This window comes from Lynx rufus, unplaced genomic scaffold (genome assembly GCF_022079265.1).
Source record: "Lynx rufus isolate CCGP_SWC_20201006 ecotype Redwood Valley unplaced genomic scaffold, mLynRuf1.p SCAF_11, whole genome shotgun sequence".
Classification (NCBI taxonomy): Eukaryota; Metazoa; Chordata; class Mammalia; order Carnivora; family Felidae; genus Lynx; species Lynx rufus.
In genome coordinates this window covers 5534072-5822429 of record NW_025814825.1, presented here as the reverse complement: position 1 = coordinate 5822429, position 288358 = coordinate 5534072, and the positions used below count along the sequence as shown (strand labels likewise).

General features: G+C 41.8%; 2 protein-coding genes and 2 long non-coding RNA genes across 6 annotated transcripts; 3 read left to right on the top strand and 1 right to left on the bottom strand.

Annotated features, from left to right (window-relative positions):
• The first annotated feature begins 29114 nt into the window (after positions 1-29114).
• On the top strand, positions 29115-35808 carry EGR2 (early growth response 2). Of its 2 annotated transcripts, none has more exons than XM_047072828.1 (3): positions 29115-29364; positions 31919-32027; positions 33349-35808. In XM_047072828.1, the coding sequence occupies exons 1-3, from the start codon at positions 29266-29268 to the stop codon at positions 34599-34601; spliced, it is 1461 nt and encodes a 486-aa protein (XP_046928784.1). In that variant the 5' UTR covers positions 29115-29265; the 3' UTR covers positions 34602-35808. The 2 variants fall into 2 exon arrangements, with proteins under 2 accessions (XP_046928784.1, XP_046928785.1); XM_047072829.1 differs by lacking the exon at positions 29115-29364 and adding an exon at positions 31471-31818.
• A 1620-nt stretch (positions 35809-37428) lies between these two features.
• On the top strand, positions 37429-37640 carry LOC124506840 (uncharacterized). The gene is made up of 2 exons (XR_006960888.1): positions 37429-37495; positions 37536-37640. It is a non-coding gene; the product is annotated as an uncharacterized LOC124506840 (long non-coding RNA).
• A 2311-nt stretch (positions 37641-39951) lies between these two features.
• ADO (2-aminoethanethiol dioxygenase) lies at positions 39952-42656 on the bottom strand. Its single transcript, XM_047072827.1, has one exon. It carries the CDS (start codon positions 42302-42304, stop codon positions 41492-41494), a length of 813 nt encoding a protein of 270 aa, XP_046928783.1. The 5' UTR covers positions 42305-42656; the 3' UTR covers positions 39952-41491.
• A 32970-nt stretch (positions 42657-75626) lies between these two features.
• On the top strand, positions 75627-201595 carry LOC124506838 (uncharacterized). 2 transcript variants are annotated; one of them, XR_006960886.1, is made up of 11 exons: positions 75627-75740; positions 76343-76423; positions 103528-103719; positions 117633-117770; positions 137689-137909; positions 142071-142244; positions 155542-155635; positions 157275-157451; positions 167353-167488; positions 197046-197144; positions 201232-201595. It is a non-coding gene; the product is annotated as an uncharacterized LOC124506838 (long non-coding RNA). The 2 variants fall into 2 exon arrangements; XR_006960887.1 differs by lacking the exons at positions 75627-75740; positions 76343-76423; positions 103528-103719; positions 117633-117770 and adding an exon at positions 137137-137177.
• The last annotated feature ends 86763 nt before the right edge of the window (positions 201596-288358 follow it).

The following is a 288358-nucleotide window of genomic DNA, read 5'->3' as shown; positions in this document are numbered from 1 at the left end:
TGTTATCTAAGCAAAGATTTTTTTAAGAAGTTCATTTATTTATTTTGAGAAAGAGAGCAAGAGAGTGAGAGAGTGGGAGAGGGGTAGAGAGAGAGAAGGAGAGAATCCCAAGCAGGCTCTACACTGTCAGCAGAGCTTGACGAGGGGCTCGAACCCACAAGCCATGAGATCATGACCTGAGGTGAAATCAAAAGTCGGTAACCATCAGAGCCACCCAGGCATCCCTAAACTAAGATCTGAAAGAGGTTAGAGAGTTAGACAAGCAGATACTTGGGATAAGAGCATTCCTGGAAGAGGGAACAGTGAGTACAAAGGTCTGTGGAAATGGGCCAGTCTTGTTTGAGAAGTAGCAAGGATACCTGGGTGGCTGGAGTGGAGTTAGTGGTGAGGGAGCAGGAAGAAAGGAGGTGGGAAAAAGAAGGTCATAGGGGGTTGGGCAGGCTTTACTCTGAGTAATAGGGAGAGCCATGGCAGGGTTTTGCACAAAGAAGTGACACAATTTGGCATATATTTAAAAAGGATTACTTTGATCTTGGTGTTGTGAATAGACAATGTTCCAGACAAACCTAGGCTGCCTGGTAAATTCGATCAGGTGAAACCTGATAACAAGACACTTCCCTGAGAAGATTCACAAGATACCACATTCAAAAAAAGCATTTGGATTCTACTTCCAAAATGTCACTGTGGATGTGCTGTTATGAGCTTAATTGAAATAGCCATTGTATCCACATTTGTATTAGACAAGACCGTTCCTCCAGGCTTTCTTAGAGCCCTTGTTCTTTTTCAACCACTCCATTAAAATTTTAAAAGTTACCATCTTATGCAAAATCCGATGCTAATCACAGAGTATGACAGTCAAGGATACAAAGGTAGACAAGATGTGGTTTCTGTCCTCTCCTATAGTGCCCAAAGAGAAAATTCAGATCCTTGATCTCAAGGTGATATATCTCTCTAAAATATGTCAGATGCTTATTTCTTCTCTTGAAATAATCAATGTTTTTTTTTGTTGTTGTTGAGAATCCTTGACTGGAATAATGTTCCATTTTGATGGTCATGTGTGATGAGCAGATGAATTCTAATTCTAAATTGTGCTGGATTTCTAGAAAGTGCTGGATTCCCAACACATTGTTCTCCAAGAAGGCTGTGTAGCTATAGGGGAGAGGGTAGAAAGTGGTGGTATCTAAATAGAAAATTTAAGTTTCTTAATCCATTATCTCTAGACCTAAAGAGTAAAGTAAAATCTGAGAGTGATATATAGTGCTCTGGGTGTTCAATAGACGTAGCTGAGGGCTTGGAAAGCTAACAGTTTTTATATGGGTTGGTATAACTCACCTTAACAAGAAAGAGGAACAGATGGTGTATTAGTTTGCTAGGGCTGCCATAACATAATACCAGAGACTGAGTGGTTAAAACAACAGAAATTTATTTTCTCACAGTTCTAGAAGCTATAAGTCCAAGATCAAGGTCGACAGGCTTCATATATATGATTATCTTCTCCCCCTGTCCTCACCTGCCCTTTTTTCTAGGCATCCTGATGTCTCTCTGTATCCAAATGTCCTCTTTTTAAAAGGACAGCAGTCAGATTGGATGGTGGCCCACCCTAATGGCTTCTTTTTAACTTAATCACACCTATCTCCAAACACAGTCATGTTCTGAGGGACTAAAAGTGAGGACTTCAACATACGAATTTCGAAGGTGCGGGTAGAGACAATATTCAGTTCATGACAGGTGGGATGGTCTCATTGCTCAAGTCAAAGACTGATATCTTAGAACATTTAGGTAATTCTGCAAGGGAAGCTTATATGCTTTGGAGTTGACTTTCTGTGCAAATTTATGAAACCCACTATAGGCAGGACCTAGGTCTGAGTTGGGTGCAGAATGTGCCTATAGCACTCACTTACATGGGAGACAAAGCCAACTGGGGCCTTAGTGGGTTCTCTAATTAACAGACTAACAAAGGCAAGTAGGAAAGCTGATTGAAGGACAGATGGTTCTCTGGCCAGTGTATGGTACATTCTGAAAGGGTCTCACTTGGTAAGCATTCAGTTCTTATTTTCTCATGATGACTCTGAGATGATCTCAGAAACCAGGCAAGAAAAGAAGACATTCCTGGTTAGATGCCCTGTGGCTAGCTGTGTGTAGGAATTCTGACTGAGAATTTGAGTGTGGTCTGACAGACAAGGGCTACGGGAGGGGTATAGGTTTGTGTTGAGACTTCCACATCCTCACTTTTTCATTAAGCTGGCTGGACATATTCTCGTGAATCCTAGGTAAACACTCTTGTTCTTTGACCTTAACTCCATCCGCAAGTGCAAATATCTCTTAGGTCATAGAATCCTCAGTTTGGAGTTATTTTAGGAGTCATTACAGTAATTTGAAAGGAACTAAGGTTATTATATTAAACAGAGATGGTGAATAAGTTATCTGGAGAAGGCTGGTGGTCCAAATAGGCCTCCACTGAGGGACATTATCTTTGTGCATCTGCCAGGGTCCAGGATTTCGTCTCCAGACCTTAAGGTATCAAGATACCTAACTCGTCATTATATTGAAAGAAAGAGGATTTGTTTTAGAGGAAAAATTGTCTATAACTGAATTAATGCATCTTGTGTATAGATCTAGTGAAAAATATAACTATTAAGAGGACTAGACACTCCTGTCTTCTGAAAAGTCCATTTGGTTTCTGTAACCTCCATGGGAAACTATGTTATAATTGGAAGGTTGCTTGGTGAGTCAGAGATCTAAACAAAAGGACTTACTTATATGATTCAAATGTTTAAATGAGAGGATGAAAGATAGATTTCGTTTCATGAGCAATTCTTATTGATTGTTAAGGGCTGAGTGTTGAGAAGTATGAGGCCACATTTAGACTTGGTGGGAAAGCGACAGTTGATTAGCAATGTCTGCCATGGACACAAGATCAAGAGTAAGTGACATGTGTGCTCTATTGAGTCATCCCTAGTGTAAAACCATCACAGATAGCCTTATGAATTCATAGACACACAGACACATGCACACACACACACACACACACGTACAATACCATTAGGACTGGGGGCTCAGGTACCCTGGGCAGTGCTTGGCTGGCAACCGCCAACATCCATTTTCAGTGCTTCCTTGTGTCATGGATCTTTCTTCTGACTAGCCCATCCTTTCTGTGGATATGTTTAGTCAGGTCACAGTTAGGTGCTGCAGGTCTGAGAGCGAGCCAGTGTCTTTGAGATGGCTGTCTGATCATTTTGAGCTGACTTATCCTTTCTCTCCCAGAGGATTATTTTATTGACCAGACTTGGACACCTCTCTATAGCCCCTGTATAAGGAAAAGAATAAACTATGCTAGCAATTTTCATACTTTAGGGGAACTCTTTTTATTTTTTCCAAACTAAGTCTTACTTATAACTTCAATATATTGAACAAATAAAAGTAACAGGCAGGTCTCTGGAAGTCTCAGTCTTCACTGTTTTCAAGACACCATTTATTTGTGCATAGAAACCTGGAAACATTTGTAGTGAGCTCTGGGGATGCAAGGAATTTTATTAGAAAACCACTGATCTTCGATTTCTTCAGTCCAGATATGAGAGAATGCAGGCATTGGAAAGTAAAATGGTTTACTCAGGATTATACGGAATAGATAAGGTTGTGCTGGTGCAAGGAACTCCCATCTCCTGACCCCTGATCTAGAGTTCTTTCCACGAGTCCAACACTTGTGGGTTTGGGGAATATTCTGTCAACCTCCCAGTGGCCCAGCCAACTCTAAATCATAAGTCTTCAAGGGAAGGAGGAGCCACAGGCCCATCTTGAGGGGACTCCATAGAGAAATATGTCTGCTTTGTCTCTCTTCCATTTCACAAGTGAAACCTGACAGCATAGATTAGAAAAACAATAAAAGGCCATCTCATCTGTGTTCCTTATTTATTACACATTATCCAGGTATCTGGTTGCAAAACCTGCACTCCTACTCCTCTCTCATTGTTAACAACGTTTGAAGCAGAACACACTGACCTGCTTCATCAGATAACATCGGCATTTCAGCGAGTGCTCCCTTTCCAGGTGACTTCCACCCTCTCTCTTGGTTGTCCCTCTCCCCACTCCCCCCAAAAATTCAATAAGGGGAACACTTCGATTAACAGCAAAGCATGCCTCCTTTACTTGGCATGACTGCTTCTATATGTAGTCAAGGAAGAAATAAAAGAAAAATCACATCCCTTTAAAAAAAAGTAGACAGACTGAGCAGATTGTAGGGTCAGACAATGGAGCCTGGAGGAATGTGACCCAGTTAATCGAAGGGGGTGGATACCTCAGTGCTTGTCCCCTTCCCAGCCTGTGGAAGACACTAAACTTGAGTGGGAAAGCAGCTCTTCTTTAGTCTTTGTCAGAGAGAGAGAGAGAGAGAGAGAAAGAGAGAGAGAGAGAGAGAAGGAATTTAAGTAGGAAAGGGGTAAGGAGAAGAGTAGAGAAGGAAAAGAAGGGAAGATAAGCTGAGGTAGAGAGAACAGAAGATGAGTGACAATGAAAGGAGGGGAAGAGAAGAGCCAGAAAGTGGAACAAGAAGGAGAGAAGGAGAAAAAGATGTGGGGCGGGGGGGGCGGGGGGATGGAGAAGGAGGGCAAGGGAGGAGGGGGAGGGGGAGGATGGGGAGCTTTGTTTTTATAGTATATAAAGTAAAAATCAAATCAAGCAGTGTCAGCCTTCTAGAGGCTCGTGGGGTGGAAAGACTGAACACCATAGGGAGTAATCTGGGTTCCAGTCCCACCTCCACCACCTACTCTGTATTACCCTGAGCAAGTTTCTTCTCCTCTCTGAGCCTGAGTTTCCTTACCATGCAGTGAAAGGGGTATGTGTGAGGCCCTGAGTGTCTCCCCACTCATCCCCACCAACCCCAACCATTGCCCTGGGGCAGTCTTGAGTCTGTGCTGAGGAGACACCAGGAGGAGAACAGAGTCCTTTGTGGCCAGACCAGGGACCGACAACTTGAAAGGCAATGGGGGCAGAAGAATTGAAGCATTTTTTGTTGTGGAGGAAAGCGTGGGCTGCAGGCAGGGAGCCAGAAACCACTGACATCACCATAATACTTGGAACGGACCTCTGAGAGGTGGGTGGGAGCCTCAGGGAGTGGGCAGAGTTACCTGGTGAAGGGATGGAGGGCCTAGGTCTGGCCCAGGAGCAGCAGGGATGCTAGAGAGAGGCTCATGGGCTCTCACACTTTCAGGAGACAGACAGCCATGAATCCAAAGACAGGAGGAAGGTGTGTAGAATTTGGTAAATCATTTATCCTCTTCAGTCCCTTGGTTTGGGTCTTGGAATAGAAGGTGGAAGGGGAAGATGGGCATGATCTCTCTAGGCAAAAATCCATTCACCTTTATTTCTGGGCCTTACGTTAGAAACACTTGATACAGAAAATGTTGATGTTCACTTTCTCCCTTTGGCCCCCAGAGCCTGCCCAACAGGAAATGGAATTGGCGGCCACCTCTATGATAGGGTTATAGGGGTGCCAGGAGTTACTTCTTCCCCCTCAGATGTGGCCTCCACTAAAATGCCACAGTGCTTATAGTCTCCACTATTATTAAGCCCCCTTTTGGATTAAACATTGCTCTCTTCCCATAGACTGCTAGTAAAAATATTTCATTCCTCCTCAGGGATTTGCAAGGGCTCACATCCTAGTACCAGGTTATCAAGTCTATGTCATGTGCTCCTCCCTATCAGGGTTAGAATGTTAACAGAGAACTGTTCAGGGTACTGCTGATGGAGCTGCTGGAATAAATGGAAAGCAGACCAGGAGCTCATTCCTTTGTCCTGAGGAAGCTGCTTATGGGACACCAGGAGATGCCATACTCCTCAGGATAGCCTTTGCAAAGTCCTTAAAAGTCCACACTCCTCCTGCAACCTCCTTAGTGATGGGAACCTCATTACCTCATGAGACAGCTCATTTCATTGTTGAATGACCTAAGTGGTTAGAAAGTGGTCAGCACACACTAGGTTGAAATCTCTCTGCTTGACAAGTCCACCCATTAGTGCTGGTTCATAGAGCATGTCTGCTTCCTCTTCCCCCGTGTCAGCCTTTCAAGTTGTTTAAGATGGCTATCATGTGCTCCTAGTTTTTCTCTTCTCCAAGCTAAATATATCAGTTTTTTGACTCTGCCTCATGTGACATGGCATTAGACCTTTCATCATCTTGAGTAACCCCCAGGTTGTCAGCGACTGTTTTATGACTAGTGCTCCAAAGTGAGAAATATGTAGTCTGACTTGTACACGTCTATGGGATAGATGCTGGTTGAATTGAGTTCATTATTTGATCGTGTGATCTTGAAATTGTCCTTCTATTTATGTAACCAAAGAATTGGTTTTTTAAACATTGTGCTTCACCTTGCCTTGTGTTAAGCTCGTAGTCAGTTAAGACCCTTAGATTACTTTTACATAAATTACTACCCATCCTGTATTCAACTGATAGGAATTTGTAAAACTGGTTACCACTGTTGCTAAGCAGAATGTGCATTGACTACCGGTGTGTGTGTGGTCCTGTGCTGGGCACAGAACCAGAGAGATAAGGCCTTTAGAGAATTTTAATTTGAAATGTATTTATTCAACACTTACTTATTGTTAGTACTGGATTTTTAGTGGACAATTTGTCAGCATTAAAATTTTATATGTTCCTAGTATTTGTCCAACATTATACCCTTATTTTACAGACCAGATCGCTCATGTAATGAACATAAAGCTATTTATTTTTTTTTAATTTTAATGTTTATTTATTTTTGAAAGAGAGAGACAAAGACAGACTGTGAGCAGGGGAGGGGCAGAGAGAGGGGGAGACACAGAATCCGAAGCAGGTTCCAGGCTCTGAGCTGTCAGCACAGAGCCCAACATGGGGCTCGAACCCACGAACTGTGAGATCATGACCTCAGCCAAAGTCGGACACTTAACCGACTGAGCCACCTAGACGCCCCTGAACATAAAGGTATTTAAACAAGGATGTTAACTGCAGCATTAATTTAATTATGAAAAAATAAGCAAACTCAATTTCCAAGAGGAATGGTTAAATATAGAACAGTGCCTGCATAAGTGGAGTATCATGAAGCTATTAAAACCATACGTTAGATCTATATGCAACAACACAGGAAGACCTTAAAGATGTATTGTAAAGTAAAAAATGCAAGTCATAGCACTGTAGGTATACTGTAATATCATTTATATGTTAACAACCTAAAGTATATTTAAAAAGTATGTATATATATATATATATATGTATGTGTGTGTATATATATATATATGTGTATATATATATATATATATATATATATGAGTTTGAAATATATATAGTCAACTATTCATGAAAGTTTCCTATTAGAAGAAATTAGAAAGAGGAAGGTAGGGGGGCCTGGGTGGCTCAGTCAGTTAAGCAGCCAACTTTTGATTTCTGCTCAGGTCATGACTCATGATTTGTGAGTTTAAGCCCTGCATTGGGCTCTGTGCTGTCAGTGCAAAGCCTGTTTGGGATTCTGTTTATCCTTTTCTCTGTCCCTCCTCAGATCTCTTTCTATAAACAAACAAACATTAGAACACACACACACACACTTAAAAAAAAGAAAGAGGGGCGCCTGGGTGGCGCAGTCGGTTAAGCGTCCGACTTCAGCCAGGTCACGATCTCGCGGTCCGGAAGTTCGAGCCCCGCGTCGGGCTCTGGGCTGATGGCTCAGAGCCTGGAGCCTGTTTCCGATTCTGTGTCTCCCTCTCTCTCTGCCCCTCCCCCGTTCATGCTCTGTCTCTCTCTGTCCCAAAAATAAATAAACGTTGAAAAAAAAAATTAAAAAAAAAAAAAGAAAGATAAGGGTAGGTGGTATTTGGATTTTTACAAGCATGTATTCATTTATTACTTGTATGATTTTTAAAAATTTTCTAAAAGACAGAGGAAATATATCCCAAGCAAATATTGGGAAAGACAAAGAATTCAAACATGGATAAGGTGCTATCTCCTTCCCTCAAAACAAAATAAAATTAAATAGAAGGGATAAGACAATACATAGGTAACGATGGTATGATGCCATGGAAAATGTTAGGGAATCCAGATTAAAGAGAGATTCCCTGTGCCTGTAGAGAGGAGAAAAGGACAATAGGTAGAGTCCAGTGGATGGCAGGATTTTGACAGGGGCTAGCATTGAGGGGGTTTTGTAGGAAGGTGAGAAAGTTTGCACCATCTCTTGGTACGATGTTCAGTCTAGTGTGTTGGAAGTGTAGGATTTGTTTGAGGCACAGGCAGCAAAAAGTCTAGAAGGGTAAGCCGGGTTAGAACTCAAGTAGCCTTTGATGTGTTTCCTTTGGTAGCTTATGGGAAATATCCCCGGGCAGCATCTTAGGTAGATTAATGCAACTATGGTAATATCAGAACTTTGAGGAAAAATGAGACTGGAGGCCAAGAGACCATTTAGGAAGCTATTGCTGTATATATATCAGCATTTTTCCATGTTCTATTCAAAGTTAGTAGTGCTTCCCCCATCTGCCTTCCTAAATAAGTTCAGCAGCTAAGTGCTCTTGGAAAACTTGCCCATTAAATCTCTTCTTGAAGATCTGCAATACCCTTAGCATAATATAAGCCCTGAGAAGTCCTGCAATCAAAATGTATTTAATTTTTATTAACCTAATATTTCTCAAATTTATTTGAACACAGAACATTTCGCTTGTAGCCTGTATTTTTTGCAATGGCAGTCTGAACAGCAGCAAGCTCTTTGGAAATATTAAAAAAATTTTGTTAATGTTTATTTATTTTTGGGAAAGAGAGAGAGAGAGTAGGAGAGGGACACAGAGAGGGGGGAACAGAGGATCCAAATCAGGCTTCACATTGACAGCAGAGAGCCTGATGCAGAGCATGAACTCATGAACCATGAGATCATGACCTGAGCCAAAGTTGGATGCTTAACTGACTGAGCCACCCAGGTGCCCCTCTTTGGAAATCTTCTTACAGCAGAATCATAAAAGTCTGAATGGGGGTGGCAGCAGAACAATGGGGAAAAAAGGAAGGCTGCAACCATATTGGAGAAGGAAGTATTGAGAGGGCTTGCCATGTTGTTTGGGTGTGGAGTCAAGAGACAGAGATGTGTCAAAGACTGTCTGAGACTTCCTTACTTCTGCTATGTTTCTTCATACCAAAAATTGTAAGCATCAAATCCTGACCTCTGAATAGCTGGTCACACACACTGAGACCATTCCTATTTAGTGGCTCAGCATATGTTGCTGGCCTGAGGAAAAAAAAATCAGTTCATTCCATGCCCCCCACTCCTCACGAAAATATCCAATTTAAAATGGGATGTAATACAATCAACAGAGTAAAAAGACAACCCATGAAGTGAGAGAACGTAATTGCAGATAATATATCTGATAAGGGATAATATCCAGAATATACAAAGAACACCTACAATTCAATACACACGCAAAAACAAACAAATGGATAAAGGACTTGAATAGATATTTTTCTGAAAAAGTGTGACCAGCGACCAATAAGCACATGAAAAGATGCTCAACATCACTAATCATCAGGGTAATGTAAATCAAAGCCACAAGGAGATACCTCATCACACTCATCATCATGGCTTTTATCAAGGAACCAAAGGGGCACCTGGGTGGCTCAGTTGGTTAAGCATCTGACTTTGGCTCAGGTCATGATCTCATGGTTTGTGAGGTTAAGCCCCACATTAGGCTCTCTGCTGTCAGCTCAGGGCCTGCTCCAGATCCTCTGTCCCCCTCTCTTTCTGCCCCTTCCCCCCTTGTTCTCTCTCTCAAAAATAATAAATAAGCATTAAAAAAAAGAAATAAAAAATAAAAAGTGTTGGAGAGTATGTGAAGAATTTGGAACCCTTGTGCACTGTCGATGGGAATGTAAAATGATGCAGCCACTATGGGAAATTATATGGAAGTTCCTAAAAAAATTAAACATAGAATTACCATATGATCCAGCAATTCTACTTTTGGATACATACCCAAAAGGATTGAAAGCAGGGACTCAAACAGATATTTGTACATCAGTGCTCATAACAATATTCTTCACAATTCCAAGAGGTGGAAACAAACACTTGGATTATAAATGGGTAAACAAAATGTGGTTCATACATACAGTGGAATACTATTCAGTCTTAAAAAGGAAGGAAATTCTGACCCATGCTACAACATGGATAAAAACAGAAGACATTGGGCTGAGTGAAATAAGCCAGTTACAAAAAGACAAATCCTGTATGAGGTACCACTTACATGAAGTTCCTACAATACTCAAATTCATAGAAACAGAAGGTAGAATGGTGGTTTCCAGGGTTATGGGGAGGGCAACAGGGAGTTATCATTTAATGGCTTCAGAGTTTCAAGAAGTTGCAAGAAGGAAAGAGTCTGGAGTTGGCTCCTGGTGATGGTTGCACAACAATGTGAATGTACTTGATGCCACTAAACTGTACACTTAAAAATGGTTTTGATGGTAAATTTATATTATGTATTTATTTTGCCACAATTTAAAAGAACCCAGCAGGATATAGAATTTTGGTTCCTGTAGTCAGAAAGATGCTAAATCTCTTTAACTGGTTATTCTATCTTTTCTACAAGTGACTGTCATTGCACAAGTGGTCTGGAGTTTTAAAACCTACAGAAACAAAACATTATCACCTGTAGAAAATTTATAAAATACAAACGCAATGCATTATTCACTGTAGAAAATATGGAAAATACAAAAGTACAAAAAGAAAATAGTATCACCCAACTCCTATCTGGAGATAACTAACTAATCAGGTTATCTGGGGGTAGAATTTTGATGGATTTCCTTTAAGTCTTTTCTGGAGTATCTCTGTGAATTCTCAGCTCTCTCTGTCTCTCTCTCACCATGTGCCAGGGACATGACAACCATTGCATAAGATAGCTACTTTGGGCAGGTCCTGGTGCAATCTGTGGCCAAGGTGGCTGGTTATGTCAGCCATCGAATAAGTAGCAACCAGAGATTGCTTCTTTCATGAGGTGGATGTGTGGAGCTCTCATTGATCATCTGAACTGTGCTCTGACCAGTCTAACATATAAACATAATGGGCTTAAGAAGAGGTTTGTCACACCAGGAATTAATTAAACTATTGGTTCCCAAGGTACTCTAGAACTTCCCTTGTCTTAGTTCTCATTGAACTCTATTGTAATGAGTGGTTTGATGTCTATTTCCCACTAGAATATAATGTAGGATCTTTGCCTGTTCACTGTTGTAGCCCATTGCTAAGAAGTATCTGGATCATAGAAGTGCTTAATAAATATTGGTTGAAGGAATGAATTAATGGTTGCTCATAATGATATTCGATTTTGTAAGGGAGTAAAGGGGAAGCTGCATAGAATATTATTTAAGATCACTTGCTTCTGGACTCAGACTACTCACCTTTGAATCCAACATTGTGTAGTGGTGCACAGATTTTTTAACTTCTTTTTTTTAAGTTTATTTATTTATTTTGAGAGAGAAAGAGAGCACAAACAGGGTAGGGGCAGAGAGAGAGGGAGAGAGAGAAAATCCCAAGGAGGCCCAACACTGTCAGTGCAGATGCAGGGCTTGAACTCATGAACTGCAAGATGATGACCTGAGCTGAAACCAAGAGTCAGATACTTAACCAACTGAGCCACCCAGGCACCCCCAGATTATTTAACTTCTGGAAGCTTTTTCTCATCTGTAAAATGGGGATAAAAATAATGTCTATTTCACAAAGTTAGTGTGAGAATTAATTGAGATAACCCATTATAAATCATTTAGAATGAACCTGGAACATAGTAATCACTGAATAGATGTCACTTATCATGTTTATCTTTTAGTTTGATAGTTGCATGAGCATTTCCTATGTCATTAAATATTTCTGAAACAACATGTTTTTAGTGCATATATACTCTTCCATATTGGAAATTTACCATAATTTATGGATATTTATATTTAGATTCTATTTTAAATAATTCTTGGGTGAGTATTCTTGTAATAGAGTAGTTAGGAGCACAGGCCATGGTACCAGAGTGCCTGGGCTCATGTACTGGCTCCCTATGTGACCTTGGATACTTGGGGCTGAGGTGGGGACAATAATAATTCATAGGATGGCCAGGAGGATTAAGCGAGCTAATGTATGTAGGCTGCTTATAATAATGTCTGGCAAAATTAAATGCTTAATAAATGTTTGCTATTACATTTTATTGCTCATCTTTAACTTTGTTAACTCTTCAGGCAACTGAAAACTTTGTTGAATTTGTGAGGGAAAACAGTGTCTTTTAATTTTTGTCCAACAGGATGAACACTTATTATAGTCTAGATAGGAACCCCTAGCCTGAATATATGGTTTTGTGTTGAAAAAATGGGGCATCATTAACTATTAGAACTTGTGTTGACTTGTGACCCTTCAGTAGTTTATTAATTGCATTCAATTTAATAGCTTAAAAATGCCTTTAGATGCTTGATTGCTTATGATTTGAAAAGAGTAGCTAAATATGCTCTTATATTACTACTTATAATCTTATATCTTATACAACAATTACCGGCCAGATTGCTAAACAGACTATTTGATATATAAATTTACATATTATTTAATAAGAATGCTGTCTTAAAGCTATATTTGTGCCTTGGATATTAGTAATGACATTTATATTTATTTATCATATATTTACATGATTTATAAATAGATAACATTTATTTATTAGTATGGACTTACAAATGTTTAAATAATGGGAGTGCTTAATTAAAAAAAAGGTTGGAGAGTACTGACTGGCTTCTAGGTTAAAGCTTAGGTCCTTTAGGATGAAGTGAAAGACCTGGCCAGTCTTGCTTCAACTTTCCTTTTACTTCATCTTCAAGCCTCTCACCTTCACTCACAGTTCGCCACACACCTCCGCCAACACACCAAACCACATGCAACTTGTCAGCTGGTGGCTTGGTTAAAGTCCTAGTCTTAAGACTGGTCTATCTTCACACATTTCTTTAAGCCATAACCTCAGACAGTGAGTCAACAATTTTTTTTAATGCATCATTTTATATAAAACGGTAGTGAAGAGCTTGCCTCAGCCCTTGGTCTTAAAAAAAATTTTTTTTTTAACGTTTATTTATTTTTGAGACAGAGAGAGACAGAGCATGAACGGGGGAGGGTCAGAGAGAGGGAGACACAGAATCTGAAACAGGCTCCAGGCTCTAAGCTGTCAGCACAGAGCCGGACGCGGGGCTCGAACTCACAGACGGTGAGATCATGACCTGAGCCGAAGCTGGCCGCTCAACTGACTGAGCCACCCAGGCGCCCCGGTCTTAAAAAATTTTTTAAGAGAGAGAGAGAGAGCAAGCTAGCAGGGGAGGTGCAGAGAGACAGGGAGACAAAGAATCAGAAGCAGGCTCCTCACTATCAGTGCAAAGCCTGACTTGGGGCTCGAACTCATGAATCTTGAGATCGTGACCTGAGCTGAAGTTGGATGCTCAACCTCGGACACTCAACTGACGGAGCAACCCAGGCACCCCGGCCTTAGCCCTTGGTCTTAAGCACTGAGACTGTTCCTGTTCCCCATATTTAATCTTTTTTATTCCCAGAAGCTGAACTTCATCAGCCGCTTCACCATGTTAGTTAGCAAGCCCAATATATTTAGCCTTATGATTTTGCAGTTTTATAAAAAGTTTTCTCTATTAAAATATATTTATATATATTTTATATATAAAATATATTTATGTCTGAAAATAAATCACTTAAATAAAAGTAAAGTTAGGGATGTCTGGGTGGGTCAGTTGGTTAAGTGTCCAACTCTTGATTTCAGTTCAGGTCATGATCTCACAGTCATGAGATTGAGTCCCACATAGCGCTCTGTGCTAGGCATGGAGCCTGCTTAAGAGTCTCTCTCTCTCTCTCTCTCTCTCTCTCTTTCTCTCCCTCTGTCCCTCCTCCTCAAAAATATAAAATTAATAACAGAGCAGAATGCAATAAAAATGACTGAAGTTTGAGAGAGCCAGCACTGCATGACATTGAGGTTCCATAATTCAAATGTTACTGGTGGAACAGGGACTAGAAGCTGGATCTTCTAATGGTCCGGGTCCTTATACGGGGCTTTGTTTTGTTTTGGTTTGGTTTATTTTTTTTTTCAGAGTAACATGTGTAGATTTTTCTGTGAAGCTAATGGTTGTCACTGTTTGGCAGCAGGACACAGGTTTGGGGTGTCATGTGTCCAGTGATGTTGAGGTAGACAGCATGAAAGCAATGAGTTTGAGAGACACAGAAGTTAGAGACCTTCTCTGAGGACTGCTCGCATAAATTCACTAGGTGAGGACAGCCATCCCACGTGGTGAAGGGGTCATGTACTGATGTTCAGTGTTAAGGATGGGGAATCCTGGATCCCCTTCCTGGCACAACGTCTGAGTCTGAGGTTTGGGGATAAATGACTTGACGACTCCAGAGGTGACTCACTGCAATTTGGAAATTCTCAGCTGCAGCCCTCCCTTTAAGAAAAATTATTATTACCATCTCTGACTAATAACTAGCAAAGTCAAAGTGAAAAATAACTCAGTGGAGATGCAGAGAAAGTTTTTTGTTTTTTTTTTAATCTTTGTATGGAGCTGCAATGTACAGGGAGGTAAATGCGGGGAAATGTAGATAACAAATCTTACAATATTAACTGGGTAATTATGCCAATTAGCATTTAATTTTATCTATCCCATCACATTTTATCTGTAACAGCATCATAGGTAACAGTTATTGCTGCAGACTTTTGAAAGTTAATTAAAACCACTGAGACAGAACCAACAAAAGTCCATTCTTTTTTTTTTAATTCACTGAAGTTTAAACAATCAATTTTCCATTATGAAAATTTACTCCAAATGGAAACTTTGAGAACCAGGGCCAGAGACAGGTGTCTTTCTTTCCTGTCAACTGCCTTAGGATGAGACTCTCATTGCCAAACTCCCCCTGGCTCTCACTAAGGCAGAGTCTACATAAAAAACAGTGACAGGGGCGCCTGGGTGGCGCAGTCGGTTAAGCGTCCGACTTCAGCCAGGTCACGATCTTGCGGTCCGTGAGTTCGAGCCCCGCGTCGGGCTCTGGGCTGATGGCTCAGAGCCTGGAGCCTGTTTCCCATTCTGTGTCTCCCTCTCTCTCTGCCCCTCCCCCGTTCATGCTCTGTCTCTCTCTGTCCCAAAAATAAATAAAAAACTTTGAAAAAAAAATTAAAAAAAAAAAAAAAACAGTGACAGAGTAGGGATTTTGTCCTGTGTCCCCCAAGTTCCTGACTTCTGGACCCTTTACCCCTGGAAGGAATGGGCTTTCCCCCAGCTCTGCAAACTCTGCAGCTATAGATCAAGTGAGTTCTCAGTTCCTATTCTGTCCAGGAGCCCTGCTAAAGACCAAATAGAGGCCACACACTAAAATGTGCAATCGTGTTCCTCATGGTTCATTTCTAGCAGGGGCTGTGGATTCCAGGGGAGCTGTTGGCACAGTGCATGGGGACCCAAGCTGATCAGGTGATGGGGGTTGCAGGTGGGAGAGTTCAGGGACCAGGGCCTGGGAGAGAATGGGGAAACTCTGTCTTTCGTGGCCTGCCAGGTCCTGAGGGGAGGGGGAGGGGTGTCCTCTAGACTGCCAGTCCCATGCACAGGCCAAAGTTTATCTTTTTTTTCCTCTATTATTCTATTTTAAACCAAGCCTGCATATTCAGGGCCCAGCTTCTCCCCTCACAGAGCCTCATAACCACCCTTTGGTGAGGTGTCTGTGAAGTAATTCTCAGAGCATTCTGATGGGGAAAGAATGTGTACCTGCTGCTAAATGCAGCCTTGTTCATTTTTTAAGTAGGCTGCACAAAAGCATATTTCTCCTTTTTTGACTGGGTTCAATAATCTTCACCCAAAAAACTGATAAACACTGATAAACACATATCTAACTTATGTTTATGGGTCTGCAAATACAGTAGCCAAACTTTTTATCAATCTTCAGGTTAAGTCCCCAGGGTCCATTAATTCTATCAATTGGTATATGGTATATGTTTGGAATATGTTTCCTTTGTTTTTGACTATTTATTTATTAATATTTCAAGTTTTGATTTAAATTCTAGTTAGTTAACATACAGTGTAATATTAGTTTCAGGAGTAGGATTTAGTGATTCATCATTTACACATAACACCTGGTGCTCTTCACAATAGGTTTCCTCTTTAATACCCATCACCGTTTTAGCCCCTCCCCCGGCCCATTTCCCCTCCAACAAATGGTTGTTGTCTATAGTTGTTGTCTATAGTTAAGAGTCTCTCTTATGGTTTGCAAATGACATATCTGAGAGAGGGTTAGTATCCAAATCTATAAAGAACTTACAAAATTCAATGCCCCAAAAAACAAATAATCCAGTTAGGAAATGGGCAGAAGACGTGAATAAATATTTTTCCAAAGAAGGCATCCAGATGGCTAACAGACACATGAAAAGATGCTCAACATCACTCATCATCAGGGAAATACAAATCAAAACTGCAATGAGACACCAACTCACACCTCTCAGAATGGCTAAAATTAACAACACAGGAAAGGACAGATGTTGGTGAAGATGTGGAAAAAAGGGAACCTTCTTACACTGTCGGTGGGAATGCAAACTGGTGCAGCCATTGTAGAAAACAGTATGGAGGTTCCTCAAAGTTAAAAAGTTAAAAATAATTAAAAATCAGAACTCCCTTATGACCCAGCAACCCAGTATTTGTACTACTACGTATTTACCCAAAGGATACAAAATACTGATTTGAAGGGGTACATGCACCCCAATGTTTATAGCAGCACTATCAACAATAGTCGATACATCAAATAATAGTCGAATAATATCAAATAATAGTCAAATTATGGAAAGAGACCCAACGTCCATTGACAGATGAATGAATAAAGAATGGGGCGCCTGGGTGGCGCAGTCGGTTAAGCGTCCGACTTCAGCCAGGTCACGATCTCGCGGTCCGTGAGTTCGAGCCCCGCGTCAGGCTCCGGGCTGATGGCTCGGAGCCTGGAGCCTGTTTCCGATTCTGTGTCTCCCTCTCTCTCTGCCCCTCCCCCGTTCATGCTCTGTCTCTCTCTGTCCCAAAAATAAATAAACATTGAAAAAAAATTAAAAAAAAAAAAGAAGATGTGAGATGTGTGTGTGTGTGTGTGTGTGTGTGTGTGTATGTGTGTGTATGTGTGTGTATAACTCAGCCATCAAAAAGAATGAAATCTTGCCATTTACAATGGCATGGTTGGAGCTAGAGTTTATTATACTGAGTGAAGTCAGTCAAAGAGAGACAAATACCATATGATTTCACTCATATGTGGAATTTAAGAAACAAAACAGATGAACATAATAGAAAGGAAAAACAGAAGAGAGGGAGGCAGACCATAAGAGAGACTCCTTTATCTTTTATTAAGAATCAACCAATTGATTGATCTATCGGTATTTATTGGTCATCTCTCAGAGCCATGCCACTGTCTTAGATGTAGGATAAAGAGATGTACTAAGCTATGAAGGACACGGTTCCACCTAAATCTGAAGAAATGAGTGGCTTTCCTGTGCTTTGTTTTATCCAGTCACCACTCCCACACTTGTGATTGTCCTTCACTTCTTGGGACCCTGACATTTTTGAACATGTCTGGCAGTACGTACCCTGTCTTTCATGCATTCTATTTGTGTGTGCATTAGCTTTATTTCTTTCCTGGACTACTGGCTCTAGGAGGCAGAGACTCTGTCTAATTCATCTTCCATTCTCTGTAACCTCTGGCACAGGCCTAACACTCACTAGGTCTCAAAATACTTAGCAGATTATTTCATCAGCACCCCCTCCCCCCAATTCTAACAGATGACATTTGTTTCACCGTCAGGTGTAATTTACACCTGACATTTCTGAGTCTTTTGGAACATGACAATAAAAAAATTGACTTCTTTCTCTGCACATCTGTTTTCTCTTTATATCATTCATTGATTTGTGTGTATTTTTAAATAACCAGGCCCCAATGAAGCCAACCTATTCTTGATTTTTTAAAAATTATATAAACTGTAGTTTCATTTCAATAGCCCAAAGTAAAATACATCACTGAAATTAAAGTAAGCCCACGGGGGTGTCTTTAGTGTATTCAAAACAAAATGTTGATAATAATGGTATTTACTAACTGTAATCTAACTGTATTCATTAAAAAAAAATAGCATGCAGCCCTAACTGCCCAGACCAAAGAATACAAATTACTTTAAATTTCTGTATTCTAATTAGATAGAAAAATCATTTGATTTCTTCTTACTGTCTCCTTTCCATTATATCTATATCATTTTAAGCAGAACATCCATTTGAAAGAATTAATGAAATCCTGGGATCTTACCTGAAGTTTGAGAAAGAATAAATCACCTTTATTTATAAAAGTAAAAAGGGATCTCGTAGTTACAGACTCAGTCTACCTTCTAAGCATGACTCACATGTATAACTGAAAATTGGTTTGCTCCATCCACTTACAAATGCCTTGGCACAAGCAAGGGAACAGGATTCAATCAAAAAGATTTCATACAGAACAATTTCTGTGAGAATTATCTGATCTCTTCCTAGGAAAAAGTAGAGCCTAATTTTTTTCTTTGTAGAAGAGAGAAGGCCTCTTCTACAGACCTAATCTGTTTTGCTTTATCATGACTTGAGATGCCACCTTACATAGAAAAGCACAGTCCTGGGGCGCCTGGGTGGCTCAGTTGGTTAAGCAGCTGACTTCGGCTCAGGTCATGATCTCGCGGTCCGTGAGTTCAAGCCCCGCGTTGGGCTCTGTGCTGACAGCTCAGAGCCTGGAGCCTGTTTCGGATTCTGTGTCTCCCCCTCTCTCTGACCCTCCCCCATTCATGCTCTGTCTCTCTCTGTCTCCAAAATAAATAAACGTTAAAAAAAAATTTAAAGAAAAGCACAGTCCAGTTTTGGGGGATGTTAAGGATGCAGCCCTTGGGCACCCTCCAGGTCTTCAGGGCCAGTTAGTACAATGGTGAAGCTGCAAAGGGCCTTGGATGCTGCATAGGTTAATACTTCTGCTTGCAAACAGAGCACCTGGACCCAGGGAGGGAAAGGGACCATACTATGGCAGGGGATCCCAAACCTGGCTGATCACTGCTCTTTCATTTCATTCATTCAGCGAGTGCTGGCTGCACACTTTATGCTAATACTACTCTTGGTGTTGGACACACAGTGGTGTTGTGACAGCGATGGTCCTTACTGTCGTATATGCCCAACACCAAGAACATTTCACAGTGATGGATAAGAGAACTAACCGGGGAAGAGTGGGGAAGTCTGGGAAAGAAAGGCTTTCACTGAGATCTGAAGGAGATGTCCATTTGGGCCGCTGGAACAGAGTACCATAAACTGGGGAGTTGATAAACAGCAGTAATTTATATCTCACTGTCCTGGAGGCTGGGGAGTCCATGATCAAGGCACTAGCAGATTTTGTATATGGTAAGATCCCACTTTCTGGTTCACAGGTGGCTATCTTTTCACTGTGTCCTCACATGGCAGAAGGGACCCAGGATCTCTCTGGGGCCCATTTAAAAGGGCACTAGTCTCATTCATGAAGTCCCCACCCTTGTGACCTAATCGTCCAAAGGCCCCACCTCCAAATGCTATCACACTGGGGAATAGATTTCAACATACACATTGTAGGGGCATATAACATTTGGTCTATAGGACTAGATGTGGGATGATCAAAGGGTGGGGGCAGGAACCATTCCAGACAAAGGGAGCAGCGAGATCAGTCTCTAAGATTGAAAGGAGCTTGGGATGTTTAAGAGGTGGCCCAGCACAGTGAGCTTGGGGAGACAGCAGAACTATGGTTGAAAGGGTAGGACAAGGCCAGGACATGTAAAGACTTACAGGTCATGAATAGGAGTATGGACTTTTATTTTTTTATTATATTTTTAAATTAAATTTTTTTCAATGTTTATTTATTTTTGAGAGAGACAAAGAGAGAGACAAAGAGAAAGAACACAGGCAAGGGAGGGGCAGAAAGCAGGGGACAGAGGATCCTAAGCAGGCTCTGCACTGACAACAGACAGCCTGATGTGGGACTCCAACTCATGGACCATGATGAGATCATGACCTGAGCCGAAGTCTGACACTCAACCGACTAAAGCACCTAGGCACCCCAGGAATATGGATTTTTTAAAAATTGTATCAGGATGTCAGCTCATCATCAAATTTAACTTTGTCATTTTCTTTGTTGTTTTTATTGTTTTAGTATAGATTATTGGGACTAGGCTTCTCAGATCTGAAGATGGACCACCGTAGTTACTGGCCAGTTCCCTGGTCTGCAAGTCAGCTCCTTCCACTGTATTTAACGACCCTCTCGCAACCCTCTGGGCAAACATGGAAGTGGGGGGAAGTGTTACCCACTAGACAAACAAGTTAAAATTGACCACGTTTAGCCACAAACACACAAAAAAATGTCACCTAAAAACACTAAGCACTCATTGCCACAGTCTTGTGGCATAGGCTAGCTAAGTTTGGAAAAAATGAAACCATCAGGGCCTTCTGTCGATGAAGCTGATGAATCTGTCTCCTCCCCCTGGTCAGGCTGGTCACCCCAGTAGGGTAGACCCAACCACACTTAAGCCACCCCACACAGATGAGTATCTTTTCTGATTGCACCACAAGCTGATAACCCAGAGGGTGGCAAATAGTGAGTCAGTGCCAACCTCACAGAAATGGGACAAATGAGGACTACATGGGATGGACCTGGAGCTGGTGGCCCTAAGTTGCCTTCAGTGACCTAGAAGTCCAGGATCCACTGATTGTTGATAGTTGTTGTTTAGCCTTATGCTATCAGCCTTTCCCACTGGGGGTAAAATGACATGGGGGTACAGAACAAGGTCAGCACACACCTTGGGAAGAAAACACATGACCTAAATGTTAACTGGCCACCAGCCATCATAGTGTCGTAGAGATTACAAAAGCATTCACATGCCTGGGCCTTCGCAACCAGTAGTTGAGGGTCACATTAGACAGACAGAGCTCTCAACATCAGCACCACGAGACCTGAATGGGAATTCTGGCTCTACCCCCTTACTAGCTGTGTGAACTTACATAAGTACCTTGGCCTCTCTGGGTCTCACTTGGCTTCTCTGGGCAGTGTGAAAGATCAACTTGGCCTTGCCAACATCACAGGATTGTTATTTTGAGTCCTAAAGGCAGTCATGTGTGTGAAAAATATTTGGGAAGGATGGGGAGCCACATAAAATGTCTTCTGAGGCTTTACAAGCTCTGGGAAGTGTGGGGAATCAGGAAGTTCATGTAAGAGTTGATATAGATGGTGGAAGGATCAAAAGGCAAAAATTCTGAGGACAGGCTATAGGAACTGACATTTTACCATGTTAAGCAGGAAAGGTCGAGTGCTATATTCCAGCCTGTGACTGGTTCTTATTCAGAACATCATGACTAACTTCTTTCATGTCTCCTGAAGAGAAAACAAAATAAAATGCATAATAAAAAAGGGGTATTTTCTATCTCTGAAGGAAGTCTTGCAAGCATGGTAAATACCAGAATGTGTTACTAAAGCAAGTTTGGTTATTTTTTCTCTATTGGCCTTACAAGAGATTTGTACCTGAGTGTAGGTGGCTTACATGTGATTCTGGCTGTAGATAAGGGAAGATACTACACTACCAACAGAGATTTCCCATGTTTTTTGTTCTTGGAATTAAATTCACAAGAATTTCCAGGTGGTAAGCTACATGAAGACAGGGGATTTTGTTCACTGCTGCACCCCAAGCACCAAGCACAGTACCTGATGCAATGTAGGTACTTAATAAATATTCACTGAATGCATAAACAGAACATCATGAGCTTGTCCTGGCATTTGAAAGCCCATCCCTATGTATTCACTTGCTCCCTGATTCACCTGCCTAAGCAGCCCCAGCCTAAGCAACCCCAGTGTTGTGGGCCAGTTTCATAAGTCACAGCAGTGGCTTTCAGACCCTAGAGAATTTGCAGAGTGGGGGGAGTCAAGCCCACTCCAGTTCAAGTGGCACCACCACACTTTTACCTAATATATATATATGGCTTCCAGATATCATTTTCCATTGTTTTGGTAATGTTGTATTTGAGCTGCCATTATATGAGTGCTGTGATGAAAAGCCTGAAGCACAGGGAAAAGCAAAGAAATAAGCACAGGGAAAAGCAAGGAAATAAGGCACCTTCACCCTGAGGATTTCTGAGTCACAAATGAAGGGGCTAAAAAGGTCTTTGGTGTTTGTTTCATAAAATCTAAACAGAGAGAAGAAAGAATCTAAGTTGTTCTAATTTTCCTCTTTTTGAAGTTTCCATGGGCTGTTGCCTAAATAATCTTATTTTTAAAGAGCAAACTTTCGGGGCGCCTGGGTGGCTCAGTTGGTTAAGCGTCCGACTTCAGCTCAGGTCACGATCTATCTCACGGTCCGTGAGTTCGAGCCCGCGTCGGGCTCTGGGCTGATGGCTCAGAACCTGGAGGCTGCTTCGGATTCTGTGTCTCCCTCTCTCTCTGCCCCTCCCCCGTTCATGCTCTGTCTCTCTCTGTCTCAAAAATAAAATAAACGCTAAAAAAAAAATTTAAAGAGCAAACTTTCTAATTCTAGAAGGCTGGGAGTTGCCAGGTCTCTGGGGACGTTTTCTGATTGTGTGCTTACAAGGCCATTGACTGAAATTGTTCTGTTACCCTGTGGTGGTGATCACATTGGAACCACCATATTCTCTCAGGCACAGCAGCCCTTGAGAAGAAATGTACATTCTAGTAATTATTAGGATCCAAGCAGTCGTGTGCCCATGTGTCTAGGCCCGTTTTTTTTTAGCATCAGGAGAAGCAGATCTGCCAAACACTCATCTCAAAGGCCCTGAGCCCCTGGGAGACATATTCCCCAATCCCATCCTCCAGTGAAAAGGAGGACACAGATCTGGACACCTTGCAGTGTGAAGGAGTGGGAGAATAGACCACTTTGAAGAGTCACTATTGGTCAGCAAGTGAACAAGTAGTAGTTCAGTTCAATTGTTGATGCCTTGTACCTGACCTGGAATCATAAATGTCACCTCCTATCCTACCCCAATCTATATTCACCTCTATCACTCAAGGCCCAGCAACTTGCACAATTGCTCTGGAATACAGTGAATGGATTTGCAGTACGTGTCCTGCTTTTCAGAATGTGTTCTTAATCCTCTCCCTTTGACTCACCACAGTATTCCAGCCCAGGGCAGCCAAAGCAGGGATGCTCAGGCCCATTGTAAAGATGAGGAAACTGAGGCTCAGAAAGGTTGAGTAGCTTGTCTAGTTACACAGGCTAGGGTAGGAACTGAGAGCACCTGCTGACAAGGGATGGAGTCAGACTGCTTGGGTTTACATCTTGGTACTTCTGCTCAATTAACTGTGGCTTGGGTTTTGGTGACTCAGTTTCTTCATCTGTAAAGTGAAAAGAGTAATGATACCTGCTTCATGGTGTGGCTGCTAAGCTAAGAGACAATGCAACATAGTCAGCAGAGTGCTTGGTATCCTTGAATGTCCAGTAAATATTAGTCTTTTTTTTTTTTTTTAGTTTTTTTTTGGTCTATCTTCCATTTATTTAGGTTTTCTTTTTTTTTTTTTTGAATATAATTTATTGTCAAGTTAGCTAACATACAGTGTATATAGTATACTCTTGGCTTCGGGAGTATATTCCCGTGATTTATCACTTACATACAACACTCAGTGCTCATGCCAACAAGTGCCCTCCTCAATGCCCATCATCCATTTTCCCCATCCCTCCACCCCTATCAACCCTCAGTTTGTTCTCTGTATTTAAGAGTCTCTTATAGTCATCATTATTATTAAGAATATTATTATGATGAAGAGACACCATGGAGCCTGATTCCTAATCTAGTGCATTTCCATACAGTGATGCACTCAGCATCGGGGTCTGGCATTCTCCTTCCCTTGAATCCTTTCCCTTTGCCCTCACCACCCTCCTCACTCAAGACAGTGAAAACTCAAACTCTCTTTCCAAACACTGTGGCCTTTCTGGTTGCCATTTAAAATTCTGGGCAAGCATGAGGGGATGTGATGTCTCTACATCTTTGTGACATATGGATGAGAAGTATCATTAGATACAGGGAAAGAATAGCCTATCTCCCAGGGCTTGAGTGATGTCACTAGAGGAGGCACTGTTGCTTCCTCCTAGCATCAACCGCCAACCCAAGATAATGCCATCAGTCCGCCGCAATGGTGTTCCACCCTCCACGAGGAGGGTCTTGGGGCTCCTTGCCCTGAGTCCTCTCCATTCCCCAGCTTCATGTATTGTCCTCCATGGGAGGGCAGGGTCAGGAAGGAGGGAGGCTGGCCTGAAAAGGGCTTCTGGGTAGATGTCTCCACAGTGATCCTTGCTCCTGGCTGCCACCACATCAGCGGCACTCACTATGCTGAGGACAGATGGTGGCAGCTTGGAACTTCATGATTTAAACTTTCCCAAAAGGGCATAGCTGAAAAGAAGCCCTTCAGAGGATGTTTTCTGGGGTCCTTGCCCTTGCTCCGATGTCCAACATCTCCTGGAGAAATCATTAGACATACCACACCACGAGCTGGGTAGAATTAGTTAATTAGGAGCTCTCTGACAAGATCGCATATGAAAATCTCAGACGGGCCAGGTCTCATTCCTCTCACTGCTGGGAGGACTTATCAGGCAGGCTCATTTCCAGAAACTCTGCTTGCTGGAATACAGACAGGGAGCGCACTTGGGGGTCCCTGCCTTCAGGGAGTTTAGAGACTACATGAGACAAAGCACAAGGCAAGTCCCATACACAGGTTATACGAGGACTAGGACTATTTCTTATGGAGCACCGTCACCAGATTTTGCCAGTCACTCACTAACCCATTCTTCCTAAATTTTAAATATCTACCCTATACTTCCAAACCTCCTTGGAAAAACAACAGTGTTATCATTATGCATTTTGATCTTTCTGGGGGAAAAAAAGTGTTATCTCAATTAGGTTATCAATGTGGATCTTGGCTTTTAAAGTTTAGATGACATTCTCCACAAAGGCATAGCTTGTTATAAATTGCATGCCAATAGCCGCTGCTCTCTGGATTCCTTTTTCTCCTTACAACCTAACCTGAAACTCCTCAGTAATGCTGACATCATTATTCTCGGAAGCTGAAACTCTGGAATTTGGAAATAAATATAACAAATGCTTCATATATCAGTATTGAAAGTATAGCTACTCTTTTGCTTTTATCCGCTGCAAGATTCTCTGCATCACATGATGCATTTGAGGGATGTGGGCTTTGGCAATAGACAAAATAAAGTTTGTATTCTGGCTCGGTAACTTCCCAACTGTGTGAATTTGGGTAAGCTCTGTATCTTCCTGAGCCTTAGTTCCCTCATCTGTAAAATAGGAATAAACAGCCCTATTTTGCAAGGTGATTGTGGGGAATAAGGCAATGAAACTATAAGAACATGGTACATTGTTTATCTACACAGTAGATGTTCAGTAACAGTAGTAATTTAAAAGCTAACAATGAATACTTACTATGCACCAAACAGTATGCTATGTGCTTTACATATATCGCTACGTTTAATCCTCAATATACCCTATGAGATACATGTAATCATTCTGTCCACTTTATAGATGAGGAAACTGAGGCACAGAGAAGTTACATAAATTGCCTAAGAACACACATCCAGGTACTGTCAGAATTAGGATATAAATCTAGCACCTAGGGTTTGAATCCAGGCCATCTGGGCCTCCAGAGCTCTTAATCTTAACCACAAGAAATAGTGACCATTCTTGCCAAGATTATTCAGTTGAAATATGAAATGTTTGATATTTTTCTTTTTTTTTTTTTTGGTTTAAATGCTGCAAAACAAATGTTCTGACAACTGGATGCAATGACTTTTCCTCCTTTTTTTCAACATAAAAGCAAAGCTTCTATAGGAAGTCTGATGTTATTTGGAAAAAAGAAAATTGCTTTCCATAACCTGGTGATGTAAGCAGGCTAGAGAGATGTACAATAAAAAAATCCAGGAATTCTCAAATTATAGTGAACTTCATTTTTCATACATTTAAATGTGTAAGCTGAAAGAGGTAAAATTTAAAGGCATTCAAAAGGGTGATTTGGAGTGAAGATTTTGCTTCGAGCCTTTGTGACCAGACTGACGGACCATCACTTATTAACCTGGACCCTAGGTTGATATGTGCCTTGTTTTCAACAATTGTGATAAATGATGCATTCATTTACTTTTTATTTTTTGCCAGCAATGGTATCGTGATCAGTAGGTTTGACATGATGTGTTTCTACTAGAAGGGCTGCACTTCTCCAGTCTATTCATTTTAAGTGGAACAAAATTCACTTTGTCTGTCATTTCCTTATTGAGAAATAGACAACTAAGGAATGTTATTTCATTAAGACTGTCACTAAAACATAATACTGATGTCAATAAGCACTTCTGTATATGTTCTCTCTTCTTGCTGAAATCTTGTTGGCATGTTCTCATTCCTTTGCAGAAGTCGAGTGGTAAAAAAAATCTCAAATGTTAAAATTATAATGCCATTGTCATTAGTCAGAAAAGATAATGGCAGAGAAAAAGGAGAGACCCTGAGAGGTTCAAGAGAGGCTTCCAAGGAGTCTGCTTGTATTGGCTGCCCTCAGTTCCACTGCACTAGGTATAGAAGGCGGCCTGGAGGTTTCCACCCACGCTGGACTTTCTTTATTCCGGAAATATGCTTTGCTCCTCCCACCTTGGGGCCTTTCCACACCTGCTCTTTCTCCTGGGAATGCTCTATCCATTGACCTTTCCTCAGTCGTTGCTCATCCTTCAGACCTTGGTTCAGAGAAGCCTTCCTCAACCTTCCAGACTCGATTGGGTTCTTTGTCCTTTTCCTTCATTGGGGTCAAATATTGCCATTGTTTGCAATTGTATATTTGTGTGATTGACTGCAAGCAGGCCTGGTTTTAGGCACCACTGTATGCGCAAGATTTGGCATAGCACTTGATACATAGTAGATGTTCAAGAAGTTGACTCACCCTTTAGTATGAACTGAGCATCCCCTGCTTAAGCCAGTGCAGCCGCTGCTGGCCGCTGCTACAAAATAAAATCATAGGGGTCTTATTTCCTCCTCTCCAGGTTATTTGTGCCAACAGAACACAATTTCGGTTGCACACTGGACTGGTGTGAAGCAATGCTTCTGTCAGGCTTCACAACAGCTCTGATTGACATAATCTGGGCTTGGTTTATAAACTCTGAGATTACCAGATGCCCAGTGAGATGCTGAATGTAGAGAACCATTTATCAGTTTGCTCAGCACACAGGGGCACCTTTAAGAAAGGCGTGACTGGATGGCAGAGTTGCCATTAGCCTGATTTTCATTAAGATGTACATGCCCTATGCCATTCGAGTTCGGATCCATAATGTCCTGTGTGTCCACAGTTCCGGGCAATTCTGACACTCTGTTTCCCACTCCAGAGCAGTATCAGAATGGAAGTGAATTAAAACGACATCACAATAGGAATAACCTCTACTGATGTTACACATGTTTCTTAATAAACCAAAATTCAAATCTTAACACATTATTTGTGATATGCCTTATGGCTGATTTTGATTCTCAGTCCACATCATGGGGAAAAAGCTGGAAGCCACATACAGAAGAGTCTCAGGGCTGGCCAGAAGCCTCAAGCTGTCACCCTTGCTCCCATCTAATCCCCCCCTCGCAGGGGCAAGTCTACTAAATGTTCCTCTCTTTCCTTTCTCTTTTACTTTTTGGGTTTGGAATTCAGGACAAAGCAAATCAGAAACTGGTATTAATAACCCTGACTCATCTTGGAGTGCCCCGTTTACTTGGGCATTTTGACAACTCTGTTTTCAAGAAAGGCATTTGTTTGTTCAGGGTTTTTTGGTTTTGTTTGTGTTTGGAAACTTAAGGATCAGTGCATTTGCAAGGGTTGGCTCTTTCAGTTTTTTGATCAGAATAAGTTCAAGTGACTAAAAGTGGAGACCATGGTACATCTCTGTATTCAACTGCCACATTCCCCCTTCCTTCCTCACTCTCCTCCCCAGCACAGTACAGAACTCTGTAAACACCTTCGGAGTTTTTATTGTCTCTACCTCCTTGTTTTCTCACTGACTCCCTCCAGGAAGGATACTGTGGGGTTGACTTCTCCTATTACAGGGCCTATTAGTATGCTGGCTTTGTGCCAACCCAGTTACTCCATCCATAACACAGTCTGGAGAGCCCAAGAACTCAAATTCTGCCTTCACCCCGGGGAGGGGTGTGTGTCCCTGACAGTCGTGCAGCCCTTGCCCATTGAAAGCCCTGACCTCAGCTTTCCTCTCCTCAGAAATGCCAAAGAAAAGAGATGAAGTTGGCGAAGGTGACCTGTTTCTGCTCTAGTGGGCGGAACCAGGCTTTCAATCCTCAAAGAGTTGTTCCCCTTCCGGAACGGGCTTTTCCTGAGAGAATGATGTAGCGACCAAGAGCACTGTACTTGGAGTCAGAAGATCCGGTTTCAAGTTTGGATTCCACCACTCATCACTTTAGGCAAGTCACGTTAGCTTTCTTATTACCTACCGCAGAGTGGCTGGCTTGAAGTGAATGTACCTAGACTTCGTTCCCTTATTACTCTTTTAAAAAGAAGAAAAAGAAGAAGGTGGTTACAGGAAGTATCTACTGACCGGTTTCCAGCAGCGGTTCAGGGACGGCCTCCCAGGACTGGCCCCAGGCACCCTCCCGGGAGCCCGCCCAGCCTCGCTGCGATTATTGGTTGCCCTGCCCCAGTCAACCCCAGGCCCACCGCGGCCCTGACACCCAGCTCGGAAGTGGGGTGTGAGTTGTTAGAAAGCTCCGAATAATTCCAGAGGGTCAGTCACTCCCACTTACTGTAAAGTGCTTGCCAGACGGGCCAGGCAAGCCCACCTCTCCTCGGTGGGGCCCCCTTCCCCAAAGTCAGCCTCCTCCTTCGGGAACGTAGCAGCCGAGGACCGCAAAGCTCCCCTACGCGCGGGCCGTCCCCAGCCTGAGTCCTGCCCTCCGCGCACAGCTCTGCCTGCACTCGGGCGTCCAGGAGCTCCCCCTCCGGGCGGCGCGAGGTGACCGCCGGCAGGGTTGGCAGCAGCGCCCGCTGCGGGGCGGCCCCGAAGACTAGCCCGCCCGCCCGCCCGCCCGCCCATGTGCGTGGAGAGGAGCGAAGCTCTAGCAGTCGCCGCGCCCGCGCCTGCTGCGTGTGGGTGCCTCACCTCGGAGGCCGGCGGGGGCCGTAACCCGAGTCCCGCTGCCAGGAACTACATTTGCATAATTTGGCTCCCCCCCCCCTTTCGGATTCAAGGCTGGAGATGCGAGTCGGGCTCCCCTCCGAGGCGTCGTCTTGCCGGTGGTCAGCGCGGGGGCCGCGGGACCGGCCCGAGCGCAGGCGGAGCGGGCTGGCGCACGTGGTAAGAGCGCAGCTTTCTTTCTTTTTCTTTTTTACGAAATGGGACTTTGCACGTTTATGCCGAGGGTGGGGTATCTACAAGGGCGCCAACCTCGCCGCGATTTTCTTTCTTTTTCTTTTTCTTTTTATCTCCAATTGGAAAAGAGCGCACAGTGAGAGTGACAAACTTTCCCAAAATTTTACTGGGCGTTTGAAGTCCGGAAGGTGGCCGGCCGCCGGAGAAGATTTCACGGCGGGCAGGGGGAAACGTGACCCTTGGGTGGAGAAGCAGAGCCCGCTCCCAGTCGCCCCCGGACCCTGACGGCCGCGCGCGGGGCCGGGTGAGAGCGGGCCGGCTGCGGCGGCGGCCGCGGCAGGTGAGCGGCGGCGGGAGAGCCGCCTGCAGCGCCGCGCTTCCTCCACGGCGTGGCGTCGTGGCTCTCGCCCGCGCGGGCCCCCACGAGGCTGCGGCCGTCCCGGGCCGGGGGCGGGAAAGGGCCGGGCCGGGCCAGGCCCTAGAGGCTGCCCCCGCTCTCCATCCCAGGTCGTGGTGGCTTTGGGCGGTACAGAGAGCCAGGCAGGAGGCGGTGCGCCGGCTCGGGCACCTGGGACCAGCCTCCCGCGGAGCCCGGGCCAAGCCCGGAGCGCTCCGGCTATGGACCGGGAGGCAGGAGCGGTGCGTGCAGCGAGCCAGAACCCACCGCTGTCTGGACCTCTGAAAAGTTTTAAAAAATTGCTTTGAGAACTAACCAGAAAGGTTTCCATCGGGGTCAGTGTTTTTTTGTTTGTTTTTTTGTTTTTGTTTTTTTTTACTCGAAAAGGGAAACGCGTGTGGGGTCATGGCGGCCTGAAATTGGCATTAGCGACGCTGTTTGCTGTCCCTCAGGACCTCGCTGAGCTCACCGAGGTGGCTCTTGGCGAGGCAAAGCAAGAAGATTCTTCCAAATGTGCGTGTTGTGGAGTAGGGCGCGGGTGAGGGCAGGGCGCACTTCCCGAGAGTGTAGGCTTTCGGGGGTCGGGGGCCGCGGTGGCGGCCATACGGCCGGAGAAGGTGAGGTGGGGTGTCTTGGCAGAGCATCCTGTCCGGCAAAGCCCAGCGCCCGCTCGGCGGGGCGGGCGCCCCGGCGCGCTGTCAACAGGGAGGTGTGTAGCGTAAGGTGTGCGAGTGGGTGTGTGAAGAAGGCAGCGGGGGCGGGAGTGTGTGTAGCGGAAGTGGAGCGTGTGTGAGTGTAGCAGTGTGTGTGTGTGTGTGTGCGTGCGTGGCGGGGCAGGGTGAGTGTCCAAGCCTCCATCTGGACGCCCCCACACAGCCGACCGCCCAGACGCGCCGGGAAGGGCGCCCGCTCAGCGCAGCAGCTGAAGGGGGGTGGGGAGCGCGCGGGCAGAGGAAGGGGGGTGTCTCCGGCTGAGGATTTCTCTCGAAGCTCGCCGCAGTTATTCTGTTCTTCCTAGGGTCTACCCCCACCAGCCCCCAAGGTGCCCGAAATACTTAAACAAACAAACAACCCCAAACCTGTTCCGTTTTCGCTCCTGTATAAATAGAACAGACTTTCCAAAAAAGCAATACCGCATTCACTCTTATCACCAGCCACTTCTTTCCACCAAGTAATTCAGAAAAAAGCAGTCAGCTTCCGTGAATGCATGCAGCTTTTTTTTTTTTTTTTCTTCGCTGCCTCCTTTTGCTTGCGGTTTTGAGTTGCCAAGAAAGTGAGTAGGGGTTTGACTGTAGTGTCTCGGCTCCGCTCGGTTTCTTTCCGAAGTTTAATTTTCCGGAATGGCTCCCAAACAAGGGCTGGGGAGGCGGAGCCGCCGGCACCGGATCTTCGCCTTTTTTGGAAAGCCTCGGAGAACCGGAATTCCTCCCCGCTCCGGGAGGCAGCGCCGCAGCTAGGACCCGCACGCTCTTCCCCCGTGGCCTGAGCCGGACTCGCGGGGCGCCGGCTCCCCGCTAGGCTCGGCGCCCTGGACCGGACTGCGGCTCGGCCTGCGCGTCCTAGACCCCCGCGATTCCCCGCGGTCTGAGAGCCGGGAGTCGCGAGCCCGGCGGAGTCCGCGCTGCCGAGACCGTATGCAAATCGGCCATGTGACGGCAAGAAGCCGCCTGGCCCAGCCCTGTTCCTCAGTCCATATATGGGCAGCGACGTCACGGGCATTGAGAACCTGCCCATAAATACTTACAGCAACACTTTCCGTCTAACCGAGAGAGCAGCAATTGATTAATAGCTCGGCGAGGGGACACACTGACTGTTATAATAACACTACACCAGCAACTCCTGGCTTCCCAGCCGGAACACAGGAGAAGAGTCAGTGGCAAATAGTCATTTTTCTTCTTAGAAAAACAGCAACTTGTTTTGCTAGTTTTATTTCTGTTGGATTTTTTTTTGTGTGTGGTTGCTTTTAAGTGTGGAGGGCAAAAGGAGGTACCAACTTAGACTCAGTCCAATCCCTCTCCAAAACGGCTTCTCTGACACTCCAGGTAGAGAGGGAGTTGGGTCTCCAGGTTGTGCGAGGAGCAAATGATGACCGCCAAGGCCGTAGACAAAATCCCAGTAACTCTCAGTGGTTTTGTGCACCAGCTGTCTGACAACATCTACCCGGTGGAGGACCTCGCCGCCACGTCGGTGACCATCTTCCCCAATGCCGAACTGGGAGGCCCCTTTGATCAGATGAACGGAGTGGCCGGAGGTAAGCCCCATGTCCCCTTCGCGGGCTGGGACCCAAGTGGCTCGAAAGTGGTGGGTGGGGTACGGTGCGTGTGCAGGACTTGGAGGAGAGGGTTGGGTGCGAGGTGGATGGTGTTGACTGAACGCGATGCAGGAGGAGCCCGCGGGAGCAAGGACCAGATCGCTGGAGCTGGGCGCGCGGGCAGATGCACCAGGTCGTCAGCGGGCGGGCGGGCGTGCGCCGCGGTGCGCCCAGCCCCCTGCGGGCGCAGGGATAAGAGTAGAAGAGGTGCCCCGCCAGGCTTGTGCTGGCCCTTGGGCCGGCGGAACCTCGGCCTTTCCTCTCCCGGGGCAGGGACAAAGTGACGGGAAAGTTCGGGGCTCCGGAGGAGAGCTGGAGAGCCGAGCGGCGGCGAAGCGCCAGAGGAAAGCGTCCGCCGCTCCCTCCCGGGCAGAGCCGACCCGGGGAAAATCTCCGAGCGCGTTCCGGGTGCGGCCAGAAGGAGCGCCCCCACCTGCGCGCCGCCCGCCAAGTTGAGGGGGTTGGCGAGGCGGGAAGGAGGAGGAGGAGGTGGAGGGCGGGCAACGGCGGGAAGCAGCCCCCCGGTGGCGAAGGAGGCCCGCGGGGGCACCGGAGCCGCTGGTTTCCTTGGCGATGCAGTGGAAAGTGGTCTCCCGCGGCCCCCGCTCCTTCCTCGAAGCTCCGCCACCGGCCTCGGGCTAGGGCGTGCGGGTGTTGGGCATGGCCGGGAAGGTTGGAAGGGAAAGGAAACCTATAGATTCCTTCACTGCAGAGCCCCATACCCTCCAGCAGCCGTCAGCTGTAGCGCAGCGGGAGAGGGAGGGACGGAAGCGCCGGGGATGGGGAGCATCCAGGAAATCTCTGATCTCTTTCTCAGGCTCCCCTCTCGGGCGGCACTGGCTGGGATCAGTCTTCTGGTTAGGGTCTGCCCTGGAGCCCCAGCCGTGGGACCCCCAGGCAAAGGAGAGGCAGAGAAGTTCCAGGCAGATGGGGAATTTTTAATATTGTTGTTGCTATTATTGGGTGTTTTTATTGGGGAGGAGAGCCACAGATGGTTGTGTGTGGGGGTTGGGAGTAGTTCATCCTGCTTTTCTGGAGGTAGTTTGAGTCCCAGACTGTCATTGGCTGCCACAGTGGGATCCTGGGCTACCCTCTTCTTACTGTCCCCTAGGCTTCAATTTTTCCACCTGTTGGGCTCTGCCCCAGCTCTACTATGCTAGAATCCTGGGCTTTGGGAATGGACCTGTGTGAGAGTGGGTGAGAAGGGATTCTTGGCTGCATTCTCATTGCTCCACCTCCATTCTTTCTTTTCCCTCCCCAGATGGCATGATCAACATTGACATGACTGGAGAGAAGAGGTCCTTGGATCTCCCATATCCCAGCAGCTTTGCTCCTGTCTCTGCACCTAGAAACCAGACCTTCACGTACATGGGCAAGTTCTCCATTGACCCCCAGTACCCTGGTGCCAGCTGCTACCCAGAAGGCATCATCAATATTGTGAGTGCAGGCATCCTGCAAGGGGTTACCTCCCCAGCTTCGACCACAGCCTCGTCCAGCGCCACCTCTGCCTCCCCCAACCCACTGGCCACAGGACCCCTGGGTGTGTGCACCATGTCTCAGACCCAGCCTGACCTGGACCATCTCTACTCTCCACCGCCACCACCTCCTCCTTATTCTGGCTGCGCAGGAGACCTCTACCAGGACCCCTCGGCATTCCTGTCAGCAGCCACCACCTCCACATCCTCCTCCCTGGCCTACCCACCGCCTCCTTCCTACCCCTCCCCTAAGCCAGCCACGGACCCGGGTCTCTTTCCCATGATCCCGGACTATCCTGGATTCTTCCCATCACAGTGCCAGAGAGACCTACATGGTACAGCTGGCCCAGACCGCAAACCCTTTCCCTGCCCCCTGGACTCCTTGCGAGTCCCTCCTCCACTCACTCCGCTCTCCACCATTCGCAACTTTACCCTGGCGGGTCCCAGTGCTGGGGCCGCGGGGCCAGGGGCCAGTGGAGGCAGTGAGGGACCCCGGCTGCCTGGCAGCAGCTCGGCAGCAGCCGCTGCCGCCGCCTATAACCCGCACCACCTGCCGCTGCGGCCCATTCTGAGGCCTCGCAAGTACCCCAACAGGCCTAGCAAGACCCCAGTGCATGAGAGGCCCTACCCGTGCCCAGCAGAAGGCTGTGACCGGCGCTTCTCCCGCTCTGATGAGCTGACCAGACACATCCGCATCCACACGGGACACAAACCCTTCCAGTGTCGGATTTGCATGCGCAACTTCAGCCGCAGTGACCATCTCACTACCCACATCCGCACCCACACCGGCGAGAAGCCCTTTGCCTGTGACTACTGCGGCCGCAAGTTCGCCCGGAGTGACGAGAGGAAGCGCCACACCAAGATCCACCTGAGACAGAAGGAGCGCAAAAGCAGTGCGCCTTCCTCATCCGTGCCAGCTGCCTCCGCAGCCTCTTGCACTGGAGGCACGCAGGCTGGGGGGGCCCTGTGCAGCAGCAACAGTGGCACTATCGGCGGCGGGTCCCTCGCCCCTTGCTCCTCTCGGACCCGGACACCTTGAATGAGACTCAGGCTGACACACCAGCTCCTTGAGGCCCCGGAGGCCCTTTGTCCACTGGTCCACTTCAACTGCACAACAAACACTACCACCCTTTCCTGCCCCCCTCTCCCTTCCTGGGCGAAGGGCCTTGGTGGAGCCCAGCACTGCCCCCTTTTCACTTAGAAACAGGTCCTTCCTAAAACTTAGCCCACTTTAGTGTCTCTTAGGTGGGTTGACTATCACCCTAAGATAATGGGGAGGTGCAGAAGGGTGTTGGGTGGGGTCCCTGGCCTACAGGGCTGAGGCCTGACCCTGCTTTAAAGGGTTGTTTGACTAGGTTTTGCTTCCCTTCTCTCATATCTTGTCCCATTACAGGTTTTGACTCTGGATGTCAGAGTTGATTTGAGACTTTTTCTACAATAGTAGGTTGGGAGATGCTGATCCCTTCAGGTGGGGGCAGCAAAAAGAAGCAAAGCTGATGTGCACTTTATGGCTTGGGACTGATCTGGGGATGCTGTACAGTGAATGAAGCATGGCCTTTATGCTGCATTCTGTGGCCCTAGAACAGTGAATCAAAGCTTATCTAGTCGTTCCAACCCTTTAAGCAATATGTATTATAAACTCAGAGAACGGAAGTGCAATGTGATGGGAGGGACATAGCAATATCTGCTCCTTTTTGAGTTGTTTGAGAAGTGTAAAGACTATTTTTTCAGTGTATATCCACTCAGATTTTGTGTATTTTTGATGTGCACTGTTCTCCAAGTTCTGAACCTTCGGGAAAAAAAGCATTTATGATCTCCTGAAATGAGTCAGAGATTAACTTATTTAAAGGGGATGTACATATATTCTCTGAAACTAGGATGCATGCAGTTGTGTTGGAAGTGTCCTTGGTGCCTTGTGTGATGTAGACAATGTTAAAGGGTCTGCATGTAAATGGGTTGCCTTACTATGGAAAAAAAAATCACTCCCTGGGTTTAGTATGGCTGTATATTTCTGCCTATTAATATTTGGATTTTTTTTTTTAGAAAGTATATTTTTGTATGCTCTGTTTTGTGACTTAAAAGTGTTACCTTTGTAGTTGAATTGCAGATAAGAATGTAAATAATATTACTGGAGCTGACTTGTTTGGTTATTAGCTCTTAATAGTTGTGGAAATAGAAATGATTTATTCTAACGCAAAACCACTAACCGAAATTCAGATAATGGATGGTTTATGACTATAGTGTAAATAAATACTTTTCAACAATATTTTTGCTGCAGAAATCGTTGATGAAAGATTTACTTGGTGGGAGTTCAAAAGTTATCCAGTGCTTTGACCAAGCTAGGATCTCCCAGGTTTTCTTTGCTGGCCTTTCAACACCAGCCCTCTCACCCCCCAAGCAATCTCCATTCATAATCAAATGCTAGCGTTCCGGGGATTTCCCCCATGCATTAGTGTAAAAGTGGGGAGGCGTTGTTTTGACTCATTGTTCCGTCCTCTCTAACAGCCTATAGCTTCTCTCGACTCCTGAGTGGGCTCCGGAAAATAAATACTTACAAACAAGTGCCCACTCGGAGACTACACATTTGTGGCTGCTTTCAGAACTCTGACCAAGGCCAGGAACTCAGACGAGATGTGGCTTTGTGGAAAGTGTGGTGGCGTGGTCAAGCTGGAAATGACTTTTAGGTTCCAGGATTAGTCTCATGACCACAGAAAACTTTTTGAAAAATGCTATCGCCTCTTCAGATCAAAAATGCACTCAGACACTGCTGAAAACAGCATTCATGGTTTGCCAAAGGAATTACCCCAGGACTCATTTCTCTCTAGTCTTCTCTCCCTGGTTGCCCCTATTTGGAAGGATCACTAACCTGCCATATGTTTGGTGGGCCTAGAGACTATCAAAATACCCAGCTCATTAGATAAAATAGTTGCACACCAGCTTAATAAAATCTCAAAGAAAGACATTCTGAATCAAATAGGCAAATACGGTTCTCCATTTTACTTGATAATAGTTTGCAAAAGAATACTCTATAGGGTTCATTTTACTGTGAGCCTTTTGTAGCAATTTTAAAATATAAATTTCACGAAGAAAGAGTGATCTACCTGTCATACAAAGCAAATGGGTTGGGCCTCCGTGAAGAATTGGGCCTCAATATCATTGAAGTTCACCCATTGCTTCTGGATCCTCACATAAGTATAACATGTTGGAGCAGAAACTGTTCAGCTGTATCATCTGAAAACTGTCATCTGTCCTTTGCTACTGTCAGCCTCCTTCATATGTGGTCGGTAATTGGCCTGTATTTTAGAACAGCAGACAGCAAGTAACTACTCCTCAAAACTTTTTGCTCTTCAGAGGGCTGGAATTTTTAGATCTAACTTGTGGAGTTAATTAATCCTTTTATTTCCTCTCTTTCTGTATTTCAAAGATGCAGAATACCTCTTTCAGTAACTACTAAATAGAAATTTTCTAAACCCCAGTGCCAGATTGTTCTAGTGACTGATGTTATTCCATTAGATTCATATTTCGTAGTTTGTCAGCTTATTATCATCCTTGCTTGGCTAATTTTGTTAAAACATGTATACAACAATGCCACATTTTGGTAATTGTGTTTTAATGAATACTCTCCTCCTAGCAAAATTTCATAATATTAAAATACAGTAATTTGTCCTGCCAACTTAAATTTCAGAACACCTTCAATCAAGATAATATAAACAATTGTTCACAAAGCGGGACTAAAATAGCTTTTTAAGAAGTCCTTTTTAAAAGAATAAGTTAATGTTAATTAAATTTATTTTGATGATAGTCAAATTGGTTACATAATCACTTTCACCTTGAGGTGGGCTTGGTGAAGAGACAACATACCATGAGGAACATATCTTGGTGTTTTTTCAGAGACAGCTTGGTGGCTTTTACTTCTTGATTTTAACATGTTAGGTCAGTGCTCGCTTCGGCAGCACATATACTAACATGTTAGGTCAATCTTTCACCAGATTTCACCCTCAGCTTGCAACATTCAGGGTACTTTCATCCAGGTGTTTCATTTTTTACTTTGCTCAAGAAATAAAGTATATAAAGCTAAGTCTGATCCTTCTTATATTCAGTATGCCTTATTGAACAGTATTTCTGATAGTAAACCTGTTTAAAAGTAAACTTCTGGAGAATAAGTAGGTCTATTAAACTAAACAAGGTTTTCAGTTATTCATAAATTAGTGTATTTAAGTATCAATTGCTAATGAAATTAAGCCAAATTGTTTGGTATATATTGAAAATGGCTGTAGTGATATTTTAACTGTCCCTGATATATATATGTGTGTGTGTGTGTGTGTGTGTATAGAATGGTCAGCATCATCAAGTACCTAAAATGCTGCTAGTCCAAACTATAATTAAACAAACTTTACAGAAAAAGACAAATATTTAAGTCCAAACATTCTTTCCTTCATGGATAAAAGTATTTTTCTTTTCTTGCACTAGTTTATTTTCTTTAGGTTAAACATAAAGGGGAACTATTTTCTGTTGTAGCAAAATAACATGATTCCACATTAATTTCAGATGTGTTTTCAATCAGATTGTTTCAAAAAGCTCACAAAGAAATGGACTATGTAAGTTTCTACTACTTGGACTTTGGAATCTGCAGAAAGCCACCAGTTTTCAGTACAACATAATCTTATAGAATGAATGTTTAATAGTAATTGGACATCATAGTATTTTTCATTTTGCAATAATCAAATAAGATTTACCTCTTTAACAATTTCAAACATGCTTTTATTTTCCATAAGTACACTGATTTTAATTTCTGGATCTGAAGATTCAGTATGTAGGGGGCTTAACAAAGGATTGCCTTGACAGTAGATGCTTCATTACACTGAAATAATCAGTGGTTGGTTTCTGTTTGTAACCTGGCTCTCAGAATTCAGATGAAGAGGGTTACAGGAGTGGCACTACCCTCAGGTTAGAGTTGAATAGTAACGGGCTGAACCCTGAATTACAGACATATTGCTTCTACGTTGAGTAGAGCTAGCGCACAAGATACAAAGTCATTTGGAATCAGTAACAGTCTACCTGAGATGCCAAGGCAGAGGCATCTACAAGGGGACAATGAAAAAGGAGGAATAAAAGGTGTGGACTCTGGAAGAATTTAACAGCTATTAGCCTTGAAAGTTCAGAGAACCCACTCCTGTTGACAACTAGTACTTTAAAAATGGGCCCATGATTTTCATTAACAAACAGCAGTTAGTGTAACCTCAATCCACGTGAATCAGGCTTAGTAAAAAAAATCAATTCTCAGAGTAGTAGGTAGGTACACAATACACACCATTAATAAAACTGGCTTTTGATATATCAGGGAATTAAAACGCTTTGGAAGTATTGAGACAGACTTCTCACTCGGGAGAGGCAATTATTGCGTTTGTTATTCAACAGGAAAGTGATCAGTATCATTGTGCTCATCAGTCTGTGTAGGGGAAGACGACTTTTCTCCTCAGTCGTTACTAAAATAGTCTATATCGCAGTAATATACATACGGAAACGCAATAGCAGCACATGAAGTCAGTCATGACGAACAGTTTAAGCGCAGAGGTGCCAGGTTTTGCTGCACGACATTTTGTCTTTGTAGTAAGAATATTCTTCTTAGTGGCTAAAACAAGTTCTGTTTTCACCATTAATTTACTCAATATATTAGTGAACCACAAGTTTCACTGTCCTTACTGAACTAAATTAGAGAGATACCATATTGCTATTTTGGCCTGCAACAATTTCAGTTCTTTTGAAAAGCACCTTAGTTTTTTTTTCATTCAGCTTGTTTGCACTTGAGAACTTTAAAACTTTTCACAATAAAGTTTGGAAAAACAATTCCTTCTTGCTTACTGTTCTATTGCTAGAATGTTTTTGTAGTTTTAATGCATTCTAGGGTGTATTATAGCATATACATCACTGTCAATAATTTTATAAATTCATCAACTTTTTGCTGTAATTCAGAATGGGTAGGCATGTGATTGATAACCACATTCATTACTGTGCTATTAAAAAACCCATTTTGTGAACATTTTTCTAAGAAAATCATCATTTGCATATCTAGGATTTAGTTTTAAATTGAATGGCATTATGAACTGCTTCAAACTGCCCCAAGGCATATTAAACTACAGCATCATGTGAAGCCACCATAAAACTTTAGCAACCTTGGAGGAAAGGCTTGGCATTATGCTTGTTTCAGGTTTTACAAGGGTGGCATTTCACATGGAATAAGCATCTTTTTTGTTTAAAAAAAAAAAATCAAGAATTTGCTTTCTTAATCTATTTAAAAAATTGGGAACAAATATTCCTTCACTCTGGGCCACAGTAACCCAGTATGCATAAAGAGGCAAAGGCACATACTGTCTCTCCAGTGTCAACACTTTCCACCAATAGCAAGTCTCCCTTTATTACATACAGACCTTAGAACTCGAATGCCATTTGGGCAAGTCAATCAAGAGGGCTTAGACAACAGCTGGGCAGATTTTAATGTGTTTATTTCTACAGTTTGTTTTTATTAAAAGTGTTGTGAAAAAGGAATCCTATAAATAGTAAAAAGAGGGAAACAATAGTGCTCCATAGCCTGAAGCAAATGGTGTAAATACATTTGTAAACAAGGTAAAGTTGCTGAGCTTACCGAAAGGACAAAAATAAAACTAGTTACAGATAGCACAACTGTTTAAGAGGTTGGTTAGTGTTTTGTCCCTCGTTCTGGTGCCCTAAAATGGCCAGCAGTATAGGTAATTCTCTATTCTGTAGCCTTGATCATGTGTGCCTTCTCTCTTCCTATAGAAACCACACCAGATGAGGCAAGCTCTGGCTCACTACTGTTGGGAGAACACTGCCATCAAAACAACACAGCTGGAACCAGCAGCCTTCTGGAACATTAGAGCTCCTGAGAATTTGAAACAGTCATCAACATTTTTCTCTATTTTTGCAGGAAAATACTGGAAGTAAACAGGGGCATGGAATTCAACAACTGGCTAGAAGTGTTTTACATTCAGTTGTTTGGAAGCATGGCGATTCAGCTCCTTTGAATCTTCTGGTTAGAAAACCCAGAATTAACCTATCACCTCTTAAAGCTCACGAAGACCCTCCCCCCAAAATGAAAAAAGTCATTTGAAGGTAATATAGTTTTTGCATTAAAGGTGAATCTGCAACAAGAAATCTGCTTAACTCCCAGATCTGGAGACTCAAGGGGACAATAAGCTCTAAGTGATCATCTGTCACTGAGATATGCAGGCGCTGGATTTCTTGGTAGATGCTGCCAGAGTAAACCAGATGTGGCTACCGGGCAAGAGGAGGAAAGAAAACAAATCTTGTCCTCTACATGCATAGTTATGCTTTGGGGGTGATACTCCAACTCTGGAAAAATGATCTAATTTTCACTTTACATAGTAGCTCATCTTGTTAAACCTAGTTTTTACCAGTGACTTGAACTAAAAACAATTCAAACCACTGGGTCATGCAATCAATAAATTAGAATTATAACAGTAAGGAGTAAAAGGGACATAGGTGGAAAACAAATCCTATTTACCCGGGGTAGGGGGTGTGGGGGCTTTTAGTGTATTTTGTATAGTATAAAGAACAGAGAAAAGACTATTTTCATTATGGCTTTAGGATGGAAGCGCTTCAGATAGTCCCCTGCCCCCCTTTCCCCCAAATCAAAACCCCAATGGCAGTGACAGAGCCAGGAAACAACCTAGTCTACTAGCCTTCCCCGCCCCTTAACCCGACCCCGCGGCTGCACTCCAGTCGCCAGTGCTTCCCACGGCTCCGGAGAAAGCAGTTACAGCCCATTCCAGTAGATCCAAAGCCCAGGCCTGCGGGTAGGGAGAGAGCCCTTATGGTGGGTCGCGGGTAGCCAGGCCCAGATGTGAACAGGGCACGTCTTCGCCCCACGGCAACCGGGCGCTGGCGGCTTCAAGGGAAGACCTTGGGACCTGGATAGGGCTCCCCCTCGCACCAGAAGTCATCGGCTTGAGGGGTCTCCAGGAGCCACACCTCTCTGGGCAGGTCGCAGGCCGAGCCGGAGAGCTCCTTGTCCCTGACAGGCTCCAGCACCCGGTAATAGTGGCAGTCCCGGCCATCGTCCGGGTCATAGGGCGGGGCCAGAATGTCCAGGAAGGCGGCGGGCCCGTCCACAGCGTCGATCTGGTGCAGGTTGTCCTGGTGTGGGGTGAGGACGCAGGGGCCGCTGGCCTCGGTGTACTCGGCCCTCGAGCGCAGCACGCCCAGCCGCACGGCGTCCCGCTCCCGGGCTTTCAGCGGCGGCTCGAACTGCTGCTCTGGCGGCGGGGCCCGTGGCCGCTGCCCGCCGCCCGCCTCCAGCTTGTCCATGCAGCTGATGCGCACGGTGCCGTAGAGCACTTTGAGCATGCCGTGCATGCCCGGGTGGTCATGAAGCGGAATGGACGTGCCGCTCTTGAGCAGGAACACGCCGAGGCTGAAGCCGTCGGTTTCGTAAATGTGCATATAGGTGACCGGTGGTAGGTTGGGCGGCAACGGCTGCACCGTGGCCTTGCGCGGGGCGATGTTCAGGTCCTCCGCGCGGACTTGGGTCAGCAGGTTCTTCAGCTTGCTCAGGTTCTCCGGGAAGCCCTGAGGCATAGGGGCCTCGGAGCCCGGCGCCGCGCCGTGGTCGGAAGCGCTGCGGCAGCCCCCGCTGCCCCGGAAGGTGAGACACGCCTGGCGGGCGATCCGTTGGATCAGGGAGGCCATGTTGTCTCGGGGCATGCTCGGCTGATCCTCTGCGTGTCGAGGCTGGCCCCCGCCGCCCCCTGCTTTCCTCCGCCCCTTGCGGTCTCCGGTGGCCGCCACGGCTGCCAGCAGCCCGGGGCGAAGCGAGAGGCCCCGCAACTACCGGTCTTACGGGCGCGCGGCACCGCTGCCGCCAACCTCAGCAGCCTAGCGCCCGCAACGGCCCGGCGCACCCGCCCCGCGCCTCCGGCGAGCGCGCACGCGCACGACCCACGCGCCGCACTCACGCCAGAGGAGCAGGTACCGGCCGCGCGGACGGTGTAAGGCTTTGCGTTACGCCCGACGTTCCATTCAAGCAGCCCACACCTACGACGGTGGCCGGGCGCGCTGGCCGCCTTACAGAGCATGCTGGGACTTGTAGTCCGATATTACGGATGAGCTCTGACAGAGTTTCCTTTGCCAGCTGGAAAAGGAAGGATTGGATTTGTTTCTTATAAAGAGCCTTTCTTTAGCTGTTTCAAGGTATTTGCTTGTTTGAGAACGTGAATTGGGACGCAAGAGAAGTAGCCAGTTAACTACAACTCCCGGCATCCTCAGCAGGCCGGAGTGGCGCACTTCCGGCAGCTGGCCTGAGGCGTGGTGGAGGCTCTTGGCCATCGCTAGGAACGGGGCAAGAGGGTCGTTAACCTTTCTGGCGCCGGTCGGCCTGTTCAGCCAGCCAGGGTCGCTCTTCTCTGGCGCCTACCTTTGGGAAGGAGGCTGTTGAGTTAACTTCATGTCTTCCTGGCCACCTAGGCAGCACAGTCTACCCACGGGGATTACGGGACAGCACTTTCGTAATTTTCCAAGTTTCTTGGGAGATGAGAGGGTCGAGGCCGTCCCTAGCGATCAGGATTCCTCTGCACAGCCGTCCCCAGCTGTTGTTTGCATCAGGGTGTGATGACGCTGCTCTTCCGGTTAAGGAGCCGGATAGTTTTGCTGGGATTCGAGAGGCCATTTGCTGTGGCCAAGGATTGTGTATACTAAAGGTTATTAAACCATGGTTTGCCTGAGAAGCACCTTGGTTGTAAGGGGGAGGTAGGGAGGAGCTTAAAAAAAATACAAATTACTGGTTGTCGTGTAGAAACTGATTCACTATATGATTCTGGGGCATCTTATGAGAAACAATGATGTGCAAGAACGAGGCACGCTCTCGATCATCACCTTTACCCTGAGTTTAAAATCCTTTTGGGCTTCCAAAGCTAAACATGAGTTTTTTGCTCATTTTGTAATTATAGTGGTTCCATAAATCCTCTCCAGCTAAAAAAGACATGCTTTTTTAGTGGGCTGTGTAACCTATCTAATGAACACTTGATATATGCGAGGCAATATTATACTATTTAATCCTCATAGCAACTCTTAAAAGATGGGCTCTGTTATTAATCACAGTTTGCAGATGAGCGAATAAGTTGCTCAAGGATAGTAATCAGCAGGGCCTAATCAGTAGTGAAGAAAAAAGTACAGTTTTACAAAAAAAAAAAAACAAAAACAAAAAAAACCAAACGTTTGAGTTGGTATTAAAAGCACTAAATGTGGAGTTAGGAAATTGTTTTTTCCAACCTGTTGTGCTAATAACAAGTTGTATGTTTTAGGCGGATCGTACCCTTTCGGTCCTCAATTTATTTACTTGTAAAATGTTGGGGTTAGGAGAACAGTCCTTCTGAACACTAGTTACTCATCAGAAGCCCCTGGGAGCTTTATAAAAATAAAGATTTGGAGGTCATACCCCAGAGATTGTGATACAGAAGAACTCGTGTGAAGCCTAGATTTTTTTTTTTTTTAAAGATGCTATGCAAGTGATTCTTAATTTTCAGCCCAGTTTGAGAATCACTGCTAGATCTGTAAATTCTGAAGCAGTTCTTAATATTTGGTGATTTTGATTAAGACAGTGATTATTTGCTTTGGAAAGGACTCCTAATATTTGCTTTCAGATTGCCATGCCATTGTTAAGGTATTTAATTGTACTGTCAAAGTTCATCATGTAATGAAATCCCATGCAGTCTTTTTCTAAATTTTCTTTTAATATTTATTTTTGAGAGACAGACAGCGCGAGTGGGGGAGGGGCAGAGAGGGAGGGAGACACAGAATCAGAAGCAGGCTCCAGGCTCTGAGCTGTCAGCACAGAGCTCCACGCAGGACTCAAACCCACAGACTGTGAGATCATGACCTGAGCTGAAGTCGGATGCTTAACTGACTAAGCCACCCAGTCTTTTTCTAAAGTGAGGAATATTTAATTTAAGAGAAAGAATCCCTGTCTTTATTTACAAATCTGGATTTTTATTTACTGGTTTTGCTTTTATTAAGATATAATTAGTGGGAGATATAGATAGACTCGATAGAACTCAGACTTTAGTAACATATAGATGTATTTGATTTTCAAATCTATCACTTCTTGATAGTTACCTATACTTATTTAACTGAAACTCATCTATAAAATGGGATAATAAGAGACATGTGTAGAAATGTCATAATAGCATATGGAACATAGTAGCTATCCTATAATAGTAGCTATTATTATGGTTTTTAAATGGTTAAAAGCAATTTAAAAAGTAGTTAACACCAATGAATTTAAATAATACTCAGCAAATATTGAGCTGGAATTTGACTTGAGAATCAATTTCAAGGTAGAGATAAAAACTTTTTATTGGTTAAACCATTTACCTGGTGATGCCATCCTTCAGGTCCTTGCTATTATTGTTTGGCGAAAGAGTTGAAAATTTTCAAAGACTGGTTGTATCAGAATAACTTGGGGACATTTGTTGAAAGTGCAGATTCCTAGATCCTGTCTATACCTAGTGAATCTGAATCTTTTGCACATTAAAAGTTTTAATAACTACTGAGTGTCCACAGGGTATATAGTACTTTTTTTAGGCCACAGACAGGCTACCTCCATAATTCCTTTTGATGCTGTCCTTAAGAACTGCACTAATGGATGAGGTCAATCCTAAGAGCTTTTGCCTTTAAGAAGCACTTCACTTGACCTCCACCACTACCAGTAGCATTGGGTGAGTAGGTTTCTATTACCATTAATGTCCTTTTTTATGCTCCTTGTTCTGTTTTCCTTTGTGTTGGAGCAAGCAAAATGAAGATCAACAGGAAGTCAAAAAAGGGAACAAACGAGAAGTGACAGTGAACAAGTGATAGAAATACAAGACAGACACAAGATTTTGGAGAAGTTTGGGATGGATAGAATCTATCATTTGATAGATTCTGGATACCAGGCATTGTGCTAGGTTTTGGGGTTTCAGCAAGGAATATCTGCTTTCGCAAGGAATTTACCTGTGTGTGTGTGTGTGTGTGTGTGTGTGTGTGTGTGTGTGTGTGTATTTTGGGGTGGAGGTCGTTACCCAGTATAAATCAGTGAGCAGCATAATTTCAGACAGAGATAAAACTTATGAAGACAAAACAGGATGATAGGATGGTGTGATATTTGTGTGTGTGTATGATGTGTTACTTTAAACTGGGTTGTCAGGGGTGATCAGAAGGTAACACTTGAGCTGCTCCTGAATATTAAGGAGTCAGCTATGGAACAATGTGGGGTCAGAACATTCCAAGACCAGGAAACAGCCTTAAGGTTGTTAACCAGGGTATAGGATATTATGACTCTGACTCATTGGGAAGGAGCTTGGTATAACTGGGGACAAGAATGAAGGGCTATGAGATTCCTGCAGGGAGATGAAGTTGGGGAGGTAGGCAAGGGCCATATTTTATAGGCCTTCTAGGACATGGTTAGGGGGTTATGGGAATTGAGGCCCATGATGGGGAGGTGGATTTTGTCACAAGTAAGTACAGTGAGCTTTTGGAGAGCTTTGGTCAGGAGAATGACTTATCTGTTTTACATTTCTGAGAGACTGGTGGGGGAAGTGTGTAACAGCAAAGAAACCTTGATTGGAGGCCGTAATCCAGAGGAAAGACAAGAACTAGTGTAAAGATTGGGAATCTGTTGTGTAGGTGGATCTGACAGGGCTTGCTGATGAACTGTTGCTTTGATGACCTATTTCTTAAAGTGTATTCTCTCCACATTTTTTTTTCATGAGTTCACAGCGATGTAGTGATGAGTGAGACTGACAAAACTTAAATCTCACCTCTTGTCCACATTTAACTATTAAATTTAGGAATGGGCAAGGCACACAGAAGCATGAGTAAAGCTGAATTTCTTTTTAAATAGTCAATTAACCAGGAAGCAAGAAGAACTGGAAAAAAACCCCAAATACACCCCCCCCACACACACACACACCCCTCTTAACTCCATAGTTCTCTGATCTCTTCATTCTTTGGGAATAGGCTTGTATTTTATCTTTTCCCCTGGCCTTCCTCTTCATGAGGACTTATTTTCCTTAATTCATGAGATAGATTACATTCTGATTTTTTTTTTCCCTCAAATCCTTCCTCAGGATTCATTTTGTCCATCTATTTTGGTCATACTAGGGCCCAGTCCAAAGAATACCAAAGTGTTGACATTCTCAAATGCTCAGAGTTCCTAGCCTGCAGTTGTTTGTTTGTTTAAAGGCAGGCAGGAAGGTTTCTTTAGCTCTTGCCACCTTATTCCTAGATCTGTCTTCTATGTTAGTATAGAACATGGTAACTAAATTGGCAAAAAATTTTTCCTACTTTTAGACTAACTTACTCATGCTTAATTATATTTGAATATTTGGGGTTTATATTGTGGTTTTCCTTTCAGTTCTTAGAAAATGTTAGCACGTATCTCTCATCTATTATCATGAATGTCAGGTTATAAAAAAAAAAAGAATACTTCTGAAGGCAGAAGAGCTGATTCTAGGCAGGGCTTTCCTACTAACTAGCTGTGTTATTGAGCAAGTCACTTGTCCTCACTAGATCCTAGTTTTTTAGTGGTTCTGGGATATGATCTCTAAGATTCCTTCCAGCATCTCATTGGCTCATCATCGATGATGGAGACAATTATAAGGACAATTCAGACAAAACCATGTATTTTGTTTTACTTATCTAAAATTATTGCACCATAACTCTCTTGGCTCTTTCCATCTCCACTAACATCTTAAAAGTAACTGCTCCACTCTACTCTGATTTAACTTTGTGTGGTTATCTGAAATCAAATCATTTGTATGTATGGGCTGTTCAGTTAAATATGCTAAGCTCAGGAATTTTTAGTGTTCAGGTTAGACTTTTGGTGTGCACATGGCACCAAAAAATTGCAGGGGTTGTGTTGTGTGATATAAGGTATAGGACATTGTTTTCTAACTGTGTGATTTCTATAGACCACTGCATGTAGCACTGAGATGGAGAAGGACTTAAAACTGGTTCATCTTTTTTCTTCCTTGCCAATGTCTTATTTCAGGCAAGGGGAGGCAAGGGAGAAAGAAGTTAAAAATTAGGAGCATGCAGAGAGAAGGTAGAGGGGGGAAAAAGGTGTGGCTTTTGCAATAAAAGAGAATGAATGGGAAGCTTTTGCTGTGCTCAGTCTGCCAATACTGCCAAAGGCCAGGTATTACTATTTTTGGAGGTGATTTAAGAGAACACTCCCCTACCGATTTCATATTAGAGAGGTTTTCCTCTTCTTCTTGAAGGAGTGCAATTATGAGAACCAAAATAGTTCTGAACTGTAAATTAAATCCAAACACCTTTTACCTCTCTTAATTAACTTTTCCCCCCAATTTCATGCTTTTTGTTTTTCTTTCCCTTTTTCCCCCTCTAAGAAGACATCAGCTGTCTCCACCTCCTCCGCTTCCCCATCTGTCCTTTTCCTCTTGGCTGAAAGAAAGATTTTTACTTTATATTTATTTTAATTAATGGATTTGAATCACAAGTGGTGAAACAGTTGATGTTCATCTTCAAGAGGCAGTAAAAAGGAAAATCATCTTCTCTAACTTGGCAGAAAAGAACTGTATGTTCATTGCTGCTGCCTGCCTGAGAAGTGACTGCGGAAGGGGAAGGGGAAGAAGGTTCCAGAGTTCTGTGTTGGTGCAGGGAACAGATATCATGTCCCAGGATCAAGAGAAATGAAGATGGGAAAAACTCTTTAGAATGAAATGGTACTTTCTTGGGAAATGTCTTTCTCAAAGGATGCATAGTAAATATTGCTTGATGGTTTATGGTCCCACCAATTGGGGATCAAATTCCCTAGGAACAAAACACATCCTAGGGCATTTGACTGATTTGAAATAAATAGGTATAGTATTATACTTTTCCTTGGAGGAGTGAAATGCTATACAGCCTTCTTTTAAAAAGCCACTCAACAAATAAACAAACACCAAAAACCTTGTCCAACTAGATGCTCTATTACAGTATTTTAGAGAAAGCATGAAAAGTGACAGTATAATTTGAAAGTGGAACAGCGGAATCAAGGAAGAAAGCATACCTGAGAGGATACCAGTTCTTTTCCTGGTTATAGCAACCCATTGTGTGACTTTGGGTAAGTCATTTCACTTCTTGGCATCTCGTTTCTCTTATTTATAAAGCGAAGAATTTAGTTCCCATGGTTTACCGCTTTCCTTCTAGCTTAAAAAAAAACCTATGAATTTTAAAAATTATAATTATATGACAATAAGTAATATAATTTCATACTGTGAAATACTGCAGAGCACCACAAAAGACACTTTGAAAATGTATTTTTAAAAGCAACTTGTGAAAAGAACACTTAGTAACATGCATACAATGATATTTGACTTCTCCTTTGTACCTGTGTTTTCTCTACCTAAAGCAGATTATATAGACATTTCTTGAATATAAATCATTGAGTAAAATGAACAAGACTCTTGCTTAAATAATATTTACCATTGTTATTAAGTTTCCACAGTATTTTTTAAGGAAAAACTTAAAAAAAAATTCTAAACATAAATTATCATGCACCAAGAGTACCACGTATTGCTATTGGGAAAAGCAAAACACTCCTTGAGTTAACTGCACATTTCCACAGGACCTGCTGAGGTAATTGACAACCAACATCATAGCGGGCGAAATTCCTCTAAGGCAGCAGAACTTTAGTTTAATTAGATAATTAGCCCTGGTCAGCCTATAATGAATGCACAAGCAATTAGCAATGAATTTGAGCTGCTAAAACCTATTTTTCCTCTTTTGTGTTTCTTCCCTTTCATTAACAACTCTAACTACTGAACAATTTATATCTTCACACTAACAATCAACTTTATTATCATCAAACTCTTTGTAAGCGATAAAGCAATGAGACCTGACTGTTGGTTGCACAACATTAAGTGATTATGTTAAGTAATGCCGTTTATTTCCCTAGCCATCCCACTGCTATATTATGTCAAACAAATAGGGTTTTTGAAAGCAGTGCACACTTCTTGATTTTGATGATTGCTTTATTTGTCAAATCCAAGCAACTAGTAAGAGATGTACTGCAATTTGGAGTTCTTTCTTAGTGGCTTTGAGCAGACTTGAATGAAAGGAAACAGTTCCATAAATCTACCTAAAACAAGACCCTCAAAAAAGACCCACCTGCTTTTTTTTAGTAGCTTGGAGATTCTTCTGTTTGGAAGCCCTTGCAAGTGCTTGAGATGCATTTCAGTAAGTGAAAGTCCTTACTTGGCCATCTTTTCCTATTTGGGAACAGTTTTCAATCTCATGAATGACAGAAGGAACCATCATGGTTTTTCCTCACATGGGGGGAATGGCAGAAAAAGGAAGAAGTGAGGGGAGTGATAAGGTTAGGAGAGAGTGTTTTCCAACGTGGAAAAGCAGAAGTTACCAAAGTGCGCAGGTGCTAAGAATTAATAATACTAAAGCATAAATGTTAAGAAGACATTTGGGGTGCTCTGGTTTGGTGCATATGAACTGAAACATCCATTACATTTCAACCAGAAATGGGTTTTGAAAATTGGACATTAAACATTTCTATGGGCAGATTATACATTTACAAAGAGATATCCTTTGTCATATCAGAAACCATTTTGATTCTATTCGAGTTTATGGAATCCTTAATATACAGAATGTTCTTATAAACATTGCTGTTCTACTTATTAATAATTTAACAAGATTTAGGGGATTAAATTCAGTGTTAAAAAATTAGTGAGCTAACCATTTGAATAAATATATTGCTTACTTTTAAGCAGAACTAAAAATGTATAAACAGCAATTTTCTTGTGATTGGAATAGGAGCATTGGCTTATAATTTCTTATCTTGAGACTTCCCATCTGGTCGGTCTTGGAAATAATTTTTTTCTTTCTTTCCCCAGCAATAACTAGCAATTAGAGTTTCAGAAATGCCAATTTTAATCAAAACTCTTATTTCCAAAATAGAAAAACTTACATGAACTATATAAAGCCTCTTCATTTTATTCAATTGACTGTTTTGAAAAAGTAATTTAAATAATTCGGAGCCAGAATTAAGATGTTACAGAAATGTTAAGAAAATAGTCTTTCCAAATTATGGTCATTTTTACTCTTACCATGGTATAGTAATTTCACCGGCATTAATGTTTACACCCTCCAGATAGCAACTGTATAGCAGTTAGTTCATATGAAGCAGGTTTTCTCAACTTTAGCACTATTGACGTTTTGGATTGGCTAATTCATTGTTGTGGGGGTTGTCCTGTGCAACATCCTGGCCTCTACCCTCTAGATGACAGTAGCACCAACTGTCCCCCATTTCCCTCCACCCTGGGATAACAGTAAATATCTCCAGATGTTGACTAGTCCCCAGGCTAGGGAGCAAAGTCACTCCAGGTTGATAATCAATGATGTAGAATAAGACCGTGGCAATTTCTTGCTGTACAAGTATTAAAACATGAAAAAAAAAATAAAGTGTGTTGAATTTGAACATCTAGATAGTGTTTAGTAAGTGAAGTGTTAGTAGAGATAAAACAAATGAGCCTTGCTGATCTTCCAGTCTGGAGTGGTTTTGGGGGCACTGAAAGAATACTCTTGCTCCCAAATTCTACTTGAATTTTCCAAATGGCCTGCTATAATATTGGAAGTTGCTCCTTCTATTAAAATGTAAATATTCCTAAAAGGATCATTTTTTACATTAAAACTGAAACTTTAGTTTTCAGCTAAAAACTAGCATGTTTTAACGTATATCTACCTACCTTTTTCTTTATGAAAAGGTCCTTCGGGAAGAGAACCCCGAAGAAAATTTCCTCAGGAATTGAGAGCTGGTAGGTGTATGGGAAGCAAGCACCACGTCTGGGAAAAGGAAGGATGAAAGGGAGGTGGGAAGCACTAAAAAGATCCTTTAGACCACATTTTTAATGGGTCACCCTGAGTTGCTCTTGCCTTGTTTCAGTTTGTTTTTTCTACTACTCCCTGTATCTTTAAATCCCTGCCCCCCTGCTCTTTTTTACATTAATCTAAAAATTTTTTTAAGTTTGTTTGTTTTTGAGAGAGAGAAAGAGAGCATGGGTGAGTGCATGCCTGAGCATGAGGGGGCGGGGGAGAATCCCAAGCAGACCTCGAGCTGCCAGTGTAGAGCTCGACTTGCAGCTCAAACTCATGAACTGTGAGATCATGACCTGAGCCTAAATCCAGAGTGGATGCTTAACCTACTGAGCCACCCAGGTGTAGTACCGTCCCCCCACCCCAAACTTTTTATACTGTAGCAAAGTCTGTAGTAGATTGTATGGTAGTTGTTTTTTAATGTACTTTCTTTGCCACTTTGTGTTGGGTATCCCAAGTTAATTCTGAAAAGTTAGAAGTGAATGAAATCTAAAAGTCGACAGAAGGATTGACTACATTATCTAGCATCTAAACCTATCATCCATGCTGATAGAGGAGATCTGAGCCAGGTGAAGCCTGTTTTCTTCCATTGTTGTAGAACACATCAGTGACTGGTAGTTTCAGGCCTATAAGGTGGCTGCCTGGACCTTCTAGCACCACTCAGTGGAGACCATAATGGATGGCCCTGCTTGTACAGTTTCCAACCTCTCATAAGTAGGTGTTCAGGCTGATATTCAGCTAAAAAAAAACAAAAACAAAAACCAAAAAAACCCAAAAAACAAAACAAGCAAAACTCTCTAATGATTAAAATAACTCTCTATTTAAAGGAGCTTTCTAAAACATGGGAGACACATGGATACCTGAAGGCCAGCATGCTGAAACTGATCCCAGGGTATTTGCATAAAAGTCTTAGTATAGCTCCCCACACTGAGCTTCCATGTAGCTCTAGGCTTTCAGTTTTTCATGCTGGGTATTTGTCTGGTTGGCTTTTTTTTAGGGAATTACTGTATCATGGCACTTGGACCATGGCCAAACTTCTAAGTATAGGTTCTGTGTATTTTTGTTTTTCCCATCCAGTGTCACTTGCCTCTTCATTTCCTGATTTCTTCCTAAAGTGAGGAGGCCAGAATACATCAGAGATTACAGCTGGATTTAGACAACAGGCATCTGCTTTGCAGGAACTTGCACAGAGCCTGATTAATTTATGTAAACATTTTACTGCTCACTATGTAAGATTACAGATTCCTTGGGGCGCCTGGGTGGCTCAGTCGGTTAAGCGGTCGACTTCGGCTCAGGTCATGATCTCGCGGTTTGTGAGTTCGAGCCCCGCGTCGGGCTCTGTGCTGACAGCTCAGAGCCTGGAGCCTGCTTCAGATTCTGTGTCTCCCTCTCTCTGACCCTCCCCCGTTCATGCTCTGTCTCTCTCTGTCTCAAAAATAAATAAACGTTAAAAAAAAATTAAAAAAAAAAGATTATAGATCCCTTGACTAGTTACTGGTCTTATATCTTCTAGCGGTTAATCCAACATGCTTTCAAAACTGAACATTGAAGTAAAATATTCTCATTTGTTCACAAGTTTTTACTTCCAGGCTGTATAGTGTAACATTCTGCATTGACCTCACTGTTTTTTTTAGGTTCCTTGCCTCAAACTGGACTAAATGGTTCCTGTTTTTAGTTTTGACTTATACATACTATGTAAGCAGTTGTCTTAATATTATACCCCACTGGCAAGTTTCACATTATCCCTTTTGGCATAATTTTTCCAATCTAGCATTATGTTTTTACCTTTCGTCTCTCAGCTCAAGATTTTCCTACAAGGTTTCACATAGACATAGGGTTTTTATTATTGATAATAATAGCAATAGTACATTAACACTGATGGCCATATGAGTGTTCACCTTTGAGTAATTTGCTCTAGCCTTTTTTCTCCTTAAAATATAAGTGTCTCTGAAAATGATCCCAATCCTGCTTTCAAATGTTGTTGCATGTTTCCCTTAAGGTTTTGTTTGTTTTTGCAATACTAGACATTTTCTATAGCATTTCTAACTCTAACAGATATGCATGATTTCATAGAGTGAAAATTACAGACAAGGTGAAACACGGACTGAAAGTTTAAATTGTTCCAAAAGAATAAAATTCTTAAAGGATTTTAGGAACTCTAGGAAAAAAATCCTTAATGATTCTGAATTCATGTTATCCTTACTTAAATTACCATTTATTCTTTATTGTTAGCTATCCTGGCCCCCATTTATTCAGACAGACATTTGTAAACTACTACCAACAGACAAAGGTGAGTAGAAATCCAGGGACAGGATATGAAAACTAATGTCCACATCCAGGACAGTAAGAATCATGCCACCCAGCTCTCCTTAGATTATATTTCTCTGAACAAACACAGTTTAGAGAAACTTACTGCAGAAATTGTTTGGTGTTGTCAGCAAACAACCATGAGATACCGTAGACCAGAACAAGTGGTCTGTTACTGTCTTGAAACTCCATGGATTTTGCAGCAATTCCCTGAATTATATTACTGATAGAAAATACTTTAGTTAATAAGTTGTCAACCAAAGAACCATCCTATAAACATTTTATAAGGCAACATTAGATGGAAATATATTTGTTTTAAGATTTTGCACAAATCTGCGCAATTTAGTTCCTTTTGAGAAACTCCCACTTCAGGCTGTGTGTCTTACTGGAGTTGATGAATATAGTCACCAAAACCCTAAGAGGTAAAATGGCAGAAGCCCCAGAGTGCAGCCAGAGGATGGGAATCCAACATGGTGCCACCTGGGCCATCTCCTCACTGTTGGGGGCAGGGATGGCAGGGGGAATTCATGGGTTGGCTTGTACATTTCTTGAGGACAAAGACTACATACATCTAATTGACATATTTTTAGCAGAATTCAGAATGGTACCATGAATATCTTAGCACACGTTAATGACTGTGGGGCTTATTCCTTTTGCACTTTTTAAATCAAGGCATGTTCTGGAATACACTCCCAGAAGGAATAGTAATTGGGAATTTTCTGGGAAAGTGAGGACAGCACTGCAAAGGAAGAAAGAAAATCTGGTGCAGAGAGTTGCTTTAATGTGTAATTTGCCCAAGTGACAGAGGGTTAGATTCTGAATTACTTTCCTCTTTCTATTAAAAAAAAAGTTGGGAGGGGGGATAAACAGTCTGTTTTAGATTTTTGAGCATCAGGTATGAAGCATTAAAATGAATGGTCAAAGACATAATAAGTCAATCTAAGAATTTGTGATTAAAGGGGCACCTGGGTGACCCAGTTGGTTAAGCGTCTGACTCTTGGTTTCGGCTCAGGTCATGATCTTGTGGCTGTTGAGTTCGAGCCTTGTGTTGGGCTCTGTGCTAACATCTCGGAGCTTGCTTGGGATCCTCCCTCTCCTTCTCTCTCTGCCCCTTCCCTGCTCTCTCTTTTTCTGTCTCTCCTTCTGTCTCTCTCTCTTTCTCTCAAATAAATAAATAAACTTAAAAAAAAAAAGAATTTGTGATTAGTGATGGCACTGTCACTTTTCCTCCTCTCCTTTCCCTGGCATGGGGCGTAAGTTGGGCAGCATGTATGACTCTGGCTGCAGACTCTGGCCAAGACAAGAGCACTGTTGATCCATGTGTGTTACTGCTAGAGAAGAAGTTTTACCTGAGGCTGGAAAGGGTCCCATGAGGAAACTGCCTCTGCCTCTCATGTCTTCAGCTGGTCCTTTGAGTCCCACAGGGAAGCTGGTCCTCTCCTGGGCCCTTGTACTGAGTAGTCAGATGATCTGGGAAGGCTGCCCCGAATGGCCAGCAGTGGACACTCGGAGAACTGAGCCCCAGCCATGACAACTTTGATTTCCTGAGAGGCTTTATCTAATTATTTCTTATACTACCTTGAAAGAGAAATGAAGTGCCAGAAAGTATCAACATGGAAACGAACACCTTAATCAGGGGGGGAGACCTTGGAAACTCTCAGGTTTCAGTTATCACACATCATGAGAGCTGGGTGTGGCTTGGGAGATAATATCCTGGGAGCGCATCTGGCACTGGAAAGCAGCTTAGGGGAAACCTTCCCCTAACAATTCTTCTATATCTGGCAGATGAACTTGGTTGTACTGTAACTGTGGACTGTTCTCCCATTCACCTTTCTCCTACCTCAGTACCCCCCTCACCCACACACACCCAGAAATGTTCACTTTGTTTCACTCTTGGCTCAGCATTTGGCACATTTTTTCTGGAAACCGTCTTCTCATTTTGGTTTTAGTGCCACCATTCTCTCCTGACCTTGAGTCTTTGCTCCTTCTGGATCCCCTCAGTGCTTCCTGTCCTCTCCTTGGCCCTTAAATTGTACTGTTTGGTTCAGAGGTCTTTCCTTGCCCTCTCCTGGGTGAATGCCAGTCTTCTTTACCTCTTCCTCCTTAGCCTAATGTGTTTAATACTTTGTCTTCCTCCAATCATACTCCAGTGTTCCCCAAAGTCCAGTTCTTATGCAAGGGCCCCCTGGTCTTCAGGAATGAATCCTGTGAGAAAATAATTTGCTAAGTCATTCTGCCAGCTTTTATTAAATAACCGATTTGCGAGAATACTGTACCAAACTGTGGGGAGATAGGGGACGTATATCCCTCATGGTGGGGAGATTATAGTCTATCTCAGGACAGGACACAAAGTGGCTTGAATGAAAACAGCAGATTAGGGGGATTTGGATAGTGTCTATTACACATTAGTAAAGACAGGTAGGGGCTCACAAAATCCATCAAAGTCAACCCTAGGCAAGATGTGTTAGAAAAAGCTTTGCTGAAGATGTGCAACCTGACCCAGATTTCCACGAAAGAATTGGGAACAACTTGATGGAAAGGATAGAGCAGAGAACTCCAGGCAGACAAACTCAGAGGGAAGGCTCAGCCTGAATCTTCCCACTTGTCTGTATGTGCAAGAGTCCCACATTTTTTGTTTGGCTTTGTGTGCGTGGTGTATCCCATGGAGGCATGGAGTCTGGCTTGCTTAATGGAATTTTCTCCAACAATCTGGTAATCCTGCCCGAACTTTCCCATAAGAGCATCTCTTCTCTTCTAGCTTCTCCCCTGATACAGTCAGCAATGTGTGTTCTCTCCCACCTGGGCTTTTGTTCTCCTGTTTGGGGAAGCCCACAGCGATGCACCGTAGCTGAAAGCCAGACACAAGCAGCAGATCCCAGTTTGTCATGTTTTCTCTTTAAATGTACCAAATGTATGAAGTGGACTTTTGGTAGTAGTGCAGTTTTCTTGCTCTAAAACTAAAACAGAATTTTCTGCCTAAGTGAACAGGATTAGTGAAAATGAATTTTCCGTTTAGCCGTGGTCTCACTGTATGTTTTTAGTCCATCATAAAGAATGTAGGAAGCCTGGAGGATGCAGATATTTTTACCTTGGCCCTTTGGCATCCAGCTTCTAATTATTTAATTCGCAAAGTACGCTAAATACTGCAATGTTTGTTTTATCTGCAAAGACAAATCTTCTTGATATTTCTTACTGGTTGTGGAATTTTTAGCTTAGCAGGTGACTTTTTTAGCATGGTAGAATCACATTGGCATAGCCAGAAATACTGTTGGTGGGGATAATAGATTTATGTAGTATCTGACTTCTAGTGTTTCCAGATGTAGGATTTGGGGCTCTGCTTAGATTTCACAGAAGGAGTGGAGGTAAGGAGGATGCAGGGACGTGGATAAAACAGAAATCATTTTGTACAGCGTAGGTACTGAAAAAGATGCTCAGAGTGCAAAGTAAAGCTCTTGGTGGGCTTTTCAAAGTTAATGATTTTACTCATACCAAGTTGCTTTAAAATAAAGAGGTGGTCCTTGGGTGCAGCAGCTCCCTGGGAGTCAGAAGAAAGATGAAGTGATGGTATATATCAGTAAGAAAAAGTAAGGAATAATTCTGTTTTACAATTGTGATTCATAGTCTGGTAGTTCTTTTCTCTAATAATAGCATGGACTTAGAAATTTTATTCCTTAAATTGTTTAGATAGTCTCAGCGACAACAGTTTTTCCCATTTACATGCTTCATTTGCCAGGTACCACTGGGAAATGAAATTCTCCTCACAAGAACATTTATTAGAAAATCCATTAAAAACAAGAAAATCCACCATTGATTTGGTCATTCATTCATTCGTTCATTCATCCAACAAAGCTGTATGAACCCACCCATGTGTTAGGTACTCTTCTATGGGCAAGAGTCCTATTTGCGTAGAACTTACATTCTAGAAGAGAGAAATAGACAAAGAAAGAAAACAAAGGAACAAGATAATTTCAAAACACCCTGAGTACTGAGATAAAGATCACATAGTGACTATGACTGGACAACTGCCTTAGTCTGGAAACTGAGAGAAACTCTCTTGGTGAATGTAGCTTTTGAGAGGGACATGAAGGATAAGAAGGAGCCAGGCATCCTAAGATCTGGGTAAAACATTCCTGGCAGAGGTTCTAGGCTGGAATAAGCTTGGTAGTTTGTATAAACTAGTTTTGGAGTATACTTCTGTAGTGTACATTAAATATAGTTTTTTATTAACAATTCTTACCTCCTGTCCTTCAGACCCTCTGTCTTTTCCTGGTGGTGGTCTTATTCTGTTGACCATCTCAGTGGGTCATCCTCAGAGAAGCCCTCCATCCCTTCTTGGTATAGCCTAGGAAGAAACAAAGCAGTCCCAGATAGACAGGTTTATAAATTGACAGTTTATACACACATTACAAATAGAGCTGAGGAAGCAAAGAGGAAGCTATGGGTTCTTAGAGTGGTAACCTGTGTGGGTCCCATTCCTTTCTTCTTGCCTGGATTTTAAACTTCAACACTGAGGTATGGGTCTACATGTTTGGAGTCGACATTTCCTACCTCCTGTGTCCTCCATCTTCTCATGCCAATTTCTTTAGCCAGGCATTTTCCTTTGCTAGTTTTTAGACGAAATGACTTACTTCTGGTTCTTTATCCCAGCTGGTTAATAGTTAAGATGAGTAGAGCCATACAAGCTGCTTCTGTTTCATTACACCATGCACTTGGACTATAAGTAGACATAGTTTTGAGTACATGTAGATTCTGTCCCAGATTTTTCTTCTCTTCTGGTTTGTTAAGGGGCTGTTACCATGAAAGATATTTAAAAGGACCTGGTGACTTGATGAGTGTCATATTTTAATCCATAGAAAGTGAGAAAATTTATTCCAAAATTCACTGGCATTTTCTGGTGAAATGTTAGTGGATGAAAGCTATTCGGAAGTTTTTCCAAGACCTTTGATACGTGGTAAACATTTGGGCGTTGCCTGCAACTAAGGTTTCTTCAATATTTTAAAAAGCAATCAAAAGTTTTCTGCTCTGGGGCACCTGGGTGGCTCAGTCGGTTAAGCATCTGACTTCGGCTCAGGTCATGATCTCACAGTTTGTGAGTTTGGGCCCTGCATCGGGCTCTGTGCTGACAGCTCCGAGCCTGGAACCTGCTTCAGATTCTGTATCTCCCTCTCTCTCTCTGTCCCTCTCCCACTGGCACTCTGTGTGCATCTCTCTCGAAAATAAACATTAAAAAAAATTTAAAAAGAAAAGTTTCCTGCTTTGTTCAGATGCTAATGTATAATGTAGTTGTAATGCTAATACCCCTGGACCTGACTCCTCTTGATGGTGCTGCCAGAATATCTGACAGTTGCGATAAAAGAATGAATTGATCGAGGAGGTGTGTATATGTGAGTCAATGAAGATAAATGATCTTTTACTGTGAAAATAGTACCTAGTCACTATTTCACAACTGAAAATCCCCCTCTCTTTCACACTCACTAGTCAGGCTTCTCTTCTATTTAATATTTAAAATAAAATAGTTTAGCTCTCCAGGGGCCTTGGGACTTCCCCGGTGCTACAGGTTGTGATGTGCCTTCTCACACATTTGGGCTGGGGAAACCCCACACTGGGCAAAGGGCCAATTTTAGACCTAGCAGCTCATTAAGGGGATTCAGAATCTAAGGAGCTGCAGAGAGACAATTAGAGGAAGGAGACAAATACAGGGAAACAATACCTGAAGCTGGCACTCTGGCCAAGTTAACAGTTATTTTAATATCTTAGAGGCATGGGGATTGGTGAATGAGGCCATGTGCAGATTGGGAAAAGATACTAGTTTGCATATGTAAAGGGAATTTCATGGGTAACAATCTTTGGGAGAAGATAAGGCCATTTATTTTAAATGACTCAAAAAGATGGTATATGAGCTGTGAGAGAAAATCATTCTCAAAACCTCATGGTCACAGCACTTAGGAACAAAAACCATCTCTAACTATGGAAGGGGCTCTTGGAAAACATCTGGTTTATCCTCTGACTCCAGGTGCAGGAACATCTTTCAGGAGCTCCCTAACTGATGGTCACCTGACTTCCATCTGGCCCTTGTGGTTCTGAAAGTGCCTATTGCTGGACATACATGGGTGACACAGCCATTCCTTGGCTGGCTAATACAGTTGGCAAGAAAGTTCTCATGTCAAGATGAGATTACCTTCTTCTTATCTGCAGCCAGAGTTCTTCCTTTGACATACTACATGTCTTCTCCTTTTCTCATGACTTATTCCAAGAATTTGAGGTCAATTAACCATCTTAATAACTTCTAAGTTTTCTCTTCTGCATGCTAAGCATGTCAGATGCTTCAGCCGTTTTCATGTTTATAGCTCTCATTGTTCTAGTCATCCTTTTCTAGACTCATTTAGTTTGTGGAGGTCCTTCATGAAACCTGGGGCGGGGAGTAGAACATAATCCTCTGGATAGGGTCACTTCAGGTGAAGACTATTTGTCTTTTTATGGCACAGGATGTGGTTTATCTTGGTAAATGCGCCATGCCAGCTTGAGAAGAATGTGTATATTGCTGTTGTTGGATGAAGTAGTCTATAGGTGTCTGTTATATCCAGTTGATTGATGATGCTATTGAGTTCAACTATGTCCTTAACTGATTTTCTGTCTGCTGGACCTGTCCATTTCTGATAGAGGGGTGTTGAAATCTTTGAGAGTGGTTTCATCTGTTTCTCTGTGCAGTTATGTGTTTTTGCCTTATGTAGTTTGATGCTGTATTGTGAGGCACATACATGTTAAAGATTGTTATGTCTTCTTGGAGAATTGATCCTTTTGTTATATGTAATGCCCCTCTGTATCCCTGATTACTTTCCTTGCTTTGAAGTCTACTCTTTCTGAAATTAACATAGCTACTTCTGCTATCTTTTGATTAGTGACAGCATGTATATTTTTGTCTATCCATATACTTGGAATCTATATGTTTTTATATTTAAGGTGGGTTTCTTGTAGACAACATATAGTTGGGTTTTGTGTTTAAGCCATTCTGATAATCTCCTTTAATTGGTACATTTAGACCACTGATGTTTAAAGTGATTATTGATATATTTGGATTAATGTCTACCATAGTTGTTACTATTTTTTATTTCTTGCCCTATTCTTTGTTCCTATTTTTGTCTTCTACTCTTTTTCTGCTTTTTGTGGTTAAAATTGAGCATTTTATAGAATTTCATTTTATGTCCTTTATTAGCATTTCATTTATACTTCTTATTTTAGTAATTGCCTTACAGATTCCAGTATATATATACCGCCAACTGAAGTCCACTTTCAAATAATGCTATACCACTTCACAGGTAGTGTGACTACCTTACAATAGCAAAAGAATCCGAATTCCTCCCTCTCATTTCTTATACATTGGATACATAAGCATACATAATTGAATATATTGTTGCTAATAATAATTATTATAATTAATATATTATTATTTTGAATAAACTGTTATCTGTTAGATCAGTGAAGAATAAAAAAATAAAAGTTCTTATATTCACGTTTCTTTTTTGATGTTCTTCCTTTCTTTGTATAGATAGATCTGAGTGACCTATATATTTTCCTTCTCTCTAAAGAACTTCATTTAATATTTCCTGAAATGCAGCCATGACTTACTGGCAAAAAATTTCCTCAATTTTTGTTTTTCTGAGAAGGTCTTTTTCTCTCCTTCATTTCTCCCATCCAAGTACTAACCAGGCCCGACCCTGCTTAGCTTCTGAGATCAGACGAGATTGGGCGTGTTCAGGGTGGTATGGCCGTAGACAGTCTCCTTCATTTCTGAGAGATAATTTCACAGGGTACGAGATTCTAGGTTGGTTGTATTGTTCTCTCAATATTTTAAATATGTTACTCCACTCTCTTGTTGCTTGTGTGGTTTCTGAGGAGAAGTTGGGTGTAATTCTTACCTTTTTTCCTCTATAGGTAAGGTGCTTTTCCCCTCTAGCTTCTTTCAGAATTTTTCTTTATCTTTTATTTTCTATAGTTTTAAAATTATATGACTGTGTGTTGAGTTTGTTTTTTTTTTCTCAATTTTTTTTTCTGTTTGAAATTTATCCTGCTTAGGGCTCTTTGAGCTTTCGGGGTCTGTGGTTTCATGTCTGACATTAATTTGGGTAACGTTCTGTCATTATTGTTCCAAGTATTTCTTCTCTTTCTTTCTTTCATCTCCTTCTAGTATTCCCATCACAAATTTATTACACATTTTTAGTTGTCTCCCAGTCCTTGGAAATTCTGTCTCCCCTCCCCACCACCAGTTTTGGAGGTTTCTTTCTCTCTCTCTCTCTCTCTCTCTCTCTCTCTCTCTTTTTTTTTTTTTGAGAGAGCAAGAGAGAATCTTAAGCAGACTCCCTGCTTAGTGTGGATGCCCAACACGAGGCTCGATCCCATGACACCGGGATTATGACCTAAGCCAAAATCAAGAGTTGGATGTTTAACTGACAGAGCCACCCAAAGTGCCCCTGGAGGTTTCTATTAAGATATCCTCAAGCTTATGGGGCACCTGGGTGGCTCTGTCAGTTAAGCATCCAACTCTTGATTTTAAGTCAGTTAAGTGTCTGACTTCAGTTCAGGTCATGATCTCATAGTTTGTTGGTTCAAGGCCGCGTCAGAATCTGTGCTCACAGCTCAGAACATGGAGCCTGCTTCGGATTCTATGTCTCCCTCTCCCTCTGCTCCTTCCTCACATGTGCTGTGTCTCTCTGTGTCTCTCAAAAATAAACAAACGTTAAAAAAAATTTTTAAAAAGATATCCTCAAGCTTAGAGATTCTTTCCTCAGCCATGTCCCGTCTACTAATAAGCCCATTGAAGACATTCTTTGTTTGTTACAGTGTTTTTGCTCTGAAGCATTTCTTTTTGGCTTTTAGGATTTCCACCTCTCTTCTTAAACTGCCCATCTATTCTTACATGCAATCTACTTTATCTAGCATATCTCTTAGCATATTAATCATGGTTGTTTTAAATTCCTGGTCTGATAATTCCAACATCCCTGCATGTCTGGTTCTGATGCTTAACTTTATTTCTTCAAATTATTATTATTATTATTATTATTTTTGCCTTTTAGTATGCCTTGGAATTTTTTCTTGATAGCTGCACATGATATACAGGGTCAAAGAAACTGCTGTAAATAGGCCTTAGTAATGTGGTGAAGTGTAGGGAGAGGGGAAGTGATCTGTAGAGAGATTAGGTCTCAGTCTTCTAGTGAGCCCATGCTTCTAGGCAGTGAACGTCAGAAGTGTTTCTCAGTTTCTTCCTATCCCCTTAGGTGGGATAGGATGACTAGAGTAGGCTAGAATTGGGTATTTTCCCCCAGATCAGTGAAACTTGGATAATAATCCATAAGGTTAGGTTCTGGTTGACTAGTTTCTCCTGAGCGCTGGCCTTATTAAGAAGCACAGAGTGCTCTGGTGTATTTCTGAATGGTTCCTTTCCCCCTCTCTCTCTCTCCAGTCCTGGGACAGTGGTTTATCCTATGTCCTCCTACCTCTTAATGATCCAAGAAGAGTTGTTGATTTTTCAGTCTGTTCATCTTTTTCCTTATTGTTAGGATGGAGTGATGACTTCTAAGCTCCTTACATATGGAATCAGAAACTGGAAGTTTATTTGCCTTTTTAGATACCAATACTGCCCTAGTGGCTTATATTGAACTTGTCAAGTAAGACTTACTTTATATTGAACGTGTCAACTAAGACTTACTTGCTGTTGTTATTTATTTGTTAATTTGTTTTAATATAAACTATTATAAGCCAGCTTTTCATACTATATCTGCAATTAAAAACTATTGTGTTCATATTTTATTGTGTACATATATGTACATATATGTATTTATGTATTATGTACATATATGTATTGAATATATGTTAATATATACATATATTTAATATATATAACGTATGATGTTGAATTCTAGGTCAATTTTTAAGTTTCCCTTTTTAGCATTATGAAGTGCAGCTTTGATAAACATGTTTGCTATTTCTACCCCAAGTCATTAATATAGCTGTGTCGATGGGAGGCATGCAGCACACAACAGGTGATATTCAGTCCTTTATTTGCTATAGCTGTTAAACCACCCAACTCTTTTATATCCTCCGGGCTGTTACCAGCATGCTGCTATATTTTTCCAACTTGTCTACAAGGCTGTCACTAGTAGTGTTAAAATGCTTTTTGTGGAGTGAAGATACATGGTCTCTGTGGTGTTTCTCGGCCTAATTGTTTATTAAAGATGGAATTTGTTGTGACTTTGTGGATTCTATTGGTCCTTTTCTGAGCCAAATTCCTTTAGTGACCATAACTTGATTTTTTAAGTGTTCTAAGACAACATCAGGACATAACCCAAGTTATTATCTTGATTTCCCCATTATGCTTAGTTTTATGATGGTAGGCAAGTCAGTTTGTCTCCTTTACCCTCTGTTTTTTTTTTAAACCTGTAAAACTATAACCTTGATTATTTTTAGAATTTTATAATTTGGAGTCATCTGTTTAACACCCTGTTTTAGAATTTTTCTGGAAACAATGTAGTTTCTGGATTCCACATTTTCCTCTACTGTACCTTCCCTTTGAAATCAGATCTATTCCCAGTCTTTCTCCTTGATTTCTTTTTTTTTTTTTTTTAATTTTTTTTTTTCAACGTTTATTTATTTTTGGGACAGAGAGAGACAGAGCATGAACGGGGGAGGGGCAGAGAGAGAGGGAGACACAGAATCGGAAACAGGCTCCAGGCTCCGAGCCATCAGCCCAGAGCCCGACGCGGGGCTCGAACTCACGGACCGTGAGATCGTGACCTGGCTGAAGTCGGACGCTTAACCGACTGCGCCACCCAGGCGCCCCTCTCCTTGATTTCTTAAATGTCACTGACTATGGTTCTCTGATTACGTTTGGAATGCTTTTTACCTTTCTTTGTGTGTGTGTGGTGGGGGAGACACGTGGGAGATAATACTTCTCATTTAAGTTAGTAGTTATTTTCTAACATCTGTCTTAAACTTCAGTGCCCTCTTGTTGTTGTTGTTGTTGTTGTTGTTGTTGTTGTTGTTTTAAAAGTTTTTATTTAAATTCCAGTTAGTACAGTGTTATATTAGTTTCAGCTGTACAATATAGTGATTCAGCACTTCCATACATCACCCAGTGTTCCTCACAACAAATGCATTCTTTAATCCCCATCACTTGTTTAGCCCATCCCCCCATCCACCTCTGTAGTTAGAAGACTGTTTCCTGGTTTGCGTCTCTGTCTCCTTTCTCCCCCTTTGCTTATTTGTTTTGTTTCTTAAATTCCACACATGAGTGAAATTTGTGTATGGTATTTGTCTTTCTCCGACTGACTTATTTTCTTTAGCTTTATATTCTCTAGCTCCATCATGTCATTGCAAACGGCAAGATTCTGTTCTTTTTTATGGCTGAATAATACTCCATTATATATATTCACCACATCTTCTTTATCCATTCATCCATCAGTGGACATTTTGGCTATTTCCATAATTTGGCTATTACAGATTATGCTGCTATAAACATCAGGGTGCATGTGTCCTTTTGAATTAGTATTTTTGTATACTTTGGGCAAATACCTAGTAGTGCAATTGCTGGGTCGTAGGGTAGTTCTATTTTTAACTTTCTGAGGAAACTCCATACTGTTTTTCAGAGTGGCTGGACCGGTTTGCATTCCCATCAACAGTGTACGAGGGTTCCCTCTTTCTCCACATCCTCACCAACACCTGTGTTTCTTGTGTTGTTGATTTTAGCCATTCTGACAGGTGTGAGGTGATACCTCACTGTAGTTTCATTTTGCATTTCCCTGATGATGAGTGATATTGAGCATCTTTTCATGTGTCTGTTAGCCATCTGGATGCCTTCTTTTGAAAAGTGTCTGTCATGTCTTCTGCCATTTTCTAATTGGATTATTCTCTTTTGGGGTGTTGAGCTTTATATATTCTTTCTAGGTTTTGGATACTAACCCTTTATCAGATATGTCATTTGCAAATATCTTCTCCCATTCCATAGGTTGCCTCATAGTTTTGTTGACTGTTTTCTTTGTTGTGCAGAAGCTTTTTATTTTGATATAGTCCCAATGATTTATTTTTGCTTTTGTTTCCCTTGCCTCAGAAGGCATATCAAGTAAGAAGTTTTGATGGCCAATGTCAAAAAGGTTACCGTCTGTGTTCTTTTCTAGGATTTTTATGGTTTCAGGTCACTTAGTGCCCTCTTAATAGTAACTGCCTTATCTTTTCCCATTTGAAAATTGTTTTTTTTGGTGAATAGGTGAATGTAAAACAGCACTAACCTAAGTTGGTAAGTGACCTCATTCACTAGAGTATATTTCAAAAGATTGTTGGCTACTTCAGTCTCCTCACAATTTCTCTAAACTCTGCCCACCCACCACCGAACAGAAGAAACAGTTAAATGATAAAGGTTCACTACTATCGAGGATATTCTAAAGAACTTGCTGAAGGCTCTGAAGGAAATGACAAAAGAGTCCTTCATGTTTTAAACAATAGCAGCATCCTTAGGATAAATGTATACTTTCCAAACTGCCTACCTAGAACCCTTTCTAGGTTGAAAGGTTTTGTTATGTTTGTTTAAAAACCAGTGGTGTTGCTTTCCATTGATCTCCCAGAGCATCCTGAGCTACAGTCGCTGACTCTGCTCTTTTACTTGGTCTGGAAAACAGCACTTGACTGCTAGGAGCAGGTTTAGTTTCCACACTGCTTTTGACTGAATCAGTTCTGACCTCAGTCATTTGATCTGAAGGTGTCACTGAACAGATTGGGCCTTAATTGGCTTCTTTGGGAACCAGTCCCTTCCCAGACTGCATGATTCTAGGTATCTTTGACAATCTCATTTGGTTTCAGAAGATTTTGGTCTAAAAAACAGATTTGAAATGTAAATACGAAATCCTAAATTTTAGAAATGCATGGAAAACTATGTCATAAAGATATAAATAAAGTAGTTTGCCCCATCTAGTTGGGAGTCTTATCAGAATTCCTGATGCTAAGTCTTTCTAGGGCCCTGGAGGCATGATATACTTGGTTCAAAAATTTGCAGTGTACTTTTTCCCCTTGCCACAGTGGAAAGTATTTATTTAGAGTCCTTTTAGGATGTTGTCCTCATGCAAGAAAGAGTAAGTGAGGGGGCATTTTTATAGCAACCCTGAAATGGGGTTCAGAGAAGGCATGGTTGCGGATCATCAGAAGAAAGAGTGTAGCTCTGGGAGTCCTGGGTATTAAGAACGATACATGATTTTCTTTTGCAAGATTTTCTTATATAACAAGCAGGCAGCTGTGCACCACAACTTTGTTTCTGGAAAAGACAAAGTGTGTGTATCAGTTGATATTTTAGATACTTAACTACATTTTAAATCATTTCTATGAAAAGATAATTTATGATTAAACCATTTAATAGAACCAAATACTTTTTTTCCAATTTTTTTCATCTCTCTATAAAATTTGTGCACAAGACATATAATATCTTAGTTTATAGGAATAAAAGCCCCAAGTTATAGTCATTTTTTTCAGACAAATCACTTTTTTTTCAAACTATTTTATGGTTTTCATAATTATTCTTCTTTAAGTTTCTGATGCTCCTTTGCCTGTGACTTTAGGAGCAGTATTGTGTGCCCTCTTACAATTAATGAGGGACATCCTTATAGGCAGTTGTGGGTGACTGAGGGGAAATAGAGAATCTTTAAGTGGTGAACCTGCAGAGCCTCAAAACCTTCTTTCACCATGACTGAGGTTGGATTTTCTGACCACGTGGATTTCAGAATATCTGGTTCTGCTAAGGCTGATCTAGCAGTGTGGAGTACCATGATAAATCAGCTTGAGCTTATCAAAGAGCTGCATAGTGTCCTACAGATAACTGGGAATTGATAAGAGCTTGATGCTGCTGATGGCTAAATAAGCTTATTAATGTAAATTTAGAAACTGGGACACAATGCATATCAGTGACAATGCTTTGGGCTCACAAACTGTAAGTCTCTTAAATAAGGAGGGATTTATTATCTCACATAATAAAATTCTTAGAGGTAGGGCACTTTCAGGGTTGGTCAATTCAGTGTTTCAACAATGGTATCATGACACTAGTTCCTCTTTTGCTATTCTCAACATGTTGACCTTTTCCTAGATTTATTCCCTCACAGTAGCAAGATGGGTGCTAATGCTCCATGCATCCTGTCGTCATCTATTTTCTTTGAAATGAAGAAAAGGACAATTTGTGTCTTATGAAGGAAGAAAACTTTTCCTAGAGGGTCCTTAGCAGACTTCTCCTCATGAATCATTGGCCAGAATTATGTTGCATCCTCATTCTTAAACCAATTCCTGATTTAGGCAGTAGAATTATTATGATTGGAGTAGATTAAGACTCACCCCTAGATATTAAAAGGGGCATCTTCATTGAGTATATGGTCACACAGAGGGTGATCAATAACAGGGTTTAATTAACAAAGGAGAACTGGGGCAAATTGTTGTGGGGTGGGCAACCAATATTATCTGTTACAAGTGCTTTCTCTTTGAACAGTATACCTCCTATCTCACTTAATAAAATGATTCTAGGACACCAGAAGTGAAAGGGTAATGCATTTTCTGCCATGCCATCGTTGGAAATAATTTAGAAGAACTCTGCAAGGAAAATAGAAGTCATATTTTTTGCTTCTCTGTAGCAGCAAAAAGAAAACCTTAAGATTTTCATCAAGATGGAAAATAAAAATGAGGGAACACTTAAGACACTATTCTTTGACTACTCAGCTGCCGTTTTCACCTTCTTTGCTTTTTCCTCCTTGCTGATGAAACTTGACTTCTTCTGGAAGCATTGTACTGACTGACTGCTGGGGCTGAATCATGATTATCCAGGCTGATCACAGTACTCTCATAACCAAATGCACACATTTCCAGCTTGCCTCGGTGGCAGTAGTAGCCATATGATATAGTTCTGGTCAACAATTAGAAATCCAGTAGAGGTGAGGCTTCTAGGAAAGCTTTTGTGTCCTTGATAAGAAGGACAAGTGTTAGAAGAGGACTAACTGGGCCCTCCCCATCCCTCTTCTTCCTGCCATAAATGTAAATGGGATGTCAGGTGCTATAGCAACTCTCTTGACAAGATGGGATAGCAGTCATGGGGAAAAAACATCATGTTAGCAAACGGTAGAACACAAATATATATAAAAAAAGAAAAAATTCCGACTCACAAGACCAAACCTGGAACTACCTACTTTCAAATTTCTGGTTATGTGAGGTAACTTAACGGCCTTGTTGCTTAAATTACTAGAGTTGAGTATTCCGTTTCTTGCAACTTAATGCATACTAACTGGCACAAAAGAAGTGAAGAGTATCTTATGCCGTTTCTACAGCTATCCTCTCACCTCTCTGCCCCCAACTCCCTTCCATGTTAGTTTTACTTTGACTCTGGCTTCTGACAGCCTGAATAACTTGCCCACAGCTATATAGCCCTTCAACTCCCTCTCACTCAGGTCACTTCGTTCTCATATACCTTTAACACTTTAGGATCTACTCTATTCTCTACTTCCTTTCTATATCCCTTCATGTTTTCTTTCCCAGTAAGATTTGAAACTCCTTCAGAAGAGACTCTGGGCCTCTTACTCTTTTGGTGTTAATTCCTGTACTCAGTGTAGAGGAGGGGGTTCTCAGTGACAGGGAAATGAATGAATACTGTGACTTTGCTTCTTTATCTCAGCCAGTAGTGAGGGAAATAAGCAAACAACGTAAGAAGATACAAACTTACCACCTTTTTGGTCTCTAAATTGGAAAGCAGAAACCCTGGAATATCCTGTGGAGATTATTTCAGGTTACATCTCTAATCCTAGGAAGTGGATGCTATTTGAATTTTGGTTACATATCAATATTTCTATTCTTTATGAACAATGTAGGTGCAGGGTTCAGTCTGTAACCATCCTGTAATGGTTAGCTTGTAACAAAGCATTTTAGGGAAGAACCCGCAAGTATTTGAGTTCTAGTTGGCAAATGTGGAATAAGGGAACTTCTTAGCTTAAGGAAGATCTTCAATGGACATTGTTCCTTTGGGGGCGTTTGGATTGCTACAACGAAAAAATTCCCTTGCATGAGTTTGTCAGTTTCAGGGGATTTTGGTCATGATTCAGTGAAGTGGAACTTTTCAGTTCAAATGGGAATCTCATGGCCTTTGTGTATCCTTGCTTATAGCCAGGGTGGCACCTTGTGAGTATTGATGCCCCTCACCAGCTTTGCACATGTCCCTGCTTATGGCACATGGCTCTCACTGGGTCACCTTTTCGTCCAAAGCCTCCATTGCTATTTATTTCGCTACAAGCACAAGTGCTTTCTGTGGCCATGAGATGTAACTCCAATACAGTGCTTTATACTGACGACTGTGGGTTTTCCTTAAGGTAACTGTGGGTGGCCCTTCCATTTATTTTCTTGCTTCCTTTTTGTTTCTGTAAATTCTGCCCTCCGCTTTCCCCTGAAGCACATGCTGTTCATGTAATCTGAATGGCCATTTAGAGGAAAGATCAGAAGTTTGTTGTTTCATTACCAACATAAATCAAAACTTTGTGTTCGCACTGCAATCCGAGTGAGTCCAGGAATAGCTTTGGGATTGCTAAGTGTCTGGAGAGCACTGACTACACAGACATGTTTTGAAGCTGGCTATAATAGTTTCTACAGCTGTTAACAGTTCATAGAAGAATGGCAGCATTATATATCAGTGTTTAAAATGTGCATAACTTGCATTGCACAGAAGTCAGATTGGGATAGAATCAGATTTTTTTCTGAATCTTGGCCAGGAAAGTCTTTAATAACTAGAGAAATTCTTTTCACTGCTGAAATCAACATGAAGGACATTGTGTTATTATAATTGCTTATAGCTCCCCATGAAAGTTGTCTTTGTATGAGTGGATGTACGGGCTGTACTGTTTTGTTTTTATTTATTCTGCATTCTTTATTCTAATGTCCTTTCCTTTTTCCTGACCAGAAAGATTGTTATTGAGCCCTTCACAAAGCTGAAATAATGCAGTGTGTTAAAAAAAATGCTAACAATTCAAAGAAGTTATAAAAATTTATAAGTTGGCTAAATGCTTGAGAAATTTCTGCATATTTTAATATAAATAGGTAATGCAAATATTTGTTCTTTGCATTGAGAGGTGAGTCTCTGTTTTCTGAAAGGCCCTGCTATTTAAATTAGATTTACTTTATTGTATTGAAATAAGGATAGTTTCCATTTTGAATGATGGTAAAGATTAAATATCATGGTTGTTATCAAATGCAAAAAAAAAAATCCTTGATAAGCTAGATTTATTACTGCATCATGGGATTAAAAAATTTCCAGAAATTGGTAGGAATTGCTTTATGATTAGAATTCCCATGATGGAAACTTGCTCAAGAATTTTCTTGAGATTTCCAAGTTGAGTCTGAGGTTTTGCATATGACAAGAACTATTTGGACCACCTCTGTACCCTGTCAGTTTCACTATTTCTTTAAAGACTTAAGTGACAGACTTAATTCAAGGTAGGAGTGGGAGACATATCTTGGCAGAATAAGTATAAATAAAGGAAAAGAAATTGAGTAAAAATTAGAAATCAAATTGTGAGAGAGCTCCCTCTAGAATGTCAAGATACACACATTTGGAATGACTATGGGTCAGAGATCCTTGCAGAAGGATTTGGATCTAAGGTCTAAGGCCTTCGATATTTCTGAGGTAGTATGCCAAGGCTCATCCAGTGGGAAGCCAGAGCCACCCTGGTGGCACCACACAGGGGAAAACCCACCTGGCAGAGTCAGTTTCCAGAGGTAAAGTTGAGATGCCTCAGGGATCAGGTTCCAGGCCTTGGATACCCAGCATCCTGGACACTGTGGGCTGCTCCTTCACAAGCCATGCAGGCTGTTGTGTCAACTTGAAGATCTGGGAAAAGCTCAGCACAAACCTTGAGGTTCCCTTTGAGAGTGCTGATGAATTCTCATACCTCACCTTTGTCAGCTCCTCATTTACCACCGAATGCTTGGGCAGATATCCATTGCGATGAGAGAGGGAGACAAGAAAATATGAAGGAAGGCTTCCAGGGTGAAGGCAGTGTCTCCCACAAACTTTACACACCAACCTCAGTTTTACCTGGGATTTGGCCATCCCCTCACATCTTCACACTTGTGGCATGCCTCACCTGGGAAGCCAGCCTGCACCTTCCCTTTGGCCTCTTAGGCTTGTGGAAACTAAGGACACATCTGGAGGAGTTTACCTTTCCTTGGGAAAAGGAATTAAATTGATAATGTTTTCCAGGGAGAACTGCCATGAAATTTTATGAACTTCATGAAAATGCATGAAAACATTCCCAAACTAAGAGGCCCTGCGTGACTGAGAAATAAGATTAACGGCTAACATTTTGTGTTGGGTGTTTATGATGTGCCAGCACTGTATCGTCTTGTTTAAAAACAGAGATGCCAGTGGGTAGGAAAGATAAATGTAGTTTGATGGAAGGTGGAGCCATAGGCCAAAGGTGAACTAGAAAATAAATAGGAAAAGTAGACTTAAGTCTGGGTTTCTCCAGACACTGAGAATCCTTGGTAAATACTTCCTCCTTACTTAAGCCTGGTTTGGTTACAAAATAAGAATAAAAACAGTCTGGAATATACAATTCAGATTTCTCAGTTAGCAAATGGCTCTAGGGCAGTGATTTTGTTTTGTTTTGTTTTGTCTTTTTTTGTCTTTTCAGCATCAGTACTTACTGAGAAGTAAGTACTATGGGCTATCTCTCAAGGAAGATACACACACATATATGCATGCAAATGGTTACACACAACTTCTGGGGTTACCAGCTACTGGAGTCAGTGTTAGGTTGGTAGAATGTGGCATCTGAAAAGTCTGGGAATAGGCAACACTTCTAGGTCCAGGCAGAGAGGATGGCTGGCAGGAAGTTCAGAGATAACCTAGTGGATTTTCCCAACCGTAGGAAGGGAGCAAACAACCAATTATATTTCATTGAGGTTGGAGCTGGTGCTGGGTATGTCTACTTATAGGTGTCAAAGCCTAAGCATGGGGACTGAGATTTAAAGGTATAATGACGATATGGAGACTCTTGGACTACTGAGAAAGGAGCCAAGAGAAGGCATCTGGACTCATATAAGAAGAGAGTAACTAGGCCTGGGTTAGAAGGTGCAGGCCAGGTCACAAAGAAGCCCAATAACCAAAACTAGGGTTAGAGCTGATTTGAATGGGCTCAGGATTACTCAGCAAGATTTTCCCATCCATCAGGTAGGGCAGCGTGAATCTGTCTCTGGGAATCTGGTGGGAAAGAGAGAGCTAGGCAAAGACTGCCTAGTAGGTACAACTCTGGTTCAATCTCTCATCAACGCTTTAGTAACTTGGCTAAGGGTATGGTGAATTATCATTTTCAAATCCTCATAACTCATTAACTCTGAAACTAGAGAATGTTCTTTACTTTTGCACTTCTCTCATCTTGTGGCTTTTGTCCACTTATATACAGTTACCTTTAAACCTGCCACTCCTATACCATCAGTCAGTTCATTTCCAGTCTCACTGGGAGACCCCACTGATCTTCATCCTGTGGCCTTCCTCAGCAAAATAAAAAGTTGTCAGCATTTGTTAGTCCATCAAACATTTTTGGAATTTTACTGGTCTGTAAAATCTAAATATTGGGAAACTATTGTATTATAGTGTCCTAGATTGGGTAGAGTAGGTAGTCAAGAAATATTTATAGTTATATTGAATGAATGATTAAATGAAACATGAATTGTGTCACATAAAAGTAAGGGCTTAAATATTCACTGCTTGCTTACCTTTCTTTGATATCTCTTGAAAGCTTATTGCTGAGGCAGGCTGAGCTCCACATATGCATGGCAAATTGGGCCATCTTGACTATTCAACAGAGTAGACAGTCTGTCTACTTAAGTGCTGGCAGTTTCTTTTATGGCATTTAGTCTATAAAATAGTGCTGTTGTCTTTGGTAAAGTAGTGATTGTTTTCAGCTATTAGTTGCTGGAATTTTGAAGGAGAACATGCATAAAGAAAGAGACAATTTAGCTGATGGGGTAAAGAGGGACAGGAGAGACTCCCAGTTCTGACTCAATCTGGTGAGTGCTGTGTCATAGAGTGAATCTGTGGCCTAAATCATGGATATTTAGTAGCAGTTAATGACACCGCTGTAGGAGCTTAAGTAAATTCTAGCTGAAATTTAAGATGTGAAATTCGAAAAGTCCTAAGTACAATGAAGATTAGAGGGAACAAGTAATGACATATGAGAGTCATAATTCTGGCACAAAGGTCAGGCCAAGTAGTGCAAGAGAGCTTTTGTGCTTCAATTGATGAGAGTTGTCTTCTTCAAATTAGATTAAAATTATAAAGGGGAGGCTTTTCTTGCTTTTGATGGCTGTATTTAGCAAGAGATTAGTTGCTCAAATTTACCCTTTGGTCCAATAAAAAGAAACACAATGTAACTTGAAGTCTAAATCAATGTAATTTAAAATATAATTATGTGTGTATGGGAATGTCCATGGTAAATTAGATGAATGTGGTTTTGAAGAAGGAATAGGAATCTAAGGATTGAAGAGATTCTTGTCAAATAGAAATCAATAAGTAAACAAATTTTCTCATTAAAAAAATGGAGCTCCACATTTCTGAGATAAATGATAATGTAAAAGTGACTGAAAAGAATATAGCACGGCTTGTAGAGATTCATAATGCTTTTAAGTGGCTGGGTTTGTGTGTGTGTGTGTGTGTGTGTGTGTGTGTGTGTGTGTGTGTCACAAAGCACAGGGTAGTAAGAAAAGAAGAAACAATGAGAGACAGAGGAAGGAGATCCGTTGGCTAGGGGTGATCCTCCTAATTTTTCTCTGCTTCTTCATTAGCACTCTGACTTCTCACCGCCTTTCGATGCCAACACTTTCTGCCTAGGTGAGCACTCAGTTACTTCGAAAATGGACGAAACACTTTAATCTTGCTTTCTTCTTTACAATGGTTAAGGGTGTGGATCAGGACAGAGGGAAAGAATGAGATGGAATTTCAACGTGGGCCTTGGGAAATGGCAAAGTTTATGTGAGGTGGATGTGATACCAATAAAGGAAGGATAGAAATAAATATTTCTAGAAGCTCTGAAGGAGAGATTACCTTCATGGGCAGCCAGGCAAGTAAGTCTTAAGAGAGGAAGTGACATTGAAACTGGGTGTGGAAGGATGGGTAAGGTTTCGAAAGGCATGGCTGGAAGAACATTCCAGGAAGAGAAAAATGGCCCAAAGGTGTCATGGCAAAAAATACAAACCTGTTCCAGGAATGATATGTGATTCAGTGTAGCTGGAATGATAAAATGGGTGTAGAGGTAGAAGGCAGGTTATAAGAGGCCATGAATGCCAGGTTAAGATTTTAGTTGGTATGTAAGTAAACTCCTCACACAACTCACCAATATGAATGTCCATCTCCTAAAATTTCTGGTTGATAAGGATTGATTTTTTATCAACAAGTGTTTTCTTAAAGAAGAGGCACGATTGTACTTTGCTAAACCTTCTGAAAGAAGAGGCACAACTGTACTTTGCTAAACCATCTTTTAGTGTCTTAAAGGCAGGAGCTTGGCCAAGTTAACCAAAGCCTGGATTATATATGAGGTTCAGATTATCACAGAGCACTTTGGGATTCTAAGATGTTGTGTGGGGTGTTTTTTTTTTTCTTGTTTTTAAGATTTATTCATCTTTATCATGTGGTCACTTACAGGGTAGATGTGGCAGATTGCATTTTCCATAAATGACCAAATCAAGTTCTGTCATCCCACACAATCTTATTACATAGTTATCTTGACTTTCCTCTTGTCAAGTGGTGGGATCGTGTTCTCCTCCCTAGGCTGGGTCATAAAAGGCCAAGCAGCTTCCTCCTAGTTTTCTTTGGATGTTTGCCTTTGGAACTGTAAACCTCAGTGGAGGAAGTCAAGGGTCTCCATGCTGTGAGGAAGCCCAGGTCACTTCTGGTTGGCAGTCAACATCAGCGACCAGAAATGTGAGTGAACAATGTCTCCAGATGATTCTTGGTCCTGGAAGTTAAATCACTCCAAGCCTAGAAGTCCTTCTTGCTGAGGTCCCAGATGTCAAAGAGCAGAATAAATCACCCCCACTCTGCCCTTTCCAAATTCCTGGCACACAGAATCAGTAAGCATAATAAAATGGTTATTGTATGAAGCTAGGTTGGGGTAATTTGTTTGCTGTGGTAGTAACTAGAACATAAAGAAGAAAATAAACAGTAAACACTGATGACCTTTTGCAGTTATCTCTCTGCTCAGCACGATCATTGTTGTAAAGAAGGGAGGGAGGGAATTATCATTTTTTAGAGGGCCTTTTCAGGTGATTTACATATATTATCTCGTTTGATCTTCCTCATGACATTGTGAAATTAACATTATCAACTCTATTGTATAGAGAACCAAGGCTCAGAGAGGTTAAATGATTTCCCTAAGGTCACACAACTAGAAAGCAAACCTAATTTTTGTGGCTCTATAGTTCAAAGGATTTCCCCAACCACATGAGTCTTCCCTAGGCTGGGTGGGGGCCACTGCAGTATCATATGAACAGTGAATTCTTCTGCCTAACTTACCTCTCCATCAGATGGCACCCTTGATGAGCACCAGGGCCAGGAGCTGTGAGGGAGATGAAAAGAGAGACACGGCCCCTGCCTTTGTAGCAGTGGTAAGTATTTTGGTGGCTAGTCAGCTGTAAGTCCTATGGGAAGATACAAGCAACACAAGGCAGTGTCTGATCCAGTACTGTGAACCTTCACAGAGGGAAGGGGTCACTTTGGAGTCTTGGGCAAGTAAGTGGCCTCCTGGTGATCTTCTTTCTAACTGGCCAAAGTAGGAGGGACCATATCTCCCACTTCTCCCAGACAGTTTTGTTTTGTGCTTGTTGTCCCAGGGAAATTATTAATAGCACCTCTTTTTAGTGTCACAGATATCCTGTTTTGGACGATAAATTGCATGGTCACCTTCAAATTGAACTTTTTTAAGGTAATAGGGTGAAGCACTATTGAAGTGGCATGAAGGCAGTAACTAATGGCCCCAAACAAGTAGCAGAGTGTGTTATTTTAATGAAAAAACTTGTCCATTCACTGTAGAGCAAAAGAGTCAATTTGTGATTTTGTTCAACTAAGTGAATGTTTATTGGGCGTCAACTGTCTGTCACAATTAAAAATGAATTGACAAAAACAAACAATAAAATCTCACCAACCAACCAAACAAACAACCACAATTGAATTGGTCATCTAAATTGACCTAATTGGTTTGTGTCTGGCCAAAATGGCAAGGACAATCTATATCTCTTTTGAGGAAAATGAAGGTAAATAAATCTAGTATAAGGACCAGGCTATACATCTGAAAGTGTGGGCATTTGCTTAGAGTAGGAGATGAGGGTTGGGGCATAGAGCTTAAAATACAGATTCTGGGTCTCTATCCCAGACCCCAAAATCATTCTCAGAAAATGGACCCATATCTTGGCATATTTAGCAAGTTGCCCAGGAAATTCTGCTGTACCCTAAAGTTTGAAGATATCTGGGATTAGATACTTAGTATCAAGGAAACACTAAGGCCCTAGATAAAGTTCATTATTTGGAGAATGTTGTTAGTTTGATTTAAAGTCACACATACATTCAGAACTTGGACCAGTGGACTGATCCCAGGGGTAGAATTAATCTCAGTCAGCACTGTGAAAAGAATATGAAGCTAGTCTTAATTCCAAACCACGTCCCCATGTTCTAAACCCACCCATGAAGATGGGGAAAGGGTTGCATCATATTACAAGAAAAGGGGATATGTTTAAACATCAATATTTTTTTATTACCTCTGTCATTAGGATTAATCCCATAATAGATTTGCTAACTACTCTCTAAGTAGTTTAGGAGCTGCAGAAAATGAGTTGTGTTGATCTGAGTTTGGCCCATTTTGACCAATTCTAACAAAATGAACAAAGGGGAGAGAGGTACAAATGGTGCCCTGCAATTCAATGTGGTAAAGATTGCATAGGTCACTTTCTGAGGATATTTGTGCCTGTGTAAACAGAACTTCACAATGGAGTGGAAGAGCTGGGATGTTAGAGTTGAAATGGAGCTTTGACTTCATCAACCCAACCTTATATAGTTGGATAAACTGAGGCCCAGAGAAAGGAAGTGGCTGGATAGATCCCGGCTCTGCTGCTCCCTCTCTGTGTTCTTGGACATGTCACTTGCTTGTTATTTGTCATAATGATGCCGACTTTTTGTAGCTTTGGGGAGGAGTAAATGAAATGAGAGCATGCACAGGACATGCTGAGCACACCGCTTGACACTCCTCATTGACGGGCTGTTTACTGTTATTAGTAGCTACAGTCATAGAGCTCGTTAATGACAGAGCCAGGCCCAGGCCCCAACTTTCCGACTCCACATTTTCTGTGGCGTCCGTGGGGTTCCAGAGATCAAGCACATGAAATACCTGTGTGTTTCCACGTTGTCAAATGCTATTTTAAGACCTTTCAGAAGGGCCCCAGGACAATGAGCTCTGGCTGGATGCCTCCAGCCGGACAGTCTGTTCTCAGGGACGTGTGGCTTCTGTGCTCTGGCTGGCCATCTGTCTGTGCCCCGCAGGGCCCGGCACTACTGGCTCCTCACTGCTCCTAAACCACATGGTGGTGTGAAAGGGGGACTGAGGCCACAGTTGCCAGAGCCACTTTGTAGGGGAACACTCCTCAATTGTGAGAAAATCAGGAGGCCTGGGAAATGTGGGGGTAAAGTGTGAGTGTTATGAAGGCACACTGCCTCTTTCTACCACTTACTGGCAATGGGGCTTGAATTAGTTACTTGCCCTTGGAAAAAATCCTCAGTTTCCTCATCTGTAAAATCTACAACAAGCCTACTTCACAGGGTTGTTGTGAGGGTCAGTGAGGAGATTCACACACATCAAAAAACCTGGCCCACAGTCTACAAGTAATGGCTTTTGGTTAACTTTTAATGATGTTTCATGAATTTCGAGCATAATTAGGATATAGAGAACTTCTCAAGGGAGGGGACAAAAATCAGAACAGAGAATTTTCATTTGTAATGAGTAATGCAATAGGATTTTGAATATCATAGAAAGGTAAGGCTGAAATTGAGAATTGGTTGAAAATATTGTATAGCCATTGGTGGGCAAGTTAAAAAAAGTTGGCAGTAGCTTTGCAAAGGAAAAATTGGAAGTGCTTTCCATACTTCACTGCTTTGTGAGGTTCTCCCCATCCCCCCATATGCCTACTTCTCCTCAGGGATGGTTATGGGTATTTAAGAAATTGGTGTAAAAATAAATTTGCCGGAAGTTTCTATCCATGTTTATTAGCCTACAATGTACTTTGAAAGTACATTGTACTTTGCACAATGAACTTCGAAAGAACTTTTAATTAACATAAATTATATCAGTAGAATTTATTAGCATTTATACTATTTTATTTATTTATTTGTTTAATATGAAATTTATTGTCAAATTGGTTTCCATACAGCCCCAGTGCTCATCCCAACCGGTGCCCTCCTCAGTACCCATCACCCACCCACCCCTCCCTCCCACCCCCCATAAACCCTCAGTTTGTTCTCAGTTTTTAAGAGTCTCTTATGTTTTAGCTCCCTCCCTCTCTAACCATTTTTTTCCTTCCCCTCCCCCATGGTCTTCTGTTAAGTTTCTCAGGATCCACATAGGAGTGAAAACATATGGAATCTGTCCTTCTCTGTATGACTTATTTCACTTAGCATAACACTCTCCAGTTCCATCCATGTTGCTACAAAAGGCCATATTTCATTCTTTCTCATTGCCATGTAGTATTACATTGTGTATATAGACCACAATTTCTTTATCCATTCATCAGTTGATGGATATTTAGGCTCTTTCCATAATTTGGCTATTGTTGAGAGTGCTGCTATAAACATTGGGGTACAAGTGCCCCTATGCATCAGTACTCCTGTATCCCTTGGGTAAATTCCTAGCAGTGCTACTGCTGGGTCATAGGGTAGGTCTATTTTGAATTTTTTGAAGAACCTCCACACTGTTTTCCAGAGTGGCTGCACTAGTTTGCATTCCCACCAACAGTGCAAGAGGGTTAGCATTTATACTATTTAATTAAATAATTGAAGCCCACTGGCTACTATATAGTAGGCAAGTGAAATGTATTCTGCTAGGTTTCAAAGTGAAGGAAAAAAACTACTAACTGTCTTTAAAAGAATTGCTGCTTTAGGTTAACTAATTTGGGTGATGACCGATGTAAACCTCTGGCTGCATAATGCTTCTGCCATGGTGGATATTTACTAGTCAGGTTAGGTCAGGTAATGCTGAGGTAACAAATAACTCCAAAAACTCTGGGTGGCTTGAACAAGATTTATTTCTTCCTCGTGAGACATGCCCATATCAGTTTGTCTAGGGCTGTGCTCCAAGCTGCGGACCCAGGTTGATGGAGCAGCCACCATGGGGCATGTTGCCAGTTAGCATGGCCCAGAGAAACAGTAGTGGATTGAGCCCAGGGTCTTAAAGCTCCCACCTGGAAATGGTACACATCCATTTCTTTTTTTTTTTTTTTCTTTTTTTTTTTTCTTTTTTCTTTCTTTTTTTTTTTTTTTTAATTTTTTTTTTTCAACGTTTATTTATTTTTGGGACAGAGAGAGACAGAGCATGAACGGGGGAGGGGCAGAGAGAGAGGGAGACACAGAATCAGAAACAGGCTCCAGGCTCTGAGCCATCAGCCCAGAGCCCGACGCGGGGCTCGAACTCCCGGACCGCGAGATCGTGACCTGGCTGAAGTCAGACGCTTAACCGACTGCGCCACCCAGGCGCCCCGGTACACATCCATTTCGAGTGGACACACTCGATTATAAGGAAGCATAAAAGTACAGTTGTACCATGTGTTTGGCTAGAGAGCAGAGATGTTGGGTGACCAGCACGAATACTACCACATTTACATACATGTCTTGCCAACCATAAACTTCTTGAAGGTAAAGACACTGACTTGTTCCCCTGTCTGTCTTTCAGCACCAGCCGGCAGTAAGAAAGTGATACATGTTAGGCAGCTGGCTGCCTACAGAGCTTAGTATGTGGCTGGAAAAAAAAAATGGGAAAGAGAACCAATAAACTTGACTTTCTTTTCCCCTCCCATTTGGCACATTTGTCCTTCCCTTGTGCCAGGATTCTGACTGCAGCTGGAAAAGGGGGATATTATTACTTGCTTATAAAGATGGAGTAAGATGGCATATGTGAAAGGCACTGTCCAGTAAAGTCTTGTGGCTCTAGCTATTGCCAAATGCCCTCTCTGGGGCCCCATGGGTGTCCACTACCATCTGTTTTGCTGCCCCACTGAGGCTGCTGTCCCCAGGCAAAGCCTTACTGTGCACTCAGTCTCCTCTAATCTTTTCCCCAGTTTTCTCTTTAGATGTCTCTATCAAGACTTACCTGCCCTATATCCTGTTTCTTCAGAACTCAACTTTCTATCTACTAAGTAGGATAAAATAATCTCTATTAATTCATTAATAGATATTAATGGGTTAAAAAAAATCCCCCCAAACTTGGCAGTTGCTTGACTGAAGGGACAGTTGACACAAGGTAAACTGCTGGTAGTCACAGATTCTCAGTGTGTCCAGAATAAAAGGTGCCTTAGAGATCATCTAGTACGATGGTGTTGAACCTTTTTTTCTTTCAACTGAAAGATAATTCAGGACACTACCTATAACACAAAAGGGGCAATGCCCTGATTGAGAGGAGGTAGGCAGCACATCCCTGCTCAGCTTTCCCCAACCTCAAAGTGCTAGAGACATGCACAGAATTCCACTGATTCTACACTAAGACCCAGACAGAGGAAGGGAGCAAGGATCCCCCAGATAGGTAGGACCAGGGTTGAAGCACTCCTGTCATGTGAGTGCTGACAAACCTCATCTAATCTGACAAACTTACCTGGGAGAAGGCGGTAGCCAGAGAAGGCAGGGGTTATTTTTGATGAGTCATGGAATTTTTTCATCTATGGGCAAAGCGCCTGCGCGCGCGTGCGTGCGTGCGTGCGTGTGTGTGTGTGTGTGTGTTTCTTTCTTTCTTCTAAGGATCTAAACGACTCTAGCCAGAGATGATAAGATACAAAAACTTTACTTCTGAGCTACTCGTTTGTATGTAGTACAGACTGTTAGTTACTCAGGGTCATTATCATGTGATGGGTTATCAAAGGTCTGTGTGAAATGTGTGGGATTTTTATGAGCTTGTTTTTATTATAGTAGAATGTTTAAAGGCCCCTTATGTACAAAGGGCTTTGAAAACTCTAATGGGGCTTCATAATCACCCGCATGATTATGAAGGTCAAATTGTGCTGAACAAACTTGAGAGCTATTTTTGAACAAAGTAGTGGATGAACAGAACAATATTAAAAAAAAACCCTCCAACTCTTTTGGTCACCCCTCTTAGCTCTTCTGGGTACAACACAATCTCTCTCAGAGCTGGAGAAAATTGCTACTCTGATGCATGTTCCCACTTTGTTATAAACGCAAGGAGGTATTCTTTCCCTGGGTTTAAGATACAGAATGGACAGACTGTACACTAGGCTTCAGAGTAAAGAGTTGGTTGTCGTGAGTATTCAGACATATTTGCTAAGGAAACTTGCTCCAGTTTGTTTTTAGCCCTGTCCCCCATTGCCCCACAATCAACACGTGCCCCTCAGGAGCAGGTTGGGCCTCACCGGATGTCCTTCTATAGAGACGCCTGCTGCTTTCACTTGCCATCCGCAGTTTTCCATCTCACACTAGGAAACTACAAGGTTAGAAAAACAATGGACCATTTCCTTCCTCTTTCTTTAAACTAAGAGGCTGAGAGGAGGGCTTCGTATTCATTACTCACAAGCCAGACTTGAGGATAAAGGTCATTATAGTTCAAGTGTAACAAAAGTGAAAATCCACAGGTCTCAATGGATCCTCAGCCCAACTGGGGTCAAATAGTCCTCATCCTGTCCTTAGGGTGCTGTCTCAACCCGAGGTTCGCCTTAAGCTTTGCAAATATATTGGGCTGACATTTGGAATCTGAGCTTGCTAAAAAGAGCTCAAGATGATGGGCACAGGGAGAGGGGAAGAATGGCCACAAAACAGCCTCAAGTTGGGGAAAGTCTCCCCTTCTAGAGCCTTGGCTGCCAGGCGATCTAGAACTGTTATTATTATTGGTTGTGACAGGTATATTTCTTAGAACCCCAGATTTGAGTGCTCCCATTGAGCAGTTAAGATGGGTTTTCCTGACATTTTGTTTCCTCTCTGTAATATCCTTTTGCCGTAGACTGTTTTCTCGTGGCTAGACACTTTGTGGCCAGAAAACCCTCCTCCAATGGGTGATGCAGACACCCTGGTAGCAGTGTTTCCTCATCATGCTGAAAGGGAGAAGGAAACCACCTTCTAACAACTTGCACCAGTCTCCCAGGGTATGCTGTTTATGCTAAAGAGCTGCTGTCGTGCTTTTTACAAGCCAGACTCTGTCACACTTGACATCCACAGAGCCTGAAGTGACAAGCTGTGGTAGTGTGACCTTGGGGGCAATGGGAGAGACACATGAAAAATTGCATCAATAACACAGAGTGCCTGAAAATCCTGCAGAGACAACAGGCAGGGCCATAGTCAGACTTTCAGGGGGCCCTCAGTGTTTTTGCCATTGTGGCTGCTTCTTCCATGAAAATTAAATAAGTAAGTAAATCATTAAATTTCATGACTGCGTTGGTATAAGACAACATGTTAATGTTATCTATCACAACATTTCTTTCAGCCTAAAGGTTCATTTATTTCTTCTTACTTTAGAGGAAAGTAAAAGATTTTTGTGGTCCCCTGAAAGTTTTTTTGGGTGGAGGCACTGTGCCTGTTGTACCTAGTGGATAAATGAGCCCTACCAACAGGAAGCTTCCTTGGCACAAACTGGAGAAACTGACTATTTATGAATTAGGCCAGTTTCATTACTTTGAATGACAATGCTGGGGCGTCTGGGTGGCTCAGTAGGTTGAGCCTAGGACTCTTGATTTCGGCTCAGGTCATGATCCCAGGGTCAGGTGATCGAGCCCTGCATTGGGCTCTATGCTGAGCGTGGAGCCTGCTTGAGATTCTTTCTCTTCCTCTGCCCCTCTTTCCTTCTTGTGTGTCTGCTCTCTCTCTCTAAAATTAAAAAAAAAAATTTTTTTTAAATGATAGTGCAAATGATAAGTGGGTTTGGGTCATAAAAAGAGAGAGATTAATTAAATGTGTGTACAAATCCACAAACCAAGTTCTCACAATTAGCAATAGGCTTGTATACAGGCCTTTGACATTTTGAAGTAAATTTTGAAACCTTGGTTTAGAAGTAAAAACCAGAAGTGTTAGAAATATTAAGGTGGCATGGCCTTGGGTCAGAATCCTGGTTCCACTACCCACAAACTCAGGCAGCCTACTTTACTCCTGGAGTAAGTTATTTTATTCCTCATTCTTGGCTTCCATCTCTGTAAACGAGAGATGATGAAAGCTACCTCATCAGGTTACTGGGAGAACTAAGTGAAGTCCTATTTGTAAAGCACTTGGTAGAATGTCTCTGCTATGGTAAAATGTCCAATACATGTTGTTATAATTAGTATTATTATCATCATCATGAAGTATGGTTATCCCATTAATAAGATGAAGAAACTCAAGGTCCTCCGTTATTTTGCTGGACAGTCATTTTGCTAAACTCAGGTAATAAGTACTTAAAAAGAAGGATTTATCTGAGATTAGAATTAATCAACAGCGTGTAAAGAGAATATAGGAAATGATGGGAAGGTTCAAAGATAATCAAGATACAGATCCTGGCCTCAAGAAGAGTACTTCATAGTTAGGGAGACAGGACACATCTAGAAAGGATCAGAGACAGTCACAGTGGTGGTGGACAAGTTCTAAACCCTCAGTAGGTTGAGATTTCCAGGAGGAGACTTTTTCTCAAAAGCACCTGTCACATCCTATCTAGAATTGTCAAATCTCAGTTTGGAAAAATGTCCTATTTCAACTGGGTAGGGAGCAAAGGTGGTTTGGTGCTGCCACCACCACACTGGCAGAATCCAACCACGTGAGAACAGAACTCTTAGGCATCCAACGGACAACAGGACAGAGAAAGCAGCAACAGACACACGCACACACGCACAAGGTATTTGAATTACATGAGTTATATGAATAATACTTTATGTAGTGCTCTTAATTTTGTAAACATTTTTACATTTTTATTTTTCACCATTAAAATGATATACTCTACAAGGATTCCAACTGTTATTTTCATTTAAGGATGAGGAAATTGAACTTGACTGATTTACCTAGTATCAGACTGCTAAGTCTTGGGCCTTTTTGCTTAGGTCTTCTGATGCCCTGTCTTTGTTGAATTACTACAAAATCTTCATGTTGATCACAACAATAATGGAGTTTTTATTGATCCCCTACTATTTCTTTGGCATATGTACTGTTTCTCACAGCTACCTTATAAGGTGAGGCTTCCTAATTCCATTTATAGTTGAGGAAACCCAGTCTCTTCCAGGTCAAGTAACTTATTCCAGGTTCTATTTCTATCTAATAAGTTGAGATCTTACTCTAGCTTTGTCTGACTTTAAGGGTCAAGTTCTTTTCTGCATGCTTCTTTCTCATTAGTTATTGGGGCTTGAGGGGATATAATTTTACTTTAATTTTTATTGAATATTTACCCAAATGATAAACAAGTAAAGATTATTCTCAGATAATCAGCCAGTGACTTCAGAAAGATGTCTTTGAAAATAATACTTAGTGTTGTTTACACAAATGAGCTGGAGTATAGATTTTTCAAATATTAGGATGAGGCATAGGAAAAACAGTATTTATCCCACCCTTATATTTGATCACAGTAAGATTATTATGTGTGTGTCTGAAGGACTTGGTTCTGAATGTCTGGGCTAGACGGTGTCAAACTTTGTTTTCACCTTGCTGACAGAGGTAAGAGGAACCTTCCGTCTGAGCCTGAGTTGGGAAGCCCTCGCTGCTTCTATGTTGCCTGCCCAGAGTGTTTTCATGTTTCTCCATGGGGTCATCTGAAACACCAAGTTCTCGGTCACATGTCTTATGTAGATTTTAATGTAGACAGTGTTGAATATGATACTCCCCACCCATCAGAGTGAGAGCATATTGCAAATGGTGGGAGACCAGTTGTGAATTGGTCTTTTATGCCTGAACCTGAACCTTGTCCCCATTTAAAGGATTCATTATTCACAAAAGCTTGCCTATATACTAAAACAATACTCACTTTCCACCTCATTGATTTTTCATATTGCTTTTGTGAGCCTGAGTTTCTTTGAAGATTGTGGGTTTGATAATAATAATTTTGAAAAATAAAATTCTTCTTAAGCATCCCAAGCCAAGTTTGAAGTTTGAAAAGAACTCTACTCTCTTTAAGTATGTGGAAGCATCTGTTGAGAATGCAGCTGGCCATTTATTACTGTTTTGTATTAGCTAATTGGAAAACACCTAAATTATAACTAGTCACCCCCGCAGTTCAGGGTTGATTAAACAGCCCATGACACTTTTTCCCTTGTAGGCTGTCTTAGGAGTAATTATAATGACCTGCCCATTGGATTGAGTTAATTAGTCCTCATTCTTTCTAGTGTTCCTCCTGGCAAATGTCCTAAGAATATCATACCATCTTGCACCACTTTTCCCCTCATATTTCACAATGGGCATGTATAACCAGGAAAGTTTAAGCAATTGCTTGGTTTGGTTTGGTTCTTTCAAAGGAATAGATAAATCATCAAGCTACACTTGAGAGAGGAAATGACAGTTTTTATCTTTTATTCAGGTACCTTGTATTTACAGGAGACCACAAAAGTTACTGACAGGATGTTATTGATTGCATTTACCCAACTGAGGCTTGAGATGAGGCCCTGCCATAACACACCACACAGTCTTCTCATTCCTGCCTGAGAGCCTGATCCCAGATCTTCTGGACTCTGCCATGAAATCGAGAATTTTTATGATAGAGATTTCAGGCCTTCTGACCAATTTCCCATGGATTATTCTTCTAATTTAGCTCCCTTCTCTCTGTGCCAGTCAGTAACAATATCCCCTTTTGTTGGCTACCTTGGCTAATTACTTGAAGGAACTAATGAAGATCAAATATTCGTTGTAGTAACTAAGTACCAGTAACTGAGTATTAGGCCCTCTTATAAGTGATTTATGTGTATTAGCTCTTTTAATCCTCACAACAACTTTCAGAGGGAAGGGCTATGTTTTTTTTCCCCTCATTTTATAGGTGAGGAAACAGATACATACTGATTTGTGATTAACCTGAGGCATAGGCCTTCCTCCCCTTCCTTTTTTTACCTCCCCTGCTCTATTTTTTCCTTCCCCTTCCCACCACTTCCTTTCTCTTCTTTCCTTCCTCCTCTCCCTTTTCCCCTCTCTAGACCCCGCCCTTTTCCTCCCCTGTCCATCTCCTTCCTTCCTTCCTTCCTTCCTTCCTTCCTTCCTTCCTTCCTGCCATCCATCCATCCATCCATCCATCCATCCATCCATCCAAGTCTAGTTGAGCCCTTAAAGTGTGCTGAGTAGTAGTATAGGCACGTGGGGTGACAGTGAACACAGAAGACAAAGTCCATGCACTCATGCAGCTTCACCACTATCCTGTAATACCCCAAATGACACATCTCCCCCAGGATTTCCAGATTAATTCCACCCAACTTCTAACCCACCTTCCCTTTCAATCCATTTGAGTAATTACAAAATTCAAAGGGTCTTATTTTAGGTAATGTGACTGCTTCAAAACCTTTGTGTGCCAATAGACAGTCTATCTGAAGTACCTTGTTACATGGTCTTGCCTCCTGTGAGTGGTCACAAAATTCAGTGTAACTGTGAGACTGTGTTGCAATGAGAGAGAGCTCTCTGGGACATGACTGGACCCATTTCAGTAAAAGAAGCTGATTTAGGATTTCCTGAATGACATTTGCAATTTGGGAGTGGGGCATTTAATCCCAAAAGCCATGGATCATGCTAACTGTGGACATCAGCCTGAGTTAAAACATTCACCTCTAGGGAGAATTTCTAGATATTTTAATTATAGTCAGTTAAGATCACTCTTCCCTCTCCAGTTTTCTCACTTCTTTTCATGTGACATTTCTTCTCGTGTCAGCTTGTATAGGGGGAAGGTATACCTTTTATATATTTTCAAAATTGGAATACCTAGATTTGTATTTGTCCTAGCTCATCACTTGTTAGCTATGTGACCTTGCACAAGACATAATCTTCCAGAGCATCAGTTTCATTAACTTTAAAATAGGAATGATAATATTATCGGCCTCACCTACTGCATAGGTTGTTTTCAGGGTCAAACAAGATCAAAGGAAGAGTTTATTGTACCCTGTGAGCTACTTTACAAAAATAAGTACCCTTTGCTTTCCTCCTCCTTCTCCTCTTTGGAGATTCCACTTTTACTGCCAGGATGATATGTTGTATCTACCTGACTATAAGGAAGACCCATGCTAATGCCTGTGTTAAATAGGAAACTGAACATTGTTTTCAATTTTCCCTCAGGGACAGAATATTTATTACATATATATATATATATGTATATATATATATATACATATATATATATACACATATATGTATATATATATATACATATATATATATATATACATATATATATATATGGAGGGCTTTTAGAATATGATGATACATATGTGAGGAGTGTGGTCTCTTGAAATATTTTCTTTGGGGAAAGAAAGCAGAGGGACAAAAAGAGTACCATCTTGAATTTTTCTTGAGTTGAGGTTATTGAACACGTAGTGTATTAAATGGAGTAGAATTTCCATAATGAAGATGTTTTACATTTTAAATATCTTCATCACATCTTATTGAGTAACTATTGGTATGCACATCTTAATTACAACAAACTGTAAAGGATTGGTTGTTTTTTATCCACATAAATTATTTTATGGGCCTCCGGGTTTCTGTCTTGGATACCGAAAGAACCTCTCCCAAAATGTATGCAAAATATACAGTTTGGAGATAATGACAGGTGTGTGTATATGTTTTCTTTTTTTTCACAATTTCCTTACTTCTTTGCAGCCTTCCACCCATTGTTTCAGTGGAATTTATTACTTTAGGAGAAGGCTAAAATAGCTGATCCCAAAAAGTCAATTGAGTTTCTGAACTTATTTTTTAAAGTTCTCAAAGAGAGAATACTTTTTGAAAGCTGAGACTTTTAGTATAAAAGCCTGGCTGGAAAGTTTAAGATTTTGGAAGTTTCAATGCCCAGAGTTTATACCAAACCACATGAGTATTTTGCTGCCCAAAAGAGATCAGGTTTGAGCAGCAGGTACCCAGGGGGAAAAACAGAAGTTAGAGGCTAATGAGGAGCTGAAGCAAGTTTTTAGTGCTCTGCTTCCCTCCTACAGAGCCTTTGGGGAACCTGAGGATAGGATGGGATAGGATAGGATAGGGTAGGATAAGAGGATAGGATAGGATAGGATAGGATAGGATAGGATAGGATAGGATAGGATAGATTTGGGGCCCTGTACCTTGATTCTGATGAAGGTCAAGAGAAAGAAAGCAATTCTTGTAGGTAAGTCCATTCCAGCATGGTTTTGCAGTAGCAAAGTATAAAAGATGACAGGAAGGTCTAGGCAGAGAAAGTCTTAAGTAGCACCCCAAAAAGCCTGCAGCCCCTAGAGATGCCAGATTCAAAAATCCCCATTCCCCTGAGATGAGTGTGGCCATTTACATTTACCATTTTTTAACACACAAAATTCGTAATGGCTACAAGTGAGTCACTGCAGTCTGATTTTCCTTTCTCATGTCTAGATGTCAAATAACCCAAAGTCTCTGGAGTCATCTGTGTGACCTTCAAAGACCCATCAACCTGAGAACAGAGCAGTAGGATGCAGGTTTTTCAACCATGGATGCCATAGTGGTAGGTCACAAGGTCATAGAACAAGTTCCACTAGAAATCAGTGTTGGATGGATGCTGATGGACAGGGTTGACATCATCTGGTACTCACCAGCAAGGCCCTATCACTTGTGTCACTTGGTGCCTATTCTGGTGATTGGTTGGTGCCTGTACCCTATTGCTTGTTAAATATTTTGAATATCACACCTACTGATGACCTTGGCCTAATATCAGGAAGTTTCAAAAGCCCCTTCCCCTGACGTGGATCACCCCATAGGGATACAATAAAAGAAAGGGATGGAAACATCCTGAAATGATGATGATCCTGTCCTAAGGAGACCAGAACGAACCCATGACTAAGCTCACCTTGATTGTCAAACTTAAGTTTTCCACGATCAGTTTGTGAACAAATTTAAGTTCATTTACAGTGAATAAAAAGCTCCATTTTTAACATGTAAATTTCAATACTGCTACAAATGTGAATCACTGTATTCTAGCTTTTGCTTCTCATCTCTAGATGTCAAAGCCTCTAAAGCCATTGGGCATTAGGTTGGGGAGGTCGAAGGGGAAACATGTTCTTCTGCAGTTTTAAGGAGTGGGAAAGAGGGCTCAGTGGTAGTGTGTTACCACAGTGGAGTTGGACTTCCAAGCTGGCATAGTGGAACTTTATTTTTCTACCATGTAGGCATTGAGAAGAATTTGTCAAGCAAACCCCACAACAGATATGAGGTTAAAGGATATGTTTCTTTCACATGGGCTAAAACCAGGAGAGCTCGATATCAAATAGGAAAAAAAATCAACTAGAGGAAGAGTAAAAAACCAAACCAAAACAAAAATACCAGAAAGGAAATGGGCTGATGTTCATAGCTTACCACAGAGTTAATCAAAGGGGCTTAAATGTTCTTGGAGGGAAGAGATTTATCAGCATGTCTAAGAATGAAATTTTAAAAGAAATAAATGTTTTGAGTCTATGTTTGAAAGTAGCAGGTAAATTCAAAGGGATTTAAGGCATGGTATTTGTAGAAAAGTTACTTGCCCCTTAAAAAATGTTGTATTTGCCTGGGTAGACTAGGATGGGGCCATTGGATGTCTCTGGTTAGGACCCTGGTTGAGAGATATGTTCATCAGATCAAGGATGAGTTCCTCATGTGGGAGCAGTGTGGACATTGTTAGGTATTGGAATGGGTGACCAGACAGAGTGAGGGAGTCTTTTCTCAGAGGTTATGAAAATCAGGAAACATTTTTATTGGTCTGTTTAGGTTTTAAACTTCTTCAAAGTAAGAGGAAGAAAAGAAGATGAAGCAGCTGAGTCCAATGTAGTGAGCATCCTGAGCCAGTGCAATACTAGGTTGTCTTCAGATATTAATTATGTGTATTTGAAACTTAAAACCATCATAGAATTTTCACTTAAAATAGTGGAGAGCAAACATAGGTAAGACTGGTAAGAATGAAGAGCATGGGGGCATATTACTGACAAGGGTCAAGGGAAATGGTCTTATTGGTCTCAACATTTATTTTGATTTTGAGTCCATCTATTTTTCAGAATTCCATTAGAAGGCATTCCATTATTGCTACAAAGTGTCACCAAGTGACTCTCATACTGATACTGGTCACAATCTGGAAAGACTTCAGAGGATTTGCTATGCTAAAAAAAAAAAAAAGGCTTGAGAAAGGTATTGTTAATTCAGTATCTCTAGGTTTCAGGGTGATTTAAAAAAAAAACTCATAGGATCAGGGCCACCTCTATGTTGTACGGGGCTCTAGAAATATATTTTTTTTTGCAGGGCCCTGTTTATAGAAACACTTTGATTAAAAAACATAAAGTCAATGGACCCCTGTGAGGTATAATCATTTATCAGTGAAGATTTAGAATAATGGATGGACAAGTGTTACTTCTGTGTTTGTTATGTGTCCAGTCAGCACCTGTGAAGGTCCTCATGCTCTCTGGGCACTAGCTCTTCCTGTTTAGGTCCAGGGACCTTCTCTCTCTTCTCCTTTTTGTCAGATGCACCATTCCTGGCTAACTTCATATCTCCCACTGTGGGAAAAAGGTAAGAAATACATTATTAGTCCCCACACTCTTTGGAGCCTGTTGGTATTAAAGCAGTATGGACTGATTTTACCTCTTCAGCTGTCCCACAGTCCTCTGTTCAGTGCTGGTCAGGTCGGTACTCATGACACCTCATCCTCTTTGCGCTGCCCATGAATATGGGCCTCCAGTGACTCATAAGCATCATTAACCAAGCTTCTTTGCCGATGACCGCAAGGGTGAGTTTTACCCGGACAATGCAGAAAAGTGGGAACAGTCATTTATTTTTTTGGTCATGTTAAATTGACTGCTTGCAATTACATAGCGTAAATGTAGAATAACACATCGTCAAGTATGTCTTCTCTCAGGTGCTGCAGACTAGTGATCTCCTTCAGTGTTGACAGTGGGAGAGGGTCCTGCGGGCCCAGCAGAAGAGTGGTTCCATACCTACAAAAAAGCCAACATGAGAAAATGCAACGTTAGCACATTGATCAGAGACAAGGGGACATGTGTTACAAGGGTATGTGATACAGTTAACAGTCTCCAAAAACCTTGGAGGAGATGAGGGACTCAGGCATTCCTGTAGACTGACATGTGGTGAAGAGTGTGTCAGGAGACAGTGGCTACCCTTAGGCCAGCAATGAGGGTGGGGCGTCCTGATGTTGAAGGACCCCCGCTGCCACCCCGCTACCCTGGGGTTTTGTAGATTGGAGACAGCACTGCAGTGGGAACACTGACAAGCCCACAAATGCCAGGCTCAAGTCCAAAAGTGGTTACTTCACCCATTGCCCTGAATGATCCTATGTCCGATGTGAGTGAGTCACCCAAAGTCAATATGCCAGCACCCACGCTGGCAGCCCAGTCGTATGCAAGGAAACAGCATGCTGGCTATTGAGGGGGAGGGGACCTGTTTGCCAGGCTAACCTCCTGGAACACATCTGGACCACAGGCCCCAGAAAACCGAAAGGTGTGAGGTCAGGGGTTCCTTGGGGCATCTGATTGAAGCCACCCTGGGACAGAGGGTTGGAGAGTGCCCTGAAAAGAAGTGGAGGCTAGCACCCCTGCAGGCACTGGTCTGGGATGGGGCTGCCAGACCTGGATGGCACTGCTAGCCAGCCCTGGGAGATCCCAGGCATCTGAGGAAGACTTAGAAACATTTGCACAGGTGCTCTGATGGGATTGGGCCACTTGCCTGGACCTAAGGTTGGTGCCGTGTAGGGTGTTTTGTCGTAGATCTGGAAGCATGCAGGGATCGTATGTAGAGGGCCATACTGTTGACTCAGAGCTGGATACATGTTAACCCTTCAGTTTGCAATGGTCTGTCAGAGTGCAGGGGTAGTTTTCCAAAAAACAACACCTGTATAATAATTTGTTAGGGAAGCGTATATATGTGTGTGTATTCCCCTAACACATGCATGTGGTCACATATATACATTTGTATATACATTCATATAAAAATATATAAGCACATAATTTATACTTTTTTATAAACAGGTATAAACATAAACATGTATATGTCTTTCACACGTATATCTCCTTCATTTGATAGAAGAATTTGGCTCCATTAATTCATTTTAATTGATTTTTTCATTCATGTAACCTATTTATTGCAAAGCAACCATTTGCATGTTTTTGATCCAATAAAGTATTCCAATATGTGAAATCATGACACTAATATGACATTAATCTTCATTTCTTTTCTTTTTTTTTTTTTTAACGTTTATTTATTTTTGAGACAGAGAGAGACAGAGCATGAACGGGGGAGGGTCAGAGAGAGAGGGAGACACAGAATCAGAAGCAGGCTCCAGGCTCTGAGCCATCAGCCAAGAGCCCGACACGGGGCTCGAACTCACGGACCGTGAGATCGTGACCTGAGCTGAAGTCGGACGCTTAACCGACTGAGCCACCCAGGCGCCCCTTCATTTGTTTTTAAAATAATCTCTAGGCCCAACATGGGGCTCAGATTTACAACCCTGAGATCAAGAGTCGCACGCTCTTGGGCGCCTGGGTGGCCCAGTCGGTTAAGCGTCCGACTTCCTTTGGGTCATGGTCTTGCGGTTTGTGAGTTCAAGCCCCATGTCGGGCTCTGTGCTGACAGCTGGGAACCTGGAGCCTGCTTCAGATTCTGTGTCTCCAAGAGTCGCATGCTCTACCCACTGAACTAGCCAGGAGCCCATTTCTTCACTTCTTAAGGGAGCTGGACAGATACATTTATGGCAACTTGGTTTCTCTTTACAACCATATTTTCTTTATGGCTGATACTTTTGTGTAATTTTGTATAAGTTGGGAGATTTCTTACTAATTTGACCCTGCTTCTCTAGTCTTTTTCCTTTCAGTATATAGCACTTCTTGTTATATTTTCAAAAGAATACTTTATAAAGAAAAAATATTCAGCAAATAAAGGAAATGAAAACCCCAATGGATGTTGTGTAAGAATAGGATTGTATCATTACCAATGAAATTTTCTTTCCTATAAACAAAATGAGGAACAAGACTAAGAAGTATTAAGTATGCTTAAATATGCTGAGGTCTTGGAAATTGTAACTGTAAGAACGTGTATCACTGCACCGTGCTTAAGGGGTATAGCTTTCTCATTCTCTACATTCACTGGAATTTTGAGAAGTAGTGCCAAGTATATGTTGTGAGCTTTGTGCACTCTGAACTCAGTGGCAATGCAAGAGGCTCCTGGTTTGGTGGCCACATCTCAGGTTCGAAGAGGGAGGCAGTACAGGGGCAGAGTGGGCTGCATGGTGAGGCAGTGGTGCATATGGGCCTCAAGGGCTGGGCAGTGGTTTGGAAATTGCAGTAGTGGATGTGGTGAGGTGCTGCCCAGATGCCCCTTCAGGAGGAGACAGACACACATCGCCCAGCTGCAAGGAGAGCTGGCTGCTGATGGATCTCAGCTGAATCCCTCTCTGAGAACTGCCTTTTGCCAAAGGTTATACCTCCTTCCTGGGAGGAAGCCCACCTCTGGTGCCTGGTCAAAGGGGGGTGGAGGGCACAGCACCTTGACATAATTTCTGACATCCTGAAGGACCACCCCAGCTCCAGAGCTTCAGATGGGATCCACTGAGGCCTGAGTTGTGGACGCATCATGGTTCACCTTCCCCCTTTGCCCAGTCCCGCACCCCTTGCTCCCTCAAGGGGCTTCCTGAGAGCTCCCCAGTAAGCCCTGCATGCAGATCTCAGCATCTCACTGTCGGTTTCCAGGATGCCTGATGTAAGATAGTAACAGGCTTTCCAGGCAGAGGGTGGCTTTGGGAAACAGTCGAGATGTCCAGTTGGCTGGGGTGTTGTGTTGAATGTAGGGGCAAGTGAGATAGAAATGTGGCAAAGGGGCAGGTCTGGGGGGGTGGTGAGGATCTGCAGTTTTGAGCACAGGGCAACCTTATGGCCAATTTAGGTCAAATTACCAAAAAATTTTGTGGTATATCTCAGCGACCATATTATAATGAGAAAAGTAACTGAAAGAAGTCGGTTTATAATGTACTGTCATTTTGAGATGCAAATCCCATCATTAGTGAACCATAGTTTTTAAAAAAGTTTTTCAGGAAACAGGGATAGATCTGAGAGGATTGTCTACATAAGCAATCTCCACATGCATTTACAAAATAGCTGGTAAGGGTTAAAGAGATTGCCTCTTCACTTTCGAATACTTGTTCCTAGGTGAACAGAGAGTATGTCCTACTAGGTATTAGAGATTATGTATGTTCTCTCTGAACCTACAACAACCCTGCAAGGCAGTATTAATGTACCAGTTTTAGGGATAGGGAAACTGAGGCTTGGATGGAATAAGGGACTTGCCTGGTGAGTAAGGGGTAAAGATGGGATTCAATCCCAGATTTCTTTAACTTAGAAGCTTCTGCTGTCCAAATCAGATGAGCAGGTCTCATGGAGCCCATGACCTGGGCCTCGTGCTCCAGGGCTCTGACTCACCAGGCCTAAGTGGTGACCAAGACATGTGCTTATTAACCCTTGTAAGTCATCTGTTCAAGTAACCAAAGTGGCGCTTCAGTAACTTAGCCGTTGATTTCAACAACGGCTCCTTCTTCAGTCACAATAATAATCATAAATAGCACTTCTATTTTTATTATTTGCAGAGCCCTTTCTATGCATCGTGTTGTCCGAGCTTCACAACAGGGCTCTGTGGTAAGTAGAACAAAGCATTAGCCCCATTCTGTGGATGAAGGGACCGAGGCTCAAGGAAGTTTAGGTGCTCACTCACTTGGCTCAAAAGGGGCAAGACCAGACCCTGAATTCTCGTGTTCCCTTTTGTGTTCCAGGTGGCTTCTCTTAAGCCATTTACTTAAACATCTGAGAGGGAATGAGGCTCTAAGGAGAATGTATCTCTGTCTTTGACCTTGGTTGAACTTAATACTCTGTAAATACACCAAGATTGTCTGTGAACAATTCATCAGCCAAGAAATAAAAATGGCAAGTTCAAAGTGATTAAAAAGGAGGTTCGACCCTACTGTAACTTGCTGGGTAGACACCATATTCTGGCACCCTCGTACTTGACTATAATTATCTCTAATTATCATTCCATTCTGGTGGATGCTTTCTACTTTTATCAAAACCTGATCTTTTCCCCTCATGTCACCTGCAAGGCCCTTTTTTCTAAACTCCGTAGGATTTGTCATTTAAAGGTGATTGCCATGTCTCACTAGCAAAAAATTCCCAGGTTATTGAAACAAGCACCTTCTTCTCTATACTTGGGGTTTTATATCATTGTTTACCTGACCCTTTGTGCTCTTTAAGTTTTAAGGATTTTTGTTAATTTTTTTTACCTTTCTGATGCCTCTAAGCATGGTAGTTTTTTTGGGGGGGGGTTTCTGGCTTTGCAATATACCTGGTATTTGTTAGCACCACAGTCTTGCAGGAAAAAGGAATAGAGATGGGGATTCTCTGTAACTAGGAAAAATGGGATATACCAGATGTGGATGGGAAGAAGTATAGGAAGAAAGGGGGAGGGGAGGGACAGAAATGGCCTTCCTGAGAAAATACTTCCCTCTGGGCTCAGCCAGGCATTGGGACTTCTCTGTTTCTCAGAGAAATTCCCCCTCCCTTTTTTTTTTTTTTTAAATAAACTTCATGAAAGTGAATTGTGTGTGAAGGAAAAATGACCTCACAAATTACTCTGCTTTCCATGAAGTAAAAAAATCATCGTGGAAAATTTACAAGGAAAACAATTTAATTTCTCTATTTCTCTTGCCATATGATTTTCAATATTACTCAACACTTGGACCATCCCTGCTAAGTGTCTGTCCTTTTTGACCTCATTTGTATTTCCCAATCACTTTGTTTAGCAGCTTGGTAAATATAATGCCCCTTTACCCTAGGTCCTTTTTTCAACAGATGAAGGATGAGACAGGAAGTAGTGATATAATTTCCCTGGATTCACACTGCAAGTTAACGGCAGAGGCCAGGGCTGTGTAAGAACTTAGCACCAGCCCTTTTCCTAGCTCTGCTCTTGGGCACAAATAGTAGGAGACAGACCAGCCTTCCAGGGTGAAGACTTTATCAGAGATTAACAATTTGGTCTTATAGGACACGGGTGGGCAAACCATAGCCAAGGGCCAAATCTGGCCTGCTGTCGGTTTTTTTACGGTCCTCAAGGTAAGAATTTTATTAGAGTTTTAAAAATCAAAAGAAGAAGGATATTTCACAACACACAAAAATTATATGAAATCAGTTTCGTGTCCATAAATACAGTTGTACTGGAACACAGCCACACTTGTTTGTTTACATATTGTCTTTGGCTGCTTTCATGCTACAATGGAAGAGTTGAGTGGTTGCAACAGAAACTTGAAAAGCCTAAAATAGTTTATAATTTGTAAATTAGATGGCCTGCAAAGCCTAAAATATTCACCATAGTGCCTTTTATAGAAAAAGCTTACTGACCCCTGATATAGAAGATTCTGAGGGATGAGCCATGAAATAAGTATTAGTTTTTTGGCTCATGCCTGGGGCCCGCGTTTGTCAGCAATGGGAGGCAGAAAAGGGTGGGGCAGTGGAGAAGCTACAGGAAGATTCTAATTTTTCTCAGACTAGGGCCTGTATGAATCCCTAAGTATATCAAAGGACCCCACTCCCCTTTTAAAAATCAATTCTGAGGTTTTCAGTTATGGGAAAGGAAAACGACACTTAGAAAAGTTCAGTGACTTTCTGAAAGCTATGCACCCAGTCAGTGGTCTGCCTGTGACTTAAGCCCAGGAGTTTACGTTCAATGCAGGGTGCTTGAAGCACACCGTGCTTCTTCTGCAAGCTGGGCAGCCTGGGAGAAGCCAGGGCTGCTGGCGGGAAGCCTCTGTACTGAAGCAGGGGAGGCGGCCATCAGGCCTCCACTAGCGCTCCCAGATCACACCACTCTTTTTTTTTTTTAATTGAAATGGCCTTTTTTTTTTTTTCCCAAGTTTATTTATTTTGTGAGAGAAAGAGAGAGGAATAGAGAAAGGGAGAGAGAGAGAATCCCTGGCAGGCTCTGCACTGTTAGTACAGAGCCCCTCACAGGGCTCAAACTCACCAACCTTGAGATCATGACCTGAGCCAAAATCAAGACACTTAACCCACTGAGCCACCCAGGCACCTAGATTGTAGCACTCTTGTGTTCTCTGCTAAACCTGGCAGTGCTAAGGGCCCATGCGGTCACATCTTATTTCAGCAGCTGGAGTATGAATCCTTTGAATAGGGTTTCCAGATTTAACAAGTTAACATGCAAGATGCCCAGTTAAATTTGAATTTCAAATAAATGCTTTTTTAGTTCATGTATGTACCATGCAATATTTGAATCTATTTGTATGAGATATATTTAAAAAGTTACATGAAGAATTGTTTATTGCTTATCTGAAATTCTGATTTAACTGGACATCCTGTAATTTTTCTGATTACTCCTCTTTTGAGGGCAGGGATTAGGTACTTTACTCTTTATTTATCTACTTCTTTCCTCCCACGTCACCATCACTCCCACACGCAGCCCCACAGCACCTAACTGTGCCTTTCAAAGACACTTAGGTACTAAATTTAATGAAAACCACCCTCTTTCAGGCTAGGCACTAGATCCCACCAAGGCTGAGGAGGCAGACATGTAAACAGATTCATTTCACTATATTCTGATTCCCACTAGTGGCAGGGTGAATCAAGAGCTGCGGGGGTCGCAGGGAGGGAGCCCCTAGGCCTCCAGGATACAAACTGGAAAGGCTTCCCAAAGGATGTGATCCCCAAGGTGAGATTTGAAGTATGGGTAGGAATTGATAAACCAGGCGAGGGAAGGGAATAGCATGCGTGGAGTCATATCTAAAGAAAAGGGAGGGACGCCTGAGTGGCTCAGTTCTTTGAGCCTCGGGCTCTTGATTTTGGCTCAGTTCATGATCTCGCAGTTCACGGGATTGGGCTCTGCGCTGACAGTGTGAAGCCTGCTTGGGAATCTCTCTCTCTCTCTCTCTCTCTCTCTCTCTCTCTGCCCCTCTCCAGTTCATGTGTTCACGTGGGCTCTCTTTCTCTTTCTCTCTCTCAAAATAAATAAACATTTTAAAAAAAGAAAAGAAAAGGGGATGGTGTGCCCAGGAACAGAGAGATAAGCTGGGTGATTGGTGCACTGGTATCTGGGACACAGTAGGCACTTGATAAACAGTGATCCAGAGATTTGCCCCAAAGGCTAAATTCGGTAGCTCTTTAGAAGTGGCCCTAGGGGCGCCTGGGTGGCGCAGTCGGTTGGGCGTCCGACTTCAGCCAGGTCACGATCTCGCGGTCCGTGAGTTCGAGCCCCGCGTCAGGCTCTGGGCTGATGGCTCAGAGCCTGGAGCCTGTTTCCGATTCTGTGTCTCCCTCTCTCTCTGCCCCTCCCCCGTTCATGCTCTGTCTCTCTGTGTCCCCAAAAAATAAATAAACGTTGAAAAAAAAAATTAAAAAAAAAAAAAAAAAAGAAGTGGCCCTAGAATTAAGACCACACAAGATCCTTGTGCTCAGTATTGTGACTCTAACTGCCAGTGCTTGGGCCATTAACCTTGCAGCCTTTTCAGTCAAGCAAATGTTCTTGGAAACTAATTGCCTGTTTGCTTCAGGTTAGTTTCATGATATAGTTGGCATGTCCTACACCATGGCATGAAAGAAATCCCATAGTGAAGTCTAATATTCACTTACTGTTCTTGAACTACTGATGGGAAAGAGACCCATGCCTTCTTGGGCCTGAGGCTGAGCATTTCATATACCTTGAGGATCTAACTGGCCATGGTGACTCTCTGTGATGTAAAAAGGAGTCTGCAGCCTTATTCCTGTTAACATTAACCTCATGCTTTGCTGTCCTTAGTCTTTTTTCAAATAAGACTAATAGATAATATAATATGCATGGTATCTTGTATGTGTCCCTCTTCTCTACTTTTCCATCTTGCTAGGTATCCAGGAGCCTGCACTGTATGGACAGTCTCAGTGGACAACCTTACCCTCACTTTGGAGGGCAGTTGGTCAGTGAGGTGGCTCTGTCCCAGCCGAGTCACTCTAAGTTCACTGTGTCCCTCTACAAAAGTCTACAGCTTTCATCAATCACCTTTTCCTTATAGCAGCCCTCTGGTTCCAGTAAGTGCTTCCTTCCCTTGGTCCTCCCCTGCCTCAGGCTTTGGGTAGTAATGGGTCCCCACTCTTGCTTGCCATAGGATATGCATTTTTCCTGGTTGTTTTTCCTAAATACTGCCCACACCTTGATAAACAGTCATCACTTTATTAAACTCTCCTGAAGTGTACCATTTATTTCTTGATGGGATCCTGACTGATGCAGATAAAACAAGTATCATGACAATAATTTATTTGCTTATTAATTTCTATTTACAATACTAAAGGTGGAGGAAAAGCTAATTCAAGGTCATACTTCACTCTATTATACATTTTGAACAACAGATGACTATTATGTAGGAAAATACGTTGGTTTGGAAAATAAACTGCATTTCAACTTAATATCTCTAGGGTGTCTCAGGTGTTAAACACAAAACAAGTGAATTATTCAAGAGAGTTGCCTTTTTTTTTCTGCAGGTGCAGATATAATGGTAAAGAACATGAGTTTTGATGTCAGGAAGATTTAGTTTTGAATCTGAGCTCTTTTAGTTACTTCCTTGTGGTTAAGGGATAAGTTGCTTCCCGTGGCCTTATCTATAATATGTGAATGATAATTCCTCCCTCACACAGTGGTTGTGACAGTTGGGTGAGATATCAGGTAGAGGACCTGAATAGACATTTTTCCAAAGAAAATATACAAATGGCCAATAGGTACATCCCTAGTCATCAGGGAAATGAAAATCAAAACCATGAAGAGATATCACCTCATACTTGTTAGGATGAGTATTATTAAAAAGACAAGAGCTAACAAATTTTGGGGAGGATGTGGAGAAAAGGGAACCCTTGTACAGTATTGGTAGGAATGTAAATTGGTGCAGCCCCTCTAGAAAACAGTATGGCGGTTCCTCAGAAAATTAAAAAAATAGAACTGCCATATCATCCAGCAATCCCACTCCTGGGTATATATCTGAAGGATATGAAAGCAGGATCTGAAAGAGAAGTATCTTCACTCCCACATTCATTGCAACATTATTCACAAAAGCCAGAATGTGGAAACAACCTGCATGTCTGGCAATAGATGAATGTGGTGTTTATACAATGGAATATTATTCAGCCACGAAAAAGAAAGAAATCCTGCCATTTACAACAGTGCAGATGAATCTGGAGGGCATTATGTTAAGTGAAACAAACCACACAGAGCAAGATATATATTGTATGGTATCACTTATATGTGGAATCTTTTTTAAAAAAGCCAATTTCGGGGCGCCTGGGTGGCTCAGTTGGTTAAGCATCCGACTTCGGCTCAGGTCACGATCTCACTGTCCGTGAGTTCGAGCCCCGCGTTGGGCTCTGTGCTGACTGCTCAGAGCCTGGAGCCTGTTTCGGATTCTGTGTCTCCCTCTCTCTCTGACCCTCCCCCGTTCATGCTCTGTCTCTCTCTGTCTCCAAAATAAATAAACGTTAAAAAAAATTTTTAAAAAGCCAATTTCATATAAACAGAGAGTAAAATGGTGGTTGCTGGTGTCTGGGGGAGGGGAAAATAGGAAGATGTAAGTCAAAGGATACCAAATTTCACTTATAAGATGAATAAGTTCTGAGGATCTAATGTATAGAATGGTGACTGTAAGTAAATAACACCATATTTTATACTTGAAATATCCTGACAGATCTTAAGTATCTCACCACACACACGCACAGAAGATAATATTTATAAAACACTTAATTTGTTGCCTGATACCTAATAGGAATATTAAAATGCCTAAGTAGGTATTTCCCCCCAAAATGCAAAAAAACACCAATTTAAAGGGATAAGGCATCTCTGTGCTTATTACCGCATTATTTACAATATCCAAATAATGAGAGCAGCCCAAGTGTTCACTGATAGAGGAATAGATAAAGAAGATGTGAGATATATATATATATATATATATATATATATATATATATATACACACACACACACACACACACACACACACACACACACACACATACATACACACAATGGAATATTATTAAACCATTAAAAAAAAAAGAATTCTTCCCATTTGGAACAACATGGATGGGGCTGGAGACTATAATGCTAAGTGAAAAGAGTCACTCAGAGAAAGACAAATACCATATGATTTCACTCATTTATGGAGTTTTAGAAACAAAAGGGCAAAGGAAAAAAAGACAGGGAGAGAGAGACAAACCAAGAATCAGACTTAATTATAGACAGCAAACTGATGGCTACCAGAGGGGAGATGGGTGGGGGGATGGGTGAAATAGGTGATGGGATTAGCACCAGGTGATGCTCATGGAATTGTTGAATCACACCTGAAACTAATATTACACTGGCATTAAAATAAAAAGCTTAATAAAAAATACCTAAGTGAGGCTTACAGACATCATTTTAATTGTGTCCAGCAATAAGCCTTGGATTCTAGAACAGAAGCTTCCCATAGAACTTTCTGCAGTAATGGAACTGTTCTATATTTGCACTAATATACACCTTTTGAATACTTGAAATGTGGCTAGCTGAATTTTCAATTTTATTTAATTCTAATTAAATTGAAATGGCCACATATGGCTCATGACTACCATAGTGGACTATGGTAAACGGTAGGTCAGGAGAATAAACTTAAAAGTAACAAGTCATTTTGTAAGATCACCTGTGCCATTTGGACATGTGGTCATAAAAGCTATCAGTCGGATACAGTCAGAAGTATCAACTGTTCATGCTCCCAGAAGCTGACATGATAATAGTGTATGCTATACTCATATAAGAAAAATTTTGTACTAGAGAGAGCAGATAGATTGAAATTATATGCAAATACATAAACATGAACACACTTTAAAGGGAATATTTTGGATAAATTTATTTTAAATCAGATTACCTGGATAATTATTCCCAATTTCTCCTGCTTTGGTTCACTGAATATGAATATGAATATGGATCTGGATATGAGGACTTCTCTGCTTTTGCCCTTCCACAGTCCATGGTGTGCATACTTTCATAGTGGCATGCTTGTAGCACTGCCAAGCCCAGTTGGGCCTCCCAGTCCTCAACAAGACCAGTAGGTACAACCCACTGATTGGAATTGACATGTGAGACACAGCCTATTTCCCACCCTGGATTTAAAAACATTTTTTTAAGGAGTGCTTGGGTAATCTGGAAAGAGATTTGTAAATTATATACTAAAAAATAAATAGTTATATAATTTTAGAGCCAGAGAAGGCTCAAAACATTGTTATATTTTTCTTGGCCTTGCTCTATTTTCCTATACACAAATGTACCATATCTGCTGCGTGTCTTCTGATTACCACCTCCCACCTCCCCCTCCCCCCAGATCCAGTGCCCACCCTTCTCCACCCAGATGTGTGCCCTGGAAGGCTGACCTGTGGACTGATCACTGGGCTTCCAGTTGAAATTGGCCAGTTGGACGCACCAGCAGATCTGGCAATCAGATAAGAGTGAAATTGGGGTATTTATTCTGCTCCCTTCCTGTGAGGACAATGTGGACTGTCTGGATCCTAATACTGTGAGTCATAGCTCCTGTCACCTGTTAGGGACCCTCTCCTCACAATTCTCTTTCCTTGGAAACAGCTCTTTCTCATGGCCTCTTGAGGCCTAGGGACAGTAAAGGGAGTACTGTTTTTGCTGCCCCAGATGCTATACTATTTCTTGTTTCCCCATACCCTGGCCAGTTCTCTGAAAAGAGCCTCTTTATCATAAACTCTCCTCATATTTCACAAATTGAGTGTGCCGTTATTTTCTGATGGGACTTTGATATATCTATGAAAGAGTATCTGGATGTCCTTTCTCTGGGCCTTTCTTCCTAGAGGCCATTGCTACAGGGATAATTTAGGACATTGCTTTTTTAAAGCAGTTCTTTAATCTCACTGCCTTACCAGACATCAACTCAGACCCCTCTGGGGTGAGTCATTCTATTTGTGTGGGTGGGGTTTGTTAAAAAAAATTTAAGAATTTTCTCAAAAGTCCAAGTGCATAGCCCCAAATAAAATAAACAACTGAAAAAAAAAAAAAAAAGGACTGTGCGTTTAAATGCCTTGGACAGTGACCGACAACTCAGCCCCTCCTTTCTGGGCAGGATGTGGTCAGAGTACTATACATGGTTAAGAAATTTCCCTTTGGGGCCGTTTGTTCATGCAGTTTGGTGTGGATGAAATCAATTACAAGTAATACCTAGAAGTTGAGGTGTTATATGTACAGTATTAGTTGAAGAGCTTTGGAAGAGTCAGGATAGCATATTAATTTTCTCCTCTCCCAAAGACTGATAAAAATGGTTCTTGGTAGGACTCCTTTCCTTTATTTTGGTCACAAGCAGTAAAAGGCTGGCTTTCTATGGCATGCAGTGACAGACAGAGACCCACCTGGACCCTTGTCTATCTGGTGTAAAGCGTGTAAAAGTGCTAAAAACTCCCTGCTCAGAAATACCTTTCTTCCCAGAAGTTCTGTCACAATTCCAAAAATTCCCATTATGAACATGTTACCTTAAGGGTATTACAGAGTGATCTGTTTTACTGGGTTAAGGCATTGTTTTGTGGGATAAGGACATTGCACATCAGCTGGTTGATGTCTTGGCAGAACGAAATGTAACTATCGCCTCCTGGCATCATTTGTAGAGAGAATGGGAAGATAAGGGTCCTGGTTGGGAAGGAGGTAAACAAAGGTGTGAGGCTTACAGAATCACTCAGGAACTAGACCTGTTAGGGAGAACACAGTGGTGAGTTAGTGAGTACAGGGGCCACTGAGGTGCCTGAGTGTGCCTAGGTATGACTAACACTGTCATCAACTGTGCTGAAACGTGAAAATACGGTCCATGTAAAGTGTTTGGGTCAAAGCTTAATAAATAGATTTCCTTTTCTGTGCCACTCATAATGTGGCTGAAAGCTGTCCCAGGCAGGAGATTGTCAAAGGATACCTAAGGATGTGTCAGAGCTTGAAGAACTAGACCATTATGATAAATCAGGAGCCAGAATGGCAATCATCTGTCAGGCTGACTGTGATTAATTGGTAGTGACTGCCTGAAGTGCAGTTAAGGAGTGTGAGGTGGCATCTGGTCACAATGAATAAGAATGACATTGTTGATTACAGTGGGCTTATGAGTGTGGGCTTGGACTTGGAGGTAAGGGGAGGTGATACATGTGCCACACATTTGCTAGGCCTACCAAGGGTCTTTTTCTGCTTTATTCCATAATCAATGTGATTGCTGGGTTTTGGGGGGCCTTAGACAGGCTTCAGGAATCCCTAGTACCACCTTCCTGGGGATTTCCTGTCACTGGATCAGTTTACAAAGAGTATATGCATGAAACTTTTTCATTTCTTCCTATGATAAAATCTGTTATTTGGGCTAGATGCCAGATGATGGTTTGGGGATTCAGGCTGGGGTCTAACAGGCCAGGAAGAATCGTCTCCAAAAGGAATGACTGGTGAGGAACATATCTTCATATGCTTGTTTTCTCATTCCATACCTCTACACCAGGTCAGGACTGCAGGAAGCCCTAGGAGTCATCCTTGACTCCTCTCGTTCCCTCACATTCTCCATCTAATGTATCGGTAAGAGCTGACAAAATATATGCTCATATGATGCACTTCTCACCCCTACCACTGCCACTTCAGTCGTCCATCTCTCCTCTGGTCTGATGGCATAGGTTCCTGTCTGGCTCCCTGCTTTCACTCTTGTGCTTTGCAGTCTGTCTCCTCACACGTTTTTAAAAACGTAAACCAGGTTACATCATTCTTCTGCTTACCACTGTCCAACAGCTTTCCAGCACACCGGAGTATAATCAGAAGGCCTCACCATGGCCTCAGATATCCATGTGATCTGTGGTCTGATCCCTGTGCTCTGGTTTCTCTGGCCTCATCCCCCCCGTTCTCTTTCTCTCTCCCTCTCTTCCAGCCATCCTGGCCTACCTTCTGTTCCTCCATCTTGCCAAGTTCATTTCCATCTCTGCCCCTTTGCTGGGTATGTTCTCCCCCCAAATCTTGATGTGGCTTTCTCTCTCATTCTTTCAGGTCTCTTTCAAGTGTTACCTCCTTTCTTGACTCCTTTATCTGAAGTGACACCTCCTCCCCAGGTTACTCCCTGTTCTCTAACCTTTATTTTTTCTTCTTGGTGCTGCTCATTACTAGTGGATACCATGTTAAATCATTATTTATGTATAGAGTTTTCTTTCCTCCTCCCTGGAATGTAAGTCTTTGAGGGCAGGATCTTGTTTATTGTCATAGTATTTAGAAGAATATCTAGAACATAGTACGTATTCAGGAAATATTTATCAAATGGATGCACGGATTTTGAAAGTGAAGCGTCTTCACTAGGCCATGCGGTTGCATGTCAAATCATGTGGAGGATCAAGACAATGTGCAAATCCATGGCAAGGAGTGGTGCCTGAGTGGCAGGACCAGCTAACTGGTGGTCTAACTAAGGGCTGATTGGGGAGCCTCGTAGCAGGGGAACAGTCAGAAATTTCAGAGCTTCCAGGGAATTGTGAGTCAATGTCAGAATTCAAGAAAATGATTGTGACAGCAGACAAGAGTTCCTAGCACGAAGACATTAACATTGAGACACTTTCTCAGATGGAAGGCTTCCTAAACACTTATGCCTAGAACAGGGACCACAGTGTAGGACCTGAGTAGAGTCTGAAGTAGAGCTTAGTTCAGAGATGGCAAACAGGTTAATCAATCCACTGAATTCTGCAGAGTCTGGGGAGAGACTCACAATCAGCTCCTAATGCACCATGGCTGCCACCTCTTTGCAGATGCTGTCCCAGAAACCAATTCTTCAAGGGAGATGTCACTGTGCTGATGATCCCCAAGAGGCCAGAGACCAATGAGTTCAGTGGCCCACTTACATCTCACATTGGGGAACTCCACTCAGCAGCAGGGGCCTCTGCACTGGCTGGGAATCCCCACTGCAGCAGCAGCCTTTGCGGGGTTGAGCTGCAAGCTACTTTTCAGATTTAGCACGCAGCCTTGTGAGGAGACAAAGTTGTATTGCCTCTGACGAGAAACAAAGCCAGTGATGTTGACATATATGGGAAATGGGAAGATATCCAGAGGTTGGAAGCAAATCTCCAAGCTGGAAGTGTGGCTTGTACTGATCTTTGTGTGTCCCCATCTTCAACTGTGTTTGTAGGCTTCCAGGATCTATGTAGAAAGAAGTACATTGCTGTGTGTTTGTAGCTGCGCCCATCATTTGAGGGTAGGTAGAAAAGAGGTTTGGCGTGGCTTTCAGAGGAAGTAAGGTGAAGATTCTTCTCTCCCAGCCTAAGTAAACCACTTAGGCCTTTCATGACTCAGAAACCACAGACCCCACAGCCAACATGCATCTATTCATTCTTGTCTACAAATATTGATTGAAAGCCTATTGTGTGACTAACACAGTACTTGGTTTGAGGATGTAATGGTAAAGTAAGATTAACTCCCTCCCCTCAAAAGTAGATAATCTCATTCTAGTGAGGAACATTTTGCAACATGGAGGACAACGTAATCTAGTAGCAAGGAATGTAAGCTGCTGCCACTCACTAGACTGTGTGATATTGTACAAGTCACTTCCTTTCTCTGCATTTTAATTTTCTCATGTATATTTCCAGGACATTACCCATGTTAGGGGATTTAATAAAATAATGCCTATCAAGTGTTTAGCCTATGTGTCAGTAAATGTAAGCTATGATTCTGGTTATGATTTTATGGTAAGAGTTGGTAGACAATGTGTGGGGGTACATTTATATATCAAAATACCGTCTTTCTAGACAAATGTATTTATATTCAAGACTAAGCCCATAAAAAACTTGAGTAATTGGAGATTACATTTTTTTTCCTTTCCTGTCCAAGACCCTCTCTATCCAAATCTATCTTCTTTCCCCTTTCTGGAAGCCCAGAGTGCCCTGGATCTTTCTCTGATTTTCTCTGTCGATGCTTCTCTCAGTGCATTGGTAGATTGGAATGAATCCAAGCAAGATATGTATATCACATTGTCACTGATTTAGAGCATTGCCCTTCCTGGAGGTGTTCTCATCTCACCCAAAGAATGGCATCATTTCAGGTTATCAGTAAAACTGCCTTTTCTGAAAGTAACGAAGGAGCTTGGTATCTGTACAGGAGGAGAGCAGATCTCTTCCTGTACAAAAATGGAATGGTCTCAACAGTAGACTCCACACATGGGAACTTGGTTCACAACAGAGACAGCAATATAAACCTACAGAGAGGGGAAGAATTATTCTTCAAGTGTTGGGATAATTGGTGGAAAGGAAATCCCTACCTCAGAGTTTAGACACAAGTAAATTCCACATAGAATTAAGATGTACATATGAAAGGGAAATTTTATAACTTTGAGGAGAAAACATAGGGGACTTTTAAAGATAGGGGCTTATGTCTCAAAAGGCATACACCAAAAGGAAAAGTTTTAAAATATTATATTGAAATATAATTCTGTACCAACAAAGACACAATAAACAAAGTATAAGCTTCAGACTTAGAAAAGATATTATAATGCCTATAACCAACCAAGAATTCTTAATAAAAATTTTATTTTAAAAAATTCCTATGGATCAATAAAAAGATAATCAAAGAAAAGTGGGCGAATAATATGAACTGGACCCTCACAGAAAAATAAACTTAATCTCATTAATAACAATGAAAATTCAAATTAAAACCATAGTGTGATACTATTTTACACCCTGAGCCTGGCCAAAATGATAATATCTGGTAAACCCAGTTTTGATGAGGCTGTGGGGAGACACCTCTCACATATTGCTGGTTAGAGTGTGTCGGCAACATTACCCTGGAGAGCACATTGGCAATATCTATCAAATTGAAGAAGTGCATAACCTAAGACCTAGAAATTCCACTTGTAAGTATATATCCTAGAAAATCTCTTGCACATGTATACAAAGAATGATATTTTCATTATTGGAAAGGCAAAAAACTGGGACGAATTAAGGCCCATCTGTAGCAGGATAGATAAGTAAGTTGTGAATTAGTCATATAATGTAATCTTATACAGCACATAAAATGAATGAGATAGAGCTACATGTACCAATATGGATCAATCAATCTCTGCAGGATAACATTGACATACAAATAGCAAACTACAGAAGGATCTAAATTATATGAAACCTTTCAGATAAAAATATACAAACACACCAAACTTTATACTGTTCACATTATATGTTTATTATATGTTATATTATACTGGGTTTATTATATGTTTACATAAAATATATGTAGCTTATATGTATTTATTATATATGTACATCTAAATCATATGTTTATTTATTTTATTAAAGTTTATGTATTTTTAAAAAAATTTTTTAACATTTATTTATTTTTGAGAGAAAGAGAGAGAGTGAATAGGGAAGAGGCAGAGAGAGAGGGAGACACAGAATCCGAAGCAGGCTCCAGGCTCTGAGCTGTCAGCACAGAGCCTGACGCGGGGCCTGAACCCATGAACCGTGAGATCATGACCTGAGCGGAAGTCGGACGCCCAACCAGCTGAATCCCCCAGGCACCCCTAAAGTTTATGTATTTTGAGAGAGAGAGAGAGCAAGCAGTGGAGGGGCAGAGAGGGAGGGAGAGAGAGAATCCCAAGCAGGGTCTGCACTGTCAGTGCAGAGCCTGATGCAGGGCTTGAACTCATGAACTGTTGAGATCATGACCTGAGCCGAAATCAAGAGTTGGAGCCACCCAGGCACCCCTAAATCACATGTTTTGTTGTTGTTGTTGTTTTTTCATTTTTTTGTTTTTTTGTTTTTTAAACACACATATGTTGTTTGTGTAAAAATACTAGAAAGTATCAGAAATGAACATGGGCAGAACAAATATCAACCTGAAGACAGTTTGGAGATGGAAGAAGGAGAAGGGGATAGTAGTAGTTTGGTGGGGAAAGTCTTCAATAAGATTTGGATGAAATATGATAAAAATGCTATTATTAAATCTCGGTTGTTGAAAGATGTTTATACTTTTCCATATGTTTGGCATTTTAAAATTAAAAGAACCAGTTCCCTTTCTTGATGCTGAGACTGGCCTTCCTTATGGTTTTATCAGTTAGCTCTCTGATAAGATATTGTGTGATGGGGGTCTATTTATTCCCTATAGTACCTCCTGGATTTGTAATACTTGGGTTTGAGTCTACCTCATGTTCTCTTCTTTGGAGAAAGGGCTTATCTAGGGCAGGGATGCCATGTGTAGGTGTGCAGTCCCTTCGCTGTACAAAGGTGCTGGCCAGGTGGGGTCTGAAACACAGTCCATGCTCTGCTCCCCAAGTGATGGCCCTGATACAAGACTGCACCCTTGCATGGCCATGTAGGGGCCTTTTGCTAATTCAGGTGTCTGAGGAAGAGTCTTTCTAATCTGACCATGTAATAGGCAGTGCCTTTTTCTATTTGCACAAAGGCACACTCTAGTGGAAAAGCAGACCTGACCTAGGAGATTAAGGCCACAGCCAGGGTTTCCCAGGCTTATTGGGGTAGATATTCACCCAATCTTTGAGAAGATGGTTGGAAACATGTTTATCCTGCATGGGACAGCCAGAGAGAGGCTGGAGGAGGATCCAAATCACTCACCAGTTGTTTCCCAACACGTTCTAAGTCCACAGCACATGGGAGCCAACCAGGTCCTGCAGACCCGCCCCCTCCTCACCAAGAAGCACCCACATGAATATCACTTGGCAACTTCTTTTATAAATTTGTGGGCATTTTCTTATGACTTTGAATGGGAAGGTGTGATTGATGTGTGAATTAGATCTTCACTGGGAAGGCAAACTTAGGTGTCAGCATTTATTTGAGGTGAATTTTCTGTTTTAATTTATTTCACCTGGTGTGTTTACTTAGCATTTGCTTTCTAGGTATTGAGTACAAAATAAACAGGTGTTTATATTCTGTGCTCCAAAAGTTACAACAAATCCTTAAAAAATTTGTTTTGATACTGCTTTGAGGATGATAGTTATTGGATTGATATATTATTGTTGAATCCTTCTGTCTGAATAAAGATACAACTATAACTTAAAGTCAAAATAGTTCAGATTCTGTAAAGTATAAGATTCATCACTGGCCCGCTTTTCCTTTCAACTAATCATCCAAGACACATGAGTCTTGAGTGCCTCATGGTTTTATCAGTTAGCTCTCTGATAAGATATTGTGTGATGGGGGTCTATTTATTCCCTATAGTACCTCCTGGATTTGTAATACTTGGTTTAAGTGTGCTAGGTGCTAAGGATAGAAGATTGAATAATCTTCTTTCCTCAAGGAAGCCAGACATTCAAAGAATTACACTTCAGTGTTTTAAGAGCAGCAAGAGAAGGGAATCCAGAAGACTGGCATGTCTAACTCAGCAGCTGGTTGAGGGCATGTGTTTGTGTCACTGCAGACTTCCTGGGGGAGGTGATGTCTGAGCTGGATTAGAGTCTGCAGTGGGGAAGGACATTCAGGTAGAGGAGGCAGCATGATCCAAGGCACTATATATGACATCTGGTTTTTGTTGTTGTTGTTGTTCACCCAGATGCCGTTTTCTTTTCCTGATGACCCTTTGGGAACTCCCCCTCTACTGAGAGCAGTCTTGGTGGAGCTGTCAATCAAGGGACTCTGAGATCCAAGCTCTAGGCAGTTGAGCCAAGCTAGGCTCATGGAATTCTCTTACCCAGGAATCTGACTCTTTAGCCCAATTATTGCAATGAAGGAAAATGGTTGTTGCAGAGACCTAAAAATAATGTTCATAGTTCCTGCCTAGATCCCAGACTTGTTTTGGTTCTCAGATTTTTCCATGCTTGATTCTTTAGTTTTTCCTTCAATTCTGTGAGCTATCTCATATCCTTACAGTAAAATCTGTTTTGCTTGTTATCCAGAATCAGTGTATGTTGCTTACAACTGAAAAACCCGAAGTGATACAAGAAAAAAAATCAATGGTGGAAGCTATTAGTAGCAGTCTAAGAAGTCTACTTATTATCTACCAGAACTCCTTAAGGAAAATTTCCAAATGCTTCAGAGATGGGAAGGAGAGAAAGAAAAGAAAGAAAGAAAGAAAGAAAGAAAGAAAGAAAGAAAGAAAGAAAAGAAAAAGAATGAAATGAAACTAAAAGAAAATAAAAGAAGAATAAGAAAGAAGAGAAAGAGAAATGGAAGGAAGGAAGGAAGGAAGGAAGGAAGGAAGGGGAAAGGAAGAAGGAAAAAAAAAAAGATTTCTTTATCATACCATGACCAAGCACCTTCCCATATGGTGTGATGGGAAGGTACATTCCTGAGGATGGCTGGGTTTGCAGGGTGGACCCCATCAGCATCATTTAAACTCCTGCCCCTGGCCAGCCTTGGTCTCTTCCTCCCTGGACTGGCTGTTACATACAACATGCAGGAGAAAAGGAACAGTTTGATGCTGCTTCACACAGAGCCCAGCTGGAATCTGCCAGAGACTGCTCTGCATCCGGAGACAATTTACCTTGTTGGCCCTCAGGGCAAAAATGAAGATGACAATGAGCCAAGGATGTCAGATTTTCAGACTGCTGCTGGCTGAGTTTCTTAGGTTCTAGTCTGCAAGCCCGAAGTCTATATTAAAGTGGAAACAATTAAAAGCTCTGACTTTTTCATTGTATTGTAATTACAGCAACATCTCTGGTACAAATTATAACTCACTTACTATTCTAGGCAGTTAGCATCTGGACTGCCACCAAGGAGACCCTTTTTAGGTTATAAAGGGCTATCACTGGGTGCTCTCAGAAAGCTGGAGACTCATAAGGAAGAGGCTTTACTCAAGGCAGGAACAGGGAGAGGGTTATACTCTTCATAGATGAGGCGTCTTACTGAAAATACTTGGGCTCTGACACCCCCTGGAATATTATTGATAGTTAGAAGCCTTTATTTGTTATCTTCATTATTGTGTATATTGCTGTTATCAGAATTTATCCGCAAAATGATCATGGAAGTTTAGTCTGCAGGGAAGTACTTTATGAATTTATGTGAATTTTTACTGAAATTAAATTTTTGCTTTCTTTACCATTTCTCTGTTGGAGGCAGCCAGTGGAGAATTTCCTTTGGCAGATATATAGGATGTCGTGTCTGAGAGAAAGCAATCAATCATAAATTCTGTAGCAGCTCTGGAAAAATCGGGATTTTATCTCTTCTGATGAGTACTGATTCAAATACTCTCAGGTTGCCTCTAGTATCAGTCACAAATTTTTCCAGTGACAAAAATCCTGGCTTGAGCTGACTTAAGCACAATGGGGAATTCACCGTCTCTAGCCATTGAAAACTAAGATGCTGATTTGGCTTTGACTTGATTTAGAGTTGAAGTTTCTCTCTTCTTGAATAGATTTATTTCCAGGTTCCACGTCATACCCCCAGAAACTCCAGGCTTATTCCACCACAAGGCAAAACCCATCAGAGAAGAGCAATAGGTTGTCTGAGGGTTTCTTGTCGAATCCTTGAAATTCACCATATTGGACCAACTTAGGTCACATGCACACTCTTGAATGATCTCTGTGGCCAATGGAGGGCCATGATCCCACTGGGTTAAACATAAGGTATGGGTGGAATCTCACAGCCTGTGGGGCTGAGTCAAGGAGAATGGATCACCACAAGCAAACCCCAAGTAAACAATCCCAATAAATCAGTGCCTTTGCAGGAGGAGAGGAGAATAGTTTCTGGAGAGGAAAATTGCACATGTCCCTCACACCTCTTTAGTGTGGGCATCTCTAAATGTAGTCCCCAAGGATGGCAGAAGGAGTGGGGCCTCTACCCCAAAGCGTTGCCCTCATTTCTTTCAGTTAACTCCCAAAATTCTGAAATTATTCTAGACCCAGAAATCTATGGAGAGCTGGCACAGTCATAATCCTGTTGTGAGGGGGTGATGGAGAATGAACTAATGCATAATCAGAAGGTTTTCCTGAAAGATAAGATCTTCCAATTACTTGCAAATCTCCCAAAGCATATGAAACAGAGTTTAAATATTTATTTTCTATGAAGGAATTTTGAGAGATATAACTAAGCAATCTAATGATTTTAAATAGGATCCTCCCTGAAAATAACAAGACTCCCATTAACCAAAGACCTACTCTATGCCAGACTCAGTTCTAGATGCTTGGTTAATTATTTCCCACAGCAGCACTCTGGGGAAAATATCATCGTCTCTATTACAATCCAAATGAAGAAACTGTAGGTCAGAGAGCTTAAGTAAGTTTCTGGACCCAGCTAGGATTCAAGCACCCCCTGTTCAACCCCAGACCCCAGAGCCCCAGGCATTGCCCATCCTTTGAAATTACACATGACGGAGAAAATCCATCTCCCTTCCCTAATGGAGCAACAGGGATGAGAAAATCTCTCTGCGGTGTTAGGATGCATTTTTATACTTTTTGTAGTAGGAAAGGGAGAATAGTACTAAACAATTCCGGAGCATCAGCTGGATTTGGGCCACTGGGAGCGGAGGGAAAAATGCTTTGTAGTCTACTTAACAATGAGTTTTGAGTAGAGGAGAATATGATTTCCCAGGCCTCTTATCAGATTCAATTCATGCACCAGGTTGTGCACAAACTGCAATCAGTGCCGACAAGAGTGCTGGAGGTCAGCATTAGCAGACACCACGTGGCTTTCCACCTAGCAGCTACTCCCAAGCACTAATGAAATGATGCATCAAAAAGCCGCCCTGACTCACTACTGGAGTCTGTCCACGCCAGCCTCTGCCACCCCCGCTCCACAGAGACCACACTTACTAAGATCACTGAAGATCCTCTTGCTCCTAAACCCACACGGAAATTCTTCTCTGTGACTCTTTCTGGTCTCCGTGGTGCTTGATCCAGTGGGCCGCTTCTATGCTCTAAATCCTCTCAAACAAGCAATAGCATCACTGCTGGGCTGTCTTCTCTTCCAGGTCGTTTCTAAGACACTTCTTACAATTGGCAGGAGACCCTTCGTATTTTGTTTGGGGTTGATGACTGTGTTAATGACAGATCAAGACCCTGAGCAGTTCCACTTGTTTCTGTGTGTTCAGTATGCCTCCAACAGGTTCAAATCTCGAGATTTTTTATAAATGACCTGACTTTTGCCTAAAGGTCACCCAACAAGAGCACTTGATACACAAATCCATGATCCTCTGTCCCATTGTAAACCTGCTATAGAAACTTTTATAAATATTTTGAACTTTGGTATACAGATTTTTGTCATCAAGTTAAGGCAAGCACAGTATATCTTTCCTCATTTAAATAGAATTTAATAAGGAAGTAGGGAAACAGGTGCTGGAGGACTGAAACTACACAAAAGGGAATACTGAGGCATCACAGAAAGTAGCTAAGGGAACAGAGGGAAGAGGTTGGGGTGATTAGGAATCTAGAATCTTGGAGAAGGGGGTATACAGAGAGCTAAGGCCTAGGCCACTGAGGAGGGGCCATGGCCAGCTGGTGTGGGGAACTCTGAGGAAGGTCTAGTAGCCTTGGAAAAACTCAGGGAACTGGGACCAATACCTACTGCCAAGATAAAGGTCTTGGAATAGAAACAGTATAAGCAAAAACCAAAACAGGAATGAGCAAGTCCCTTTTCCCTTCCCCTTCAGTCTCTTTATTTTGCCCCTGGGAGCACCTAAAAGGATCAGCTGGCAAAAGTGAAATAGGTTTGCTGAATTCCCAACCCCAGCATCACAAAGCAGAGCATGGAAGAGTGCCTTGCAGCTAAGAGACAAGAGCTTAATAAACACACACCTCTGACCCATTCACTCTCACCACTGTCTTTGAACTTTCTGCAAGGAGCATTATTTGCCCAGAATTTCCATTCCCCAACGCTGCCGGGTCATTAGCCCTACTTACAAAAAATCCAAGGGTCTGTTTGCTCCATGAGATCTTCCTGGATTGATCACAGGAAGGAGAGCAGTTCTTGCCCACCATGCTGCCCACACTGCTCTCCAGCTGTGCCTGCTAACATCTACAGTGATGAAAATCCATCTCTCCAGCTGCTTTTCCCTTGTGGTTTAAGCATGTCCTGTGCATTTGGTATACTGGGAATTACTGAATAGTTGCCTCCCTGCTGTGTGCAAACAATGCTTAATTTTCTTTGTGGGAGCACTTATGTTTCTTTGACAAGTTCTCATTCCCTCTTGGAAGAGAGGATACTCAATTTCACCCAAACTGTGAAATTAGGTTTGATCCTAAATATTTTCAGTCACTTATGGTTTAGAATAGTCTCATTTCAAATGAATATTCAGTCCAAATCAGGTGCTGTGACCCTTAGCCGCTAATTTAAAACATCAATTTCATGGTTTCTGTCTGTTTCTCAAGGAGTTTTCTTCCCTCCCCCTGGGACCTTGAGCTTGCCTGTGTGCCTCCATTGCAGGGAGGGGAGGAAGATCCCCTGCAGGTGAGGGTACATGAGTGGGAAGAAAATTGATCATCTGGGATGAAGTCAAGGACTTTCCAGCAGAGCCCAGCTACTGGTTTCTTGTTGGTCTGCTGTCAGGTGCTGGTGATGCCAGCCATCCTGATAGGTGGCTTTCTTGGCCTGGATAGTACCTGGTGCTGCTTTCTCATGGGACATGTTGGATGGCACTCTCTAGCCTGAACATGTCAGGGCAGCATTGAATAGTACTGCTTCCTCACCTTCATCCTTGGGTGAAGTCTCCAGGGGTCCCACCATGTTCTTCCTTCCAACAGTGGAAGTTTCTGGGGCGTGGCTATCTGGCTTCTGCTACTCTGCCAGTCTCAGGCATTTTACTCTTGAGCTCATTTGTCATCCTTCCCCTGCTACCCTTTGTTATCACAAGGGGCTGATCCTACAGGCTATGTTGTCCAGGCTGCCAGGTCAGCTGGGTTTTGTCCAGAACCAGCAAATAGGAGGATTGGCAAGAGATTGTAGGTGGCATTACTGGCAGCCATGGGGTGTCCTCTGTGGCTCCAGCTCCCACTGGATGGGTTCTCCATGGTCTTTGGCCCTTGCATTCCAGTACTACCTCCATCCTTTGTCTTTCCATCCTAGAGCTAATATTCATTCCTACTTTGCTAATTTCTGGGTTGTTTCATCATTCCCTGTTTGACTCTTGGCTCCTTCATCACCTGTATAACCAATTCTTTGCCCTAAATTCCTTCTATAATGCATACTTAAGTGGATTCTGTTTTTCTGTTTCCCAAGGCCCAGCCTGGCCTAGATCAATGGGAACCTTAGGAACCCCCTCCACACCTACCTTGGCTCTATGAACAGTTCAAGGGTGATCTGTGCCAACTCTCACTCACTATGCCACCTAGCCAGGGCAGGTTGGCAGATCCTACCACCCAGGAAACTCCAGATGAGTAACTGGTTCCAGTCCCTGTACTTTACAAACCCCCTAAAATTCAGTGGAGAAATGTCCAGAAATTGCAGCTTCCCATCCCACTACACGGTATGCTAGGGAGGAAGGACAGAGTGCTGAAAGCTCCCCAAATGTTCTCCTTCAACTCTCTCTCCCTCCTAAAGTGCTCTTCTTTTTCAGGCACAAGAGCTGCCAAACCAGTTGTGCCTTGTTCACACCTCAGTGAGGATTAGGTGGATTTGACCCTGGGGCATCTGTCTTCAGTAACTTCTATAACTTCTGCTTGGCCAGTGGGTGAAGGGCTGACAGGCTAGTCAGGTAAGCTGGGGGAGAAAGAAGGAGTCTCAAGGAATATTTCACACCTTATATCATATATGTTCCTGTATAAGATATGCCTCTGGCCTAAAGTTTTAAAGATATTCTTAGAAAACTGTAGGATCTGGAGTAAATCCTATGACTCCACTGGAGTAAATCCATTGTGTTGGATTAAATTAAATGAATATCAAAGGAAATCTTGTAGAAGCAGAAGACATAGCAAAAGAGAAACTTGAATTCTTGCAGGAATATGGGCCTACAGAAAGAAAAGAAGAAAGATCTCTCCCTAATGATATTATATTCCTGGATATTCCTAATACCTTCTGGTAGAAGTTACCTCTTTTTCCAGTGAACTACACATCCATTATGCTGACATATGCTTCTTGGAGAGTAAAGTGTACTCTATGGAGATTCATTCATTGTTTTTCATTTCTGGCCCCTTACCCTGTAATCACTAAAAGATACATTGAAAAACAGGGTGGCTCCATGGAGCCTTCACATGGAAGTGGTTCAAAGTAAAACAAAACAAAAGCCCACTAAGCTAAAACAAACAAAGCCCATTTGTTCTAATTCTATATGTCATGCCAGACACAATGGATTAAAAACTGTAACACACTTATTAAGTCTCGAACTTGCCACAACCCCTTTAGTTTTATTTTTATTGTCTGAAATTCTCTAACAATTCAATGTCACTTTTTCTCTTTGGGATCATTAATTTTCAGGGTTAGATAGAGATCAATAGTCATAGTTTGAAATTGGCATTTTTGGAGGAGAAATATGTTGTGCCACTGTGCATAGATTGGATGGTGCCCCAGTTAAGAAAATGGTGTGCTCTTTTATGATTGCGTTCATTGATAGTACCCTGAGCATTATTTTATTCTGTTGTGAAGATTCTGACAGCCTCTTATAGTATCTTATCTATCACTGAGTTTTCTTTCCTCTCCTTTCATATTGGGTCTATGGAGTGGAACTTTATTTAAAAGGCCCTGACATGAGAAAGAATGGCCATGGCCAGGCCATTCTCTTTTAAATTTTTTTTTCAACGTTTATTTATTTTTGGGACAGAGAGAGACAGAGCATGAATGGGGGAGGGGCAGAAAGAGAGGGAGACACAGAATCAGAAACAGGCTCCAGGCTCTGAGCTATCAGCCCAGAGCCCGACGCGGGGCTCGAACTCACGGACCGCGAGATCGTGACCTGGCTGAAGTCGGACGCTTAACCGACTGCGCCACCCAGGCGCCCCATTCTCTTTTAGCACCAAGGAAAGTGGCCAAGTGGTCAGACACCCAAGTCAAGAACTCAGTGTAGTGCCTGTGCAGCTAGGGTGTGGCTTTAAAGGTAATCAATTTCATTTGGGGGACTATATGACAATGGATATTTTGATGTTACAAAACACTTGGCAAAGTTGGCAATCACTTCCCTGAGCAAGACTACTGCCTGAAGCCTGGCTCAGAGGAGGCAGCCCTCAGAGGCACTCATCTAGGAGGCAGAAATTCACCTTATTTATTTTTCCTTTCAACAAATATTTATTAAGTGCCAGGTGCTATAAATACAACAATAAACAAAACTGATAAAAATCCCTGCCCTTATAGAAATTGTGTGTGTGTGTGTGTGTGTGTGTGTGTGTGTGTGTGTGTGGATATGTGAAAAGACAATAAAAAAATTAACCAGGGAATTATGTATCTGTTTGTCTAGCTGCCCTATCTTTTAGGTGGTGATAAATATTATGAAGAAAATATAGCAGGAAAGGTTGTGCCAAGGTATGGGTATAGGAGGAGAGTTGCCATTTTAAACATAGTGGCCAGGGAAGGCATCACTGGGAAGGTGATGTTTGATCAGAGACCTGAATGGGGGACAGGATGTAGATATTTGGGGAACAGAAAATGCTAAGTCTCTTGGGAAGAAGCATGCTTGATGGACCAAAAAAATGGCCAGGGTGGCTTGAGCCAAATGACTGGGGGGAGTGGTAGGAACTGAGGTCAGAGAGGTAGCAGGGACCAGATTGTCCAGAGCAAAAACTTGTACTCAGGGTCTACTAGATATTGTTATTTAAGGTAATAAAGAAGCTCATGTATTCACATATTACAAATTTGGACTTAATTTTTGTTCACTGTGTTTCAATATGGTTGGTTTCTTTTTTAACCCCATGTCTTTTACATACTTAAAAATGTTATTTTGAGAAGGAATCTATAGACTTCAACTGTCTGCCAGAGAGATTCACTTCACAAAGAAGGTTAAGAATTCCGGATGCTACTGCAGTACTTCAGCTTTTCCTCTGAGAGATATAATGAATGATCACTCTGGCTGCCATGTTGAGTGTAGGCTAAAGATGGACAAGGGTGGTGGCAGGAGATAAGTTAGGAAGCTATGACAGTGATTCAGGCAAGACATGATGGTAGCTTGTACCAGAATAGTAGCAGTGGAGGTAGTGGGGAGAGGCTAATTCCTAGAGAGATTTTAAAGGTAGAGCCAACAGGATTTGCTGATGGGTTGGATATGAGCTTAGAGGGAAACAGAGTCAAAAGTGATATGAGATTTTAGTCCTTAGCAACTGGAAGGATGCTGCTGCTTTCTTTTGAGGTAGGGAAGTATGCAGGGGAGCCAGGGAGGAGGGATGGGGAAGACCAGATTTCGTTTTTGGATATCTTGTTTGAAATGCCTACTAGATATCCCAGTGGAAATATCGTATAGGCAGCTAGAGGTAGAAGTCTAGAAGTGTGGAGGGCAGTCCAGGCTGGAAACACAAAGTTGGGAATTATCAGTATATACCTGGAGTTAAAGCTGTGTGACCAGATAAGAATTTTTATCTTGCAAAGTGGTACACATGGAAAAGAGATGAGTTTTGATGGCAGTTACCTGGGGTGACCTAATGTTTAGAATTTGCAAAGAGGAGAGGAATCAGCCAGGAGAGCAACCAGTGACTTAGGAGGAAATTAGGAGGATTTGATGTCCCTAAACCCAAGGGAAGAAAATGTCAAAGAGGAGTGATTACCTGTTACATGCTGCTGATAGGTCAAGTAATATGAGGCCTGAGTTGAGCATGGATTTAGTAAGTTGGAAGTTGTTGGTGACCTAGAAGAGAGTTTTAGCCAAATGACTGGAATGAAAGTCCTATTGAAATAGGTTCAAGAAAGAATAAGGAGAGGGAAGTTGGAGACAATGGGAAGAGGAAACTCCTTTCCAATATTTCCTTCAAAGGGAAACAGAAAATTTAGGTGATAGCTGGAGGGAGTATGAGGATCCAACAATTTTTTTTGAGCTGGAAGAAATTTCGGCATATTTGAACACTGATAGAAATGATTTTAAAAAGAGATCACACAGATTACTCAGGTGAGTTGGAGGCCATCATTGAAGCAATGTCTTAGAGTAGACAAGATCAGACAACTTAGAGTAGACAACTAGAGGGAGAACAGAGGGGTTGACCTTAAACATGACCTGTGAAGTTCACCCATCGTAACAGGTGGGAAGGCAGATATAAGAGCAGAGTATTATGGGGAGAAGTGACAGTGAAACATGGAATTTCTCTTTTGGTTTTCACCATTTTTTTTTACAAGAAATAAGAAGCATGATAATCAACTAAAAATGAGAATGGATAGGGATAAGAGGTTGGAAATTTGAAAAGAGAGGAAAGGTGTTGAATGGTTGTCTAGTGTGGTGGAAACGTGAATGGAACAGCAAAATGCAGTAGGAGTGCCAAGAAGCATTCAGGACTCTCTTGCTAATTAGTGAGTAAGAATTTCAAATGAATCTATTCAAAATGTTATATTTTTCTTCAGTCATATTAAACTCGTTGGATACAGACCTGAAGTAGGTAGAGAGTCAATCAAGATTGTGATTTGTCATGTAAGTTGAAGGGAGGACAGAGCAAGAGAACTGATGGCTGACCCAAGGGAATAACTGATTATGGAATTTATGTAAAGAAATCAGGCTGTGAGGGTGGTGTGGACAGTAAAAAGGTGGTAGAACCAATAGATTGTAGATTCTAGTGCTGTGGGACAATTCTCAGAGTCAAGGCACTAGAGGGAGAGAGGTGAAAAGATAGGAGGTGGAGGACAGAGAACATAGTTAGAATAGAGATTATGGGAGTGATGTGGCTGTTGGTAAGGAGTAGGTTAAAGTTTGACCTTGAGAAAGAGAAGCTGAGTTAGGGTGGAGAGTAAGGTCATCAGAGGGAAGGAGGTTAAGGAACCAAGAGTCCAGCCTCTTGGAAAGATAATCTACTTGGATATTTAAATCACTAAAAATTAGGTAAGGAGTAATGTTGACAATGATAGTAAGTAAGCCTGGGGATAAAATCTTCATGAAATAGCAATGGTGGCAACCATATCTGCAACAAGAATAGACAATGCCTCATTGTCTAATTGTATATGATTTAAAGCTGGGGTCTGGAATAGTGATCTTCCATTTGCCAGGGTCAAGGCATGACAATGATCTTTTTAACACACACACACCTCAACTCTATCTCTGGGAGCTCTCTTCATTGAGTGGGTAGCTGGAGGAAGCATATAATTAACGCTTGTCTTTTTTTTTTTCAGGCAGATTTTATATATTTTTTCATTTTAATTTTGGTTGTTCACCACTTTTTTCATCATTTACTAGGGTGACAGACACTCTTTGTGGGTGATGGTGAGGGATAACCTAACTTTTATCCATAACTGCCTTTTGCCTAGTCAACTTCTAGCTAGTGATGGCAATGTGACACTATTCTGGCCAGTGAAATACAAGCAGAAGTAATTGAGTGAGGTTTCTGAGAAAGTTTTTCCTTTCCTGAGAAAAAGAGACAGACTCAATAGTCATTTCCCTTTTACTCTTTGCCCTTGTTTTTTGTTTTCTTTTCTGCAAAGTGGATAGGCAGACCCAAGGTGCGACAATCATCTTGTAACCATGAGTGACAAATGGCAGAACAGAAAGATAGTAAGAGTCTGAGTTCCTGATTCCACTGTGCAGCCACTGCCCCAGCCCTAACTATTACCTCTGGAATTCTTGTCATGTAAGACAAATCCCTCTTCCTTGAAGCCAGCGCATTAGCTTTGTTTGTTTGTTGTTTTTGCAACTTGCTGCTTCCCTAACTCATAAAGCTACTTTCTTGTGAAGATAGAAATTCTAGACAGTTGGATTTAAGAGGGAATTTCACACTTATTTGTGAGTAACCTTATTTTGATAACGTCTGTCGACCAAAATGTTTGCTTGAGTCTTCCTCTTCTTCAGGTTACTGACTTATCCTCATTCCTCAGTCAGATTTATTGTATGAGTAGCCCACACATGCTTTCTCCACTCTTTTGCATTCTACCGTATATCAGGCCTGTAGAGTTGATCTCTAGATAACTTCGATGGAAACTGTTATAACTAACATTACTGATGACCCTGTGGCATTTTGTTTTTTGATCCTTATCCCCCTTGAAACCTTTGTAGGGATGGCTCAATTGGCCATTTCCTCCTCCTCTTCCTCCGTGGGCTTCTGCAATATGACCCTTCCCTAGTAGAAGTTCTCAACTTCTGAATTATTTTCTTGACCCTTTTCATAGCTCCTTGTCATCTGCCTAACCCTCACTGTTTCTTCTTTAGTATACTCCCCTTGGTCCTCTCACCCTGTTTTTCCTCCACTCCCATCTTCTCGTCTTTCACTCTCTAGGTTTCCCCAAGATGGTTTCATATGCTACTAGGTTTCTACCTGCTTCCAAAAGGTCAGCAATATATAAGTGTATCATTTCATTCTAGACCTCTCACTAGAGTTATAGATGCCTATTTCTAATTGCTTCCAGAACACCTTATTTTAAATATTATTTTATCAAAACTGGATTCTACAGATTCTGGATTCTACAGAAATCCTACCTATTCTATCCTATTTTGTTTCTTTTGTCACCACCATTTATCCAAGTGTCCAAGCAAAGACTTTGAAGGCAACTTCAACTCTACTGTATTTTCCCCCCGTTTTTCATATCCAGTTGGTGAATAGCTCTATTAATTTGTGCCTTGGAAATATTTCTCAAACATCGGCTCTTTTCTCCATCCTCATTACCTCTGCCTCTATTAGGACCTCCCTTACCTGTATATACCCTCCCTTGACTCACTTCTATAGAGAAGGTTTTCTCTTATGTTTTCTCCATTCTTATGAAGAGCCATCCTCAACCTTTAGAAGAGATATCAGTCCTTTCTTCAACTTGATTATCTACTAAGACAAAAAGACTTGTGATTAATGGCAACATAGAGTAATTTGAGACTCTTGTTAGTTGAAGCCCTTTCCAGCTTTGGACATCCAGTTTTTATTAAGAGTTCAGCTCAGAAAAGGGAGTGAAGGATGGCTTGAAGATGAAATCTAACCCTGTATCAAACCAGATCTTCAGAGAGCTAGTTGAAAAGAGATTATCAAGGGTGTTACTCATGACTTCACAGAGACCTCCTTTTGCTCTGTAAGATGTTCCTGTCTCGTGTCAATACCGAGAAGAGTGAGTTGTACTTCCCTTAAGCAATCAGTAACAAATATATAGAGCAATTTATTTTTAACTCTTGATTTGTGGCTCCACCCCAAATGGAGCCTTTTGATCCTTGTTTTTCATTTTTCATTGGCTCCACATTTATTTTATGCCCCTTATATTTATGTATCTTTGGATGTTAACTTCCTTTTTTCTCTAGAATATGGTGAAAACAAATATATAAATAGTCTAGGTTCTCATTATGTTTTTCCCTGGTTATTGTAATATTGGCCTTCCTTGCCCACCTCATATCTCTCCTTCTATATATCCTTTACTTATTCATCAAATTATTCTTCTGTTTAAAAGCATTTAGTAGTTTTCCTCCTGGCTCTTTAACAGGGTATATACATATCCCCATATGTACATAATCTTCACAATCCTGCAATATAGTTTCCTAGCGTTGGCCCCGTGCCTCCCCCATGCCCTTTTTTCCAACTATGCCAAGCCAGTCTCTTGGAAATGTGTGTCTCAAGCTTCTAACCTTCATTTTGTTCAAAATGGTAAATATAGTTGTTATATATGTTACATGTATGTATATATGCTGTGCCTGCTACTCATGCTATGCTCATGATTCCTATTCATCCTTGAAGACACATGTCAAAAGTTACCTCCTCTGTGATGCCTTTCCTGATTCCTTCTAAAAAGAGTTTTTCTTTTTTTTTTTAAAAATTTTTTTTTTTCAACGTTTATTTATTTTTGGGACAGAGAGAGGCAGAGCATGAACGGGGGAGGGGCAGAGAGAGAGGGAGACACAGAATCGGAAACAGGCTCCAGGCTCCGAGCCATCAGCCCAGAGCCCGACGCGGGGCTCGAACTCACGGACCGCGAGATCGTGACCTGGCTGAAGTCGGACGCTTAACCGACTGCGCCACCCAGGCGCCCCTAAAAAGAGTTTTTCTTTCCTATAAGTGTTCCTGTAATACTTTTAGATTCTTTTGCTAATAGTAATTATCACACTGAATTTTATTAATTTGTTCCTTGGTATATTACTTAACCATTTGTTTTCATTCATCTCTGTACTTTGCTTGGCATAGTGTACTGCTTAATAAGTTTGTTTTGATTGTGCAAGTGAACACTACAGTGTTTTTGGGTGGATGTCTGTGGCTGACATTTCACCACCTCATGTGATACTGTGGCCACATGACTTTTTCGATTTGTGGGGTTTGTTCAGTTACAACAGTAAGTTACTTAAAAAAAAGTTTTGATTCCAATAATAGATTTATTGAGTCATAATAATCATCTCTAGGTCAAAATAACTAGAACACAGTTTACTGACAGCTGCTAGTATCTTTTGGGGTCCCACCATTCTATCTTTAAAAAAAATCATTCTATCAATCTCTAACAGAATCTCACTGACTAGAAGGTTAATGATAAATTAGCAATGGTTAGAAGTCTTGAATTAAAATTGGAAACAAGGGCTATTATTAGGGATGCCATTTTTATGGTCGATAGCCACATAAGAATTATTATGAACTGAGACATTTTTGAAAAACAGATTTGGTATGTTTTACTAACTAGTCTTCAGACATTATTTTAACACCTGTTTGCCAGCAATTTACTAGTCATTTTAGGTGTCAGCAGCTTATTCTTCAACTAGATTGAAGGTAATGTAAGATCAGGGATCACACATTACCTACTATTGGACATGAGCTGAGCATACTGAGGGCAAAATACTAACTGTCATAGCCTATCAAACATGTGCATGATGTGGGAGGGATTCTTCCTGCATCATGGGAATACAGCCTAGTTTAAGCTGTTTTGAAAGTGGAACATCCCTCTTCTTCCTCCTGCTATACCACCCAGTGAGTTTTGTTTTGTTTTCTCCATATTTGGCTCTGTGGGAAGTCATCTGATCTTTGGCCCTAGCCAGGGACTAATGGGCACATGAGATCTTGAGGGTTCTGATCCAAAATAAAATGGGAAAAAAAAACCCAACCAACTGATAGGCTTTTGTCAAAGCAGAACAACTAGTCAGCTCTGAAAATATATCCAAGAAATGAAACATTCTCAAAATGTTCACAATAAAGATTTTCCTGATCCTGGCCCAAAGTAGTTATGGCATTCATCCAAAAGGATCTCCTGGACATGAAACCCAAGAAAACATTAAACATAAATTTCCAGTTAGGGGCACTTAAAAGGGTTACATTTTTAAGGAGAAGAGCTGACTTAGCAAGGATGTGCTTTTAGGAGAACTTGTCCTGGAAGCCTTCACTGCTATTTAGCTCTGGCATTGGAATTCATGCAAAGGTTAAACACACTGCCTATAACTATGACCTCAGGAAAAATGGCGAAAAAGCACATAAATACATAAAATCAATCTGCTAGTGCAGCAAGAAAACATAGATGATTAAACCATCATAGAGTTGGTTTCTTTGTGTGTTAAAAATAAAACAAAACAAAACAAAACCCAACAACAGAATTCCATTTTAATGTTATTATTGCCAGTTTGAATCCCCAAAGGATCAAATGGTGGTTGAGAGTGATTCTAGTTATGAAAAGATGAATATTTAGCAAATGTATTTTTTCCATTGGTATTAGGCTACAGGAATCCATGGGAGCCAACCATTTATAGTCTCGGATTTGTATTTCTTCTTCTTCTTCTTCTTCTTCTTCTTCTTCTTCTTCTTCTTCTTCTTCAGCATCAGTAGAGTAGGGGTGGGCAGGGTGAAAATAGTCTCACACTAATTTTAGAGAATTTACATAGCATTCTTAGAACATGGTCTTCTCTTTGACTTTCATGAAATGAGCAATTGGACCAAGGAGAACAGGATACAGATGAGGCATTTTAGTGGGGATCTTTCAGTCTTTGCTGGCATAATACATCTATAAGGTATACTTGAAAAATAACTTGGAGAGTCCTTACTGTGTATGCGAAGTGGTTGCTTTTCTATTTAATAAACTTAGACAAGGCTAAGTGTTAGAGAAAAATCTTCCAGTGTTTCTCCGTAAAGTGTTGGTAACATACTGAGTATGTACGACAGAAGTCAAAGTGATGGCAAGATTCTGTCACTATGAGTAGCTACAGTTCCTAACAAATGGCAAGGGACAGGACTGTAACTTGCAGTTCCCTTGTGTGGTGTAGACATGTGGAAAGAGAATGGCAAAAGGAATGGAATGGATTGAATACATATTTTGAAGTTCTCTGATCTTTCTTTCTGTTTTTGAGTGAAATGCAGCCATTATTACATCCCTTACAATAAACATAGAGGTATGTGTGCTGCCCATATCCAGAAGTAAGCCAATCTTCTTTGCTTCAAGGACCAAGAATCCTATAGAAAGGCTAATATTACAAAATTAAGTTTTCAAAAGAAAATACTTTTGCATTTTCAAGCAATGCAATTATTCTATCGCTTTACAACAAAACTTAACCACATGCCTCAAATGACTTGAGATACTTTTGTTCTTCTTAAAGCTTTCATCTTTTTTAGCCAGCTAGTACAGAACAATACTGAAGTGAGTGAACTTTGCCCAAACATAGTTGTTTTTTTTTTTTTTTGTTTTTTTTTTTTTTAAGCATAGGGCCTTTTAAATGCCTTAACAATGTCTAAGAAAATTCATGGATCAAGGACACTAGTAGTTGTGTGCTGAATGCCAGCAGGCCAAGAGTTACTGCTATGTGGCGTTCCACAGTGAGAGTCTGGCCGTTCTCATGTCAATCTACATATATAGATCAACTTTTCTCCTACTCAAATCCCCCAATGCCAATCTGGTTCTAATTTTATTAAAATTTTGTCAAAGCTGTTCCTGGACTGGAAACTTGCCTGCTGAGTTTTAGCCCAAGGCAGATTTTAATGGCCAAGTTCTACAGGCATCAAAGGGAGGAGGAGTTAGTTTGAGAGTGCCGTCTCTTCCTGAACGTGACAGCCTGCTCTCCTGCAAAAACTCCACAGATGTGTCGCAAGTTAGGAGACTGGAGCATCTCTGACAGGCAGCCTGGAGTTTAATGACGCCTCTCCTTTCCATAGCACCACCTCAGCATAGGCATTTCCTGCCCTTAGAAGTTTTAAATGCTCACACTGATCGAAGCATTTGGAAGTCAGAACTAATTTCACCTACACCCTTTCCTTCATCACAAGCTGTGCTTTTCATGTATTAATTCACTTCTTCCTCACTTGGATTTAGCTTTGGTTATTCATGAATCCTTCATTTTCCCATTTCTCTTATCCCTGAATGAGACACTTGAAGACAAAGGAAAGGGAATTGAGAGCCTGAATTTCCTTGATGAATTCTGAGTTATTGTGAAGACATTTAAGTTTTGCTGAAAGTTTTTAATGAGAAAACAATGCCCAGATAGGCCATGGCCCTAGTCTTACCTTCCCATTGCCTTTACCTTGCAATGGGCATAATTTTAATTAAACAAAGTTAAAGACAGAGAGGCAGAGGACACAATTACTGTATTAAATTTTCTGGTAGTGGAGACTGAGGGATGCAACTGGGCCTGTTATGCTAACGGGCACCTCCTTATTGACGGGGTGGGTCAGAAGTAAGTGATTCCCAACCAGAAAGGGGTTGACTAGAATCTACACATTGGTGTTTGGATCAGGAATAGCCATGTAAAGTCCAGCTTCAAGGCTGATTGACAGCTTTGCTCTGCTTAACCTCCCTAAGGTCAAGGAAGCCAAAGAAACGAGATTCAGCAGAATTTGAGGCCACCCAGGTTCTATATGACAATTTTTGACCCCCATTGCATGTGTGTGTTGGGGGAAGGAGGAAGAGGAGAAAAAGAGACCAGAGGAAACATATCTCCAAAGGGGTCATGACTCAGGCAACAGGTTAATCTATTTGGAGAAAGGTCAAACCCTATAAAATCCATCACAGATACATCAGCCTCCTTCCCATCCAACCACCCACACTAACCAGCAAGAGGTTCATAGATTCTGGGGCATCTGTAAAAGGAAAAAGACAATACAAGGTTGGGATAAATTTTTCCTTCTTCTATGGCATTGACTCCTGGCATCTTCACTGCCTTTGTCTTCAGCGAGGATAGGTAGGCTCAATGGCTCATCCATGGATCCTCACCAGGAGTCCTATTACTTGGTACAAAGTATCTTGCAAAACAACAAAGTCAGCTGCTACCATTTTAGACTGAGTCCCTCCCAGAACAATTGAATCAGAATTTCTGAGGATGGGACCTGGACAACTATTGTTAGTAGTACCCCAGGTGATTCTAACTTATACCAATGGCTAAGAACCAAAGAACCACAGCATTACATAATTCTATACACCCTGTGGATACAGAATGAATGCAAGGTTGCTGAATAAAAGCAAAGCTGGCACTGTTCTCCTCCATCTGTTCAGAAAAGCCATTTATCCAGACATTTGCTAAGGGCCAGCATATCTAGGTCTTGGGTTAGTTCTCACAATTTCATGTGCATGAGAATTACCTGGAACCTTGTAAAAATAGTCTGGTTCACTAGGTCTAGGGTGAGGCTGAGTTTCTGTGTGTCCTACAAATTTCCAGGTGATACTGGAGCTGCAGGCCTAGAGACCACAATTTGAATAACAAGACTAAGAAGGTTCTTTTCCTCTGTCCTGCAGCAATTTCTTGGGCTTCCTTCAGGGTTGACACAAAGTCCGTTTGGACAGAGAGGTCTGCTTCTCCATCTGGGTCCTCCTCCCTTCCTGCCTCCCTACCTCTCTTTTGCCTTCTTATATTCTGGCTCTTTTATTCTCATCAAAATATTATCTCTGAAGAGAATAAACATGTAAGAGTGTTTTATGAGGACAGTGACAGCAGCTTTGCTTTAACTATTTATTTCTGTTCCCTCACACCCTTCTCCCTACCCCCACCCCCACCTTTTTGACTAGGTTATAAAAACTTAAGCTGGGGTTTTCATGGGAATATTTCAGGCATCCATGAGGCTGCCTGAGAGACAAATTTTAGGGGTTGGAGGAGGGGCAGGAGGGTCAGCACCTTGATAAAGCCTCTAAGGTCACATCACATAACAAGAATTGATGACATCAATGACATCATTGATGACATACCTTTGTCTAACAGCCGCTTTGTATACGACACCTTGTGTTTCTCATTGTAGCACAGTTGTGACCGAAGTGAAGATACATTTCTTTTTGGCACTTTCTATCACAGCAGCTAATACTTATAGAGTGCTTTTTTTACAAAGCATTTTTATTATAGAGAATGTGAACGTATCCTAGAAGTAGAGCCCTATGTGCCCATCACTCAACCCCAGCAAACATTAGCCCATGGCTGGTTCTGCTCCATTCATACCTCTGTCTATTTCCCTGGTATCCTAGATATCACAACAATTACAGAATGCTATTTATGAGGCAGGCATCATTTGAGTGATTGCTATATATTAGCTCATTTAATCCTCACCACACCCCTATTAGGGAGGCCTCATTATGATCTCCATTTTATAGACGACAAAACAGAGGCAAAGAAAGATTAAGTGACTTGCCCACAGCTAGTAAGCACTTGAACCCAGGCAGCCTGTCTCTGGAGAAAATACTCTGAACCACTATACTGTTCAGCTGATCAAGATTTGGGAATTTGAGCCGCCTTCTTTTCCTCTGCTCCCCATGGGAGCACTCAGGGCTAGAACTATTGGTATTTCAGCTCTGGATTTGCACTCAATTTTCGAAGCCCACCTACAATGTTGTTCCTTAGGAAAATGAATCAAGTCTCCCAGTTCCCACCATTTTTTCCAGGATCATTCATAGTGAGCCATGGGTCCCGAGATGATCGAGCTTCCTGGCTTTGTTGCCCTCAGGGCTGTTGATTGCTAGGTTGCCTGTAACATTTATGGCATGCTAGGTAGAAAAGGAAAAAAACAGTACAGTGGGATCTTATTTTTGTGAAGAAAAATGGTATATAATAATGTTTACATCCACACACACACAAGATTATACACATAGACACACACCAGATATACACACAAAGACTCATACCAAATATACACACAGATGCACATAGTGTTTACACAGAAACATACACACATAGAAACACACAGGTAAGTTTGGTATTATCCTTCTATGCAATTTTCTGTGCTGTTAAAAACATAAAGTTAGGAAGTGCTCTTTGTTCCATTTTCCCTTCTGTTGGTTTAAAATTATATGTTCCATTTCTATTCTTTTATTGGTTAAGGGTTTTTTTTAACATTGTAGTTTTTGTTACATATCCATGAATATATTTTTGTAATAAAGACAAGAGTTATAATCAGTCTGTGTCCCTCTCTAGGTCAAGACAAGAACATTTACTTCTCTTTGTGCCTCCTCTGCTTTCAATATTCATATGATCTAGAATGTTACTTCTAAATTGCTCTGTCCTTTTAAATAAATACTTGTTTAGAACTAATCCATTCATTGTATTCTTTGCTTATAAATATTTCTTGGGGCGCCTGGGTGGCTCAGTTGGTTTAAGCATCTGATTTCGGCTCAGGTCATGATCTCACGGTTCACGAGTTCAAGCCCCACATCAGGCTCTGCGCGGTCAGCATGGAGCCTGCTTGGGATCCTCTGTCTCTCCCTCTCTCCCTCTCTCTCTCTCTCTCTCTACTCCTCCCCTACTCTCACTTTCTCTCTTTCTCAAAATAAATAAATAAACTTAAAAATAAATAAATGTTTCTTATCTCCCACTCCTTCCTACTATGTTCATTTGTTTCTCTGTTGGAGTACATTCTGGAGTATTCCTTTAGAAGATCACCAGTGAATGCTAAATCTTCTGAGATTTGAATCTCTGAAGATATTTGTTTTCTTTCTTAAAGCATAGTTTTCTTTCAGTATTTTATATGTGTTCTTGAGTTTCTGAAATTTCACTATGATGTCTAGAGACTGATTTAAAAATTTTGTTGTGTATATGAGTAGTGGCACTCATTCGATCTGAGGATGCTTATCTTTTTTTTTTTTTTTTTTTGGTTCTGGCAGTTTCTTGGTGATAATTTCCTCAAACATTGCCTGTCTTCCATTCTCTCTATTCTCAGAACAGTAAACTTCCCAAGTATCATCCTTTAGTCTTGTGTGCTCTTGTTCTTGTCATTTCATTGTACTTATGCCTATTCCATACACCCCACGATGCATTGTTATTTTTATGGCAAATGATTAAAGTTATTTTAAGGAAATTTAGACATAATGCACATATATGAAAACGTTCAAAATAATATTGGTATACTGACATATTTTCCTTTCTGGAGTGCTTAATTCCTTCTTGCACAGCCAGGTTTTCATCTGGTACCATTTCTGTTCAGCCTGCAGAACTTGTCTTTGTTGGGGCTCCTGGGTGGCTCAGTCAGTTGAACATCGAACTCTTTTTTTTTTTTTAATTTTTTTTTTCGTTTATTTATTTTTGGGACAGAGAGAGACAGAGCATGAACAGGGGAGGGGCAGAGAGAGAGGGAGACACAGAATCGGAAACAGGCTCCAGGCTCCGAGCCATCAGCCCAGAGCCCGACACGGGGCTCGAACTCCCGGACCGCGAGATCGTGACCTGGCTGAAGTCGGACGCTTAACCGACTGTGCCACCCAGGCGCCCCGAACATCGAACTCTTGATCTCAGCTCAGGCCTTGATCTCAGGGTCATGAGTTCAGGCTCTGCACTGGGCTCCATGCTGATGTGAAGTCTACTTAAAAAAAAAACTGGGGCACCTGGGTGGCTCAGTCAGTTAAGCATTGACTTCAGCTCGGGTCATGATCTCACGGTTCTTGAGTTCAAGCCCTGTGTCAGGCTCTGTGCTGACAGCTCAGAGCCTGGAGCCTGCTTCCGATTCTGTGTCTCCCTCTCTCTCTCTGCCCTTCCCCCACTCACACTCTGTCTCTCTCTTCCTCTCAAAAATAAATAAAAAGCATTAATTAAAAAAAATTAATAAAAAAACCCCAAAACAAAAAATCTTCTCTTTGCATTTCATGTGGTACGGTCTGTGGAGAAAAATTCTTTCAACTTTTGTCTAAGAATGTCTTTATTTCATCTCCAGTTTTGAAAGATATATTCACTGGATATAGAATTTCAGAGTTGGCAGGTTTTTTCTTTTAGTACTTAGAGATGTCATGCCATTGTCTTCTGGCCACTATTTTTGATGAGAAGTTAGTTCTCATCCTTATTATTCTTTAGTTATATAAAATATGTGCCTCATCCCACCTTTTGAAGCCTCCATTTGCTTTCAAGATTTTCTGATTTGGTTTGTTGTTTGTTTTCAACTGTTTGACTATAATGTGCCTAAGTGTGGATTTGTTGTTGTTGTTGTTTTTAGATTGTTTGGGGTTTGCTGATCTTGTATCTGTGGGTTGATATCTTTCAACAATTTTGAAAAAATTTCAGCCATTATCTCTTCAAATACTTCTTCAGTCCCTTTCTTTTTTTTCTCTTTCTGGAATCCCAATTATATATATACAATCTGTTATATGTGTGTGAATATTTCCCTCCAGACTATATAATTTGTCTTCCAATCTTATTTACGGTGTTTTTCCCCATTCTGTGCATAAATTTGAATATCTTATATGGATGTCACTGAATAAGAACATTATAACTCTGTACTGGTCTTTTTTTGGCGATTTGGGCATTATGTACAACATGTAAAATTGGGTAGCCTGCAAATGCCATTGTCAACTTTAAAATAGTTTGTCAGTTGAGTTATGAACACATAGCATGCCATGTTGTAATGACATGTTGAAGATAGTTGTAGCTCTAGGTGTTTTTATACATTTTGGGTAACATTAAAAATACTTATTCATTTATATATTAGAGTTCAGCTTAAGTTTTGGTTCAAAAAATTCGCTTTCTAAAATTGTTGCAAAACCACTGATCTAGATGATACTCTGGCAATTGGGTTTTGACTGGTAGTATTTATATGAAAGTCTGTTCTGATTGTTGTTTGGGCTTTAGTTTTGTTTTGTTTTAACTGAAGGAGCACTCTTTTGCTGTTACCCTTCTGTGATAGGAACTTAGTTCAATATTCTCTGTGGCTCACTAGGGACAGACCTGCTCTGAATCCTATACTATTTCTCTGCCTTAAGAAGCTGTTGTGGACTCCCAAAGATTTTTTTCTTAGCTCTCCTGCCCATGGAGAGCTCTAGGTATGGCAGAGGACCTTGAGATTAACTTTTTTAAAATTATAAAACTTAAAAAAATGAATTAATATTAAACATAAGGTGGATAAAGCAGAAAACTTCCCAAATGTTAATAAACATTAATGGGCATTTATCAAATGCCCGTGCTAAATTTTGTAGTGTTGGGTACTTAAGTTACTTTTTAGATTGTTTGATTTGGAGCCATGTTATTTATGTAAATTTACTTGTGAAAATAGTATCTGGCTCTGAGTTTATCTGCTTTTTCTTTCTCTAAAGATCAGAGCCAGATTTACTATGGCACAAGTGAAACACAAGCTTCATCCAGGGTCTTTCACTTGAGTGGACCCCCAAGACAGCTGAGTGTTGCTGAGGGTAGTAGAGTGTCATGGGCAGGGGAGCCAGACTGCAACCTGAGAGCACTTCCATATAAGCATTTCTGCTAAGTTACAAGAGAAAAGAACTAATCTCTAAAGCTCCAGGATTTGTGTGTGTGTGTGTGTGTGTGTGTGTGTGTGTGCGTGTTATGTGTGTGTGACTTATTTTCTCATTCTAAATTGAAATACACATCAGTCACTAATTTTATAATTAAAAGTTTATATTCTTTTTACAAAGAGGCCTCCTAAACTATATGAGCCTCAAGCTTCACATAGACTCTTATCCACCCCTGGTATTGATGGTATTATTCATTTTTTATATTACTTTCCCCTTTTTCTGACCATAAAACTATGATTATGGAACAGTATCCTTCATGGTGCTATTGTATGAGTTTAAAAAGTCATCCTCTCAGGGTATCTGAGGGGGCTCAGTTGGTTAAGCGTCTGACTCTTGATCTCAGCTCAGGTCACGATCTCACAGTTCGTGAGATCAAGCCCCGTGTTGGACTGGACTCTGCACTGACAATGTGGAGCCTGCTTGGGATACTCTCTCTCTCTCCCTCTCTCCCTGCCCCTCTCCCTCTCATTCTCACTCTCTCTCTCTCTCAAAATAAATAAATATACTTAAAAAAATTTTAAATTAAAAGTCATCCTCTCTGAACAGAGGCAGTGCATGGGTCCATGACATGGAGTGCTCTGTGGGCTTGGTTCCCTTCTTCAGTGCACAACTGCACAACTGCATGTGGCAATCTGAGGTCCATCAAAGAATTTAGAAAATGCAGAGAAGTTTATAAATGGAAATGAAGATTACTTATAATTCCACCTAAAAATAACTAGAGTTCACATTTTGACGTACTATACACACATACATACACACAATTGGCATCACATTGCATATCCAATTTTTTATCACTTTTTTTGGCATAGCATTATATATTAAGAATGTTCTCATGAAGTGAAATATTCCTTGAAACACCATTTCTAATTAATTGCATAATAGTTCATCATAGGGCTATTCCTTAATAAATTTTGCATTTTTCTAATACTGGTCATTTGGTTTGGTACCTACTTTTTCTATTATAAATAACATTATGTGGAACATCTCTATGCATACATTTTGATTCTAGGTTCTTAATTTCCTTGTGACAGATTCATGGGAGGTTAATTATGGATCAAATGGTTAAAGCTTTTATTTTAAAGCATTTAAGGCACGTTCTCAAATCATTTTCCTGAGATGTTGTTCAAATACATGGGCTACCATGAGTTCATTCTACTCCATATCTCCCTGACATAGTTTTAATAAAGGCAGTGGCACATTATTATTATTATTATTATTATTATTATTATTATTAAAGGCAACTGCCCCTTTACTTTCTGTAATCCTCTACAGTGCTGATTTGGTTATGTGGCTCTAGACCAGAAGAACAGCTCACCCAAGACAATGTAATATCTGGCCTAAATTTTGCAAAACTATCTTATTTCTTCACCCTGGAGTGAAGCAGACATTCATGTCTGACAGCATTATAAGTAACTCAGATCAAAGTATTGATCAGGAGTGGATATGTTGTTTTCCAGTGGGAGGATAAGGATGGAGAAGCCAATCTATTATTGCCTCTATCAGCTATCTCACTGAAAAGTGATTGAGCTAATGATACCAACTTATAATTGTCAATTTGTTTTAGCTAGAAAGTAGGCAATAACTCATTGTATTGTCAAGGCATCTGTTAAGAGGATACTGATGAGGATGTCAGTTTCCAAATTTGATGCTCTTCTCCTTTGTGTACATTTTTTAAAAAGAGAAACAAAACCCAATCTTTTCTTAAATGAAAAATGTAGATGGCTCTTCAACCTCTCTTTCTGATCTCCAAGAACATATGTTTTGCCATTTAATTAGAATTCTGTTCTGACTACCTGATCTTTGCTCGTGTAAGAGCTCTATCACCTCACCTAGAGTCTATAGAAATAATCGGAAGCTAATCAGTATCCTTGCTTCCACGAAATGAAATCATAAAACTTTAGGGAACCTGAAGAAATCCTTGGAATCCTGTAGTTCAGAGTTGTAAACCTGTAGCCTTTAGGCTGAATCTGACTTATAGCTATATTTAGTTTAGTTTATAGTATTTTTTAAAGTTATTTTTATTTAGTTTTATTTATTTATTTATTTATTTATTTATTTATTTATTTATTTGATATACCAAATTGTTACACCTTTATTTTAATTGCTTTAGAAAATAGCCATTGTATCAAGCATGGTAACTTGGCTGCCAACATAGTTATTCCCAACAGTCATAGTAATACAAAAATCTGCCAAAAAACAAGAGTCCAGGGCCAGATGGCTTTCCAGGGGAATTCTACCAAACATTTAAGGAAGAATTAACACCTATTCTCTTGAAACTGTTCCAAAAAATAGAAATGGAAGGAAAACCTCCAAACTTTTTCTATGAAGCCAGCATTACCTTGATTCCAAAACCAGAGACCCCACTAAAAAGGAGAACTATAGACCAATTTCCCTGGTGAACATGGATGCAAAAATCCTCAACAAGGTATTAGCCAACCTGATCCAATAATACATTAAAAAAATTATTCACTGCGACCAAGTGGGATTTATACCTGGGATGCAGGGCTGGTTCAATATCCGCAAAAAAATTAACATGATTCATCATATCAATAAAAGAAAGGACAAGAACCATATGATCCTCTCAATAGTTTTTATTTATTTTGAGAGAGAGAGAAGGAAAGAGAGAGAGGAAGAGAGAAAGAGCGGGAGAGGGGCAGAGAAAGAGGGAGAGAGAGAAAATCCCAAACAGGCTCTCTGTTGTTAGCGTGGAGCCCACTGAGGGGCTCAGTCTCATGAACCATGAGGTCATGACCTGAGCTGAAATCAAGACTCAGCCGCTTAACCGACTGAGCCACCCAGGTGCCCCGTTTATAGTATTTTTATATCTTAGGAATAATTATGGCTAATATGTATTAAGCTCTTATCCCTTCACATATGTTGTGTTATTTAATCCTGATAATTATTTTATGAGTATTATTATTGTCTTTATTTTACAGGTGATAAAACCAAGAACTAGTGATTTTAAGGAACTTGCCAAATATTGGAATCAGTAAGAGGTAAACCTGGGGTCTGAACTCAGACAGCATAGTTCCAGAACCTACTTTCCTAACTGCTACAAGGAAGGAATTGCCAACATTAAAAAAAAAAAAAAAAAAAAGTCAAGCGATTTCATGGAATCATGGGATTCATGCCCTCTCTTGAACAGTTGTAACATATGGTGAGTGTCCACTGGAGGTGAAGAGTATTCTCCCCTTTTGATTGGATACATGTTCTCAAATGTGCTTTTCTTTAATCTAGCCTAGTTCTCTCATTTGTATAATAGCTTGACCTTTGTCTGCATTTATTACCCCTGATCTAATTCAGTTGTTCTCAGCTGGGGTGATTTTGCCTCCCCACCGCAGGGGACATTTGGCAATGTCTGAAGATATATTTGATGGTCCTAACTGGGGTGGACTGGGGATGGGGGTGCTACTGGTGTCTAGTGGGTAAATGTCAGGCACGCTGCCAAACACCTAAAGAATTAGGTGTTCCAAAATGCTGAGGTTGGGTGACACCCATTGGATTTAACATCCCCATTTCATAGGTGGGAAAAAAGACTAGAAAGGACATGAGTTGCTCCAGATCCCAAAGCAAGTCAAAGTCAAGGGTGGGAGGGTCCACATATCTCACTTCTCCCTGACCATTTCCAGGTTATAAGCTTTGCAGGCCTTGAGCAGAGATTTTTTTTAAATTTTTTTTTAACGTTTTATTTATTTTTGAGACAGAGAGAGACAGAGAGAGACAGAGCATGAGCGGGGGAGGGGCAGAGAGAGAGGGAGACACAGAATCGGAAGCAGGCTCCAGGCTCTGAGCCATCAGCCCAGAGCCCGATGCGGGGCTCGAACTCATGGACCGCGAGATCGTGACCTGAGCCGAAGTCGGATGCCCAACCGACTGAGCCACCCAGGCGCCCCGAACAGAGATTTTTATAAATGGTATCTTTCTAGTTTGCTTTGTTAAAATGAGAAAAAGAGAACTAAATATTACAATTGTTGTGAAAAATCTTCATTGTCTATCTATTGAATGGAAGATTTGCTAATTAAGAATCCTCTAATTAGCTTTACATGAAAAATGGTATGCTTTCAAAGTAGCTGGCAGGATCCAACTATAAATCACACCCTTTTCAAAGAATCTCTAATATGTATTTATTACATAACAGGCACATGTTGGCTGGGAATATTGCTTTTTCTTCATAAAGTGTGCAGTTTACAAGGAAGAGGAGAGACACTACTTTCAGTTTTGATTCAGTTAATGACCAGGAAATTCACAGTAAATCTCTAAACTATATCCCTTTATTGTGGGTTTTTATGATTTTGTAGTCAGGTGAGATAAGGTGGTAGTCTTAGCTCAAACCTCTATACTCCTTTGCTTTGCATAGATTCTGTTCAGACTGTTGCTATAGTTCAACATACATGTTTTAGGTTGAATATTTCTGAGACTTCCTGAAGACCTGAAATGGATTACATAGACCAGTTACCTTCATTATTTGCCTCTTTACTCAAAGGGCAAGAGAGAAGACAGAGCTGGGAATTTAAACACATATGAAGGATATAATCATAGCTAAAATTTCCTACCTGGCAGGCACTGTCAGAAGTGCTTAGTGTGGACTCTTATTTAATCTCATTTTACCAGTGTTTCTTGCATGATACTCTATTGATATACGTGATGAAAAATCTATATCTTACATAATCAAAACCCCAAGGTAGGAGAGCTCTGGGGTTGGTTGATTTGGTGACTTAACAATGCCTTCAAGGACTCAAGTTCTTTCCATCATTCTAGACTCTCCTTTTCAGGGTGGTTGGAATAGTTCTCAGGGGAGGTAGCCTGAGGTAGCAACATGGCTGTTGTAGTTCTGGCCATCACATTATTACTTTGTGTGTGTGTCTCTCTCTCTTTTTTAATTCAGTGCAGAAACCTTTCCAGAGCCCTCCTGCATACATCCCTTTGCACCTGATTGGCTGCAATTATGTCATTTGTCCATTCTTTAGTTGCTCACTGTCAAGGGGAATGGAGTTACCATATGGGTATAGTAAAACACTGGACTGTGAGGAGGAGGGTTAGCTGAACAAGATCCGGGTTCTATTAACAGAAAGAAAGGGGATGACTGACAGGTAGGAAACCACAGGGTCTCTTACAACCATTTTGAGCTGGGTTGAGTTTCTGTTGCTGCTGCCTTAACACTGGGCATGATAGCAGCCCTTTTCTAAGCAAGTGGGTTGAAATCCACGCGGTAGAATTACCCAGTTCAAACTTTTAGGAGCCCAGGACAAGCTAGTGCAAGCAGAGACAGGGCTGAAAGGGTGCGCTGCCCTGCCCTACTGGCAGGCCTAGGAACCAGACCCCTACACGCTGGTTTGTCACCAGGCAGGCAGTCCCAGGTGCTCCTCTCTCTGCCCAGTGGCGAAGAGCAAGCTCTGGCTCTACAAGCTGACACCAAGAAAACCAAACTCATACTCACCATCAGCCGATAAGCTTTCCCTCTCAAAACCAAGGAAAGGCCTGGGTCTTTCTCACTCACACTGGTGCCACATTTTCTCCTTTGAGACTTGCCTTGAGGTTCATTTTCAACTAATTTCATCCAGATTAACACTGGTGAGGAATCCATTAATGAATGCTCCTATGCTTCATGGTTGTTTCCTTCTACTATGATAGTCCAGACTACTGGACAGCAAATCAGTATTTATGTTGGCTCTATATCGGCACTAGAGTCTGAGTCTGAATCCTAACTCCAGCAACTGCTAGTGGGGGATCTGGTGAGTTACTTGATTTCTCTAAACCCTAGATAATGATGGTAATGACATCTCTCTCTCAAGGTGCAGATTAAATGAAAATATGCACACAAAATGTTTAGAACAATGCCTGACACATAGTAGGACTCAATGAATAGTAACTATTAATATTATTAGTTAGGAAATAGGCACAAGTTCTGGAGTGTTCCATAGCTGACCAATTAGTAACACTGCAGTGTCAAAATCTAGAATCAGACAAATAGGTTTCTTCTACTTTTGGGTGATCCTCTAGGCCTAAATTTTATCCCTTAAAAAAATGTCCTGTAAATGTAAAACAAGACTGTTGTGAGAATTTAATAAAATAGTACACCCCGTGTTTAATTAAATACAACTATTAATACATATTCCAATTCTCAGAGACAATGTGTCTTTGCTCTGTCAAGACTCGGTGTATCCATATTCCATGAGCTCTTCTGATTTGGGTTTTTTTTCCCTCTGCCTCCCTGCTAGTGTCATCGGAGCCCTCTCCCATCCTCCAGAGATTGTGGAAGTTTATTTAAACTTCGGATTTACAAACTGGCTGTCCTCCCCCATTCTTCAAAGCCCTGGGCCTAATTGGAATGCAAATGTCTCCCCTGGTAGCTGAGCATTGCTTCTGTCACTCCGGGAAGGCCCTTGGCCATCCAGGGCTGGATGGGAGGCAAAACGTACCCCACCCCCGGGGTTTTCCATCTTTGTGGGGAGAAAATGATGATGATGTATGAGACAGTGATGCTTTGGAGTCCAAGGAAGACATGACAGACGGGATAATATGGGAGGAAAATACTGTCTTCGTAATGGAGACTGATGGCCTTTGCTTGTCTTCCTGGCATTGTTAGGACTGGGGCTGAGCCGGGCCTTCCTCATGCAGTGGCAGGTTGGGTATGTCGTCCATGATGCCCTCAGTGGTAGTCTTCAACCAAGGGGTGGGGGATGGGAGAAGCAAACAGAGGGGGTTTGTGGGGGTGTTGAGCGCAGGCCTCAACCCCCCTTGGCTTTGACATGCATGTTTGTCAGGAATGACAGGCCTCTCTGGATCTGTTCATAACTGCTGGCTTTGGGGTCTTTTACCTTCCACCCACTCTGCCTCCCCAAACCCCCAATAAAAAACAACTATGTTAAGCTAAAAACTCTTAAAAAGAAAAGGCCCCAGATCCCTACCAAACCACTCCTACTCCCCCTTCAGGCCCCTACTTGGCTGCAGGAAAGAAAGCCTAAAACTAGAGTAGGAATGTCATCTTTAGAAATCATCTTTTGGAGCAGTTTTATTAATTTCACTTCTCTGTGGTTACCACATGTTTGGGGAAGACAATTGGTTTCACAGATCTGTGTGGGAGGCTGAAGATTTGGCTCTGAGGCGGCAGAGAAAACCTACCGCGAGAACAGGCTCACTAATTGACATACAGCAAAGATGTTCTTTAAGGAAACTTTTCTCCTACTGCCTGTTTTTTTTTTAATCTAATTTTTAATTTTTAAGTTAATTGTATTTTTTAAAAGAGAGGCTCTATTTTTATTTTTCCTCTACTCATCCATTTCCCACCCCGATTCCCTCCCCACAATTTCCATTCCAGAAATGAAAAGGAAGACTGGACCAAGTATTAAGTCACAATTTTCACTTCAAAGTCGCTGCCAGTGGCTACCAATCCAAGGCCAGGGCTTCAAAAGAAATGAGTCCTTGCCTCCTGGGCTCCCATCTCTGACACCTCCAGCTGAGACGTTTCTGACCGGAGCATGGTCCTGGCAAGGTACGGAGAAGCAGGTGATTCCGGGCCATGCATGAGCCCTCTTGTACTTGGGAGAAGTCTGTTCACAGTTACTGAGGGCACTGTTGCAGGACCTCCCTGGTATATTTTTTGAGATGTCAGCTTTTTTGAGATGTCAGCTTGAATGACTGCATCATCCAGATAGAAATCAGTTCTGATTCTAAATAAATAATAGGCCAAGCTGAAAAAAAAAAAAAAAACTCAATTGTTTGATCTGCGGGTGGTGGTGGGTGAGTAGCTGCTGTTTTAGAACTTTGAATGTGGGTCCCTTGGCATTAGCTTTATTTAAAATAGAGTAGTAGCTCTTCATGCTCTCTGAAAAGTTAATAGCCCACCTTAAAGGAGATGGTAGCCCCACAGGGCTTTTACGTTGCTAATTATACTGCCCTAGTGGGAGGAGGAGTACATGGCACTTTGGAGAACTCCCAGAAGACAGGGTTCCTCCCCAGCAGCTTCCATGATGACTTGAGATGGGTAAGACGTTTACCAGCAGATGTTTGAGAACTTGACGCGAAATAGACAGGAGTGACAACAGGGACTTACATCTTTGCCCAAACATTCAAGAGATCCCTCAACTGGTTCCCCAGGTGTGGTTGGAAGCAACCATGGTCACTTTTCCTTTCCCTCTGTTCTTTCATTTGCTCCATCCTCTACTTCTTTGTGCCATGTAATCAGGTCCAGAGTGAGCTGGGAGGGGTTTGTCCCCACTGTCTCCATTCTGCCCCAAAGTTTCCGTGACTATCATGAAAGTGAGCAGTGTGGCTGAGCCAGTCACTTGTGTGAATCCCGAAGAACTGGCTTGGTGAAGTTATGGCAAGGCAGGGAGGTGCTCTAGAGGTCCTGGTGTGGGTGGGAGGCTGGTCCAAGTGCAGACCATGACAAGAAAGCTGCCATGGAGCCCTTCTAGAGCTCCTGGGGTGAGGAATTGAATCTTAGCTCTGTTGTTTTTGTGACCTTGGCTGAGATCAAAACCCTCCCCAGAAAAATGGGAGTTACAGCATATCAGCCTGCCAAAGAGGGGTATTATTTCAAATGCGAAAGCATTACGTTAAAAAAAAAAAAAGTGAGACCCAGGGGAAGGAAGGAAAAAGGGGGCCGTGAGTGGAGAGGAAGTGACACGTTTCGTGAAATCGGAGCTTTTTAAGGTTGTTTTGGGCACAGTTTCAAGAGGAAGTGCCGGTTTATTAAGACAAACAATTGCTAATCTAATCTCTATCAAGAGACATATTTAAGTTCAAGCACATTTTTTTTTTTTTTTGCCTCTTCTGGATTCTGGATTTTCAATTGAATGCTGGAATATGAGTGTAAATCCAATGGAAGCAAAACAATTTACGGAAGAACCATTTCTGACTTCTGTTACATGTATGAAGTTGGAGAAAATTGATCAGCAATCCAGAATGATTTGATTTTTTGGACTTCTGCCTCAAGCCCCCTTTCCTAATTAAGTAATTAATCTTCCTTTAATGAAGACTTCCTCCTTTGAAGGTTTCCCCAGACCCCTGTTCTTGTCAGCCTGCCCTCTTCCAGGCTCTGAGTCCCCTCAGACACACGTACGTCATGACCACATCGCCAGGCTCCAAAGGCCTGATTACTTGCCTGCTTTCTCTACTAAACTGGCTTCTTGAAGACTAAAAACACCTAGCCCATGTTAAATGCTCAATAAACATTAGGTCAATGTTGAATATGGTTGGGATATAGAGAAATAAGGATCATCTCTTTATTAGTTTTGTATTGCCATGTAACAAATTACCACAAATCGAGTGGCTTAACACAACACACATTTATTAACACAGTTTAATTCACTAACGCAGTTTCCCTGCATCAGGAGTCAGGGCACAGCTTAGGTGAGTCCTCTGCTCAAGGTCTCAGAAGGGCTGCAATCAAGCGTTGACCTGGGCTGCAGTCTCACCTGGGGGCTCTGAGGGATGATCTGTTTCCAAGCTCATTGAGGTTTTGTTAAGAATTCATTTCCTTGTGGTTGACTGATGTGGTCCCTGCTTCTTTCTTACTGGCTGTTGGCTGGAAGCCACCCTTAGGTCCTAGAAGCCACCAGCAATTTACAACATGGATGTTTGCATCTTGAAGGCTGGCAGGAGAATCTTTCTCACTGTAACTGGCTAGGATGAAATCCACATAGCATAACATAATTAAAGGAGTGACATCTCCTCACCCTTGCCTACTCTATTAGCTAAAAGTGATTCCCAGGTCTTGCTTACACTCAGGAGATGGGATTATTCAGGGTATAAACCAGGGGAGGGGGCAAGCTCAGGGTCTATCTACCTCAATCTCTATGTATAACTAATTCCACTAGGACAAGAATTTTCATTCCAAAAAAAACTCCAAAAAACAAAACAAAACAAAAACTTGTTTCTTTTCTTTGAGGCTTGTGGGAGAATAGCTTACTATTTCTAGTATGTGCTCTATTATTTGAATCAGTTTCTATATTTTGTAGTTGCTTGTCCAGAAAAATACAGTGATCTGATATTTATCAAATAACATGCTATATAAAAGTCTTTGTGTTAATTATTCAACTATTGGTTCTCAGCTCCAAGTCCCTGTGACAATGGGACTCTGCAACCTGTATTTCCCCTTTGTTAGCTGGCTTCCTGTTAGGTTCTTCCGATAAGGGGAAGAGGGGAGGAGCAGGAGAGGAGACTTGTTCCTTCCTATTTGGCTGCTCATGCTGGCATCTCCCCTTCACCCAGCAGTGACAGTTGGTTCTGGTTCAGCTTCTTCCAGCACTTCTAGAGCCAGCCTCAGTATGCTCCTCAGAGAGCACCACTAGCTGGGTGGTATTCCCTTCATGGAGGTCTGAGCCCAGCCCCATGGGATCTTTCTCTAAGCTTGTAGGTTCTGATCACTCCATTCTTCTCTCTTCATTCTCCTTAGTGCTGGTGGCAATTGCCTGCAGTTATTACCTTGGTGTTAGTTCAGTGTTTTCATTTTGCTTTTTCAGTCCTCCAACACATATTTAAACAAACCCCTATATTATAGTCTCTCTGTTAAAATACCTAACATGGTTTGTTTTTCTGACTGGCCCTGATAGATACAGTATCATAATTTTCATCCAAGTTGCCAAGACATTATAGGGTTTCAATAACTGCTATTGGAATTTTATATGCCAAAGGAACTGACATTTAACAAAGAATTGAAACCCACCTTCTGGTTCCCAAGTTGATGCTTTTAGAATGTTGGGGCCATAGTTGACTTTGCCAGTCTGTATAAGGCTTCCTGGCTAACTAGTAAGAGATATAAATAGGCTCACGGGGGGTGATTCATTTATTTCCCAAACTATAGTGAATCATGACTAGAGAGACTCCAGCCTCTGAGAAGCCCAGACTTAGAAATTAGTAAAGCTATTTGTGTGAAGTTATGGAATATACTCAGATATCCCTATTTCGCAGATGAGGAAACAGAGTAATTTCCATGCAAGGCCTTCTTGCCAGTAGGAGGCTTCAAGTCAGGCACTATAGTTACAAATGTCTTCTCACCTGGACCCTAATGAACTGATTTCTCTTCCTGTGTCCCCTAACTTTTTTAATGACATCTGTACCCATGTTCAAAATCTATGAATTACTAAAAGATGACTCTGTCTGACTTTCTTTCTTAAATTAGGTCTGCTGATCTTACTCCATAATGTCTCCTTCATTTGTGTTCTATAGTCTCTGAGTTTTGTTAGGCCCTCTTTATCTCTTGCCCACGCTATTAAAATAGCCTTGTGATTAGTCTTTCTGCTGTGATCTATTTGGTCCACTCCTACCAGAAAAACATATCTCAAATAGAACTCATAATATTGCTTCTTTCCTCAGAACGCCCTACAGGGTAACAGTCAAATATCTCAGGTGGAAAGGTAAACTTCCTTCAAAATTTGTTCTCAACCTCTGTCCTGCTTCTCTCTTTTAGGTGTTCTTCATGCCAGCCAGACCTGTCCACAGCCACTAGAGCCTGGCCTACACTCCTGCTGAACCTGGCTTTCCCCCTGCTGCAGCTCACATACCCCCTTATCATGGACTCCTCCTCCCCAACCCTATCTCCTCTCCCTAGAGACACTCTCACATTCCACTTCCTCCACTCAGCCTTCCTTTAATTTTCCTAACTGAAGAACCTCTTCTTTTTACTTTCTGAAATGACCATGTAAGTCACATGTAGATGGTGATGATAACTATAGGAGCAATACAGCTAAGCTAACACCTGACAATGGTCTATTCTGCTCCCCAGCACTGTATACACTCTTGACCCACATTATCTCATTTAACTCTCATGGAGCTCCTATGAAATATGAACTTTTATTTGTATTGCTGAGTAAGCCGCCTTAGTAAGGTTACATAAATTGTTCAAAATCTCATAGCTCATTTTATGTCTTATGTAAATTATTTGTATTCTCTTTTATTTATCCTCCAAATGGATAATTGAGATCAGGGAGCACTCTTTGTTCAGCTGTGACCCCTATTCTAAGCCTATGGAGTATCTTGTGCATGGTGGGCAGTAAATCACCAATTTGCTGAAGAGTCTCAGAATTCACAACTTTTGCCACCAAATTGGTCATGTTTTTTGGTGCTGAATTTTATTTTATTTAAAATTTTTTTTTTGTTATCTATCAAGCATACACCTGTGTTCTATGTAATGTAAGTCGAGATGGGGAGCAAAAAAGTGTTTCTAAGAAGTTTGGAATAAATTGATTCCTGTTTTCCTTCTGTTATAGTTTGAGAGAGGGTCTGTCTTTATTTGAGAGGGATCCTGAAGTCTCTGCTTCAGGAAGTTACAAACAAATTTAGGAGCACTTTCAATTTGTAAAGAAACTCTGCTCAAAATGCAAAGAATCCTTCTGAGTGTCTGCTGGTGATCCCTTTGTTTTCAAAGTTTGCATTTTTGCTTATTGGCATATATTTTTTAAAGCAGGGCATTGCCTGACACAATGTGGGAGGCACATCCCTTTGGAAAAACTGAATGTCGCTGGGCTTGGTGTAGGAATCATTAAAAAACTACTCAAATGATTTATTAAACAGAAAGTCAGGAGCATAGATTCAAGGTCACGAGTTAGAACTGTGGGGTTGAGAAGGAGCTCAATTTTCTTGGAAATAATAAGGCTGACCTTTTAGGAGGGTAGCTTTGGGGAGACGGTTGTATAGAGAAGTCCTCAAGATTCACATGCAGAGGGACACAATTTTGGTAAATGCATTCAGCTGCCTTTTGCTCTGATTTCTGAGCTGCTGGTGCTCCTGGATTTGAGATGGCTTTCAGGGAACCAGAGGCTCCTTATGCAGCCCCACATCTAGGTGGCCATTTCATATTCTTGTGAGGGGCCCAGGGGACAGAGATGGAAGTGTCTGAGGTGTGGGGGAAGAGTGAGGAAGGTCAGGAAAGAGGCTAGGGTAACCAGATTGCTTGTCAAACAAGTGGAATAGGCGTGGAGGGGAAATGGTCATTCAGCGTTTCTTTCTCTTTTCTTGGCACCTTGTCCAGGAGCCACTCCTCTAACCCTTGATGAGGGATGGTCACTAAAGTATCCCCACTTTGCACATAGAGGCACCATAAACAGCCTGCCCTTGGTGGGACCAGATTTGCAGCATTTCCTGCACTGAGCATGAAGTCCTATTACTTTCTCTGCACTCTTCTGGCTTTGGTTAGGGTTGTTCTGGGTCATAGGTAAGGCAGAGATACCTGGCCACCATGGGGTTGTGCCCTCCTTGAAAGCATTACGATGCTGGATGCCTTGACTGGCTCTAGCCCCCTGGGCTGCGTGTACACAGGCATCGGACCGTGCATTGGCACACTCTTCGGCCTGGACCCACAGGTGTGCAGACCTGGGCCTGCGGAAGCCATGGATGTTGCTCTGCTGGCCAACACTGGCAAGGAGACCTGAGCCCTTCTATTGTCGGCCCCACAGACAGGCTGAGCAGGCAGTCTGGGGAGATGCATTGTGATTCAGAGGATACTGAAAGGCGGCACAACCATATATGTCGTAAACATGGATCACTTATAAGCATGGAAAGGGGCACTAATTAATAATTATGTTGGGGCCACAAGCAAAAAAAATGGAGTTGAATCTGGAAAACCTGGAATCACTGTACCTAAAGGTACCTTGGTCTCAATTCAACTTAACATTTCTTAAGCATCTCTGCACCAGTCATCATCCCCTTTCACAACTGGGCATGGACCTGTCAACAAGTAATGCCAGGATAGAAGATTAGATGCAATTGTGGAAGTGGGGAGAAACCAAAAGGCAACAAAAGGAGGGAAAGTTTACTCTCTGGGCAGGGGTGGGAAGGGGGCACAGGGAAGATGTTAATGCAAGGAGTTTTCAAAGACATGTTTTGGAGGCATATGGATGGCAGAAGGGGGTTCTAGAAAGGGAGAACAGCAAGTGCAAAGTCACAGATACTTGAAAGCACAGAGCACATTTGAAGGATTGTAAGAAAATGGAGAGTAAAGTGGGAAGTGGGAGTGACAGGAGATAAAGCTAAATGGAAGCCAGGTCACAAGCCGCCCGTAGGCCAGGCCGGACAGCTTGGACATGCTTGGAACAGGATTGGCAATTGTGGCCCATGGGCTAAATCTAGTCTGCCCTTTGTTTTTGTAAACCAAGTTTTATTAGACTTCAACCAAGCTCATTCATTATGTGTCATATAAGGCTGCTTTCACACTACAACAGCAGAGTTGAGTTGCAACAGACTACATGGCCCGCCAAACCTAAAATACCTGCTCTCTCTGGGGCACCTGGGTGGCTCAGTCAGTTGAGCATCTGACTTCAGCTCAGGTCATGATCTCGCAGTTCATGAGTTCGAGCCCCGCATTGGGCTCACTGCCATCAACCTGTCAGCGCAGAGCCCGTTATGGATCCTCTGTCCCCCTCTCTCTCTGCCCCTACCCCACTTATGCTCTTTCTCTGTCTCTCTCTCAAAAAAAAAAAATTAAAAAAATATGTATCTGCTCTTTCTTTACAGAGAAAGTTTGGCAACCCCTAGCTGAGCCATGATGGACCACTGAAGGACTTTAAGTAATAACATAATATCTCTGATTTAGAAAGATTTCATGGGGTATGAGGGAGGATAGATGGGTGGGAGAGGAAGGGTAGGAGGCTATTGTGATAGACTTGTGAGTAGCATTCAGTCTTATGAAGGGACCACCATATGCCAGACACAGTGCTAGGCTGGGAATTCACAGAGAGGACACAATCCACTCCTCATGCCCATCACAAACCAGACAAGAAAAGGTAAGGACTTGGACCAAGGCAGTATAAATGATGATGGATATGAGAGGGTGAACCAGAGAGAGGTTTAGAGAGTTGGAGCAAAAAATGTTAGGGCTCTGGGTTTGGGATGAGGTGGTTGGTGGTGACCTTCTCTGAAATGGGGACACTTGAGGAGAAGTAGGTTTACTTCTACTTAGCTCTCTTATGGCCTCCTTGAACTCACTATATTTGTCCTATTAGATAAAATTCTTAACAGCTCTCTAGAGGCATAGATGTTTTAAGTGGGTTCAGATTTATCTGATACTGACACTTGAACAAGAATTCATTTACCAGAATGTATACCATCTTAATTCATGTTCACCTAGAAAAGAGCTAATCCCTGACCAAATTGGAGGAAGAGGTCCTATATGGTCTCATGGGAAGTCTATGCTACAAGTGCTCCCCTGAGCCAACAGGGGAGGACTGACTTCCTCATGCTGGTAACACCAGTGCCAGATTGACTTCTAGAGCATAGTAGGTGCTCAGTGAATGTGCACTGGATGAAAATTTGAGGTTGGATCACTTAGGGTCCTAGCAAAAAAGACGGTAAACTCAAGATAGTAGGCTTCAATTGAAGCCTGTTTTGTGGAGGGTATCTACAGAGGTGGGAGCAGGTGCGTGGAAGCATCGGGGATAGTGATGCAACTGAAGACTAGCAACAACGGAAACTGACCTAAAGGGGAAGGAAAGGTGTCACCAAACCAGTGTGAGTCATAGCCATAAAAGAGAGGTGCCATTCAGAGACAGCTGAGATTAGCTGGGGCTGCAAGGAATTTCAGCCACTGAGGAAACTATAACTTGTCATGGAGTTGAAGGGGGTGGGCGCAGAAGGGGAGGAGAGGTGAATCAGCACTTCAGCCCCTCACTCCTCCTTCTGATCTGCTGATGTCTCCCACTGGCTGAACCCAGTCAGGAGTCTGGGAGCAGGGGAGCCACAATAACACAATGGGTAGTGGCCATCCTCCCAGCACAAACAGCTGGGAAGAGAAGAGCCTCTCTCATTTCTTTTAGATTTTGGGGAACTTGGGCCTGGTCACACTTGTACTATTGAATTGTAGTATGGAATTGTTAGTAGCAATATTGAAGTACTTGGACAAACATGTCATTATTTAGCAAAATAAATACTTATTGTTCATATATTTTTGTAAATAGTTCTGGCACGCCTAGCAAGTGCCAGGTGCTTTACTGAGTCACAAACAGAGATGACAGACAGTGCCGGATGGATCATCCTTGTACACAGGGCTTTCTGCGTATTCTAGTAGCATAGATCCCTGGCAGTGGGGTCCTGGGCCAAGGGGAATTCACAGTTTATACTCTGACAGACCTGACAAATCACCTCTCTGATAAAGCCACTGTATACTCTAGGGGCATTTGAGCATATGTCCACTTGACCACATTGTCTCCTTGGTCACTGGTGAGGTGAAGAATTTTTTTTCCATATTTTTATCAGTCCTTTGTAATTTTTCTTTGGTGAAACATAGTGGTTTAGAGCTTAGTGCTTGAAACCAGGCTGCTATGTGGATTCAAACCCTATCTTTGTCGCTCTTGGCTGTGTGAACTTAGGCAAGTTATTTAACCCCTTGCCCCCCCCCCCCTTCTTCATGTGTGAAATGAGGATAATGATGTTATCTACCCTTTGGGGTTTTAGAGATTGTTAAGTGCCTGGCGCATAGTGAGCTTGATGTAAGAATTAGCTGTCATGATATTTGCTCACATCTTTTGCCCATTTTTCTCTCCCAGCGATATTGATGTGTGACCAGGGCTAAGGGCCACCGGATAGAAGACAGGCCATTTCTGTAGCTCTCATCCAATTTCTGAAATGGTCTGCTATCCCTGTAACGTGACTGTGCACTGACACGGTAACACTTCACTTTCCTACCTGGACGATAGCCAAGGGCGCATTTTGAGCAGGCAGAGGGTCATCTGAGTGTGTTGGTTTTTCTGATGTCTTGGGGGTCCTGGTCATTGGGATTTGACTGAGGTTCCCCCAGAGTCACTTTTGTACCAGGGAAGGACGGCCAGTTCCTGCAGGCCCACAGAGGCCTCTGAGCTCAGCCAGTCTTTTCACAGGCAGCCACCAGGTGGAACTGCTTCAGAGCTTGGGGCCTGCAGGAGTCCAGGTGCTCTGAGGCTCACTTGCAGAGGCTGAGGGCTGTGGTTGTGGCTGCCTGAGCTATTGCTGCCTTTGGGGAGATCACACACCCACAAGGGGAATGCCTCAGGTTGCTGAAAAAAAAATTGAAGGAGGAAGAGAAGAGCCGCTTCCTTTACAGGCCAGCCTCTCAGTTACGCAACTCTGACTGTACATTTTCAGACTTTCCATACAAGTGAAGGTCACCTGAAGAGAGATTGAAAAGTTTGTATCATAGTCACAGGAAAGTTTAAAGGTGTGAGTGTTTGTAGAGTCCTACTGAGGCTTCCACAGGCGACAGAGGGAAGTCACCGTCAAGTCACCAGCGCTGGCACCAGACTGACTCTTCTTTATTGATGCCAGCTATGTGCCAGGAGTTGTCCGACATGCTAGCTCTAATTCTTGTACAGCAAGGAACATGTGATCTTGGTGATGAGGAAAAGAAAGCTCAAAACATTTAACTATCGTGACTAAGATCCATCAGCTGGAAAGCGGCAGGCCATATTTTGAAAACAGGTATTTCTGCTGTCAGTTTATGTTCTTCCCGCTGTCCAGTGTGTGGGGTTGCAGAGTTTAGAAGTGGAAAGGCCTTTAGAATTCGTGATTCCTCTGTGCCTGAGATCACAAAGTTAGTGGCAACACTGGAACTAGAATCTTCTATCTCTTATTCAAGTACTTTTTCCAGCCAATGAGTTTATTTCATAAAAGTCGTGGCTAAAAACAAGTGGTGAATGAATAAGCAACACGTAATAGCTGGCAGTCAGCTGGGGAAGGTGGCAAGGAGTTATAAGTTGTAGATTCGGATTTTGGTTCTACTGCTTCCTAGCTGTGTGGGCAAGTTACAGAACTTATGTGAGCCCCAGTCTGTCATCTGCAAAATGGTAATAATAATAACACTGAAATAAAAACACTGAAAGTGAGTTGATGTAAGATGTGTAACATACACTAGGTACTGCATTATCTCTAAAAGGACAATTTTGAAATGGTGTTGGATCCAAGGTTATTTTTAACTCAAGGCAGCTTGAAAGTGGGATCTGAAAAGGTAGAGCTATTTGTTGAAACTGGAAGCTGTGTAATGCTTAGTTCAGAGTCCAGGTTCTAGAATCAAGACTGTGTGTATTCAAATATCAGCTCCATCACTGGTTAGCTGTGTGGCCTCAGGCAAGTCACCTAACCCCTCTGTACCACGGTTACTCATCTGTGATTGAGAGTCATGCCATTTATCTCTTTAGGGCTGTGCATGGATTAAATGAGACAATGCAGGAAGGGCATGAGCATGGTGTATTGATGCAGTAGATCCCCAGCAAATGTTCATCATCATTGGAAGAATCAGGAAACCTAGGGTCTGAGGTTAGAACTAATATGATACAGTCATAATAAATACACAGGCAGAAAGATCTACTCTGTGGGTTCAGAGTACATTTTGTAAAATAGTCATTGACAGTCCTGCCTATACATAACTTGATTTGGCAGGCGGACTCCTCCAATACTGTTGATGTAATTTGGCCAGTTGTTTTCAATTGACTTTTAGAAAATAAGTGATGGTGGGTGCCTGGGTGCCTCAGTAAGTTGACCATTTGACTCTTGATTTCAGCTCAGGTCATGATCTTATGGTTTGTGGGATCAAGTCCCACATCAGGCTTTGCACTGATAGCATGGAGCCTGTTTGGGGTTCTCCCTCTCCCTCTCTCTCTGCCCCTCCCCTGCTTATGTGCTCTCTCTCAAAATAAATAAATAGACATTTAAACAAATAAGTGATGGTTTGATTGAAGGCATGAAAAAGGAAGTCCTTCACTCTACATACATACTAATGACAGGAATAGGAATCACTTCTTTTCTGGAGGACAATTGAACAATGTATGAAAAATCATAAAAATGTGCCTGGTATTTGAGCCATGCTTTGGCTTTATTTAAGAAAATTGTTAAGGATGTCCACAAAGATTCATTCATTTATTTTTTCAAAGACACTAAATGTCTACTATGTGCCCTTGCTGTGCTCTGGGGTAGCATAGTGAAAAATGGAGTCACAGATGCTGCCCTCGCAAAACTGATCATCTAATAGGGAGGATCGCCATTAGACAAAGAATTACATGACCAATTAATGAATCACAAATATGTTGAATGCAACAAAGGAGCTGTGTAGTGTCCATGAGCACAAACAACCAAGGGACCTAATCCAGTCAGGACAATCTTGGAAGGCTTCCTGAAGAAGCTACATTTTGGCTGAGACTTGAGAGGCTGAGAGTGGAGAGCGAGAAGGATTGCTCCAAGTAGGTGAATCACTACATGCCAAGGCCATGTTCCTTCCAGCTGCAGAGTGTCAAGGGATTTGGAGGAAGCTGTGAGGAGCCTGCTTGGAAGGCTTCAACCATATGGATGTCCATCACAGAATTTCTTACAAGAGTGCAAAGCTGAAAAACCAAATGATACCCAAACCCTAAATGTCTAACAATAAAGGTTGGTTAAATAAGTTGTGGTATCCATTCAAAGGAATATAGCAGCTCTGTACAGCCTCCTGTAGCACAGAAGACTAATTTATGATAAAAAAGAAATGCAAGATACATTGTTTTATGAACAAAAGTTAGCTATATGTGCTGTATAATTCTATTTTCATTAAAGAAAAATAATGTGTATAGGCATAGAGAAGTATGGGGGCACACTTACCAACATGTTAACAGTAGTTATTTCTGGATGGTGAGGTAGTAGAAATTTTCATTTTTTAAATATTTATTATTTATTTATTTATTTATTTATTTATTTATTTATTTATCTTAGAGAGAGTGTGCCTGAGCAGGGGAGAGAGGTGGAGGGACAGAGAGAGAGAAAGAATCTCAGGCAGGCTTCACGCTCTGCACAGAACCTGATACAGGGCTCAATCTCATGAGCCTGGGATCATGACCTGAGCCCAAATCAAGAGTCGGACATTCAACCGACTGAGCCACCCAGGGTCCCCTTCTTTTGTTTATCTATACTTTATAATGACCACACACACACACAGACACACACACAGTATGACTATGTTACTTTTGTAACAAAACCCCTTTTTTTTAAAGGATATCCTAAGTTGGCAGTTTAAGATAGTGGCGAAGTGTAGGGGGCTCTAGAGCTGGCAGTCTCAACCCTGGGCCCCCAGGTTTTTGTGAGCCTAACTTGCCTCTTTGCAGAGCGTGGTTGTTGTGTGGATTACATAATGTACTTAATGCCTAGAAAGTGCTTAGCGTTTTGGCCCATTAGTAAGAAAGAGCTTGACTATGTTAGCCAGTAATGTTAAAAAGAAATATAACAAATATTTACAAACACCCTCTAGAAGTGCTTCTCGAGGCTGGTTGGTTTTGCATTTAGGATGATGTTAGGAGAAGAGGGTCCCATTCTATGATCATGGTTGCCCATGTTGTATGTGTGTGGATGGAAGGGAGGGGTGAGGAGGAGTGCCCAGAAACAGCCTAGGGCAGAGCAGACCAAAGGTTTCCATGGCAAACCATGAGACTAGCAGATTCCCTCCATAGCCCACACCCAATTCCCTTCTCCCCTGTGTCCACCTCCCACCCTTTCCTCTCACCTTCCTCCCACCACCTCTCTCCTATAGTCTCTGCTGAGTTGGAAATTCCTCTGAGGCCAGAGGCATGCATTAGGCAGGTTGTACATCAGTTTCCCTGTGCTGTGTGCAGCTGCTACCTTTGGCTGTTATCAGTAGGGAGACGTGTTAGAGACTCCCTCATGGGGTCTGATGTTAGATAGGAGTGGTAGCAGGGAGATAGCAGGGATAGACAGATGCCAAGAGTTATTTTGGGGGGAAATAAAAGATCTTGGTGAAGGACGATGAGAACACAAACTTTGGAGTCCAACAGGGGTGGACAAGGGGTGATGATAAGTAGCCTACCTGGCATTCTATTTAGATTAGTTTTCTTCCCTTGCAGGTTTTGTGAGCATGGTTGCTAGAGGGAGAGATGGGAGTAGTTCTCCAATGCCCTTCAGAGAACCAGGGAAGCAGCAAGCCAGCATGTCTCGTGGGTAAAGATAAGTTTGACTTTCGGTATTTTGTATGTTGACTTTGAGTAGCTATTAAGACTGCCAGTTGGAAATATCCCATCTGGTAACTGAAATGAGGGATAGACAGAAATTTCTGAACCATCTTATTAATTTATACTATCCTTATGGGGGTAAATAGGAGAAGGTAAGACCTTTGAAAGAGAGAGCACAGAGAGGAAAAGAAGAAAAACAACATTCAGAGTTCAAGTTTGTAGAGGGGGCAGTTTCAAAGTTTGATACAGGTTGATGAATCAAGTTGGGTGATGGTCAAAATCACTAGGATCAAGTAACTAAAACCTGCACTTGTTTTTTAGGAAACAATTCTCTAGATCCTTCAACATAATCCATTTGGTGGAGCCAACGTGAGCTCCTCTGCTTTTTATTTAAAAAAAATTTTTTTTAACGTTTATTTATTTTTGAGACAGAGAGAGACAGAGCATGAACGGGGGAGGGTCAGAGAGAGAGGGAGACACAGAACCGGAAGCAGGCTCCAGGCTCCGAGGTATCAGCCCAGAGCCGGACACGGGGCTCGAACTCACGGACCGTGAGATCGTGACCTGAGCTGAAGTCGAACGCTTAACCGACTGAGCCACCCAGGTGCCCCAGATCCTCTGCTTTTTAAACATATTGGGCACATTCCCCTATTTATGCTATTTGTTCTTCACCATCCAGGAAGCTCTGTCAGGATCCTGGCAATCTTTCAAGGTCCTGTTCAAGTCCTACCACTGTGAATACTTTCTCCTCTCTCTAGCCCACCACAGTCTAACTCTCTTGCTCCTAAACTCCTAAAGTGTTTCCTGACTGCTGCTCTTTTCACATTTATTCTTTATGGCTGGGATGGGAAGTGGACTTCATCCCACATGCTGATACTGGTCAGCTCCCAATGACTGCTCAGAGAATTCTAGGATGTTTTCCAGATTCAATGGGAAGAAGCCATGGTCAATATGCATGTCTGTCAAGAGCACTGGAGTGGAGAGGGTGGTGCATGTGCTGACTATTTGCTGACCATAGTAAATGATTGTCTTAGTTTGAGTTCCCCAAAAGAAGATGCTGAGACAAAGGCTTGGGTTCAGGTAGTCAATTTGCGAAATGAATCCTAGAACCCACAAATGACAGAGTGTGGAAGATGAGACAAAGCAGGGAGAGAGGTGAAGGAAGAAAGTGTCTGTTAAAATATGGGCTACTATGCATGCGCAATCGTGGTCTGCCTCAGAATCTCCCAAACCTCAGGAGGAGACCAGAGAGATACAGACACCTGAGTGAAAAGCTGCCGGAATGTGGTCAAGACTCTGTCACAGACGCAGCCAGGTGAGTGACAGACAAGGTGTCCACAGGTCCACCACAGATGCCTGGTCCTGTTTTCTTTTCATCTCCTCTCAGAGGTGAAGCACAGAGCCCTGTGAAAAGCAGATGGCAAAAACACCTAAAAAGTGTTCAACCATTATACAATAAATGATTGTTGATTACTCTATGAAGAGAGGGAAAAGGGAGAATCATGATATTCACCAATCGGAGTTCCTGGTTTCAAGTCCAAGATTGTGCTGGTCTGATTAGCTGCTATGAAGTCCAGCTGTTGGGGCAAAGCAGTATGCTTCTAATTTAGATCCTTTTTATCACACAGGTATCACTCAGAAGGCCAGAGAATATATTCCTAGAAGAACAACTTTGGGTTCTGAGAAAACGTGGGGGATGTCTTAATGAAAGCTCTTTTCCCTGTATCACAGAGCAGCATGGATTGCCCTGGGAGGCAGTTGAAGGGTCTTTTTAAAGATGCAGTACTGGGCTATCCCATCACAAGGTATTTATGCACTTTGCATTTTAAAACTATCTTTTGTAGCCAAAAGTGCTTCTACCTTCAACTTGCCACAGGTGATGATAATGATTGCTAAGTAAACCAAACACAAAATGCTTTCAAAGGTGTATACTCTGGGGCATCTGGGTGGCTCAGTCGGCTAAGCATCTAACTTCTGCTTAGGTCATGATCTTGTGGTTCGTGAGTTTGAGCCCCACATCAGGCTCTGTGCTGACGGTGCGGAGTCTGCTTGGGATTCTCTCTCTCTCCCTCTCTGTGTGTCCCTCCCCCACTTGTGCACTCTCTCTCTCAAAGTAAATAAATAAACTTAAAAAACAAAAGGTGTGCACACTTGTAGAAATCTATACCAGAATCTCACTGCTATGAACTGAATTGTGTCCCTGCAAAACTATGTTCAAGCCCTAACCCCTAATGTGACTGTATTTGGAGATACTGCCTATGAGGAAGTAGCTAAGTTTAAATGATATCATGGGGGGTGGGGGTGGGGCTGATCTGATAGATTAGTGTCCTTAAGAGACACAGACAGCTAGAGCTCTTGTGTATGCTCTTCCTCTCACCCTCTCTGTCTCTCTCTCCCTCTCTGTCTCTGTCTCTCTCACCACCACCCTCTTTCCACTATGTAAGGACATAGCAAGAAGATGGCTGCCTGTTAGCCAGGAAGAGATCCCTCACCAGAAATGAATTGGCTGGCACTTGGCTCTTGGACTGAGCCTCCAGAACTGTGAGAGAAAATAGTTTCTGTTGTGTAAGCCACTCAGTCTGTGGCATTTTGTTACAGCAGGCTGAGCTGACTATTACAATCACTCGAGCCCATCTGTAATGGTTCATGCTGAAGTCTCGGAAATAGTGCTACAAAAATAAGTCTTACACTGAGAAGGGCTTTGTCATCTAAACATCTCACTATGATTTCCACCATGGCCTGGAGGGAGAGTTTGGCCGGGAATTTCTATGCCCGTCCCAGAATCAGAGAACGTGGTTCTCTAGCATTTAGGAAAATGACTGGCTCACAGCAGAAGCTTGATAAAAGTTTGGTGGATGTAACCTTTGAGCATCCCCGGGCTGAAATGGATGTATTCCATCTTCTTTCCCAGGGCTTTTTATTTTAGTCAGCACTGCCTTTTCTCTAATGTCACATAGTTTAAAGCTACCACATGTCAAAGCTACCTTAAATTGTAATCTGGAATCAAAGCCCTACCTGAGTAATCTTGGGCTAGTTAAAAGCCTTAGTTTGGGTTCCCCCTGAAAGTTTTAAATCTCAGTAGTTTATTTGGGCCGTACAGGAAACACCAGTATGGTGGTGGGGAGACGACAGGGAAAGGAAGGCAGCCGATCAAATTGTGTTGCCAAACACATCACCACTGTGGGCCAGTGGAGCTTAGGCCCCCTGGGGAACTTGGAAGATCATGCTAGAACATATGCCTCATAATTAAATCCCTACCCTGTCAACCAAGGGGTGAGGAGGCCAGGGAATGTGTACATCACCTCCTGTCAATTACTGGTTGGTGACTGCTCCTAGAGTATGTTAATTCCCCAACATATCTGGCATGCCAGAACACAGCAGGCAGAAGGTCTTGGGCCACATCCTGGCATTTAGAAGTTGAGCTACTAGGTGCTGAAATTGTAAGGACCAAGGACATATGGACATAGCATCTGCTATCTGTGAAAGGAAGTTTAGTGCCCAATTCATTAAATGAGTTGCTATTTGCAATGTACTTAGAACACTGTAGGGTACACAAATGCTGTGGGTAAGTGTGGCTTATTATACTGTCCATACACAGACACAGTTGTCTTTTTTTGTTTGTTTATTTATTTTGAGAGAGAGAGAGAGCAAGGTAAAGAGAGAGGGAGAGAGAGAGAATCCCAAGCAGGCTCCAAGCTGTCAGCACAGAGGCGTCTGCAGGGCTCGATCTCACGAACTGTGAGATCATGACCTGAGCTAAAATCAAGAGTCAGGTGCTCAACTGCCCCCAGACACAGTGGTTTTCTGATCCCATATGCTCTTCAAGAACCTTCCCATTCCCTGATAAGGAGTAGAGTCTGTTCCTCTTCCTCCTGGACCAGTGGGACTTGGTGACTACCTTGATGAACACAATACAGAAGTGAAGTCTCTGGCTTCCAAGCCTAGGTCATGAAGGCCTGCCTATCTTTCTGTCTCTGTCTTTCTCTCTGTGTGTATATGTACATGTAATGTGTATGTGTATGTTTATGTACTGTATATGTATATGTATACACACACATACACAGATGTACACACACATGCCTGCACCCTGGGATTCCTACCCTGAGGCTGCCACACTGGAGAGATCACATGAAGGGACTACATAGGAACAGAGAGATGGCCATCAAGCCTCCACTGTTGGAGGTATCCTAGAACTGGTGTCCAGTGGGGGAGCAGAGAAGCCTCTGAGATGACCCAAGACACAGCCATCTAAAAACTACAAGCACAGGAATGACCCTGAGCCAGATACGCCCAATGACATGGGGTCTGAATTCCTGAATTCAGAAATTCAGGAGAGATTGAAACCGTGAGAGATAATAGATGATTATTGTTATTTTAAGACACTAAGTTTTGAGATAACTTCCTATGTCACCATAGTAACTGGAACAGTGCTTGTTGAATAAAATAAATAAAGTCTCACCTCCTTTACTCACAAGCTCTCCTAAGATATGAAAGGAAACTTTCATATTCTGGATTCCATAGTCTAGCAGATGGTCATAGCCGAAGCTCATGTTCCCTAAAAGTCAGATCCCCACAGTGCTGATATGGTAAGGTTCTTATGTAAGGCTGAAATGTTAAGGGTAGTGTGCAAAGGTTAGGTTTAGTCTGGGACTGCACATCATGCTAATTCCTCAATACCAGTTTTGTTCAACTTCTACCCAGTAGGGGCCTGGTTGTCTGGTCACTCACCTCCAGCTCCAGAAACAGGCCCTGAATGATCTAAGCCACTGGGGAATCCCAGGCTTCTGGCCATGGTGATTGGACCACACGTCAGGCATAAGCCAATCAGCATTTGGATTTCATTTGGGATTGGCTAGGGATGGTGTAATCAGCACCATATCCAGGACTTTTGCTTGGGATTCTAGGATATAGGAGCATCCTTCCTCTGGGAAGTGGGTACTTCAATAGACACACTGCAGTCATTTTGCTCCCATGAGGGAAGCCAGACTGAGGATGGAGTCTACACAGAGAGAGGCATATTGAAAGAATCACATAAAAATTAGTCTAGAGCCTTGATCAAACCATGCCCAAAGCCCAGACTACATCTGCATTTTCAGGTGCAGGAGCCAAGAAGTCACCTTTATTGTTTAAGCCACTTTGGTATGCATTTTCTATTACTTGCAACCAAAAGTATCCAAATTGATTCAGGTATCCACACATTAGCCACTGATACTAGAACCCTTCTCCAGAGATCAAAGAGAGGAGTAATATTTAATCTATATAAAATTTCCTAACATTCTCTTTGGACATTTTTTGATAAAGCCTTGAGTGTTGCCAAAGAAATAACTACCAATTTCTTTGTACATCTTGGGTGTAAGGTGTATATATTGTAAAAACACCAGCGAAAGATCTGTTCCCTATCTCTCTCTTATCTTCTTGTGGCCTCAGGCATTCTTTGTCTTGTACATGGATATCTCGCCCCTGTCTCTTCAGATCATTTTCCTTCTCTGGGTGTTTGTCTCTGTGTCCGCATTTGTCCTTTTTAAAGGACACCAGTCATATTGGGTTAGGGCCCATCCTAATGACCTCATTTTAACTTGATTACCTCTAGTATGGGCCTGATTTAAATAAGGTCACATTCTGAGGTACTGAGGGTCAGGGATTCAAGATATTTTTACTGGGGGACATAATTCAACTCGTAAGAGTGGGGTAGAGGGAGTGGCTTGGGAGGATGTATGTGGAAATGACAAGACATCATAGAGAAGTTCAACAAACCAAACACGGTTTCGGAGTTGTCCACATGTAGGAAGGCCTTGCTTTGATTTGTGGAAGGGATGACAGGAGCTCCTGACAGGAGACACTGCCTCTACTGAGACACAGAGGTGAAGCTGAAAGAGTCAGAGCCAGGTTCCTAAAACACAGAGCCTTTTTTTTTTTTTTTTCTAGCCTGGATGTTTCCATTATAACAATCTCTGTTTTGTTGGGTAATTTTTTTTTTGAAGGAATACACACAAAGCTTTCTCATTGCTTCCAACTGAATGAAATTTATGAAGCTTCTTGTACAGTGTGTTCATTGTTTAGATTGGGATAATTGAAGTGTCAGGAATATTTGCTTATTGAAAAACAACTCAGGGAGGCCCTGAGCACCCAGCCAGGCTGGGGCCACAAGTCGTACCACCTTCAGGACAGCCTTTTTTGTAATGCCTTTCACAGCAGTGCTGTCTTCCCAGGTAAATTAATTTCACACCTGGGGAGGAGCACTGGATTAGGAGTCCAAGAGCCCTATTTCTAATATGAACTTCACCATTCACTCACTGTGTGACTAACTTTGAATAAATCATTTAACTTCTCTGGGCTTCTCTGGCCCAATGACAAGGTCTTGTCTACCTCACAAGAGATATACAGGGGTACTGTGTGGCTCAGAAGGGACAATCTATGTGAAGACACTCTATGAAGCATAAAATGTTACACAAGTATGTATTATTAGTGATAAAAATTAATCATTTCTACTTTTGCTCAGAGGATGACATTGAACTAAGAAATCCTACTGGGTCAATGTTCTGTTTATTCTCCATTTTCTCTCCACCCTTTTCTGGCCCACCCTGTGCCTTGGGAGGCTAACAACTATGTGTTGCACTAGCTATACTTCCTTATCTTGTGGCTTCTGCTTGGGTTTGGCCAATGAGAGCTGTTCATAGGAAATGGGGAAAATGTGGCCAGAGAGAAGCCTGGGTATGTATTCCCCTTGCTCTCTCCTTGACCATTGGAGGTTGAGGCATGAGCTGTGTTCTCATATAGCCACCGCTTTGATGGGACACCTCTTCCAGCCCTGTGGTCCTTACTGGGATAACATCATTCCTTCTTCTCCTCTTCACGTTGAGGAGGATGGCTGATCCTTGATGCCTGTCTCTGCAAACAGCCCCTTCATGATCACTCTTTGGCTCTTTGAATGTGCCATCTGATTCCCAAGGGACCCTAACTGTGGCCATGATGACCACCATATGGACACTAACTCAACTTTTCCTGAATGAAAATTATCTCTCTTGTTTGGGGCAGTCTGTGTCTTCTCTTGTTTTTAGCCACTGGGAAGGTCCGCGAAAAGGATTCTGTCCTGAAGAAATGTGTACAACTGGATCTTGAAGGATTATAGGGATTTGGAAGCCTTTGCTGTTTCCCATCAGTAAACCAGATGCTTTCTGTCAGTTGAAGGGAGGCTAGGGCCCTGCCTGCTCTTTCTCTGGTCCCTCCTGTCACTCCCTGTGCTTGAACTTGAACTCCCAAATTCAGCCAGTTCTTCCTTCGCACTCACCCCTTCTGCTCTCAACCACCTGCAGGCAGGTTACCCCGATCTTTGGTAGGACCCATGGAATGTCCACATGGGACACAGCTGCTCTCCTCTCTCCTGCTCCCAGCACTCAGCTTCCCTGCCTGTCTTCATGCTGCCCAGGCTTGGAACCCTGGCTCATTCTTAGCATCTCTGCTCCTATGTGTCAGCAGGTACCACCAATCATTGTTTCTCTCCTTCAAAATATTTCTTGTGTTCCTCTTTGCACTCTTATCATCTCAGTTCAGAGCCCCCTGTGCCTCCTGAATTTCTGTGTCAGGATTTCCAAGTGGCCTTCCTTTTTACAGTCTGTCCCCAATGCAAGACAGCCACATTAAAGACTTTTGCCACATTAGCTTTCCCGAAACTTGGCTTTCATTTTGTCCCTTCTCTGTATGACCTTCCACGACTCTCTGCTGCCCATGAGACAGAATCCGAACCCTGATCTTGGCATTCAAAGCAACATACAGTCTGCTTCTTGGCCTATTTATTCCCTGATGAACCTGCTCTTCCCTCTCACTCCCATCTGACCACACCAGGGGCTTTCCAGCCTCCAGCCCAGTACTCACCTCCTACACATCCCAGGGGGGCTCCCATCTTGCTTCCTCAGGTGAACACCACCTATTCTCCAGAGCTGGACTCCAGTGCTACTTGCTTTCTGAAACCCTGGCTACCTCAAGTCACAGTGATATTTCACTCCTTTCGAGCCCTGTAGGAAGTCTCAGGACATGTTTGCCAAAGTGAACTTCAACTCCTGAGGACATTGTTGACCCTAGTCATTTGAGGCTTCTAACAATGTTGGGGCTACGTGTCCTGTAAGGTAGGAGGCCCATATCACTTACTAAATGAACAAGTAAATACACAAAATACATTGGCTTATTCAAACTGCTGATTCTTTGAGGGATTGGGTGCTTGTGTATATTCTGCATCTCAGTGGGTCTGTGGCACTAATGCTGCTGCATGTTTACTCAGTTGGGCAGTGGGTCTAAGAAGGAATGGGGCCATGATACGAAAATGGGGATGATGACAATACAATTTAAAATGTCGACCATGTATTGAGTGTCTGCTGTGTGCCAGTACTTCACACACATGATCTGCTCCTTTGCTTATAATCCGCCTGTGAAATAAGGATTGTTACTATCTGTATATCAGGGAATAGAGGCCCAGAGCAACTAAGTAAGTTGTTCTACGTCATACATCTGGTTGGGGGCAAGGCTGAATTTGAACCCAGTCTGATGATGCAAAAGCCTCTTCTACCAACCAAATACCGACAGCCCTCGGAAGTCTCCAGAGCTCTGCCATGTGTAAATGCCTGCGTGGATTGTGTCTAACTTCTCTTCCTCCTACTGAAGGCAGGTTACTATCTTTTTTTTTTAATTTTCTATTTTATTAGAGAGAGAGAGAGAGAACGTGAGCTGGGGAGAGGGGTGAAGAGAGAGAGAGGGAGAGAGAGAATCGTAAGCAGGCTCTATGCTCAGCAAGGAGCCCAATGCGGGGCTCAGTCTCCCAACCCTGGGATCAGGACCTGAGCCAAAATTGAGAGTCAGACGCTCAACCGACTGAGCCACCCATGCGCCCTGGGCAGGATACTATCTTAAAGCTCTTTGTATGTCCCCAGTGATGCCAAGGACAGTGCCTTGCACACCATAGTTTGTTAATTGGTTCCCAGCTCTCACCCACTCCACGTCTGAATTGCAAGTGCTCCTTGTAGGAGGAGCTGGACAGGGTTATTCGCTGGCATTGAATAGGAATTCCCTTGCCACCCCCCCCCATATTCTAAAACCTTTAGTTTTTCTAATTACTTGTCTTTGAAGCTCTCCCCTGTTATGGCTTTGTTTTGTGTCAACTTGGCTAAGCTGGTAGTGTTTCCCAGAATCCCTTGCCTTGCATGGCTCCAGGTCAGGCCTGGCCACAAGGGGCATTTGCTTGATACTGAGAAGGCAGAGGGGAAGCAGTGGCAACACAGGACAGGTGGAGAGCGCCAGGCGGGCCCCTGAGCGCGCTCACCCGGAGGCTCGTCCTGTTGGCCAGCAGCCCCACCTGAGCCTGCTTCTCTTCCAGCTCCCACCCAGGCCCCTCCTACAGACTCCATGAGCCACAGGCTTGCTGTGCATGCAGGCCCAGGGAGAAGGTGCCAGCTTATGCAGGAGCCCTATGCTGTCCGAGTTGGAGGCCATGAGAGCCATGGGTTCCAGCCTGTGCTCATTGGTTCCAGTGCTTCCCGCACTTCCAGTTTGGGTAGCTTTCCCCACTTGAAGTCCCATGTCCCCTCCTAATTACCAGGGCTGCTGACCGACAGTGAGCTGAGGCCCCCAGCAGATGCAGAGGCGACAACCTGCCATCGCCTCCTCCAGTTCCCATAGTTGTGCAAGGTCTAACCTTTATGACAAATGCCTCGTTCTGTGTTACCGAGAGCATCTCTGATCAAACTAGCTGCTGCAGTCATCGTCTCAGGTCCCCAGGGTCCAGTGTCCTTGGTCACGTGGCTGCCCCACAGAAATGTGTTCATGGAGATTGGGCAAAGTCACCATCAAAGCAGGAAGAAGCCTAAGATTGGCCAGCCCCTCATAACCCTTTCTGATTTCCTCCCCACAAGACTGTGGTGTTGTTTCTGGAGGCAGGAGCTAGATCAGATCTGACTCGTAGTGAAACCCAGTGTAAAAGGCCACAGAGTTACTCAGGGCTGTATCTGCCTGAGCAAACTTGAGCTGAACTCAACTCTGCTCTCACTGCTTTTGGAGGTTGTGTGGTCACCCCCACCCCTTTATGGTTGCTCTCAGATGTCACTGGCCTCCAGCTGCTGTGCATGGAGCTGGGCTTGTGATTAGTCACAGTCAGACTAGAGTAAGGTCTTGCCTATAGTAAGTGCTATGATCCCAGAGGCTCTGAAGACTGATGCTCAAAGGTATCTGCCTTCATCCAGGTGTTTTAAAGTCTAAAATTTCACCATTAGAGAGTCATTCCTTTGGATTACTCTCCTGATGTTTGTTATTAAAATGACATACACCTTTGGTAAAGGGATCATCTGCAGAGTGCAGTGGAAAGAACATGATTTCTGGAATTATCTAGCTCTGAATGCTGTGAGACTTCGATAAAATAATTACTAATCCCTTCAAGCTACAGTTTCTGCCTATTAAAATGGGAATAATCGTATCCAATTTGGTGTATGTCAGTCTGTTTAGGCTATAATAACAAAAATATCATTGACTGAGTGGTTTATCAACAACAGAGATTTATTGTCACATTCTGGAGGCTGGGAAGTCCAAGATCAAGATCCAGACAGGTTCTGTGTCTGGTGAGGTCCTGCTTCCTGGTTCACAGATCATCATCTCGCTGTGTCCTCATGTGGTGGAGGGGGCAAAGAACCTCTCCAAGGGCCCTTTTATAGGACACTAATCTCATTCATGAGGGCTCTATTTCACATCACCTCCTACCCCCCCAGAGACCCCACCTCCTGATATCATCACAATGGGGGGTTTGGATTTCAACATATGAATTTCAGGGGACACAGGCATGCAAGTCCCTCATAGTATAGAAGCTAACAAATGTGAAAAGGAACTGGCACAATGCCTGGCACACAGGTGATGTTGAGTGAATGTTAGCATTTACTACGGATTCCTTTTCCGTGAACTGAGTAGTGCACTGGAATTTTTGGTAGGGTGCTGGGTGTGTGCCACCATTACTGTGTTCTCGTCACAGCTGGGACCTAGCAGGGGAGTGTGTGAGGTTTTGCTAGGAATGTGTGTCCATGTGTTTCAATGGGGTAGGAGGGGAGGGAGAGACAGGGACAGAGACAGAGATGAGAGAGAGAGAGTTTTAGGAGAGAGAAAGGTCACCAGAAGAAGAGATGAATAGATTATTTCAAAAAACTGGACTGTTTCCATCTGCTTTTCTCTACTTCCATTGCTACTATCCTAATTCAAGGTCATCCTCTCTGTCCTGGATTACTTCAATAGACTTACCTGGTTCTTTTGATTTTATTCTTATTTCTTTTGAGTTTGTTCTCTTCTTGGAAACTTTGGAAACTTTTTGAAAATGTAAATTAGATCTTACTTAAAACCCTGAGAACACTTTAACTCTTTGTATTATTCTTGGCATCTGATCGTCCTGGTCCCAGTCTACCCCTCCTCCCCTCAGCTTCATTTCCTTCTTCTCCCCGCTCACTCATTACAGGTTAGCCACCAGAATTCTCCCAGAATCCGGGATCAATGAGCCCAAAGCCTTGCCCATGCTTCTGTCTCCCCTACTCCCCCTGCCCCTTTCCTCCTTCCCTTCCTCTCTCCTTCATTCTTCTGACAGCCTTCATATCTTTGTTCATATGTGATTTTCTCAGGAACACTGTCCTCCTAGGCCCACCTCTTATTCTTTCTGAAGGAAGGTCTCTTCTTTGCTTTTCTCCTTAGAGCCTGTGTCACATTTCAGAATCATGGGATTACGTGAATAGTTGCTTTCTGAAACACAACAGTCTTGTTCCCTGTTGTATTGCCAGCAGCCAGCCCATTGCCGGACACACACAGGTTTCCATAATGCTGGTTAATGGTGAGTAAATATTCCACATCATAATCCTGGGATAAATCTAACTGTATGGAATTCACATTTGTTTCAACTTTTAGAAACTGTTTATTTTCTTTCTACCTTATTTCCATTTTGCTTGCCTTTGTGAAAGAGCAGCTGAAGACCACTCAATGGTTGTTCCTATCCATCTGGTGGCCTGAGCAGTGGGAGCTGGGGGGCTGAGCACCTGAGTCTTCAATAGGGAACTGCCGAGTAGGTACAGAGCGGACCTGCCCGCCTTCAGACGTGAACTGAGGACCTGGAACGGCCCATTCATCCAAAAATTCCTCCTTGGTCACAGCCTTTTTTTTTTTTTAAGTTTATTTATTTATTCTAAGAGAGAGAGAGAGAGAGAGAGAGAGAGAAGGGGGTGGGGCAGAGAAAGAAGGAGAGAGAGAGAATTCTAAGCAGGCTCTGAGCTGTCAGTGCGATGTGAAGCCAGACGTGGGGCTCAAACTCACGAACCATGAGATGGTGACCTGAGCTGAAATCAAGAGTTGGATGCTTAACCCACTGAGCCACCCAGGCGCCCCAGGTCACAGCCTTTTAGTAGTAGCCTGATCTTCCTTTTCAGTCTCTTCAGGCTCTCTGTAGAAGTGCAGATCAGACAGACCTCCCGTGGATGTTCATGGGAGATGGTGCCATGTGTGTGCAGAACTTTCTGGGCCAGCATCCGCCACGTCCGACCCACTGAGTGAGATTTCTTGCTATTGCAAGGGGTGACAATGTCCACACAGTGCAGAGGAGAGTCTGTGTTACCCAGAGTGGTGGTAGGTGGGTTAACAGAAGACGCCCCTGAGAGAGGCTGGTGGTCAATATTGGGATCAGTTACCATCAGAAGACACCGGGGAGGCTGCCTGCATCTGGTTAGTGAAGGTTCCAGGAGTGAAGCGGCCCATGATAGGAATGGCTCTGGTGGCAGCAGCAAACTTCAGCACAGCCCACGGGCAGGTATTCCTGGAATATATGACACTCTCACCACCTGGGATTTCAATGGCAACAATGGCACGAGCTGTCAGCAGTAGCTTCTCCCAGGCTCTCTTCAGATTTATGGTGTAGATGCCATCACTTTTCTTTCTGCAGATGTACTGTTCCATTTGGAAGTCAAGGTTGGTGCCTCTGAGTGGGTTCCTGCTGTGGGTTCCTCCTCTGCTTGCAGGATGTCAAGGGCTCTGGACACTATGAATGTTCCCTTTAAGTTACAATGGGAATGCAGAACCGTGCCCTGTGGGCCCCTCCCTGGGCAGCGCAGAAAAAGGTGGAATTTGCATTTTTTCTCCTCACAGATGGGTCATAGTTCTTAGGTTTGCAAATCCCAGAATCTTAGAAAAGCCACCCAGAAAACTGAGATCCTGTTTATCTCTATATTTAATTTTTTGTTTCCTTAGTTTTCTTTTTAAAATTGAGACATATAACTTAACACAGAGTAAACTGCATAAATATTAAATGCATAGATGGTGAGTTTTTCATTTGTATACATCCATGGAACCAGCACCCCAGTCAAAATCATCCCAGAATCCAGTAGGTTCCTTTGTACCCTTCTGGTTCCCTAACGCCCTCCCTGCTCTCCCTGGCCTGGTGAGCTGACATCCACTGATTTCCAGCTCTCTAGGCTATCCTTGTCTACTTCACACCCTCATGTACATGGGATCATATGGTGTGTATGTTTCTTGTTTCTGGCTTCTTCTCCTCAGTATGTTTTGAGATCCTCTCAAGTTGCTGTGTATAGTGATACTTCCTTGTTTCACTCTGCTTTTGCTTAATTAGTGAGTATTATTTTGTTGAGCATATACACCACAATTAATCCATTTTACTATTGCCAGACATTCCGCCGTTTGCATCTTTGGGCTGTCATGAGTGAAGCTGCTTTGAACATTATTGCACACATGTTTTGGTGAGCCTGTTGCTGGGGATAGAATGAGGAGTGGAGTTGGTGGATCTTTGTCTTTAAACGAGGTTCTTTTGTCCTATGTTCTTGTCTTATGTCCTTCAAAAAATCCTGGCACATCTCAATCTGAACTTACAACTGAGATAAGCCATGGGTGCACTAGGCTTCTTGCCTGTGAGGAATCCTTTCTGTGGCTGTAAGGGCATCTCCAGGGTTTGTGTCAAAGTCATTTTACTATTTGACACTGACCCTATGTGATAGGCCTGAGCAACATAGCATCATAATCTGAAGGGGGTTCTGCCAGTTGAAGCCTAGGCAGCCTAAGTCATCTCAGAAATGGACCTCTCAGCTAATAAGAATCCACTCTTTGTTTAAATCAGTGACCCACAGAAACATTTCCAGGACACTGTTTTTCAAATACAGTGATCCTAAGGCAATAGTTTTTGGCTGTTCCTATAAAATGCTATAGCTGTTACTTACTAATGTGCCCTTGATTCGCTGACTGATACTACAGTTGGCAGTAGAATTGACTGTTTGCTATATCCTAGTCAGGGGAGACTTTCTGACATAACCTTGTAGTGATTTTTTTCCCCTATCAACAGAAACACATAGGGTAATAAGCTGTGACTATTGAACAACATTCACCAAATTCTGCGTGCCCTTTTCCCAAAAGATACATTACACCAAAGGAGGAAAAAATGCAACCCCTGTAGATTCTTTCACTAAAAGTCTCCTTATCTACAAAGGGTGCTTGCTTCATGTTTCATACTTCTTCCAGAGAGTTTGCAAGCATCCTTCAATGCCCTTAGAGAGGTAAGAAAAACTCAGAGTCTGTTCCAGGAGAGGTGACACGTGTAGTTGGAGTACCTTCCTCATTGGAGGCAGTGGACCTATTGCTTCCCTAAACCACAGACAGGGCTGAGACCTCCCCATAGCTCCTTCTAAGAACTCAAAAGGCTCATCAGCTTGGGGGGGAGCTAGGATCACCCAGAAGGGGAAGAATAGAATGTTCAGTAGAGAGGTGGAAGCATATAGGAAATGTCTGAATCATGCTCAGAGTGGAAACTCAGAGACAACCACGTCATTTGGACACCTGGCTCCTGCAACATCCTTCTCACTGCAGTGAAAAGCACCCCAGGAACAGGAGGCAGCCCCCAGTTTTGGCTAAATTCTAAAATAACATTAAATGATTTCATTCCATGCTCACTAGAAGCAGATGTTACCATCACCCCCAATTCTAAGTGGTGGAATGGGAATTTGAACCTAGGCAGCCAAACTCTAGAGCCCGCAGGGGTTCCAATACAAGGTGACACCTTCCATTCTCCACCCTACCTTTTTTAAACTTCATCTGAAAATATCACACAAGGTCAACTTTACCACATAGGGGAGATAAAGAAACAAATAAATATGAGGGAGGAGGAAATGGAAAATACAACTCCCACTAGGGTCTGGCTATTAATGTGTCTGCACTGTTCCTACACTTGAATAGATCTGGTTCTGAGTCTGCTACTGAAAAGGAACCAAAAATGACCTTGAATTGAAACTCTTGCATAGGAAGGTGATGTGATGAGCTCAGAGAGACCACAGCACATCTCTGCAAGGGCTCTGAGCACCACCGTCATGGTTGCTTCCAGTTGGCTGGGCGGGGGGTGCTGCCTAGGTGGTTTCCAGTTCCGATGAACTTCCTGACTGCCAACGCCAAGCTTGGGGTTTCCTCTCTACCGAGTGGAGAAGATGGGAGGTGATATGGCCTTTCCAAGGGGGAGACTCTTCCATCAGTGACTTCTTAAGGTGTGTTTGTGGAGGCAGAACCTCAGTTAACACGAGCATGGGGCAGGATTCTCTGGAGCAAATACCAGTGTCAACCAAGCCCTCCCTGACCTCATTTCCTCTTGTTCTTATCTTCTCTGCTTCAACCACACTCGCCCTTTTACTCTTCCCAGAACATGTCAGGCACATTCCTGCCTCAGGGCCTTTGCACATGCTTTGTTTTGCCTGGAAAGTTTTCCCCTAGATATCCCTTGAATATCCCTTGATATGACTTGTTTTCTCTCTCAAACCTTTCCTCAAACATCTCCTTCTCAGCAAGACCTTCCCTAGTTACCTATTCTAGCCACAATTGCATTCTGAACTCCAACATTCCCCCCACACCAATACACACACCAACACACACACACACACACACACACACACACACACACACCCCTCTCCCATTCCTTGTTTCAGTTTTCTCAGCACACCCCACTATACCATCTACCATACATTTTACTGACTTCTCCCGTTTTTGGACTGTCTCACCCTGCTGAAAGTAAACTCTGTGAAGCAAGGATTTTTGTCTGTTTGGATGTGTATCCCAGCACCTAGAATACTATGTATCCAGTGCTCAATAAAAAAGTGTTGCATGAATTAACGAGTGAATTAATGCATCCTAACTCTGCCATTCAAAAACCAGGCAACCGTTCACAAATTAGTTAACTTTTTCTATGCCTCATTTCTGCAACTGTAAAATTGGGATGATAATTCCTACCTTCCTGTTGTGAGTTTCAAACAAAATTACAAAAGGGTATACCCAGCACAATTCTTGCATGTACTTAATGATTTACTTTGTGAGTTTAATGAAAGTAATACAAATAATAGTAGCAAACATTTGTAGATTATTTCCTCTGAGCCAGGTGCTGCTTTAATCATTTAACATACCTTAATTCATTTAAGTCTTACAACATCCTATAAGGTGTGTACTATTATTGTCATCATCCTTACTTGAGAAATAAGGAAACTGCAGAGGAAACTTGCCCGAGGCCACATGACTAGAAAATCATTGAATGTGGATTTGAATTCAGGTCCATCTGTCTCCAAAGTCCATAACTTAACCACATCACCACACTGCTTCCCCATGGCAAGAAGACACAATTTATATAATACAGGTGTTTCATTTTTAAACTACTAGAGTGTGTTCATGGATCATGCTTGATAATCATTCAATTTCTAAATCAATTGGAATATTTGGATAGTGGCCAAATTGGATTTAACTCTAAGCTACGAAATATCTTTGGCCATGAAATATTACCATTGAAGAGATACTTGGAAACTGGGTTTTATTTAGACACAGTCTACATCACCCAATACATTTACATTTTTAGATAGAGAGCAGTGTCACTTAGTTTCCAAAGCTGAATGGAAACAAACAGCAGGGCCATGTAGACACACCCTACACTAAGCACCTGCTTTTGAGGCTGCCTCAAATATTATCCTTGTTTTTCTTGTGAATTGACTTCCATCACTTGTGATTCCTGTGCACCTAGCATATCTCGTAACAAGCAGTCAGTTATTCATTGTCTATTTTAAGTTTGGTTGTTCAAATGCTAGGTCCCACTCATGGGAGAGAACTCGGGGAGGTTGTGTCTTCCCCATTCATGGTGTTGGTTCTGTAAGTCACTGTGTGCTCAACAGGGGGGCCCATAAACACACACACACACACACACACACACACACATTCACAAATCATCTTTAAAGGTTTTCAGTTCCCTTTTCTCTGTTTTTGGTTTCTATTGCCTTCCCAGTAGTGGCTAAGACAATGCCAGTTTGTCTTTCTTCTCATGATTTCTCTAGAAGGCTTCATGGCCCAGGAGTTCAGCTGGGACCCAGTTTTAATTTCTCATTGTTTTCAGTCTGGCTCTTTTTCTTGTGACGGATAGTAAGCCATTCAAGCCAGCTTAAGACAAAGGCTTTCAGCATACTGTATTATGTCACATTATGTATCTAAAAAATCGTTTTTAATGTTTATTTTTGAGAGAGAGAGAGAGAGAGAGAGAGCAAGTAGAGAAGGGGCAGAGAGAGGAGGAGACATAGAATCCTAAATAGGCTCCAGGCTCTGATCTGTCAGCACAGAACCAGATGTGGGACTCAAACTCGTGAACTATGAGATCATGACCTGAGCCTAAGTCAGACACTTAACTGACTGAGCCACCCAGGTGCCCCTAAAATTTTTTTAATTGTTTATTTTGAGAGAGAGAGGGAGAGAATGTGAGCAGGGAAGGGGCAGAGAGAGAGAGGGAGAGAGAGGAGGAGAGAGAGAATTCCAAGCAGGTTCCACACTGTCAGCTCAGAGCCTGACATGGGGCTCGATCCCATGACCCTGGTAACATGCTGTGAGCCAAAATCGAGAGTTGGATGCTCAATCAACTGAGCTGCCCAGGAGCCTGTATGTCACATTATTTTTAAAAGATAAAGGAGTTTTCATGGAAATCCTAGAACAGGAGCCATGTTAAGTCTTGGCCTCAAAGAGCCCAGAGCTCAAAGGTGACTCTAGATTCACAAAGGCTCCCGGGTTTCAGCTGCAGGATCTCATGGATCTTTGATTTCTATGACTAAGCAACACACTACATGTCTGCTTCTGGCCCTAGTACCAATTAATGGCTGTGTTTGCCTCAAGTTCAGGGCCTTAAGAGAGAATCTTATTGGTCTAGTTCCTCTTTTAGTGCAGACTGTAAATCCCTGACTGGGCTATGGATTCTGTATAGTTGGCCCAGGTGCCTAGGCCAGGGTCAGTCATCTATGGGCAGAGGAGGTGGGGCACTGAGTCCTTAATGTGGCCGTCTGGGCTTGCCCCTTCAGTAGGAAATGTGGGCAGGGTGGATCCCCACAGAAGAGGCTGGGGGTGGGTTGGCACAGTACTGACCTTTCCAGAATACCATCTTGTAAAAGAACAATATGTTACCCAAATCACACAGTGTTATACCAAGGTAAGATGTTGTTACATTAACAAAGATACAGATGCAACTGGGAAAGACATCTGCAAAGCCACATGTGTATGTCTTTGCCATTAGCGTGCTTAAAACATGAAACAAATGTCATCATTTCTTTGTGATATGTTTTATCTGAAAACATTCATTCTTTTGTCTGACAAGTTTAGCTGTTAGAGCTGTGTGGCTTTCTTGGTCAGGGTCTCCAAGTTTTGGTGAGCAGATTGCACTTAGCACAATTTTAGCTGATGCCATTCATAGAGATGTCAATGTGATAACTAAACTGAAGCTGCATTAACCTTTGAAGTTTCCCAGCTAGTTGTTGAGGTTTGCTGTGATTGAGCTGGTCAAAACCCATTGACTGGTTACTACCTTGATTAAGTATCCACAGTGCCATGGGCCTGTCTTACACAGACAGAATCTATTCATGGCTTCAGAGGTCCCTTGTGTCACATATATGGTGCCCATGGTGCTGGTAAGCTTTCCTCTGAGGACTGGCCTACTGCTATCTAGGGGCCCTGAAGAACAAGAAACATATAGAGGGGCCTTTTTGATCAATATGAGAATGTTAAGGAGCACAGGTCAAGGTCCAGGTCTGGATGCATTGCTGCAGTGGGTAGGAGAGTTATGGTGGGGGGTGGGGGCACTGCTGATATGAAGGCAGAAGGCCTGATAAATGTGACCTGCATTACGATCCTGGCAGAACAAACCCCCCCTGGACATAGACCAAATCCTCACACTTAAGGTAAATGTCTTAAGACGAGTTGAATCACTGCCCACAGCAAGCCTTAGTGACCTGCATTTGTCTGAATCATACTCTCTTTTCTTCAGCCCCCAGCAGAAGCCAGTCTCACTGAAGATCCACAGCACCCCAGCTGTGCTTCTCTGTGGCCCATGTCACTTTCTTCCTGTCTTGATAACCTCTATCAGATCTTTCCCCACCCTCTGACAGAAACTTCTTTTAAAAAAACATAAATGTTTGATTCATCCTGGGGTTTCTGCCATGGCTTGGAACATGGCAGGCATCAAATAAATATTTGTTGGGTGAACGGAAGTAAGAACCTAAATTGCCTTTTCAGTCACCAGATTGGCTGTTGGTCCATGTTACTTCGTTTTTCTCTTTGCACAGGTACAGTATTTGGCACTGGAGGAATGTCTGAGTGGGGAACGATTGCTAACAGAAGCTAATTTCAGTGTCAAGTTTATTTACAATTTTCAGATGTCTCTAAAGTAGGTTCTGTGAAATGCCATCAGTCTATCTTGTAAAATATGGAAGGGTACCCACGCATAGTTAATTACCAGAAAGAAGACGGAATTCCTAGGGGCAGATCAGGAAAGCTTTTTGAGCATAGAGAAGGAGGTGGAGGAAGAGGAGGAGAGGAGAGTGTTAGTAACATTTATTGACAGTTTACCACGTGCCAGGCCCTACTATAAGCATTTTACATACGTTAACTCATTTAACACAACAACCTTGTGGGAAAGGTACTATTATCCCATTTTACAGATGCGTCTGGTGTCCTGTGGTCCATGCAGTCTGAATCGCTGGGCTCTGGGACCCCCTTCTCCTTAGTTTTCTCCTTTTTCCCTCCCATTCTGTTTGTACCTTATAAATTCAAAATATTATTTGATAAATGTTAAATATTGCTAAATAGAAAATAGTAAAATATGCAAAGTTTCACAAACCATTATCATGTGACAGATGCTTCTCCAACAGCACATGTATTTGCCTTCTCGGGAAGCCTTGAATGGTCAAAGATGAGGTGATGATACTTCCTGATTTCATCCTAGGGAGACCATGCTGGCTCTTTTTTGCCCTCCCTGAAGTAGGGAGATCTTTGATATTCCTTAAAATAGGGTGTCGGTAAGATATAAGAATCCATTTCTTGCTCATATTAATGCTTCTCAGAGCATAATGTTGGTGCAGCATTTCTCAAAACCACACAAAAACTTCCTTCACTGGTGTGAGGATGGAGAGAGATGTGACAAAGGCAAGAGTCAGACAGCCCTGTACTGTATGTGTGGCCTCTCTGACAACCACTGTGTCTGCCTGGGCAGATCCATTTTTCCAGTCACGCCAGATGAAGGAATGCACTGCTTTGAATCTGCTCTGACTTTCCAAGACAGGACTACAAAACCTCCACTGTTATCTGGCTAAACAATTCCCACTTCCTGGAAGGGACCCTTTATTCCCTGCCTATTTTTATTGTTGACATTTTTGGGTGGACGACAGAGAAAGCCTCCTCACCAGAAGCTGGAAGCTGTGTCTGAGACACAGTGGCCAAGTCAAATGTCAGAAAGGTTTGGTTGGTCCTCAAGGACAAAACAATTCACTCTTCCAGGAACTTAGATGTCCTGTGTACACACTGCTCAAAGAGCAGTGGTTACATAATTCTTCAAGTATTATCCTTGGCCAAAGCAGAGAATTAAGGTGGCGTCCAGAGTCCTGGTTTAGCGAGACAAGTACTTCCCGATAATACAACACTATTCCTACATCCACATACCTAGAAGAGCCAGGATTACACTGGCACTCAAATGTTTGTGAAATGAACGTGTGAACAAGAAAGAATCTCGGGGCACCTGGGTGGCTCAGTCGGCTAAGCATCCGCTGCTAGATTTCAGCTCAGGTCATGATTGCACGGTTGGTGAGATCCAGCCCCCAAGCTTGCTTGGGATTCTCTCTCCTTCCCTCCCTCAAAAATAAATAAATAAACATTTTTAAAAGATGAAAAAAAGGAAAAATAATCTAGAAAGTTATCAGTTATAAATGTCAAAAGTAATTATCTCGTTAATAGCTACAAATTCTGATTTTTCTCTTGTAAATATGCATTACTTGCATGATAACCCCAATTTTACTGGAAATTACTGATCTGTAGGTGAGGTGAGGGCTGCGTTATGGCCAAGCTCAGCTTCATTGTCAGAGGAATGGCTACAAGATTTGTCGATCAGTTCCTAGAAAACTGGGCCCTTTACAGAATCTGGATCAAGTTAACATTTTCGAGCTAATGGAGAAGTAACTACTTTGTTCTCTGAGCAAAGGGTTTCTTGAAATCACAGAATATTAGAGGTCATCTTGCTCAATCTTCTTAGTTTTCAGATGATTTGAGCCCAAAGAGGCTTGAGACTTTGGCCTTGAGCAAGCCAGTGATGAGACTGGGCATTAGAACTCGGCTCTCCCAGGATGTGGAGAAACGGGAACACTCTTGCACTGTTGGTGGGAATGCAAACTGGTGCAGCCACTCTGGAAAACAGTGTGGAGGTTCCTCAAAAAATTAAAAATAGACCTACCCTATGACCCAGCAGTAGCACTGCTAGGAATTTACCCAAGGGATACAGGAATACTGATGCATAGGGGTACTTGTACCCCAATGTTTATAGCAGCACTCTCAACAATAGCCAAATTATGAAAAATCCTAAATGTCCATAAACTGATGAATGGATAAAGAAATTGTGGTTTATATACACAATGGAGTACTATGTGGCAATGAGAAAGAATGAAATATGGCCCTTTGTAGCCACGTGGATGGAACTGGAGAGTGTGATGCTAAGTGAAATAAGCCATACAGAGAAAGACAGATACCATATGGTTTCACTCTTATGTGGATCCTGAGAAACTTAAACCCATGGGGAGGGGAAGGAAAAAAAAAAAGAGGTTAGAGTGGGAGAGAGCCAAAGCATAAGAGACTCTTAAAAACTGAGAACAAACTGAGGGTTGATGGGGGGGGAGTGGGAGGGAGGGCAGGGTAGGTGATGGGCATTGAAGAGGACATCTTTTGGGATGAGCACTGGGTGTTGTATGGAAACTAATTTGACAATAAATTTCATATAATAAAAAAATTTAAAAAAATAAAAAAATAAAAAAAATAAAAAAGAACTCGGCCCTCCTGACTGTAAGCCCATTTTGCACCCAGGCAAAAATCCAGCGAGAAATTGGCCGCGTGCTCAATCAGGTAATTGAAGAAAGGTTAACAAAGGGACTATTTAAAAAGTATGAATGGAGTTAAAAAGACCATCAAAGGAAGTGGAGCACCCCAGGTCACACAAAGATGGAGCGCTGTTACACTCACAGGCTTTAGGAGGCAAGGGCAGGAGCAGTTCCAGAAGCCGAGGGAGAAGGGTCACCCAGAAGTCGCTCGACAGGCACTGGCTTTGGGTAGAGGGACCCAGCTTGTGGGCAGCAGCCTGAGAGTGGGGGGCACAAATAGCCCAACCTCATCCTTTTCCCAAATGGAAGCCAAAGGTCAAGGGAGCCTGGTGATTCAGTTCAAGGAGGATAATACAGCAGGGCCCAGAGTGGAGTGAGCACAGGTGGAAAGCAGGTTCCAGCATGTTCGCCCTCCAGTCCTATTTTCCCTCTCACTGCAGCTTTAGATCAGGTCCAATAACCTGGACCACTGAGGTTACATTTTTAAAAAGTCTTAGGATATGCATAATATAATACATATTAGAAATACAAATAGTATTTCATAATAGATAATACATCATAGATATAATACATAATATTATAATACATAATAGAAATAATGTACATATATAATACAAATAATACATATAATACATAATAGGAAAACCAGAACATGTAGCTGTTTAAAGGGATTATAAATACTTTCAACATTTATGATTGATACACTTCTAGATTTTTTTCTATCCATGCCACACATATTTATTGGATGTCAATGTTCACACTGTTGTAGACAATGTGTATATTGAAATGAAGAAAACGGACGCAGATTCTTTCCCTCAAGGGGCTAACATTCTAGTGGGGATGAGTCATGATAAACAAGATAAATAACCCAAATGATAGTGTGTTAGATAATGATTAAGTGGTAAGAAGAAAAATAAAACAGGGGAAAGGAATAAGACTGTAATTAAGGAGGTGTTATACTTTTAAATAAGGTGGCCAGGTGTGTGTGTGTGTGTGTGTGTGTGTGTGTGTGTGTGAAGAGAAAGAGAGAGAGCGATGACTGTCTATTTGTAGGGCTTTTCCTCTGGCTAAGCTCTGAGTGTTCAGGTGATGGGGAGTGTAGGTGGTGTGACCTCCCCCCTCCCTCGCAGTTTCAAAATGTCTCTTTTTAGATTTTTTAAAGGGCAAAGCTTTCTCCACTCCTTATATTAACCATTTTAAAAGTGCCAGGGGGAATCCTCAGTGCAAGTTTATTAGCCAAATTCTTGATGTCTATCTGTCCCTTTCTAACTGAGTGACTTGGGGGAAGTCATTTAACCTCTCAGATTCCTCATGTGCAAAAACCAGGGTTTGGGTGACAAAGGAAATGAGATTAGATCTGTGAGGGACCTAGTGTGCAGCACAAAGTGGATGATTAGTAGATGATGGCTTCTTTCCTTCTCTGGGCAGAACTGCATGAAAGACATGTTCTGGTAAAACTGTAGACTCAAGATCCACAGAACTGGACAGTTTGCTGAACAGTGTCTTAACAGTAATAGCTGGCATCAGTTGACCACTTATGTATGCAGTGGAGGGCCAGACTCCCCCTTGCATGGTTGATAGCTCATAGGTCATAGAAGCCAGGCTTGACTTCAAATGTGGCTGACATCAAAGCCAGTGTTCTCTTTGTCAAGCACTGGGTTCCTCTTCTCACCTGCCCTCCTCAGTCCCCATGAGGAAGGGTCAAGGTTGGATTGAGCCACAGTGTAGGCAAGCGTTTCCTCATAGTCTGAAAGCCCACGAATATCTTTAGATTACCAGGTCTATTATGACCTTGGAAAAGCTTCTTGACTAAATCCAACCAATGCAATGGTTTTAATGATGGGATGCTGGGCTGATCGTGGATCACCTGGGCAGTTAAAAAAAAAGCCAGGACTTTACCCCTTGGAGTCCTAGTTAAGTGGGTTTGGGGAAAGGCCTGAGTGTCTGTATTTTTCAACATGGCTTCAAGTATTTCTGATGTATAGCCAGGTTTGGACGATAGCTTCCTAGGGCCCAAACAAATGCACCTCAGAGATCTTCTGTTTCCTTTTCCCAGCTGCCACCAGACTCATGAATTACAAATCTTCCAAATGGATGTTGGCCTCCTGGGTAATTTAACCCAGGCTTCATCCAACAACTTTGATACGAGTCCTGGGACAGGCCAAGGTCTAGTTGCCTTGAAGCACTAAGAAGAGAGACTTCCTCCAGGCCAGCCCATCAGTCAGAGTTCTTTGGCTACTGTAGGAACATTCTATCAGCTGTACTATCCTACAGTCCACAGCTTTTATAAGGACGTTATGAGAGAGACCTCGTCAAACGCTTTGCTGAAATCAAGTAATACAATGTCTATACTGCTCCGTTTACTCCACACACGAGAAGCCCCATCCACAACAAAGTACAATGGCATAACTCTTTATCAGTGAGCCTACACTAACTGCCAGTGATTAGCAACTTCATTTCCAAAGGCTTAGCAGTATTTTTTTGAGAAACAGAGGGACCTACTGTCTTCTTGGTAGGTTTCCACAAATGTGAGCTGGAAAATTGTACTCACATCAATCAATAGTAAAATCAACTTGGGCCTCACTTAGGCCTAACACTGCATTTCCATCAAGAAAAAGGGCTCAGGGGGCATCTGAGTGGCTCAGTCAAGCATCCGACTTTGGCTCAGGTCATGATCTCATGCTTTGTGGGTTCAAGTCCCGCATATTTGGGCTCTGTGCTTACAGTGCAGAGACTGCTTGGGATTCTCTCTCTCTCTCTCTCTCTCTCTCTCTCTCTCTCCCTCTGTCTCTCTACCCCTCCCCTCAAAATAAATAAACTTAAAAAAAAGAATCAAGTAGACAAAAATAAAACAAGAATTTTAAAATTATCTTGGGCCGTCTGGGTGGCTCAGTTTGTTAAGCGTCTGACTTCAGCTCAGGTCATGATCTCACAGTTTGTGAGTTCAAGCCCAGCATCAGGCTCTTTGCTGACAGCTCAGAGCCTGGAGCCTGCTTCAGATTCTGTGTCTGCCCTCTCTCTGCCCCTCTCCCACTATCCCTCTGTCTTTCTCTCTCTCTCTCTCTGTCTCAAATATAAATAAACATTAAAAAAAAAGGAACAAGTGCTCAGATTATCAGCATATCGGCGCAGGAAAAAAGTGCTGGAATAACTAATATAGTGGTCTCGAAGTTGTACATTTACCATCTTTCTTTGATAATCAAGAAAGGCAAAAGCTACACAGTCATTCATATTAAATGTTGATCATTTAGTTAGTCTACACTGGCAACTTCAGACCCACTACCCATCCTATTGCTTCCTTGATGACAGCAAGTGCACATGACCTCTCCCCTCATCCATAACAGCAAACATGGAGTCAAGGTTCCTAATTAGAGGGGAGGTTTGTTTGTGTTTTAAATTGTTTTATGTTTTTTATTTTATTTTGTTTTTCAGATGAGGTGATCTTCTCTTACATTTGGGTTGACGGTGATTGTCAATTCCCTATGACTCTTTATGTGCCACAGCCAAGTACTTTGAAAGTGAATTTTATTTGCTTAAGGATGTGGCTTAATTGACATTGCCCAGTGTATCTGATCTCTTTGTTACCTTTCATCTTTTTGCTCATGGAGTGAAACCCTTTATTTGCCTCATTTATCCTAGGGTCCCCTATTTGAATGAGACCCTCCGTATAAAAATCAATGTATTAAAAAATTATAATAGTGATAAAACCTTGAAGAAGTATTCTTTACTTTAGCAGGGGGTTCACTATGTGATCCTTTAGGTAGTGAACACAGCCAAGAAAATATACTTAAATCTGTGCTTTCGTTTTACTCACTGCATGTCACATATGCTAGTCTATATATGTAAAGATTGTCTTGTCATCATCCATTAGCTACTTTCGTTTCTCATAAAATAACAAATCCATATATTCTTTGGTCTTGTTATAAAATATGATTTTAAGTTATTATTTCTCTGGGTATTATTTTTTAATCATTGAAGAACATGTAAAAATGTTGAAGGATCGTATTGATAGCCAGCATCTATGGAGCGCATTGATAACAGACACTGCTCTCTAAAGGCCATACATGCATTCGGTTATTAAAACTACTCATGAAGTTATGACATTAAGCTATCATTATTTTTCCATCTGTATCTTGAACCATTTTGTTTTTTTTTTTTCTAAAAAAAAAAAAAACTTAGAGGAAGCCAGTATTTTTTTCTCCCTTGGGAGAAAAAAAAAAGAATTCTAATATATTAATAAAATACTTCCTCACTGTTCTTTTGGCTTCCCAAGTCAGCTTGAACTAAGCCTGCATGAATGAGTCTTTAATGTTAAGTCTAGAAACTTTTATCAAGGAGTAGTAGTAGATTTATATTACTAGACACAGGATGGGATTTAAAGATGACAGAGTTACTAATCATTCATTTGTTCATTCTCATAACAAGAATTTATTGAGCACTTATGATATGTAGGACACCGTGGTAGACATTAGGGATACAGGGATGAAGAACACACACTCTTCAGATTCCTCTTCAACGTCCATTACAGTAAATTACCTACATGCAGGTTCCACTTAGTTCACTGGACAAATTATCTGATGTATTTTAGAGGCGGATTCCTTCTTCCCAATGCTGACCCCAACTTGCCTGATTCTCCCTTATTCTTACTTGTGTACTGTTCTTGAGGACTACCTGAGTTTTTATTGGGCTACTTCATGCTCTACCACTTGGTCTGGATCCAAGGTTCTTGGTGGCACAAATCCATTTAATTCTCAATCTACTCCCCAGAGACTTTCTGATGAGTGGATTCCTTGTGTCTCACACCCTTGAACTACCCAGTCTTTTAGACATAGGGGAATTTATCTACAGACAGTGATGGTTATCTGACCCAGTACAGGCATTGATTAAACGGTGACGCTCTCACCCAGCCCAGGGGTCATGACCTTTTCTTGGGTATTCTTTCTTCCAAATTGGGCAGAAGGTCCACCTTGTGATTTGTCTGAAAACCCTGTTAAAGTTTGTCTCTCTAGCTACTTCATCCTTTGACCCAGTGTTTGAAAATTTGTCAAAGCCAATTCCTGTAAAATAATAATGCCCCACTTAGTCTCTGATCTAGATGTAGGCTAGATTTCCAGAAACCATGGAAATAATTGGGAAGGGGAGTGGGGGAAATAAAACCTCAGAGCAACCAAAATAGCAGTCATTGAGGCCATGCACTAAAGCCCATGTAGACTTGTAGGCTCAGTGTGTTAGCTGCCTGTTGCTGCTGTAACAAATCCCCCCCCCCCCCACACACACCCCTGACTTAGTTTAAAACAGTGTAAATGTATTGTCTTACAATTTTGGAGATAAGAAGTTTGAAATGGGTCTCACTAGGCTAAGATCAAGGTGTCAGGAGGGTTATATTCCTTTGTGGGGGCTCATGGGGAGACTCCATTTGCTTTGCTTTTCCAGCTTCTAGCTTCCAGCTGCCTGAATTCCTTAGTTTACAGCCACCTTCCATCTTCAAAGCCAGCAATGGTTGGTTGAATCTTCCTCATATCCAATCACTTCAACACTCCTGCTTCTCTCTTTCACTCACAAGGAATTTTGTGATTATATTGGGACCAACTCATAGTCCAGAATGATCTCCATATCTCAAGGTCAGCTGAATTCCCCTTCCCATGTAACATAACACATCCAAGGATTCTAGGGATTCAGACATAAACATCTTTGGGGAGGGACATTATTCTGACTTGCACACCCAGGCTCAACTCCACACATCATTAGTCCATAGTAATACAAATATGGTTATTTCGTGTGTGAGCTGTTAAAAGCAGAGAGCACACTGTGAGTGACAGACAACTGTCTGCAATAGGAAATGAGAGCTGGGAGTCTAATGTCAAAAGAAGAGATTAAAACCGAAAATCAGCCCCAGAACCAGGAAATCGCAGGAGTCTGAGGTCACAGAGAATACAGAGACTTCTGTCTACTTCAGTGACTCCTTGGGGTGTTCTGTTTTATGGCACAAAACTTTAAACACTGTTCAAAATTGTGACCCTGAGTCATTAATAAAATGTTTAAAACTCAAGCAGCATACCACATTAAATTTTTTTTTAATATTTATTTTTGAGAGAGAGAGAGAGGAAAAGACAGAGTACAAGTGGGGGAGGAGCAGAGAGAGAAAGACAGAGACACAGAATCTGAAGCAGGCTCCAGGCTATGAACTATGAGCACAGAACCCAATGCGGGGCTAGAACCCACGAACCATGAGATCATGACCTGAGCTGAAGTCGGATGCTTAACTGACTGAGCCACCCAGGCACCCTGATACCACATTTTTTAAAAAAGGATTTAAACAATGAAATCATAAAACATCTAGCAGAAATCTAATGAATAATCACTGACTTCCGAATGAGAAAGGATTTTCCAAGCAGGAAAACGAAGGAAGAAATAAAAAAAGAAAAAGGAGCCATATTTTAATATAAATAGATGTTAATATTTACACATTAAAACCACATTATTTAATTACACATTGTAAACAAATTAAAAGGTAAGGAGCAAGTTGTGAAATAGTTGTCAGAAATAGTTGTCAGAAATAGTATAGTCAGTAATCTTAACAGAATTCACACAAATCAATGAGAAAAATATTAAGCCCACAAGAAAAAAAATGGGCATATTTTATGTAGAAAATATTAGTGGCAAATTAGTATATTAAAATGTTTAAATTTAATGGTAGTAAAAAGTCAAAGAGTCATGACAGTTTTAACTTATCGAATTAACAGTGATTTTTTAAAAAATGATAATATTTAATGTTGGTAAGGGTGTTGTAAATTAACACTCTTCTACGTTGCTGGGGATATATAAATGATACAAATCTTTTGGAAGGCAGTTTGGCTGTATGTATGAAGAGCCTACAGATATATTTTGACATATGAATTCCACTTACAGGTATTTATTCAAGAGAAATAAAAATAGACACAAAGATTTCTGCAAAAAAGATGCCATCCTTATTTATAATAAAAACAACAGATTTACCCAATGAAAGTAATAGTTAAGTGATGATTACAGATGATGGTCAGACAGAGCCATTAAAACATATTTTCAAAGAATGTTTAATGATATAGAAAACATTAAGTGAATTATGACATTTAAAAACACTTCAGCATACATTTTATGCAGAATAAGATGAGAAAAATTACAGCAAATGTTAATAGTTATGGATTTGTGATTAACTTTTGCCTTATTTTTTCTTTCCCAAATTTATAAGCTTTTGAAAATAAGCATGTGTTTAGTTTTATGCTTAGAATGTATTGTTTTGTTTTTAACAATCAAAAGTAGAGAGGGCATGTAGTACACTTTAGAAATATTTTTATATAAAATTGTTGAATGGTTTGGGTGTTTGAAACTTCAGTTGTGTAAACAATTCATCTACATGCAGTCCTGTCTCCCAAGATGGTGGATAAGACACTGATGTACTTTGGATATACTGACTTATTTTAATGAAAAATAAAACTCTAAATTCATATAATTGGTTAAGTGTTTGGCTTATCAGAGCATTTTCCAAAGTGTGTTTCAGGAAACTGGAGTGCTTTAAGTTGCCCTGGGAGAAAAAGTATTTGGAGTTCAAATGAAATTGGGAAATCCTGTATACTTTCTCTTCTTGGAGAGTCACAATTTACATTTTCAAGGGCCTGAAAATTCCTAAAGTAATGAATCTGCACAATTTTTTTGAAGTATGGTTGATATACAATGTTACATTAATTTTAGGTGTATAACATAGTGATTCAGCACTCTATACATTATGCTGTGCTCACCATAAGAGTAGCTACCATCTGTCACCTTACAAGGCTATTATAATATCACTGATTGTATTCCCTATGCTGTGCCTTTCATTCCTGTGACTTATTCATTCCATGGAAACCTGCTTAGTTTTGTTTCTTTTTTTTTTTTTTTAATTTTTTTTTTCAACGTTTATTTATTTTTGGGACAGAGAGAGACAGAGCATGAGCGGGGGAGGGGCAGAGAGAGAGGGAGACACAGAATCGGAAACAGGCTCCAGGCTCCGAGCCATCAGCCCAGAGCCTGACGCGGGGCTCGAACTCACGGACCGTGAGATCGTGACCTGGCTGAAGTCGGACGCTTAACCGACTGCGCCACCCAGGCGCCCCCTTAGTTTTGTTTCAACCAGAGTTTCCAGAAGTGGTACTCTTCTGAATTCTACTAACACCTATTAACATTTCCTTCCAAATCATGTTTCAGGTATGTTACACACTTGAAAAAATCATGGGTTTAAGAAAAGCTCACCTGACTCACTTTTGCTCACAGTTTTGTAGACTGTGAACTAGAAGATGTGAGTCCAGTTTCAATGAACTTTTCTAGAACTGTCAAGAAAATTCTAGTTGGAAGGATAATAAGGTATGATTGGGCAAACTTGAAGCTTTATGTGATGGTTATATGCTTGGGAAGACTTCAAGCTCTCTCTTTTAAGTTTATTTACTTATTTTGAGAGAGAGAGAGAGCACGCACATGCGTGGGGGAGGGGGAAAGACAGAGGGAGAGAGGAATTCTAAGCAGGATCTGCACTGGCAGTGCAGAGCCCTACACAGAACTCAAACTCACGAACCAGACTTCACAGACGGAGCCATCCAAGTGCCCCCTCAAGCTCTCTTGCATGCTGCAAGATTCCCCTCTCCCACATCCCACATCCCTTCACCAGTCCCAAGCAGTGAAAAGCTGCCAGCCTCAAGTACTCTGAGTTGCTGAAGGCTTTCAGGTTTTCCTTTCCAAGCACACTATGCCCAAAGGGGATGGGACTTTCCAGGCATGAAGCCTGAAGGAGAACATTTCTCCAACTTCCTGCTCCAGATTGCAGAATACTGTGCAGTCCCGTAGTTACACCTGGTACCTCTGGATGAGATGATAGGGTCCATTGCTAGAAAGTAAGCCTTACATTAGAAGATAAAGAGGATTCGTGGGGCCACCAGAGAATGGTGCAAACGAGTTCTTATGTCTTTCAGCAAGTGGCCTGTGAGTGCCTTCTCTCTCTCCAGTCTTTTACGCTCTTCCCACAAGGTCTATTTCATCCTTTTGAACCCGTGGGCTTTTCCTTAAGGTGCAGGATGCCAGGCAATGTGCTGTACTTGGAGCTGAGGGAGCCATGCCTGATCTTCAGGTCCACTCAAAACACTGTCTTTGGCTCATATTGACATTCTTAAACAGCACTCATTAAGTGTCCTGTTATGTTCCCAGAATCTCTGACCCTTTTATCTGGCTTCCCCAGAGTCCCAGGAAAAAGTGGAAGTAAGCAGGAGGTGAGAAACCTATGCCATCCTGCTTAGCTTCACAGATCCCCATGACACTAGGGTAAGCTGGGAGCTCCACAATCATCCCATCTCATCTCCTGTGGGTATCTAGGCTTTAGAGGAGAGAGGAGCATTCAGAGAGGCCTCTAGATCCACATTTGCCACTGCAATCACAGTAACTCTGCTTTTGAATATATTAAGGCAAGATTTAGTTTGAAAACAGATCCCTGCTGCTAAAGAAAAAGCTGAAGGCAATGGATCTAGTCCAGCTTCATGCATGAGTCTCTCTGTATCGAGTAATCATGTAGCTTCTTCCTACAGCCCTCCAGTGATGGGGAGCTCATTACCATTCCATATTTGGTCGTATAGTATATGAAACAGAAATCTGATTCCCTGAGACTCCTACCCATTTGTCTCAGTTCTGCTTTTTGGAGACAGATGGAAATAGTTTAAACCAATTTCTAGCTTTAAGCTCTACCAGGGAAGGGACTTTGCCAATTTTGTTTTTGGTGCGTCTCTGGAATAATTTCTGGCATTCAGGGAGAGCTTATTAAGTGATTAATAAGTAAATAGATGCATGAGTACCCTTATGTATCTGTTGTAAGATTACCATATGACTTGCATCTTAAAAATGACATACCTAAGGGCTCATGTGATGACAACTTCCCTATCCCTTCTTAGTCAGTGTCCTCTCTATCAAAGAAGTCTAGGATAGAGCAGCAATATGCTAAGGATCTTTGGGTATGGGGCAAGGAGACTTGGGGTTTAACTTACTCTGCTCTGTGCTTCTGAAAAAAGCTAAAACAGGCACTGTATAAAGGCAACTTGACAATCATGAAGAAAGCTACCAGCCTCTTGTTAGGGAATAAAGTATGACCCAGACATGAGGGTCATGCTTATGTATCCTCATCATTGATGGCCACCAATGTAATAGGCTTGAGAGGCACTGGAAAACCCCACCAGTTCCCATGATAAGGTGAGAAACTTCACCATTAGCAAGCCATTCCTTTGGATAAAGTACTTATCTTTCTTCTAAATGTAAACATTAATCATATTGAGTTGCCAGCATCTTAGAGTGAATTAACTGACTGGGTTGTTTTCTTTAAGGATAAAAGACCTTTGAGATGCTGACTTCTGGGGAGAGGAAGAACTGAGTATCAGAGAGAGAAGGGGACAGGCAAGTTAGCTGGAGGGTGAAAGAAGTACATTTTGTTACACTTGATACATGCGTAGGCTCCATGCAAGCTGCCCTGTTTAGAAAAGGCTATTTGGGGGACAGTGTTGGTCTGGCTCCATGGAAACCCTTTGAAACTGCAGACAACCCCCACCCGCTATTGTGAGTTTTCCATGTGAGTATGATGCCACAGGACAAATGCACTCAAACATTTTGGGAGAGAGGTGCTAGATATGTTTAAATGACTATCAGGCCGGTGGGGAAGATGTCCAAGCTTGCCTGAGACTATCCTCTCACCACAGAAGGGAAAAACCAATCCCTGGCAAGCACGAGGCTGATTATCAGCCGTGTGATGAAGTGTTACTTCCTGTGCAGGACATTCACAATTCTTGAGAAATTCTTTCCCAATCAGAGTGAATGACAGTTTTAGAAAATGAAGGCCTTTGTTTTCTTCCTCTAAGCATGCGCTCCCTCCTTTACTTCCCTTCCCCCAAATCATATACCTATCCCAGAGAAAAGATTTGATTTTGGATTGTGTGCCCACATGGGGTGGTAGGGAGTTAAAAAAATGTAATTTTTCTGCCCTAACTGAACTTGAATTACCCATACAGACATCTCTTTCATAGTCCTTGCAGCCAAATGTTGCTTTTTGTTCCTTTTCAGATAATGCAACTAATATCATTATCCATGTGGGGGTGTGTTTACTATTCTGAGATCACATTAACATTACTCATTTAACGATCTGCAATGTTTTGAAACCAGTGTGTCTCACCATATCCCAGAGTGGGATTTTTTTGTCTACTGATGTTTGATTGATAAGGACCGCCCCTGACCATGACCTTTAAAGATGTGCAGTCCGTAGGGTGTGGGATTGAGGCTCAAGGAGGCAAAGGCCACCCTATCAGCAGGATCACTATTGACTCCTGCTCAGCAAATGACAGTGCACACTCTGTAGCAGGTTGGATTCTCTCTGAACTGGCGGAAGGCCCAGGAAGCTGCTCTGAGCTGCCCAGACGGAGCAACCAAGACTGAAACTGGAGCTGTCAAAGGTGGCTGCTTGAGTTTTCCATTCTGGCTGATTAGAAGGATAATGAGGCACTGTGTTCATTTATTGATCACACATGGGAAAAAATGCCTGTTTTATGGCAGGCCCTGGGCACAAGGGTGAGGGTAATGACTGGTAAGACATCACCTTTACCCCAAAGGAGTTTTCAGTCTAGCAGAGCGACAGACAGATAAACAAGTGTGGCAGATACCTTACAAAGATAGACTGTGCAGATCAGAGAAAGTACTCCGCTCTCTAAGGAGTGGGGGGGGAAGGAGGTGGTTAGAGAAGACAAGAGAGAGAGAATGCATAGGCTGGGCCTCCAAGAGTAAATAGGCACTTGCCTAGGCGGCAATGAGGTACACATGCTATATATATATATATATATATATACATATTTGCAAATAAGTTGAACAGCATGATGCTTTGGGGGAACTTCTAAAAGTTTGACGGCTAGGGTCTAAGTTGGAGGGAGGAAAGGGAGAAGATTAGAGATGAAATATGGGGGCAAGGTGAAAGAGCCCCTTGCAGACTGTGCAAAGGGGTTTTTATTCTACCCTGTAAGCAATGGAAGCCACTGGCTAGACATTAAGTAAGGTAGTGACTTAACAGACCTTCATTTTAGAACGGTCACTTGGGTAACCAATAGGAGAATGGGTCTGAAAGACTCAGGAAAACCAGCTGAGAGGCTATCAAAATAATTCCCAGAAGACATGAGAGATGAAGCTGAGGCAGTGACAGTGAAAGGGTTAGAGAAGGGGTAGAGAAGTTTTTGAAAGCTGGAATCCCCAAGACTTGATGGCCGTGTGGTAGAAGGAGCGGTTGGGAGGTGAAGGAAGATGAGAGAGCTGAGTCAACACCTAGGGTTCTGGTTTGAGTGACCAGAGATGACATGGGGAGGAGAGAGTGTAAGAGAACTAGCTCAGTTTTGTGCCTCCTCAATTTGAGATGCTTGTGGGCTGCCCAAGTGGAGAGGCCCAGCGTGCACTTGCTTAAGTGGGTTTGATGCTCAAGAAAATAGGTCAGAGGTGAGGAAGAAAACATGAAAGTTGTTTACATGTAGGTGGTTAAAACCATGGCTGAGAATGGCCATGTTCTATGAGAAGGACCAAAAGTCAGGGACAGATCTTTGGACTCATCAACTGGAAGAAGTGGGCAAAGAAAAAGGGGCCAGAAAGGGAAACTATGGAAGAGAAGGAAGGCGAGCTGGATACAAGAAGGCAGGGAAGAGGGTTTTGAAATGAAGACATGATCCACAATGTCAGACACTTGGGGGAGGCCAGTGAGGTGTGGACAGGGGAAGCCTGCTGGAGAAGGCCATCAGTGGTGTTGAGGTAGAGTGGCTACAGTGGGGCACCAGGCAAGGAGGACAAGATGTGGGGGAAGAGCAGATGGGAGGTGAGTAAATGGAGACTGTGAGTGTTGACAATGCATGTGAAAGGCTTGCCTATGAAAAGGAGAGACCTTCGCCAAAATATTTGGAACTACTGATTTTTGTCTGCAAGTTATTTCACAAGCGAAAAGGCTAGGGCAGCTGGATGGGAGGAGAAAGACTTAAAGGTGAACATTTAAACCACTGAGCACTTTCCACTGTGTTCTTGGCCCTGGGCTGGCTCCTTTGCCATCATAATCCTGAGTATTTTTCTTTCATCTCGTCTTTCATTTTCTTCCATGTTTTCCGCTGCTGCTCCCCTCCCCATCTCTGCTGAAACTGGACTTGCTCCCTGAGGGCGTTCCAGATCCAGATGCAACCAGAGAAGTCCAAGAGTTTTACAGGGGTAAAAATAATAATAATAAGTGTTGAACAGTAATAAGTCATGTAATTACACCCTAATAAGCCATTAAAGAAGAACCTAGGCAAGAATTCTGTCAGAGTGGAAACGAGGGTATAGCCCTGACACACCAGAGGGTCAGGGTGGTGAATGTGTGTCCCAGGAGGTGATGGTGCCCTGTACCCATCACACAGAGCTTGCCTGCCCTGTGTTGTTATTAACAGCATATCCTAAACCCACCTCTTCTACTTGTATAATTGTGGAGTCATAATCACCTATTTCAAAGAACTGGGAGCTTCAGACAACTGAAAAATCAAGACACAGATTGACAAGAACACAGAAGACACACCTTCCTGAGTGCAGAGGTGGTGAACTGAAAGAAGTAACGGGTGGAACAACCGTCAGGGTTTCCAACTTCTCTAACTTGGAAGGAGTCATTAGGTGAATAAATAGCACACTCCCACTCAACCCAGCAGAAGCCAGAATGACCCAGTGGGTAGATTGGGAGAAGTAATAGAAGTTGTTAAGTGTTCCCATGTCAAGTTTTTAATAGAGTTCAGGATCCAGCGGGGCCCTAGACAGTGTGTGAAGTAGGCCAAGTTTAGTTCCTCCCATGGCTCCTTCCACCATTCTCTCTCCCTCCTACACAATGGTTTCTATATTATAAGCTCAGAGGAAGTACCAGGCACTGGACCAAGCATATTGAACATATTCACTCATTTGTATCTTACAGCCATCTACTTGGATAGCTACTATTACCACTCCCATTTTATAGATGAAGAAACTGAAGTTTGTGGGATTAAGTAACTTGATCAGCACACATTGTTAGGTGATCCAGATGTATCTACGTTCCTTATGTCCGTGCTTTTAGTCACTTAGCAATAAGACTATAGCCAAGATATCATCTTTGAGTTTTGTCCTCCGTTGGCTATTTCCTCTTAAAGTATTACTATTCCTCCCAAAGATTTCTGGTACTGGACATAGCTTCAGGAATCTCTAATCTGACATAAGTCACTTCCTGCTTTGATATATAATGCATTCATGAACACATATGAAAATCAAAAGGATGGATATCAAATAATAGACTTAGATATTAGTTTAAGGGGTGGAAGGACTCCCAGAGATTTAAAAAATAATTATAAAAATGCAATTATGCCTTGCCTTCTAGATACTATATTTGACACCACACATCCATATTCACTGTGCCACTTTTTCTTCATAACTGAACATATAATCAACCTATCTTTCATTGAACATCTAATTGAGACCAAAGATTGGCCACTTTTAGCATATCTAATCATTTCTATTTTTGTCCTAATTTTATTAAACTGATGAGACCTCTCTGCTTATTTTTACTAATATCAGCATTTTCTTTTTCTGTTTCCCACTCATTTTTATAAATGAATATTTGAATAATCAGACAATTGCATGAACCTTCCATTGCTAAGATGGTACCACTGTCAAAACTGAAGAGTTACACAGCTCCGTGACAGGAAAATTCCCAGTGTTGTTTTGTCAGCTAATGAATGAGCATCTGAACGCAGCATGTGGAAAACAATTCAGGGGTAGGAGTGTCTAAGATATTGAAAGTGTGGGCAGTATGATCGTTAAACATATGACAGTCAAGGACTATAAATAGATCAGTTTAGTGAATGTTTAAGGAGGGTCTACTGTGTGCTTTGCCTTGTGCTAGGCCTATGGACACTAAGAATGACCTGTAGCTCATGAGACTTTTGAATGGGCCCATTTATTGGAGTGATATTTGGGATTAAGAGGGATGGCATCAAGTGTTTTTGGCCAGACTTCACAGGTGGCCATTGCACAGGGGTTCAGCTCACATTTATTAAGATATATTAGGTTCTGGGAATTAGTCCAATGGCTAAGGACAGAGAGACATAGTGATGTGCCCTAAGGAGCTTCCAGACCAGTGTGGATACAAACAGACAAACAGATAATTCCTTTATAATTCAGTTAATGTGTATAAACAGGATCCTATGGGAATATAGGGAAGGACTCCCAGTTGATCCTGAAAATTTGGAGAATGCTTCTTGGAAGATTCCTAAAGAATAGGTAGGAATTAGCCAAGTATGGAGAAATAGAAAGGGTGATTTAGATAGAATGAACAACAAAAGCAAAAAATGTAGACAAACATTTGGGGCTGCAGTTCTGAATCTCTGTGAGACAGAGTGGGAGTCAAGGTTGAAGGGTTGCAGAAGGACCAAGGCATGCTAAATACTACATGAAAAAAATCTCAAATCATCATATCTGGAACTGGACTGTGTACAAATGGCTCCTCAGCCATTATTTATTGCTGAAATACTGGAGTAATTTTGATTTTCCCTCAAATGTAACTAAAACCACCTTCCTACTCTAATGATGGGCTAACTTGGGAACTCTTTGAGTTCTCTGATAAAATAAAAACAGAAAAATACCACCATCTGGAAGAAATATTAACCCCTTGAAAATAACGATGCACAAACTAGATTTCTAATTAGACTCCAAAAAATGAAGTTAATTTATTCATAGGCATAATCCTATCACAGGAGTAAGATCCACCAAGCTGACCAGATACGATTTTTAAACAGATTTATTCCTCTAGGATGGGAGAAGTAGATTATAGTAATCCTGGTGTGATCTCCAGAGGCCTTTTATATGAGGGCAGTATCCACCTCAGTCCTTTTCAAAACACACGAGCTGTACTTGTAACTGCATAAACCCTCTGCCCAGAGTAACCTAACCTCCCTCCCAAGACCACCCAGCAGACCACCTCCTGTTAGCACTCTCCATCTCACTGCTCCTCATCCAACTTTTCTGGTTTTTCACAGCTCGGCTCCCCAAATGTATTACTTCTTACCTTTATTTTTAATAGCTTCATTAAGATATACTTCCCATACCACACAATTCGCCCAATTAAAGCCACTTCAGTGGCATCTAGTGTATCCACAGAGTTGTATGTCCATCACCACTATCAATTTTAGGACATTTCACCACCCAAAAAGAAAAACCACACTCCTTAGCTGTCCGTTACGCTCCAACCTCCTGTGCCCCTCAGCTCCAGACAACCACTAATCGACTTCCTGTCTGTATAGATTTGCCTGTTCCAGACACTTCATACACATGGAATCACACAATATGTGGTCCTTTGTGACTGGCTCCTTTCACTGCTTACCTATCATTTAATGACCTGACCTCAGAACCTTGTCCTTGGACACTGTATGAGTATCTTCCTCTTGGCTTCATCTACCACCAGTTAGAACCATGTACCACTGGTTAGAATCAGATGTGCCTGACTATTCTGGTAGCCTCGTGGTTGGCTTGGGGAGCATCCTGGAGCTATGACCAACCCTTTCTCTCGGCACACCAGAGAACGAAGAGAATATCTGGAAAAGGTAACTTCCCCACTTCACTGGCTAAGAGGTTGCAAGTACCCTTGGAGTACCCAAAGAAATGATATTACAGATTATAACAATTTACTGGACATAAAGCACTATGATTCACTGAGTTCCCTTGCAGATCATCATTTCAGTTAGACCTGTGAATCCTCTTTACACATTTATCTGCATTTATCTGGAAAATGCTTTGTCATCACAAAGGCGGAAATCTTGTTTATACTATCCGCAGGCAGGAGAAACAATTTTCTTTTGGTGTCATATTATTTCTTTTTAGGAAGGCATTGACTTCACAGGTTGTGATGCCCATGGTGTTGCGGATTATCTTGAAATCTTTCAGCCTCTCTAGTTGCTTGAGTTGGCCAGGAAATAACAGCAGTGAAATGACATGAGGGGCCTTATGATGGGATTGTGAGTTCAGACACCCCCAGTGTTGGGCTTGTGCAAAAAGGAAACCAAGAGGAGGAACTATTCATCAGTACCCATCCTCACCCACGCGTCTATAATTACCAACAACGGTTGCAGTGCAACCCCAAAACATAAACATGGTGAGCTGGCTGAAGCCCAGGGCTCTATTTATAGCCTCTGTGGACCTACTAATAGCCTTAACCCCCTCCTTGAAACAAACCCCCAAATTGGGAGCAGGGGCAAAGGGGCAGTCTCTGTTGTGAGGTGAAGTGATGACTTATATTTCCAATTCAACATGGTCCATGTATGAATGGCCATTGAAAATATCTAGCCATTCTGAGAGAGGCATATCTCAAAAATAAACTTTTTTTTTTTCTGGGAAGGCCAGACAAGAACACAGAGCCAAAGGATTTCCAACTCAGACTTCAAAATTATAGGGTTTAATTGGGAGGTGTGACAGGGGCGCGTCATCGTTGCTTGGACGTTTGACCTGAACTGTGTTTGTTCAGGCAAGACAGGAAGTGGTCACGAAGTGTGACATAGTGGAAAGAGCAGGGGCTAGGGAGTCAGGCAGCTCCACATTTAGCTGGGTAACCTTGAACAAGTTTCCTGGTCTCTCTGAACTTTATTTTTCTCCTCTGTAAAATGGGAACACTAAAAATATCTACCTCACGGGGAGCTGCTATAATCATATGAGACATATACAGATCCTCACATGGGATTTTTTATGAACAAATCATTAGGGATGCCTTATCATAAATCAGGATTTCTGAAAGATTTGGCTGATACAACTCATAGTGGGTAATTCTGTCATGTCTTTGGGATGGCCTATATTATATATTTTTTTTAAGTTATAAAGAATTGAAAGATATTTTTAGAGATTCTTCTCCTAGGTAGATCCTACAAACCTATTTTGGAAAGTTGAAAATAATTTAGTTTTCTGTACATTATGTATTTTCAATATTCAAAGATAATATCTATTTATATAGCATAGTTGCAAATTCCATTTCTTGCACATTTTAATAAGGAACAACCCATTTGATGGGATTGTTAAGTGACATCGTATCTATTTTAATGTTCAGGAAAACAAAGCATAGAAATTCTATATTGAGGTAAAATTTATTTAATCTTAAAGAGGATCAGAAAGGTTATTGCAACCATCCCCTCCTCCACTCATCTACAACATCCCTGAGACATGGGCACCCAACTTCTGCTTGAACCCTTCAAAAACCAGGGATCCCGGGGTGCCTGGGTGGCTCAGTTCGTTAAGCGGCCTACTTTGGCTCAGGTCATGATCTCACAGTTTGTGAGTTCAAGCCCTGCATTGGCTTCTATCCTGACAGCTCAGAGCCTGGAGCCTGCTTCGGATTCTGTGTCTCCCTCTCTCTCTGCCCCTCCCCTCCTCATGCTCTGTATCTCTCAGTCTCTCACAAAATGAATAAACATTAGAAAAAACAAAACAAAACAAAACTTAAAACTAGAGGCCCAGAGGCAATTCAGTCCATTTTGAGGATCACTGATTACAGTTAAGAAGTTATTCCTTCTATTGAGCCCAGTTTGATCTCTCTTACTCTCATTCATTGGTCCTGTTTATCCAGTAAGGAAATATAACAAAACAAAACAAAACAAACGCCTTCCTCTACATGATGGGCATGATGGCCCTCAAACTTTGGAAGAAAGAGACCAGGGTTCTTCAAGTCTTCTCTCCAGGCAAACATTCTTAGCTCTCTCACAGAGCCGCAAGAAAAGTGCAGATGTCTTGCTCAGTTAAATTCCTTTTTGGGGGGTTTGTTTGTTTGTTTATCTATTTATTTATTTATGAGCATTATCAGCCATTCCTCTTCTTTCTCTCTGTTTCAAGCTGCCTTGACTCTCCATATATGGAATAAATCCAAGTGTGTAAACTAAATGCAATAACATTTTCTTCTCTGTCCCTCAGCTAGGCTGGACCACTCTCATCCCTAAGTTTGCTGATGAATGTTGGGGAACACAGATCTCATCTGCTTCTATGTTAAACCAAGCTAAAAGTGGTTTGGAGGTAAGCCTGGGTGTGCCCATGCTTGTCAGCGCATCCACACACACACTTGTGTAGGGCATTCCAAAGTCAAAAAGAAATTGTTAGTTATCCTGCTTTGGGTTTCTATGTAAGTATAGATGTTATCCATTTGCCCTTGGGGACATCATACACATTTGTATGTAAACTTACAAAATCTCTAGCCACAAAATCCTACATAATAGTCCTTGCACCAAGGCCAAAATGATATTTACTTGATAATAGTTCTTGTAAGATGATCTTGACATGATGATAATAATAGTAATAATAACAATAGCGGCAATGATACTCATAGTTTACTTGCTAACTTACTTGCTTAGCTTGCTAACTCTTAGGCACCATGCTAAAAACACCTATCTTCATAATAGGAAAAATTATGTCATAGATGTTATTACCCTATTTACAGATGAGGAAAATCAAGTTCTCAAATGTTGAAGTAACCTTGCCCAGGGTCCCCAGATGAGTACTTGACGACTGTCACTGTCAGGCTCACAGCCAGGTTGTTGAAGTCCCAAGTCCCAGCAGCTGGATTCCAAGTCGCTTGCTATTTAGTGACTTAAAGTCATGGTTCTCAGACAGGAAAAGCAGGAGGAAAGCTACAAGGACTCTCTAAAGCATGGACTCAGGGTGTGTCAATACCACATGTAGCTGGAACCGAGACAAAGGCACCAGGGCAGAGGCTGGGCAGCCCTCCAGGACCACCAGAGGCTCCCTGACACAGGTGTGAGGGATGCAGCCCAGAGGATGAGCCCAGAAAGGGCTCAGTGAGGAAAGGATCAAGGGAAGGGATTTTTCTATTTGCCCAGAGCAAAGAGTTGCATACACCATGGCTGAGCTCCACAGCCAACATCAGCATACACACGATAGAGGTATACATTACAGACCACGGAGGGGGCAAATGCAATTCCTTTTCATCTGGCGTTTGAAGTCTCATTTACCCATGTCCACTGGAAAGATTAGCACGTACCTGGTCTGCTGCAATATTGTGGCTTTGCAAATTGGGCTCAAAACAACATTTAGGGAATTAAATCATACTTAAAATGAACTAGGATAGCTGGTTCCTTAAGGACATTAATTATAACAACATATAACAATACAAAATAATAATAATGACAGTAACAAGCCACTGTTAATTATTCGGTAAAGTGAAGAATTATTATGAAATCATTCCCAAATTCCTTTTTGAAACCTAAGTATCAACTTGAGGTGTCAGATCACGTCTTGTTCACATCCCCTACTGTCTCAAATATGGTAGAAATAATATTCAAGCAATGAGGCACAGGGACTCCTATGATAACCATTTATATTTTGATGCCTTTTCTGTTTTCAACCTTTATCATGTACATTCCCATATCTGATGTGAATTCAGTTGTTCAATAGGTGGAGTGTTTTGCAATGTCTGAAACTGCTCCCTATCACCACTCCCTGTTAACAGAGAAGGAAAAATGAGACTTGGAGAGAAGTAGCTTAGCCAAGGTCACCAGCCAGAAAATGGTGAAGTCAAGATTTTAACCCATGTCACTTAAAATGTAGCATATCGTGCAACTTCTAAAGCCAAACAATAGATGATTTTTGAGCAATTTCGAGGGAAATGGTAACTGACAATTAAAGATACTATGTCTCTTAGCAACCACAGAAGTTTCATGAAGTTCATTTGATTTTTAGCAAGATTCACACCCGGAACCAGGCCAGCTAGCATTAGACTGTTGCCTTGCCCAAGTTCCCAGAGGCCGTTGTGCAACACAGCACATTTGCTGTTTCTGAGTAGAGAGAAAAGAGATGACTAATGGGCATGTCACCAACCAGAAATGGATAGAAAAATTCTTGCCCTTTCCCTGATACTGAGTGAACCAGTGCAATCAACCACTAGAACTGTAGTTCACAACCCCAAAGGGAGGAGTGACATGAATTTCAGATGCTTTCTCTTAAAACCTCTTGCACCCAGGAACTGTCCTATTCTAAATAATCTGCCCTTTTCTGTGCAGCTAGAAAAAAAGCATTGCTTGCTAATCCAGGAAAAGAAGTTTGGACAGTGAAGCATGACCCTGGTCTTCCCCCCTCTGCTGATGTATCTGTTGTATACTTCTTTGTTTGCATATTTATTCATTTATCTTTGTACAAATACAGAAAACACCACAAAGACAATTTATCCTAAAGAGAAAAACTACAAGTGTATATTCTCACCATCCTAATTCCTCAATCAGTTTCAATTTTGGAATCTTCAGCAGATGTGATCATGTACACGTGACCTTCTATAGACACAAGATGGAGGCTGGCTTTTGTGTTTCACTTAGTGTTAGGATGAAAACAATCTTCAAGCTCTGAGCAAACTTTCTAATACCTTTCCACTGATCCTTAAAACGTAACAATGATGTGGGACAATTGTAGCTTGTATTAATATAGAAGTTACAGTTACAAACATAAGAACTTGGGGAGAACAGAAGATCTAACTGGGTGAGACTACTCACTTCGCTATGGGGACCTAGCCCTATAGCTAAGGGACAGATGGCCCTGTCTGCTCTGCACTAGCAGATTACAGTACAGGCACGGGATCATTCACAAACAGAGTCCTATATGCGACAAAAGCACACTGAGCGATCAACGTTTTAGCCCTTGTGTCAGGGACAGCAATGCACACAGGTAATACCAACACATGGAAGACATATTTTTCTATTCTCAGGAAGTTCAGATTCTAACGGTGAGGACACATGTTGAAAAAATCATTTCAATGCAGTAGAGAACAGAGTAGAGTAGAGAGGGCTCTGGGCCTTTAGAGAAGGGAATAGTGACCAGAGGCTCCAAGAAGTCTCCCCAGAGAGGGAGGCCTTGGAGGAATTGGTGTGAATACAGGCATGTTTGCTATTCTAGGAATATTTTCCCCAGACAACACACCTCCTCATCTTTTCCCTCTTTTATCATCTCCCCATTTGTATCTCCTCTCTGCCTCTCTCCCCAGGCTTCCCATTCTCTGTTGGGGAAAGATGGCTTCCTTTGCAGACTGGTGGAAATAGTAGTCTAAATGTTGCTATGGCCTGCCTAACATGGTGTTTTCTCTGGCATCTACTCTCTCTGGGGGCCAATTAAGTTGTCATCGTCATCGTTGTTGTTTGTAAATCCTTCCCCCTCTAGTTCGTGTTTGCTTCAAGCTGTATGTAAAGCAAAGACACAGATTGTGTGGTTACAATGCTTAAGGAATCCAAGTGGTTGGTGCTGTCCACTGTAAGATGAATGTAAAATTGCCACTATATATATATATATATAGTGGCAATTATGCATCCAAAGCTGCAAATTGATTGCTTTTTGCCTAAAAGGCATTCTACCTCCAGAGGTCAGAGAAGGGGAACTTTAAAAAAATTTTTTTTAATGTTTATTTATTTTTGAGAGAGAGAGAGAGAGAAAGAGCACAGTGGGGGAGGGGCAGAGAGAGAGGGAGACACAGAATCCGAAGCAGGCTCCAGGCTCTGAGCTGTCAGCAAAGAGCTGGACACAGGGCTCGACTCATAAACTGTGAGATCATGACCTGAGCTGAAGTTGGATGCTCAACCGAGCCACCCAGGTGCCCCAAGAAGGGTAAATTTTAATATCTGACACGGCTCAGGAAGGATGTACAATCCATGGTCCAGATCTATGACCTCCAGCTAGGACACAACTCTCCTGAAGGCACCCAGGCAACGCCTCATTCTCCCGTAAAGCAGTACACAGATCACCCAGTTGTCTAGTAAGTCAGCAAAGCCTAGAGAGTCAAGTACAGAAATGTTCTGCTAGTGCCTCTGTAGTCATCTCTCAGGGCCTATGGATCCATTAACACCTCACATGAACTGATGCTTGAAGGTCCTTCATTCCGTTATCTCTTTCTTTGATGGCTCCTCCCCGCCAACCCATAAGTTTGGTGTTACATATCTAAAGGGTTCCTTCCACTAGCAACCAGGAGTGCAGGATAGCTCATTACTGCTAAGATGCAACTATCTTCTAGAGAAAGTGAGTCAGGTGGTGGCCCTGCAAATATTGCTATCTGCGCTCCACCCATCTTCCTACCCACTCTTCCTCAGAGACCCCTTTTCTTCTTTCTCAGAGACCCCTCACTATGCTGCTGAACTATAGAGACCTTGAATGTTAAATTCCCAAATGGAAAGGGGCTGCTGTCTTGCCACCACTCCTGGTTCCAGCTACCTCCAGATAGCTTCTCAGTTCCAGCCCGCTGCCTCAGGCTCTGATCTCAGCTAGTTCTCCATCAGAGCTTTGGACAGAAAAAGACAGACAAGATCTGATGGCTCCACGTGCCCTGCAAGTTGCTCTCTGCTTATGCTGGACCATGCTCCACATGTGCAAATGGGGTGTGGGCCTCCATTGTTTCACAGTGTCATGAATTCTTTTTATCCCTTTTTTATTGAAGTATATATAACATTCAGTGTTTTGTTAGTTTTAGGTGTACAACATAGTGACTCAACGATTTTATACATCACTCAGTGCTCTCCATAAGTGTAGTCACCATCTTTTACCACACAATGTTATTACAATATGACCGACTATATTCCTTATGCTGTACTTTTTATCTCCATGACTTATTTGTCTTATAACTGGAAGTTTGTATTTTAATACCCTTTATTTTGTGCATTCTACCCCCAACAACTCCCCTCTGGCAACCACCAGTTTGTTCTCTATACTTAAGAGCCTAGTTTTTGTTTGTTTTATTTTTTTAGATTGTACATATAAATGAAATCATATGGTATTTATCTTTTGTTGTCTGACTGATTTCACTTAGCATAATACCCCCTAGGTCCATGCATGTTTTTGCAAGTGGCAAGATCTCATTATTTTTTATGGCTGAGTAATATTCCAGTGTGTGTGTGTGTGTGTGTGTGTGTGTGTGTGTGTGTGTATCACATCTTATTTATCCATTTATCTATTGATGGACACTTGGTCTGCTTCCATATCTTGGCTACTGTAGATAAAGCTGCAATAAACATAGGGGTACATAGATCTTTTCAAATTTGTGTTTTTGTTTTCTTTGGGTAAATACTCAATAGTGGGATTGTTAGATCATTTGGTATTTCTATTTTTAATTTTTTAAGTAACTTCCATACTGTTTTTCACAGTGGCTGTACCAGCTTGCATTCCCACCAACAGTGCATGAGGGTTCCTTTTTCTCCACATCCTTGCCAACACTTGTTTCTTGTGTTTTTGAGTCTAGCCATTCTGACATTCGTGAGGCGATATCTCACTGTGATTCTGATTTGTATTTCCCTGATGATGAGTGATGAGCATTTTTTCACGTGTCTATTGGCCATCTGTATGTCTTCTTTGGAAAAATGTTTATTCAGATCCTCTGCCCATTTTTAACTGTTTTTTTTTTTCTTTCTTTCTTTCTTTCTTTCTTTCTTTCTTTCTTTCTTTCTTTCTTTCTTTTTTTAGCATTGAGTTGTATAAAGTCTTTATATATTTTGGATATTAACCCCTTATCAGATATATCATTTGCAAATATCTTCCTCCATTCAGTAGGTTACCTTTTTTGTTTTGTTGATGGTTTCCTTCACTGTGCAAAAGCTTTTTATTTTGGTATAGTCCCAATGGTTTATTTTTGTTTTTGTTTCCCTTGACTGAGGAAACATATCTAGAAAAATGTTGCTAAGGCTAATGTCAAAGCAATTATTGCCTATGTTTTCATCTAGGAGTTTTATGGTTTCAGGTCTTACATTTAGATCTTTAATCCATTTCATGTTTATTGTTGTGTATGGTATAAGAAAGGGGTCTAGTTTTATTCTTTTGCATGTTGCTGCCCAGTTTTATCAAAACCACTTATTGACAAGACTGTATTTTCCTCATTGTATATTCTTGCCTCCTTTATTATAGATTAATTGACCATATAAAGTGTGGATTTATTTCTGGGGTCTCTATTCTGTCCCACTGATCTATGTGTCTGTTTTTTTGCAGTGCCATATTGTTTTGATTACTGTAGTTTTGTAGTATATTTTGAAATCTGGGACTGTGATAACTCCAGTTTTGAAGATTGCTTTGATGCAATGTTATGAATTCTTTACGTGCATTCTGAGGGCCCACTTGAGTCCAGAGTCCAGGTCTGTGTTAACACCTAACAGAGACTCCCCAAATACCTCCCATTCAACAGGTACATTTTGCATACTTTATTGAATTATTGAAATTACATTCTTTTTTGTTGTTGTTGTTGGTGGTGGTGGTGGTGGTGGTGGTGTGTGTGTGTGTGTGTGTTTTGGCTAAGTGAGTCCTACTGTTATCCAGATGTAAGTCACGGCATAAATAAAATAGCTCAATAAATGCTAAGTGAGAGAGAAAGACAGAGAGAGAATGAAATAATGCTGCAAGACAGGCACTAATATCCTGATGTGAAAGACAAGGTAACAAGATACCAGACACTTAGAAAATGTAATTCATTTGCAGTATGGCAAAGAGACTAGGAAAGTAGACCAGACCCCTGGTTTTTCCTGGCTTCATCACTTTCTAGTTATATGGTATTGGACAAGTTGCTTAATTGCTCTCAGCCTGCTTCGTCACCTGTAAAATCTATCCCATATGACTATGGATCAAACAAGATAATGCAAGCAGAAAAACTTTACTCGGTACATGTCACATTGTTAGAGATTAACAAACAATGCTGACCATTATTATTACAGAAGTTTGCAAAGTGAGTACATGATGGAATGTTGACTGATTCCAAAACCTTTGGGCTGCATCTGTGAGGCCACGTGTGTGGCCATCCCTGTCCTTCCTCTCAGAGCAGAGTTCTAGGAAGTGGATGTGTCACTGCCTGCTGAATCACTCCCGAGACGGATCTGGCTATGAAGAACATGTGCTTCCAGCTCTCCAGTTGCCTGGGTTTTGCCTCCTCCCAAGCTCAGGGGGCAGCTGAGGAAGTTCATGGGCCTTGCCACCAGGATGGCACAAGAGGGCTCCGCAAGACCTGCAGGGGGTGCTCCCTGCCATTGCAGCAGAACTTCTGCCCCCGGGGGGTATGTGGGGCAGGGAGGTGAGGGGCTGCATACAACCTAGTGCTTGGAGGGGGGAAATGGGAAGCCAACAGAACCACTCTGTAGCCAAACCACAATCCATGCAGAACTTCTATGGAAAAACTCAATGGTGAGAATCTCTCAACCTGGAAAGATGGTGATTTAGATGGCCAAAAACGACAAACCTAAAAAAAAAAAAAAAGGCAAAAGGAATTGAGAAAACAGGCGCAAACACAAGCCATACCACCAAATGGCACAGTATTGAGACTAGAGGGAAACCATTTCAACCTCCAGCACTTAAAGGCAAGATAAGGAAATGTCAAATTATGAAATGGGTAAGAAAGAAACAGTGTATCTATTGCTTATTAAAGGGCATAATTAAAATATATTCCTTGTTATTTACACCCTGCCTGTTTCCAAAGAAAGGATTTGAAGCTGCAGCTCAAAATGAAAACTGCTTTGGAAAAAACAAAATGAAGTTCTTGTTCCCAGACCACTCTGAAGTGTGAAGGGCATTTCAATCATTGTAGGTCTCCAGTATGCAGGGTCCCACACCCATAGATGCCAAGAAGCTAACTAAAGCTTGGTGAATACTTCCTCCAGTTTCATTTACAAACAAGGAAACTGAAGCCCAGGGAGGGGAAGGAATGTTCTAAGGAGGACAGTTAGTCAGTGGATCAATAACAGTCCAACTGGGCAAAGAGACACCACACAGAATTTCCACCACCAACAGAGGGAATTTCATGCAAGGAATTGGTTACACAGGTGATGGGGATGTGGAAAAGCCAAGAGAGGCTAGTGAGGCAACCCAACAATACCAACAGCAGAAAGCCAATGACCCCAGCTGGAAGGAAAGGAAGGAGGAGGTGGAATTGTGAGAGCCTAGAGTCATTGTCCTGGCAGATGCTGGGAGACTTGTCCTGTGGGAACTGGTACCGCCAACGTTAGAGATGGCAGCCTGGGATGCTGACTGAAGCAGAGAGGAAGGTGGGGAAATACCCTGGCTTGCCTTCACTCCCACTGTCCAATCACCTTTCAATCCCTCCCATTGGTCAAACCCAGCAAGAAGCCAGGAGACATTGGGGATGAGAGATGCCAAAACAGGGGAAGAACAAGGCTCAGTGACCATGCTGTCCATCATGAAATACTCATTTCTTTGGTGCCCCTGTAGGCAGTGCTGCTGTCCTGGCAGAACACATTAATCTCTTGCTAGCAATCATGAGAGCTGCCTGTCATGTATAAACCATGGGGACTGTGCCACAGTTTGCCAGTGAGTGCACTCCTGATAAGTTTCCCAGTCGGAGCAAGGCTCACACACAAAGGAACGCCATTATCAATCCTTCTGAATAGCAATTTAAAAAAAAATGTATTTGCTTGGATTTCCATATTTTGAGTTGGTCTTCTTTTTCTTTATGATGGGGGACTTCCTGGAAATATAGGCATCCTAACATTTTTTTAAATATGAAATTTATTGTCAAATTGGTTTCCATACAACACCCAGTGCTCAACAGGTGCTCTCAATGCCCATCACCCACCCTCCCCTCCCTCCCACCCCCCCCCCCCCCCGCCATCAACCCTCAGTTTATTCTCAGTTTTTAAGAGTCTGTTATGTTTTGGCTCCCTCCCTCTCTAACCTTTTTTTTTTTCCCCTTCCCCTCCCCATGGTCTTCTGTTAAGTTTCTCAGGATCCACATAGAAGTGAAAACATATGGTATCTGTCTTTCTCTGTATGACTTATTTCACTTAGCATAACACTCTCCAATTCCATCCACGTTGCTACAAAAGGCCATATTTCGTTCTTTCTCATTGCCACATAGTATTCCGCTGTGTATATAAACCACAATTTCTTTATCCATTCATCAGTTGATGGACATTTAGGCTCTTTCCATAATTTGGCTATTGTTGAAAGTGCTGCTATAAACATTGGGGTACAAGTGCCCCTATGCATCGGTACTCCTGTATCCCTTGGGTAAATTCCTAGCAGTGCTACTGCTGGGTCATAGGGTAGGTTTATTTTTAATTTTTGGGGGAACCTCCACACTGTTTTCCAGAGTGGCTGTACCAGTTTGCATTCCCACCAACAGTGCAAGAGGGTTCCCATTTCTCCACATCCTCTCCAGCATCTATAGTCTCCTGATTTCTTCATTTTAGCCACTCTGACTGGCGTGAGGTGGTGTGGTTTTGATCTGTATTTCCCTGATGAGGAGTGACGTTGAGCATGTTCTCATGTGCCTGTTGACCATCTGGATGTCTTCTTTAGAGAAGTGTCTATTCATGTTTTCTGCCCATTTCTTCACTGGATTATTTGTTTTTCGGGTGTGGAGTTTGGTAAGTTCTTTATAGATTTTGGATACTAGCCCTTTGTCTGATATGTCATTTGCAAATATCTTTTCCCATTCCGTCGGTTGCCTTTTAGTTTTGTCGATTGTTTCCTTTGCAGTGCAGAAGCTTTTTATCTTCATGAGGTCCTAATAGTTCACTTTTGCTTTTAATTCCCTTGCCTCTGGGGATGTGTTAGGCATGCTAACATTTTAAGCTGAGAGTGGAAGAATTGCCAGGAAGTGGTTTGTGGAGGTAAGGATGTTAGCCCCTTAAAATAGCCATCAGCTCCCCTAAGCTATCCCAAATAGACATACAGTTGCAGTAAAACCCTTGAACCATATGCAGCTTCAAGACAGGTTTCTAATCTCTACCTTGCAAGCTGATTATGGACCCTAAGATCTCTCTATACGGAAACCCCACAGCTGTGCTTATCAAGAGGTAGGGGCACATTTTGGAGTGTCAGACAACTTGCTCATCATGGGCACTGCCCAATCAGAAGGCTGGGATGATGCCAGAACATTGTCCCAAGACCTCTTGTGTGTCAGGAGTTAACACTTTCAGTGCGGCATTTTCAAGGGAGCAGTGGAGGGTAGCAGGGGAGGAGGGAGGGCAGCAGCAATTTGCCCACTGATTCAGAAGCATCTCAGCAGTTTGGTAACCATACAGCTGTCCTGGTGCATACTGCAAAATTCAGCATTGCCGGGAGGTTCCCTGACAGGATGGAAAGTCCTCTCAGGTAGCCAAGCAAAGGAGTCCTAGCAGCTTAAACTGAGGGTTGCCTGTATGCCTCCATCTTCTCTCCAGGACCACTGCTGACTCCAGGGCAGTGACATCTCTAACCTGTGCTCAGGTCTTTGTCCCCCACCACAGCGCTGTGCACACAAGGGCACCCACGTGAGGAAACAGCCCATGGATGCTAGTGGAATGGATGAAAGACTAAGATACTCTCCCTCACCTATGGACAAGGTTTTTGTTTTTTGTTTTTTTTTTTCTTTTTCCAGATCTCCCAGAAAAAGCAGAACCTTTGCCCAGACAGGGCAAGTGTGTCACAAAGTTCTGCTTTCACTGTGTGTTAAATGGAAATGATTAAGCAAGCGAGTAGTAAGAGATTCCTCTCTGCATTTCCTCTGTATTGGGACGTCCTGCCTGTGCCTCAGCACACTCAGACCAACAGTAAAAATGGCCATGATTTGCACTGATAACCCCAGGATGCCTCACTTATCTGTCATCAGGGATCATCCACAGAGAATGTGGCTAAAGGGGCCACTTCCTGGGCACATATGCTGGTGTGAAGACTGGTATGTGGTGCGTGCGTATGTGTTCAGGACTGACTCGAAGAACTTAATGTTCACAAAAGCGGTCACAAAAGCGGTAGCAATTGTTTCGAGTGCCTGTGGCTAACCAAGTGCTGGCCTTGGGCTGTGGAATCTGGATGAGGTTCACAAAACTACTGCCCCTAAGGCTGTGGCATCTGTCTTCACCACCACGCGCATTCACTAAGTGCTGACTCTGTGCCAGGAAGGGCACGTTACAGCCTCAGACGGAATCAGTAGTTCGGCACCACCTCTTTGTCCCCATTTTACACATCAGCAAACTGGGCAAATGTTCTCAGCTCCCACGGGAGTAGGTGGGCAACCCGGATGCCCACCTCCAGGTGCTTCTTAGCTGGACTGGCTGGGCTGGTGTGTGAGATAAGGTGAAGCATTTTGGTTGGCTGAGATTTAGGCTGAGAGTTGATAGATCTGTCAGAGATTCTCAAACCTGGCTGCATTTTTTTAGAATTCCCTGGGAAGCCTTCTAAAAATACCAATGGTGAGGCCTCTCCACAGAACAATTAAATTAGATTGTTAAGGATGCAGCTTGGGCGTTATTTTTGGTTGTGTTTTTAACTCTCCAGGTGATTCTAACAAGCAGCCAGGGTTAGTAACCACTGCCTGGGACTCTAGTTTTGACCTGATCTTTTGGGCAGGTCATTTAATTCGAGTTTCCTCTGAGTAAAAGAGGCTCCATGGTGGCAGCAGCTCACCTCCCAGAAACGGGCGCAGGAGTGCAGGAGCTAGAATACAAGAAGTCAGGTGTTGGAGTCCCAGGTAATTGCTATGCGACTACTGTGTGCAAGCTACTTAACCTTTCTTAGGCTCAGGCAAAAACTGAACTAATGTGGTTTGTGTGAGTTAAATTGTGGCAATTAAATTAGATGGCTCAGGGGCACCTGTGTGGGTGAATCAGTTAAGCATCTGACTCTTGATTTCAGCTCAGGTCATGATCTCATGGTTTGAGGGATCGAGCCCCATATCCGGCTCTGCACTGACAGCGTGAAGTCTGCTTGGGATTCTCTCTCTCCCTTTCTCTCTGCCCCTTCCCTGCCTCTCTCTCTCTCTCTCTCTCTCTCTCAATATAAATAAACTTTTTTTTAAAAAAAAGGAAAATTAGATGGCTCAAATAGAGCATTTATACCTGGCATAGAGGAAGCGGGCCCAATGCATGTTCATTATTCGTGTTGTCAAACTTCCCTGAGTTCTTTGGAAGTGCTGTCTACCCAAGATAGTGGTTTTCTAGTAATGATTCAGTATCATTACAGTGAGCTGTGGTTCTCAAGTCCTTAGGAATGGAAAATGTTGCCTAAACTAAGGGGAAGGAGGAAAAAGAATGGACTAGGAGACCCAGAACCAAGAGGTGTTTCCCAATAGCAGAGAAGAGTTGGTCTGGTTGATTTCTTCATGTAGAATTGGCATAAAATGGTTTACTGAATGGCATATTTCCCTAGCCACTAAGATAACTTAGGTGGAGTTTCATAGATGCACACAGACTTCCTGGGGTTTAGATGAACTTCAGCTGAAGGACACTAGCTGGAATGGACAATGCACCTGAGGCTCTGTGTCAGTTGCAAGGCAGGGAAGCACCAGCAGCTCAGGAATGAAGATTAACCCACTCTCTGAGTTCCTCATGAGCTGATGCTCTGGGCTCCCCATGCATACATCTCCACTCACTGCCAGTATATTACTAACACTGCAAAGTGACCTTGCTGTTCAGGGTCCTGGCAATGCAATAATCTAGCCCAATAAAAGAGGAGGCCAGACTCTGCCTAGTTGGAAAATAAAAGTCCATTTAAGTAACTTTAAGATGGATAAAAAAAGAATTTCACAGCTTTGAACACAAGAAGGATAAATTCAGATACCTCATTTGTTGTCTCTCTGTGGAAGACACTCCATTTTTTCCAACACAGAACGGTACTTAGCCACACTTGGAAAGCCAAGTGGCTCCCTCTGGGTTTCCTTCTCCTTCATGCAGGATTATATCATGTCCAAGAGTCTGGAACATGGGTTCTGAGAATGCCCCCTAGAGCAGCGAAGCAAGGTTGGCTTGGGGTCTAGATTCAGAAAGTTGCAGTCTGGGACCCCTATTCAACAGTCTCTCAGACCATGACTCCCCATGCTCACTGGAAAAATAAAAGCCAACATTTAAAAATTTTAAAGCCAAGAATAACAGAGCTTGTAGTCCAAGTTACCTATTAATTCAACATTTGCTCCTCTGTTCATCAAACTTAAGTTTATAACTACAGCCATTCTATTCAGCAACTGCTTGGCATCCTGTTCCAGGGTTCACAGAATTGCTCAGGGGGGACACTGGTGGATCTTCAGGTATTCTTTGAAGCAGGTTCTGAAGGCCCTATTCCTTCCCTGGCCTGGAATGGCTTGGATAAGTCCCTGGGCTTCTGCTGCAGGAACTTCTATTTCAGGGCGTTAAGCAGGAAGAGCTATGGTGTTATATGTTGGGGATATAGGTTCCCACCGGAGTCCAATCAGGAATGACTCTCTGGTCATTGTAGGGAGGCAGGCAATGGGGCAGAAGCCGGCCAAAATGACAGCGGGCATTCATCTTAGCACAGCCATTTCTAGGTTATGTACTAGACCAGCAGCCTGTGTCCTTCAGAATTCATTTGGAGAACCAACTAAACTACAAACCCAACTGATAAACGCTTGGTACCTGACAGCAACCACATTAACAGAGACTGAACATAATGAATTCAAAGAGTCATAAGGGCCCCCAAACAAGGACGATACCCACTTCAGTCCAACAGCACTGGACAAGAACGATGTGGAACATAGGAGAGTCTGGAAGAAGAGGGCCAGCTGGGGCCATGGAGGAGTGTGTTCTGCCGGGCCCTGCAGGGGGCGTCTGTGAGTCTGTATGCGGGCCCACAACTGGCTGCAGTCCCTGCCTTCCTCTCTGAGCTCTCCCTGCTCACCGCGGGTTACCCCCACCTGCTCCAGAGTGGAACGAAGCAGCGAGAGATGCGCCCGGTGGTTCCGAAGGCAGGTGGATGGGGTCAGTTACGTCACACAGTACCAGGCATCTGGATCATGAGATCTCTTAGACGAATTTCTTCTCCTCCCAACGGCTTTACCACAGGACCTTCAATGGGGCCTTCGTTTCCCGTTATTCTTCCCCAAAGCAGTTCTCAGCCCAGCTCCCACTTCCTCCCGCCTTCTCTTCTGGATGTTTTCCTGTAACGTCCAAGCCCTGCCCCTTTACTCTGAAGAGGTTTCCCACTGCTTCATGGAACAGGGGCGTCAGCCTGGCACTCAGCCCGTGAGGCTCCTTCTGCCCCAGGCAGACCCCGTATCTCAGCCCCGGCAGGGCTGACTGCGAAGGGCGTCCGCATAGACGGCACAGATCCACTCGTTCACCGTGGGCTTGTCGGAGGCCTAGCTTGTGCTGGGCTACTCTTCTGGAAAACAACACAGACACAAATCTCTGCCTTGGAGCTTCCTTCCTAACGGGGGAAAACGACGTTTTATCTAACCCGTACACCTAGGCAAACACAAATTTGGTGATTGATTTCCGTGTGCGCGCAGGCGCGCCCGTGTACATCTGTAAGCCTGTGGGTTCTGTCATCCTCAACAAATACTTCTGGCACTTTCTTTGTCTACTTGCTCCTCCCCTGTGATATGGTGGGTGAGCGCAGCGACCCCCACAGAGGTGGAAGGGAGCATACTGAGGGTCTATTCCTTCAGGTGCAATACTTCAGAGCCTGCAGGGGCAGAGCCGGGATGAGAATGCCATGCGGGCAAGGTGCAAAATGCGAGTCAAGAAACCAGGACAAGCAAAGTAAGGAGTGGTGGAATAGCAAACTGGGAACTGGCCCCGACAACACTGGAGGCAGAGAGGCGGGTGTGTGAGGTGGACAGGTTCACTGAAGAGTCTGGGTACTCACTCTACACCTGCGGTGTCCTTTCTCTTCTTCCTCCCCCCCGATCTCTTCCAATCCTCCCCGGCAAGCCCCATGGAGGCAGGAATCTTGTCTGTCTTGCTGAGAATAGTGCTTTGCCAATAGTAGGTAGGTGCCAGGCAGTGACTGGTGGACTGAATGATGGGCTTACCCCTCTGAAGCCTTCCCAGTCCGCCTCTGGATTTCTCCATCTTCTGAACTGAAGCCCTCACTCACCTGGCAGGAAGCTCTCACAGCATGGGAAGCACACAGAATCAAATCCTAGCTCTGCCTCTTACCAGATGTTTTCAAGCTACTTCAATTCTCTCCACCCTGTTTCCTCATCTGGAAAGGGAGATACTCGTCACAGAGTGGTAGTGAGACCTACGGGAATAATGTGTAGGCACAGAAGCCCCTGACACTTTTTTTTTTTTTTTTTTTTTTATTTTTGGGACAGAGAGAGACAGAGCATGAACGGGGGAGGGGCAGAGAGAGAGGGAGACACAGAATCGGAAACAGGCTCCAGGCTCCGAGCCATCAGCCCAGAGCCTGACGCGGGGCTCGAACTCACGGACTGCGAGATCGTGACCTGGCTGAAGTCGGACGCTTAACCGACTGCGCCACCCAGGCGCCCCAAGCCCCTGACACTTTAAGCCACGAATTCAGCAGTTCTCTTGCACTGCCACATTTGATGTCTTGTTTTGCACTTGCTTTGAATTCTTTAACTTTTCCACTTAACAGTAATAGGAATGGCTCTCATTTATGAGCAACTACCCTCCACCCTGCAGTTGTTGGGTACGTATATTATGTCTAATTATCACACCCTCCATGGAGGCAGGTCCTCTTATCCTCTTTATGGGATGAGGTAGCAGGAGCTGGGACAGGTTAAGGGGATCAGTCAAGCTAGCACCTGTTGTCAGTGCTAGAGCTGGAATTTGAATCCTGATTCACCTGCTATGTGGCTTTGCTGGCCTCCTAGCCTAGAGCATACACTTAGGCTGTATGGCTATGCTAAGTTCAAGGTCAGCAATCACATCTTTTTTTTCAGCTTTTGCTATATATCATAATTTTAAAATTTTATTTTAGCTTTATTGGGGTATAATTGACAATTAGAAATGTATGTGGTTAAGATGTCCAACTTGATGTTTGAATGTATGCATACATTGGTATATGATTGCCACGATCAAGCTAGTTAACATAGCCATCACCTTACAGAGTTACCTTTTTTTTCTGTCATGAGAACACTAAAGATATACCTCTTAATAAATTTTGAGCATACAATACAGTGTGGTTACCTATAGTCACCATGGCGTACATTAGATCTCCAGGATTTATTCATCTTGCATAACCGAAACTCTCTACTCTTTGACCAACATCTGCCCAATTCCCCCTCCCCCAGTCCCTGGCAACTACCATTCTACTCTTGTGTTTTCATGAGTTTGACTATTTTATTTTATTTTTTAAATGTTTATTTATTTTTGAGACAGAGAGAGCATGCATGCACACGCGCATGGGGGAGGGTCAAAGAGAGGGAGACAGCGGATCCAAAGCAGGCTTCACGCTGACAGCGGAGAGCCCCATGCGGGCTCATGCAGGGCTCATGTGAGGCTTGAAGTCATGAATTGCAAGGTCATGACCTGAGCCGAAGTCGGGTGCTTATCGGACTGAGCCACCCAGGAGCCCCGAGTTTGACTATTTTGAACAGGAGTGATGTCTTCATTATCTGTGTCTCCAGTGGTATCTAACCCCTTGCTTCCTTGTAACTAACAGATACCAAAATATTTGTTGGTTTTAATCATTCTAGTAGGAACAGTATTGAGATTGTCTGAAGATGTACAAGCTCATTTGCTGACTCTAAAACAATGATGCTCTCTACAGGCTGCAGTCTCTTGGCTCTGAGAGGTTAAGTAAATGGAAAGTATGAATAGTCTCAAGAAAGTGGTGTATTCCTGCATGATAGAATTGTAAGATACAAAGGATGCTGGGGGAACATCCCAGGGTACCTGGGGCACTGTCCAGAAGAACAGACGCTTTCTCTGGCCTGTTTGGACTGTGGGTCTGACTGGCTTGGCATGTGATACCCTGCTTGGCAAGACAGGACAAGAAATGAATCAATTGCCCAGTGCAATGGTATGTGCTATTTCCAAGCTGCCTAGCTCATGAGTACTGCACAATCCAGCAGCCCACTCTAATTTGTCACACCAAAGGCTGCCTTCTTAGTAAACAGTTGTCCACACTTCTGTTCATTCTGAGTCACCACTTAGTGTTCAAACTGAAATGCCAGCGCAGTCCTTGGAATACGCCATGCAGTGTGAAACTGAGGGAGGTGGGGTTGGGCAGGGTGGTACTTCCCGTGGAAACTTCCGTGTCCTGCAAAGGAGCCAGAACCTCCAGCTGGAGCTCTGCAAGGGATGGCTGCAGGGTAGCCCCTGTTGGTAGTCATCTCCATGTCTAGGTGAACACCCTCCCTTTATGCCTGAGGAAACTGGATGAAATGGTTCAGTGACTTGCCTGAGGTCTCAAAGTCTTTTCATGACCTGGCTCCTACGTCTCCTACTTTATTCCCCATCGCATCCCACATGTGTTTTCCTCCCTAGTCAAACAAAGTCATTTTAGCTGCTCGAGTGTGCTGCATTATCTCATTTCTCATGTCTTTGCTGCTGTGTCCCCTTGCCCTGGAATGCTATTTCTGTTCCTCCATGGCTGGTGAATTACTCATTCACCAAGACCCAACTCAAGCATTCTGTCCTTTTGGGAAAACTCCCTGACTAGCTGTGACTCCTCAGCCACCCTCCTCCCTCATCAAAACAGAGCTGTTCACTCTGTTCTCTGTGTTACCTGAGCTATGTTCAGGTAACTGCGAGCATCACATGTGATTACATCACTTGTTAGTTGTAATCTAACAAGATTGCTTTCCCAAGCCATGCCATGGAGTCAAGTATCACTTAGGATTGTGTTCAGTTGCAAGTAACAAAAAGTCCAGCTAATCCATAGCTTAGACAAACTAATTTTTTTTTTCTTGGTAGCCAAGGTTGCTATGATAACTCCATGATAATTTTAGAAATCTAGGTTCCTATCTTTATCATGTGGCTTTTTTCCTCATGCTTGTCATCTAGCGGTCACCAAGTGGCTACTTCTTTACCATATCTACATTCCAGTCTGGAAAAAAGAGAGCAGTGATGGATAATGAAGTATTTGTTAAGTCTGCCTCTTTTACAGAGCTTTTCTGGAAGCCCTACTTAGTGACTCTTCTTTGTTATTTCCTTGGTCAGATGGAAATATGTGGATGCCTATTATGGCAAAAAGGCCACATGGGAGACATATTTGTTTAATTGGACCTATTGAAATTCCTAATGCAATCAGGGTTTGGTTAATAAGGCAAAAGAGGGAACTGATATTGGACAGGCATACATCAGTGTCTGCCATATGCAGGGAATGTGTCTCATTTATTATCATCTCTCTGGGGCTTAGCTTATGGCATGGAACATATAGGTACTCAATAAATAAAAGTCTACGTAAGGAAGGAAGTTTTCTGATCCCTACACCAGTGCTACTTGCCCAGTGTTACTCGGCACATCTTTGACCTTTCAGACATGAAGTAAAGCCTTCTGGGGATGGCAGACGGGAGAGGGAGAGATGACTCGGGGTGGGGGGGTGAGAGTCTCAGACATGCTTATTGCTCAGCTGGGAACTCTCAGCAATGCCTGGGAGCTAGAAAAAAGGGAAAGAAAGGCCCTTCTTGAGAAGTATAACTGTATGTTGTCTGTGGGGCCCCTGTTCTCAATTCAAAAAGAACTACTGGTTACTATATAATTTTAAGGGCTTCATTGGGTCCATGGGACACAGTGCATCTCATTTTCCTTTCTTTGTAGCTGAGAGTTCTGAAGCTACAAAGCTAGGCTCAGTCTTTTGTCCACCATGGCCAGGCACTACTTCTGTATGTTACGCTTGTCTCCAACTTTTCACAACTATAAACAACTTTGCAATAAACATCCTTGAAATAAATCTTTGGGTTTATCCTTGAGTATCTTTTTTTAAAGAAAAAGTTTATTTTTAGAGCAAGCACAAGTGGAGGAGGGGCAGAGAGAGAGGGAGAGAGAGAATCCCAAGTAGGCTCTGTGCTGTCAACTCGGGGAGCCGTGAGATCATGACCTGAGCTGAAATCAAGAGTTGGACACTTAACTGACTGAGCCACCCAGGCTCCCCTGTCCTTGTGCATCTTAATTGTGTTCCTTAGTCTAAATTCCAAAAAGTAGAAGTGCTCATTTTTAAGGTGTCCAAGAGGGTGGTAAATAACTTCCAGAAAGTCTAGTTACTTTATGCTTCCATCAGTCACAAATGGAAAAGTCTGTCATCTTTCCAGTGGTGGTTGCTCTCTCCTTCTGAAGGCTTCAGTTGTTAGGTGGGCATTCCAAGGGTCTAGTCCTTCCTCCCTCCAAAACAATAGCAGAACAACTCCAAACTGAAAACAGAAATGGAGGACACATGATGTTGATATGTCTCAATTTCCTGACTTGATTATAAATTTCACTTTGGAAAGAATGAAGACTGTGTGCATAAAGGAAGCATTCATTAAATGCTTGATGAAGGAGCTCTAAGTTGGTTCCATGGGCCCAGTAAGGATTCTGGGAGTTATTCTTGACCTCTCTTTATTGTTCTCCATCATTAAGTCATCAAGTCCGGTCAATGTGACCTCCTAAATACCTTTGCACTCAACCTTCTCTTCTGAATCACCTTTGCATCTGCCTCTGACTCTCTCTCAGTCATGTCCTCCTTACCTACCCCAACTGACTACCTTGCCATCCATTTCTTTGCTACTACCCCTTCATTCCATTTTCCACTCAGCTCCAGATTGATTTTTCTAAATACCTATGATGAAGTCACAATCTAGCTTCACCCCTTGTTTTTAAACCTGTGCTTACAACCTAGTGACTCCCTGAGGTGCTATGTTCTCTCATGTCCATGTGCAAAATGAAGACTCCATAAGCGAGATTTATTGCAAGGAGGCTCCTTGTTCAATATTTCCCAACCCCCTTTCTTCAGAGAGCCATCTCAGAAACCACCTAGTTGAACTCCTACATTTCTTAGATGAGGAAACTGGAGAACTCATGCCTAAAACACCCCTCCTTCCCACTTCAAATAGCAAACTTATCTTCCCTGTTAAAATTCAGCTCATTATTTCTTCCAGAAAGGTTTGTGGCATTCCTTCTTTATAGCCAAATCTAGGAGCCCTTTCTATGTGTCCTCATAGCAAGCTGTGCTTACCATTTGGTGCCTTTTTTTTTTTTCATTTATCTTTTCATCTTCCTCAGCTAGACTGTAAATCTCTTCAGGGCAGAGATTGAGCCTTGTTCATCTTTCTATTTCTATAGACTCTAACTGCACATATTTGGTTATTGCCCCATAAATGTTTATTGAATGAATAAATGAATATTTGGTTACAGATAGAGAAAACATATGACAGCGACTCTCTCCAAGGTATAGAGATGGGAGTATCAGCTTCCCTCTTTCATATCCATGTAGTGTGGGTGTCTTCCCTTCAAAGAAACACCCTGAAGAGGTTATGGCCAAGCGGTATGTTTCCATTTGGATTGGAAACAGCTGTTTCCTTCTAGGCTATTGTCTTATTTTTGTGAAAGGACCAAACCAAGTGATGCATCTCACCTGTGTATAAATATAACCGAGTTTGAAAACATTTGTGCTTCAATAGCTATGGTTTTTTAAATTTTTTTTAATATTTATTTTTGAGACGGAGGGAGACAGAGTGCAAGTGGGGGAGGGGCAGGGAGAGAGAGGGAGACACAGAATCTGAAACAGGCTCTAGGCTCTGAGCTGTCAGTACAGAGCTCGATGCGGGGCTCGAACCCACGAACCGTGAGATCATGACCTGAGCCGAAGTCGGGCGCTTAACAGACTGAACCACCCAGGCGCCCCTATTTTTTAAAAAAAATTTTTTTTGCTATAGTTTTTTAAAGCTACTATTTATTAAGAGCTTAAGATGCCCTGGTGCTATTTAATGCATCACATGCATTTTTTCATCTATTTCTTACAGAAATCCTAAGTACTTAGTGCGAATTAGATTTACAAATTTACAAATGAAAGACTTGAGAGGTGGGAAAGGTTAGAAAATGGGCCAAAGCTCTGTGGCTAGTAATTGGTTCAAAACTGATGTTTCAGCCTCTAGGGCTCACACGCTTAATTACAACGTGACACCTTTTCCAAGCATGGTCCTCTTACCCACCCTGTGAAATTGGTGGGGCTTGTGCCCCAGTGCCCACCTTACTGATGAGGACACTAAACCTGAGCGGTAACAGAACTTATCCAACAATACCTGGTTAGTACCATAGGCAGGTGGGACAGGATTACAGGTCTCCTGACTCGTTGCGATCTACTAGAACTCTTGTCTGTTTAGTGGACACAATTTTTTTTTAAAGAAGATGATTACAGTGTAATGGGTTTATTTAGTGACACATGAAGTTTATGAATAGCCCCAGCTGCTGTGGTCCTGCAAACCCCCAGGCTGGCGGGGCAGGTCCTTTGCTCAGGCATTCTAAGGAAACAGCTCCCTCTTTAGGCCAAATGGAAAAACAGCAGGGACTCTGGGCACAGCCCCCAAACTGCACCTACCTGCCAGTGTGGCAGAACTCTGCCAGGTACCTTTTAGATGTCTTCAAACATTTGATACAGTGTGTGTTGTTATTGTTGTGTGTCCATTAAGAGGTCACATATTATCCAGGCCTGAGCAATCGAAAAATGGTTTGGTGGCTAGCCTTAAATCACACATTAATTTCTGTGACTTTGAAATGCCTGCCTGTGAGGGAATCTGACTGCCTCTTTTTCTCCGTCTCCAACATGATGAAAAATAAGGGGGAGGAGAAGGAGCCAGAGATGTTAGTAGAGGGAGGTGGTCAACATCTTGCTCAAGGGAAGGGTCAACATCTTGTAGCACCCTTAGCTACATCCCAAGGGTGGGGTGGCCTGGTGCTGATTGGATGGAGGAAAAAGAGAAGTGGCTGGGCTCCATCCAGGTCGTCCGTCTGTGGTACAAACCTTCTGCTGTATCCAAGGAGTAGGAGTAGAAGTGGAGGGGAAAGAGGAGGGAGGAAAACACAGGGGTGACTTGAGCATATAGGAAGATCCAAGACAAAAAACACAGGTTGAGATATCTCTTCTACTCTTACAACTAATTAATATTATTGACTGGGTGCTCATAAAATCTTTGATTTGGAGGGATTCTAGGATCGCTAAATCCAGACTCATCTCCTAAATTCTCATCTACTTGTTGGAGACAGGTGACCCCCAAAGAATCCATATTCCTTTTCTTCTAGGGACAATTTTAGGATGTGTAAATTGGGGACCCATTTCCTTTCTGTGTGGAGAGCTTGAAGTCATATGGTTACAGCCAAAAAGCAGAGCCTTGCTGTCAAATAGCTCTCAGCAACACAGCTTGAAGCCCTTTATTGCACCATAGAATGAGTTTCACTTTCAAATATTGGATAAGCAACAGATACCAGCTTCTCTCTAAGGCCACCTGGATGGCCCCAGGGTGTCCACATGCCCTCCCTGTGATGCAAATACTCAGTGGAATGTGCCCTTTTTCCCACTAGCATAGGGATTCCCAAGGTTGAGAGTGAACGTTTAGCCTCCACTGTGAAGCACTGGACAAATCCTGCTCCTCTTGGGCATGTGTTCCCTGCTCTGAAATGAGAAGTTTGAGGGGCACCTGAGTGGCTCAGTTGGTTAAGTGGCCTACTTCAGCTCAGGTCATGATCTCATGGTTCTTGGGTTGGAGCCCCACGTTGGGCTCTGTGCTGACAGCTCAGAGCCTGGAGCCTGCTTTGGATTCTGTGTCTCCCTCTCTCTCTGTCCCTACCCCACTTGTTCTCTCTCTCTCTCTCTCTCTCTCTCTCTCTCAAAGATAAATAAACATAAAAATTTTTTTGAAAGGAGAAGTTTGACAAGGGTAGAAGCTACCGGCTATGCTCTCCAGAATTAGGGGATCCTGGGTGCAAGCCGTTCAGTCTGTCCCACGGACCAGAGAGGCTCGCCTTGCATGTGTGTGTCACACTGGGTATCCAGCAAATACTTTGAACAAGGAGTCCACAGCCAAAAACATGTTTGAAAACTACTGGACTGCATGATCCCTGCTGTGGTTCACTCATTTATTCATTCATTTAACAAACATTTATTGAGCACTTGTTGTGTGCCAGGAAATGATGTAAGTGAAAAACAGATTCCTTTGTGCAGTACAAGCTATAATTTAAAATCAGGGCTATTTGGCTTTCTACCATAGATGTGACCTTGGACACAGAGACCGCGTCCTCATCCTCAGATGGGCAACGAAAACATATACTTCTGCACACATTTAACTTCCTGTTCTCTGGTTGTCTCACTTCCTCATAAGAACTTGAAGCTTGATGGCTGAATATATGGTATCTGCCGAGTCCTAAAGTGTTAAAGGAACATGATTTTCCTAACCAGGAATTAGGACAATTTAGCTGACAAAAAAGGCTTTTAAAAATGATTTGTGTATTTATAGGAAAGTTTGTCTGAAAGATACAAAAATATCATGTTTTGTGAAACCTACTTGACAGATATTTTTTATTGAAAAGCATAAAACTTCATGGGAAGAAATACCAAATGTATCATAATAATGCAGGCAACATATTTTTGTGGTCTTCATTTGTCCACAAGTGGATTGACAGAGGGCTGGGCACATCCACATGCACCTCTTGCCAGACCTAATCAATCTTCACAGCAATCCTGTGAGAGCTATTTACCAATTTTTAGAGATAATGAAACTAAACCTCTATAACTGTCCAAAGTTCACAAAGCCAGGTAGAAGTCCATGTTTGAGGGGCGCCCAGGTGGTTCAGTCAGGTAAGCATCCAGCTCTTGGTTTCAGCTCAGGGCATGATCTTGCATGTTTGTGAGTTCGAGCCCCGTGTCGGGCTCTGTGCTGACAACGTGGAGCCTGTTTGGGGTCCTCTGTCTCTTTCTCCCTCTCTCTCTGCCCCGCCCCTGCTCATGCTGTCTCTGTCTCTCTCAAAAATAAACTTAAAAAAAGAAGTCCGTGTTTGAAATCCATGGCTGTCTTATCCTAAAGCCTGTCTGTATTTTTCCTATCACGTGGTGCAGCCTCCCCTCTTGCTCAATATTATTTGTCCCCAATGCTTTGCAATCACCTTTGGGCACATCTCTGAGTAATAATTAGGAAAACCAAGTAATACTGTATAACTTCAAAGGTCACAAGTGGCTTCTCTAACTCTCTATTCAGCAGTAACGGGACAAATATGTACATTTCCTGATTTAGCACTCAGGAATTTAGGAATCTAGGCACCAGTATTTTCTGCTTTGCAGATAACTTTATCTTGTTCCAATTAACTACCAAGTTCACCTTACATTAAGGACACAAAATCCTTTAAAAATAGGATTTTATAATAAAGCAATTAAAAGGTTTGCAAAAAGAATAAAATAATTTTCCCCCTATATTATCCTATTCAGGGATTTTTACACCCAAATAAATCAGGGATAATGATGAAGACTAGTAAGTTTTATGTCCTCAAGGTGTTCATGATTAAAACTATTCATATATAATTTCCTTGAACATAACAATAGAATTCTACATTAAGGTGACTATTATCAGTAACACTTTTCTTAGAGAATTTTTTCTTTGTGAAGCAAAAACAAGCTTCTCCAAAATTCTTATATGAGCACACATACTCACATTTGGCTTCCAATGCCAGCATTTCTATCTGAACAGTGCCCCAACCTGCCTTTTCCCTTTCCAGTTTTGAAAATTGGATTGTAAAAAATCAATAGTAAAGATGAAGAATAGTCAACACAATATTGAAAAAGGACAAACTTGGAGGACTCACATTTCCCAATTTTATTTTATTTTTTTAATATTTGCTTATTTTGAGAGAGAGAGAGAGAGAGAGGGAGAGCAGGAGCAGGGTATGGCAGAGAGAATCCCAAGCAGGCACTGCTCTATAAGCCTGGGGCTCAATATCAGGCTCAATATCTCATGATCGTGAGATCATGATCTGAACTGAAATAAAGTCAGAAACAACTGACTGAGCCACCCCAGTGCCCCATAATTCCCGATTTTAAAACCTACTATAAAACTATAGTAATCAAAACAGTGTGGTACTGGCATAAGTATAGACACAAAGATTAATGGGATGGAATTGGGAGTCCAAAAATAAACTCTTATATTTTTGGTCAATTGATTTTTGACAAGGATGCAAAGACAATTTAATGGAGAAAGAATAGTCTTTCAACAAACCATGCTTGGATAAGTGCATATCTACATGCAAAAGAATTAAGCTGGACCCCAACCTCACACTTATAAAAAAATTAACTCAAAATGCATTATAGACCTAGATGTAAGAGCTGAAACTGTGAAACACCTAGAAGAAAACCTAGGAGTAAAACTTTGGGAACTTGGATTTAGGCCATGGTTTCTAAAAGCACAATGGACAAAAATAAATAAATAATTGCAATTCATCACAATGAAAATTTTTGTCCTTCAAAGAACGCTATCAAGAAAGTGAAAAGAAAAAACATATAATGGAATAAAATATTTGCAAATCAAGGAAACTGATAAGGAACTTACATCTAGAACATGTAAAGAAGTCTTACAACCATATAGTAAAAAGAAAAATAACCCAATCCAGGGATGCCTGAGTGGCTCAGCACTGACAGTGCTGAGCCTGCTTGGGATTCTCTCTCTGTCTCTCTCTCTCTCTCAAAAATAAAAAAAATAAACTTAAAAAAAAAAGAAAAATATCCTAATCCAAAAGTGAGCACAGGATTTGGATAGACATTTTATCCAAAGAAGATAAACAAATGAGTGAAAAGCACATGAAAGTAAGTTTGACATTATTCATAGAAATGCAGATCAAAACCACAATAAGATACTAGTTCACATTCACTAGGATGGCTAAAATAAAAAAATACAGATACTTAAGTGTTGGTAAGGCTGTGGAATTTCCAGAATCCTCATGCATTGCTGGTTAGATTGTAAAATGGTGAAACCACTTTGGAAAACAGTTTGCCAGTTCCTCAAAATGTAAAAGTAGTTACATGTGACCCAGCAACTCCACTCTTAGACATACACCCAATGCAATTGAAAACATATGTCCACACAAAAGCCTGTATAGGAATGTTCAGAGCAGCATAATTCATAATAGTCAAAAAGTAGAAACAATCCAAGTGTCCATCAACTGAGGAATGGATAAACAAAACGTGTTCTATCCATATGAAAGAATATTATTCAGCAATAAAGAGAATAAAATAATGATATATTACAATTGAAATGTGTTACAGGTACAACATAAATGAACCTTAAAAACACTGTACTGAGAAGCCAATTATAAAAGGCCATATATGGGGGCACCTGAGTGGCTCAGTTGGTTAAGCATGCAACTTCTGATTTCAGCTCAGGTCATGATCTCATGGTTGGTAAGTTGGAGCCCCATGTTGGGCTTTGTGCAGACAGTGCAGAGCCTGCTTAGGATTCTCTCTCTCTCTCTTTGCCCCTCTCCAGCTTGCGTACATGAGCTCTTTCTCTCTCTCAAAATAAATAAACTTAAAAAAATAAAAAAATAAAAGGCCTTATGTTGTGTGATCCCATTTATATGAAATTTCTGGAACAGTTAGATCATGGAAACAGAAAGTATTCAGTGGTTGCCAGGGACCAGGGCAGAGGGCAGTAGAGAATGACTACAAATGGGTATTGGGGTTTCTTCTGGGAGCTCCGAAATTAGATAGTAGTGATGATTGTACAATTTTGTGAATATACTAAAAACCATTGAATTACACTCTCAAAAATGATGAATTTCATGGTATGTTAATTATATCCCAAAAAAGGTATTTTTTAAAAATCAATAGTAATATTGTATAACAAGAATCCATAAGGCAGAGATGCCACTGCCCACCCATATCTGATTTCTCTTTTTCCTCCTGGCCATACAACTAAATTATTTTTTCCAGAGTCCTTTGCAGCTAGATGTGGCCACACTACTGGGTTCCATCCAGTGGAATGTGAACCGGATTGATATGCACCACTTCCAGGCCTGGCTAATAAAAAGTTAAATCTTCCCAATAAAAACTTTACAATTTCCCCAAGGAAATGGAAGATGATAGAACCTCAACAGGGTTGAAACCTGCATCCCTGAATGACTGGATGGAAGTCAAAGTTTGGCGACCCTCACTGAACTATGACCATGGGTGAGAAATACACTTTCATTGTCTTTAGCCACAGAGATCTGGAGGTTGTTCGTTACAACACTTAGCTTGCCCTAACCAATAAAACAAATATGAAAATTATGACTCATGATCTATGAAATTTCTTAAGAACCACTTATTTTTTTGAGAGAGAGAGAGAGAAAGAGAGAGAGCAAGTGAGAGGGAGAGAGAGAGCAGGGGAGGGGCAGAGGGAGAAAGAAAAAATCTTTAAGCAGGCTCCATGCCCAGTGCAGAGGCTGACGTGGGGCTTGATTCCATGACCCTGGGATCATGACCTGAGCCAAAATCAAGAGTCGGAAGCTTAAACAACTGAGCCACCCATGTGCTTCAAAAAAAAAAACAAAAACAAAAACAAAAAACAAAACACTTATTTTTAACTGGTAAAGTTGACTTTATACAAGATGAAATACTATTGGTATCCTTCAAGGACAGACATTAATCTCAGAAATCATATATTCAAACATAATCAAATTTGTCTACAAAGCCATTGGATAAAAATTACAGAATGATTTCAGTGTCTCCAGTGGTAGTGTATAAATATGAAAACATTTCAGTATTTTATAATATCAACTTCCACATCAACTAGAAGACTTCAGATGTGTCATTCATATAATTCTTTCAAGCTTGTGCCATTGGCATCTATCCTCACCAATGTTATGCTATAGTTATTTGATGATTTATAAAAAAAGTTTTAGAACCTAAGTGTTTTGTACCTCCAAAGTTAGTATTAATAATGTTATATGACCATATCAATAATCTTATCAAGTGTTGTATAGCTCATAAGAGAAAACAACAACAACAACCATATAACCGTTAGTTGTTTGTCTAACTTGGCAGGATGTCAAGGTCAAAAGCTTTCATGATAATTCCAGTGTTAATTTAAAAAGAAAAAAACAGCTTTATTGAGTTATAATTGTATTCCATTTATATGAAATATCCATAAAATTCATCCATTTTAAGTGTACATTAAATGACTTTTTGGTAAATTTGAAGAGTTCAACCAACTCCACAACACAATCCAGTTTTACAACATGTCTGTCACCAGGAAAATGTCTTTCCTTTCTATTTGTAATGAACTTCCTCCATTCTTCCCCAGCCCCAGGCAATCACTAATCTACTTTCTGTACCTGTGAGATTGTGTTTTCTGAACACTTCATATTCATGGATTTGTACAATATATAACTTTTTGTACCTGGTTTCTTTTAGTTAGCATAATGTTTGGGGGGTTCATCAATGTTGTAATAATTAGTTCTGCTTTTTTATTACTGGCTAGTATTCCATTGTGTGATACATCAGAATTCATTTATCCACTTACCAGTTAAATAACATTTGAGTTTTTCCTGGTTTTGGTTATTATGAACAATGCCACTATAAACATTTGTGTACAGGTTTTGTGTGAACATAAGTTTTCATTTCTTTTGGGTAAATGTATAAGAGTAAGGTTGTTGGGTTGAATGGTAAGGGTCTGTTTAACTTTATAATAAAACTGCTGAACTGTTTTCCAAATAGGCTGTACCAGAAATGTATGACAGTTCCAATTGTTCTGCACACTTACCAGGGATTTTCTTTAACCTATTTTAATGCGTGTGTAGTTGTATCTCATAGTAGTTTTAACTGTCACATCCTAAATGCCTAAATATGTTGAGTATCTTCTCATTTACTTGCTTGCTGTACATATATTTTCTTTGGTGAAATGGCTACTCAAATCTTTTGTCTATTTACGATTTAGGTTGTTTGCCTTCTTATTGAATTGTAAAAGTTCTTTATATATTCTGGATATAAGTCCCTTATCAGTTATGTGATTTGCAAATGTTTTCTCCCCTCTGTGGATTGTCTTTTCCATTTTCTTTAAAAAAATTTTTTTTGTTAATGTTTTTTTATTTCTGAGAGAAAGAGACAGAGGGTGAATTGGGGAGGTCCAGAGAGAGAGGGAGACACAGATTCTGAAGCAGGCTCTAGGCTGCAAGCTGTCAGCACAGAGCCTGTTGTGGGACTTGAACTCGCAAACTGCAAGATCATGACCTGAGCTGAAGTTGGACATTTAACTGACTGAGCCACCCAGGTGCCCCTCCATTTTCTCAATAGTGTCTTTTGAAGCACAAATATTTTCAATTTGATGAAGTCCAACTTACCATTTTTTTCTTTTATGAATCATGCTTTTGGTGTCATATTTAAAAACTTGTTGTCTAACAAGATCACAAATATTTTTCTCTTCTTATTTCTTCTAAAATTTTTGTCATTTTGCTCTTACATTTAGGTATATAATCCATTTTGAACAAATTTTTATATGGTGTGAAATTAGGGTTCAAATTCATTTTTGTGCATGTTATTCAGTTGTCCGGACACCATTTGTTGAAAACATAGTTCTTTCCCCCATTTAATTGCCTTGACCTTTTTGTTGAAAATCAATTGACTAAAAATGTAAAGACTGGTTTCTCAATTATCAATTCTGATCCATTGATTTATATGTCCATCCATATGCCAGTACTCTAGTGTTAACTTTTTTTAATGTTTATTTATTTTTGAGAGAGAGTGAGAGAGACAGAACGTGAGCAGGGGAGGGGCAGAGAGAGAGGGAGACACAGAATCTGAAGCAGGCTTCAGGCTCTGAGCTGTCAGCACAGAGCCAGACGCAGGGCTCGAACTCATTAACTGTGAGATCATCGCCTGAGCTGAAGTTGGACACAACCAACTGAGCCACCCAGGCACCCTTCTAGTGTTAAATTTTAAGATACAACACTATGATAGAGGAAAATTTTCATCCTATCAGTAAGCTAAATCTATCATACTTGTGAGGCACAATGTCTTGCCCCATACCTTGAGCTTCTGGAACAATGGCTGTTTTTTAGTTATTGATATTGATACAAAATTAGGTTTGAGCAAGGTGGAAATTGGAGGTGCAGTCTAAATATTTGGAGCTTATAATCTTACCTAATAATATGTGAGTTGCAATAAATTGCATTTTAAAGCCATATTTGCCATAAATTTCTTCAATATAATACTGAAAGCTATAGGGCTTACAGTCAGCTTGTGTTTATCTAATATAATTTAAGAAGTCTTATCAAATTTTCCATTTTGAGTAACATTTACATCACTATCACTGTGTATCACTGTGCCATTAATTATAAAATGCACCATTTTTAACATACGCTAGGAAGGAACAAATGCTTTCAATTAAAATATCCAATGCCGTCAACTGAAAACGATGGACTCTAGTTTCAGAGATGTAAAATTCTAAGTAAATGTGAATCTTTAAATTGCTGATATGTACTATAGCAGGGACAAAATGTTACTTCTGAATTGCCATACTTCTTCCAAAAGGAATACTGCTATTGTGGGATCCATTTAAAACTGTATTTTTTCTCCTTTGTATACATTTTGACAGTAAAATAAAATTCTGTAATGATTTCAAAGATTTTTAGTATATTTCAAATGATTTTTGATGTAGGAGATTGCATCTAGACAGCTTTAGACACATAGTATGTCTGTGTCTCCACAAATCATTAAGATTTCTTCAGCCAGTGAGAATCCTATCATTTGAATCCAAGTGCATGTTTATTTTAATGCCCACGAGTTTGAGTTTAGTTTGAAATTACTTACCAAAGATTGGAGCTTATGGGATAGATCAATGATTTATAGCAAACCTGGGGCAGCATGTTTGAAATCTGGTTGGGATGTAGACTCTATACCATGGGCATTAGTCACTGGCGGGACTGCTGAGAAGCCACAAGTTCAGCCTTCTGTGGAATGTACATTCCAAAGTGGAAGAATTGCCAGATGTGAAGAGATCCCTGTCATTTTCTCCAGGACGGAATTCCTACCATGATGCTGGAGATGCAAACAGTCTGAGCAGCTGCTTGCAAAGGGTCATTCAAGGGGCACCGAAACTCTCCTCACTTGCTGGCCCACCTCACTTGCTGGCCCACCTCAGTGCTTTGGTATCACCCCTTTGAGGTGAAGCCCTACCTCTAGAGAGTTCCTGTCAATAGAGAGACGATACCAGTTAGATACCATTGTTTATCACTAGCCTGGAGGAAAATAGTATCTTAAAGGGAGAAAGTAAGGGTTTGGGGCACCAGGTCCCCCAGGTTTTTCTGCTCAAAAGGTTTTTTTTCTGCTTAGGCCCACTTAAAAAAGAGAGGGACTACTAGGTAGCAGATATAAGGAATTTCAAAGCTGTTCAGAGCTTGATGCTACTCTAGGGAACACCTCAGGATCCCCGGCTCCTGGTCTGCAATATCTTCTCATGTTGAGCTTCTCTCTGCACATCTGTTCTCCTCCACTGTCATCATAAACTACCTGATCTTTGATATATTTTCATGTCCAAATTTTAAGTAAGCCAGACTGCTTGCCCTAGCTAGCAGTCAGTACATCAGTCTAGTTGAGTAGAATCTTTCTCACCTGGTACATCAGTCTAGTTGAGTAGAATCTTTCTCACCTGGTACATCAGTCTAGTTGAGTAGAATCTTTCTCACCTGGGCCCCTAATGGACCACCTGATGAGCCACAATAAGCCAACACATGGGCTACCCTTGAGACAGATGTTGCCTTGGGACCATGAGTAACCAGTCCATGACCACTTCTGGCCCAGAGCCACACCCCTTGTAGCTCCTCAGTTCCAGCTAGAGGCAGCTATTGAGCAGTGTGGACACTGTTTATGTCCAGAACTGGGACTTTCAGAGAGATGGGGGCAGTAGAAGACACTGACACTGGAGAGTAAGCAGTGGGAAGGGAAGGGAAAGGGCACCACAGATAAGCTTTGTCTTTGAGATCCTATGTAGAAAAGTGCTTTGCATCAAAGTGCTCTGAAGTCTACTATTGGAGAGTAAGATGGGGCACCTGAGTGGCTCAGTTGGTCAAGCATCCAACTCTTGGTTTCAGCTCAGGTCATGATCTCTCTCCTCATGAGGGATTCTCTCCCTCTCTCTCTGCCCCATTTGGCTCCCTCATGCATGTTCTCTCTCTCCCCCCACCCCCACGCAATAAATAAATAAATAAACATTAAAAAAATAAGAGTTAGGTGTTTTTACTAACATGCAATTTTGCCTCTGGATAACCCACAGCAGTTTGTGTCTGACAACAGTGTTTCTCATGACAAATGAACAAGCACAGTGTCTTAGCTTGGGCTTTCCCCAAAGCAGAGCCTCAGGTAAAGGCCTTTATGCAGGTGACTTGTCATGTGATCTCAGGGAGCAGTGAGGGACAAGGAGAGTGAATGAGGAAAGAGGAGAGTCAATGAGAGGATTCTTTTGGAAGCTGGTCCCTGCTATGGGCGACTGGTGCTCGATCCTTCCAGGGCCTTTTGAAGAACTTTGAAGAATGTGGTCTCAGAACCATCTGCATGGGGAAGAAAGGAGGAAGCATTTATCCACTGAACCCCATCCCCTATCGGTAAAAGAGCTCCATGTTTCCATGTTACCCATGTTTAAGTGTGGAGCAGCTTCCACCTGCCATCAGAGGAGCAGTGAGAAATATAACCACAGGGCTGTGTGACTGCACCAGCATGAAGCTGGCCCAAATCTTCAAGGAACAGATTTCTGCTGCAGTGCCTGGAGTAAGAAGAGATTTTGAAATACCTGCATAAAGCTCTTTCTTGGGAAGGAAATACACTTTCATCTGGTCCAGAGTGCTTGATTTCATTTGGCATGTAAAAAATCTCACTCGTGTCAATTTCCTTCATTTCCCAAGGAGGAAAACTCAAAATTACAAACTCGCACTTCAGTGTGAGTTCCTTAGGGAACTTGGCCTCTCTCTTAGGCACTGCTACACAAACACACACACACACACGCACGCACACACACACGCACACACACGCACACACACGCACACACACACACACACACATCAGAGCACCCACTACCTGGGCCACCACCACTGGATTGCACAACTCCAAAAGATGTCATTCACATCCCAATGCATGGAATTCTGTAAAGCCACAGAGCTATATGCAGTGACCCTACTCAGTATTTCTCCTGGATTTTTCCACTGACCATGATCAAAGTGGAATCCACTTTCAAATAAAAATCATCACCAGGAGGTATAATATCCCATCATTAGTACTATGTCCCTTTATCCAAATGCTCTCAACCATATTAAAATGTAAATTCCCTCAATGGGAAGTGGTTTAACCTGTTATTAGTTACTTTTACTTTAGCTAAGTGAAGAATCAAGTTCCCGATGGGAGTGAGAGCAGGGAGAATGAGTGAGGATACTGAATACTGGACGAGGAGGGGTAGGGAGTGTGTGTCTAGAAGTTTGTCTTTCTAAAGACAAACTTTAGTTACTTCACAGTTTGAGCTGGGACTGGCCTTTCTCAAGCTGGTTGAATTTGGTCCACTGTAGCCAGAGCAGTATAATTCCCCAAGACTAAATTTTGCAGTTTGACACCAATCACATAACTCTATCTATGCCTTTGTGGAATCTTCAGAAACTATGTGTCATGAGAATTTCAAAGCTAAGGAAGACAGGAACACTTAACAGCACATCAAAGTTGGCTATGCAGACTCATTTTCTTTTTTTACCTTTTTAAATGTTTATTTATATTTGAGAGAGAGAGAGAGAGGGAGGGAGAGAGAGAGAATAGTGGGGGAGGGGCAGAGAGAGAGGGAGACTCAGAATCTGAAGCAGGCTCCAGTCTCTGAGTTGTCAGCACAGAGACCAACATGGGGATCAAACCCAGGACCCATGAGATCATGACCTGAGCCGAAGTTGGATGCTTAACCAACTGAGTCACCCAGGCACCCCTATATGGACTCTTAGATTCCAAAGTGTTTATAGTCTAAGATCATGTGGTCAACACAGATTCAGAGAGAGACCATTGGATACTTATGTGCTAAAAAGAGTGGTGTTGGATCAATGAGGATGTAACATCATGTTTGGAGAAACCAGAAAGATCACCTTTGAACCCAAAGCACTGAAGGTTTGGCAAACCACGGTCCAAATCTAACTTGCTGCCTGTTTTCATAAATAAAGTTTTATTGACACACAGTCACACCCATTTGTTTACAATGGTCAGTGGCTGTTTTTATGCTACTGTGGCAGAGACTGTATGGATTGCAAAGACTAAAATATTTGCTATCCAGTCTCTTACAGCATAAGTTTGTCAACTCCTGGATAATCTAACCTGTGTGTTATTCCTGCTTTGCTTCTTTACAAGGCAAAGATTTACCACTGATAGAGAACCACAGTGAGGCACCACTCTGCATTTTCAACTGAGTTATCCCAAAACAAAAGGATAGAGCATTGAGATACACACTGTCTGAACCTCCCCGTTTAAGGACCATTTTCTTGGGGTGGGGGTGGGGTGCTGCAGCATTCATTCCATGAGGTGACAGACCCAGAGCATCAGTGGAGTGCTGGGCGTCAAGCTAGGTATTGGGAATATAAAGATGGATAAAACATGCTCGCCTCATTGTTCAGTGTCGGGGGTGCCTACAGAGGCCACACAAGGCAGTTGTTGCCCGTGACCTAGTCTTCCTTTTCTATCTCTCTTCTCTTTTATCTCTCTGCCTTTCTTCTTTCCCTCTCCACCTTGACTCTCTCCTGCCTCTTCCTTTCTTTCATCCTCCCTCTTGCCTAGAACTCAGGCCTGCCAGTGCCACCCAGTGGCTGTGACGGGCATTACTCAGACTTGCTGACTGCCCTCAGGGTTGGGAATGACCATGAGGAAGTCAGTGACAGCCTATAATTAGAGCTCCAGAGACAACTAGAAGGCTCTGGTGAAACCTTGCAGTCCTCTCTTGATTGCTCAAAGCATTAATTTTTAAAGTCATTTATACCATGGTATAAAATGAAGGAACGGAAAGTAGGTTTGTTAAGGGGAAAGAGATCAAGAGTTCCCTAAATGATTTGGTTAAAGAGGTCACTGCATACCGCTCTGAGCAGAAATTGCACTCGAACGTTCCAGGGATGTTATTTAGATGGTATATGATATGGGTGTAATAATACGTGCAATGATGGTTTTATGACTGTAAGCAGTTTATTGAGCCATCCTAATGGGGTCAAAGGAACTGCCTCTCACGAAGAGGATTTCCCTGCAGGGCTGTGGTTGTGAGTCCTTTGGATTCTTGCAGGGCCGACCTGAGCCTCTTGTTCATTCTCTGTCTCCTGCCTGGCCTCTGCCTCTGAGGAATGGGCTGCAGGTGGGGTGGGGAATTGACCGTGGTTGCCTGTAAGAAGGCTGGTTCTATATCCAAGTTTTGGCCGCTGTCTCTAGAAGGAGGGTACTGGGTGCCTGCTGTTTAGGAAAATTCTGGAGCAACAGATAAAGTCCCACTTTACCTTCTGCTCTATGATGTGGACAGCCCATCCGGTCCTGGCCTCAGTGTAAACAGCCCTGCTCCAAGCCCAGGTGAATTTACATTAGTAAATTGCCACTTGCTGTGGGCGGCAGTAAGGCCAAGCATGGGCCACCCTGAAGCTTCCTAGTCATCCCAAGATCCACTCATGGATCCTGGCCATTGTGAAGCAATGTTTACACTGTGACTAATTTTCTCACCTGCCCAGATTATATTTTTTTCTCTTGGAGGCATCTGGGTCTCTGAATTCTATCTCACTAGGCACCAGACTTGTCCAGGGTCCAATGGAGGTTCCAGCCCTAGCTCTTTAAGTGTGAGAAGGAAGAAGAGGCCACCATCTCTCTCTTATCATCACTGCTAGCGATAACCTCCCTTATGGGCAGAAAAGTAACCTGAAATATAGTGGTATTTCAAAGAGTCCCCTGCCCTAAACCATCTCTTTTACTTATGTGCCTGATGGTTGAAAATTCTACCATGAAAAATTCATTTTTGGGGTAGAGCATTGACCTGTCCTCCATGACTTCTCTTAAAATACAAACACCCCAAAGGGCGTTCCCTATGCAGTCATTAACTATCTGTGGGTATAACTTCTGAGTTGAATAGAGAGGTGATGATCAGCTTGGTTCTTTGGAGACTTCTCTGAAACTATTAATTGTTTGCCTTTATTTTAACAGTTAACCTTACCGAAAGGGTTAGCAATCATGAATACAACATTTTTAATGCTTAAAATTTAGTATTAAAAAATTATAGAAACATGAACATTGGTTGTGGCTTGTGCTTTTCAACTTGGGATCACTGCCAGAAATACTGAGGGGTTCCCAACTCGGTGGAGAGATTTCAGTACCAATCACCCACACTCAGTGTCCAGGGAGAGTGAGGAGATGAGAACAGAGGAGGAGGGAAAAGAACAAAGGAAGCTGTGCTTCTCACTGCATTTGTGGGTTTTTCCATTAACAATGGAAATGTATCCATCCTTTACACTTGTCTGCCCCATAGTGGATTAAATCTGACTGTGTACATGACAAATCATAGACACTGTTATTCATGATCCCCATTAACTATCTTACTACCATGCTTTTATTGATTCTGAAGCTCCTACTTATACTATCTGGTTTCTTCCTTTCTAAATGCAGTTGTTTCTTCAAACTCTGCTAAAATTCTTTCTCTAGTCTACTCTAGTCACAGAGCTATTCTTCTCCTAAATTCAAAATACTATATGCAAAAGTCTCTTGGTATTAGTATCTTTATTACAATGTGACTTCAAAAATGCATGATTGCTTTATTATTAAGTTTCAAGTCATGTAATTTAGCCCATGTAGATGTATATTTGGTTTGCCCGCCTACACGGAAATTCAACAGCTTTGCAATCCCCAGTGTTAGTTACGGTGCTGGGCATATGACAGTTGCTCAAATCTCTATCAAATGAGTCAATTAAAGGTAATAGAATAAATAAATAAATAAATAAATAAATAAAGGCAATAGATAGCCCTATGCTTATATAAAAGGTACATGTACATCTCTATTCTTTGTCCCTAAAGGAGAGATCTTATTGAACAAATTGAAAACATTTGGCAGCTCAAACATGAGACCCTGGTCTCTTTAGAATCAAGGAAGTAACACAAACAAATATTTCCAAAAAGCTCACTTATGTGAAGTTCTAACTCCATCCATTCCATCATGACTATATTTTTGCTGTCAGTAATTGAAGTGGATGATGAAGATGGTTAAGGAGAGAAGGAGCCCTCAACTGGACTGAAGGGAAGGAACCCTCTGAGTCATTCATGAGCCACAGTCTGTGATTGGGCTCATCAGGAAAGGCTTCAGTTAGGAAAATTAATATCAATTAGAAATATACTGTGCTAGAGCTAGAACAAATGATCCTAAAATTTGTATGGAACCAGAAAAGACCCCGAATAGCCAAAGCAATCTTGAGAAAGAAAACCAAAGCAGGAGGCATCCTAATCCCGGACTTCAAGATGTATTACAAAGCTGTAATCATCAAGACAGTATGGCACTAGCACAAAAACAGACACTCAGGTCAATGGAACAGAATAGAGAACCCAGAAATGGACCCACAAACGTATGGCCAACTAATCTTTGACAAAGCAGGAAAGAATATCCAACGGAATAAAGACAGTCTCTTCAGCAAATGGTGCTGGAAAACTGGACAGCGACATGCAGAAAAATGAACCTGGACCACTTTCTTAACACCATACACAAAAATAAACTCAAGGGGCGCCTGGGTGGCGCAGTCGGTTAAGCGTCCGACTTCAGCCAGGTCACGATCTCGCGGTCCGTGAGTTCGAGCCCCGCATCAGGCTCTGGGCTGATGGCTCAGAGCCTGGAGCCTGCTTCCGATTCTGTGTCTCCCTCTCTCTCTGCGCCTCCCCCGTTCATGCTCTGTCTCTCTCTGTCCCAAAAATAAATAAACGTTGAAAAAAAAAATTAAAAAAAAAACCAACTCAAAATGGATGAAAGACCTAAATGTAAGACAGGCAGCTATCAAAATCCTTGAGAAGAAAGCAGGCAAAAACCTCTTTGACCTCAGCCGCAGCAACTTCTTACTCAACACGTCTCTGTAGGCAAGGAAAACAAAAGCAAAAATGAACTATTGAGACCTCATCAAGATAAAAAGTTTCTGCACAGCGAAGGAAACAATCAGCAAAACTAAAAGGCAACTGGCAGAATGGGAAAAGATATTTGCAAATGACATATCAGATAAAGGGTTAGAATCATAAATCTATAAAGAACTCACCAAACTCCACACCCGAAAAACAAATAATCCAGTGAAGAAATGGACAAAAGACATGAATAGGCAATTTCCAAAGAAGACATCCAGATGGGTAACATACACATGAAAAGATGCTCAACTTCACTCATCAACAGGGAAATACAAATCAAAACCACAATGAGATACCACCTCACACCTGTCAGAATGGCTAACATTAACAACTCAGGCAACAACAGATGTTGGCAAGGATGCAGAGAAAGAAGATCCCACTTTTGCTGGTAAGAATGCAAACTGGTGCAGCCGCTCTGGAAAACAGTATGGAGGTTCCTCAAAAAATTAAAAATAGAACTACCCTATGACCCAGAAATTGCACTACTAGGTATTTATCCAAGGGATACAGGGATGCTGTTTTAAAGGGACACACGCACCCCAATACTTATAGCAGCACTATCAACAATAGCCAAAGTATGGAAAGAGCCCAAATGTCCATCAATGGATGAATGGATAAAGAAGATGTGGTATATATACACAATGGAGTATTACTCAGCAATCAAAAAGAATGAAATCTTGCCATTTGCAACTACATGGATGGAACTAGAGGGTATTATGCTAAGTGAAATTAGTCAGAGAAAGACAAATATCATATGACTTCACTCATATGAAGAATTTAAGATACAAAACAGATGAACACAAGGGAAGGGAAGCAAAAATAATATGAAAACAGGGAGGGGGACAAAACATAAGAGACTCTTAAATATGGAGAACAAACGGAAGGTTACTGGAGGGGTTGTGGGAGGGGGGATGGGCTAAATAGGTAAGAGGCATTAAGGAATTTACTCCTGAAATCATTGTTGTACTATATGATAACTAACTTGAATGTAAATTAAAAAAATAAATTAAATAAATTTTTAAAAAAGAGAAAGAAATATACTGTGCTAGAAAACTGATCATTAGGATTAAATTCTGGTTAAGAGTTAGGTTGAACCAAAAAAACAAAAAACAAAAACCAAAAAACAAACAAAAGAAACCCACAAAGAAAACCCCGAAACAATGTCCATATAATTCATCCTAGTATTAACCCCCGTAAAACTGAATGTATAGTTCTCATTTCCTTCCTGGGTGTGTTAACATTATGGCTGTAGTTCCATTTGATTGAACATTTACTTACACATGGCAAACCCATAACAAATTCTATTTAACAACAGAATATTATAATTTAAATATTACTTTAGAAGACGTCTATTTAAAAAGTCTTTTCTCTTGGGGCACCTGGGTGGCTCAATTGGTTGAGTGTCTAACTCTTGATTTCAGCTCAGGTCATGATCTCTCAGTTCCTGGGTTTGAGCCCCATGTGGGGCTTCCCAGCTGACAGTGTGGAGCCTGCTTGGGATTCTCTCCCCCTCTCTCTGCCCCTCCCCTATTAGCTCTCATGTACACACTCTATCTTTCTCAAAATATATAAACTTAAACCAAAGTCTTTACTCTTATACATGTGTATCTATTTAGAAATCCTTTCTCAGTATACCCTGCTCCTCCAAACGTTTTTGAAGCCATACTAAACCTTGATGAAATTTAAAGTTATTTTAAATAGTAAGTCATTTTTTTCAATATATGAAGTTTATTGTCAAATTGGTTTCCATACAACACCCAGTGCTCATCCCAAAAGGTGACCTCCTCAATACCCATCACCCACCCTCCCCTCCCTCCCACCCCCCCATCAACCCTCAGTTAGTAACAGTCATTTTAAATAAGCTTCCTTCCTGATTCTTCTTTTCTCTCAAGGTTTATTATTATTTTTTTAAAGGAGGTGTATGCTCTAGTCTGTTTTCTCTGGTTGGTTTTTGTGACATACTATGCTTCTCAAGAGGATTGAGTGTCTTCATCCTACCCACTCCCTCTCCCCTGCCTCACACAGCATTATTACTCTATTTACCTTCTGTCTCCTTTTCCTACCTGATCATGAAGGTAATATTTACTCACCTCTTCATTGCTGTGTGAGATGGCAACAACCCAAGAGCACTAAACGAGCGTAACTTTGGGGCTCATTTTCTCAGCAACTGCATCACAGAAGGATTTGTCAGCCTCAGAACATATGTCCATGGTTCTGATAATTAGTCATCAGGCTCAGAATGTGTTTTGACTTCTTATCTAAGTTGTTGCAGTTTATCCCAGAATACTTTTGGTAAAATCTATTGAGCTTTCCGTTTGGCCATTTATTCCCATGATGCTTATGTTGGAACTCCTATTTACCTCCTTTTGCTTCTAACAGGCTTAGCTAATTTATCAGATTCCTCAGAATTTCTGTTGTACTTCTTTCCAGTGCCTCAAATTCCTCAAGTTCTTCATAAATCTGTGTTTGTTTGGTTTTTGATGTGAAGAATAGATTGATTTGGAGCAAGTAGCTATTGAGTGTTTAGTATTATTGAGAGATGCTGACTCCCCTATGCTGTCACTCAGATAGTGGACATACCCAGAGAATAGAGTAGCCTCCTCATCTAGTACCCAATCCAGCTGAAAAAAAAGACTGATGTGGTCTCTGGGTTAGCAGAATGACAAGAGTCCAGAATGTTCCCTTCAGTCAGCAAATGAAGTTGGCTGCATTATTGGGTCCAATTGGATATCTCCCATTGGGCCAACAGTGCTGGACAGGGTAGTAATTTTAGAGCATGATCCTCGTCTCAGGAAATTGACTTCAACTGTTGAAGCAAAACAACATATATGGGAAGTTTAGAGAAAAATTAACTGCTAAATGATATAGCTCTGTCTCTATGTTCAAATATAGCATTATAGTTTTCTTTTTTATTCCTTAATCCATCCATCAAACTTACTTTGTAGGATCATGATGTGATGAAACAGAATAATGGGTGAAGGCCAAGAGAATTGAATTTTTACCATTAGTTTCACCAGGAACAAGCTATAAACTCTGAGGAGAAAACTTTGTGACTTACAAATTATTAGACAATAATTTCTTAAATACAGTGCCAAAAACACAACCCCTAAAAGAAAATTGATAAATATAACTCAGTCAAAATCAATAGCTTCTGCTCTACAAAGATACTGTCCAAAGAATGAAAACACAAGCTTCAAACTGGAAGAAATATTTGTAAAGTACATATCTGATAAAGGACTTATATCCAGAATATGTAAAGAACTCTTACAACTCAATAAGAAAATAACCCACTTTTTAAAAACAGGCAAACCATTTAACAGATCATTTTCAGCCATCTCTTCTTTCTTTACCAAACAAGGTATACATATGGCGAATAAGCACCCGAAAAGATGTTCAGTATCTTTCGTCATTAGGGAAATGGAAATTAAAACCACAGTGAGATACTACTACACACCTACTGGAATGGGTAAAGTCTAAAAAGTTTTGACAATATCAGTGCTGACAAGGATGCAGAGCACCTGGAACTTTCATACATCGCTGGTGGGAATGCAAAATGGTATGGCCAATTTGGAAAACAGTTTGGTGGTCTTTTATAAAAATAAACACATGCTTACCGTTTGGCCTAACACTCCCTTCCTGGGTATTTACACAAAAGAATGAAAAGTTACGTTCACATCAAACCCTGTATACAATTGTTTGTGTGGCTTTGTTCATAATCACCAAAAATTGGAAACAATCATATGTCTTTCAATGGGTGAATGGATTAACAAACTCTTGGTGGGGCTGGGGGCAGGGTGTCCACACAATGGAGTACTACTCAGCAATAAAGAGAACTGACTACTCTTACTTGCTATAACATAGATGAATCTCCAATGCACTAACTATGCTAAGTAAAAGAAGTCAGACGCAAAAGGGTACATACTGTCTGATTCCACTTATATGAGGCTAGAGTGAAAGGAAAGGAAAGGAAGGAAATTAGTTCAGGAGGAAAGGCAGAACTATAGGACCGAAAAGAGATCAGCAATTAACAGGGGCTGGGAGTAGGAAGAGGTTGACTACAGAGGAGCATCAGAGAATCTTTTTGGGGACAGGTCTGTTCAACATCTTGATTGTGGTGACTCATATGACTATATGTTTGTCAAAGCTCATAGAACTGTAATAGCAACAAGTATGAATATCAACATGTATAAATTACACCTTAATTTTTTAAAAGAAAAAAATTCAGTGTCTGCCTCAGTTGTACATTCTTTTTTGTCTTTTTTAAATATAATTTATTGTCACATTGGTTTCCATGTGACAACACCCAGTGCTCATCCCAACAAGTGCCCTCCTCAATGCCCATCACCAACTTTCCCCTCTCCCCCACCTCCCATCAACACTCAGTTTGTTCTCAGTATTTAAGAGTCTTATGGTTTGCCTCCTCCCTTTCTGTAACTTTTTTTCCCCCTTCCAATACCCCATGGTCTTCTGTTAAGTTTATCAAGATCCACATATGAGTGAAAACATATGGTATTTGTCTTTCTCTGACTGACTTATTTCACTTAGCATAATACACTCCAGTCCCATCCACGATGCTGCAAATGGCCAGATTTCATTCTTTCTCATTGCCAAGTAGTATTCTATTGTATATATAAACCACATCTTCTTTATCCATTCCTCAGTTGATGAACATTTAGGCTATTTCCATTGTTGAAAATGTTGCTATAAACATTGTTGAAACATTGTTGACTATTGTTGAAAATGCTGCTATAAACATTGGGGTACGTGTGCCCCTATGCATCAGCATTCCTGTATCCCTTGGGTAAATTCCTAGCAGTGCTATTGCTGGGTCACAGGGTAGTTCTATTTTCAATTTTTTGAGGAACCTCCACACTGTCTTCCAGAGCGGCTACACCAGTTTGCATTCCCACCAACAGTGCAAGAGGGTTCCCGTTTCTTCACATCCTCTCCAGCATCTATAGTCTCCTGATTTCTTCATTTTAGCCACTCTGACCAATGTGATGTGGTATCTCAGTGTGGTTTTGATTTGTATTTACCTGATGATGAGTGATGTGGAGCATCTTTTCATGTGTCGGTTGGCCATCTGGATGTTTTCTTTGGAGAAGTGTCTATTCATGTCTTTTGCTCATTTCTTCACTGGATTATTTATTTTTCGGGTGTGGAGTTTGGTGAGTTCTTTATAGATTTTGGATACTAACCCTTTATCTGATATGTCATTTGCAAATATCTTTTCCCATTCCGTCAGTTGCCTTTTAGTTTTGTTGATTGTTTCCTTTGCAGTGCAGAAGCTTTTTATCTTGATGAGGTCCCAATAGTTCATTTTTGCTTTTAATTCCCTCACCTTTAGAGATGTGTTGAGTAAGAAATTGCTACAGATGAGGTCAAAGAGATTTTTTCCTGCTTTCTCCTCTAGGGTTTTGATGGTTTGCTGTCTCACATTCAGGTCCTTTATCCATTTTGAGTTTATTTTTTTTAATGGTGTAAGAAAGTGGTCTAGTTTCATTCTTCTGCATGTTGCTGTCCAGTTCTCCCAGCACCTTTTGTTAAAGAGACTGTCTTTTTTCCATTGGATATTCTTTCCTGCTTTGTCAGATTAGTTGGTTATACATTTGTGGGTCCAATTCTGGGTTCTCTATTCTGTTCCATTAGTCTATGTGTCTGTTTTTGAGTTGCACATTTTTTCAAATAGGAACGATGCAGCTGCTACTGATGATGATGATGATGATGATGATGATATAATCAAACTCAGGATTTGGGGGAGCTTCTGAAAATGCAAACATATCTGGTGCTTTGAAATGTATGAAGTGCTATGCAATTGCCAGATAGTATTAGATTTTTCTGTTTTGCTTTTGTATTCAGCTACCTTGCTTAAACTCTTCTATTGTTTATAAAAGTTTGCGCATTGATTATTTCAGCTTTTTGAATTATCAAATAGGCTACAAGTGAAGGTTAATCTCTTCCTTTCAAGTCTTATGTCTTTTTTTAATTACTTCTTTTCTTATTTTCTTGTGTTGGTGAAGACTGCCAAGTTCAATGTAGAATAACAGATGTGGTAATAGATATTCTTATCTTATTCCTAACTAAATAAAGATGTTTAAAAAATTTCAAAATTAAGTATGGTTTTTGATGGGTTTGGTAAATGCCTTCTATCGATTAAAGGTTTCTTTTCATTCTGGTTTCTCAAGAGTTATTTTTTTTTTTTTTTACTGAATGTTTTACCTGCATCTATTGAAATTATTTTATCATTCAGTCTTTTTAATAAAGATATTTGCTATCAATTAAAATTCAGAGCTTACCTTTTATATTCTTGGGTTCCCTTCTCTAGTTAACCTGTAAACTCCTAAAGGGTACAGACTTTGCTTTTTTGCCACTGTATCTCTACAGGTCTGGCCCAGGTCTGATTTAAACAGAATATTTATCCCTAGACCTTAACTCATCTCTAGAGAGAGAGGAGAGACTCAAACCGCACTGTTGAGGACTGGAGGGTCCAGAAGCCACTTTTCTCACTAGAATTTTAAATCCTTAGTTTCATGATTAGCCTCAGCCCATTTAGCCATCTGTATCTTAAATTCTTTTTGCCCCAAAACGGAATAGATTTTTTTTTTACATAGTTAATATGAGTACAAATACCTTTTCAGGCTTCCCTAGCTAGGCCCTGCTGCTATTTTATCAAGAGTGGGTAGTAGAGAGCACTAAGGAGCTTAAAGATGTATTCTTCAAAGATCAGGGTATGAGCAGAAGAAAGATTACTGATAACGCCTGTAGATGTGTAGCAGGAAGTTCCCATTTGTCACATGAGAGTGTCAGCCAGGATAGCAGCCCATTGCGGAGCAGGTGGCCAACCTTAGGCTTGCTGGATCTCTTTAGACTTCTGCTCTGAGAAGAGACTAGGGAGATGGTGTATTGTAATGGATGGACAGGAGCAAGAAAGTGGACTTTGGATACAAGTGGCCCTAAGTTCAAGTCTTGGCTCTGACAATTAGTGACTGAGTAACCATAGATAATCCACTTAACCTCTCCATTTTTGGTTTCCTCGTATCTAAAACAGGTATAGAAGTAGGTGGTTTTGAGTGCCTGACATGATAGACTCTTAAAACATGTTGGCTATTATTTCAGTACCAATTGCCTAGGCATGATGTGATGTGATAAAATAGGTTTCTCCATGAGAGGGCACTTAGAGGTTTTTTTAAATTTTGTTTTGTTTTAGATTTCTATCATGAAGCAAAAATATATAATTTTAAAAATGCAGTTATTAAGATGCAGAACAAAGAGAATCATGACTCATATTTCACAATTTACATAGCTTATTTATTGTTTCATGTTCTGTAATACTTCCGGCAGTTATATAATTTCTCCCCCCCCCCCCTTTCAAGATGCCAGGATATGACATCAGGCAAATAGGGAGGAAGAGTTTGGGGGTAGGGAGACGATGTGTTTTAGGGACAAGGCATATGCTTTTTTGACATTAATGTCCTGGCACTTAGATTGCATGAAGCAATCCCAAATGCCAACGGATACCAGGAAACAGTTTTTCCTATCATGGCTGTTCTAGCTCTAAAATTCTATGAGATCTTTGGATAAAGTGATGAGCCATCCTCAGCCTGGACTCTTGTCAGGCACTGGATTTAGGCCCTTGGTTAATTCCCAGTGGTACTGGCCTCTAAATCTCTCTAGTTCTTTAAGTCATAGCCTGGACTTCCCCACTTCTCTGGGAATAAATTTTCTTAGACACTGGTTCTCCCATATCATTCTTCCTTCCAAAGGGTACATTCCCCCCCCCCCCTTATCAACTCAGTAAGTAGGAGTCATTCACCAGACCCTCCTGTCTCCATCCCTTTGTCTCCTCCCCACCTCCCTGAACTTCTAGCGCCTCCTTTCCCCATGGGCTGCCTTCTCTTTCAACCAGAACCATTAGTGTGCATTTTCATCTGTGTCCTTTTAACCTACTATCTCCTTGCCTCCATGAGAGAGACTTCTCTATCTTGCTGTTCTCCATTCTTCCCTTTCTGGATTCATGAGATGGAGAGGATTGTAACTTTTTTGCATCTTGGGAAGATATCTGTTACTAGGTTTACTTGTGTTTGTGTTTGCTTAGAGAAAGTACTTTGATGCACTTGAGTTGGAGTAAGATTCTAAGAGAAAGCTTGAATGAAAGGAGGGAGATGACTGCTAATTTGCATGTTAAGAGGCAAAGTCTTGCTAGTGGAGTTTCTGTCCAGCTCCATGACAACTGGACATATGAGCGTGTTGTTGCTGCTGAGAGAGTGTTTGGCTGATGATGTTTAGAAGAGTTCAGACCCAAGGCGCCTGGGTGGCACAGTCCATTAAGCATTTGACTCTTGATCTTGGCTCAGGTCATGATCTTACGGTTGTGAGATTGAGCCCCATGTTTGTTTGTTTGTTTGTTTTTTATATATATATGAAATTTATTGACAAATTGGTTTCCATACAACACCCAGTGCTCATCCCAAAAGGTGCCCTCCTCAATACCCATCACCCACACTCCCCTCCCTCCCACCCCCCCATCAACCCTCAGTTTGTTCTCAGTTTTTAACAGTCTCTTATGCTTTGGCTCTCTCCCACTCTAACCTCTTTTTTTTTTTTTCCTTCCCCTCCCCCATGGGTTCCTGTTAAGTTTCTCAGGATCCACATAAGAGTGAAACCATATGGTATCTGTCTTTCTCTGTATGGCTTATTTCACTTAGCATTACACTCTCCAGTTCCATCCACGTTGCTACAAAAGGCCATATTTCATTTTTTCTCATTGCCACGTAGTATTCCATTGTGTATATATACCACAATTTCTTTATCCATTCATCAGTTGATGGACATTTAGGCTCTTTCCATAATTTGAGCCCAATGTTTGGATCCACACTGAGTGTGGAGCCTGCTTGAGATTAAAAAAGAAGGGTTCAGACCCGACTGTTCTGGGGTTTCATTCAGAGCTTCTCACAGAGATAGTGATGGGCCACTAGACGCTGCAGGAATCTCCTCCTCCCTGACACAGTCTAGGGGGCTTGGGGCACAAAACCAAAACAAGACAAATAAGCAAGCAAACACCAGCCCAGGTAAAATTGGGATCCAGATGTCATTTTCCAGAGAGCTCCCTGGTTCCCCTATCTGTGCTACTTTCTGCTCTGTGATTCAGCTTCCTCTCCTGTCCTCTGCATTTCCCTGATTTCGGAGGAATGACTTAGCAGAAGCCATTTATACCTTTGTGGGAACCAACATTCTTTTTTTAAAAATGTTTATTTCTTTATTTTGAGAGAGCGAGAGAGAGAGAGAGCAGTAGAGGGCAGACAGAGAGAAAGAGAGAGAGAGAGAATCCCAAGCAGGCTCCATGCTTAGAGTGGAATCTGTCATGGAGCTTGATCTCACAACCACGAGATCATGACCTGAGCCACTTTCAAGAGTAGGTCACTTAACTGCTGAGCTACCCAGGTGCCCCAACATTCTTTTTCTTAACATCTCCAATGCATTTTGGTATTTTAAGACCTATCTCCAGCCATTAAAGAACAATCATTAATCTTTGACCCTGTGATGAAAATTGTAGACATCAGAAAGCATTTGGGGAAAATCCAGAAAGGAAAGAAATAGGAAGGGACATTTCCTGGTACTCTTGAGGTTATACTGTACCAGAAAACTAGTTACTTTGTCTGCAATCTCCACCTTCTCTTTTCTGCTTAACTGGCCTCTCACTCAGGCTTTGGAGGAGTCTATGCATCATCTGCCTTCTTTTCCCTAATGCCCATCCACTACCTCTGCTTGTACTGCAGTAGATTGGGCCACAGGTGGATGATTGATCCAAATAGAATCAATTCAACAGGTGGGTTACGCCAGACAGATTCTTTCTCGCGGGATTTGGGATGACCACCTGAAGTGACATTTAGCCACAGGGAGCTGAGCAGAAAGACCACATGGGCCATCCCTGGAGCTGGAGCTGGTGGGGGCGGGGGTGTGTGTGAAAGACACAGACAAAACCGAAGCTATAGGGAAGCATAAACCTTGAGTCAAGAGAAGCTATGGTGGATCGCTATTATCTGCTTGTTCCATATTTGTGAACTCCCTTAGTTGCTCAAATGTATTTATAACCCCAAATCAGTACTCACAGTGCTTTTACAGTCACTTGCAGACATGAGCAAAGTGGCAAAAACTTTGAGTCACCCAACGCCATGTTTCCAGCTGAGGCTGACCAAACTGACAGTCTACCTTCTTGTTTCAGCTCTTATGCTATAAACAAGTGCCCTTTACAGTTTATTTAGTGCCAAGTTTTCCACATTTTTGTGATTTTGTTGGTGATTTCCTTATTTAAAATGACCCCCAAGCATAGTCCTGAAGTGTTGTCTATGCTCCTGTGATGCTCCTTACAGTGAAAATACGTGTGTTAGACAAGATTCCTTCAGGCATGTGATACAGTGCTGTTGGTTGTAAGTTCAGTGTTAATGAATCAACAATATACACTCAATAAGGTGCCTTAAAACAGAAATACACATAAAACAAGGATATGCATTGATCAGTCAGAAAAAAATGTTGGCACCAGAGGCTTGCAAGAACCTAATCCCATATTTCCCCTGTAAGTAATTAGCTCAGCATTTACTAATTCAGTAATTGTGTGATTTTAGAGAACATACCTGATGTGAATAATGAGAATTGAGTATGTCTGCAGAGAAGAGAATGAAGCAAACTCAGAGGAAAGTAGATGACAGACTGTGCTGCTCCAGAGAGACAGAGAAGATGCCTTCTCCCTGGTGGCTTCCAGTTTCAAGCTCAGTTCCCTTGAGAACAAGCTGAAATTCATCTCAATGGCATCTCAATATTTTTACAAACTTTATTTAAGCTTGCTTGAATTTCGTCTCCTTACAACAACAAAGTTTTGACTGAAACATGTACTCCTTACATTACCTACCCTTAAGAGAGTCTCCCTTGGAAAGATGCAATGGCCTCTCCATTTGAGAACTGGCCCAATGTCACAATGAAGTCCATGCCCAATGGCTTCCAAGGTTGCAATGGCCAGCTCCTGAGTCAGGTGCTACATCAGAAAACCAACCCTCTCCCCTCATCTCAGGGCGGTCTGTGTTCTGACTAAATGTTCAACTACACTTGAAAAGAAAAGAGAGTTTAAGGACTTAACTTTTTTTAAACAAGGGCTGGTGGTGGTGGTATGGGTAGTGCCTGGGTGGCTCAGTCGGTTAAGTGTCTGACTTCGGCTCAGAGCATGATCTCACGGTCTGTGAGTTAGAGCCCCACGTTGGGCTCTATGCTGACAGCTCAGAGCCTGGAGCTTGCTTTGGATTCTGTGTCTCCCTTCTCTCTGCCCCTCCCCCGCTTGCACTCTGTCTCTCAAAAATGAATAAGCATTTCAAAAAAATTAAAAAAAAAACCTTTGGTTTCAGTGTGAGTTATCAATGACAGATACATTACAGCAACTTGCTTTGGCTTCTAATTTGAAGGATGCCAGTTTTAGGATGGTCTATTTGTTTTACTTGCTGGGAGACAAATGCATTTTTGAAAAGAAGTTCCAGTCTGAATAGCCCTTAGGAAGGGACTGTTTATTTGGCAAAGCAGTGTGTGTCCCCACATGGGAAATTATATACAAACAGCAACACCAGACCATGCAGAAAAGAAAAAAAAAAGTGAGATCCTCTAAGGTTGTGACCTGGTTGAGGGAACAGATTCTTCCCCACATCCTTGGTTGGATGGCCACGGAAAGTACATATACAATGTGTCCAAGCACCAAGCCTGGTCCTGTGGTGCTTTCTTAGCCCTCTGCGGTCTCTGGTTTGTGATGACTCCACCCCACCCATCCCTTTCTCTCACTCCCCAAATGTGCAATCTCCATTCCAATCAACTGTGCATCCCACTAACACACCAAACTGTTTCTCTGCCCGTGCAATCTCTCACGTCCATCTTGTCTGCTTCGGAGCTACCAGACTCTTCCCTCCAAAGCCAACCCACTTGCTCCCCCCGCCAGGAAACTCGAACTGGTTTTATGAGTTGCTTCGAGCTGCGACTCCATCCCTTCTCTCTGAATCCATCTGGTGCTTGAAGACAACCTTCCTCTGTAACCTACAGCATTTTCTAATGAGGCTGACTCTAAGAATAATGAATGTTACAATTCTCAACTCAAGAATCATATTCGTACAGAGGGGTAATAATAATTTCAAGGCCACTTATGATCCATAATTTTCCAAAGCATGGTTGATTTGAGGTCAGCCTCATTTCTTGGGGACCCTGGGGGCACATTAGCCCTTATTAATTTTCGTGGTCATCCCAACACATGGAATAAGTTAGTTTAGCTCATATGGGTAAATTTGTCATTCCCAAAGAGTAATTTTGTTAGTGCCAACTTGAAAATAATACTACATTGTCTTTGGGGAAGACTTTCCCCAAGTAATGTAAGTCCCATTTTTGCTAGCTCATTCAGTCTCATAAAAGTTTTCTGAGGTAGGGACTCACCACCTCTTTTTTTAAGGCAAAGAAACTGAGGCCTAACAGGAATAGTTTACACAAAGTTGGGGCTAAGAGAGAGAAGACATTTTATGTATCAAGGGAAACCAAGGAAGCTGTCTTCCCACAGTAGGGCCACCATGCACAGCTGGGCACATTGTACATGCATAGAATGGTGCTTCCTGAAGTTGACCTGTTTGGTCAGATGTGGTGGCCCTGCCTAGAGGACCTAATCTGAGGAGAAGTGAAAGCTAGGGACTCAGGGTACCTCATGTTAGTCCTGTCCTTGGACATGCAGTCTGCATGGCTTCTACTCTCTTTTCATCCTTACTTAGGACACAGGAAGGATAAAAATTGTCAAGCTTGTCTCCTCAGTCTCCTCTTTAACAGGGTTTTCGTTTCAACAGCAGCACCAAGCCAAGAATTCTTAAAGGGTCAGACTTTCAGACACATTTCGTTACTGGGAAGCCTGTGTCAGAAAAAGGCCACATCCCTAAAAGATCTGGGGCCAAGATCTATGCATTATGGACTTAACTCCTGACACATTTGGCACCAGTTGAAAAACGAAAGAAAAAAAAATCCCGCCCACTGTCTCAAGAGGCCTTGGGCAGGAACATACAAGGCAAAATGTTTTAGTTGTAGACAAGAAAATGCTGGAGAGTTAGTGAGGGATGAGCTGGTCAGGAAATATCTACTTCCTGTGGATACTCCCAAAGTTCTCCCACTCTGGCCAACCCCAGTTGCAGCTGATCGAGCCAACAAAACACTATACCAATGTGAGAACTGTTGGCTCACTCAGCTCCAGTAAGCTGTGCCATTGACCCCATTTGCCCATGTGGAACCTTCTGGGTTTCCTCCTGAGGCAGAGGTTGTTCACCTAAACCAAAAAGAAAGATTTAGATTGGAAATGTGGCACCCTGAGAGCAAGGGCAGGCAGATGTATAAGCTGTGGCTAAAGATACATTTCCTGACTCTTTCAGGGGCAAACAAAAATTCAGGTTGACTTTACCATGAAAGAAATGGGTTAAAGGAAATGGTGTTTACTTAATGATGGATGTTTTTCAATACCATGGTTTAAAAATACTATGATTCACCTCCACTCAGATGAAAACCTACTCCTTGAGTTTGCTACATTAATGGGAATGCATATGCTAAGTCCATTAACCACAATCATTGTCTTCAGGGTAAGTCAGACTTGTCTCTTAAATTAAGAAAAAAGAAAAAAAAAGCAATTGCCACAACGAGTCAGGCTGAGATGCCTTGCCTTTAGTGAAAAGGGAAGTATGTTTTCTCTGAACAGCCCACACAAAATCAGATATTTAATATGATTACTGAGAAGACGGAAAAGGTTTTCAGGAACAATTCCTATTGCTCAGCTCCTAGCAGCCTGCAAAGGACTCAGTAGGAAGTAGGGGACTTGGCTAGTCCATTAAAGGGAGGCTGAAAGCCAGGCTCTCTGATTCCATTGAGCAGTCCTGTGAAACAGAGGGTACAGTGGACGAGTTGGGTTGGCAAGAGATTCCACACCAACCTACTGAGCAACCAACTTATTTTTAAGCACATACTACATGAAGGTACTGAAATGCAGGGTAACTGACCTCAGGAAGTGGTTGTATTTTGGATGTTTGGCTAACTAGGAAAACAGGAAATATTACAAGCATGGGCAACAGGGTATTGGTTACACAGGTGACAGAGGAGCGGAGACACCAGGACTGGACAACATGAGCCAGAAGCCCCTGCCAGTCCCCAAACTGGAGGCACAAAGGCAACATGTGCAGGGTCCCAGGGCCTGGGGTTAGGAGGCCAAAGGGGAACTATGGTGGGTGTGTCTTGTGAGGGCCCCAGCCATTGGGGAGGGCCAGCACTGCCAGAGACTGAAGGAAGAAACCCTCCAGCTTGCCCTTGTCCCCGCTGATCTGTCACTGATGCCTGCCATTGCTGCACCAGGCACCCAGACAGAAGCCATCAAACATACGAGCCCCAGAAAGGCTGCCATGGGGCAGGCTCCCACCCCCTCCCAGAAGCATGGCAGGGCAGGGGAAAGGCAGAGAATAAAGAGTGGACGAGGGGCAAACAGGCCCAGCCAGGCACAGTGAACACACTTGGATCCTTTTTTTACCTTCAACCACAATGACTTCACCTCGCCCTGGGCCAGACCATGACAAATCTATCATAAGCCACAAATGCTGGCTGGAATGGACTCTGGGGTCAACTACTGCCTCATGCTCTCACCCGCCAGTCAACCTCATGTGGGCCTATCTCAAGACCCTTTTCAGAAGGCCCCTAATCCTTCTAGGTGTTAAGGAACTATAGTACACAGAGCCTGACATACATGTTGTCTCTTCACAGAAACCTTAGAATTGACTGTCCTCATTCCTGCTCCCTGTGGACACTCCCAGGATCTAATCAGCCCCAAGGCCAAGCAAGCTGAATTTTGTCTGGCTTACATTTCATCCGTGGTCGGCTCTGACAAGATGAGCTGAACAAAGATTCTAAAGCTCCAACGTGTCTCAATTCACCCTCTGGCTGCCTGAGTGAAGCATCTGGAAGCATCAGAGCTTGTCCAAGGTCCTCACCGTGGGTTCTAAATCACTTGGCCCTGCATTCCTCTGATTGCTTTCACTCTCAGACAGACTATCCCCCATGAGGTGGCATAATGGGCACTGAGGTGTCCTCCCAGCTGAGCAACCACTGGAGAAAGAGATACCAAGAGAACCCTCTGGAATGAGATTTCATTGGCCTGGTTGTATCTCATGTCCAGTTATGAGTCAGTCACTGGAGTCAGAGGATGGAATGTTCTATATCCACCTGGGTCCCATATCCATGTAGACAGAGTAGAGGAGATCAAATCTCAAAATGGAAATGGCAGAACTATTTTCTTCAGAAGGAGAAATTGCTGCCAAGAAGGTAAAAACGAGCTACTTTCACTACAGCAGCTATTGTTCTACTATTATTACTACAATTTACTACTTATTATTTACTATCAGCCCTGCCACTATCCCCACTACTACACTCTACAACCAACCGGTACAGAAATCTGGAGGCTTGCTCAGCGCACAGTGGGGCTAACAGGTAGGTAATAGGGAAAATCATAGAAAAGCTGTAACAGGAGAAGAAGGATCCTGGATAGAAGGAAGGAAGATCAAAGAGTTCTTAGCAGTAGATGAGAAGTTAAAGCGAAGACTAACATGGCAAGTTCTAGAAGATGATGTAAGTATCTTTCAAACACAAAAGCTGTCTAAGCGGCAACGCGATTTTGCAGTTGCTACACTAAAATCACCTTACCGTGATTGTTTACATTAAGCGTCAGTGGCCATTCAAAGCATGTGTGCAGTACGCGTTCAGCATGTTGTCTCTTGGCATTGCCGCGGGAATCTCTGACACAAGCCAGCACGTTTCCCTGCGCGGGAAACACACATCCACAAATCCCTTGCTGCAGACACAGTCAGAAATACTTTCTTCACATAGGAGCCTCAGGATGCTGGAACATTCTCATCTTTCCTTTCCATTGTCTTAAGTGAAATAGGTATGGGATGTGTGTATTGAATTTCTGGCAGAAAGCTCAGGAGCTGTCACATGTAGTGACACATTGGCTATTTGGCAATATGACACTCTCCTTGAACAACTGGTTAACTCCAGGATTAATGTTGTATACAAGTGTATAAATATAGAGACAGTGATGTCATGAAACCAGCAACTCTGAACTTGAACCCATGTACATTTTACATACAAAATGCTCTGTCAACAGAATGATCTCTGTTAAGTTGTGCTGTACAGAGCCCCAGGAAGACTTCGCATACTGCAGCTCTCTGTAAACCAAAACTAGGTTCTCGGAAATTAATTTTTTCTGTTAAGCATTAATAAAATGTTAAAAAGTATTGTGCCATAGGATTTGCTTAAAGCTAAGCCTCTCAATGCAAAACAGCTGAACAACTTCAGGTGAAGCTGGTTATCTGGGCCATCTGATTGTTCCCTCTGAAGAGCAGCCAGGTCGGGTTGGCTGAAATCTGGGTGTAAGAAGGCAGCCGACTGGCCAAGGAGATCCTTCGGTTCAATGCAAGCAGAATATATGTTCTCTGTTTACATTTTTAAAAAAGACTCTGCAATGGTTACATCACATGGGCTCAAACGAGAAAGAACACGTACCTAAGGCGAACACTTCAGAGAGTCTAGTTAAGGGTGTTACGGAAGTGTATTTTTCTTAACCATACAGTAGTGTTCTTGGGAAGCTAGTCAAGTAGTATGACGAAGTCTGATGGGCTCACCAAACAGGAAAGAATAATATGCCTTTACATTTCTAGAATTTTTACACTTGTCAAGCCACTTGAAATGTAGTAATTCTCTCCACCCCACCACGGGCAGGTAGGGCTGACACCTAATTTAGTGCCTGACCCACCCTGGCACGCTCTCTTCTGTAACAACCCAAACAGAATGAAAACATTCTTCACTCATGTTGAGAAAAGACAGTCATTTGGTTTTGTAAGGCTTTTTTTTTTTCCTTTCATATTTTGAAGGGTGGTGTAGACCAGATTAAAAAACATGGCTCAGGGAAGCAAGAAATCATTCCCTCAAGTGTTTATTAAGTGAATCACAAATTCATTCAGCATGACTGCTTACCCAGAGAAACAAAGACAAAATGGCAACAAGCTGTGAGTCTCCAAGTACCTTCAATGTTAGGTTCTCGCTGGGAAAGGGTCACGAGGGTAATCATTTTCAGCTGTCTCTCCTCGCTTCCGCTGTCAGTGGAAATATCCAGGCAGGATGAATACACTTTCTGACTAGACTCTGGACTGACCTAGACAGCTTTTTGGAAATTCGGGATCTACTTTTCCTGAAGCTTCTTAATTTCTCCCATCCCTCCCTGATTGAAAACATCATTTATCCCATTACAGCATGTGGAAAGAGAGGGGAGGGGGAAGCAGACGGGATCTGAGTTCAGGATAAAAATTACTCTGTGAGTTTATTATTCTCATCCATAACAGATGACAATTTTCGTGTCATTTAGCTGATTCCAGAGTGGAATCACCCAGAGAGATATTAAGTACTATTTTTCATACTATTTATCTTGAGGGCCCCGACGAGACATGTACACCTACATTTAATAATGTGATCCATTGCTTACCGGCTTCCTGGACCTGTTTGGCAGCCATTATGTCACCGGCCACACGTGAAAGAATCCCCCTCCTTCACTTATACTGTGGTGGGTTCCAAAGACTTTGACCTGCTTCAGTGTCTGAGAACTGTCTGGAGCCCTTAGCTGTAAATAAATTTGTGGGTTTATAGTTTCTGAAGTCACTCAATTCCTCATTTGTTGGGTGACAGCTACTTTAATGCCATGGCTCTCGCATCTGCTCTACATAGGCTCAGCCCTCTCTGATTTGGAAATCTCTATGAAACTCTTAAGATGATGTGTCATTCATTTCAAGGGCAAGAAAGCAAAAACCTTATAAATACAGGCGGATGCGGGAGTCCCAAGGCCTTTCAATGGGCTACAGGCCCCTAGCTGCTGACATCAGCAATGTGGTTTTGATTACACAGTTGGGTTTCAGACTATGGTACTTTCCAAGTATCATTTCTACTTTGTTTAAAGAGCATGGATTCAGCATAGTTTCTGTTGAGTTCATGGATAATATCTGAAATGGATCTTTCTCTCAACCATTCCTACAAGTTAGTGAGAGGACTGGACCACTAATCCATTTCTAGAAACTGATGGGGAGAGAATCTGACTCCGTCATTCATTGGAACCCAAATGGTCTTTCAGTGATTCAAACATGCAACTGGCTCCAAATTGCTGGATAAATTGGAACTTTCTAAGGCAGTAGCAAAAGGAAAGCACCAGAATCGCTAAAACAAAAAAGTCAGAGTATGCAGGTAAAAAAAAAAAACAAAACAAAACACCTTACCATTCTACCTAGAAACTAGGTAGAATGCTCTCAGTCTAAACTTTTAAGTGAATGGATTGTTAACTTGGATGGGGTAAGGATACAGCCTAAATAGTTCGCCTACTAATGAAATTCTCTTAAAAATCACCTCTTCAGCAAATACTAACTCAGCAGGGGCAAGCTCCAGGCTAAGTTCTTTATAGGTACCATCACCCATAACCTTCACAACTGTCCTGTGAGGAAGGTACTTAGTGGCCCACTTTACAGATAATGAAATCAAGGCACAGCCTGGTTAGGTAACTTGTCCAAGGTCACACAGAAAGTAAACGGCCTCGCTAGGACATGAAAACAGTCTCAATGACTTTAAATCCTCTTAACCATTCTGTTATACTGCCTTGATGATAAGACAAACAAACCTCCTGGCCTCTGTGGATTAAAACTGAAAAAGAAGTAACAATTGCTACTGAATATTTCACTCCATGTGCCATCTGTGGCTACCCTTTCCCTCTCCCTGCCCTCCTACTTGCTAGGCTTCTAATGACACTTACATTTTTCATTTAGCAATTCTCCTTTTGCATTTTGCCTCTTTTTTATTTTTTTGCATTTGAATGATGCATATTTCATATCAGCAACAAAGTATGCAGGAGAGATCTGCGTGCAGCAAGGTCGAAGGAGCCTTTGCATTTTGATTTGCTTATGAACTTGACACACACTGCAAGTCCTAATGGAGCCTCCTGCCATGTAGAAGTTTCTGGTTTTCCATTCCCAAGACTTCTGTGCCCTCCATAAGCACATTTCTTATCTCCACATGAACAAGTTAAGGATTCAAAGCAGAATCCAATTTTGTGATTTGTATGCCATTTAGGATAATGATAAATAATTTTTGCTCTTTGAAAAGTGTGTATAATAAGCTATTATTTCTTTTAAAAATACTCATTATTTCTTTTAAAAACACTCATTATATATATATTCATTGATATGTATACACACATATATATGCATATATACATGCATTGATATGCATAAACATTGCCTGGAAGGTTAAACAAGAAATTAAAAGCAGCAGTTATTTCTGGTGGTGCATGCTGGTGATGGAGAATGACAACTCAGCAGAGGGGGATGGGGTTTTGGGTGAGAGGGCTGCTTCTCACTCAATCCCTTGTTGTTTTTTTTTTAACTTCATTTATTTATTTTGAGACAGAGAGAGAGAGAGAGAGAGATGCAGGAGGGGCAGAGACAGAGAGGGAGAGAGAAACTCCCAAGCAGGCTCCACAGTGCCAGCTCAGAGTCCTATTCCAGGCTCAAACTCATGAACCATGAGATCATGACCTGAGCTGAAATCACGAGTCACACACTTAACTTAGTCTCCAAATTTTCACAGGCCATGAGTGGCAAACACCTAAAAAGATGTGGTCTCCATACTGTACATATAAATGGTATAACCGCAGTAAGGCCTTAGGAAGCTGAGATAAGAGAGCAAAATTTACCAGGTCATGTCAAATATGTTTGTTCCCCAACAACAAAACAAGTGAGACCACTGCAGGACTTCTCAGAGCCCTTAACATGCCATCGTGCATAGAGACCTCAACAGGTCTTGAGGGGGTGGGCAGTGCTTTCTAAAATTGTTTAACAATGCGATCCTACCCCCTTTTAAAGAGTTTCTCACACAATTAGTGTTTAATGGGACACATTTTTGAAAATGCTAGATTGCCAAAGACCTTTCCAAATAAGAGGTTCTATCTAAGCTGCATGTGGAACTTTGAGTTCTACACAGAAGCATTGTTACAACCACCACATTCACCAGTGCAATGTATCTCAGACCAAGATCTTCCTTTGTATAAAAAGTACACATTCAATTCAATGCTGAGCAAGTCAGCTCAATGCTGACAGACTGTGTAAGGGGCTGGGGGGCTCTGGGCCTACAGAAAGGAGTAACTGGGGTGACCACTAAGTGGAATAAAACTGCTTCCCACCGCAGGGAGAGGGCAAAACATCACAAGAGGTTGGTTCTAATTCCAGGGATGATGTGACTTCCTTTACCACAATTTAAGTGCTTGTTTTGATCTGGATGGCTTGATATCCACTTCTGAATCGAAGTGAACATTGGGCCAGGCATGTGACAACAGCGGAGCTCAACACCCTTCAAAGCAGGGCCATGTTAGTGGACAGCAGAGACACGATCATGGCTTGGGTCATGGATCATTCTCATCTATGTAAATGGGTAACTTAACTCTCTTTGTGGCTGAAAACCAGAGGAACCAAGCAGTTACTCCTAATGTGCACTGTGACTAGTCAGGGGGCAGGTCCCAGGTGCCCTGTGGATATCATTTTTTCTGCGGTGCAGCTGTGCTTGGGGCCACTTAACCAGCAGGGAGAAGCTGGAAGAAGTGAAATAAATTCTCTGTAAGTGAACCTTTTACACTGGTGCATACATCAAAAATAATAATAAACAAAGACCAACTTGAGATTTAATAAAACATTTTTACGCAGGTCATTACCTCTCACAAAGTCCTCATCACGTTCTTGAGAGCGAAGGAGGTTCTCACATTTCCATTTTACAGACAACCAAACAAAAACTCAGAAAGACTTACCAACCTGCCCTTGGTTACATAGTCAGCATATAATGATGCTGGGAATCAAATCTACCTACTCTGGGGCCAAATCACACATCCATTTTAGTATTCCTCAGTTACATGGACAGAGCTGCTCCACTGGGAGCTATGAGATAATATTACGATTCATTGCAGTGGGTTTTTTTTTTAAGTTTATGTATTTATTTTGAGAGAGAGTGCGAGCAAGCATGAGCAAGGGAGGGGCAGAAAGAGAGGGAGAGAGAAAATCCCAAGTAGGCTCCGTGGTCAGTGCAAAGCCCAACATGGGGCTCAGTCTCACGAACCGCGAGATCATGACGTTAGCAGAAATCAAGAGTTTGTCGCAGGGCACCTGGGTGGTTCCATGGGTTAAGAGTCCGACTTCAGCTCAGGTCATGATCTCACAGTTTATGAGTTCGAGCCCTGTGTCAGGCTCTGTGCTAACAGCTCAGAGCCTGGAGCCTGCTTCCGATTCTGTGTCTCCCTCTCTCTCTACCCCTCCCCCATTCATGCTCTGTCTCTCTCTGTCTCAAAAATAAATAAACGTTAAAAAAAATAAAAAATAAATATTTAAAAAAGTCAAGAGTTGGTTGCTTAACTGAATGAGCCACCCAGGCACCCTGATAGTATTACAAATTCAAAAGGCCCTCCTTCCTGGCTTTGTCACACAGACCTTGGTACCCATGCTGGGAGATGCGTCTACCTTCATATCAGCAGCACCTTGTTTGAAGACTTTGCAAAGGGCCACTGGAAGGTGTGTAGACCAGGGTCAGAGCCAGACAGTTGTCAGGGTCTCTGAGTAACGTTCTGTGCTGGATGAGATGAGGGCCTGGCTCTCTTACCCGGTGGTTCTCAGACGTGGCTGTGCAAATGTCAACAATGCAGATTGCTTGGCTCCAGCACCAGAGATCCTCACTCACTGAGTTTTCGGTAGAACCTGAGTGTCTACAGCTTTAATAAGTCTCTTAGGTGATTCTGTTCTGCAGTTTAAACCCACACTTTTTCAGTTCTAGGAAACTGCAATCTTATCAGAGTAAGTCTAGTGTTTTAAATAATTATTCATCCTACTCATCCATAGCTCTTTGGGTCTGTTTAATTGCACAATAATAGGAAATGAGTCAGTGATGTAACCCTATCAGCAGCATTCAATTTAATTCAGCAAACGTGTCTTGTTTACTTTGCACAAGGCTTTGCATGAGGCTCTTGCAATATAAAACATGATCTCTGAACTCCACAAGTTTTATTAGATGAGATGGATGTTGTACACAAATCACCTAACCCAGTGATTTTAAAAAGCAGAATTATTGGCACACCCCTGAAGCACAGAAAAGAAAGGACTCATCTCTCCTGGAAGCCTTGGAACACTCCTAGAGGCCGCGTCATTTGAGCTGGGCCTGGTCTCAGCAGGTACTAACTGAGAATGGGCATTATAGCGGCAGGGGACGTCATGAGCAAAGATGATGAAATGGGAAAATATAGATGTGTTCTACGAACCCTGAGAAGAACATCTATGAGTAGAATAGTAGCGGTAGTTAATAAAAATAGTTTTTATTTTCATGGGTTTTTTTTTAAATAATATTTCATTTAATCCATTCAACTACCTGTTACATTGGAGAATCCTTCCTATTTTCAAGATGAAAATACTGACTTAAAAAAAAAAGCCTACAAGACCTATAACAAAGTACTAATTTTGGGTGATGGGGGTGGATAATGGGATCATAGAATGTTGTTGCTGCTATTGTCAGTGGAGAAGGGAGTATCAGTGGAAGATAACACCATATCGAGTAGGAAAAGTAGCTTATGGAAACACACCACACCAAAATACAAAGTTCTATGTAAACTCATGCCTTCCTTAAAAATGCACTTGTATTATCCAGTTCTTCTACTTAGTATTCTCACCACCCTTTCTCATTGTGTATTGTTAGTGCTCAGATTTGAGTCTCTCTTACTTTCCTCCATTAAAGGACTTCAAGATCCTTTGAAAGATAGTTGATTTCATATCTTAGGGTTCAGGGAAAAGTCAGGATGGGTCTGGGACAGTCCATGCAGCCAGACAGTGTGCAAACTTCTATACAATGCCAGAGGCAATGATCAAAGAACAAAAGAGCCAACTTAAAGGGGCTTCCCTTAGCCAAGATGAATTAAGGATGAATTAGCTTCTTGTCCTAGAAAAGCGCATTGGCCACGCAGACTCAATCCCTTCTCTCTTTGGAGATGAATTGTCCCAATCCGTACTTCCCAAACTTTTCATTTCATGGCACATGTAGAAAGGGTAACATTTGTCTAATGACACATTAATTCGTGGCACAATATGAGGCTGCCCTCCCCTTGGGCTCCTGAGCACTGAGTCTCCAAGCAGTTCAGGGTATGGGGCGGCGGGGGGAGCTCTGTCTTGGTCCCCCTGTGATTCATGTGTAGCCACGGTGAATGGCATAGTAGGTTGGTGCAGCGTTCTGCTTGCTCTAGATGGTATAATAAAACACAAGGTTTATATTCAAGTAAGGTTTATAGTCATTTTCAGTAATGCTAAGAGGCTAAATCAGTATCTCAAAATGGCAAGACCATGAGTGAGGTTCTGCCAGGCATGCCCAATTAAAGAAGAAATCATTACAGAAAGGCACTAGGTTTAAAAATTTTAAATCTAGATGAAAGACCAAAAATTAAAACTCCTATGATGTAATAAGCAAAACATATTTGTAAAAAGAAACTTGGTTGAAAAACCAGAGAATAAGAACTACCTTATATGCTGCCAACAGGTCGTGTCAATTTTTTGATTATTCAGATACCATAACTGAGTCCTTTTCCTTTGGTCAGTGGAGATATAAAAATACAAAATTACTGTAACTTTTGGAAGGCAAACCTAGAAAGAGATACAAATAAAGTAATGGTATTTCAATCTAAGATATTAACATTACAGTAACTAGTTTTTGTTTCAAGGTATAGATCAGCTTTTTAATAGTATTCATGTCTTCTTTTTAAGTGTTTAAATGCTAAGGATAGTTTATTGTGGTAGAATTGTGGGTTTTTAAAAAATGTTTATTCATTTTTGAGAGACAGAGCATGAGCAGGGGAGGGGCAGAGAGAGAGGGAGACACAGAATCTGAAATAGGCTCCAGGCTCTGAGCTGTCAGCACAGAGCCCGACGCGGGACTCGAACTCACAGACCATGAGATCATGACCTGAGCCGAAGTCGGACACTCAATTGACTGAGCCACCCGGGCGCCCCAGAATTGTGGGGTTTTTAAAATGTTTATTTATTTCTTTTGAGAAAGAGAGAGAGAGAGAGAGAGAGAATCCCAAGTGGGCTCCATACTGTCAGCACAGAGCCTGACATAGGGCTTGATCTCACAAACTGTAAGATCATGACCTGAGCCAAAATCAAGAGTCAGATGCTTACCTGACTGAGCCACCCAGGTGTCCCAGTAGAATTGTGGTTTTAACCAAATGTTTATAAGTATTTGCATCAGCAATCAATATTTAAATATTTGGGAAATTTTAACTTGATAGCTACATATGTTTTCAATTTTTTTAGTTTTGAGGTATGTACAAATATTGAAAGGAATATTGATTGTTTAAGGATTAAAGAAATGCTAATTATTTGATAAATTCATAAGGTTATTAAGCTGGGTATTAAACAAAGCACAAAAAGAAATGAATCCCAAAGGATTTGCAAATATTAAAGAATAATTTATTCATGGTACTGTGATAGAGCTCATTTAATGTAATGAGTATACATTAAATAATTAATTTATTATTGAGATCTAATGAACATATAACATTGTATTCACCTTAGACCTTATATATATAATGTATATATAAATCATATATATGATATATATAAATGAGATATATATATATATATATATATATATATATATATATAAATGATCACCACAATACATTTAGTTAACACCCATCACCACACATAGTTACAAATGCTTTTTGTGTGTGATGAGAATTTTTAAGATCTACCCTTAGCAACTTTCAAATATGCAATGCAATATAGTCACTATGCTGTACATTGCATTCCAAGAACTTATTTATTTTGTAACTGGAAGTTTGTACCTTTTGACCCCCTTCAAACCATTTCATCCACCCCCTCACCAATCTGTTCTCTGTGTTTATGAGTTTGATTTTTTTGTTTGTTTGTTGTTTTATTTTTCCATTGTTTGTTTGTTTGTTTGTTTGTTTGTTTTAGACTCCACATTTAGGTGAGATCATACAGTGTTTATCTTTTTCTGTCTGGCTCATTTCACTTAGCATAATGCCCTCAAGGTCCATCCATATTGTTGCAAATGGCAGGATTTCATTCTCTTTTTCATAACTGAATAACATTCCTGTATATAATTTTTAATTAAAAAGAAAACCTTAAAAATATACTTTAAAAACCCCATCTCCATTTGTCCACTCCACTCCCTAACACACCATATACCCCCACAAATACAAAGCAGATGAATGAATCAACACAGTTAATCAGGAACAGAGCTGAGGCATTTTTGTGTTCTGACCCCTGGCTCAGTATTTTCTTCCATGCCTCATGCAATAGTGTGATAGAGGTACATGTAACTGGAAAGATAAAAGGGACTAAGTGATAGAATGCCTTGGCAATCCTGGCCATCTGACACAGGCAGTGGAATATGGTGGGACGTGTACTGGGAAAGATACATGGTTAATTATCTCAGGTCTGCTAGTTACTAGTGGGTGACTGAGGGCAGTCTCCTACTTTCCTTATGCCTCATTTTCTTCACCAATTCAATGCAGAGTTTAGAAATGCAATTTCTAATGTCCCTTCCAAGTTCTCTAATTCTATGAAATATTGTGAAGGAGACTTATTAACTTATGGAATAGAGAGAGCCTTGCTAAACTTTCAGGCCCAGCTCCTCACAAATCTGCCCCGGGATTTACTAACAGGAATACAAGTACACTCAAGATGGTCCAAGAAGGTCCCACAGTCTTCTGTCCTCTTCAGTTTTTCAGAAATTAATTGAAATCTTTGGTATTATCTTGGTGTTCTTCCCATTCTCTTTGTTCTTCTGGGCTAGTCTTTTGCAATCATTTTATTGGGCTTTTGGAAGGCAGGGGAAATACTTGGGTCAGGCAGCCATCTTAACTGGAACCTCATCATTTGATTTTTGAGTAGCATTACCTCACCAAGGTTGGAGGTCCTGCTTCCTCTTCCTGTCAGAGACACTTCCACATGGTAGTTGAGTAACGGCCTGAATAAATGGATAAATCTATGTGTTATTTATTTGAATTTAGATAATTATGTTCTTTAAAATACAAAGATTTCACTATCAGCGCTGTTTCAGATATTACCTGACAGTATTTTTTGGTATTGGTTCTGGTTTAATATTCCCATTTCCCTCCATTTTAAAGCAAGTAAGAGAAGAGAAGGGAAGAGAAGAAGTATCTTGAGTTTTAGAGGCAGTAGTAAAATTGCCATAATTAAGCTTTGGCCTATATCAGTGGTTCTCAAATTTTAGCCTGAATCAGGATCACCTTGAGGGCTTGTTAAAACACAGACTGCTAGACCCCAACTCTAGAATGTCTGGCTCAACATGTCTGGAGTGGAGCCTGAGAACTTTCACTTCTAGCAAGGTACTATGTGGTGTCAATGATGCTAGTCTAGGGACCATACTTTGAGAGGCACAGGACTACACGAAATACAGCACTTGGGGGGGGGGCGCTTGGGTGGCTCAGTTGGTTAAGCTTCTGACTTCGGCTCAGGTCATGATCTCACTGCTCATGGGTTTGAGTCCCACATCAGGCTCTGTGCTGACAGCTCAGAGCCTGGAGCTTGCTTCAGATTCTGTCTCAGTCTCTTTGCCCCTCCCCTGCTCAAGCTCTGTTTGCCCCTCTCTCTCTTTGTCAAATATAAATAAAAATATTTTTAAAAATTAAAAAAACAAATACAGCATTTAGGTATTGGAAGTAGATAAGGGGCACCTGGGTGGCTCAGTCAGTTGAGCATCCAACTCTTGATTTCAGCTCACGTCATGATCCCAGGGTCATGGGATCAAGCCTTGCATTGGACTCCACATTAAGCATGGAGCCTGCTTAGGATTCTTTCTGTCTCTCCCCTGCTTGTGCTCTCTCTCTCTCTCTCTCTCTCTAAAATGAAAAAAAAAGTAGATAAGTAATTTGTTTATTCATTAAATAAATAGTTGAATAATTACTCTGTATTGAGTATTGTTTTAGGTACAGGGTAATAAGCAAAAAAAAAAATGTGGTTTCTGTTCTCAATGAAACTTTCTGATGGAATTTTCCAGTTTTTAACTACGGGTGTTTTTTTTTTAATGTTTATTTATTTTTGAGAGAAAGAGACAGAATGTGAGTCGGGGAAGAGCAGAGAGAGAGGGAGACACAGAATCCAAGGCAGGGCCCAGGCTCTGAGCTGTCAGCACAGAGCCTGATGCGGGGCTTGAACCCACGAATCATGAGATCATGACCTGAGCTGAAGTCAGATGCTTAACCGACTGAGCCACCCAGGCGCCCCTAGAGGTTTTGATTAGAGGTCTGCTCAGCACAGAAAGTCTCCTCACAGTGCTATAGCATATCATGTTCATTCCCTTCTTTATTAGTCATTGTGGTTGTCTTACTTGCTTGTTTTTCCTTTCAGTTTTATTGAAACTGAAGCATAATTGATATACAACACTGTATAAATTTAAGATGTATACCATAATGACTTGACATATGTGTATATTGTGAAATGATTACCAAATAAGTTTAGTGGACATCTATCACCTGCACCAGGGCTCTCTCACTCCTCTTAGGTAGAAAGACCCTTCTCTCTGACAGACCCAAGTTTTGCCTATACCTCTCTTCAGTGTCTCCCTCTTCCCCAGCCCAGCCCTTGACCATTGGTTTCGGCTTTCACTTCTACCATGGCGGTTAAGACTTCCTAACATATAATTTACCCTTCATTCTACACTGTTCTCTATCTCCAGCAGCTTCATTTGTACCCCCACCATTTGCAGCCCCTACAAGGCAATGGGCCACATGTTACATTTCTTTGCAACTCCAACCCTCAGCTCCTCAAGGAGTTAAGAACACTCTAGGAGATAAATATGAGCTTGTTGATAGATTTGCTTGGAATCTCAACCTCCTTTTTGGAGGAACTGGGGTAGAATCAAAATTGCCACCATCATAACAAGAGTCAGACCACATGGTCAGACGTTGTTTGTGGTGGCTGGGGTGGAGTCAAAGGATTGGAGACCAGGGGAAAAAAAACAGGTGTTTGGCTTAGGATTTTACTCAATTGACAGAAGCCAAGAATAGTTAATTTTTCTTTCAGTACAGAATTTGCCTTCTAAACAGAGTTTGTGCCTAAGAAAAAGTAATATGGTCAGAATGAACTGGAGAATAAGTTGTGGAATCAGGTGCCATCTGTGTTTTCTTGACTAGTGGATCTTAATGTTGCTGAAAATTAGTTCTGAGCTGGTAATAATTGAATAAATAGGTCCAAGATCACTTTTTATTACAATTGGATTAACTGGACATTAACTGCCACAATCTGGTCTAAATACGTTAAGATAAAGAGGAAACCTTGTTCATCCTGAAATAGATGCTACATAGAAATAGAAGAAAAGTACTTTAAAGATGAAATAATCTTTGAGAGAAGTATGAAATAATGGTTATGTGTGAGGCTCTGACCTGGAACCTGGTCTAATCCAGTTTGAATCTTTATTCTCCTCCTACTTTCTGTGTGGTCTTAGGAAAATTTCTTTATCTCTCTGAATCTCAGTTTCTTTATGTGTGCAGAATTAGAGATTAAAAATATCACCTATTAAAGAATTAATGGGAGAAATAAATGACAGTATAATAATGTACATGAAGCTCCTAGTATAATGTCTAGCTTACAGTAATAGCACAGTAAATGACAGTTATTATGTAGTCCAATCCTACCATTATACAGATGAAGAAACTGAGGCTCTGAGTAATTGAAGTAATTTATGGACAGAACTAAGACAAGAACTTAGGATTTCAGATTTCCAACCCAACACTCTATTCAGGTAATTTACCATTTATCACTCTCTCTGTAATTTTGATCTTTTGAGTAGGCAATTTGTGAAAATTTGGGCAGTGAACTAAGATGAAATACATTTTTTCCTACTTTCTGTGAAAATTGGGTTTCAAGTTAAATATATATAACCTACCTATGAAAAAGGCTATTTTCAAACTCTTCAATAGTATCATTTAATAAATCAACCATAAACATAATTTGTAAACTAGTTACAAGTCATTCTTTTTTTGTAATGTTTATTTATTTTTGAGAGAGAGAGTGAGACAGAGCATGAGCAAGGGAAGGCCAGAGAGAGGGAGACACAGAATCTGAAGCAGGATCCAGGCTCTGAGCTGTCACCACAGAGCCTGACGCAGGGCTCGAACCATGAACCGTGAGAACATGACCTGAGCCAAAGTCGGACGCCCAACCGACTGAGCCACCCAGGTGCCCCTAGTCATTCTTAACTGTTTAATTGAAAAATCTAATTCTTGGCAGCACTAATTTGAGTGTTGACTAAATTAGTTTGAGTTGTGGTACACACCTACATAGGCTGAATAAAAACTGATGCCCTCCAGTCACATCAACTATTAATATAGGAAGTCACCAACTCAAGGTGTCCCTAATGGGAACAGTTGTCTCTTGTGAGTAATTTCAATGAGAGCAAAGTCATTATACCCAACACATCTATTTCTTTTTAACTCTTATAATAGTCAAAATGTCCTTCAAGCTCTCAGATAATTAATCCAGCAGCTACATGGCATTTAATATATTCCAGAAGTTGCAGCCATCATTGATCAACCCAAGAGTTTCTTTTCCTTTTCAGCGACAAGAGCACGAAGAAGTTATGGCTTGTTTATTTTGCAGTATAAGCATAGCCAATTTCCATGTAGTTCACCTAGTCCAGATGAAAGCCAGTTGTCCTGGACCTAATAGGTATTCAATACATGGTAGTTGAGTTGAAAGTGTCAAGGATGTGTAGTAATCTATTCATGTGTGGTGTGTTCATAAAAGTGATTAAAATTTGGGGTGCCTGGGTGGCTCAGTCGGTTGGGCGTCTGACTTCAGCTCAGGTCATCATCTAGTGGTTTGTGAGTTTGAGACCCACATGGGGCTCTGTACTGACAGCTCAGAGCCTGGATCCTGCTTCATATTCTGTGTCTCCCCCTCTCTTTGCCCCTCCCATGCTCATTCTCTGTCTCTCTCTGTCTCTCAATAATAAATAAACATTAAAATTTTTTTTAAAAAGTGATTAAAATTTCATTTTAGAGAATGACTCTGCAGAGAGTATGCTCATGAGGAGAAAGAGAAACAAAGAGCTTGACAAATTCTTTCAATGACAAGGTAATTCCAGATAAAAGATGCATCAGCCAGAATAATTTGGGTTGCAAGAGACAGCAACCTACTTGAGAAGAAAGGGGAAATGTACTGGCTCATGAACTACAGGAAGATGATATGGGGCTGGATGAACTCAGGGACTGTAGGGCTGTTGACTTTCTCTCCACTCATTCTCAGACCAGATTTTTTGCAAGGCAGAAGATGCATCTGCCATTAGTCATGGGTTCATATCTTTTACGGCCTTGGGAAGAGAAAAAATAGGTCCTTTTTACACTGTTCCAGTTGAAATAACCCAGGAAGGATTCTGAAAGGCCTGACTTGAGGCACATGCCCACCGTGGACAGTTGTGGCTTAGGATCTGAGGTACTCATAAAAGGGGATACCTCTCTGGATGCACAAAATTTGTCCACTACTGCTAGTGCTTATTGAATGCTTATTTATGCCAGGCATACAAACTCTCATATTTGCTTCTAAAGTCAGGATCATGAGTATAGGAAGTGTCTGTAGGGACACACTGAATTGTTCTGAGGGATACAAGGGAGCTGGCCTGGATGAAGAGAGAGGAAGCCAAATCACCAATGAAAATGACAAGCTGGACCCTCCCAGCAGGGTACCTCCTCCTCTATTCCTGAATCAATAGGAACAAGAGTAAACTCCAAAGGCAATCCCCTTCACCATCACCCCCAGCCCTAACCACACCTTTCTGAAGTGGGGTAGATCCAGGTTTTAAGGGGCCTAGAGTTTACACAAGTCAGGATCCTTCTTTAAGAAAAAGAATACAAAATAATTTACTTCTGCAAATTTTACAACAAAATATGACCACACAAACACATTTTGAGTGCCCCTTAGCTGTGTCCCAAAATACAAGCTTTACTGGTTTCATGACAAATCTGCCTCTGGTAACATTTATCACAACAAACCACATTTGGAGCCAGGATTCAAATGACATCTAGGATCTTGAAATCCTTTTTTTAGAACATCAACCAGTAGGACCCCTCCCCACTGGCACTTGTTTCTTGAGAACTTCTACAATTCAGGCTCTTTACTAATTTAGAATGTCCTTCTACCTCAATTAACTCAAATCCTGGAAATGCACCATTTTTATAATTATCAGAAACTGACTCCCACCCATCCCATACATGCATGATTTTCTTTCTTTAGCAAAATATGGTCGCTAAGGAGAAATAGGCTTGAGAACACCAATTATTCCAAGGCAAACACTTTGGCCTCAGTGTCACAGGCTTGAACCTGACATTCCCAACCACAGCACTGCTGAAACTGATAGTCTAGTCATGTAGGGGATTTTCCTGACTCCGTGTCTGTCTCCCCATGGCTGTTTATTTGTATTGCTGTCTGCTTTGGTTTGGGACACTGACCTTATAAGCTGCTTCCTCAGACCAAGCCTGTAGCCAGAGAACTAGAAGTTTCCCTCTGTGCTCCTCACAGCCAACTGGAAGGAACTGGCTATTAATTCACGCTGTGTAACTGAAGAGGGAGAGGGGGGTTGGGGGTAAGGGAGGGGTATGTGGAGAGAGAGAGAGAGAGTGAGGTTGAGAGAGGGGAGTCTTTTAAAATCCACACCAAGCCAGCTGTGGCTCTCTGGATAGCTGAGTCATAGACGACCAGGCAGTTCAGTTGGAAGGCACACTGTACATGCTAACTCTCAGGTTCCGGCTAGGGCGGGGGATAGTTAAATAAAAAGGGAGGAGAGATAAAAAGAAAGAAAGAATAAGAGGAAGAAGAAAGAAAGAAAGAAAGAAAGAAAGAAAGAAAGAAAGCAAGCCACAATTTAATTTCAGATAGCATTTCATTCTGAGACTTGCTGTGATCAGAGGTGAAGGACAAGAAGCTGGTTCCCCTACAAATGAGACTCCATCTTCATGTGGTTAGTCAAGAATCAATTAGAGAAATCTGACTATTGCTATTTTGATTTTTAATACAAAAATTACAATAATTGCTAGAAAATGCTGGCTGCTGACTTTTTACTGGAACTGGCTAAAGGTTGTCTTGAAATGTCGGCCACTGAGTCACAGTTCATAATCAGCTGTGTCATGGCCAGATTGGGCAGTCTCATGACATATAAGAAGGTTATTATTATAGAAATAATTGGAGTAATGGTTATAGGTCCAAAATTTGTCTGGCATAAAAAAAAATCTCCAAAGGATGGCAAAGGAGGGTTGAAAAGAATCTAAGGAACAAAGATATCTAAGGAACATAGTAGACTACCACTGTCCTGGGCAGGGAATTGATTCCAGGGAGCATTTCCTGGGTAGTGGAGTAACATGTACCCACTTGCAGTGGGATCTACTCATGGGAGTCATCACTGGTTCATTGTATTGGTGGCACCAGAGCAATTTTCATGGACTCTATCAACTGCCTGCTGTCACCTCTTAGTTTTGTGGCTAGTGAGAGTCCTCTATGTCAATCCTGTCTACCTAAAGTTCTAAGTGATTCTCAGACCTGTTCTTTCCACATCCTGAGCATAGATGCTCAGGGTATAGTGTGTTTCAGAAGGAAACCAGAGGGTCATGCTGATAAGATTTCCCACAAATCCCCACCATCAAGACCCAGCTAGGCCTAAGGTTAGTCAGTGATCCCTTTATTCATCTCTTCCCACAAGGTGTTTCTCCTCTCCTAGACATAGACTAGACAGATAAAAGGAGTGTGTGTGTGTGTGTGTGTGTGTGTGCGTGCGTGTGAGCGTTCTGAGGAGATAGGCACCATGGCCTCCTCTCTGTGGGTGACCTGGGTATCCTCTTACCTGAGGCCTTTGCTGCCATGTCTCCTCCTTCTCCCTAACTCCAGGTCACATTTTGCTCTAGTTTTGCTATAAGTTAGTGGTTTTCCACCCAATGTAAACTAGAATCATCTGGGGGACTTTAAAAAGTACAGGTATCAGGGCCCCATCCTACCTCCAAATTCTAGATTTAGATCATCCAGTGTGGCCCCACAAGGGTCATCAGTATTATTTTTAAAGCTCCTCACATAATCCTGATGTGAAATCCCTGGCCAACTCTCAATTGCTTTCTTACTGAGGCTACAGCAGCATTTCAGTGTCTGCCATGTAAAGGCCCTATAACATTTAGCAGAAGCTTTTACACAGTACATGGAAAATCTTGGTTAATAATCACTTCTGGCTAGCATAATTAAATTCATTTTGGTTTTGTCTGCTTCCAAGGAGAAGGCAGAAAGCCTAAGCTGTGATCCAGACTCTGCCTGTACAACTTTGGGCAAGTAACTTATCCTCTTTGGAGCAGTATTTCTTCTCTAACAAAATGAATTTCTTAAATTAGATACTCTTTAAGATTTCTTTCAGTTCTAGCCTAAAAGGATTATAAAATCCAATGGACTTTTGTTCAGTACTGTCGTTAAATCAGGCTGTGATTTATCAGTTGTGAGTCCAAGGGTGGCTCACTCATCTTCTCCAAGCTCCTCAGTTCCACATGTGCAAAATTAGATGAGAAGACCGGGCTCAGATTTCCAAATCTGCTCTGCAGAAATTCCTAGCCCAAGAAATGCAAAAAAGATTCCCAGTGAAAGGAATCTGACAAATCTTTAAGTAGCAAACCTAGGTTGACTCCCTATAACTCAAAACTTTCCACTCATTTGATCATGAAGTCTACTCTTTTCTTTTCTTTTCTTTCTTTTCTTTCCTTTCCTTTTCTCTTTTCTTTTCTTTTCTTTTCCTTTCTCTTCTCTTCTTTTCTCTTGTTCTCTTTTCTTTTCTTTTTTAATGTTTATTTATTTTTGAGAGGGAGAGAGCACAAGTGGGGCAGGGGCAGAGAGAAAGGGACAGAAGATCCAAGGCAGGCTCCATTCTGACAGCAGTGAGCCCAATGTGGGGCTTGAACTTGTCAACTGTGAGACCATGACCTGAGCTGAAGTAGGATGCTCAACCGACTGAGCCACCCAGGTGCCCCAGAAGGCTACTGTTTTCTTGAAAATCCTATTGACATACCTAGAACTAACTGTAATACCTGATGATCAGACCTCTCCCCACACTTTTTGTTGTTTGTTTGTTTGTTTCCTTTTTTTTTTTTAGAGAGAGAGAAAGAAAGAAAGCTGGAGCAGGGGAGCAGGGCAGAGGGAGAGAATCTTAAGCAGGCTCCTCCACTTTTTAAGTTCTACTGCTTTGTGGTCAAGGCTACAAGTTTGTTACATAAAAGTGTGAATAATTTACTTGTTCCTTTGACATGTAAAATAGAGGATTATTGGTTCACTGCTCCACCCCAGCCTTTGGCCACTCAGTAGGCAAGGACACAATCTGAAACTAGCATCTTTTCGGGCTTGCCTTCTTTTGAGAAGACCATTTTTTAAAAATGAGATGTAATGTCAGAAGTCATTCTGGTTCAAGTATAAAATGGACCTTGACTCTCTTCACTGTAACCTGTATGAAACAGGTTGCATACAGAACAAGTAAATAAAAGTTGCTTGCTAACACAGTTTCTTTAGTTTGATGAAATAAGACCAATTTCATATAATCAGGAAGTTCAGAATCAGAGAAATCATCTATAGAGGCAATGTAAAGTGTCAAAAACAGTTCTACAGTTAGAATTTTTGGCTGGCCAGGTAACTTGGGCTCCTCACTTCATTCTTTTGTGCATTGGCTTTCTCATCTGTAAGATGGAGGTAAGAATTGCCCCTAATACAAGTGCCTTTAATTATAGAAACAAGTGACTTAATATGTATAAAGCACCTAGAACAATGTTGGCACACGGTAAGCACTTAATAAATCTTTATTATTTTCTGGACCATGAATCACCACTTTGTGATCAATGTTAAATACATGTTGTAGACCTATTTTATCTGACCCACAAAATGAGTATACTTTTAACATTTGAATGCCTTTAGTAGGGATTATACTTTATAGCTGACCTCAGGGCCCATCTCTCCTTATAGTCATATCTGACCACGGTAGTCATGTGTGAGTCTAGAATGCAGACTTACTAAAGCAGAAACTGTCAGAATCACGTTTAAATGCCAACTCATCAGGGCCTAACTGGTAGATGGGGCTTTCTTAGCATTTGTTGAATGAAAAAACGAGTATACACACACACACACACACATACACACACCCCAAATCCTTTCTAGAATATCCTTCACAAGGGGTTGTTTTAGCCTCTGCAACAATATCTCCATGGTAGGGCATTAAGTATCTCTCATTCTGTATTTGGGCATTTCTGCTTATTGGGAGTTTATTTGTAATTCTCATTCAATATATGATACTTTGAAGCTAAAGGGGACACTGGAGAGAATCTGGTCCAATTCTCTTATTTGACAGTTGTTGGGAGGCCCAGTGACTCTCAGAAAGTCATTGCCCATTGTCGTGATACCAACCTATGAGTGGGTATACACTTCCCTCATGAATCAGCACTCAGCTTTGTAGTGTGATTTGAGTCTCTAATGCCTTGAAATACCAGTTTCTCAGGCAGTCAGCAACCATACTTTGATTCCTGAAGAACTTTCCAAATCTATTAGACAATCTTCTCTTGAAATGTAATCATGAGGTCCTTCCTTTATCAACCAATGCCTAAGTTACTAATTAATCATTTGGTAAGGATGAAGATGAATAAGAAGAATGAAACACAGGATAGGCCCTGAGGGTAGAGACACATGTATCGAGGAGAAGGATCTAGGATGGAGAATAGAGAAGAAGGGCATTGGAGCCAAACCCCATCTACTTCACAAGAAGGCCAGACACAGCCCAGATCCACATGCGGCCTGATCAGGATATTGCTCAACGTTCCCTGGGGAGGGGATGGGAGTGGGGGACAGACAGTGGCTAATTTAATATAATCAACATGCAATAGGGCTCTTCACCATTAAAGGGAAAATTTAAAAAGAAGAAAAAAAGAGTCTATTAGTATACTTTCTAAAATCTCAATTCTAGCTGGAAATGGTTTCAGGGAAAGTGAGATGATGCAAGTCTAGTGCAGCTGAAATCGCCCTCATTCCTTGGCTCCCCATCAAACATTAGAAATCTTTCATCAGGGATTGCATCTCTGTCTCTTTTTCTCTTCCCCTTTCTCTCTGGAGTAGTGACTCTTAAACCCTTTTGATCATGGTCCTCTTGAGGCCCTGGCAAAAATTATAAATGCTCTCCCAGAAAAAAATGAACAAACATGAAGAAGTTTGCGCACGACCTCAGGCAATATCCTCACCCCTTAAAACCAGTGCTTATGGACTCAAACTAGGAATTTTTGCTCTTTAATGTCTGAGGGATGTGCTGGGATCTTTTATCTCCTGCCCCATATATTACCTGAAGCACTCCTGGGGATCAGGAGAAGGCAGATGTGTCCTGAGAACCTTGCTGTAATAGGAATACACTCAACCAATCTGCTGACGCTTCCAGTATGAATTAAGGGTCTTTATCTTTATGCTCGTGCTACCTTATGTCTAATTCTATGCTAGTGGTGACCACTCTGTATTATAACTATCTGTTTACTTGTGTATGCCATTCTCTGTGAGTTCTGCAAGGTCAGACTTTGACTCATGTCTTCATGGTTGTATCCTCAGGTACATTAGGATACAGCAGATAGGTACATAGGATCTTGGTCCATTTTTGTGGAATGGAGCGAAGGAGAGAGAGTGAGAGGGAGGGAGGAAGGGAAGAGGAAAGAAAGGAAGATATCCGTGGGATTTTCTAGAACTTTTCAAAACTTCCAATTCAATAATGGGGAACTAGGTGAGAAAGATAACCTGGATTTACATCACAGGTAGTCCTCTTGATGTTGGTATGGTCAACCATTAGAGTACTAGAAGGATAGACGTTGAGCTATGTTTGTTTCGACAGTATTCATGTCCTTGGAGAAGTAGTTGTGACGGCCTATTTAAACCTGTTAAAAGAAAGAAAAATAGCTGGAATAGTTGAAAACCTTTGGAATAGGATAAAAGCTTTTGAAGAGTTCAGAGCATTTGGCTAATGGAGATTTCAGCAGCCACCTTGCCTTCTCCTTCTCCCATCTCTGATTCTGCCTGGGTAGAGACAGTGTGAGAAGAGAACCACTAGGGGAGGAAGGCATGGCTGGTGTGTGGTAGAATTATTCTCAGTCATAATAGGAGTTGGTAGATTGGTGTCCAGGCTTTAGTTGCTCATCTCCATTAGCCTCTTTAGCATAAATCTGTTGATTTTATTCTCTCAGCATCCATTCATACCTACACTGGTAATAATATAATAGTTTTTCCTTTGGGGAGTGACTACACTCAAACCTCTAAATCTTAGATCTAGATGGTGATGGTTGACCCATCCCTTTATCTCTAGAGATAACAGGTGGACCAGATCTGGTTAATTAGTGTATTGCAGCTTTCAATCATAACAATCCACTTTTAGGAGCCATAAGACCTAAGCCTAGCCAATGAGTCAATTATGTGGTGTTTGTAGAAATTATTAAAAAGAGAAGCTCTCTTTCCATTTGACTGGAAGCCAGGAGGATATAAGCCTGGATATTCTGGGGGCCATGAATGGAGAAGACAGATATGTGCATGGAGCCAAGACAGAGCAGAGTAGGACAGAGATGGAGAGCAACTGGGTCCTGGAGGCTATTTGAACCCTGGTATCCATCTCTTCTGAGGTTTTCCAGACCCTCTTTTCTTTGGTGAATGTTGGAGCATAAGCCAGTTTAAGATGAGTTTCTGTTCTTTTATTTTTTAATTTTTTTAATGTTTATTTTTGAGAGAGAGAGAAAGAGAGAGACAAAACACAAGCGGGGGAGGGGCAGAGGGAGACAGAGAATATGAAGACAGAGGGGGAGACACAGAATCCGAAGCAGGCTCCAGGCTCTGAGCTGTCAGCACAGAGCCCAACACAGGGTTTGAACCCATGAACGGTGAGATCATGACCTGAGTTGAGGTTGGACGCTTAACCAACTGAGCCATCCAGGCATCCCAGTTGGGGGTTTCTGTTTTTATGAATAAAGGAGTCTTATCTGCTATTTCTCTTTTCTGGTCTTTCATGTTTTGGTAAGAACCTACCATTGTGGCTCTGACTTTTATAGATTTCTTCCTCCCTCTCCCTATCTTATTATGTTAATGTTATTTCCTTGGTATCTTTAATAAAGCCATTTCCATTATGGAACATGGATGGGAAGGAAGCATTCAGAGAGTGACTATAACCAAAGTGAGGTCTCCTGTTAGATCATTGACTGGGAAACTGTCCCTGGGGTATGAGGTGTTCAGGAGTCCAGAGAACCCCATGGAAGGCAGGAAAGTGCAGTTTTCTGTCCAAATATATTATTATGCAGAACTTCGACTGAGGAGTTTAGTGCCTTTGTTAGCCCATACTGAGCATACTGCCAATCTGGTATCCAGCATAAGATATGCCACTGATTACAAACTTGAAAAATAGAAAAGAGCGGAGTGTACTCGGGAAGAAAGGAAGAATGGTAGAAACATTTAGCAATTTTTCAGGGCAAAAATACTAGAATGCCAAAACAGCTCTTAGAACATACATACATACATACATACATGCAATGTGAGTTATTAAATAAATTAAATTTAGCATATTATGCTTTAAAAAGCACAGCATGTACAATATATTTTAGGACTATTTTTAATCTACTCCAACACTGCAATGTTTTCTAAAGATTTGGCATGGAAAATAATAAGGTTTGATTATCTGGAAAATTTGCTTGTATGCAATATCTCTTTCTCTGATGATGCCTGATAAAGTGAATATTACTATATTAGACATTATCCTGCCAAAACATGAATCACTTAAAAGGTCCTTTTGTAAGTCTATCATAAGGATCCTATGATTGTATTTCTTACATTTTGAAAGTAAAAGTCTTATCTAAAATGCTATCTCAGGGGCAGAAAAGGAGAGACCCAAAACCAATAGTTTTGGGGCCAAATGCTAATGATCAGCAGGCAGGATGATAGTGAGATATCTAGTACTGGTGAGCCAAACCTATGTCTTTTCACTCTCAAACAACCCCTTTGCCATATAGGTCTTACGAAGCAGTGCCCCCAAACCCCAAACCCTAGAGGAAAGTGGGCCTCTGAGGTGTCGAGAGAGAACCAGACATCCTACTACATCCTCTCACATAGAGGACCATTAGCCTATTTTAGAATAAGGAAATTAAGAAGCCCACACATCTAGTCAGAGGACAAGCCCAGCAGCAACTAGAAATTCCTGGCTTGGACGGATAAACTCTCTGAATCTCATCAATTCCTACTGACAACCAAATGGTGACAGATTGAGGCCTTTACATTTGAAGGCAGACGACATGTCAACCAGCACCACCTAGTGGAACAGAAGGATTAATCAATTCACAACATCTCTTCACTCTTGCAGGGTTGTTTACTCATACAACTATCGACTTGTGAGTGTTGATTCTGAATCATGCTCCTTGCGGGAAAAGTCAGAAAATTACAAGGAATAGAAATGGAGGTGCCAAGAGCTGAAAATATTCTGGCCTTTGGAATGCTCCAGAAATGTAGGGACAGAGAACTGCAATGGCTTAACATCATCAACCATCACTGGGGTTTAAATTAATAAAAAATAGGAAGCATGTATTAGTTCTAAAAATACTTTATAAAAAGTAAGAAAGCATTACTTTAAAAAGTAAGAGCCATATTTAAAATGCAATCTCATGGCCAAAAAAAAAAAAAAAGGAGAAAAGGTACAGATATTTAGAGGAACACCCTGGGTTTGGCTCTGCCCATTCATCTCCAACCAGTGGTCATTTGTATTCACTCAGTAGAAGGGAAGCCATGAGAATTTGTTGGTGAGCAAGTGATAAAAGTACACAGAAGATAATCTCGAAGTTTCCTGTTGAAAATGGTACTCTAACCCTCAACACAGAACCAGAAAAACTGTGATTCTTGACTATTGCTCTTTTAATTGTGGTTGGCAGATTGGGAAAAAGTTATAATTGGATAAATTGCAACACCCCCCCACACCACCTTGTCCCAGATACCATTAGAATGGCCTGATTGAAGCCTGGTTTTGAACTCTCAAGTATACATGTATAATTAGGACTCTTGAATACAAATATGCAAAACTCCAACTGGAACTAGCTTAGTCCAGGGAAAAGGAGTTTATTGGAAGGTTTCTGTGGATATTTTATTTAATCAAAGAAATAGTTGAACATCAAACTGTAGAAATGAGAGCAGTGCCTTTGGATCTCAGGAACAGTGGGAACCAGGGGCTGGAATGCTACCTGGGCTTTCTTGCCTCATCCTTGCCTTTGGCCTCTTTCTGGGTCAAGTTCACTTTTTCTCATAGCAAACCAGTTTTTCCTTTATGATGGGAAACATGACCACTGAACATTCAAATCTCTTTTCTTACAGCTTTTGCCACCTGGGAGAGGTTGGCCCCCTTTCCTCAACTCTGATTTTAAAATTCCATGGAGGGACTGATTGAGATCAGATGCCTATAGTTGCTGTGCTGATAGTGCTGCAGATACCCTTACAAATTATGAAATAATGGTATTTTGGAATCACCAATACAATCTCCCATGAGATCGCACACCAGCCAATTCCTCACATTAGAAATCCTTCATTTTGGGACTATCTCTTCAACACCTTCTATGGATTTCTGACCACCCAGAATTCAACAGGGATGGGTCACTTACCAGGAGAAACCAAATTGCCTACATGGAACACAGATCAGCTGCTGAAGTCCAATCTACACCCATATTCATATAAGAGAGCAAGACAGTTCTAAACATAAGAACATTAATTCAGAACTGAACAGAATTATAATGTCACATGTTCATTGGGCTAAAGAGGAAGAAAGTGTTTTTACCTGGGCTTTTTCCCATGAGGGGAAAATGAGAGGAAGTGGATTTATACCCCTGCCTGGGCTCCTTGAGTGGTGAGACAGGAATATCTCTGGAGGGAGATTGCAAGGGTAGGATTTGAGAACAGAAAATTTGGGCTTTCCTGTGTTGGTATGTCCATCCATTGGTCATGTCTCAAAGTTTTAAAATCATAGCCCACACACAGCACAGCCCTAATGTGAGCTTTTATTCCCCTTGCCTAGAGAGTTGAAACACTCTTCCCCTTATGCTGTAAGTCTACTTTTGCAACCAAATCAATTCAACTTTGGTTAAATAGTTCTCAAAAGTGACAAATGAAAACAATGGATTCAAACTTCAAATGGCTGAATTAGTGTGTTCTTGTCCTAACTTTCAGCTAGTATGGGTACCTGACCCTACAAACCAATCTAATATAAGATAGCATTCTAAATTGTGACTACAACTTGTCAGAGGATAAAGGACTCTGGGGTAGTATCAATTTTCCCCTCTTTATCCTATTTACATAGGATTTCTCAGTCAATAATTGCAGTGAACCCAGAAGAAGAGGTGATGCTGAGAGCAGAGGAGATCAATTAAGGAATGTTACATAAGAGCCCAAAATATGAGTATCTAATTTCCCAGTCATTGTGAATAGTTATTTTATTCAAAAAGTAATAAACTATGATATTTAAATGGAAGCTCATGCAAGAATTGAGAAGCTGTTAATACAAAGATAAAGAGATTGCATCTTTGGTAGAAAAGATAATACCAGTAAGCCAACAGAATGATGAAATTAACTAAAGGAAAATGGAGAGGATTATCAGCAGAAGGGATCTTTGAGGGGGAAATGGGGCAGGTTGAATTACAGACATTTGATGAAGCCAGTAAGCCATTCAAATGAAGTTCTGACTTGAGGGGGATTGTGGTAAAGGTAGATGAAATGAGGAAGTGGAATTCAACTATGGATTCAAGTATGGGCTGAACCACTGAATAGGACAATATTTGTAATGGTTACAATTACGTGTTTCACTGCAAGTCTTTATTTTCTAATATAAAATAATTGCTTTCTGATACTGAAGAGAAGAATTTTCAATTCATTGGTTGGTGCTAAATTATATTTCTGGGTCAAGCATAAAAAATAAGCTACCACCAAATAACCTAAAGTCCACTCTTTGAAGATATAAATTCATAAAGCCTATCACACTATTAAAGATGTTGTAACTAGCCCTTTGGGGGCAATAGACCTTCACATTCTGACATAGAATACCCAGAAACTCCACTATATTTTCTCTTCATCAGACTTTGGTGCATAGCTGGTGTGGAAAATGTTTCATTTTTGAATAACTTTTCATGTGTCCCATGCAAGAATCTTGAGGAAAATACTCAGTGAGAGGAGCTAGATGGCAATTATAAAGCAGAGCACACAAGAAACCCATTCTTTCATTCAAATTGTAAGACAACTTGATGGACCATTTCTAACTGGCCAGAAGCCTTAATTTACTAAAACTACTGCTCTATGTCTATTTGTATAAGGAAGAATAGGATAATGTGGCAACAGCTTTATTATAAATAACTCCAACCCTAAGTGCCGTATAATGGACAACAGGGGGTCACAGACACATATTCAGCCCAATCTACTTCAGCAACAGAACTAAATGGTTAGAATTCATTTAACTGGATTCATTCATTCATCCCATAGTATTGTTTGAGTACTTACTATATTTCAGACGGTGTTCTAGGCCCTGGAGTAACAATTCTGGATGTCACAAAGCCCCTTCTCTCATGAAGCTTACACTGAAGGGAGACAAAGAATAAACAAGTCAATATGTAGCATATCAATTAGTGACATGTGCTGTGAAGGAAAAAGCAAAGCAGTGAAAGGGTGGAAAAATGGAGGGAAAACTTGGAGAGATTTTTTTTTTTTTAATCAAGTGTGGTCATAGGAAGTCTCTCTGATTAAGTGACATTTGAACAGAGATCTGGTTAAGACTATGGCATGATCAGATAAAACATTGCTTTTAGTTGCCATATTCTGCTAAGCCAAGGAAGAAGATGGGTGCATTTCAAGAGCTGCTTCAACAAGATTTTTATTTTTATTTTTATTTTTTTTTTCAACGTTTTATTTATTTTTGGGACAGAGAGAGACAGAGCATGAACGGGGGAGGGGCAGAGAGAGAGGGAGACACAGAATCGGAAGCAGGCTCCAGGCTCCGAGCCATCAGCCCAGAGCCTGACGCGGGGCTCGAACTCACGGACCGCGAGATCGTGACCTGGCTGAAGTCGGACGCTTAACCAACTGCGCCACCCAGGCGCCCCTCAACAAGATTTTTAAAGAAAACATTAACCCTCAGCTAATTAAAATAGCCAATTAGCCAGAATTCCTCCCAACCTTATTTCCTGGGCATTGCAGTTATAGGAAAGCAGCAATACATACATTTGCATCTTTAATGATATATCCAGACACCACATGCTATAGTGGAAAAAGGATGATTTTCAAAATACTTGAAGAGAAGGGGCTATGTGATTGGTGGGCTCTGCTCAGAATTCCAAGTCCATCTCTTTGTGGTCTTGAGTCAGTTGGTTAACCTACTCAAGTTCTACTTTTACTATGGAAAAAAGATCACAATACCTACCTTTTGGACTGGCCATAAGGATTAAATCAGATGACATATGTAAGATCTGGGCACCTAGGAAGCACCTAAGAACAGGTTAAAACATGTTAGCTGTATTCCCCTCAAATCCCTAGAGAATTACTAACCCATGAAAAGTGTCACAGAGCAATGTAATAAACATAAAATTTTATTTTATTTCCCAGAAACAGAATTGTAAATTTCAGGATGTCCAGGAAACCAGTGCCTAAACTGCACTTAAGATTTATTGAAATGATTACACTACTCCACTGTTGGTGTCAGTCTCCCATCTGGACTCTCTGTTTAAAATATTTTATTCCAGCTAAATATCAGGTCAACAGACAATACTGAGAATGAGTACCATGTCTGGAATTTAATGCTGAGCCCTAACATTATAACAGCTAGTCAAGCATGCGAGGCAATACACTTGGATGCAACTTCTCATGGTCTGCAAGATTTTCCCTTGGTCTAGTGGGGGGGGGTCTGGGATGAGTGTCCATGAATTCCCATGCAACATTCATTACAACGGTTTTAGAAACCCAGTACATACTTCATTGAATTTCCCTAAAATAGAATGGATAAGACCTGCTCAGTTCTATTTTAAACTCATTTGTGTATTATTCTTCCCTTTATTGCACATTTACAGCATTAGGATTAGAAAAAAAAAATCCTGCATCCTGTTTAGTACTTAGTGCTCTGTGTGGTGGTTTCTTTATAATATATGAATGAGCTATTTTCTTATTTCTGTTTGTTATTTGAGGAGGCTAGTGGCATGAGAGCTCCAGGGTGCTCATTATTCTGTTTTTTCCAAAATTATTTTTAACTTTTCCATGGACAAATCTAGCAAAGAGAGATTAAACCACTTTTGAACATCACCATGCTATCCTTATGCCAAAGCCTTTCTTCAGAGGTTCATACCATTTTTACAGATGTGATGTTAGACTTTCTCAAAATGGAAAGGTAATATCTTGCTTCATTTTAAACCTACTTTTAATATGGGTGCAAACTCTACTTGAGATTATGTGCATACCTGGAATGAACCCCACTGACTTGACATCTGAGAATTTTCTCTAAGCCTTCGAGGGGATTCAGTCAACTCATGGAAGAACCTAATATTTGTCCACTGTTTCAGAGGCCCTTGTATGCTTACTAGCCCTGCCATGAGTGGACTTGACAGTTTTGATTTCCAGTACCAAGTGTGAAGTCAATGGAAATCTTTGAACCTGGTTAGATGGACATTCTGATAGTGATAATAATTAAATCTATATGAAGAAGTCTTTTGCTGAAATTAGTGTCACTTTCAAATAATAATTTGTACCTCATTATTAAAGTTTACACAACACTTTCAAGCATATTAGCTTCTATAATCATTGCAAGTCATTGTGGAGGAAATTACTGTGTTCACTTTACAGATGAGAAAAACCAAAGCTTAAGAAGTTAAGCAGTTTGCCCAAGATTATGCAGCTAGTAAATGGCCATTGGACTGAGCTCCTCTTTCCCCCAAGGTTATCCAGTTCCTATGCCCTATAGATATACTTATTCTTAGTGCATTACATAAGCTACCAACATTTTTAATGCTATTTTACCTTATCATTAGATTCCTGACTTTCAGGTAGCTGATAGGACATGGATACTCCAAAAATCTCTACTGTCTGTGGGAAGCAGATTTGCAGATAATAAAAAATACAGTGGAACATATGTAGTTCTAGGGTTTAATGACAAAAGAAGACTTTCAATTATCTCTTTCATTCCTTGTAAGATTTACCTCAAACCCTTTCAACTCTTCAAAACCCACCCTGCTCATCCGAAATCATAGTGGGATCCTTCAGCATTTACCATCTAGACTTAGTCTACTTCTATCTACCTACTATCTGGATCCCTTAACATTTACTATTTAGATCACTCATTTGGTATCTCATGATGAATGCCTTGTGTACATCATGTGTTATTGACTTGTATTATTATTATTATTATTATTGGTGTTGTTGTTATTGTCCTGAATTGCCTCTCAACTAGAGGCTAAGCTTATAGAAAGAAAGCAAGAGTCATAACTTAAACTTTTTTCAATTCCTTAGATTTAAGGTTGCCTATTAAAATATTAATAAAAATTGAACCAGAAAAAATACGTTGTTATAACTATGATAATTGGTTAACATAACTGATTTTGTTGGGTAGTCATGTGATCCAGAAATGTCATCGAGATTTAAGTAGATTCATTTTGGAAAAGCTTTTGTTTCCTTTTGAGATGGCCAGGGAGAAGAGAACTTGCTGGCTCATCCCTTCTCTTTTCTCTTGAACTGAACATGGACATATGGCCTTGTCCGGTAACAGCCATCATGTGACATGAGGCACTAAGCATGAGACTGAAAAGACATGAGGCAAAAATGGTAGGGCAGAAAAATCAAAAGAAAAATCCTGTGTCTTTGATGACACCAATGAGCAGTCACACCACTACCAGCACTCACCTCCCTCTAGTCTTATTAATGAGACGCTACATGTTTACACTGTTTATGCCATTTATAACTCCGATTGATGTATTCAAAGTTTCATACTGCAGTTGAACCACACATCCTTCCTTGAACTTCCTAATTGGCAAAACAACAACAACAAAAGAGATACTTAAACAGTTATTATTTGTCATTATCCTTAAGGAGAAAAACATTAGTTACTCAAGGGAAGCATAGCTTTTCATGAAACTTAGTTCTTCAAAAAAAAATGGCTTCAGGAAGGGTCCCAAAGAAAGACATTGAATTATGTAGAAAATACATGCAAATCATATCTCCACATTAAATGCAAAATTAAATTTCATGTGGTTGTTTCCTGTAGCACTTTTTAATGTACATCAAGGACATAATACCAAACGCTCATTCAGTGAAAACATACAAGAGATATAGGATTTTGCCATTTGTGACAACATGGATGTATCTAGACAGTATTACACTAAGTGAAATAAGTCAGAGATGGGGCGCCCGGGTGGCTCAGTCGGTTCAGCATCCGACTTCGGCTCAGGTCATGATCTCAGGGTCCGTGGGTTCGAGCCCCGCATCGGGCTCTGTGCTGACAGCTCAGAGCCTGAAGCCTGCTTCAGGTTCTGTGTCTCCCTCTCTCTCTGACCCTCCCCCATTCATGCTCTGTCTCTGTCTCAAAAATAAATAAACATTAAAAAAATTTTTTTAAATAAAAAAAAGAAATAAGTCAGAAAAAGACAAATACCATATGAGTTCACTTATATGAGGAATCTAAAAAACAAAACAAATAATAAACACACAAAAAGCAGAATCAGATCTATAAATACAGAGAACAAACTGATGGTTGCCAGAGGGGCAGGGGGGTGAAGGGATGAGCAAGATGGGTGAAGGGGACTGGGAGATACACACTTCCACTTATGGAAATGAATAAGTCATGTGACTAAAAAGCCCAGGATAGAGAATATAGTCAATGGTATTATAATAGTGTTGAATGGTGACAGATGGGTAGCCATACCCAAGGTGAGCATAGCATAATGTAAAAACTTGAATCACTATGTTGTACACCCGAAAACTAATGTAACATTGTATATAAACTATATTCAAAAAGCAAACAAAAAACAAACCTAAATAACAAGGGAAAAAAGAGAGAGAGAAACATATAGGGCTTTATGGCCTTTAATAGTTTTTTTGTTGGCCTTTGAAATCATATAAACAATAAATAATATTTTTATTTCCTCATCTAATGAATTTTAATCCATCTAGATTGTCATATAATACAATGGAGGACAAAACATTGTTCCCTATTTGATAATTTGAAGCTTCATAAGACAAACTACTCTACTATGGAAACTTCCCAAAATACTGCTATGGAGGAAAGAGGTTTTAGGATCTAATCTGCTTCCCTAGTCTTCTTTGATTTCATTACTTAAATCATTGCTTAACTGTCTTTTTCCTGGTTAGGTGAAGTCTGAATTTCATTTAATTGGGTCTTAGTCTATCAGACAAACCCAGCTGGCCCATTGCTGAATTAGGGAGAGAGGAAATACTGACTCAACCCATTTGAGCAGAGAGCAGTGTGGGCAGAGAGGGTCAACCTTACACATCTTTTATTGCAAAATAGTTCCAAATCTCTTGAGACTGGATGAGTGGGAGAGAATAGATTATGCTTCTGAAGTAGAAACTATCTAGAAGGACAGGATAACAGCCCTTTGGTACAAAAAAAAGAATGAGAGCCTGCCTTTGACATCGGCCACCATTTGGCCATTTCAGTATCTGTGCAACAATTGGGAGTTTCTAAGTCTTAAGAATCTGCAATCATTAATACAAAACTGGAACTAATCTTAGCTTTGGTATTTTGTCTTGAGAACAGAATTGGCCCTGTGATCCATAAGTGACTCATTGAGGAAATACTTGGGCATGCCACACAATATGAGGGCAATATTTTAACAACAGACAAACATGTATTACATGGGGAAGAATCATAAATGAAAGGAAAATAAATTAAGGAGTCAAGAACCAGAGGGAGGCTCACAGCAAGACGCAGATACCATTACCCTGGAAGTGAAACGCCAGCACTTTGGAAACAAAACATATGTGCTGGAATCATCAATGAACTTGAAATGAGACTTAAGAAATACCCACACCAGTTTGCCTTCACTTCCTTTTGTGCTTGCTGCATGCCAAATACTTGAATATAAAGTGTCTTAATGGATGTAAGAGCATTTTACAAATTAAGTGCTCTGAAAATATAAGCCATTATCATCATTATTGGGAAAGAGGAGACCACCATGTTACTCAGATGATGATGTCTAATAGCCAAATCGTTTTCCCAGAAGGAAGCTATGAAATTCTAAACAAAATTAAAACATACACAGACACTCACACACAATTTTTCAGTGTTTGGTCTTGAACTGGGTTATAGCTCGCTACCAATAAGAAACCCTTTTCAACATCCAGGGCATTCGAATTGCCATAACCTGGAAGGAGAATGTACTTTTCTGCCCTGTTTCAGAGGGGCAGAAAGAAGCTGTGCCACGGCCTATGGTACCTAGGCCGGGGTTGGCAAATAAGCCAACTATTGCCCTTTTCCCGCCCACACTGGTGGCAGACATCGATAGTGCATCATGGCACTCTGCTAATCTCATCAGCAGCCTTAGAATTCTTGTCCACACAGTCCTCCAGGAAGTTACCATCAACTAATCGGTACACTGAGCTGAAAACCCAATTGCCACTGTCTTGGCCCTAGATGCACTAGAGTGCTATTTTAGTTCTCTGCCAGCCTGGTCGGTGGAGTGGCCCGAACTCTGTGGAGCACATTAAATAGAGCTATCCACTTAAGGAATAATAATTATGTCAATGATGAAAAAACATCAAGAGCAACAATAACGATAATAATAATACCTGCCATTTAGTTAGCCCTTATTATGTTCTGGGAACTGATTGAAGCTCTTTACATACCCTTATGACCTCCATTTTACAGATGGGAGAACTGAGCCTAAGCTAATAACTTGTCCAGACTCGCAGATTTAAACCCAGTTCTCTGACTCCAGAGCCCACACTGTCAACCACACAATGAACAGAACTTGAGGGACAACCAGGAGCTTTATACCATGGTTAATTGTCTGTATCCATAGCAGAGCCTCTGTTAACTGGAGAAGGAATTCTGCCCCTCCTTTGCTGAAGTTTGATGTTACTCTAGACAGCACAGAGAGAAATCCAGTCGTCTCAGACTTTTAAGTATTTATTTAAACTCAGAAAGGTTCTCACAGTTGATACAAAAAGATTTTTGTGGGAAATGAAGCTGTCATCTCTATTGCACACGTATGGCCATCCTCCACCCGACCCCAGCCCGAGGGCTTGGCCAATTGTCACAAAGGTGGAGCGTGTGCTGACCTCAGAGCAAAACGTCTTCAAACACAGTGGGGAAACCAGTCAGACTTTCTGGAGTTTCAAGTGCTATTTTAGTAAGTATCCTCTTAGAAAATGAGAGTTTTATTCAGATACTAGATAATATTTCAGTCTTGATCACATCCGGGACACGACTTGAATTTCGTCTTTCCGGAAGTATCATTTATGGACATGGGAACACAGCCAGGGGAAGAAAAACACAAAGTTTTGCAGCTTTCCAAGTCTCGCTTGTGGTGAATAAAGGCAAAATTAAGACAACCAACTTCAAAGTGATGATACATCCCGTTTTATCACTAAAACCCAACATCTTTAGATTTCCTGCTTATCAAACAAAGATTACTGAAAATATGATAACAAGACAGGACACAGAGGATAATCAATTATTGAATCATTTCTTATCTATGAGTCTTAGAAGGACTAGGTGAATTTCTTCTGATGGAGTGGACGAAGTTGTTTTTATTAACTTCTGTTCTTATTTGCGCTCATCTTTCCCCCATCTCCCGCCTGCATACTTAAACATCCCCTGTGTATTCTTTGCTAATCCCTTTTTTCTATCTCTGCCTTAAAGTTCCCATCAAAAGTTGTCTTCCCTGGGTCCCTTACCCTTTGGTCCTGCTCTTTGCTAAAAGCTCAATAGATTGAATCTGGCTAAAAATATTAATCCAGATTTAATCATCTTGATATTTTTAGCAGCACGTCTGGGCTGATGGGAATACGAATTGGAGTAGGAGAAAAGGATTTTCTGACTCTTACCTAAAAATCAAACTATTTAGGCAGCCCTCTGATTATGAATAGGGGCAGCTGCCATGCTGATTTGAGGTGGATTCGGGTCTTCCAAGCTATCCCTTTCTAACACTGAATTTCATATACGCGAATGAGAAAAGGGACATGCCCCAGCTATCCTACACCTCTGACTGGAAATGATGTGGACAGCTAATAAGCCAGAAGCAAAGGTCCCTCCCAAACTCCTGCGGACCCCGAGGAGAGAGTGGCTTCTGTGTGTCTATGCTACAGTGTGGAAAGCAACAGTCCCCGCCAGGCAGGGAACATCTGTGACTGTAGTGGCAGTTGAGCCATTGAGAGGAACAATTACAAGGCCATGCTGACGTCAATTCTTGGAAAAGAGCTTTGCCTGTTTTAAAAAACTGCTGCCCATTATATTAAGCAACATCACTTAAAGTAATCAAGGTGATCTATATGTATAATAATAGCCAGGGTGCTTATAATTTCTGTTCCTGCTTCACAAGTTCGTGCATGCAGTGAGCTAGCCAGAGTTGCTGTGCTCAGAGAGGTTACTTTTTTTTCTCTGCTCCTCTCCTTATCTTGACTACTGTTTCTTGTCTTTGAGGCCAAGTGTATATATACTGACCTGCCTTTGGATTCCACTGTTATCTCTAGTCAATGTGTGACCTTTTGTCAAGTTCCTTAATCACTCTCTTCCAAGAAATTTTTTTACAGTCATGTGATATTGTTTCACTTCTGCCTGCTTTTTATGTTTCACAATTTATTATTCTTTTTGTTAGTAGTATTTCTTTATATCAGAAATGCTAAGTAGAAGTTTGTGTTCTGGTTTCTCTAGGATTTCAACTTACATCCAATAAATAATGGACTTTTTTGATGTATGGTTCTTTGTGTTTCAAGACACATTTAGATTCATATAACTTTCATTGGTACTCCATAAAGATCTGAGTAGAAATTTAAGATATGCATGGATGTCCACTCAGGAAGTGATTATTATGCAACAAAAATGAGAAAGAAGTGGAGGATGGGTTAACAGTAGAAGGAGGACTGTGTTTTCTGTTTTTTGTTTTTTACCAAACAGAACTAAACTCAAGTTTTTTCATCTATATCTATAACCCAGTATGAACCCTAAGGACTTGTGTTCTTTGTGGAAATACTAATGTATCAGCTAAAGAACAGGTTTGTACAGTACTGTTTTAAACTCCTAACAGTGCAGGCATTATTTTTGTTACCAGCAGAGAAACTTAGTAGCCAAGTGGTTAATAACTGTCCTGTCTTCTGTACTTACTGTGTACCAGGTGATATACTAAGCATTTTATGTACACATGACAAAACTATCAAGTAGGTCCTGCTACTGATCTCATTTTACAGATGAGGTAACATCTCAAGCTGGAAAGCAGGGTGGAGCCAGGATTCAAAAGCAGGCATTTGGAGTCCTCACCCAATGCTCTTAACCACTAAGCATAGATACTTCCTAGGTAGTGCTGTAACACCTCTTCTGCAGTTCAAGTCAGCTGGCCTGCTTTCAGATCCCATGGTCTCTTATTAAATTGTGACTTCTGTCAAGTTACTTAATCACTCTCTTCCTAAAAAGTTTTTTACACGCATGTGATACTGTTTCAGTTCTGTCTGCTATTAGGTTTTCCAATTTATCATGCTTTTTACAAGTATTATTTCTGTATTTAAATCTAAAATTATGCTATTAAGTCATGTTCTATTTTTTAAATTAACATCCAATAAAATGGACTTTTTTTGATATACAGTTCTATGCATTTTAACACACATATAATAGATTCATGTTAAACTCCACCACATACAGGTTACAGAAAAGCCCATCACCATCAAAATTCCAGATGCTGCCCCCTCTATAGTCACATCCTCCTCCTACCCTCTTTCTTTCCCCTGGCAAGCATCAATCTTTTCTCCATCATCTTAGTTTTTTCTTTTCTAGAATGTCATTAATTGAAATCATACAGTATGCATCCTTTTGAGACTCTCTTTCACTCAGCATGAAACCTTTGCTATTCAACCATGTTGTTGCACGTATCCCTTTTTATTGCTGAGTGGTAGTCCATTGGATCACAATTTGTTTATCCGTTGACCTGTTGAAGGACATTTGGGTTGTTTCCAGTTTGGGGCAATTAACTTCATTCCCACCAGCAATACGTGACCATTCCGGTACCTCTGCATCCTTCCTGGCACTTGGCATTGCCATTTTTTTTCAATTATAGCTTTTATTAATCTTTCAAATAGAATAGTTCGCCAAGTGAACCCATTCCTTTGAAACATAACATGCAAAAGATTGTCAAATATGTCTGTATGGAAACCTGGGATTTATATCAGCATCTATGTGAGACATCTCAGCAGTGATTTGTGAGTTGCACTCAACATCACATTGTTATTAACACGTACGTGTGTCAATATTTTTTATTTTATTTATTCTAATAGGGGTGGCGGTATCTCCTCATGGTTTTCATTTCCATTTCCCGAATGGTTAGTGGTGTTGAGCGTCCTTCCTGTCCTCACATGCCATCTATGTATCATCTCTGCTGAAGTATAGTTCAAGTCCTTTGCCCATTTTTTTAAAAAAACTTTTTAATGTTTTTATCTATTTTTGAGAGAGAGAGAGAGAAACAGAGCACATGCAGGGGAGGGGCAGAGAGGGAGGGAGACACAGAATGTGAAGCAGGCTCCAGGCTCTGAGCTGTCAGCGCAGAGCCTGAACACAGGGCTCAAACTCACGAACTGTGAGATCATGACCTGAGCCGAAGTCGGATGCTTAACTGACTGAGCCACCCAGGCCAATTTTTAGTTGAGTAGTTTATTTTCTTAATGTTGAGCTTTGAGAATTCTTTATATATTCTGGATATAAGTCCATGTGACTTGTAAATATTTATCCAAGTATAGAGCGTGACCTATCATTCTCTTAACAGTATCTTTCACAGAGCAAAAGTTTTTAATGTTGATGAAATCCAGTTTATCCTTTTTTTTCTTTTTATGGATCATACTTTTTTTGTGTTAAATTTAGAACACTTTGCCTAAAGTCATGAAGAATTTTTTCTATGTCTTCTTTAGAAAGTTTTATAGATGTGCATTTATCATCAATGTTGAATATTGGTATGGGCCATGAGGTTTATGTCAACGTACATTATTTTGCTTAGGGATATCCAATTGTTGTATCGCCATTTGTTGCAAAGATTGTATTTTCTTTGTTGAATTGCATTTCCATCTTGGTCAACTGTCCATTGACCATAATTGTGTACATCTTTT

Excerpts from the sequence above, each read along its gene's own strand:
- EGR2 (XM_047072828.1), top strand. The coding sequence starts at position 29,266 with ATGCGAGTCGGGCTCCCCTCCGAGGCGTCGTCTTGCCGGTGGTCAGCG. Across the intron at positions 29,365-31,918 it reads GGAGCGGGCTGGCGCACGTG|CTGTCTGACAACATCTACCC; the intron begins GTAAGAGCGCAG and ends TTTGTGCACCAG. Across the intron at positions 32,028-33,348 it reads GATGAACGGAGTGGCCGGAG|ATGGCATGATCAACATTGAC; the intron begins GTAAGCCCCATG and ends TTCCCTCCCCAG.
- ADO (XM_047072827.1), bottom strand. The coding sequence starts at position 42,304 with ATGCCCCGAGACAACATGGCCTCCCTGATCCAACGGATCGCCCGCCAG.